Source organism: Citrus sinensis, chromosome 4 (genome assembly GCF_022201045.2).
Source record: "Citrus sinensis cultivar Valencia sweet orange chromosome 4, DVS_A1.0, whole genome shotgun sequence".
Taxonomy (NCBI): domain Eukaryota; kingdom Viridiplantae; phylum Streptophyta; class Magnoliopsida; order Sapindales; family Rutaceae; genus Citrus; species Citrus sinensis.
In genome coordinates, this window is record NC_068559.1 from 24,584,915 (window position 1) to 24,822,020 (window position 237,106).

Genomic DNA, 237,106 nt, shown 5'->3' on the forward strand with positions numbered 1-237,106 from the left:
AGCGTATGAAGGAATTATCGATCATAAAAGTATGCGACTGCAAAGGGCATCGGATGCTTGACAGCAGTGACAGGGCGAGAGCAGGAACAAATCTTTTGGATTTCTGATTTCTGAAGCTAAAATGATGAAATATTGACTTGTGAAGAAGAAACACGCAGGCTGAGACCGCAAGATCGTGCGGTATGTCAGTGAGCCCCCACGTGCAATTGTTTTGATGTGATTCATCACTCGTTACTTGTCTCTTGCATATCATTCGTCTCCTCACCATCTCATTCTTTCTGTTTCTCTATCTTGATCCCTTTGTCCAAATAAAAAAATTGTTATAAAATAAAAATATTAAAAAAATAAAAAATAACGGTACGAGTATCAATACTTTAACGATATAAATATTTTAAAATATTTTTAAAAATACAAAAATTAAATAGATACTAAACTTAAAATACATAAACTAAATAGATTTTTACCCTCACGAGAGATATGAATTTAACACCGCACAACGCAACACTAGTATTTAACATGCAACTCTACTTTAGCATCTATCGGGAGTTGTTTCATAACACGTGAACAATATTGTTCATGCAAGAGCATGACTCGTTAAGTGTGAATTAAAATCTCTATATATTATTAGTTTAGATTTTTTTTTTTTTTTTTTTTTGTGTCCGATTCAATGTAAATGCTGTTGTCGAAAGAAAAGCGCCCCGATGCCTGTTGGTCCAAAGAAATTTTTTTCCACCTAGTATAATTTATTTAACAATCTATGCGAATAATCCGCTTATTCTGAGAGAAAATATCATTTATGACATCATGAAGTTTATTACTGTTTATTTATTTTTGTCGGCAATTCCGTGTATAAGGAATTAGCAAATTTTCTTCCCAAATGTCCTTATCAAACGAGGGTTAAATAAGTCTCGAAACTCCTCTCCCTTTCCTTGTCTGTCTGTTAGTGAAAATCTTCTTATATATGTATATATATATATATAGGTAATTTTTTTTTTTTTTCATTTTTGCTTCCTATTGTGAAGGTAGATTTTCTGTGAGATAGTTTTAAGTAATTGTCTCAATCTAAATCTTGGTGTTTGGTAATGTTTTGGTTTTCATTTTTTTTTTTAATGTGTTAAAATGGGAGTTGTATAGATATGAAGTAGCTCTTGGGTTATAAAATATAAAACGGTAGTAGATCTGTAGATGGATATTATTGGAAGATCTGTTGTTATTTATGACAATTTAGAGCCAAAATTGGAGATAGAAGTTATTAAGAGAGTTAAGGAGTATTCTTTGTGGAGCTCTGAAATTGTGCGTGCATGACGATCAGATGGAGATAATCAAACCTCATGAATAATAGATGTGTTTTTAAAAAATTTTGTTCCAAATTTTATCTCAAATATATATGTGATCTGTTATCAGTGGTAGAAATTTTTTTAAAAATTATAAATGAATTAATTTCGTGTGAATATGCAACGTCATTTGAAATTAAATTTTAGAACATCCGACGCTATTCTTGTATTTATGTTATCCTATGCCACTGAAAATTACATGTGTGCGGGGTTTCATTTTTGTCTAAAAAAATGAATTTGGTTGCCTTTATCAAACTTTGCTCTTTGTACTTGTCATTGATTTTTGTAGACAGCACAATTTGAAGCAATAATCCGCAATCTAATTAAGAAGTTTAATAATATTTGTTATGTTTAAGTATTTAAGCCTTAACAACCATGGTATTTAGGATATGTTTGGAATTATTTGAGAGATTCAAAAGTGGTTTTGAAAAGTTAAAAGTTAATTTTGATATTTGGTAATTTTAAAAAAAATTATTTTTGACAAAATTACTCTATCCTATAGTAGATTTTGAAGAGTACGGGAGAAATAATTTTTTAAAATCTAATTTTGAGAATCAATTTTATACTTAATACAATTCTATATATGTCTTCACATATATTATAAAAATTCAAAATCATTCTTATTTAATTATTATTATTATTATTATTATTATTATTATTAAATTGAAGAGAATACTATTATTATCAATCATTTTGAGATAAAAGAAACACAACAAACAAAATTAATTAAATAAAAAATTATTTTAGTTAACAATTATTATATATTATATATACATGTTTATAAATATGAAAATGAATTTTATTCAATATCATGTCTACTTTAGTCATTTGCATTCTTACTGTAATTCAATAATAAGATTTACCAAATGTCTATAATTACTTTAAACTTGCATCAGTTTTTAAAATAAATTTTACCAAATATTTAACTCATTATCTTTACCGTTGATTATTTCTACAACATAATTAACAGTAATTATTGTTAAATCTATAGCATTACCAAAATAGCTCTTAATTTGAAATATTTTATGGTCCAATGAACCACCACTTTCTTACTATAAAAGCATTGGTTTTGTTGTAGATACAGTAATGAATCAATCTATTCACATGCAAACCAGTTCCACAATAAGCTTTCTTAAGCTCTATTTGATATTGAGGTCAGATAGTTGTAACTTAAAATCTATATTATTAAAGGGTTTGTTAAATATAGTTGCTGTAACTTAGAGCCTAAATTGATTTGATCCACCACTTGTATGATGAAAAACTTATAACATCTTTATTATTTTTGTTAAAATATTATTTAAAAATTATATTTACTACACACTATTGATTTTTATTTCATAGTTACAATTTTTTTTTTCTCACAACAGATATAGCTTAAATGCTACAAATCTTAATACCAAAATAGACCTTAGCCAGAATGAAGCAGTAGATCCTTTGATTGTTTATTAAACATTCACATTTCGATGTTTCGCCAAGTGACAATGACAAAAAGGCTTGCTACCCATACTATAATTAATTAATACAAATGCGCCTAACTCAACATTGCTTATCAATCCCTTTCAATTTTGAAAAATTGTTATCAAATCCACTTCCATGATGTATACATCAAGTTGAATTTTAAGTGACATAAGATTCATTGAAAAAAAATCATTTGGATAAACTCAATAAGGTGAAGTGGTTTTTGTTTCTTTTATGTGAGGAGACTTAGGGCTTGAGGAACTTCAAAATAACAATGTTTCTTAATGGGTTGGAAGTGTAAAAATATATACTTAATATTTTGGTTATTTTTTAATTTTAGCAAGGACTTTCATAGTAAATCAAATAAAAAATAGTCTAAATATCTAATTAAATTTGTAAATTTTAAAAAGTCAAGGGGGCTCCCCCAGTCCTAATATGGCGCCGCCACTTCCTGTTACAATTGATGGGTGTAAAGTCGTTTTTGTTAATGCCTAGATTGTGAGTAAAAATGTAGGTTTCTTGAGATAAGCATATGCTAATACTTTGGATAAAAGCTCATTTAGTCCCTGTATTTTAAGATTAGTATTTATTTAGTTCATGCATTTTTTTAAATGGCTCAAAACATCTGTGTCGTTAAAGTATTGATACCCCTACAGTAACTTTTTTATTTCTTTTGGCTTACTTTTATAATATTACCCTTTTATAATATTTTTTTTTGTTTGGACATTAATAAAAAGAAAATAATTAAATTACCAATTTAATCTTAAAAAATAAAAAAAATTTATATTAATTTTTAATTGTCAAAAATTATATGCAAACTACCAAGTGTGCAAATGACGCTTGCAAAAAAATTAATATAATTTTTTTTAATTTTTAGGGTTAAATTGGTAATTTAATTATTTTCTTTATATTAATGCCCAAACAAAAAAATTATTATAAAAGAGTGATAGTGTAAAAGTAAGTCAAAAGAGATAAAAAGTAATGGTAGGAGTATCAATACTTTAATGGCAGGAATGTTTCACGGTATTTTTAAAAGTACACAAACTAAATGAATACTAATTTTAAAATATAGAGACTAAATGAACTTTTATCCCTAATACTTTTGTTAAACGATGGTATTAGAGCCTGAAATGAAAAATAATGATAGGTTCCTTTAATTTGCCAGAACAAGAAGAAAGTACATGTAAATTCTAATATATTAGATCATCCAAAGGGGCTTGTGCATGTTGAGAATTAAGCTCGATAGCAAGCATGCTACTGCTAATAAATTAAGAATTAATGTACTTTGCTGGGTTGGTTGATTTTTTTCTTTTGAAGTACTGGGTTGGTTGATGTTGATCTAATGACTAATAAGAAAATATTTATTGATGGGTTTATCAGTTGACGAGCCTAGATTGAAGGCTAAACGACCTATAAAAGAAAGGCATGGATATCGTTGATAGTTGACACGGCCATACAGGCATAGCTTGGCACGTTTATTGGCAGGCTTTGAAGAGGCAAAGCAATTAATAATGTACCTCAATTGAAAACCTACATAACCCCACCCATCCTCCGTTTTGTTGTGCAACAATTTAATTACTTGAGGGTGAGTTACTTAATGCTGTCACTGTCACTTTCTACTATCTCGCATTTAACTACAAAAAACAAAAAACATGACCAATTGCTTGTTGCCTGTTGCCTGTTGCCCGTGCTAGTCCTTGTCCCCTTCATCACTGCATGATCCGGGCGGCGATCCGTGCTGCAAAACAAAGACAAATAGTGCTACAAATTAATCACACTGCGTGAGAATACAATTGGAAAACTGTGAACTTTTACATTAGCCCAGTTTAACAGATCACTTGTTTACATTACAAGCCCGTTTAAATCTGTGCCATGAATAAAGTGCTTTTTACCAAGTGAAAAAAAATGTCCAGATCTCCTCCAAAATGAATAACTTAGGAAGGCAGTCTTTCTCTCAAGTTAGGAGTTGACGTCCTTTGAATATTTGAGAGAGTTAAAAATTTGAGCGGTGTTATATCAACATTGATGTCAACATGTCTCAGTATATATATATATATATATAATTGTACATATCAGTTATACTCTCATGTAATATGAGTTGTAATTTAAGTAATAGTCTCATGTCATAAAAAAAAAAAAATCTCCTATTAATGGGCAGAGTAACTAATCATTCAATTATCCTTTCAGTAAGTAGAGGTAGATGGCAGTATTCCAAAAAAAAAAAAAATTGAATAACTAGTTGCAACATTTCAGAAATGTTTAATTGTTAAATTTCCCTTTTATTGATCATGAATTTCCACTATTTTGATGAAGATAAGAGAATTATAATATTTTAATGTTTATGAACATTATAATACATTAATTATATTAGTAATACAGTACATTACGTTCATTTCTAAAATTTAAAGGAATAGTTTAGCCTTCAAGATATGAGTGTCCTTTTTTCTTTTATGAAAAAGTTTGAACACTTTTGGACAACCTACACTGCTTCTTTGTAAAGGCATTTGAAATGAGATAGCTACTACTTACTAATTCATGAACATGAACTCTTACCACGCATGCATGTACATCGCTACAGCCGCACAACAGCTTCCCATTCAATGTGTCTACAGCCTGAAATGCTCCTCCTCCATTGCTCCTCTGCATCAATTATATATATATATATATCAATAATGATTAATAATAATAATAATCTCAAAGCATGAAGTGGCAGATGAATTAATACTTAAGTAACTGTTTCATACTTTGTAAAATTCGACAGCAACAAAGTTAGCCCATCGGTTGCCATGTAGTTCCATTGATAAGCTACGCCTTCACTTTCTCGCTTAGATTTCTTTGAAGTGAAGACTATAAGCCTTTGGTTACTGGCCACCATGTCCTTAACCAGCCGCCAATCTTGTCCGTTTTGCGGCATCTTTGAGACAGGAAACCAGTACTTCATCAAACCGCTTTCATTGAAAACCTTGGTTAAGCCATTTGGGGTCTCAAGTCCTCCAAAATTATTGTTACAATCTCTGTTGGATTAGCTGACAAGAAGGCTTCTATTTCCTTAAAAGTGTCTCTAGCAGGTTCCTTTTTGAAGGACAAAACATCAGAAAGAATTGTGTGTGTTTTAATTGAATCAATTTGATTAAGAAATGTAAGTAATCTATTACTTACAAATGCAGTTATGTCAAGACATTTTCCATCGAAGGAGTACACAACCATATGTCCCCTTTGAAGTCATGTGTCCAACATTAAAGGCTCGAACACCATTCTGCGAATTTTGGGGGAAAAAAAAAAATGTATATATAGCTAATTTGATCTAATTAAAATTTTTTATTTGAATATGTAATCGACGGAGTAACCTCACATTAAGCTGCTGTGTGACGTTATCTTCTTGATTTGTTAAGGTAACTCTTGGAAATCTAGTATGTGGCGGCTCTCCACTAATGGCAAAAGAATTATGTGTTGTTAGGAACGCATATTTGCTGAAATGCAATGAGTCCTTCTGTTAAAAATTGAGAAAAAAAAAACATGATTAAAATTCATGTCAATAATATTCATATTTGAGATTTCAATTTGAGTATATATTTTGTCAATCGGGGAAAACAATAAATAAATAAACTTGAATTCTATGATACTTAACACACAATAAGTGAGTGGACATAAATTTACCTCAAGCTTGAATTGGTCTGTAAAAGATGATCTAACACATCTTGAACCTGTGCTTTCTAAGGAACAAGGGAAACAATCGAGTCCAGCCGCGCAAACCCCGTCAGATGAGCAGTCATCTCCAGGCGAAAATGGCAGACATTAATTATCGGAATCAGACTCATAACTCAGAAATTAACTAAACAAACATATTAAAGCGTTTATTGTCAATTTTCTTCTCTTTTATTTATTTATATATTTTTTTCCATAATGTATTCATTATAAAGAAATGTGACATTGCATTGTCCATTAGAGCAAGCTAATGCAGTGGCAACAACGCTCGAACAAACTGAGGCTATGATTGATAGTATTTTTTTCTGAAATACGCCATTGATGTTTGAAATTACAAGAAGAGTTCTCAGTTTTGAATGACTTTAGTGTTTATATATGATAGGATAGAGCAGTGACAAAAGTAATGAATGAATCTAGATGGTGCACATTTATTACGGTACCTTAAAACGACAAAAGAACGAAGTCATACAATTATCTCGGGCTGATTGCAGTGATTAAAGCATATAAGCCTAAAATGGAATAATAGAAATTGTTTCCCAATCTGATAAGATCGGATACTCTATTTGTTGCGAAAATATGTAAACTATGAGGTTGATATAATTAGTAATAGTGTGGCTGCATGCCAGCGTTACTTGAGTTGTATTTCTTAAACGGAATTACACCAAGTTTTGTTTGATATAACATTTTAAAAAGAGTTATGAACGTTTACTTAATATAACCTTTTTATTTATAATTCGATTCTATTTTGGAAATTCATTGAGATTATGGAGCCTCTTCATGCTATACCATTTTTAAATTTTCATGATTAAACAATGGCCATTTTTAATATTATGAAAACAAGAGGGCTGATATTATGCACACCATGGTACGCTATAACCATTTTATTAGCCGGGCTATAGTCTTCACAGATTACGACATAGTCCTGCCAATAAAAAGGTGATGCATGAAAACAATCAGCCACCGAAATATAAAAGATAACTGTAAAGGCATGAATTAGATTTTAATTTTCAGGTGATTATTGGCCTGTGAGCTTTAATTTATTAGTTTAATTTATTTGAATTTAAGCTTTGTTCTACTTTTGAACAAATTTAAAATCACGAAATTCAACAATTAAATTTACCCAAAAAACTTTTTACTAGTAATAGGGATGGCAAATGGGTCGGATACGCGGACCAGTCTTGGCCAAGCCTAGCCACTGATTTGTTGAGTGAACCGCAGGCCCGAAGCCGAAAGTCCTAGGCCCAGCTAGGAAACAAGATTGACAACCAAATTCCACCTACGTGAGCTAAATTTACCCAAAAACTTAATTATATCACTAACTGCGAAACACATACAATTCTTTCGTATATGGAACGCACTTATGTCAAAATCAAACACACCAATTCATCATATGCATATGATAGACGCTATAAAATTGGTCGGTGAGCTCCATTGGAACACTGGGTGAAGGGATCAGTAAGCTAGCTGGGTTTGTTTTCACGTACGCATTGCATGGAATAATGGAAATCACCGGTTTTCAGTAACAACAGTTTCGACTTGAACTTCAGCAGGAGTTGGCTCGACGACGTTACGTTGACATTGGAGCGTGCACGTTGCAATAACAGTTGGATTCATGGTGGCGTGTGATAAAGCCAGCCAAAGAACGCTTGCAGTTGATCAAGTTAATAAGCATTTGATGCCAAGGAGGCGAAATTATGATCAGAATGCAGCACACAAATTACATACTCTCTCAATAGGTTAATTTCTCAGCTTTCACATCTTCTCTCTTTCTTTTTAAATTGATTCACAGTGTGAATTAAATATTAATCCTAATCAAATCCTAAAATCACATTGTATAAATAAGCGCGTACAAACTGACGAAGATATTAATTATATAAAATTATTATGATCCCACATAATTTAGAAAAAAATATTACATTTTTCAACTAATTTCTTTGTGCCATATCAATTTATACATATTAATTTATTCAAAATTATTTGTGATTTTTTTATTATTATTCCTGCAATAAAAAATCTTTTGACAGCGAAAAAGTAATAAAAGGAAAACCTTGTAAGAAAATAATAAAAAAGAAATAAGGAAATTATTTAAAACAACGGCCGAAGAAGTCAGAGCCTTTTAACCCGAGAGACAGAAAACGGGCCTGAGATGCCAAATCCCAATTCTTGAGCACAGGGTTGAAGGTGAGGATCTCAGAAAATCTTGTTGAGAGAGAGGGAGAGCGGCTGACCAAAAGCCCACCAATAAAGATGCCGACTCTCTCAAAGCTCTACACGATGCAAGAAGCTGCTCACCACAACACCAAAGACGATTGCTGGATTGTCGTTCATAACAAGGTACCCTTTCTTTTTCCCCCCTTCGTGATTTGCATCAATCAAACTTCTTATTTGATTCAATTCATTAGCCAAAAAAGTTAGGATTTGAATACCGGGTTAGCCATGGGTCAAATAGTTGCTCTTTGGGCTTGAAAAATAAAATTATTATCAAGATGCAGTCACAACTGGCGTGTAAAACATTTGTGAACAGTTAATCCCAAAAGCGTTACTTGATTGGTAATTGCTCCGACGATTGGTATTGAATTAATTGCTTCAGTATCATCCATGTTTTGTTCCATTTGGCTTATCTTTACTGTGTGCTGATTGATTACCTTTAGTAAATTTCTGTGCTTGCTGAATAGTTCCGCATACTAATAGCTACCGGATTGTAGAGTAGATCGAGGATTGTGATATATGTAATGCCTATTGCTATTGATTGAATCAGAGGTTCCAAGGAATTTCAAATATATATTTTTTTTTTGGTAAATAATGTTCTGAAATTTGGTAAATATCTCTTATGTCAATCTCAGGTGTATGATGTCACTTCATATTTGGATGATCATCCTGGTGGAGATGATGTAGTTCTTGCTGCAACGGGTAATTCTTTTCTTGCAGTTAGTTTATACATAATATATCTCTCGTGGAACTTTCCTGCACAAGTCTATTACAATCCAAGTATGATCTGTGACGATGTGGGATCTGATTACGTTATGTATTATGTTTTTAATTCAAAGAGTATTACCTTCTGTATCAATGTCATAGATGTTGAACCCTCGATATGTTTTGATGCTTGTAATTTCATTATTGTAGCAAAAGATGCAACAGACGAATTTGAAGATGCTGGGCATAGCAAAGATGCAAGGGAACTCCTGGAGAGCTTTTGTATCGGTGAGCTTGACACTTCATCTCCATTGATCCCAGAACTTGAAATTTCGTCTAAAAGGCAACCGTCAGATTTTGCACTAAAGCTCAAGAACTTGACAAAGCAATACTGGGCTGCTCCTGTTGCTGTTGTTGGCATCTCCGTGATGGTTGGCTTCTTGTGCTTGCGCAAGAAGTGAACCAACGCATCTCCATTAAACTGTCTAGTATGCTTGCATGAAATTTTGGAATTGCAAAAGCAGGCTATAATTTATAGAAAAACGGTGACGCACAATAATTTCTCTTTTCTATTTTTATTTTTTAAGAGTTCTACCAATTCATTAGGTGTTCCCAGATTCTCAATTTTATTATGTCTAACATGTTTTAAATATAATGATGTTATTGATAATGTTCTGAAGCGGAGATTTCGAGTTGTAAGCAGCTTCAAGTGTATGATTTTGAATTTGTGAGCAGCATTCATGTATGTAAACTCAATAGCCTCCCCTATTTCAGCAGCTATCGAAACTGTATATTCATTAGACGCCACTTGTTTGGGAAGTTTGATTGAAACCATTTCGCTGGATTTCACTTACAATAATGTTCACGGGATATCTTGAGCTTCAAGCTATGTAATCTGGATAGCTATTCCTGGAAATGGCTGGAATGGATCAATCCAAACTCTAAAGATTGGAGAATAACAGACGTTTAAGTTCATGAGTCATTGGAATTAACTTCCTTTCAGAATAAAGAAAGATAGCAGCATATACAAGAAAGGTGTTATAACGAAACCTACCCAGACGGAATAAACAGTGTTTTTTTTTTTAAAAAAAAAAATTTATAAAATAATGGATTTTGGGCTTTTCCTAATTTGCTGGCCCAGTTCAAGGTGATAATCGATGAATAATAAAAGGGTTATTTCCACCTAACCCCCAAATCTTTCAACATTTTCCACTGAACACCCAAACTTTTCGACATTTTCTACTGCACACCTAATTCTGTTAATTTGACCGTTATTTTTAACGGAACTATTTGAAAGTTAAAGAAATGTCTGAAATACCCCTTATCTTGAATTAGAAAAGAATTAAATGGGATAAAATATTAATCTAATAATTAATATTTACATTAAAAATTCTTAATTAAAAGTAATTAATAATAATCCCATCAATTAATTTATCAAATAAATTTAATTTATTATTATTAAATAATATTTATGGCATGAACTTCCAAATTTACCCTTTGACCGTTAGAATAAATGGTCAAATTAACGGATTTGAGTGTGGATTGAGTATTGTTGAAACATTTGGGTGTACAGTGGTATGTGTTGAAAAATTTGGGAGCAGGACAGAATTAACCCATAATAAAATATAAAGCGAAACTGTTCCTACGTCGCCGACGTGAAAACTAACTGGTTAAATTTCCTCTTAAAAATAAGCATAAGCAATTTATCGGGAGAAGGAAGAAGAAAGTAGAAAGAAGAGAAGGGGTGGTGGGAGAAGGGATGGCGAATCTGGCAGTACAGAAGAACACGCTGTACGTAGGAGGACTAGCAGAGGAAGTGAACGAGGCAATACTACACGCAGCATTCATACCCTTCGGCGACATTAAGGACGTGAAGACGCCGTTGGATCAGGCCACCCAGAAGCATCGCTCTTTTGGGTTCGTTACCTTCCTCGAAAAAGAAGACGCCATCCAGGCTATGGATAACATGGACGGTGCTGAACTCTACGGCCGTGTCCTTACTGTTAACTACGCCCTCCCGGAACGCATCAAGGGTGGCGAGCAAGGCTGGGCCGCTCAGCCCAGTATGTTTCCCTTGCTTTCTTTTTCTTTTCTTCTTTTTCAATTTTCTTCCGTTTTTTAGATTTGGTTTTGTTACTAAATTTTGATTTTGACCCACTGTATTGTCGGGGCTTAGGGTTTAGGTTTGGCTTTGTTAGAAGTAAATATTAGTTTGACTTCTCTATAATTTTTCTTCATAGGCAGTGATAATTGATTGTTAACCCTTGAAATGAAATTATGAAAAATGAATATTTTTTGGTCTGAAGATAGATCTCTCATCAGATTGAGTTTTGGAGCTCAGTTACCTTGATTGCTAAAATTATCACTGATTCCCTTCATTGCTGTTTGTGTCTATGATTTTATTTATTGTAGGACTTGAATATGTTTCAACCACTTGTCTTGTAGAGGCGGAAAGAACTTGGAAGAGTCTCTTAGCTATTCCATTTTAATTTGTTCTCTCCTAGACAAGTCTATATAAAATCTTTTACGATGGTGTTTTTGAATAATATTCTGGGAAGCAGCACTGTTAATTGCTGATTTTCAATTTAATTGTTGTTGTACGTTTAAGATTTTCAATTTCTTTTCTGTACCTTCCTTTCTCTTGTCTAGGTTTAGGGTTTCTAAGAAGCATAAAGACATTTTCTATTTCTTGTCATTTTTCAGTGGTAGGTATAGGTTGATTTCTTCGAAGGTTGAGGACAGAATATTCAATGCTTGTGTATTTAGCTTTGTGTGTGTATTAGATCTCATAGTCACGGTGATATCAGTGAAAAATAAAATTTGTGGTTAATTCCATGAGAACATATTTGTTTTCTTCAGGTTACTTATATCAAACACAAACTTTGTTGATATCTTATAAAGTACAGGAGATCTAGGACTTTCCGGCACTAAATGCTAGTGTTGTATGTATCAGGTGTTAAATGATCAGGCAGATCAGTATTTTTCTGATGAGACTCAATTCTGTTTTTCTCATTTTCCAGTTTGGGCGGATGCCGATACGTGGTTCGAGAGGCAACAACAAGAGGAGGAGATGCAGCGTTTGCAGGCAGAGAACCGTGCCGCAATGCAGGCTGCAGAGGAGTTGCATAGAAAGAAAATGGCAGAGGATAGAGAAGGAGAAAAAGAAGAAGATTCTGAGATGAAGGATGACCCTATGGCCAGGGCTGAAGCTGAGGTTTTGAAGCAAAACAATAGTTCTTAGATTGCAAACTGGGGCCTGAATGAAGTAATGGTATACAAACTAACATTTTTGTTTCTTTTTGTTGCTTCTTTTAGTTTCATCAATATCTGTAAGTTACCGGTAACTCTCTTGTAGAACCTTTGTGAGAGAAAGGAATACCTGCATTTTATTTAGATGCAAATTTACTTCTATATAACTGTGTAGATACCTAATCAAATTTCGATTTCATAACTCCCCTCTTCTTCATGGATGTTATACTGGTCATAACTGCTTTCTTCATCATGGATGTCATATCAGTTGAGACCTGGTGGATGGTACTATGATATCTCAGTTTTAATTCAAGTCATTCATATCAGATGTGCAATTTCAACTTTTGCATTTTATCTGTTCGAATTTATATTATGAGTATGAGCGAGATATGGACTAAATAAAGGAGCGTGAAATGGCAGTTAGTTAGAACTCATTTCTCTAAAGAACATTCATCGTTCTTTGCGTGATTATGCATGTTTAAGACAAACAATGTCATGAATTACACAGTTATTTAAAAACAAGCAAAGTTCATGAGTTGCTTGGGCAGTTGCGTTAAACACATTTGGGTAAAGATACAACATCCGCTGAAGAATCAGGAATCTTTATTATTAGTATTTTTGACCTTATCACAGAAGCATTTTTGGAATCCGAAAGAGAAAGAGAAACAAGCAGAATCCTACCAAATAAATAAACGAAATAATAATCTGCATCATTCTAAATCATGCAAGAGATTTACCCGAGTCAACATGGAATCACAGAGCTTCACCGCATCTAAATTATCTCGTACGTTATGTACTCTCACAATGTTTGCACCTCCCAGAACCCCAGCAGTGATAGAAGCAATGGTTGCAGGATCTCTCTCATCAGCAGAAGGGCGATTGCATATTTCACCTAAAAATCTTTTCCTGGAGGGTCCTATCAATATAGGAGCATGAGATGCAGCCAAACTTTTCATTGCAATATGTCTCCTTATAGCTGGCAACCCGAGGAGGATGTCCAAATTATGTTCCGCTTTCTTTGAAAACCCAATTCCAGGGTCAATAATAATCCTCCAAGCTGGGATACCTGATAATTCTGCATCTCTAACTTTTGAATACAACTCGGAAGCAACCTGCTTACAAACATCATCGTACTGCAGGTTCTCCTCATTCTGCATTGTGGATGGGTCTCCCCTCATATGCATTGCGACATATGGAACCTTAAGGCCAGCAACAACTTTGTACATGTCAGGGTCCAATTGCCCAGCAGATACATCATTTACGATATGAGCCCCTTTGCCGACTGCCTCTGAAGCAACTTTTGAATAAAATGTATCCACAGAGACAAGCTTCCCTTCCATCTCCGGCATTGTTAGAACAGCTTCTAAGACAGGGATGAGTCTTTCCAACTCTTTTTCAGCGGAAATCTTGGTGGCCATAGGCCGTGTGGATTGTGCACCAATATCAATCATATCTGCCCCTTCTGAAATCATCAAGCGAACCTGAGAAACTGCTGCTTCTACTGATTGGAACTTTCCTCCATCGCTAAAACTATCTGGGGTCAAATTAAGGATACCCATGACAGATGTTTTCAGAGACCAATCCCATAAAAGGTTTCCAATAGGTAAAACCCTTTTCATCCCTTCCTTCCCAATCAAGGACTCGCCACCCAGTTTCTCCCATGTTTCGAAAAGTCCGTTGTGTTGTTGTGACAATGAATGCCAGCAAGCAACTGTATCACTCTCTACAGACGATCCCAATAAATCCAACAATGGGGCCACTACAAACGGTCTCTCCCAAATTCTCTCATGAGGAACAGTTAGTATATCAGAATGAATACTGAACCTTCCATAGAACAGTATATCCAAATCAATTGGTCTTGGACCATGCCTTATTCCATTAGTACGACCCATGTCTTTTTCAATTTTCTTAAGCACTCCCAAGAGCTCGTGTGGCCCAAGCTTTGTAACACCTCTAACTGCTGAGTTGAGAAAGCGAGGCTGATCAGTTACATAAGCTGGTTCAGTCTCATAGAGACAACCATGCCTGGTGATGTTTACACCTAATTTCTTCATCAATTGCAAGGCTTCATTGAAATTACAAAGTCTGTCACCCACATTACTTCCCATAGCAATCACTACTTCCTGCTCTTGGGATTGAACTTCAACCGTGGTTTCTGGGGATGAATGGAAAAATGAATAACACGTTGCTGCAATGAAAGGTAGCAACTGTCAAAGAACTTAACGAAGAAAACTTTCATAACCTCCAATGTAAGAAAAATTCCAATACTTATTGTGTCACTTGGACCCCAAAACATAAATTCATGGCTGATTGTTGATTACATACATCTAACAAGAGTGGAGTCTGGCTACATTATTGGTATTAAAGTGCAATACAATAATAAAAGATCAAATCCACATTACCTCTACAGCCCTTCATGACAGCACCAACCCCACGTCTAGTGGGCAAAAGCAGATTGAAAATATTCATCTGGAGTAGCTTCTCAATAACTTAGGTGAAGCTGATCATATTTTTCTAGTTATAACTCCCTTCACACGGCATCAATCTATATGATACCAAAAAAGATATGAAAAACGATAAAATTTAAATCTTAATCTTCACTAAGAGAAAGTAATACAAAGTTGAACTTCAAAGATTCTGAAACCACAGATTTTCCTTTTTCTTTGAGAGGTTATGCTACTAAAAGCTGTAAACTATAAGAATGATGAAAGATCATGAAACTGGGTGCCTTACTTCATTAAATTTGATGTAAGTGAACAATTGAATAACCCAAAAGAGGGACATGCACAGGAAAACAAATGACACTACAGATTGAATTCAATTGATTCATGGAGACTGAAGAGAAGAGAGGACAGTGGTCAATTTAATATGCACCGCTAATGTGGAAATTTCATCGTTTTGGGAAAGACAGCCATCGTTAAAAATACTATTGTTACTATTATTATCATTATGAGAAATTATCCACGGACCACCTGATTTTTCGAACTTTTTTAAAAATACACAAAGACATTTTTTCTTTGCAGAACCCCACCTAAAGTTTACAAAGTGTTTGAGTTGTCCGCCATCTTAACTCTATTAAAGAAATTAACAAAATATTGATTAAATGACAATTTTGCCATGAACATAAAATGACTATTTTGCCCCAATAAATGACCCCAAAAAGAAAAAGAAAAAATCAGATAACTTATTTGTTTGCAATATAGATATTAAAAGATAGGAAAAGAAAATCAGATTGTTCTTCCTCTAGTGAAATTACTACAGCTGCAAAAACTTAACTACTTAGTTTATCGTAAAAGTAAAATTCCGAATTAGACTTATAGCTTGAAACTAATCTAACTAAACTAAAATAGATCGGACAAAACAAAAGCAATAAAGGGGATTATTTAAGCACTGATCACAATTCATAAGCATGCAAAACAAACTGAATTATTTTCAGAAATGAAAACATATATAACTCAAATTAAAAAAATACCAAATTGAAATCAAACAAATTAAAAAAAAAGGGCAGCAAGCAAATTACTTTACCAACTAAACCATAAATATAATGCAGCACCTAATTCAGCCAAACTTACAATCATACATTTGAGTGTGGTGTTAGAAACAAGCTGAATGCAACCAATCAACTGAAATTTCGAAGTCCCTAATTTAATTGGAAGATAATATCCCAACCCTAACACAACAGCAGCTACAACTACCAAGAGGCAAAAACAAAATCACGAAAGATTGCCGGCTTGCTGTAGCGGAAGATGGTGACACGATGCTGGTAGTGTGGCGCGGTGGAGCGAGTTCTGAGCAACAAGAAATTGCGTGGCTGTTGGTGCGGTGGAGACTTGGCAGTGCGGTGGCTGCTGGGGAGGCTGAAGGCTTGGCGCGGTGACTGATCAACGTCGGCGGTGAGCCGATGAGTTGAGCGGCTTGAGAGTTGCGAGAGAAGAGAATGCTCCTTGAGAATTGAGACACGTTTGTGAACGACGAGAATGTGAATTTTATTTATATTTATATTTATATTTTAATTTTAGTTTTTAATTTTTTTACCGTGCAAACGACGTCGTTTTCGAAGGTGCAGGTGAAATGATTATTTTAGGCCTATAATGTCAGCAAGATTTTGACGGAGTTAAAATGAGAGTAGATAATTAAAACACTTCATAAATTTTAGATAGATTTTTATAAAGGATAAAATTTTGCGTATTTTTAAAAATATTTTAAAAAATTCGGGTGGTGAATGAGTAAGTGGCCTTATTTACTATCATTATGTAATTATTCGAACTTCGTTTTATCTTTTACGTTGATCATTTTACAGTTAATGGTTGCTTTGCTCCCTAAACCCCCTCATCCTCTGGCATTGGCAGTCTAAAACCCAGCAACCGAGTCTTGGTAATTGCAGAGCACTGAGTCGGAGCTCTTCAAGGGCTGGGCTAATCGCTATGGCTTCTCTCTCTTTCGCTCATTTTCTTTCTCTGCCCAGGTTCCTTTTTATCCCTTTCTCTATATATGCTTTTTCTCTCTACTTCTTCATTTCCTTTAACTCATTTCCCTTTGTAATTTAGAATTTTGTCCTTTGAACTCTAATCCCTACAAGATATTTTCTTTAATCTTCATGATTTAACTGCTCGTATAAATGAACTAAAAGCCCATGTTTTTTTCCCTTTGTTTGTATTTCATTTGAGCAAGAGTTCAAGTTAATTTGCTGAGACGATTTCTGGAACTCTCACTCTGTAAATTCTATTTTCTGGACATGTTACTGGAAATTTCCACGAGGAGAAGAACTTGCCTCGGCTCATTTATCAAATAAGTATTCATTGTGTTGAATATATGCAATAGTAACTTTGTTTGTTCTATAATGTAGGTGCCATTCAAATTGGCAGTATTGTTCATCGGTAAACTTAATGCATGCTCAGAATTTCAGATTACATAGTGCTAAATGGCATCTTGTGGCTACCTCTAGAAAGAAAATTGTACAAGCGTCAGCTCAAGATGAGCTCAGTGGCAGTGAGGCAGTTGTTAAAAAGAGGACACCTCTGACTACAAAACGTGCTACCTTCAAACAAACGAGGAAGAAATCAGAAACTGATGCATTGGATGAGAATTCTGATTTGGAGTTAAGTAGGGATGCTTCAGATGAGGAAAGTATTGTGGCTTCATCAAGTAAAGATACTAAGAAAACCCCACGAATGACTCGAAGGAAAGGTACACCCCATATTTTTTGTTGAGTATTTTGTCTGATTTTGTGTATCTTAGTCCTAAAACCATTGCTTAATCATTCACAGCTGCATCAGCTTCGACTGGCATGGAGGAAGAAAAAACTGAGAAGAAAGTGAGGAGGAGGAGGAAGACCACAAAAAAGATTGGTGATGAAACAGAGGATCAAGGTAATGAATCTGAAATTAGTGATGTTGAGGAGTATACATTCATTAACATTGTTGATGATGAGAGTAAGGGAGAGATAGAATTGGAAAAAGACGATGGGGAAGATATTAGTTTTACATATGGTTGGCCTCCTCTTGTTTGTTGCTTTGGATCTGCACAACATGCTTTTGTGCCATCAGGAAGGCCAGCCAATAGACTTATAGATCATGAAATACATGAAAGAATGAAGGATGCATTATGGGCCCCAGAAAAATTTATTAGATCTCCCGGGGGATGCACAGGTAGTGCTGCGATAGCTCTAGCAAGATTGGGCGGTAAGGTTGCCTTCATGGGTAAACTTGGGGATGATGAGTATGGGCAGGCCATGCTTTATTACATGAATGTCAACAATGTCCAGACTCGGTCAGTTCGCATTGATGCCAAAAGGCCCACAGCTGTATCACAGATGAAGATTGGTAAGAGAGGTCGTTTAAGAATGACTTGTGTCAAACCTTGTGCAGAGGATGCTCTGACTAAGTCTGAGATCAATATTGATGTGCTAAAGGAGGTAACGGATCCGTATCCATGGGACAATATAATAATCATTAGTTATTCCTTCTCTTTTGGTTGGTTGGATGTATTAAGTTGTGCCGGTCTTGCTTTTCCTGCATGTAATGCAAAAATCTTTTTAAATCATTCATAATTAGTTCTTTTACTAAAATATAAGATTAATAAAAATTTGAATACAAAAGAAGACTCATATTTTCTGAGTCCAACTTCATGTTGTTTGCTTTACTACTTGATTAATAAGCCTTTTTACTGGCTATATTACATCAGGAAATTACTGAATTTCTATATGACTTCTAATGCAGGCTAAGATGTTTTACTTCAGCACACATTCTATGCTTGAACGAAACATGAAATCCACTACATTGCAAGCCATCAAGATCTCAAAGCAATTTGGAGGAATTATTTTCTATGATGTTAACCTTCCATTGCCATTGTGGCAGTCTGGTGAAGAAACCAAGATGTTCATTCAACAAGCATGGACTCTTGCAGATGTGATTGAGGTTACTAAGCAGGAACTGGAGTTTTTATGTGGGATTAAGCCCACTGAAGAATTTGACACTAAAAACAACGCACAATCTAAGTTTGTCCACTATGAACCTGAAGTAATTGCTCCACTTTGGCATGAAAATCTCAAGGTTCTGTTTGTAACAAATGGGACTTCTAAGGTACACTACTACACTAAGGAGGATGATGGTGCGGTTCTTGGGACGGAGGATGCTCCACTTACCCCTTTCACTTCTGATATGTCAGCATCTGGAGATGGCATTGTTGCAGGTATAATCTTGTTGATATGCTTATTTAATTCCATTGATCTATTGTCTCACCAAGTCACTGACACTACTTTGCTTTTCTCCAGTTTTTGTGAAACCTCTTTTTGACTTCTGCATTTCTGTTACACAGATCACTCAATTTCCCAAAGAAAGACTATTATTTTCCTGTCTTATCACTTATCAGAAAAAGCAGTTGCAACCTTTTCAATTTCCTATAGTTGTTTTTTTTTTTTGCGCTCTGAGAAAAACTTGTCAAGTTAAAAAGTTTCTGTTGGATTTTTGAGAATATATTTATGAATTTTTTTAAATGTTATATCAACTAAAAAAACTTCAATGATATTTTGCAAATTTCACCTTATCTTTCTTAAAGTGTAACCCTAATTTATACCTTTTTTTTCCTTTAATGTAATCTCCAGAGATAATATCAATTCAACCAAAAGTATCACACGTAGCCCTAATTAACCAAAAGAAACTTAAGTTTATTGTAGTTTCTTTCAAAAAGGAAAAGAAACAGGGGTTTCAATGTAGTGCTTATTTGGCACTAAACTTGGTGAATGACAAAGAAACAAGCAACTTTTTTTTAGGAACTATGCTAGTAAAAGATGTAAAAGTGGATTAAAATAAGATACCTTAGTTTGTAGTGTTGTGACTTCCACAGAAATGCAGACATAGGTCTGCTAGCTTACTCTTGAAACATGCTAACTGCTCCAGTTTTTTCTTCACCAGTTTTGAATTTGTCATAACTGAGCATTTTTTGGTCTTTGACGTTTCACCAATGCATACATGTTAACAACAAAATGGATTATTGCTTGGGCATCAAGTGTCTAATGATCCATATGTGATGGCCTGATGGGATAAAGTTCTTAAATTGTGATTGTGTTGTGACACTTTTTCAGGTATCATGAGAATGCTGACAGTCCAGCCACATCTCATAACAGATAAAGGATACTTGGTGCGCACAATCAAGTATGCTATTGACTGTGGGGTAAGAGATCAGTGGTCCCAAGCACGTACCCTTGGCTACCCTCCTAAAGAAGGTATGGAAGAAGAAGTGGAACCTGATCCTTATGGCATAAGATCAATGACAGAAAAAGAATACCGCACACTCAAGCCTGTTAGTTGACCTGGGAGGTATACTGATTCATAGGTTTTAATGCATCATACGCCTCTGACTGCAATTCTCTTTTTACCATGTAAAGTAATTCGAGTCATTTCTTCTCCAATTGGAAGGGGTATGGAGGTAGCATTAATTTTGTCACCCCAATTTTGAGTTGTAAGGATAACATCTATGACCAAAGCTAGAACTGTTAGTTAACAGGTAAATTTTGCATTATTTATCTCCTCTTTTCTTCTTTGGTTTAGTGAATGGTTATTTTTCTTCTCGTCTTCTGTCAGTATGGGTTTAAGTTGATGGATTCTTGTACCCTTTCACTCTGTGTGTTTCATACTGCTGGGATTTTAAAGACACAAGTTTTACTTCAAAAATAGAAAGAGCTCTTGTATACAAGGATGGTATGAATTAGGATGGTTAAACTGGGGAAAAAAAAAAGTAATCTTATATTGAAACTTTTATTGAATTTCTTCATCTTGTGCATGTCAAGGTGGATTGTAGAAAAGTGCTTTTAGTTGTGTTAATCTTATTCTTATTCTTGTGGGATCTGCATCATGTCTGATAAAGATAGCTGAATACAATCACTTTCTCGAAACAGATGGCCTATAAATGTAATGATATAATTGGTATTGTCCATTATTTTAATAGGGGATGATTGAGGTTGGGTAAAACAAGCTGATCACATTATTAATTGATGTTTTCTTAGGGTAGGAGTTAGGATTAGGTGCTGTTTTCTTTCACTTGCTTTTACAAGCTGATCACATTCACACGTCCTTCTTGTATTTATTTGAAGCATAAAATGTAGCCAATACCCGCTTTACATTATTGATTGTTGGCATCACACAGCATTAACAGTTTTAATTCAGTAAAACCTTTTGATAATAATATTTTATATAGAAATAATTTCTATATAGTCATAAAAAATTTGGTCTCAATTTGAATTAATTATAGATAAAAATAAATTCAACATTATAATAAATTATAATGTTTTTATATCTCATCTTAAAGTACTTACCTCCACATATAAATAATTAATTGTATATTAAAAAATATATACGCTACATTACATTAAAAAAAAATTATTTTTTAAAAAAGTTGATTCGTACAATGATTTATTCTTTAAACTTTTAAGATGATTTTGCATATTCCCAACATTATATAGATATATGAATTAATTTTTTAAAATTATTTTTATCACTTTTTTTAATTAAATTTTACTTATTTCATTAATTATCATTCCATTGCATACTTTACCTCTATGTCACTTGTATTAAGAAAAATCAATTTTAGACAACAATTTGTATAACCACACCTTAAAATAATACCTTCTTTGTAGTAAAAAAATTAATTTAGTCCTAACATTATAATTATTAAAACAATTTTACCTTATGAAATTTAAACTATAAGAATTATCAACTAAATAAAGCTCTCATATCTTATGGTGTAACTCAACTAATTTTTAAATAATTTATTCTAAATGCTCAAATAACAAAATGTCCAAAGAGTAGATATATATTGGACAATTATTGAACTGAGTATATGATACATATTTATCTTCATTATTTTATATTTTTACTCAACTAATAACATTATGTCATATTACTTTGTATAAAAATAATTGGTATAAAAATTTATCTCTATTATTACTTACATTTATCTTTATTTACTTACATTTATCTTTATTTTCATGTAATTATAAGTTGCGGGGATTAAAGGGCATTAGTCCCAGACTTTTTCTGGTATTGTTGCACACATAATTGCTGATGCAATAGAAAAGTGGGTTTAAATGCTTCTATCTGGTGATGGCAATGGACATCACCCGTAATGACAAACTTGCACCCGTAAAAAATTTAAATTACTAAATCCGCCTGTAACCCGTAGTGGATTTTTATTTTTTCTACTACGGGTTTTAACATTTATCAAATCCACCCAGCACCAGTAGCAGATTTTTTGCGTGTTTTGTCATTTAAAATCACAAATATTAAAAAAATACTTTTAAATTATATAATTCAAACCATAAAATATATAAATCTAACACTAAATATTTCTATTGTAAGGAAATCACCATCATTGCTATTAATACCTTGCTCCATCTTTTAATCAATATACAAGTATTATCAAGAATATTTACAAGTAAATTTTTGTACAACTATTGTTAACAATTAATTAAACAAACAAAACCCACTTTAGTAAGCAATCATTTAGTTCAAGTCATTACAGTAAAACAAATAAAATCAATTAATTAAAATAAAATATCAATAATATTAAACTTAAAAATTATAAAATATCTATATATTATAATCTTATTATATCTATCTTGCCATGTGCGTGTATGCTCACGCGTACTGCAATAAGATAGGTTAAGTTTAAGGATTAAGAGTTTTTACTTTTATATATCTATGATTAAATTTTTTAACATAATTTTTATGATTAAAATTATAAAGAATTAAAATAAAGAATGTGGGTTGGCAGATACCTACACAAATATTTGATGGATTTTTTCTACTATTAAACCCACCTGTAATTTGTCGTGGGTTTCAATTTAAAATAATATACGTGTCCGCGACCCACAAAAGTACTAATAGTGAGTAGGTTTTGGCAGGTGGATTGGTTGGTGGATAATCTTGCCATCTCCACTTCCATCGGGCTTCATAAACAACCACTTTTATACTTTTTTTTTTCTTTTTCAGTTATATAACACATTAATCCAAAAAATCTACACGAAATACACGTGAAATCTATATTTATAGGAGCAAATTCCACTTATGTATATTTAGGACTTAGCGATGGTGCAACTGTGGTACCATCACCATGCCACAATTACACCCAGCCTAGATCCAACCATTTGCTCTCACCATAGATGAATTCAATGGTTAAAAATAATTGTAGTATGATACCACAATTACACCATAGCTAGACCCGTATATTTATAGCAGGAATTTTGAGTTATTAATATGACTAGCATAATTGACAGAATTAACGGGGAATATATGTGATAAGACAAAACTAATTGCTCTCACGAAAATGATTCTAGCATATACTGCCAAGCAGGCTTGTTTTTCTGCATTTTGATAATCTAAATTTCTTGTGACTGTTAAACGACCTCAAGTCATCCTCAAATGAACAACTGGGCGAAAAAAGAAAAAGGCTTTCTCATTGAGGCTCCAACATTATTTACCTCATCTTACAAAAAAGATCACAACACTTCTCAACCCCACTAGAAAAGAGAGGATTAAAAAGAGAATCTAGGGGGAAAAAAGGCCAAAATGGAGAATTCAACCCAAAGCAACATAAAAGAAGTGGCGCCTAACGGAAGAAGCTAAAAGGATCAATAGTTCTCAAACCCCTCCACTACATACAAACATACACTTGGGCAAGAATTGCTTTGACCCTACTCACAAAATTGAACACTTTGGAGCTTTGAGGCAGCCGGCTTGTCCAAAAACCATACCAACTTCCCATTTGTTGGCTGGGCCATTCGTGCTGGCAGTGATGGGCAATTAGGTCCAAGGTCATCAATCGCCAAGTGCACAGCCTCTGCCTTGCTCTCACCTGTCACGACCACAACTACATTGGATGCTGAGTTGATGACAGGCAAAGTGAATGTGATCCTCTCTGGTGGGGGTTTAGGCGAATCAGTGATAAAGCTTACCCACTGATTTTTCACATCAAGCACCGAATGGTTAGGGAACAGTGAGGCAACATGGCCATCAGAGCCCATTCCAAGAAGAATGAGGTCAAATTTGGGGCAGTCACTAATATCAGAGACACAGACCATCCGGGTTTTCACCAGCTGTCGGATGTCAAACTCATACTCATCAGCAGCCTCCTCTGCTGACAATGAATCATTAATGGAATGTACGTGACTGGGAACTATCGGAACCTGCTATAACAAAATGTTCTTATTATCAAGAGAAAAATAATTAAACAGGATTGGGTTGCCAAAACAGAAAGCAATATTGATACTACCACATTCTGATATCTAACTTAGACAACCTTATTTAAGACAAGGCATGCACTTGTCCGAAATTAGAAGGCTATCAAAAAATCCAGGAAAGCACATACTGAAGCAGTTTCAACTATTAGTCCTTCTCATTATTCAGAAAGATACATCAAACGACATGCCCAACCACCTTCACTTAGACGTGCCAAAAAAAAAGAAAAAAACGACAAGAAGAAGCGCCCACCCGCGTAGAAAGCTATCAAAAACTGGTTGTAGTATCTCCGCAATCAATATGATTTCCTTTTTCTTCTGACAATAATAAATACTACTAAATGTGCTACAGCTTCCCAACATAGATTTTGCACATTCATAGCGGCACTTAATATAACTGTAAAAATATTATTATTCATGACATTAACTATATTAACTTAAAAGAAAAAAGAAAGATCACATGTCCTATTTGTCTAACTTGATACTTAATAACACTTAAAAAAAGTTTTCTTTCAGAAACCAGCATATCAATGATGGCCGCAATTATGAACTCAGAGTTAGTTTTGGTCAATGATACATGTTAAAAATATTTCTGCATCGCATAGAGAAAAGTTTGAGCTAATGTGGAAAAATATTTCATGCAAAGACTTAAAATCCAACCAGAGCAGTGCGAACTGGAAAACTTCCTAAGAATCAGAAACACAATTCTTTGCTTATGCATAATCCGGTGTGAATGTACATGATGGAAAAAGATGGAAAAGGAAAGAACCAACAAAAAGTTTACATAGTTTGTCATACAAATTGCAATATTTGAGAAATTCTTTTCTCCATATGCAACATTCCTTTTGTATAATAGGAAGATTTATCAAATTCTTCTTAGGAGTTCCTACAGAACGAATATGATATGAGGGTGATAACATAATGGTTTATCACATCACTTAATGGCTAAGTTTGAAATAGCTTCAGTGGCTTATAAGTGGTTGAGATTGCTTCAAGTTGTACTCGTCTATAAATGTAAGGAAACCCAAAACAACTACCAAACAATTTTCTTTGGGTTAAAAAATTTTCTGCTTCCTTAGGAAAAAGGGATTCCAATTCAAAGTCAATACATAATGCAATCATTTCCTCCTCGTCACGAACTTAATAAAAATTTCTGTGGCAATATCCCCATCTTTAATATAAGTGCAGCAAACCGTTAAGACTCAAATTTCCATATCAGAAAACAACAGTAAAAAGAGAAATTGGGCTAAAAAACAAACCTGGAATAGTTTGTGAAACTCAGAGATTAATATTGCATAAGTGTTCGCAAACAAGAAACTTGAATGGATACACTTGATAAGTAAATATTACTACAATTCATTAAAGTTTGATTCCAAACCACAGCATGCCACACCATAATACATGGAACTGAAGCAGTTAGAACCTACCAAGAGAAGATACTTCATCATCCAAACAGAGGTTTTAGCTAATTAATGGCAGATGAAACAACAACAACAACAGCAGAAGGTGACAAGCACCAGATTTATTGGCTGAGCAACTAATCTCAAGCAAAAACATCCAGAAACTGAAGGGATCAAGACCAATTCTAAGACGGATTTGTACTGACCCAGCCACACCACATACTAACCAACTGAAGATCGTCGTCGTTTTCTCATTATCAAGAACAGAGGAAACAAAATGCACCAAATATTTGAGAAGGAAGCTTGACTTTTAACCTTTCTTAGAACCAAGAACAGGCTATATACAGTGAGAAGTAAGAAGGGACGAAAAAGTAAGAAGAAAGAAAGACAACATGGAAGAAAGATACAAACCTTGGACAAAAGGCCTTCCTTTGCAAGCTTATAATTGCTATCAGAATGATTTTTTGCCACTACGCGTTCGTCTGCCCAGAATATATACCATTTAGCCCAGTCAACAGTCTTGTTATAAGGAGCTTCACAGAGTTTCCTGTTTCACACAAGATACTTTATCCAAGAACACCAATAACACAAAACCAATTAATCAAATAACAAAAAGGGAGGCAATGATACCCCATTAAGCCAATGAGGGAACCACCAGATAAGGCAATGGCAAAGACACCACGCTCTTTCACTGATGCCTCTGACAAATCAGCAATATAGTCTGCCAAATTGGTGCTAAGCTCCTCCACACTCTCATGAATCCTCAACTCCCCTCTATCTCTATGAACCCCAGAAAAAGCCATGCTTTCAACAAGCTATCAACTCTATCACAATAACAAACAAAAAAAAAAAATAACCAGATTGAGATTGAAGAAATATGAAAGATACAATTCCATCAACTAAAATTGAAGTAAAAGTAGTTAAGCATCAATACTATAAATATGGATGAAAGCAAATAGCCACCAACTCTATAGATCATTAACACTAACTAAATCATCTAATCCTTACAAGAACATGATTAAAAGCAAAATTGCAATCGTCAGCAGTCAGAATTAATGAAAAAATAAATTAAAAAACAAGTTTTTCATATCATCAAACAGATCATGGTATGCATGAAGTCATAATTGACTTCGACAAGGCAATCCAACTACAAGGGTATGATCATTAACAACCAAATAATCACAGATCAATGTGAAAAAGCCGGAATCAGTTAAATATGCATTAAGAAATAGATAAATTTTACAGCAAACAAAAGCATGCCCAGATCATAAAACAACTTCAACTCACATCCACATTGCGCAAAGAAAGCAAAACATACATCAAGATCAAATAAAACACATGCAATTAAGAATCTCAGTAACTGAAACACATAGCAAAATAAAAAATAAATAAAACAAGAAAAGAGAAAATGCTTACAAAGAAAAAAAAAAAAGGAAAGAAGATGATAGGTGGCAAAGAGAAGCAAGAAACTGACGAAGATGAAAGATGGGTATCAACACGAAACTATTATATAACAACATTTACATGTACCAAAATATATAATAAATAAATATGAAAGATTATATATATATATATATATATATATGCATATATATTAAAAATAAATAAATTAATCCATTTAGTGTTTGCGTTTATAATATAATAAAAATTTCTTTCTCAACTTCTTGAGATGAAGTTTGAGAAAGGAAGAATTTTAACCTTCTGGGCTTCCGTCTGCATCCAACGATCGTGACAAAACACATAACATTACAATAGCAAATGGATAAATAAATAATAATAATAATAAACTCACTGTGTTGTTTTGTGTTAATTGTTTTCTCTTTTCAAGATTATGAGAAAATCTCTCTTTCCTATAATCTCTCCTAAAACATCTTTTTCTTTTTTTCCCCTCCCCCCTTTTTTTTTCCTACAAGTAAAACGCAATTAGCATTTTACCAGAAAAAGATAAATTTGTTTGGATAAGTAATTATTATTTGTGTTTCATATTTTTGGAAAGAAGACAAGAGTTAAGAAAGGGTTTAAAGTAACCAAACACCTGTCCAATTCTTTTCATGACAAGTGTATTCATGGGTACTTTTGTCTTTTGAAGAATCTTTTTATATTTTAGTGGGTCTTGTTGTTTAGTTATTTTTTAATTTAATTGCAGCAAGTAATATGAAAAATTATGTTTTCTTTATAGAAAAATAAAATCTACTGCTTTTTCTTTGTTCCTTTATTAGCTTTCTTTCAATTTTTTTTTCCTAATTTTCTTTTTGGAATGTCACCCCAAAATCAGCTACTTTATTACACTTTTTATATGTTTCTTCTGTACGTATTTGGGTGCGTGTCTTCCATCAGTTCTTTCATATTTAATCTCAAATATTCTTCTACTAAGACTGTGAAGTTATAATATTATGTGAGGGAGAAGTCTATCTTACAGATTCTGTAACATACATCCCCCACTCCATGCACTCCACGTGTCCCACCATGTGAAAACAAAGCAAGCAAATGGCACCACTGGGAGCTGGTTAACCTGGTCTGTATGTTACAGAATCTGTACCGTAGCTAGCTCCTTATGTGAGATTTTACTTAGTAGAATTTTAGAATATATTAAAAGTAATATAATCAATTAATACATATATATATATGATAATTAAATTTAATATATTCATAATTTATATGGTAGTTTTTTAAAATAGATATACATGTATTATAATATTATTTATTTATTGTATAACTAATATAATACTTCTAATGTATTTTAAAATTTTTTCGTTAGCTTGAAAATTATTCTCAAAAACGTTTAACAACTAAATTACACTTAAATTATTGAGAACAACTCTTGCATGGTGAATGGAAGATCCCACATTTTAATGAATATGTGTCGTGTAAATTGTACTCCATGGTGAATGAATAAACAATTGAAATCGTAGCCCACAGATCTTGAAGTCCTAAAGGTCATTTTGACAACTATGATCGGCAATGTACATCCTCCATTCAGCTTGATTTAAATGACATGGTGTTATCTTCTTTTTCTTTTTTCTTTTTTTTTTTTCCCCCACTTTAGTACATTAAGATTTATTCCATTTCCACCAAACAAAATGCAAATTACAATTTAGAAATACATCAAAAGACTTATTATGGTGCTGTCTCCTTCTCTTCACGTTAAGGTCGTGGTTCAAATCTTCAATGTGATTGAAGGAGTTCATTTTCATTTGATTTTATCTTTATGTATTAGTATTTGTGGGCTTCTATCTTCTATGTTACCTTTATAGACTTCAACATTATGCATCAAGAAAGATACCTGTTAAAAAGAATTTTTTTTAAATTAATTTATGACTTTTTTTTTTTTTTTTGGTTCTTGTACTGATGAATTTCTTGAATTTAGACCTCAAAATTACGAAGGAAACAAAAAATTACACTATAATAATGTACGAAAACAAAAGGTGAAAATTATACTTGCTTAAAGTGAAAAGAAATCAAAATTGGACAAAATTGGGCTACGATTTTTTATTATTTTTTGTATTTACATATCTTATGATACGTGTAACAAAAAATTGGTGAGATACAACAATATAAAAGTTTTGAATGGTATTTTTTTTTCCCCTCTAAACACTGAATATCTATGAATGTGACTGAACGACGAATAGATTTAGATGTTTATATGTGAATCACACTTTTTTTTAAATTTCTTTTAGTTAAATAATCTAATGAAATAAATAGAGTTGTTTGAATGCTATAAAACGTATAGCTTTGTTATTTTTTAAAAATTTAATCAAATATAAAATAATTATTTAAAAAATAAATAAATATGTATGTAGCAAATTTTTTCGTTAGAAGAAAACTACAATTTTTTTTTTCTATGCTAGGAAATAAATTGATTGTGTAGTAAATTCGTGTCAGTCAATGAAATTAGGTCCAATTCATCTTTGGGCAGGTCTATACAAACATTGGCCCATCAATTTAAGTTTACCCAGATATAGTTATTTAATATTTAGCAGTACTATTTTGATTTTTTAATATTTTTTTTCAGTAGTTAAAATGTGTGAAGCAAAAGCTTATTTCGTAGAAAGACAAAACTTGATGTATGTGGCCTTTCATACGAGTCTCTGGATGGATATAGTGTTTGTTTTGAAGAGAGATCATGTCAGCCAGCCATCATTTTCTTCATTTTCTCCAACCTCCACCACAAAATAGTAGTAGTACTAATAATAATAGCATTAATAATGAAAATATCATGAGAGTTTGGAATCTCTCTCTCAATCGATATCAAGCAGTAGTACCAAAAGCAGAGAGTGAATTTGCTAATGCTCAAGTCAAGTATGTATATATGTATGTATATTTTTTTATAGAGTTTGTAATTTTGCAAAACTCTGAACAAATAAATCAAAGCCCCCACATCACGACATATCAAAGAATTGGGGTACCCCAGTTTCGGGTATCTAGCTAGCAATTATCAAAGGGGACTGACAATTTTTGATGGAGTCTTTACTCTTTTGGAGAGAAGAAGCAAGAGGAGGAGCCATTAAAGCACCATCCATGTCTTTAAGACAATGTCTTGCTTCGTAGTTCATAGTGCATTTCTGGATTTCTTTTGATCACAATCATACGATCATTCTCCAATCCCACTTCAAATATTCAACTAGTTTATGGAGAGCTACTTCTTAGCTTTACTACTTCTCTTTTTACATCTTAATGGGAGGATGAAGTTCCATGTGGGGAAGCCTTCTTTTTTTTTTTACAATTTAATCATCAAACTTTATTTATTCCTCAACAGACCCCTTTGTGGATGTGGACTTGATCAGATTCGGACATCCTTATCTTATAAAATACAATTATGGTAGCGTATAGGTAGCGCCTAGTGCACATTCAAATACGTATTTATAATGTTTAGACTTTTCGGACTTGATTTATATATACATATATAATATTTCTCAAGGAGTAATTCCTTTAATTATTAATAAGGGATAAGTTAAAAGACAAGAAAAACACACTCTAATAAGCTCACTCTAAAAATCATAGAAGAATCATGAAAAATACGAAAAACACGAAAAAAAATCTTAGAATTGAAAAATGACTAGAAAAAGAGCAGAATTTTCAGCTCCACTTCAGAAAGAAAAAAAAAAAACAGTGCATACAGTTCTGGATTTGATTTGTCTCGTCGCAAACTTCGAAATAGTATATTATATGCTGAAAACGAACACCTATAACTCAAGTTATGGCCTCCGAAATGTATTCTTCTTATAATACACAACCACTCTACATGATATTTACATGTTTTGAAGCATTCTAAAGTGAGAAATTTCTTCATTTGATCTCATCCCATCTTCTAATTAAGTTGTGATGAATTAACAAAGAGAATTAAGATTAATTGTCATGTAGATGTTATTAGTGTTTTGTTCTATAATCCTTTGAAATAAGGCACAAGTGACGTAGAAAGAGAAAGCAAACAGTTAAATAGTCGATGACAATTATGAGACCTCCGAATATTAAGTTAGTGATTTGAAAATAGAGAACTAAAGAATAAATTATAAAGCTCCGGAGTATTATTATTATTATGTATTAGAAGTTTTGAAAGCATGGATGAAGATGATGGATATTGCTGACACCGATGTCTTTTAAATTTGGTTGAAAAATATAGATGCTAAGAGGTAATATTTATTCAGCCAAATTGTAAAATTTGATATATATAAAAATCGGTATTTTATATGCACGATACGAAACATCTCATTCAATTTTGTTTTAATTAAATATATCATATAAATTAAAATTAAAATACTAATAAAAATTAATAATAATAATATATTTTTCATCCGACGGTTACTAGAAACAATCTCGGCCAGCCCAGGCCTAAGAGTCGCACAATAAATGAAAAACTAATAGCCACTCAACATGGAAGGGAATTTACGGCTGAAGACAACATTAACATATCAAATTATCAATAATAATAATCAATGACTTGTTCTCACTCACTGAAACTAAAAGGCGAGATGCTTGTTTTCTTGTAAAATTTAAGATTAAAAGACTCGTCACTGGCGTGTGGGGATCTACTACTACTACGTGCCTTGCCATCAACAACAACTTCTTCTCTTTTAAAAAAAAACTTTAACAAAATTCAATTCTTCTTTTCCTTTTCCTTGATTCAAATTCAACCAACCAACGCGGATACAAAATTTTAAGGCTGCAAGCAAAGTTAACGTGTTAATTAATAATTGTGATATTTAATTACCGCTGAAAATGTTTATATATTTGTTAGTATAATCAATCAATCATTCACTTGAGAGAAATTCTTCAGTTTCAACCACCGCAATTAGTGAAACTTTGGAAACTCACATGGAATCTTTGATGGCTTTAGTTAGCGAAGACTAATTCCCGTCAATAATAACAAATATTCTATTTTACAGATTCCTTTTGTGAAGTTGTGATGGAACAACCCTTTAATTTTTTATTTATTTATTTTTACTGAACAGGAGCAATATGAAAATTATGGAACAAGTAAAATAAAATGGGTCGAATATATTAATGGAATTTGTGCGAGTAAGGAGGAGTTATTTGTCTCCCATCAGCACGAAACATTACTGGGTTTGATGAATCTTAGTTAAAAAAAGAAAAAAGAAAATGGGAAATCAACTTTTTTTTTTCTCAAAGTGTTTTGGTGGGCATTATTTAATTTAAGAAAAAAAAAAAGAAAATGGTAGCATGGGCATGATATTTTATCATCAACTAATTACAACCCCACCAACGGAGAGAAGAAGAGAATCAACTCAAAAAATTAATAATGCGTTTCACTGTAATCGACATACTTTGTTAGTTCCAAGATCCCATCAGTCTCATTACCAGGTTTTTTTTTGGATCGTTTCCACTTTTGAATCTCCATGATGAGACCTAAACGGATGAAATTTCATCTCAGTGGGACAATAATAATAATGCTCATATAAGTTTGATTATTAAACCCCCCCAAAAAAAAAAACTCCCTCTCTCTCACTTTAAATTGCTTTTTTAAAAAAAAAAAAAATCTGAAATGATCATGTAAAAAGAATTGATAATAAAGCTTAGTGGTTAGAACTCGTGACCTCACAATACGAGCCTTCACGACGTATTGTGAGGGTTAATTTCCTTTCTCAATTTGAGTGAAGACAATCATCTCTCTTTCGAAATGTCAATGGAGTGGACGTTTCTTGAATATTAGAGAGGATTAAAATTTGGATTGTACTATATAAGATTTGTAAATTAGTCTCAATAATTATCTAATTATAAATATCAGTAGATTAATCTCATTAAATATGAGTTGTAATTTGAACATCAATCCCATATAATTCCAAAAAAAAAAAAAAATTGATAGTAACATAATATTTGTGCCGGGTCACTCTCAATTATGGGCCTCCATGTTCTTCATGGAATTCCAAAATTGGTATCAATCTAGGGGAGAATAAATTTCTTTCATTGGCAAATAGCAAATGGGGTCTTTATATTGATGAATGATGATCATTATCATGAAAAAATCTGCCATCCTTGCACAACTGGACATAAAAGAAATGGAGAACACATCACATTGTTGGTCACAAGATTTACACCTGGAATTAAAAATTGTAGCAGATAAACACAACTTTTCTTTTTGATGGATAAGATAAAAATTGAATCTTTTTGATGGGAATTTCGTCACTGTTATTTTCCTCAAGATGGTCACCGACTTCAGTTGTTAGCTTTGGCCAAAAATGTGTACAGAAATTGTACCAAAGAAAGGGACCCTTTTTAACTTTAATGCCACACCAGTCTCCTCCAACCAATGAGCTGGGTGACCTAACTTTGTAGGCGTTGTCAATTTGGGATGAAAGAAACGTTTAAATCAGATGATAAGATTGAAAAATGAAAAAAAAATAATAATAATCCACTTGTATTTTAGTGGCCCACTTATCTTAAATGAGCCTTTAGGGCCTTCCAGAGATGGACAATTGGACATACTCTATTTTCGCTTGAAGTTCATGTATCCTTGAATCCACATCATTATCATCCGCTCTTTTGTCCTCTGCATACATAAACATTTACTGTACATATCTGGCATTTTCTGTTAATTTCGGCTCCATCTAAGGGTCATTTTCCATTAATAATGAAAAGAATTTATGAATTTAGCTAGCTTTAACATAATATCTAGAGGTTTGTTCTTTCAAAAAGGGCATTAATCTTAGTGTGTGCTCAGTCCATCCCGGCCAAATACTAGGAACAAGAAAGCAGCCTACAACCTGCAATACTTGGATGATGAATTGGCACGATCATAAGGCCATGCTGCCAGAAATGAGGAAAATCTTATGTGCCATTAAAATTTGTTGCATTATCATCCTCTTTAACATACTAAAACAAAGATCAGTAACTGAAAATCAAGGCTTCTCAAAAGATTGATATGTTTAAGCCTGACCTGCAGAGTACATAACGCAGTTTAAAAATAGGCATTCTTCACATGCATTGTGCTTTGGCTGTCATTGGCATATGGTAGAGCTAGAAGAAAGCAGAATCGTGCAAATTAGGGGTGGGCAAATCGGGTTTCGGTTCGGGTTGTTCGGGTTTCGGTTCGGGTTTTAACCCGTTCGGGTTGGAGAATTGAACCCAATCGGGTTGAAAACATCAACCCGAACCAAACCGAACCGAATTTACTTCGGTTCGGTTCGGTTTGGGTTGACAATTCGGATCGGTTTGGGTTGATAATTCGGGTTATAATTTTGGTTCGGGTTAATTCGGATTAGTTCGGGTTAGAATAATTCGGGTTAGTTCGGGTTAATTTACAATTTAATTAATAGCAACGATATTGTTGGGTTTAGCCCTTCGTTTTGGAATGAGTTTGGGGTTTCTGTTTATGTTGATGTGAAGATGTGGTGAGAATGAAAGTGCAGACATTGATGAATGATGATGGTGTTTGCTGTTAATAGATTAAATTATACATAGATTGGGATCTGGATAAAGTGTGTTGTTGACTTGTTGTTGTGACCAGACAGTTTGAGACTCGGCTGCGTGCAAGTCAGCAAGTTACAGCGTCGCCGTCGGCAAGGCAAGACAAACCTTGATCTCGGAGGTCGGAGCAGCTACAGCGTCGGCAGATCGAGACTATGCTGGGCTGAGTGGCTCGCGAGGTGAATGCACAGCGCAGTTGCAAGCGAGGCGTGCTGGCTGACGGCGAGTGGGCTGCGATGAACGGCTGGTGTCTGTTGGAGCTAGACGGGGCTGCTGGCTGCTGCTGTGAGTGTTGTCGTCGTGGGCTGCTGTGGCTGTTGTCTGTTGGAGCTGAAGTGCTGACTGCTGAACGGGGCTGCTGTGGCTGGCTGGCTGGCTGGTGGCTGCTGCAGTGCTGCTGAAGTGCTGAATGCTGATGTCGTCAGCTACTGAGATGAGAATGAGAAGAGGGAGCAAGGAGGGGGAGGCCGGGAGGGAGACGAAGTGAGAGTTGAGAGATTTTTTACTTTGTTTAGGGATTTTTAGGGATTTTTTTTGTTTAATTAATGTATTATGTATATATATTTTTAATTTAAAAGTTAAATCTTAAAAAAAAAAGCTTCAACCCGAACGGGTTGAAGCTTTGAATCCGTTCGGGTTTTACCGGTTGAGGTGCTTGACCCGAGTAGCCAGCTTTAGGTGGCCAAATTTGAAAAAAAAAAATGGACAAATGGTCACTATACTAGTGTTGGATATGAATCAGGATGGAAGACCAGTAAACATAGCAGAAACCATACGGATGAAAACAACCTTCAAGGCTTCTAACCAACCAACTCCATGCCTAAACAAGAGAAAGACAGAACAAGCATGTACTCGTTGAGGTTATTTTTGTGAACAACATATAGATCCATATCCATGCATTGTGAACGGATTATTAACATGTGGAATCCAAATCAGAAACAGCCAATGGACAAGCAATGATCCCCAAAATTCAACTCCACTCGTCCTAAATTCTAACTCTCCAAACGAACACGTGTAATGCAATTGAGCTGACGTGAAGCAGTAACATTTAATATTTTTATCCTGAAGTTGGCAGGAAAATGCTACACTACTAAGACTCCACCTGAGGTGAGCACAGCAACAAAAGGATGCAAAATAAAAAATAAAAAAAAAGTCACAAAAGTTGAGAAATGAACAGAAAGAATTTTTAAGCCTGATGTGGCAACAGAGCACCATGAAAAAATAAATAAATTAAGAATATGGTCATTAGCAACAAAAGTATTTAACAGAACATATATACACATGAAGAAAGTCAATAGCAAAATCAAAACAGAAGTTTCTTTCATTTAAACAGAAAAAAGAGGTGGCTCAATTACATGACGAGCACTTCTATCTAATACCAGCAACAACTGAGCCACCAAATTGTACAAAAATTCATAGGCGTGGAGCTACCAACACTAGTCTCTCCCCAGCGTGCTGAACATCTTGAGTACATGCAGACTCAGATATAGCATTGCTAGAACATAATTGTTGCCCGGCAAAGTAACAATACGGAAATTGATTTAAGACAGGAATTTTAAAAAAGAAAAAAGAAAAATTGGCATTAACATCACTTACCATCGCATTCATCAGTTGGCGGTTCCATCTTCGTTCTTTAATTACTTGATCACAGAGATTCAACAACCGACATTGCCGCCCAAACCCTGCTCATTTATTATAGGCTCTGCACCCGAATTTGTTCCTAATTTAATTCTAAGCCATTAAGTCATTAACCCATCTGGTTGCATATGGGCCCAAATTTAATTACAACTTGTGCTCAAAGTACTCCTATTACGCCCATCCACATTCAGATTTAAGTATATATTATTTATTCAACAAGTTTGTAATTAATTAATATTGAATTCGCTTACATGATACTGGTTGGCTCAATAGGTGATTACTGATGCCAAGCAACGAGCGATGTTTCAAAATGAGGTTCCACTCATTTGAAAAAAATAATGAAGTTCCATCAACGGCTTTAATAATTTGAATTAAATTGTCATACACTTTTCCCATATGTGAATTCAAGATCACACTTTTGGCAATCCTTGAGTTCTAAGATTAACTCGTCGAAATTTCTAATGATTAAAACAAGAGTTAAGATAAACTATAGACTCCTGTAAAAACTGAGGGGCATAATTCAATTAATTGGATTAAATAACTCTATGCCTCTCTAAACAACAACCCTTGCAGGCGTCATATGCAATGCAGATGCATGGTTAATAGTGAAAATGCTAGACAGCAGAAATTTAATTAGAACATGCATGAAGGCTACAATGTAAGACGCCTGAAGTGCCATTTTAAACTAGCATTTGATACTCAACTTTTCAAGTAAAATAACCAATAATTTCATCATCTCGGTTCCTGTAATACAGAGTGTTTCATTTACAGTAATTTAAACCAGTAAACAGATTCGCAAACTGTGTCGAGAAACTCATCTCATGGTTCAATTGCTCTATTTCTTCTCCTCTCTCTAGTAGCCATTTTCTTGCCGTACCTTTGGAATATATCAGCCAAATCAGCCAACCCAACCTCCCTTAATTTCTTCCCCACTTCCTCAAACATAACCACTCCTTCCTCGTTGGAATAATAATGCAAAAATTTATTGTAATCAAATCTAGGTACCTCAACTCCTCTATTCATCACTCTCTCCACATACTTAGCAGCATCTAATGACTTCCCTGCCTTCACTAAACCTCCGACAAATATGGTGTCAAAATTCACAAGTGGGTCAGGACCTTTCCTCCCTCTCTTCCCCAAATGCCCTTGCAATAACATAATGTAGGTATGCATTGTAGGCTCACACCCTCTCTTTATCATCTCTCTGAATACTTGTGTTGCTTCCCTTGCCCTTCTCAACCTTAAAAGCCCCTTTATCAATCCATGGTACAGACTAATATCTGGTTTTTCAATCTCCTCAACAACCTTGTAGGCTTCTCTAAGTCTACCCCTTGCTAAAAGCCCATAAATTATGGATGATAGCGTTAAATTATCAGCTTCAATCCCTCTCTTGAACATTTCCTCAAGCATTGTGTACGCTTGAGAAATTTTGCCTCTTTTACACATCCAGTCAATGACAATCCTGTAAGTTGAGAGGCCCAAATCATCCATTCTCTTAACCCTCATCATCTGGAAGACCTTCATGGCCTCATCATCTTTATTTATCTTAAAGAAGGTCTCGATCATTTTATCAACCACATCAATACTTGGCTCGAACCCTTCATCAGTCATCAAGTTCCAAATCTTGGAGGCCTCAATCAAGTCACCAACATCACAATACCCTTTAATTAACCATCCATAAGCAATCTCATTTGGCTTAATCCATTCGCTCAACTTTAAAATCAAATACTTTGCCTCAACAACAAGCTTCCTTTGACACAAAGTTTTCACTACCTTGTTTAACATCTCCAAACTATACTCACACCCACAATCATTCATTATATGAAAAAAATTCACCATCTTTTTCAACTCCCTCACCTCAGCCAATGTCATCAACGCAATCTTGAAAGTTTTATCATTGACCAAACGCCTCCTTCCCATCTCTTGCAAAGTCTCCCAGAAAAGATCAATATTTCTAGATTTACCTATAATGTCCACCATCCTGTTAAAGGTTATAGAGTTGTGAGCAAAGCATGGTTGTGCCTTTTGAGTATATTGAAAAAAGAGGTAAACAGGACGCCAAGAGAGGGGAAAGTTGTTGCAGATTTGAAGAAAAAATTCATGTGTAAGGTTGAAGTTGCATGAGGAGAGGCTTGAGTGGAGACGTGATTCGGGTGAGTATTGCTGTTGGTAAAGGATGGTGCAGACTCGGACGAGGTGGCCTGGGTCAACTGGGGCTCTGTTGGTACAACTGGTGAGTTGGGGATGATTTGGCTCGGTGGTGGTTAAAAGGCATACATGCTGGCTTTGTGCATGAAGGAAGGTAGTTAACGGTATAGTCAGGCTTAATCGTCTGGCCAGCATTTTGATTTATGAGACAGAGAGCATATATAATGCATTCATGCATTTACTGTACATAGTTGCATAAGCATATTCACTTGCAGACTTGAAAGCATGGAGTTTTATGTCATCAAAACTGCAATAGAAGAATAGAAATAAAATGAGATGGATCTGAAATTCATTGTTGTTAGGAGACCTATTTTTATACCGACTGTTGACTGAGATATAAAATTTAGCACTGCCGTTCAGTGAACTGACAGAACAGAATTCTGTACAACCCAATTCATGCCCGAAGAAAATATAATCACAACAACTGTTGGTGAAAATAAAAATTTAAGAACGGTGATCAACTTAGATCAAATAAATCATGGCAGATATATTGTGTGATCATATTTCCCGAGATTTCTAATACCCATATACACAAAGAGTTGGCTTTGCAGAGTTTATAATCCTACAAACATAGTTCCGTAAACAAATATTTGTAGAGAAGACAACAAAGACAGTTAAAGCGTGAGAATAGGAATTTAATCAAACAGTTGACATGCATGCTAAACAAAAGGCATGCAACAACAAATTATATTGGAAAGAAAAAAGTCAAACTCTCAGTTGTGTGTTTCAAGAAGCAAAGCACAGGATAAAAGGTTTTTTCAGCTATGAATTGGGACTTCTTGCCCGTGGTTGCCGCTTGCCAGAATAATTTTGAAGTTCGACTGCGAGAAGATGAGAAGGCAGAAAACAGATAAGAGAGTGTAAAGTTAAAATAAATAAACAAAGGGAGGGCGTTTTCAGTTTTCTGTTGGGAAATGTTGGCGAAAAGGAAACCTGAGACAGATTTGGGCTTCTGCAAACGTTTGGCCTAAGCCTTCAACAATATCAGCATGCTAAAGTAAAACTCATCTCATAAACTGTACTTGCGCCTTAAGTTGTTAACTCATATACTATAATTTCGCTTTTGGAAACAAGAGAAGAAGGAAAGCTGTCTTGAACTTGAAAATAAATCTAGTTTCCTTATTTGATGGATTACAAATCCTTCAGCTATATGTTAGGCTATCGAACACCATATGAAGACACAACATAGTTGTTATACGTTTTGTATTTAACCTCTTAAACTCTTGTTGTAGTACTTCAATGATGTTGTTGTTCCACTTCGACGGGCTTCGTATGGTGCTGGCAAGGAGCAAACCCTCAAGATTGATCAAAGCGGGCAAATGCATGAGTCTGATAAAACAAGCTCAGAGTCATCTAAGTTTTCTGTAGAAGAGAAGAGAGTGCATGATGAGGCAGACACGTTTTGCTCAGATGCTTCAAGATCAACAGCTTCAGAAAAGCTTTGGATAAGGTTAACCAAAGCTCAAATTTGGTTAAGCTTTGTATAAGCTAATTAATTTGGTGAGAATTACACAAAATGACTCCAAAATTTTGTTCTGTAAATTTTATTATACTTGCAAGCGCATAAATTTATTATAATATAGATTTATGGTGATAAATGTCGATAAGAATAAAATTTTTAATTATAAAAAAGATATTAAAATTTTAGAAAATTATCAGTCATATACCCTTAAATGACACCAATATCAAACGTGCTACAACACTTTTTAAGTATATCACTCGTATACCCTAAATTGATCAAACACTTCTGTCGTCCATCAATCCGTTAATTGCTGTTTGCAAGCGCTGACATCATAAGGGTAATCTAGTATTTTTTTCCTAAAAAACGACATGTCATCCCATTTACCTAATAAAAAATGACATGTCATATGATATATTTTGATAAAAATGACATGTCATCTCATTTATCGGATAATTGTTAATAATTGCTAGAAAAAAACTACTTTACAATCGAATCTACTCCTCCAAAATTTAACCTAAATTTTTGAAGATGTACTCCTCCAAGCTCCAACTGGAATTTTTTATTATATAATATGTATAATTGTAAATAATATGTTGTTAATAATTTTTTATGGTATAATATGAATTTTTTTACGGATAATTGTTAATAATATGTACCATTAATAATTCATATTTTTTAATAAAAAAATGTATTGTTAATAAAAAAAATGTGTATTGAAAATTTACATTAATTTTTGGGATAAATTTATCTTTTTACCTCATTTTAAGTTTCAAGGGCAAAATAGTCAATTTGCCACAATTCTGTTAACTTTCTAACGGAAGTTAACGGATTGGTGGACGGCAGAAGTGTTTTGTCAACTTAGGGTATACGAGTGATACACTTGAAAAGTGTTGTAGTACCTTTGATACGAGTGTCATTTAATGGTATATGACTAATAATTTTCCTAAAATTTTTAATGGTAAGCCACGTATATCAACACGAAAAGATTGGACATTAAATTTTATATATTTTTTTAATGATGTACAGAGGGTGAATCTTTACCCTATAACATATATTGAAAAATCACTAATGAATGATTCTCTAACCTAGATAAAAAATTTCTTTGTTATTCCTCTTGAAAAGTCGAGTTTGAAACGCAGTTAATTAAAATGATATTTCGGGCTCATCATGTAGTCTTTATGCATATAATCAAATTTTTGCAGTCTAGCATTTTAGCTTCAAATGCTAACCATTCGAATTACATTTGATAGCAAGGCTTGTTTTTAGAATTGCGCAATTATCTAGATTTGTATTAGTGAACCTAACTACTGCTCGACAATTCAAAATATTCATACTTCTGAACAAATTAGCCGTAGATGCCTGAACAAATATGCAAATTAAGAGATATTCACATGATCGACCATAGTCAGATGATGTAAACTCGACGCTTATCTGATTACTTATTTAGGAAAAAAAGGAACTTCTTTATTAATTTCTGATGAGAATTACAATAACGTGAATAAGTATTAAGAATTACATTACAATTCATAAATAAGTATCTAAGTTAAACATTCTCTAATCAGAACTCCCTCCACCGAGCCGCCGCAGCTTGTACGTCACTTTCAGGTCTGTAAGTTTAGCCAACACATCTTCATATTCTGGAAGCTTTGGATGGACATGGCCTGAGCAACAGAACTTACCATTTTGCTCTTTCAATTTATCAATAGAGCTATCCAAAGAAAGACCTTTGAATAACACTATGCGGTTGTTGTCTGTCACGGGATCAGAATTCGAGCTTGAACTTGTGAATGCCGATGACATAGTTTCTTGTTTGTCAGCTTCAGAATGGCCTGGAACTGGAGTGGTCTCAAAACACTGAATCCTCTGCTTTAGGTTTAGGTATGTAAGTTTAGCCACTACATCTTCATATTCTGGAAGCTTTGGGTGGACATGATGGCTAGGGTAGGACAAGTTTCCGTTTTGTTCGTTGTCAATCGAACTTTCCAAAGAATGACATTCTTCGAGTAACGCTTTGTGGTTATGATTCTCTCTCCAGGGAAAGGGACCCCATGATGATCTTCTTCGTGAACTTTTCAATGCCGATGAATATCTCTCTTGCTTGTCTGCTTCAGGATGGCCTGCGGGAATGGTCCCGGAAAAATCCTGAAACCACAGTTCAAGACTGTTTTCTTCTGCTATTTCCTTGATCAACTTGATCTTTTCATCAACAGGTACAGACCTTATGCATAGATTCTGCTTCATCTTTGAATTCACAAGATTCCCCTTCTGTAATTCAACACTGGCCGCTTCAAATTGATAACCAAAGCATCTTTTAAACAGACACCTCATTGAATTTAGTTCTGGCAATTCCCCACATCTCGAGGCAGCAAATACTAAACTTGAAGCCGCTTCAAGGACGTCAATAGGCAAAGATTCGAAGCCGCCGGTAGTCCTGCGGATTTTAGGCATATTGGTGGCAATGCATCCACAAAACTCCTCTATTTGGCTGTATGCAGATAACAAATACTGGTCCTTGTACAGTTGCTTAGCCTTATACAAAGCTTTCTGAAGTTGTTGATCTTGAAGAAGCTGAGCAATATCAGAACGAGTCTGCCTCATCACGCACTCTCTTCTCTTCTTCAGCAAACTTAGATGACTCTGAGTTTGTTTTATCAGACTCGTGCATTTGCCTGCTTTGATCAATCTTGAGGGTTTGCTCCTTGCCAGCACCATACGAAGCCCGTCGAAGTGGAACGACAACATCATTGAATTGCTACAATAAGAGATGAACACCGCCAGACGTACTGTGTTGTGTCTTTATATAATGTTAAATACTTTGTTTAACTAATATATAGCTGAAGGATTCGTAATCCATCAAGTAAGGAAACTAAATTTATTGTCATGTTCAAACCAACTTCTTCTCTTGTCTCCAAAATCCAAACGGCAGAGAATTGAGTTAACAACTTGGAGCGAAAGTATAGGGAAATGGGTTCCGTTTGTCTTTGGATAGCAGTCCAACTCTTAAGTTCCCTATTTGGGCATAACTGCAAGACTTTCCTAATGTAAATATTAGGCTTGGTTTTCCTTAATCGGCTTCAAATTTCATCAACAATTATAATTCAATTTACCTATTTGTTTCAGTCTTTTTAATAATTTTGGTTAGGTTGTTTTCAAATTAACTCTTTGCTGTGCTTTCAAATTGGTGTTGGGTCTATCTTTAGGGTTTACTTTGGTTCAGAGTTTATTTCAGTTAGCTCTCAAATTTAGTTGCCATCAACCTGTAAAATAAATGAGAGAAAAATTATTTTCTTGACTTAATAACGTCCTTTGACCACGACAAATATAGTTTGCATGGATTTTAAAATTATTAATTGATTATAAACTAATATATTTTTGACTTAAATTTTAATGTTCAATACTTCAATCTAATTTCTCTAATTAGCAAAGTATTATAAACACTATTCTTAGAAAATCATTTTTGATTCCATTACTACCTAGTTAGCTTCACTAATCGCCCATTCAGCCAACCAATATCATGTAAGCACGCTCACTTTTAATTAACTACAATTTATGGGACAAAGATTAAAGAATTTGTTTAATTAGAAAGTAGATGGGCGACAATATAAAATATTAATAGAGTAGTACTTGAGCAAAATTGTACATAAATTTGGGGCCAAATGGAAACAGATAGATTAATAACTTAATGAGGAATCATATTTAACCCCTAAATTTATTTCATCAACCCCCATCTCTCAATTATCTCAATTTATTTTAAAAAAGATATGTATTCATATTTTTGAAAAAATACATTTCATTCACGTCAAGTATTTCCTTCACACATCACTTCTTGGTATAAATGAAGATGGCTATATTAAGCAAGCAGGTGTATTCCACTACAAAGGTTATTATTAGATATATAAAAACTATATTAAATAACTTTCTTCGACTATGGGTGCGTTTAAAATTGAGGTTGAGCAGTAGTAGCTTAAAAACTATAGTACTAAAGTGTTTAGTAAACACTAACGGTTGTATCTTGAAAGTTATATTGATATAGTTTTTCACTTGTATCATGAAAAATTTATTATTTCTTTAATAATTTTGTCAAAATTATTATTTAAAATTTATATTAACTACAAATTATTAACTTTTATTTCATATTTATAACTTTTTTCCACAGCAGCTGATTGTAGCTTAAAAGTTATAGCATCTCAATCCCAAATAAGACTTATATTTCTAACCATGACTGTTTAATAAGCACTTTGCCCATTTTTTTTTCCTTTCAGCTAATGATACAAACTACTTTAACAATATACATTTTGGTTCTTAATATGGCGTTGCTTTCAAATTGAAGTCCTTATCATGTTATTGAGCCACCTTTTTTTTTTTTTTTTTTTTTTGCTTAAAGGAGGAAATTTCTACGTTGATTCTGTTATTGAGCGTCTTCCTGTATGCATGATTTACTAAAAATATGTATACCTGATGACAATTTTTTTAATTGTATTAGGATAATTGGATGTGGAGTTTATTAATTTAGTATGTTGAAAGAATAATAGAAAAATATTATCATTTGTGATAAACACTACGAAACCGACGCTTTGGCCGAGTGGTTAAGGCGTGTGCCTGCTAAGTACATGGGGTTTCCCCGCGAGAGTTCGAATCTCTCAGGCGTCGGAATTTCCAAATTTTTTTTTTCTCCTATTTTGTAGAACGCATGTAAATGCAAGGTTAATTTTTCTAGTGTACTCCGCCAATGCATTCTTAAGTTAATTATTGCAGTCCGTAACAATGTTGAGGTTATTTTATAAATCAAATGATTTCAAAGCCGGCTGTTAACTGTGTAGAAATCAAAACATAGAAGGTTTCTCCTGTCTCTTTCATGTAACTTTCACTATAAATAAACGAGGCTTGAAGGAATTCATAACACGGATCACAAAGAGCGTAGAGTTCTATTAGCTAACCGACATCAATACAGAAATTAATTAATTGAGACATGGCCAGCAACAAAACCTCTGTGTTTCGCAGTTTAGCTTTGGTCCTTGCTCTTCTCCTCATTGTGTCTCTGGCTGAAAGTCGCACGTTGTCCGGTAAGTATTTGCATTCCAATATTAATTAGAGATTAAATTTTTTTTTATGATTTTATAACTTGATAATGCATGTGCATGTAATTTGTAAATTAATTGTTTATGATTAATGAAATGCGCATTCATGCAGTCGGTGGGGCGGTAAAGTCTCTCCCAACTTGTGATTCAGTGTATGGTACACAAGAAGGAGATACTTGTTTTGACGTTGCAAAAGCGTTCAGCTTGAGCACCGAGTTCTTTAGTGCCATCAACCCCAATCTCAACTGTGATGCCATTTTCGTTGGTCAATGGCTTTGCGTTGCCGGCAGCGCTTAAGCTAATATTCCAAAAAAGTAACGCCATTGAAATTCATTACTCGTGCTGTTGAAGATGAATTTCAGAAACTTCAATTTGTCCCACTTTATTTCCTTCTCATGCTTCTGGTGCCAAGCACTAGTTCAAATAAAGTCAGTCTGTTTCCCGCATTAGTTATTAATGCAGAGATTTGAACTCATCAGGCTGTTAATTTGACTTTTATTTCCAACTCGTAATGGCTTGCTCATAGGCTTTTTATTTTCTCATAATAAAATGGGTTGTATTATCAAGTAATATTAGTAGAGGTTTTTGAATTTTTGCTTAAAGCCTGGGCTTTCTTTGTATCCCCAGTCAATCACAACATCATAAATTACAACTTCATTAATCTCACGCGGAACTTCCTCTATGCAATTGTCTTCAGATTTAAGCAAACGCCATTTTGACGGCAATGGTATCAAATTGTAAGTTCACTGTAATATCAACGTCAATTAATACACACACACTAATAATAATAATAATAATAATAATAAAATGAGGGTTTATGTGGCGCCTTATGTCACTGTTGTTGGAGTGTGAGATTGATCAAATTGACATGTCGGTTGGAATTAAAATGACACAGACAATATAGCATTGTAATTTCAGTCAATTGCAGTAAGCAAGTCACTTGCTGGTTCACGTGATTTACTTGCTCAAAATGACAAGTCTTGAAATCGTTTTGTTCGCTTATTCAAGACACGAGTTGTGGACGAGATCTAAGCCGGGTTCAAGGTCGTTAAAGGCTGTTATGAAGGCCGGAAAATTTTGGGTTTGTTATAATAAACCCAAAGTACAACTGGCTGAGCAGCAATCTTTCTAGATTCCTCCAGATATGTATATATCGTCTGAGAGGTTGTGGTTATCAGATTATGAAAGCTTGTATCTTCTTCATGAGTCTTGTAGCTTGTTCTCGGTCATTAAAATAAGATTGCTACTCTATTTTTCAATGGTGTAGGCTATCTCTAGACTGAACCATTTAAAATTTGTGCCTCTTGTTTATTTGTTTCCGTTGGTTCATTTGTGTGTGTTACTAATTGGTATGCCTAAATCACTAATCACAGAGTTTAGTGAGATCTTGGTGGTTTTAGATTGAGCTTTACATCGATCTAGCAGTAACAATTATAAATATGGACATAACGAAAGTCACTTATTTTGTGATGGATAAGTGAATAACTTTATAACGGCAATAATAAAGTTATTTTATATTTTAAAAATAACGAAAGTCACTTATTTTGTGATGGATGTTGTCGATGTAAAAAATAAAAAGATTGAGATCCCTAAAAGTCCTGTAATTTAGCTTCTCTTTGTCATCATTAGATAGGTTTCTTTAACTTTATTTTTTTTTTTATTGGCATTTAAACATATAAGAATTCAAGAGATCTTTAACTGATCTTGAAATCAACAATTTATTGATTACTCAATAAGTTTTTCTAATATCTGATGAAATTGTAGCAGATTTCACATATTGATTTCGCAGCTACTAGAAATTCGTTTTAATTCTAATTGATTGTTATAATACATGTTAAAGAACTTGACCAGTGTTTAACAGTTACTTTATTTAAATTTACTTTAATTTTAATGTCTGAAGCTTCTGCAATGATTAGCTGAGCTTGGGTGTTTTTAGTGGGCTTTTGACTAGTGATTGGGATTTCAACCTTTCCAGTTTACTATATATTGCTTTTTGAATCATAATAAATTTGCAAACATTGGACTTTAAGGGAAATTAAAAGATGATTATAACTAGGTGAGTTTTGTTGGGGGCAATATTGCCCAATAAAGAGTTCAAGATTATTGATGATATGCAATTTAAGTATTGGGTACAAAGCAAACTTAAAATTGTATTTTTAGTGGAGTTACAATTACCTGATATCAGAAATAGGCTCTCATCGTCTGCAATTTCCTTGCATGATGCATCTGCTTGATATGAGGATATTTTAGTTTCCTAATTTGATTCAAGCCAATCTTGTTTTCCTAGATTGAGAAACTTAATTTAGAATTGATAGTGATGATATCTTAGTGAAACACTTGAATCAATCAATAGAGTAGAGATTCAGATGGTGATGGGTATGTGCATTTGCATCCAAGTGCAAAACCTTATTACTATTTTATTAAGAGAAAAGTGTTGTTATCAATTTCCATTATTAAACCTAAATACAGTTTATTTGGAGGTGAACTTTCCAACTAAATACGAGTAATTTTCTGCGTGTACGTATAGTGAAAAATATAATTTTTTACAGTGGAGATGCAGGGGATCGAACCCTGTACCTCTCGCATGCAAAGCGAGCGCTCTACCATTTGAGCTACATCCCCCGTGTTGGAAAGTTCAACAACTAAAAGAAATCTACCGAAGAAATATTACGTGTATAAATGGGATCCTCCATGGGATCGCGCGCATCATATGTATAATATATTATTTATTATTAAGCCAGCAGTTCCGTTCACCGCGTGCTTTGTAAAATTGCAGCCTCGTGCTAACAAACACAAATAGCTTTTGTATTTTGGTCTTCTCCGATTCCTCAGATTGGGTGGGCAATTTTGGGTAATTTTTAGAGACCTTCCCTGAGATTTACCTTATTGACACATAGAGAGAATGTATCCACGTAATTACAACCACCTCCCCTCCTATTAGTACGAAAATACATATGCCGTCAGTATATAAGGATAAATGTGTAAAAATGTATTTAAAATTTAAAATAATTCAAAATTCAAGTTGATATTTTATTGATATACGATAAATATTAATTGTTACACTTTGTTAACCAATACTTTGCATTAACCAGTAGACAAAAGAAAACATCCACTTAACTTTCTCTTTCTCTTCCATGTAACCATAGCACTAATTTCATCTTTTTAAAGATATGAAGAAGCAGCTCCTTTTGCCTGAAGCTTTATCAAGATTAAAAACGATTTTATCACAAAAGCAATTTCTGAAAATCTTTGCTTTGAGTGCCATCTTCTGTTTCTCAGTTGTTTGCAGCAACACTTCGCTGAGGTATGCCATTGGAGCTGCGACCGCGTTCTTCAACGCAATTTCCACTTTTCTGCTTACTTGCAAGAAAGAATTTGCCGAGGTTTACTGTGCATTGATGCCAGTTGTGCTTGTTATTGTGTTGGCTAGCAACAACGAGCCCCTATTTTATTTACTTGGGTTCTTGGTTTGTATTGGATCCACAACTAGGCGTGCTTCGAAATCTGCTATTCAACAAATCATGTTAACGTCAAAGGCTGAAAAAATAAATTCTATGAATTTGTTGGTTTATATGGCACTCATGGCTGCATCGATCTTTCTTCCATTTACCCTCTACATTGAAGGCATGTGGCCGCAATTACAATTGAGAAAGCTTGAAAAGACAGATTCATTGTGTACTTGTTACTTGGGAATGCCACCATTGCTTATTTGGTTATTTTGACCAAATTTTTTGTCAAAAAGCATACATGTACATTGACTTTACAGGTGCTTGGCAATGCAAAGGCAGCTCTTGCCGCAGTTGTTTTGGTTCTGATTTTCAAGAATCCAGTGACCGTAATGGGAATGACTGAATTTGCAGTCACGACAATGATCGTGGTGCTTTACAGTAAAGTAAAGAAGAGATTTAAAATCTCAACTCATTGATGATGATAAAGTGAGTAAATGATTAATTTAGTTGTCGTAACTCGTAAACATGGGTACATCTCTTTCTTTCTTTTTTCATTTCACTTTACTTTTGGCGGGAAGGGTAATTTAGTCATTTCAACAGTCAACTAACAGTCAAACTAACCGGATACTAACGGAAGGAGAGGTGATTATAATTACGTGGATATATTCTCTCTATGTGTCAATACAGTAAACCTCAGGGGAAGTCCCTAAAAATTACCCAGGCAATTTTTTTGCGGGGGTCTCGTACCTGCGGGTCATGATAAATTTGAGTTGGACACATGGACTCCCAGAAAGTTTCGCCCGAGTCCCAATTATATTTCGGATTTAGTTTGAGAATTTTATGTCCCCAAACCCGAACCCGGACCCAAATCCAAGATTTTCTTTTTCTTTTTCAAAATAAAATATGTTTTAAATTCGCCCAACTAAACATTATTTAATTTAACAAAATAATTAAAAAAAAAAACTCAACACACTATTGTAAAACTAAAACCGTAGATCCAAACTCACCTCTCTCAAAATCACAGCCGACAACGACGCGACACCAAAACCCAAACTCACCTTTCTCCAACACGACACCTCCAACGGAGCTTCCCCTTTCCGGCCGTCGCGTCGAACGCCAAAATACCCAGCTTCGCCGTCAAGACCAAGCTTTACCCGTTTGGCGCAAGACGCTAACCCTTTCTCACCGGCGTTCTCGTTTCTCACTGGGCTCAAGCACCCGTCGCTGCGTTCGATGAAGGTAATTGCTTTTCCTTTTATTGCAGTATTTTAACACATAAAATCACTGTAAATAAAGTTAAAATATAAAAATTAAATCAAGTTTAGCTATCCCTTTCGGTTTTCTTAAATGGTCTAAAAGCTGGCAATAAAATTGATGGGTTTTGTAAGTGTGAAATTTTTCCATATGTTATGCTTTTTCGTCCAAATTTTTGACAATTACTATAATTATTGCCACTTCCAATAGTTACTATAGTGATTACAGGTCCTAATTATGATTATAAGCTTAGATTTTGCTAATTATGTTTCTAGAGGAATTGGACTCAATATACTTCTCTGGGAAATGATAAATTTTCCAGCTAAAAAGCTTTTGAATTTGGACTGTTATTGGAAGTATTTAAATTTTTTATATAATAATTCTTTTTTCCCATAAAATTATTATCAATTTTCAAACTGTGATTGATCTCTCTTTCTCTCTCCCTCTTTTTTTTTTTTTTAATAGATGTGCTTTGTGTTGTATGATTAATGTCCCAGTTCCATTTGGGGATTATTAGGGAGATCTCCGAACTAACTCAATTAAAGTTTTTCAGGCATGGGGCGGGTTCTGGGATTGCTTCAAGTTTGGATTTGGGGATCATGATCCCCGCCCGAACTCACTCCATTGCCTTCCCTATCCTGAAATGTGTTATTATTATTTTATTTAATTTTTTTTCCTTTTTTTTTTTTGGTGTTCTGGTATTGTGTAGGTTTTGATTTGGGGTTAATATAATGATACAAGGTGCGCGAGTGCAGCTGAATGGGTGGCAACAGGTAGCGGTTGCTGTTGGTTCAGCAGTTGGTGCGTTGCTAGACCCACGAAGAGCGGATCTAATAGCAGCTCTTGGAGAGACCACTGGCAGGCCTGCTTTTGAAAGTGTACTTCAGAGAATGAAGAGGAGCCCTGAAGGCAGAGTAAGTCTTCCTTTACCTTTTAACTCTGTTATGCTTGATCAAATGAATTCAATAGTACTTAGGTTTGTGCCTGTGAGTTTGGCCCTTTTTTTTTAATTATTTATTTTGTGCTATTGCTGTTTTAACACTTAGACATCGTGTATGTTATGAAAAATTGTCCATAGAGGAATTGCAGATTCTGAATTTTGAATGAGTAAACTCTATGCGGAAAACTGTATGTTTATCTTAAAATGGAGACTTGGTTTCCAATCTTTTTGAAACATGAAGTAAAGATTTTTACGATTTTTTGGAGGAATGGTATATCGATCTAGTTCAATAACCTAGCAATCTCGAGTTTAACTAATTCTGTGTAGAAATAACTGCAAGAAATCTTTTGATCAGAGGATTTCCTTTTTCTCAATAATAAGTCACAATCTTTTTGGTCTCTTAAGTCTTTAAGTCATCATGGATGAAGTTTGTAAATATAGCAAAAATGTTTCATACGGTGAAGCTTCTTAAACAACATGTCAAACAACTTTTGTAATTAATTTTTTTTCCCCTCAAGAATCTAATGATTCGACTTATTGGTCTTGGACGCAATGTCGAGAGAAATGTAAATAATTCTTTAGGCGTCTGGTTGAGGATCTGTACATGCGAATCTGTGGAATATATCAGATGCAATATCAGATGCAACTTTGAATGTTTTATTGCAATATACTTCATATATATGGAGCCTGTTTAAGTGAATTGGGATTCTTTGATAATTATCATATTATCATCTGGATCAGTTTCCAGAGGTTGTTTCAGTTAGTCTCATCCTATGTATGAATTTTTCTCAATAATTTTTTCTGGTCTTGATATTATGCCATGCCTTGATAATTTTTTGGGACTATATGCGGCTTGATCGTAAACAACAGTGTGGCTCAGGGACAACTTAGTTGCATTATGCTTATGACTCTTAACACATACTGTAATAATCAACGAAACAGGAATATTTGAAATCTAATAATTTGGCACTATGAAACTCTTTTTCTACTTCTGCCAGTGATAGAAAGTTTGAGCTCTCCACATCTTTGTAATGTGTCTATGTTGGCCAGCTATGATTTGTCCCTTTTGTTGTCACTATCTTCAAGTGTATTTTAAAGTTAATTGTCAACCTTGTAATTATTTAATGCATTGCTTTTTTTTTTTTCCGGGGTATAGGCAGTACTGTTGGAGCGACCACGGGTTATATATGAAAAAGTAGGCCATGCGTGGGATCTACCACCAAACACATTTGGTGCTGCCTATGCAAGTTTTATGGGATCCAGGAACTTCTCTCCAGATGATCGCCCACCAGTGCGGTTCATGGACACAGATGAACTAGCATATGTGGCCATGCGGGCTCGTGAGGTGCACGACTTCTGGCACACCCTTTTTGGTCTTCCCACCAACTTGATTGGTGAGTCTGCTCTAAAAGTAATAGAGTTCCAGCAAATGTACCTTCCAATGTGCTTCTTATCAGTTATAGGGGGCTCTGCCAGATTTAGTGAGAAGCAAAGGAAACTGTTCTTCCAACACTACTTTCCATGGGCCATCCGGGCTGGCATGCAGTCCACAGATCTCATGTGTGTGTATTACGAGCAGCACTTTCACGAGGATTTGGAGGATCTTCGAAAGAAATGGGGAATAGTCCCTTCTCCTGCTGCTCCTGTATGACCCTATTTAAGTCAATGTATACCCTGTGATGTCAGAGAATTTTTGTTGTCGGAACTGTTTTTGTTTGGTTGGGATACAGCTCAAACTACTGGAACATTTGTATAAATCAATGAAGAGTTAATACTCCCCAAGTGAAATTGTACCATTGATTAGTACAAGTTATTGCACTATAATGTGCGCCGCCAATTAGGCGGACTTGTGAGCTTGACAAAGCCATTTAGAAAAAATTTCTTGAACTTTAGATTGTAATATGGTTTGCAGACCCATGTATACTTGTAAATGGAGAAAAGGTTCGGGGAAAAGCTATATATTCCCGTTTTATTGAGATTGAGATTGGTCGGCCGGGGGCCGGGGGCCGGGGGTGCAGGGATATATGAGCTTGTTCCCCTTTATATCATTCGAAAGAAGATTTGGAACATAAACTTCCCCTTTATATCATTCGAAAGAAGATTTGGAACATAAACTTCGGGAAAAATTTGAACAAAAGCAATAAAGGAAGAAAACTAATATTTATCTGCACAAAAGACAAGTGAACAGTTTGCATTACAAATATAAAACTTCACTTTTTGATTGCAATTGCGTCTTGTAACAAAAGTTTATGCATAAAAATATTCTTGATTGAATTAAGCAGACAACCACACCATCTTTATATTACATCACAACATCAAACGAGTTGAATTGTTTATGTAAACGATGAGTGCATTGCCTCATCCAAATTACATTTTCACAAAAATCACAACAATACTTCATATGGAGATAGGGAGGCACATCTCAGTTGCTGCCACCACCAAAGAGGTAACCTAGTGAAGATCCACCACCGGGGGCAGCATGGACCTTGGTTGAAGGCCGATCCTGCAACAAAAAAAAAAAAACGCAGAGAGATTGTCATCACAATGATAAATTTAGCCGTTCAACAGACAGTTAAAACAAGCTTACGCAATCTAAATAGACTCACAGAATAATGCATACTTTTGGGAAACTTAGTTTTGGATTTTACATAGTTAAGAGGCCCAAGACATTTAAGGCTTATTGAAACTAAATGACAGATACAACCATCATGTAAAAACAATTTGAACTAAATTCAAGTTGCACAATGTCTAACAAGAAAATCATGCTAATGGTGGAGGGGAATGAACGCAAGTGGTTCATGCGCAAGTGAATTGATTATTTGAAACCAACTAATAGGGGCTCAGATACTCATTTCTTGACTCTGTATGTGACACGAAGCAAATTATTCCTCATTACTTCATAAAAGCATGCAACATGTACCAACTGCATTTTTAAGTCTTGATGTACACCGCAGTTAGTTGGGCCTACTACATTTCCTAGAACCATAGCAAGACATTTGATTTACAAAATGGTTAACAATTTCCGGCAATAGTCTCACTTCACAAAAATTTTAAAACAAAGATCTAACTTCAATAGGAAATCTGAAACAAGAATAGAAGTTCTTTTACAGTTCAAATCCCCAAAACACAAACGTAGTGAAAACAAAAGTCTTTTGAACTACCCAAGACCGAAGCATCAAAATATTGTGGACTACAATTTTTATGCCTCACACAGAATGATGGTTGCTGTTCTCTCTATAGAACAAACTATTCCTGAAGAACAATTTTATTAATTTCCCAAGAGAGACAAAACCATTCCTTTAGAATGTTCAGAACAAACAAACAAGTTAAAAAAATCACACACTGATGCATTACAAGCATCACAGAATATGCAAACAAAGCTATTGGAATAGGAATCATACCGTAATGAAGTTGCCAGTGTTCTGACCATCTGCCCGCATATAGTTGTTCATTGAAGTACTGTTGATACCAGCAGGAAGCTGCTTGGTAATATCTACTGGTTGAGCAACAGGAGCAGGCTTCTGGGTAGGAGCGTTGTTTTGAGCCTGCCCTTCTTTTGCAGCTGGTTTTGGAGCCTCTCCATCGCTGAACAGATAGCCCAATGAACTCTGCCCCCCACCACTGCTAACTCCACGACCCATTCTCTCCAACTTCTAAGACCAAAAGCCCCACACCCTGTCTTCCAAGAAAATTCAAGAAGACAGACAGTAGAATCAAAATAGAGCTCAATCCAGAAAGCCAGATCAAACACGATCAGCAAAACATAATAAATTTTTAACTCCTAAAAAACATTCCCATCGAATCAGATTAGATATGTTATAATAAGAGTGTAGGTTTCTGCCTCAAGTTCAAGAGAGAGAAATTGCCCCTAAAATCATCACATAACTAAGGGCCCAAAATTATCAAAATCTTTGAATGCTTTACAACCATCTTTTTCTTCCATACTATTGATCAACAGAATTAATTATTTCCTTATTCTTTTCTTGCCTTCCAGTTCTTTTCATTAAACCTAAACATCAAATTACACATTGACACACTTCAGGTTAAAGCAAACAAGCCCAAGTAAAACCTTCACATTGAAAGTTTATCGACGCCCACATAATTGAAAATATATATATATATATATCTTATACATAAATTCTTATATCAAATGTTAAAACCAATCAAACTGTGCCAAAGCCCCCGGGGGGGTGGGGGAGTAACAGTTGGAGATGAACTAACAGATCTTGAAGGTACATAACAGTAATAATAAAGAAGCGGGAAAATGAAAAAGAGGCAAAAAAAAAAAAAAAATTGAAGAAGAAGAAGAAGAAAGGATTACCTTACTAGTTGGGATTGATTTGGATCAGATCTGGAGTGTGAGAAGTGTGTAAAGCCGAAGCAGGAGTGGCCGAAAGCGATATCCGTGCGTTTTATTTTATACCAAGTGCTTAGACGGTCACTGTTATGTTATGTGTTAGCTGCTCTTGTTTTTTTTTTTTTTTTTTTTTTTAATTTCTGATTTTAATTTAAATCCATGTGATATTTCCGCCAATTTTTTTATTTTTATTTTTGGTTCTTCCAGATCTTTTGTCATTTTTTTACATCCGGCTCCCTGTTATTTTATACAATCATGAAGTAAAGCAAATTTTGTATTATTTTCTTATCTGGTTCTTTCCAATTTCCATAACATTCTACTGCTTTTTTGTAAATATAAATTATAATTATTCTGCAGTGTGCACCCACATATATTAAATATTAAATAATCTCTTTCAAAAGGTTTGGTAGCTATGCGAGCAACATTCAGAATGTTGACTCTATTTTCATGTTTTTATTGTGAAAAGCCAAATCAATTGTTTCCTTTTTTTTTTTTGGGAGAACATAAAAAATTGTTAAGTAATTAGTTAACGATTATATTTTTAAAATATTGAAAATAAATAGGTTCTTAGATAACTAATTTTTAAAGATCTAATTGTTCTTAAAAAAAACAAATACAGTTGATCATAAGTTAAGTCTATATTTTGATGTTGGATAAAGTGTGGGATTAATGTAATATGAAGAATAAAATCATGCTTGGCAGTCAAGTTTAATTAATTAGTTTATATTTTAGTCCAAAAACTATGAGATTAATAGTCCTCGTTTTCACATGGGTTTAGGTAGGATTAAATATTTTAGAATAATTCAAATTTTCTACTAATATCAAAATTTTATTCAATAAATTATTTTTAACTTGTAATTAATTTAAGATTAAATATAAAAATTTTAATTCAATAATTTATTTTAACTACTGTGCAATTTAAACATTAAAAATTATTCAAATATTTATTTACGATAATATTAAATATTAGAATAATAAATTCAATGATTAGTAATATAATTTAAGAAATAACATAGTATTAAAATAGTTATTTTAGCTTCATTTAATTTAATTTAATACAGACCTATTCGACATTATACCAAATTAATAAAAAATTAGTATTTATAATCCGCTATAGTCCAATCTAATTTAATCAAATCCAATCCAACTTCAAAATGTAGGTAGGAAGATAATTAAGGTTAATTTGGGGTCTATGGATGGGGAGTTGTTTAATCTTTGACTATTATGGGAGGGCGCTCAATTCGGTTTTTCCTGAACCAAACTAAATAAAATCGAAATATGTTAGTTCGATTTGTAAAAACTGAATAATTCAAAAAATGCAAACCAATTGATTTTTTGTTTGAATTGAACTAGAAACTGATCAACTCAGTGTTAACATTTTTTTAAAAATAATTTATATATTATTACTTTTTTTTCATAAAATATGAATGATTAGTGAATATAATTGAGTTGGGCTAAAAAATAATCAAATTTAAGTGAAAAAATATTAAAATTTGACTAATATAAAAGACAAATATTCGAATCAGGTAGAACCAAACCATACTTAAAAATCGAACTAAATTTTGGTTCAATTCATGACTTCTTGAACGATCATTATTGTTCGGTTTGATTCTTAGAAAAAACTGAATCGAACCAATTAGTGTCCACCCTTACACTCCTCTATACATAATCTTTGAACAAAAATTAACAACATTGCATGGACTTGTTCAAAAAACTTTGTATCTCCTTTACTTGTGAGGTTTTGAAGTTTAGGGACCCAAATGTTATTTACACCTTTGTTTTCGGCGGTGATCAGACAACAGTCAATAATTGGACAAAGCAAAAACGGGAGTGGAAAGGGTAGCTTACGTTGTAAGCGGTGGATAAGCTGGCTGCCATTTCACGTGCATGAAATATATATTAGATTAGTTAGAATATGCGGTAACCTCACTGTTCTCGTTGCCTATTAAGATGACATCTTTATATATTAACATTTCTTTTCTTTTCTTTTTTTTTTAAAACTAACGATACTCAGATTTTTAAAATTAAATTATGCTTTATAAAATATAAATGATTTGTGGTCAAAGAATTACAAATTTGTTTGACAATTGAAAAGATGCAAGATCTATTGACATTTATGGTTAGAAAACCCTCTTAAAGGATAAAATAAAATAAAAAATCATTAATAAAATAAAATAAGACAATATCTTCCGATACTACATCACCAAATTTGCTTTCTATTGGTTGATTGGTTACCATTTTTGTCTGATTTTGACATAAAGATATATGTTTGATATCTTTAGCGGATAATCACTATATCCTCTACTAATATTGCTTTCTATTGGTTGATTGGTTGCCATTCTTGTTTGATTTTGACATAAAGACATATGCTTAACGAAGACAAAAGGAAATCATTACAAACACCACCATATGGAGAGATTCCCACTTTTTCTTATAGTGAAATTAAAATATATAATAACTAATAATTTTTTCGAGAATATAATTTTATAATATTATCTTTGTTTTTTATATATACTTTTATTTATATTTATTTTAAATCAAATAAAACATATGAATGAAAATTAAAATAAAAAATTTAAGTATTAAGAAAATATATTTAGGTGTGAATTAAAAAAGTAATCATAAAATATTTTTACTTATTTTTAAATACATTTTTATAATAAATTTATATGTTATATTATTGAGATTTGAGATAAATTATCAAACGAATAACTTATTCATCTCTTTTTTTAAAACTTTTTATACAATAATTTTTTTTAAATATTACGATGAAGATAAGTGATATATATTAATTGTAAGAAACAAAAATTGACAATCTCCGCACTATAATGCTTATCGGAATAGGGCAAAAGGTGCTATAAAAGCCAAAGAACGGCCATAAAATCTGAGGTGTCTGTTTCAATGAAAGAGTAGTGAAAGGAACAATCGAATCAACTTAGGACCAGCTAACAATCTTCGCACATCAGAGTGTTGTCATTTCGCCCCAACTTAGGTGGCAAGTCTTGTCAATCCCTCATTGTTAGGTAGGTTATATTTTTCTTGTTGAAAGCTCACCTACCATTTTTTGCTAAGCCAATTTCTTCTTCTTCTTCTTCTTCTTCTTCTTTTTTGTCTTCCCCCTAAACAATTGTTTAGAAATTTTACACAATGCACGTATTAACCTACATTAAAATAAAATAACGACTTAACTGAAAAGATTCATACACACACCAATGATGGTGCTGATTAATTGAATATTGTTGCTCATAATTTTGTGTCCAGCATTTGGAACATGTCAATAAGATCTCTTGTAAAGAGAATTCGGACTTGCTTAACGGTGGGTAATCTTTGATATCTCTACTAATATCCTGTGTAAGGCTCGTGGCTTTGAGAAAAAAGGTGCGTGATCGGAGCCTTTAATCTCGAAAACGAGCTCCGGGGGATTTGAATTTATCATGGCCTCTTGCACAGAGACAGGAATGGCACAGTCCTGGAGAGTTTTTATATAAAACCGGGGAACGGAGCCATAGTTGTCGTCAGAAACGGAGAGTTTCTCTAAAACTGGTGCAAATGGGATCGGTCTCATTGATATTAATGCCAATTCGACATCCTGGATAATAAAGAAACCAGCAAGTTAGAGACTGTTAATTCAAGTAGGATGAAGCAACAAGTCTCTTAACTAGCTGGTAATGAACATTCACCTTAGCTGCACTTCGATTAAACAGCAAGTCTCTCAATAATGTTCTGTCCAGATCAATTGAAGTCGGAGGGTTTTGCTTCCCATTGGCGTACAAAAATATCTGAGCTTGCTGCATCAGATCATTTGAGCCCATCTGAGATAAGCACAAAGGGTTTACTTAACATTCAAGTAAACTAAGCGGAATTTTATTCTTGGTGCAGGATTCATCTAGGCTATTGCAAGCTCACTACTGCTCACACAGGGCAGAGGATCCATTTCTCACAATTGCAGATCAATTAAAGATCAATGCCTTACTTCATCAGAAAGTAAAATGTCGATTTACAGCGCAAATTTACCTGCTGGGAGATCGTATCGAGAGCACTCTGGCCACTAGTCAACATTGTTGCGGCAATAAAAACAGCTTTTGCAACTTTAGATGGAAACAACTCCATCACATATGAGATACAAGCACCACCAAAATCATGCCCAACCAAAATCACCTGCATTCTTGCTGGAGATTAATTACGAAGTTTTAACGTCGCCACTTTGAGGAGAAAGCGAAAGAGAAACAGAAATCAAACCTTCTCCTCATTTCCTAGCTCGTTGAAAGTATCAATTAGAGGCTTGACATATTGCTCAAGACTTGTAATGCTGTTTGTATCACATGAACTTACTCCAGAACCTGTTAAGTCAACTGCATCAACTTTAAACCCACTTTCTTTCAAAAGTGTCATTGTTTTGTACCAACACCAGGCACCAAAACCACCGCCATGAACCAAGACAAAATGGCTCGTTTCTGGACTCTCAATCTTCGGTTCCTAAGCAAGAAAATTAATTGCATAAATTCAAAATCGAGAAGCTGAGAGTGATGCGTTAGCAGCTGGTAGCATCAACGTAATTAATCAAACATTCCGAAATAATTAGCATGCATTAGTTCTCTTTCCAAGTCATGGTGTAGCATGTCCATCCAATTAATTCAATTTTCTAGAAACATGGTCCGTCTTTAATTGTTTATATGCAGTTAACCCCATTAGAACAGTAAGTTAACGAGCATTATGCTGCTTCTATAGATGCTTTTCAACCAGTTTACCACTAAATAAACGTAAGACTTAATCATAACACCAAAATCGTTTCCAATGCTTGATTAATAATTGCATTCATTCAAAAATTACATTTCCGCCCGATTGGTTTAATTGTCAAATTGAATGCTTCAACTTGACCAGTTCATAACTGTGATTTAATAACTTTGTTTTTTTTTCATTCTTTCTTGTTATTAGAAAAATGGGGAGACTAGGGCATGCGTGAAAGTTTGAATATGATGATCTAATTTTGGCATGATAGCATGAATAAAATGTTATTTCCTCTAAAACAACCTGTTCAGTGCCTACGAGGCCATCAGGTTCCTACCAGAGCAGGTCGATATGAAAAATCAACAATCTGAGCAACTCAGTCAAATAGAGATAACAAAGAAAATAGAAAGAAAATTCATGGCTGGAGAAAAGAGGCAAACACCAACAACCTTGTAGTTCTTCGGAGTGAGCTCTTATCATAAAATGATACAACCACAAAAATTGATGAAACTTCCTGTTGAAGCTCCACCCCAAAATTATAACTTGACAATTGTGAGTGTCTAATAAGTAGACAAAATTGTATCCTCATGTCAAATAATTAAACAAATCTTCTGCTAGACCTCCCAGTTAAAGAAAAAACAAGAGTAGTGCTATTTGTAATAAGTAGTACAACGAAACCAGCAGCAAATGATAAGAAGCATGTATGATTATGCATGCATGAATACTCATTCGACCAAAATCGACATTGAATTATATTAGCATGTAATGTGCCCCGGAACATCATTCATGGTTAAAAAATTTTTTTTTTTAAAAAAAAAAGACGTGATGAATTAACATTATTGCTATGAATATATGTACTTTGAAAAGAAATCAAACCTGGTTAACAAGTTGATGAGATCTTATTATTAAAGGATCATTATTGGAGCGTCGCCTAGCACTTGAGCTTCTTTGGAAACTCTGCTTCTTTGAACCCAGAGAAGGATGCACGACAGAAGTTGATCTGCTAAAAGGGATAGAGCTACTCGTTTGGTCACTGTGAAACGGAAGAGCAGCTGCGGGGAGAGCTTGTTCGGATGTTATGACGGAGCCTTCATCAACTTGAATCCTCTCTCTTTTCTGCTTTTTGTTCCTCGAAGAAGAACTAGAAGATTGTAAAGCATTTCTCGGACGTCCATGGAAAGAACTGAATAAAGGGAAAGGGTTAAATGCATAGCTTGAGGCTTTTTTGGGCGCCTTCACGCCAGCAGAGACACATCCGACTGCATTTCCCATTTAGTCAGCTGCATGCATTAATACAACAGAATTAATATCAATCGCTTTTGAATTTTGATGGATGAATATTTGTAGTAATTTTGTGTACTCTCAACTTACATATGAAAAAGATCGTACGCCTTCTTTACAAGTTGTTAGAGAGAATTTAAAGAACTCGAGCTTAGACAAGAGCGGCGAGTGAAAAATAAATAGGTACTTTTGGAAGATAAAAATTGTAGCAAGAGAGACCTTTCCCGTATCCACTGCCTTGTAAGCGTGTGCATGAATATTTTATTTTGAAATTCTACTGTGAATTTTCTTGTTTGACAATCAAACAAACGCGCAACTTATAATTGACTAAAAGGCAGAAAAATTAGAAAGTTATCCTGAAATTATATTACTGAGTGCAAAGAGTACAAAATACAATTGGCTGTCTTCAGCTGAAAATATTTCTGTACTGGTTGAAAATGATGCATTGACATCACCGGCCACCATTGAAAGCTCAGCATAGTCAGAAAACATGAAAATAATTCAAATAAATGCAACCAAAATTGAAAGGGTTTCACACGTTCACTCCTAACATAACACTAATATAAGCAGTAAAACTTATTCTTGAACAGCGCTTCAAAATAGGCAGCCGTAACTATGCACAAATCCGTGATGTGTCATTTCTCAATTCTTCATACATCCTGATTCTTGACCCAAACATGCAGATTTTTCAAACCAACTTGTGAAGGCCACAAAGTAGCTCATGGTAAAATCATGGGCAACAACCAGGCTTGTTTGTAGTGCAGCGAAGCTTCTCAAACTTTTGCAGCCACCTGTTCAGCAACATTTTCAAAAGAATAGGACCAGTAATGCATCTTAACATCAAGTTTTGACTTCCCAATAGTTTCCAGCAGAAACATTTACTTGCTCCCAACAACCAGCAATGTAAATCAGTGAAAGAATTTTGATCTACTTGCTCCCATTTCGATGATGCGAGATAGAATTGAGACATCAAGCTGCAGCATCACAGTTTAAAAGTCAAGAATTTGCAGTTTGTGATAAATATTAACAAACCAAAATCAAGGCTTCAACCAAGCAGACGAGTGAACTCCCAAAATTGGTTAGTTCCATTCAAAATATGATTAAGCTTGATGCAACTAGTAATAACCGTGTGCAACTAGTAATAATATAAACCTTCTGGGGCTAACAATTTAAGTACCTCAGCCACGCCCATATGTATACTGATAAAAAGACATTCGGTTAACCTTCTAACTATATCATTTGGGCCAAATCTTAAAAGATAAAAATATTCTCTCTTTAAAATATTCCATAAATGTAAACCAAACCCCTCTTGCCTCTCCAATTGGGTGTGAGTAGAATTCAAACGCTAGACATCATGTACCACCCCAAAAGATTTTACCAGTTGATCAACCAACTACCACCCATGTTTAGGTTACAAATTCATGCAGATTGAATAAGAACAAACTCATGCATGATATTCTCCATAAAAACTTCTCAGAAAAAAAAAAACAAGTAGCACTCATCTTATACTCTTGAAATTAGCATCCAAAGCACTATCAAAGAAACCAAAGGGGTGGGTGATGACACTCACTATCAAATTTATTAAGACCATTCACAGCATGAGTAATTGTACATAAAAAAATTCAGTAAAACGTATTACCTGTTACTGTTTGTAATTGAATATTTTAATTCTGCATGGTATAATATTGAGGAGCCAATTCAGTCAACCATAAGTAGTCAATTCTAGTTATGTTCCGGATATATTTGTGATTAGTTTGGATCAGTTCATTGAATACTATGCACTCTGGTTTTGCTCGAAATAAGACAGAAGAAGGATGAATCTGCACCACCTGACCACCTGCCAAAGCCCTGCCAATTGGTTGTGTAGATGAGAGGAGTTATTGTAGGGTAACTGAAGGAAATCAAAATAGTTAACAAGCATTTTACAAGTTTAAGAGGATAGAATTAGAAATTTCGTTGGAACATCCTTATCATTGATAAAGGTTGTTCTTCAGAATGAGTATAAACAACTACAGAACACAATCTCAAAGGATCTCCCAAAGGAATTTCAAAATACATTTTATGATAAAATCATTACCTGTATGTCCCCTCGGGCTGCTTCAAAGCTGCATTGAGGAAAAAGGAAGCAGCAAGACATCTGCGGAACATAATCATGTCTTCTCCACAAGAAGATATACGAAAACCCATTTGTTCAACATGTCCTCGAATTTGACTACCAAAGAACCCAGCAAAGTTAAGAATGCATTTATTGCATTCATATATATCTTGAGGATGCAAAAAGAGAATGATACCTGTGGATGTCCCGAGCATGCCTCAAAGAACGGCTATTAATAAAATTATCCTTGCACCATTTTCTCAGAATTTTTTCAGTTTTTTCCTTACTAATTTCCATCTTTCTCTTCTCCAAGAACTCATCAGATGCTCGATATACATTAATCAAAGTGAGGTGATCTCCATCTGGACTTGCAAAAGATTTCATTGCATTTCTTGCCTGAACAAACAGGATAAGTTGTGGCATTTTCACAGGGGGTATTAACAAGGAAGAAAAAGAGCACAGTACTAACACAACAATAAATAAATAACTGAAACACAAAGGATGATCCACATTCATCAAAGAAAGAAAGTTAAGCTCTCTATGATAAGAAAAAAGTGACAGGCAGAAACAAATGAAAAATCACGAGAACAAAAATTCCTACATCAAACAAGTAGCCAAGACAACTTCATCTCCAAGCTTTCTGTTCCTATAATCACAAAAACTCATACTTCCATAACCGACCAAGATGCTGAACTAGTATTCAAATTCATTCACAGGATGTTGCTCTCCTGTCATGCTAAAGTTTCTAAGCCTATCAAACCTGATTTCTTGGCCAAAATGAACCAGAGTCCTTTGGTTGCAAAACTTATCATCGTAGACATGATATTTCGTAAAGAACTTGCTGAGTAATTCCATTGCCTGACTACTCTACAAAACAAATATGAATGGTTAGAATTAGAACAGACCTCTTCTAACTTCTCCCGGGGAGCGAAAAAGATAGATTCCACTGAGAGCATTGCAACAGTTATCAGCATCTCTTCCAAGCAGTTGAACTGACCAGCTACAATTAGAGCTTTGGAATAAATAGGGTCTAAGGGGAGCCGAGCCATTTGATGCCCAACTGGATCAGACAGCTTACAATCATCCGTTAAAGCACCTAGCAAAAACAACTGTTCCAGTGATTTGATAATTGATGCCCTGTCCAAATGTGTAATAACACACTTTCAGGCACATTTCTTGCTCTTGAATTGGTAATTGATTAAAAAAAAATGACAAAATTGAACTAAAACAATAGAAGCCTAAATATGATGAATATTTTGTTCACCTTGATGGTTTTTCCATGAAGTCAAACCCAATGATATCGTCAACACCCAGGGCTTTGAGCTGCAAAATGACATTTGAGAGGTTGCAGCGTTTGATCTCTGGTTTTGTTGAATCCTCAAGTTTATCAAACTCATTCTCAGGGTACAGACGGAAACACTTCCCTGGTCCTTCACGCCCTGCACGCCCACTGCAATAAGAGATCAATAATCATTCTGGATTATCATCCATTAACATGGTCTTAAATAAACACAGGGCTACAAACTGACAGGCAAAGCCAGAAATTTGTGTTATAGGTAAAGAGAATCAGCAAAGTCAAAATAAAAGAAAATAATTAAACTACTTGAACAAGGAACTTCATTACTTAACTAGAGTGGTAGACATATTAGACACGAAAGCCCAAAAATGGCCCTAGCTTGTCCCAATCTGTAAGCTTTTTAAAAAGTTTACATCAAATCTTCTTGGGCAACATTTGATAATGCTACGCTTACCTTCTTTGAAGAGCCTGTGCTTTTGAGATTGGAACAACAAGCAATGATTCCATCCCTTTGACCGGATCATACAAACGAGCTTTCACAAATCCAGGATCTATGACATACTTGATTCCAGGTATGGTCACTGATGTTTCAGCAATATTTGTCGCCAATATAACCTAGAAAGAAGTCTTAAACATGGTTAATAAATGATAGTTAAACAAATTTTTCTCAATAGTTTTCAAGTATATACCACTTTGTATGAAGCAATAAAAAACTGAAATCAAAGCATCTTGATATGCATAAGAGTAACCTACCCAAGAGCTAAACTGAGATTGTACTTAAAAAAAGGAAAGAAGCAGAAGCAGAGATTGAGAAACCATAGGGGGAGGCAGCATTGGTGATGGACCAACATAATATAGCAAAAAGCAGAGATACTGCCAGCAACCATTACAAAGGTACATACTGTGGCAATGATCCCATTGTGGTAACAGTGGTAATCTTAAGTCGTAGTGATTGTGATAACAAAATTTTCATTACAGTGGCAGATTATTAGGTTGTCACAATTACCAGAGGCGCAATGAAAATAGTGCTATGATGGTGATTTCCAATATCTAAATTTCTTTAATTGAAACTCAAGAAACCTAAGAGAGGTAGATGCAAACTCAATAGTTGTTTTACAGTTCTTCAAACTGATGATAGTTTGAACGGTTCTCGTATAAAAATATTAGTTGGGCACTTTTTCAACACTGTAATTAAATTGCATGTGTCTGATACCTGTTTCGGTTCATAAACAGGGCCCGCTTGCATTAGTCATAGAGAGGTGATCCTAATTTAATATGAACACTGGACCCTACCAGGGAGATTAGGCCCCAACTTTCATCATCTAAATAACAAGTGTCCAAAATTCCAGAATATCAGGTAAATGGGAACGCTTTGTCCAATTCCATTCTCTTTTTAGTTGTCCAGTTCCCTAATTCAGCAAAGTATGGACATCTATCACATCAACAGTTACAGCATCTAAATGCTAGGAATTCATATGTTGTAGAGAAGTAAGTGCGCCAACAGTTACCTTACGAAAACCAGCCGCAGCAGGTGCAAAAACTCGCATTTGTTGTTCTGATGGGAGAGATGAGAATATAGGAACAGTTACCAGTTTTCGACTGGCTTCAGGTAACTGCAGAAGCCGCTCTTGGACAAGTCTTTCAACGGATTCAATCTCCTCTTGCCCCGTCAAAAAGACGAGTATATCACCAGGGGCCTCGTCCAAATGAACCTGAGAAAAAAATATATATATATCAAACATGTAAGATGCCGTACAATGAACTCCCAATAGAATCCATAATGCAAGGAAAATGGGCTAATTGAATAGACACACTCAAACCCAACATAATTCCATTCCAACTGAGAAAAGGACAACGCAGATGCCAAAAATTTAGGAGGAAATAGAATTTAATAAAATTGACAGACACACAGCTTACGAAAGCACATAAACATAAACTGAAGCCAGAGAATATATATGGACTTATAATTCACATACAATTTAGCGTTGCATACCAATACTGACATTTAGCACTTGCAAGCATCAGTATCTCAAAAGCTCAAGGCAAATAAAATATATTCTTAGATAAACCAACTTCAACTCTACCAGTAAAAACAACTTGAAAACTGAGGTTAGGTTGATAGAGTCACAGGAAGAAAGCAGTAAAATAATAACCTGGAATATGGTAATTAAGGTTGCATCTAAATAATCAGGTTCTGGATAGAGTGTATAAAGTATTTCAACGGGAAACTGCCTCCCTTGGACATGAACGGCCTTAGCACAACCAAAGTATTCTGAGAAACCACGAGCATCCAAGCTTGCAGACATGATGATTAACTTTAAAGGAGCAAATTTTCGTCCTTGGCATTGCTTCAAAGTATTGATGCCATTTGTGTCATTTCCTCTGTCCAGTATCATGTCACTGTTTTCATTATTGTTATTGCCATTAGAGTGGCCATCTGCAGATTTTGACCTTGCATTTTGTACCTTTTTCAGCAAGCCCAGCAATACATCAGTATGGACAGTTCTCTCATGAGCTTCATCAACAATGATGGCAGAATACCGAGAGAGATATGGATCAAGTAATGCTTCCCTAAAAGGTTAAAAAAGATTTGCATTAGTTCACAAACGATAAAAGTCCAGGATGTAGTTTTTGACAGGTCTAACTTTCACTTGGTCCTCATCATTTTGTCTGAGATATGTCTGTCAAGGCCCTTATTTGATTCTCAGAAGTCACTAGTTCTCATCAACATGAAACACATCTTATGATGCCCCAGAATTCTTTATGCCCTCAAGTCCTCATAATGTACTAAAATTTTAACATACTCTCGCACAGCAAAAAACAGCACGTGCATTAAAAAAAGTTGACTCGCACAATCCTCCAACATAAGATTTTTTGCAAAATTTTCACTCCAATATACAACATCACGTCGTAGAAAATGCGCATACTTTATTATTGTTATTATTATTATTATTATTATTTTACCTTAATAGAAGCCCATCAGTCATGTACTTGATCCTTGTTGAAGTGGAAGTCCTATCATCAAATCTAATGGAATAGCCAACTCGTTGGCCCAACTCAACACCAGATTCCTCTGCTACCCGCTTAGCGACAGTGACAGCCGCAACCCGCCTAGGTTGTGTTACTCCAATAAGTTTACCATCGCGACAAAATCCCGCATGAAACAGAAACTGAGGCAATTCTGCATCAAAGCATAAAGAAACATTCGACTTAACCATTCTCTAATTGGTAAGTATGAATGAGAACCACTTCTACAAATTTTAAAGAGTACCAAAGAACTTACGAGTTGTTTTTCCACTTCCGGTTTCACCAACTATAATCAAAATATCATTTTTACGGACCTCCTCCACAAGTCGTTTCTCAACTAAAAGTTAATTTTAATAGGAAAAAAAAGAAAAGAAAAGAAACAGTTAATAAGCACATTAATATACAAATATAACAAAAATCAATCACTACCTGAAGCAATTGGCAGGGATTTTCTCTGTTGAAGAATTTTTTGCCTCCTGCAATGCATTCAATAATCACACAATCAATCAGCAACTTGTCTGTTTCTCGGTTGACCACAACGAGAATTAGGAAAAAATAAATCGTAGTTTATTATTTTTCTTCTTTTCTACATTAGCATTCACTAGGCTAAGCCTGATTAAAACTGAGTGCCAAAGATTTAATGAAATCAAGCAGCGAGAAGAGAAGAGAAGAGAAACACCGTCACCTGGAAGAGGAGTCATTGAAGAAGGGTTTGGAGTGAAGCTTGGGGTTGTGAGTGGAGTTACTCACTTCGCCTTCAGCCACTGACGGCATCTCGAGACTTATTAATGTACAGAACAGAAGAGTTCCCAAAACAAACAAACTATGATTATCACTTCAGTTTTTGTTTGAGAAAGAACTTGATGTTGCTCTCTTTGCTTCTCTTCTTCTTAAAATAAACATCATATTCCGGTAAATCAACAGACGAAATCAAACAAGAATTACTCCTGTTGGGTTTCCCACATGCCGTGTTATTCCCCTCCCCTATATGACCATAAAGACGTTATTTTATAGTCCCTAATTGGATTGACGTATATTATTATTATTATTATTATTAATAACGTGTTTACTTTTATTTTAAAATTACAATGAATTATTATTATTTATTATAATAGTTATGATTATTATTATTATTAAAAATAATTATTGTTAATAAAAATAATAATAATGATAATAAAATTATGAAATTCTTGACTCTTATGAGAATTAAGTTGTCATTCCTTAATCTAAAAAACATGTGAGTCTTATATGTTTCATTATCATTCTTACCTCTGCCTACAAATAAACATCATCAATTATTCTTATCTTAAATTCTAATTCTCTAATTTAAAAAGTAAATTCTTTTGGTAAAGCCATACATAATATTATGAAGGCATGAATGGGAGATTAAAAAAATATAAATTTGTCCTTGGTTTTAAGAAGATGGCCCATTTTTTCGATTCAATCTCTTGTCAATTAATTGAAAAAAACTTAGAAAAGGAATTAGTTGTTTTAGAGAGAATAAAGAGATTAACGTTGTAGCGATAGAGAAGTTAATAATGGGCAAAAAAAATTAAAAAAAAAATTAATTGTGGCTATTTTTGAGATTTTCTAGAGTTTATAGAGTACAAATCTAATATTTAAATTAAAATTTAATATTTAAATTTTAATGATGATTTTATTGAGAAATTAATAAGTAAAATGATGATTTTAAATAGCCTCACTCATAAATTTTTTTTATCTCGTACACAAATGAAGATATGAAACTACCCTCCCACCTATAACATGTGATATGATACTTTTAGTTCACTACTAATTTTTCTAATCAGTATTCACAGCTAAATTAAGTATTCTTTCTAATCTTTTATAGGATTTTTTTTTTTTTAAAATGAAGAACCTTTGTTTTTATTGAACTGAAGAAAGGTTAGTTTGTGTTGTGTTGAGAATTTTTGTTTCCTCGCAATTATTGACTGAAATTTTAATTTGATTTCCCATGAACACATCATAAAACTGATCATTATAGGAATCAACTGCTTTTGTGACAGACAATCAATGAATCAACCAGTAACAGATGGCATTGAAAGGCCTTTTCACTACTCCATTATTATTCTAAAAAGGTAATGGCCACCTTGGATGTACTTTACGGTAGTGTACAAAACACAACTATATATACAAAGTGATAAATAATAAAAAATATATTATAATTTTAATTGTGTAAATGCGAAGATATGCTTTACTTTAATGTGGTTTCAATATAGCCAGATCCAAATAAAAAATAGCCAACTTTGCAAGTAATAGACCAAAACAGCTTCATTTTTCAGCATCAGTATCTTTTCAGCGGTTCTTTTAGGTAACAACTAGTTCATTTGGAGTTCGATTTGCGCGCGTGGAAAAGTATTTTGCAGCAGCAAGTATTGCAATGCTCACAACACACGACGTAACTGAGAAAACTGGAACCAATTTCTTCTTTTTATTCTTGCTGCCGCTACTGGTACTGGATTCTAACCGGCCAGAAGATTTTGGAGATTGGCTCTTCATAAATGAGGAGTATGAATCAATTTCCTCTTTTGTTAATGCCGGTTTTAGAGAGTCCTTCACAGTCTGGAAATGACGATTACACACCATAGTGGCAGATATGTCTTCTCTCAAAGCTACAATCCCAGCTTCGCGACACAGACCCTCCAGTTCAGCCCCTGTAAAGAGCTCGGTCTCTTCTGCTATGCTTCTAAGGTCAACATCATCCCTGACTTTCATGTTACGTGTATGCACACGGAGTATCTCATGTCGAGCTTCCAAATCAGGTGGTGGTACATAAAGTACCTACAGTTTCAAAGAAACTGATAAAGTTAACAGGACTCCTAAGCAATTTTTTTGACATCTAATGCAGGCGCTTAAGGAGCTCAAACTTTGGGAAATTTAATATCTCCCAGATTGCAGAACCAAAAACTAATTTATAAATCATATAGTGTTAACAACTGCTATACCATCTCCAAAGGAAAGCTGGAATAGGACTTAGTTATACTATACTACAAGATATGGCAAAAAGCTCAATATGATGGAGCAGAGACCTCACCAGATCGAAACGTCCAGGCCGCATAAGTGCAGCATCAATTGCATGGGGACGATTTGTTGCAGCCAAAACAAGAATTCCCTGACAGTAATCGCAAAATGTGAGTGTAAAGTCAAATTGCAAGAAAAGATTTATACCATCACCAATGAGGCACAGTTTCAAGATGGCCGGAAAATAAAACTTATGGAATAAATAATCACTTTAGCCTGTTCTAGACCATCCATTTCTGTCAGCAAGGTAGAAAGAAGCCTCTCTCCAACTGTAATGCTAGTACTTGAACTCCCACCTCTAATGACAGAAAAGAAAAAAATTACACCTTCACCTTGAAAACATGAATGCCCGTGCCAATTATTTGCCTAAAACCATATTTGCATACAAGACAGACATTCTCAAGAAATTCAAACAGGGGTTGATAATAACACATATAAGTAAGGTTTTAGGCTTCAAATGATAATTTATATGAAAAGGTACTGCCCCTGATAACATGTGTCTGTGTGCATACTAACATACATCATGCAAAGTTGGACATCTTTCAGAAGGTGAAGATACAAGAATTGCCCAATGTGAAAACTGAAATCTCACATGAAATAAAATTATAGGGATAGTCATATGTAGCCTTCGATTGAAGGTACAACTGAAGAATTTTACTTAACAAATGCAACACACTGACCTTTTGGCACCGACAACATCAGCCTCATCAAAGAATATTATACTTGGTGCTGCAAGACGGGCTCTTTGAAATGTATTTCGCAACAAAGCTTCACTCTCTCCAACATACATTGAATACAATTCTGCACCACTATTCATTGTTCATGATTTAGCATAACAGTAGAACATATACAAATTGTACTTAATGCTTACATAGGATATATAAATGGACCAAAACATGAAAAAGATAACTTGGACATTGAGGTGGAACTTCTTTCTCCTTCAACAACTTAAGGTGGCCAAGTAGCTAGAGCAGGAGAATATTTACACTAAAGACAGAAATATCTTTAATTAATTCTTACATGACAGACATCAAATAATTTAATGGCTTGTTTTATGAGTAAAGCGATAATAAGATGACGGATAGGTTGAAAAATGACTACAAGACACCTAGGGGTTCAAGAACCCACAGCCACTGACTTTTATTTAAAAATTTGATATTTGATCTTTAGTTGTCTTATTCTGTTCCTGGATTCCTAGTCGCTCATCCAGTACTTAGCATCTGAGAATCAAGGGTTTGCTGAACCAATTTGTTCATTCTTGTTGGATCTCTTTTGGTTGATATTTCTGAGCAACGTACTCAGTTTCTTGTGGAGATTTTATCATATTACCGATGTATTTAACTGAACTGCTTCTTGTCAGCTAAAATAGAAGGGGAGGGAGATTAGAAAATCAATCCAGCCTAAAACCAAGACTTCCCATGTGTTACACTTTTGCTTTCACTACTATGATTTAGAAACAAAATGGTTAATACCAAAGCCTTCAGCCTAAAACTCTTTGAACGGAGGAATGGACATCAGTGAATGGAAGGTCACAATACCTAGCATAGCAAAGCAACCGAGAAATTTCAATTTTCAGAAAGCCCCCTACTTCCTACTTTTCTTCCTTACAATCATATAAATTTCACACCAAAAGTCATAGTCATGGTACAAAATTTTCATGGTATGTAATTGCATTTCTTTCTGAAAGATATCAAAGATATGAAATATTATCAAACCTCAAGGAAAAGAATGAAGCTTCGGCAGCATGGGCAGCAGCTTTAGCAAGGGTTGTTTTCGAGCATCCAGGAGGTCCATGAAGAAGTGCTCCCCGTACAGGTGAAATTCCCAACCTTGAAAATGCAGTAGAATGTTTAATAGGCCACTCAACAGCTTGCTGGAGCTTTTTCTGTCCATAATTAGAATAACCTTATTAAAATCTAGTCAGAAGTTTAGCATTTTCAGAGTGTAATGGATGTATCAGCAACTTACATACCTTCAAATCTCTTAGACCTCCAATATCTTCCCAAGTCACCTTGGGAATTTCCACAGTAACACCTCTTGTAATGCTTGGACCAACCACAGATCTTGCATGCCTCCAATCTTCCATTGTTACACTAAGCACACCAGCACATTCATTTGCATCTGAGGATCTTTTAACAGCAGACATGGTAGCCTCACGACATAAAGCTTCTAAATCAGCCCCAACATAACCGTTGCAAGATGTAGCTATGGCTTCTAAGTCAACATTAGCATCCAAAGGAACCTTCTTTGTGTAAAGCTGAACATATTGGCACAAATAACATCATGACTTTACTGAGTTGACAGCAATTCTAGTGGCTGGTAGATGTTACTGAAAACCAGACAACACAGATGCTCATAAATTTCGAAAGATCCTAACCTTGAGTATTTCAAATCGTTCCTCTGCAGTAGGAACAGTGACTTCGACTTCTGCATCAAAACGCCCTGACCTTCGAAGTGCAGGGTCAATTGCATCCACTCTGTGTTGACATCATTAAAAAAATTATGAAAAGAAATAATCCAAATTTAATGTCTTAAATGTAGGACCAAAAAAACCATCCAACATAATTGAACATATAAATTCTGAATTAGATTGTCACTAAAATATATTTACCCCAAAAAGATTCTATAAGCACACGCTAATAAATAAGTTTATAATCACGAAAGCCTTAAACAAGCCAATGGCTAAAACATTTGAAAACGATTTCATGTTGTCAAGTTTGCAAGATCATCACTTGAGAATTCAAAAACACCACATCTATGAAAGAGCGAAATAAAGAAACCATCCCAAAGTATGATACAACAACCTGAATTTCCTAAATTCTAACAATTCTAGTATATTCTGAGGTTGACTAAGGAAAACTAATGAGAAATAAAGCCACCAGAAGTAAATAAACAATAACCTGTTTGTAGATGCCACCACAACAACATGTGGAACAGATGTTTTTGATGGCTTGTTGGAGTCCATCAGTGTGAAGAGCTGGGAAGCTATGCGAACATCTTGTTCCCGTCTGCATTTGACACATGACTTAAACATTTATCACATCAAGAGAGCAACGTAGATTTTTCATGTCTTGATTCATATAAAATCATGCTTCCAGATTTTACCAAAGTCTAAGGGAGAGGAGGGTTGAAAAGTCATCATGGACATAGAAGAAAAACAAGAAAGACTATTGGATATCATTCATTACTCTGTACCTATGGTCACGACGAGGACAGAGTGCATCAATTTCATCAATAAAAACAACCGACGGCTTGCCCGACAATGCATGGGATGATGCCTGTGAAAAAGCCTCCCGCAAAGCTTTCTCACTTTCTCCAACATGAGCTTTGTGTACAGAATGGGGACTGCAGAGCACACTTGTAAGCCAAAACAACACATGTAGATAAATCTAATACAGCAGATATGAAGAGTAAAAAAGACAAATAAAAAATAACCCAAATGTGACACCATTTCATTCTCATGACATCATCCTTAAAAAATTGACTATAACCTGATAACAGTTAAATGAGCACCGCATTCCCGAACAACTGCACGCACCAAGCTTGTCTAGCATTGCAAGAAAACTGAGTTAATAAAATAAAACCATAAATCATTTTTTTTTTTTGCTTAATGTTGACTTTAGTAAAATGAGAGTGATACCTTGCCGGTGCCCGGTGGACCATATAAGAGAAGACCTCGAGGCCACTGAAGGAAAAGAGAGAAAAAAAAAAACCACTGATTAGTATTAGAAGCGAATAAATCAATATAAAAGAAGGATTGGAGATTGCAGCTTACCTTCAGACCAAGCTTTTGGGCTTGTGAAGAGTAGAGAAGAGGGAAAGTGATGAGCTCTCTAAGAGCTTCAACTGCTGCTCTGTTTCCACCAATTGCTTCTTCAGCTTTCCATTTCTCATTGTGCTCGCTCATAATCCTTCCTTTGCTTTCCATTTTTGGAGCCAATCTCTGGTTTTTCGTTATAATCTCTAATTTAGCCGCCAATATAAGAGAATAGAAGACTGTCCTGCCTCTGCAGAAAAAAAAAAAGAAAAAAAAAGCGAACTTTTTCCCATAGAGCCACGAGGGAAGACTAAGGAGTAGAAACAGAAAAACGCAGCGTTTCAAAATATTAATTTTTATTGACGAGTTCAGAAAATTAATGTATGGCTGGGATTAATATTTACATGTCATACTACTTCTATAAAGTTTTACGACAAGTCATCTTTGCGGTGAGGTTATAAACGACAGAACATATTTAAATGGTAAAAGATTTTTCTTTTTTTCTTTTTTCCTCTGTCTCTCAACTAAGTAACAAATTAACAAACAACTTATTGATTGAGTGGTGAGCATCTTTCAGTTCATTTTGAGCTCTTCTTTTAAAGTTTAATTTTACCATTGACAATATTATTTTTCTTCTTTTTGTTCGGTTTGTCTTTATTTTTATTTGTTGGGCTACAATAATTTTTAACTCTGTATCAAAGCTTTAAAAAAAAAAGACTATTTAAACCCACCAAAATATTTTGTAAACCTACATTTTCTTAAAAAATATTTATTACCATAATATCCAATAACATATTTACTGTTGAGGACGAGATTATTACCATAATATCCAATATCCAATAACATATAATTAAAAAATAATAATTTACTCTTTACACCCAACTCTAAGTTCTTTTTTCCCCTAACATCCACTGTCATCCTTTAAACCCTAAAATCCAAGAGGCTTCTCTAATATATATATTTTTTACAAATGTCTTGGCAAATTAGAAATAAAGCAAATCAGGACCAGAGGAGAAACATAGGAAGACAAGGCTAAGTTTTCATAATCTTTTAATTGTTTAACATTTCTCTCATATTTATTTGAATTTTATTTGTTTTTATAACTAATTCAATCCCAAATGCTTGATTTCATTGATAATAAACTCCAAATATTTATTTGGCCGAAAATTTACGCAACTTAAATTTGATTCCATTGATTTAGATTAAGCTTTATTTTATGTTTTTATTAAGCTAAATTGAAAAAGTCAACTAGTGGGCATCTATGGGCTAATGATGCTTAATGGGTCAACTAGTGGGTATCCATGGGTTAATGATGCTTAATGGATCAAATTGTGGGTATCCATGGGCTAATTATGTTTAATGGGTTTATTTAGTAGTTACATTAAAATAAAATTTAGATTTGTTTGGATATATTTAGCATTTAGATGGGTAAATCGAGTAAAATTCTAATTTTCAAATTTTAATGATGGGCTTTAAAAATGTGATCAAACAATATTTTAGTGTATTAATACCACGCCCACCATTGGCTGTTCTTTTTACAACCTTTTGTTACGTGCAGGCTTATAACAATATATATGATTATGATTTGATTATTATATATTATTTAGGTCATGATTATTTTATAATTGTTGCAAGGTAAAAGGCGAACTATAACCACACACACAAAATGATAAATAATAATAATGTGATTATAAAAGAGTGTTCTATCTTGTTCCAACACATTCGAACCCTATTGTTTTTTATCCTATAACTATCAAATCCAATGTTACAAAAAGTTAAAGCACAAAGCTCACTCAATCCAAGAAAATAATGGAAGTAAAGAATAAAAACTACATGAGCCAGCTACATTTATATGGAACGATCTTTTTTTTTTTTTTAACGCTGCCGTTACAAAAAGCCAGTTTGGGGACCTTCCGGACAAAAAGCCAGCAGGACAATAGAATGTAAACGTGCAGAAACAAAGTTGTTGGCCGCTCACAAATATCTCGATCCATTTCTGGATTTCGGCAAAGAATATGACTAAGTAGTCATCATCAAGATGAATTTTGCTTGCGAATTACCACACTTCCTGCAGATGCCTGGTTCGCTGCACGATTACTTCCAAAATTCTTTCTATTTGATTCCCTCGCAATCCTTGAACCAAACTATTCCAACAAAGCAGAAAACTTTAGATCATTTATTATATGAAATCTTCTTATTCATACAAACTTTTCCAGGTTTAAGGCTTCACTATTATTCAATACAATAAGCTTCTGCAAATAGCTTCTTTAGGAAAGCAGAAAACCAAAAAGAAAGTTCAAGTGTGAAGTCCTGCACAATTTCAAATTTTCATGTATGTGCACATTTGAATGCTAAAAGGCTGGAAATGTATATTCTACTCGTCAAATTTAATTGCAAATAGAGCTACCTGAATTGCTCGTTTTGGCAAAGTAGCAGCTTCATATAAACCAAGCATCTTTGCTACCTTCAAGATACATGAAAAAAGATATTTTTCTGTTAGGTTAATGTAAAGCACATGATTTTAGAACCTTAAAGAAATAGCACTTACCTCTCTCAGAATCTTCTTATCACCTGTTCCACTGGGTTGATCGAGGTTTGCAATCTCCCACAAAGGAATATCAAGCAAAGTCCTTATAACATCTTCGTCCAAGAAAGGAAATCTAGCCTGGTAGAAAACAATTATTAGATGTGTTTACAGGGGGTTATGGACTAATGTTCTGTTTAACTAGTTAGACATACCTCCTTGCCATTATCACTACAGCATCTATCATCTCTCCCTAGATTTCTTTTCCAAATTCTCTGCATGTCCAATTTCATTTCCTCGTCTAGCCCAACCCAACTATAGCATGTATAGAATAAAATAAAAATGTATTTCTCTACAAAATACATGATGATTTATTTAGAATTATGTCAAATATATTCATTGAAAAAAAGTTATTGTAACTCTTGACGGTGTATAATTAGGCTCTCAACATATTGATGCCAAAACACAGAAAAAATTATCAGTATCACTTCAGTGCCTACTCTCTAAGAGCAGGATAAGCATACCTTCCATGTTTATATTTCGTTCTATGCCTGCCATAGCCAGCACATTGCTCGTCAGCTCCAGAACCAACTAGAATGATCCTTGATTTAGAAATGTACTTCACACGCTGCTGATCCACATCATTACTACTGGTGACTCCTTCATAGACCCAACCATCACCACTGGCAGCCAGCCATAAGGCTATCCCTATATTCAGATCCTGAAACATTAACTTAAAGGTCAGTTTCCATCCATTTGGGCAGCCAAGCTGACACTTTTATACATGGGAAACCACTAAGCAATTATCACAAGCATGGACTAATACAAATTATAGATCATAGAGTACCTTAAGAAATCTAAAGGAGTGTTATAATTACAAGGTTCTGAAAGATCAAAAAGGAAAGAAAAAGAGAAAAACAAAGCAGCCACTCAAGCATAAGATACATATATGCATGCCTTCAAATTAGCCAATTACATAGCTAAGAAGACAAAGCTAGTTAAATGCTTCAATGGAATCTAGAACAGAACCTATTAACTGACATGTCTTAAACTAACTTCTCTATGAAATCAGACTTGATACCATGTAGGTGTTAGCAGGATTTATGAGTGACATGACATGCTTGGTCTCTGAAGTCAGATTGGACAAATCAGAATCTATCTCCACAAGCTTCCACCTGCATTTCCAAGACCATTTAAAATCAATTTTAAGATACTCAGCAAGATAACTTTTAAAGGAAATCCAAATGCCATTTGGGCTTTCGCTCAAAATAATAAAGGGGTGGGATGAGGTGGGGTTGAAGTAGATCCTGGTCAAACATTACGTCGGTTAGAAGAAAAAGAGAGGGAGACGGAAAAAGATATACTAAGAAACATAGAAGAAATTATCAATGAATTGAATTCAAAGCCAACTAAAACTCACTGTATGAATGACAAACTTGTCTGAGGAAATAATACTAATGGGTTTCTCGTTTTGGTGCAGGAAGAAAAACTCAAAAGTCTCTTTTTGTTTATTTGCACATCCATTGATTCTAGGTTCTCAACTCTTAACATTTGCTACCTGACTTTCTAACTAGGAAAAGTTCCCCAGTTAATAATTATTCATATTGTACTAAGAATGAAATTTCTTAATACAAGAAACATAGATCTACATTTAGGAGTACAACAAGGACACAGACACGATGCGAAAAGTTCAAGCTGTACCTTCTCAAAGGTGCGATTCCTCTCAGTTCCTTTAACCCTGCCTTAGCAGAGATTCTATCAGGAGCAAATTGGCCATCAAAGCTCACATTAAGAAGATCGATCTCATCTGCCAAATGAAATTTAATTAGAGAAACACTCAGCTGAAGGAACTATCAAGCATACCAAACAGGTTCTCCAGGCTTTTAGTTTCTTTTTTTCCAGGGTCAGCTACATTTTAACAGATCAAGAATCCAATAAAAATTTCAGATTGAATTTCTAAGAATCCTAATATGGAGAAGACCTAACAGCCCTGAGCTTGCATATTTACCAAACATGCTGCTCTATTATAAGTTCCATAAACCTAGGAAATGTAACAAATAGCAGACATTTATTGAGATAATCATACACAAAACACTTAAGAGGAAAGAAAAAATTAAAATGGGAAATATATGCAGCAACACTTACAGCTAGGATCAAGGCACTCATTTAGTAATGCAGCAAGTATCATAGAGTCTAATCCCCCAGAGAAGAGCACTGCCACTGGAGCAATTTCCTCTTGTCTCCTACCACATATAACTGCCTATGCATTCAAATCCAAGTTAGAAAATAAAATCATAATTAAACGTAAATGAAGCTCATTCAATTTGAAGAACCTTGAGGACTCAAGTTTTAGCTCAATGGACGAGTAATCAATTATAATTGGTAGATATTAGTTGATTTAATAGTAAGCACTCGTTGGGTGGTACAAGAGGTCATGCAATTGAATCTTGCTGACATGGTTCAGACAGAAACAAAAGTCAAGGAAAGCAAACCCTAAATTTCTGGCCAAGGATCAGTCAGAAAACAGAGCATGTATGACCCACTATAACTGAATCTTTTGGTGGCAACATTCTAACAAAGAACCATCTTGTTTACTAATTTCAGTAAATATTTAAATAAGTTATATTGGAAAGATTCAAAGTAGTAAAACTTGTAAACAATCACAGTAGCAAAAGCCAAGTCCAAATTTTTTAAACATAAAATCATACCTGTCTTGAAGTATTCGTTTGAAGATTTTGATTGTCCAAAGAAACAAAAATTTTCTAAATAGTTTCATAGTTTTTATTTTATTTTATTTTAACAAAATACATCTTTCAACAAAATAAAGCTAAACAACAAACCTGAAATATTGTATGCAAAGAAGAGCGCTGCATGACAGATTTTCTTAAAGCATTTAGAACTCTCTGCACTGACATTGAACATGGAACTGAAGCTGGTATAGGTCCTAATCACCAAAAGAAAAAGAGGGAAAAAAGACGAAAGGTTACAAATCCGTGTGACAATGAAGCTTATAGTTTCACTGGTCAAATTATTTTAAAGAACTATGCAAAATAATTACATAAATTGCAATTTTTCTATTTTCCTTGACAACTTTAGATGCATCATGATATGATTATAAAGTATAAACCTGATTCAGAGATTATATCAGAGCAAGCGGAATGTATGTTATGCTCCCCCAAATGTGTCTCACAATTCGAAAAACCACAATTCTCAGTTGTAGGTTCAACGAAAATTCTCTCCCATTTAATCAGCTCCATTAGCATTGCATTGGTCCATTCATGCTTCCTAAGTTCACCAACAAAACATCTATCCAGCTCTGAGACATCCATGGACAAACTGTATACCCCGCATGGAAGCTCTTCCCAGAAGTTGAGCTTGCTAATTCCATTTTCAACTTCAGGATCTACAATTAGTATGGAACTTGTTAATATCAAGAAAGTATTATGAAAATATCAAGGACACCAGAATCAAACTACCACAAAAAAGTTTCTTAATCCCGAGATAGTCATTTTAACAAAGTCTTTTTCACCAGAATCATTCTTAAAAAAAAAAAAATGCTAATCTTCTTATTTCTACAATAGCAATAATTATCTATCAAGCATTATATACCCAAATTTTGCTCAAGAGAAGACGGAGGTGACACAGAAGATAAAAGAAACCGAGCATCATCCTCAGTTGGCCAGTGAACAAGCAGGCTCCTCCGACCAAGTGCATCTCGACCAAACCACAGAGTTTTTGAACTATCCTTTACATCATAAATCAAATAAAACTTCAGAGACGAGTTCCCTGCAGTTACAGATTCTACATAACTTTAGATATCCGTAAAAGGAACTTACCACTCAAATTACCTGCCAGTAGATTAGAGCCCAGGGACCCTTGATTGATGAAAGAACATCCACAACAGAACTTCGCCCCTTCTCTTCACAACCGTTATGCGACTTACAGGAGCAGCACTGAGCCAAAGTGTGCATAAGGACTTCACCATCATTGCCATGACTCCCAACATGAATCCCATCAAAAATTTCACCTGTAAAAGGTAAAAACAACGATCGCAGTCCAAATTAAATATCAGGTGATTGCCTGCAGAAGGGTCAGTTTGAAAAGAGTAACGATGCATTTGGAAGTGCTTTTGCGGGAACTAAACATAATCTTACCGTTATAAACAAGAATATTGCGGGACGAATCTAGGAAGGGCTGAAAAATAGGATAGAGTCCTCTAAGTTGTAAAGTGGCGCCAATAAAAAGCAGTTCAGCTTTACCATTCAAAGAAGAGCTGCTGTCTTCGATAACCGAAATTATTTGTCGGTCGTCGATCGAAGTTGGATTGTTTGAGTGAAGCAAAAGCTTCTTGGAACCCATGCTATCAGGACCTCTCCTCCTCAGTGCTGCTTTGAGATCATCCACAGAAAACTCCAGCCGCTGTTCCAAAAAGTGCAGAGCCGTATTAGTTTAAAAAAAATAAAAGAATAAAAATCAAGCTGAAGATGAGTGATGCTGGAGGGGATGGAGCTTACTTGGTGGGACTTTGGGGGCGGAGATGTTGCATCAACAAGGATAGATGATAAATCGATGCGACTGCCGGAGATTATCAGAGCAATTCCACACATTTCTTTCGGTCTCAATAGAAAACCCCTGTAACCGTCTCTTGCGTGCTCAAGGGTTTTAGCACCACCCTTTCATCTGGGAGCATGCATTCACCAAGATCTCTCATTAATTATTTTATTGACCTGTCAAATTGCATTTTACAAAAATTGCTTCTCGTTGCTTCCGTAGCATAGTGGTAGTGCGTTCGCTTCGTAAGCGAAAGGTCGCGAGTTCGATCCTCGCCGGGAGCTTTTTGTCGACGTCGGCTTTCGGAACGAGTAGAATTTTTCAACGTGGGCCAGATCCCTTAGCCTAGTTGGTGTTGATACGGGCTTCCCCTTTTTTGGCAGAAGGCTTTCCTTTTGAATGCTGCCTGTTATGTTAAGGTGGTGTGGAATTTCAATGATGTGGAGACAAATGCTCGTTTCAGACCTAGGGGTATAGGTTGTGCTATACTAAATTTATAAATATATAAGTTACATCGTAACTGTCTATTAAGAAGATTTCAATAGATAAAAATTAAGTTATAAGATTTAGATATTCTTCTAATGTTGTCTGTTAAGTTAAGGTGTTGGAGAATGATTTTATTTAGGGGTGGGCGCGGTTCGGTTCGGTTCAATTTTTTACTAAATTTTTCATAATCGTTCGATTACGATTATTTTAAAATCATAATCGCGATTAATCAAATTACCAAAATAATCAAATGCTCGATTAATTGAAATAATTCGGTTCGATTATTTTGATTATGGGACTATTGGGCCTATTTTGGACTTTTTTAAATTTAAAACCTTAAATTAATAAATCTACTACAAACATAAAAAAGTTAACAAACAAAAAATCAAAATATGTCTCAAAATATGTTCAAGAACACATAACATATTCAAATAACAAGTTCAAATCAAAATAAATAAGCAAAAAGTCTTTTAAACTTTAACAAAACTACAAAAGCAATAAACATCAATTAACTCCCAAATCTCAATTACTCATCAGCTGCTTGTTCTTGTTGAGCTACTATTGGCCTACCAAATTCTACATTAACAAATTAAACAAAAATATTAGAATGATTAGTTAAGAGTGAAATAACCAAAACAATATCAAAATATAGTAGTAACATATTACATGCTTCAATAACTTCATAGAATTCAGTTTCCTCCTGAGTAGGTTGTATTATCCGTTCTCCTAATAGAGTTGAGCGAAGCCAATTTTGAGTGCAAATCAATGACTCAACAGTTTTATGAGTTAAAAAACTTCTAAAATGATCAAGAACACGTCCTCCTGTGCTAAATGCCGATTATGAAGCTACAGTAGATACTGGAATTGCCAAAACATCTTTGGCAATCTGAGACAAAATCGGATACCTATGCCCATTCAACTTCCACCAAGTCAAAATATCAAAATGGGCATTACTAGTACTCTCATTAGCATCCGTCAAGTACTTTTCAACATCATTTTTCGAACTAATGTCATCATTTGAACTTTGCTTCATCATTTTGAAAGATGAAAAAAGATCAATTGACATTATACTACTATTAGGACCACCACCACTACCACCACCACCACCACTACTACTACCGTCATGGATATCACCAAAACAAACACCACCATTATTCCTTACATCACTCCCACCAATATAGCTATTATATAACTTCATCAACAACTCCTTAATATTAGATTTCAATTCTTCAACCTTCCTAGGTTCATACATGCTACTAAAACAAAATGTAACAAACTCCAATTTACATCTAGGATCAAGCACATTTGCTACAAATAATAACATATTAACATGATCAAAAGAATCACCCCAATATTTAGCAAACTTTTGCTCCATTTTTTCGGCCATTTTCCTCAACAAATCATCACTAGAAGTAGCAAGTGACTTCAAATTAATTAGAACTTTTGCCATTTCATTTAAGTAACCATTGGAAGTGACATCAAGAGAGCTACTAAATTTCAAGTTCACATAATAAAAAATCGATAAAACGTTGACTAACCTCCTTGCATTTGCCCAATCATCATCGCTCGGTGGCCCCTCCCTCTTCTTTTCACCCTCATCCTCAACAAACCAATTAACATAATGTCCATCATCTTCCTTCATCCTATCAAATGCTTTTTCAAACACAACCGCTTTGTGCAACATCAAATATGTTGAATTCCATCTAGTAGGCACATCCAACACCATAAGCCCTCCATATGAGATTTTCTCCCTATCAACACATGTTTTAAACTTTTGCAATCTTGCTGGAGAGGATCTAACATACTTTACTGCATTGCGAATACTAGCTATTGAATGATTCACCTCCGGCAACCCATCTTGCACAATCAAATTTATTATGTGTGCCGAACACCTCACATGCATATATAAATCATTCAAAACCATTGAATTCACATTCCAATTTGCTAACTTTTTCTTCACATAAGTTATTGCAACTTTATTGGCACTTGCATTGTCTACTGTAATTGTGAACAACCTCTCAATCCCCCAATCAATCAAACATGCCTCAATTAGCTTCCCAACACCATCTCCTTTATGATTAGTTATAGGTGTGAAACTAAGAATCCTTTTATGCAACACCCACTCCGCATCAATAAAATGAGCAGTAATGACCATGTAGTTAGACATTTAAATTGATGTCCACGTATCTGTGGTAATACACACTCTCTGCTTGCTTGCACCAAAAACATTTTTTAAAAACCCTTTTTCATGCTGATACAATTCAAGAATATCCCTTGTAATTGTTCTTCGGGATGGCACATCAAATCTTGGGCAACAAGTTTATATGAACTCTAAAAACCCTTCAGCCTCCACAAAGCTAAAAGGTAGTTCATCATTGACAATCATCTTCACAAGTGCCATTCTACAAGCCTCTTGACTAAACCCGCCACTAAGTTTAACAACTCCATCATCTTTATCTTTTCCCTTTTGACGGAAAAGTACTTGTTGCTTCGGATCCCCTTCAACCTTCACACTTTCATATGACCTACATCTATCCAAATGATTCTTCAAATTAGTGGTATTTCCTCTATTAGCTGCAAAGATTTTACGGCAATGATGACATTTTCCTTTGTTTCCACAAGGTAGTTTGGTAAAATGAGCCCAACCATTTGATCTCAAAGGTATTTTTCTTTTTTTCCCATCATCAATCTCCGCCTCTTGCACTTCCTCCTCATCATAATTTTCCATTCTACACAAAAAAAATCAACACCACAGCAGCAACAAATAAAAAATCTTGGGGATTAACCAACCATTTAAAGACACTTAGCAGAAGGCCGTGATTAGAACTTTTTTTTCAATAATTTTGGCATTGTTGTTGTCTAATGTTGCCCATTTATGAATGCAACAAATTTCTTGTGAAAATATTATATAGAAATGAGCTTTCAATAATTGTTTGAATAAAAAATTTGAAAAGTGGGACAATCCTGGAAGAGTTGAAAACGTTGATCAAGATAGACTTGTTGTAGTTTGCTTATATTAATGATCACGAGTTTAATTTAGAGATTTGAGCCCAAGTACCTCCATTTACGTTATTAATCATTTTTGTTGATTAACGCTAATTGATTAGAGGAATGTGATAACGAAAAGATGAAAATAACTGCTCAAATGCTTTGCCGAGTGCATACTTACAAATAACTGCTCAATATTGGTAACGTTAAATTAAAACTTAAAGGGGACATGTGCATGCATTGTGACGGTATAGGCTTAGACTTGGCGAAATGCAAATGGTCGGTCAAGACCTAGCAAAATTTGACACAACTCGATTACTCGACACGAATACGATACGAATAAATAAATATAGGTTGTCGAATTTAACACGATTATTAAATGGGTTGGGTCTGGGTCGACATGATTTTTTTCCGTGTCGGGTTAGGGTTAAAGTTCTTGACCCATTTACCTGATCAATGAACCGATTATATTTTCTATTTTAAAATAATTTATAGGTTCTTATTATCAAAACTCAAATATATAGAGATGATTCTCTCTTTTATTTTTATTTTTTGAAAAAAGGAATATAAACATAGCATTTTATTTATAAAATTTTATATACATTTAGAGTTTTAATAATGTAAATATGTAAAATATTGTTAAGAAATGTATATTTTATAATATCGATAAATTATGTATGTATTTATATATGTACGACAGTGGGTAAATATTTGATGTAAATTTTATTTAATATATAAATATTAAACAGATTATTAAGTAATTTAATTTTTTTTCTGTGTTGGATTTGGATCAATCAAAATTTAACGCAACACAAAACTAACATAACACGAATACGACTGATTTTGCCACTCTACCGTCACCTCTTCAGCTTCAGTAACAGCAATTGCTTTCCTTCGGTTCATTGCGAAAATAAAACTACCCTTTGCCACAAAGGGAGAAAATCACTCCGTCCTTCCCACAGCGCGTGGGCGTCACGCGATTGATTCAAGCTCGGTAACTTTCACCATCAAACAATCCAACGCCAACCGCCGCATAAAAACCCGTCAATCTTAAACAATCAAAATTCGTCCATCAAAGAATCCACTCTTAACTCACGAATCACAGCCGTCAAACTGCGTGCCCCACAAAATAAAATCACGTGATTAAACAGGACCCACCTTTGAAAATAAATAAGTTTGAACGCAACGCACAACGGGCGAGAGAGAGTACGAGAATTGAGAATTCCCTCCAACATATATATACATGCATATATAAAAATCGGTCGAGAACAAATCGGACTAGGATTCCGAAACCCTCCCAAAAATCCACCCTATAAAATCTCATTATTTGGACCAACTTCACAATCTATTTCGCTCTCACGCTCTCTGTAATACATACAACACCAACGGCTGTATCTCTCGCGGTTTCTCCATACGAGGTTTCTTTTTTCCTTTCTTATATTCGATCTCTCTAAAGATTCGTAGGCATTGTTCCGGCGTCGTTTTATTTATTTAACGGAATCACGGTATTGATTTTTTCACTAAATTGTGTATGGTTCTATGTAGATCTAGTGTTCTGCTTTGTTTTTTAATTTGGTATTGGAAACTTGAATGAGTTTCATCGTTTTTATTATTTTCTCTTATGTTTCAGTTTCGGTCGGTGGTCCAAAAGTTTGTCTCTTTTCCATCGTGATGAAGATGATTGTATAAAAGATCGATTTTTTTAGCTGCCAATATTAAATATTGTCGGTTTAATTAATTTCTTCCTTTTTGTTTAACCTCTAGTTTGGTGTCTATGTTAATCAATCTCACTTTTCTCATAGCGTGTTGGAAAATTTGTGTTGCGCAAACAGTCTGGGCTTTTGATTTGTTGTTGAGGTTCACAGTGTTCTTAATCAAATGGGTTATCGAGTATTGGAGGCTTTGTCAAAGCAGCGTGCTAAAAATTCAAGAGCAATTAATTGCAGATGATTGAATATGTTGTCTTAAAAAAGAACTTCCTTTAGTACGCTTGTTATTCGTTCAAATTTAACGGGGATAAGTACTAGTTAAGAAACATGTGAAAGATCTTTAGGATTAAATTTTTATAAGAATAAAATTTTATGTTTCATGTTTTAGTTCAGGTTCATCAATGCCCCTTACCAAATCAGGTGTTATTATGGTTCTGTTTGGCTGAACTTGTGTGCCCTTTTCTCTTTTATGTTTTTCCTCTAAATGTGTGTTTTTGTTAGATTTCGTAATTGTTTATTGTTGTAACTTTTCATTTTTCTTTTTTCCTGGAGAGAGTTGATTTCTTTTTTGCATTGGGGTGTTGTTCTTATTATAATATTTCTTACTCTATATCTGCAGAGATGGCACAGGAGGCAGATTCTTCTTCTGCCCTGAGTCCACAAGTAGTGGGAAATGCCTTTGTGGAACAATATTACTGTATTCTTCATCAAAATCCAGATGTGGTTCACAGATTTTATCAGGAATCGAGTATGGTGAGCCGGCCAGATCAGTCAGGATCTATGACCTCAGTGACAACCATTAAAGTAAGTTGTCTGTAGCAAAAGTGCCAATTTTGGATTAATTGTTTTAACAGGGTTCTCAGAATTCAAAAAGCCAAATTCTGTCAATTTTCAAGTGAGGACATACTTTCTCTACACAAAAGAACATTGTCTCTGTGTGTCATGTTATCTTAAAATTATTTTAGTAATAATCCATGTATACTGCATGCAGTTCTGTCAATTTTCCAATGAAAAGAGACTTTTTGTACCCAAAAAATTAGTGCTTCTATCTGTCATGTTGTCTTGAAATTATTTTAGTAATAATCAATGTACAGCATGCAGTTTTAACCTTTTCTCTTGAATACTTCAATAAGATTTTTTGCCCTGAATTGGATTTTTTCTTCCTTGACCAGGAAATTAATGACATGATTGTCTCTCTGGACTACCAGAATTATAATGTCCAGATATTTTCAGCTGATGCTCAAGCTTCTTATGACAATGGTTTGACCGTTCTGGTAACTGGATGTTTGATTGGAAAGGACAATGTTAGGAGAAAATTTACTCAATCATTCTTTTTAGCCCCACAAGACAAAGGATACTTTGTCTTAAATGATATTCTGAGATATGTTGATGAAATAGATGAAAAAGACGGATCTGCTGGATTAACAATAAATGATGTTGATGAAAATGCTCCAGCTGCTCCTTTGACTCCAGATCCTGGTACTTGTTTTGTCTTGCACGATATATTGATTTTTCTGTCTCTTTGGTTCACAGTTAGAATGTTTTCTCTGTCTGTGTTTTGAAGGTTTTAACCTTTGTGATTACAGAGCCAACACAGGTTCCCAATAACACTGTGCTGAATCACGTAAACCCTGTGAATGAGGATGCTAAAAGCAGCAATGAAGCTAGTCATCCATTGGACAACGGACAGGTTTTGGTGGCTGAGAAAGCAGTTGCTGCTGATCCTCCAGTTGTTGCAAGTCAGAATGATGCTCGTCCGGCTAAAGAGCCAGTTGCTTCAAAAAATGAAGAGGAGGCTCCCAAGAAATCTTTTGCATCAGTTGTGCGTACAATTTTTTAGACTTCAGTGTCCAAAAGCACTAATGATTATTGAACGTGAATTCATGTGTTTCTCTTTTATTGTGGTTGTTTTAGGTACATGATTTGAATAAGAGTAAAGCTCCATTTAATGTCATCATGAGGGCTCCATCTGTAAAAACAGTGGAATCTTCACGTGCAACTGCAGCACCCAAAGTAGCTGCTCCTCCTAGTAGCAACAGTAGCTTGGAGAGGAATAATGATCATGCAGGTTTTAATTCATATCTTCTGCATTGATAGATTATAACCTTTCTGGTTCAAAATTAAAATGTTGTACAGCTTTTTCTGGGTTGCATCTTGTCTTGATATTTTAATTTTACTCATTGCAGCTAAGGGTCACTCCATATTTGTTGGAAATTTGCCTGATTCTGCAACAGTTGACCAACTTAAGTTGATTTTTGAGCAATTTGGACCTGTTAAACCGGATGGTATTCAAGTCAGAAGTCAGAAGGTCAGTTTGAACTCACCTTCTTGCTCTTCTATCTTTTGACATAGCATTCTTACATAGAGGATTTTCTGTCTGCAGCAAACGGGAAACTGTTTTGGCTTTGTAGAATTTGAATCTGCCAGTTCAGTGCAAAGTGTGCTTAAGGTAAAGATGTGGATAGTTGTGTTTCTCTACTTCTCTCTGTGCTACAAACCTTAATTTTGTTATATCTTTTGAATTGATTCTCTATTTTCTTTGTTGCTCGGTGGTGTCTGTTCTTTGGACTGTATTTGTTCAGTTATATAATGATTTTTTCAAGTGTTTTTGAAACTGTATATTGGTATTCCCTAAAATTGAAGAATAAACAGATTCTTTTACTATCATCTTCCTATTTGAGTGAAAATACTTTTTATGAGTGTATTTTTGAGAAAGTAGTGTTGAAGAATTTTTAAATACGTTTGCCTTGTAAGAGTTACATCTTGTTAGATCCTTGATTGGATTATTGTTGCCAGGTGTGTTAACTTTTAGAAATGTGTAACTAATAAGAACTTTAAGTAAACTCTCAAAAAGTGCAGAAAACCTACTGAAAATGATTATTACTTATTACCCATGTTCTATGAGAAAATTCCTCACTGGAATGAAAGTTATGCTTAATTGCCTTTATTTTTGGGGTAAATTTAAAAACGTGGCCTGATTTGGAGGAATTTGTTATATTTCTGATACAATAAAAATTTTCACATAGTCATCAGCAAATAATCATTTTTATATTGAAGAATATCGCAAAAGACTCAATTAGTAAAATGTATTTAGTTATTCTATTTGAAATTATGTTAGTGCTGCATCTAATATTTTGATTCATTACTATAACAGGCTTCTCCTATTGTCATTGGCAGTCGAAAAGCTTCTATTGAAGTGAAGCGAGGCAAGTAAAATGTTCTCTTTTCTAGCTCTCTTATTTTTTCTCCCTCTCACTTTGCAACTATTCTTTTCGGTTTTTGAAGATGATAATTACTCTTATTCTGACGTGGGTTGCAGGAAATAGTAATGGTGGAAGGTTTCCACTAAATCAAGGTGGTTACAGGGACAACAATTTTAGGGGCCGTGGGAACTATAATGAAGGACGTAATTACCGGAGGAACGATTATGAAAAGCCGGGTGACTTCTCTGGTCGAGGTAGAGTGAATAATGGGCGCAATGGAGAGGTTAACCATAAAGGCCCGGAGGGTGGGATAAAAGTTGCTTGTCAAGGTCCCAGTCAAGGTGGGATGATGAAATAAATTGCCCAGTCATTCTGCCTGAATTTTGTCATCACATTTTTTTTCCCCTCCTCAAATCACGTAGTGAAGCTTTTACTTGTTAGGCAAAGAGATTCAGAGGCACTTTTGATTTTATCCGTCTACTTTGAGTCTAGGCATTTTTTAGAAATATCATATCCTTTTAATCATAAGAACAAATAATCTGCATTATTTTCCTCCATTTGCCCGATTTGTAATTTTATGTTTAAAACTAGTGGTTTCTTGCCCGAAATCTGTTGGTTAGTTTGGAGAAATCATTAGAGAGGATATGATAAAGGGGTATAACGGCCCGTTATTTGAGAAACCAACCAAGTTATGAAATCGAATTTTGCTCACGCTTTTGTCGCCATTTTTTTTTTTTGTTTTTTTAGACTGTCCTTTGTTGGGTGGGGAGTTCATGGGGGTTTTGTTTTTATCATGAGTTAAATTTTAATCACGTTAGCGAATCATGAATTTCACAAATGTGTATAGCGCAGTAGTCCTTGTCAAATTAATTATAAAATACAAATTAGTGGGTAGGTCTGTAATGTTTTTCTTTAATAATTTCGCTTGGCCTGATTTGTTGTTGTATTTGAGCTCGCTCGATCTTTTGTGAATCTTTTTGCAATGGCCATATCCAATTATTTGACCTTGGAGGCGTTGAACATAAGCTGAGCGGGGGCTGTTTTTCCCTCTTGTGCCCTTTTCTGGTGGACCCGTAGCTGGCAATTCATAACAATGGACCTGTGTATGAGTGCAGACTCTGTAACTAACATCTCCCACCACTCCATTTTCTATTGTTGAATTTCTCACTTCACATCCAACCACATCCAACGGCTGATGCTGCAGTCTGTAACTTACAGATTCCGTAAGCTAGCAAAGTCCCATAACAATTTCAATTCTTTCAATTTTTGTGCAAAGAAAGGCTGTGCCTGCCTGCCTGCCACCCAAGCCTGCACATTGATCTGTCGTATTGAATGATGACCAAACATTAAACATACTGTCGTTTTGCTTTTAACCAAAGACAACACGTGGCATCGAGAGTTTGAGAATCTTTAAAATCTCCCTTGTCAACATCAGATACGTGTCCCTGCAAATCGTCCTAAGCAGATTTCTTATTCAAAATTTCAAAAAGCCTTTGCCACCAAAAGTAGTAATATATATAAAATTGGCCTAGATTGGAATCATTAGCCTCACACGTCTCTCCATTTTGTGGTCCCTTTTATCTCTTCCTGTACTAAGGCCTTATTGCTTTTATAATTTCGATTTTCTTTAACCCTTTGATAAAACGGAACCCCTTTATAATTTTCTTTCCCGAGTCGATGCATGCCTGTTCTGAATCTAGTGCCGCAATCTCAATAAAAGGTGAATAGAGAGAGAGACGAAAACAAAATAGTTTTCCTTTCTTCTTTATAAATGTGTTTACTCATTCTTTTTTTCTTAAGTTTATATTACAGCATATAAAAGCATAGTTTGAAAATCTATAATATCTACCTTACACTAATAAGATCCGTGAAAACTCAAACTTTTCCTTACACGATGAGGTTTTTGTTTTTTTCTATTAGCAAGTACAAATTGTTGTTGTATTATAGAAATTTCTAACTCTTCGCCAAAGATAAATGTTAATAATGGATCTAATTGTAAACTTAAATTTTAATCATTCATTTGATATCAATCATATCATCCCAAACATTGTATGCTTAACCACTTTCAAGTCTCTCGTTAGTGTTATTAGGTATCAAAAGTAAATGTAAATATGTCTAGCTGATTCTAAGTTTAGATATTGAGACCGCCATATTACAAATTAGGGTTTTAAACTAATTTTCTTATAAATATGTGAAACTTATATAGACGTTTGATTTTTTTTAAAAAAATTTATTACTAGATAATTATAAGCTCATTCGGACTACATCATTTTAGAATTCGCTAAAGATATTAAATAGATTTTTAATTAAAAAATTAGGAGATTTAGTTCTATGATCTTTTAATCATGTTAGTAGTTACAATAAAAAATATAGTTGTTAAGTTACATAATTATGTAACCTACATCAACTTAACATTTGTTACCACTAACACACACTTAGTTTTTGTTATTTATGCTTTTATATTACTTATAGCAAGTGTTGGGTTAATGTAACTTAACAAGCACAGATAAAAAAAAAGTTTAAATAAATCAATATAATTAAATAAATAGCCGTATATAATAATATTCAGAAGGGACATTTTTTTATATTACATGATCCGTAAAATATGATATCAAAAGGGATTCATACAAAAAATGTTACAGAGTGTCGAGTAAGAGGCGCACACGTATGAGTGAGGTATGTTAGGATTGCTCCGTCTGACAGAATGCTAACTTCTGATGTCAGGACAATGAACCAAAAAGATTGTGATTGATTGTTACGTACTCACCAAGTGGGCGCACTCACCCACTTCGCCATGTGCCCTTTTTCTCGCCTTTTCCACACGTGGCACGTACATGTACCACCAGTCCCTTGATCTCCACTCTTTCTTCTTTTATTGACAATCTGCAACTTGCCACGATTGGGCCCCGCTTTGTGTCCCGTGACGTCCACCTTGTGTTGGGACCATGTGCGGCACGCGACCATCTTCTACGCCGATTTATCCCATCCTGTTCTTCGTTGACTTGTCCCCTAACTGCGTTGGACGACGGTCAAACCTACATTCACGATGTCAAAAACATGCCTACACGTGATTGCTTGATTGGTTAATTAGATCAACGGCCGCCAGCACCCCACCACCCCGCAGCTTCCGGTTGCCAATTACGTGTCAAAACTAGGTTCATGGATCCGCAAGCAATTTAACATATTGTTGTTATGTTTGAACTCTTTTTTTGTGAAATGTTTTTATTTTTATTTTTAGAAATACAAAATTGTAAGTCAATTTGAATAAGTGGTTTCACTCGACCACTAATTACTAATTAACATTGTTATGTCAATGTTGATCATTAAATTTATAAAGTATTTAAACGTTCATCTATTTCTTTAAAGATAGTTTGATAAGAATGAACGATTTTTCTATTAAATGGTTCTTTGATCAACATTGCCTTTGGATAATAGCAAATAGATTTCACAAATTTTAAATTAGTCAAATTTGCTTTCACTTGCCTTCGATAGTATTTCAGTCCGACCTCAATAAAAGTATATACTTATTTGATAGAAATTGTTTTTTTTTTTTTTAAACATAATCTATAGGTTATAATTCTTAAGGGTAAGTTCTCATTTATCATCTATATTTTAACTTTAGTATTTATTTAATTCATATATTCTAAAAAATGTCTCAAGATACCATTTATATTAAATACCCCTCTGTTTTTCGTTAATTTCATAAATAATATCCTAACAATAATATTTCTGTCTTTTTGAGGATATTAATGAAAAGAAAAAAATATTAATTTATCATGTTAGCCTTAAAAATAACATAAAATTTTTTACAAATTTTTATGCTATTATTCTACTTTTAGGATAATTTGGTAAATTAATTTTTTTAATAAAAGAACTATTAATGAAATTGTTACAATGATACTAAAATATTGTTTTAAGTTAGTTGATATTTATTTTATTTATAAAAAAATTATTTGCAAGATTTTTGCATGGGTACAAAAAAAACACCAGTTCTTTCGTTATGATTTTTTTTTGTTAATTTGCTGATGAATAATTATTGGTTAATTTTTTAATTAAATTTTTTATAGATAAATTAATTATTGTGAAGAATATTATTGCTAAACTATTACCGTAAAAGTAAAGCAAAAGCAATGGTAACAATGCAAGGGTGATTTGAAGTATTTTTTAAAATATAAAGACTAAATGAGTATTTAAGTCAAAATATAATGATTAAACGAACGTCTATCCGAAATCTTAATATAAAGCAATGTTCGACATTGAAATGCTGTAATTTTTAAGATATAATTATTATAAAAAAAATTATGAAACGAAATTGATAATATATAATATATATGGTTGTTTAATAATAACTTTGCTAAAAATAGTAATTTCATTTATCATTTATGTTGGATCAAATCAACTTAGTTTTAAGTTACAATGATTTGATATAATTTTCAAGTCACATCAATTAGTATTTGTTGAACACAACTTAAAAAACTACAATTATCAATTTCAATATCAAAGAATTTATAAATTATACACCTAGATCATTCAAAGGTGAAGGCAGCGAAATTTGTCTTTTTTTCAAAAAAGATCAAATGATTTTTAAAAATAAATCATCTTTACAAACTCACAAACTGAACGTAAGGGAGAAAATGGAAGCGTACGCAAGTCAAGATCCCCCATTAGTGATATAACTCTAAACGACAACGAAGTGAGAGTGAGACCCCCCAACTTGGGCACACGAGCAAAACCGACGCCGGTGATCCCACAACGCTAATATGGATATATATGTATATATATTGCCTGCATAAAAAACAACACTTAACATCCACGTGTCAAATTCCCAGAAGTCTAAGCCGACCGACACGTGTCCAACCTTTTGCCATTTATAAAAAAGCGACACGTGTTCCCAGCCAGCCAGCCAACTCCCCCAACTTGTTAAAAATACGCCAAAAGAGACATCTGACAGTGAAAAGAAAAAAAGTAAGTGTCAGTCTTTACCACGTGTCGCGCTGGCGCCTGCCATGATCGCCACTTGGCTCGTACCGGGTACTTTACTTTCCTTCCCAAATAACATGGGTATTTTCGTCTCACAAAAAAGACATAAAATTTTCCCCTCTCAAACGTAAACTCTTTTTCTGTCATTGTTCTTCTTTTGTTTTCATAATTTTTTTTTTTTTTTTTTTATGTGTCTGTTTCCTTTGTTTTATTTTCTTCCCCGCAAGATTTTTCACTCTGTTTCATCTGTTCGCTTTGCTTTTCACCACGTAACGATTCTTTTAGTATCACGTATTTAAGAAATAAAAGATAAAAGGGAAACGTTTTTTGTTTCTGTTTTGCTTTCTGTTTGCAAGTTGGGGTTTAATTTTTAACGTTTTATTTTATCTTCTAGATGGGTTTGATAAAACTCATTGATAAAAATCAAAATTTTAACACATGGGTAACACTGAATTGGATCAAAGATTTTTTCTTTTGCTTAGCCTAAGGCAAAGCATCATCTATTTTCTGAACGAGAGGTAGCGATAACATATTTCAGTTCTTTGTGTTTTTTTTTTCCAAAACAATGGGAGATGCCAATGAAAACAGAAACAAAAGTAGAAAAGAAATGCTCAACCTTTCATTACAAATAGAGAAGTATCCAAGAGATCTGTTGCAGAGGTTCAGGTCTACAAGTGACTCACAGCAATCTCTGGAGCTCACACGAAGCGGAGAAACCGGAGCAGAAATTGAGCTGAATCTTGGATTATCACTTGGTGGACGATTTGGAGTTGACAAGAATGCAAAGAAGAAGCTTCTAAGATCATCATCAATAGCAGGATCAATACCAATATTTAGAGAGATTGATTTAGCAACAACACCAGCAGCGGATGATACTACTACAACACAAGCAGCAACCTATCCTACTCTTATAAGAGCATCTTCGTTGCCAACAGAGACAGAAGAGGAGTGGAGGAAGAGGAAGGAGTTGCAGACTTTAAGGAGAATGGAAGCAAAGAGAAGACGAAGTGAAAAGCAAAGGAATTCGAGTTCCAGTGCTAGCATTAACAGTGCAAAAACAGAAGTGAATTTGGAGGATGAGAAGCATAATTTGGCAGGGAATAGGACGGTGGCGCCACCTTTTGGGATGCAAAGCTGGGCAGCAGCGGCTAGGCAGGCCTTGCTCGGTGGTGGAGTGAAGGGTGGTAGTGGTGGTGGGTTCTTGCAGGGGTTGGTGCAGCCTTGTTCTCAAGGGTCTGTGGAGTCTCAAGGTGGAAGTTCATCTGGGATAACTGAATTGGAGAGTAAACCTCTTCAAGGTACTCAAAGTCTTATCTTCCTCTTTGTGTCTATTGATTTTGATTACAAACAAAATTGGTGTTTTTTTTTTTGGGTTTTGTGGTGGCGGGGTACTGTGTTGGTTTGGTATGATTTTAGTTGTTTTGTCTGTTATATTAGAATATAGTGTCAGCTTCCTCTTAGACTCCATAATACTTGCTAGTAAAGAGTTTCTTCCATTTTTAATGCTTTTTAATCTTTTGCAAGTGGGTGTTTTAATTTGATATGTTCTACAATGCTAAAGGGTTGGATGCTTACCCAATCTTCAGACGACAAGGAAATTGATAAAAAATATGTTATTTATTGTTCTGAACACTTATCAAGCTAACTTATCTTTTGTGTATAGTGGCTCTTTGAATTTGCATTTGAGGATAATGCCTGATTTAGACTCATTAGCCTGCATTTACTGAAGGGTGAAACTCTTCAACCGGTGATAATTCTGCATAATTAAATACATGATATCAAATTAAGAAAATCCAATTAGAGCAAAATGACTTTTTTAGCATCTACACTAGTGACTTGTTGTGGTGACTACTGTCAATTCTGTTATTGACTGAGATTCCAGAAGGATGCCTGCAATGATATAGGTAGATAGCTGGTAGTTTGTATTCGTACAGCTAGTTGCTCTCACCATAGTCATAAATATTTTGACTTTAGACTTTGATGATTCCTAAACTTTAGTCAACTTGATGTGTTTGTTAGCTCAAGTTGTTGGGTTGTCAGGATTAGACCTTTACATTAGGGCATGGTAAATATAGATTATTGACGTACTGTGGACTTTGTTGTAGTGTCTTTTCCAGAAAGGAAGATCCTCCACCTCGAGATCTGATGTGCTCTTATTATAGATTTTTCATGATCTAACGGGATTCAGTGGGTGATTGTTACTAGCATTGTAGTGAAACAGATACACCTCTGGCTATATATTAAGAATTCTTGATTGTTATAATTGATATGGAGACTGCTATTCCCTAGTGTAGAGCTTTGTTCCATGGACTGTGCATAAAGTAATATCTAATACGATAGCTGTAATGGGTATTGTATGGGATATGCGTCAGGTGACTCCTAAGTACTCACCAAGAAAATTTGACAGTGGAAGATGGAGAGGTGGTTATGTAGTTTGGTAAAGATTCCTAAATTATGAATGAATCTGGTCCTACTTCATAGTGCCATAGAGATGAATTTTTGAAGCCAGTAAGTTAGCAATATAGATGAATATGTTCATATTAGGATTTACAGTAAGTGAATTGGATAATTCTTCAGTTTAGCCTGCGTCCGGATGCATTTAAGTCTTGTATCTGGACGCACTCTGGCAGCTAACTTGGGCCTTGGCTTAGATTGAGTGGCTGTTTAAGCTGACAATTATTTTCAATGTTTAAACTTCTAGTTTTGGTCTGTTAGCATGGTTGGATTTTTTTTTTTTTAATTATCAGAAATTTTTGTTTGATTTCTTCTGAAATATACAGCTATTTGCATGGCTTCTCCATTGCTTCATCGTCATTGTTTAGACTAATGTTATCAAGTTTTGATTGCCTTTACTGACAACCAAACAAGAAAAAAAAAGAAACATGCGCATTTGATTGAGAGAATTCAATTGGGACTTTTTTTCTTTCTGCAATACTTACCTATCAACTTATTGAGGCCCAACACAGCATTTAAGGTCTAACATCTGCATTGTAGCTATACTTAGCCAATGATGGTTCAAACGTGCCATGTTAAGTATTATAATTTTTTATGTTCTTGAGCATAAATATCTCAAGCACAAAACTACTGATCACCGACTAGTTGATAACATTTATTTATGAAAGCTTAGATGTCCAGCAAAGGGGAGGAGATGAAATTTCTCTTTTTTTTTTGGGGGGGGGGGGGGGGGGGGGTGGGATGTGGGTTTTATGGTAATTGCATGGCTACAACAGAGGTTACTGGAGTAATCATCATGATAAGAAAGTGCATGGCCATGTACCAATGGGACAAATGGGAAGAGTAAAGGGGAGTGGACAAACTAGATTCTGAGTGAGAATGCTTTTTGGAAGCTTTTGCTTCAATTTTCTGTAATGATTCACCTCTAATGAACAACCTGCATGACATTGCTGGGAGGAATTTACTGTACCTTGCCAGAGAATCTGTTGTTTGTCGATATTAAAGAATTGAATTGTTCTTACATAGCCAGCAGTAAACAGAGGAGGTCAAAAATCATTATGGAGGTCCTTAGAAACTGTTCTTGACATTGTTTATAAAATCACCATGATTCTTTCAAGCAACCTTTTTTTTTTGGGGGGGGGGGGGGGGGGCGCTAGCTCAACGGGTGTCAATTTCTTTTTCGTTGTCACTCTATTTTAAAGAAATTCTTTTGAGAGCTTTCACAATTTTATACTCTCTTAAATTTAATGTGCTGGTTATCTGAATAGTTTACAAAAGCTTAATTCAAGATATTTGGTTGCATTCCCAGCTATACTTTTAGTTACTTAAATATCCAATGGTGTAATTAATTAAGTACCATGAGAGAAGGAGAGAAAGGAAAGGGGGGTGGAACGTGGGAACTCTGTTTTTGATAACCAAGTGGATTTTATTAAATGTTATTATGTTCTTTACATCTCAGGAATGAGTAGTGGTGGTGAAGCAAGGACCCCTCTTACTGTTCAGGCTTTGCAAGATCGCAGCAGTCAAGAGGCTGTAGGTTCTTCAGTGACAAATATAAATGAAAATGCATGCCACACTTCCAGGCCAGAGAATCTGTCCAATAAACTTGATCGCAGGAATAGTAGGGGGAGGGAAATGGCAATGAATACGTATGAAGATATGCCTTGCGTGTTCACAAAAGGAGATGGTCCTAATGGTAGAAAAATAGAAGGTATACTATATAGGTACGGGAAGGGAGAAGAAGTGAGGATAATGTGTGTGTGCCACGGCAGTTTTCTCTCCCCAGCAGAGTTCGTCAAGCATGCAGGGGGTGGTGACGTTGACCACCCACTTCGGCATATTGTTGTAAACCCTGCTGCTGCTCCTTTCTCATGATTGTGTCCTGCCCTTTCCAAATGGGCTTGTGAAATAGGCAGAAAGTAGAGAGGAGTCTTGGAAAATAGTCTTTTAATTTAATTTTTCCAAGTTCTTGAAAGGGAACTTAATATATATGATAACAGTGTATCATGTTTGATTGAGTTTTTCACATCATGGAATGCATCTTTTGTTAAGAGGCAGGCGGCTAATCTTGGTGTCTTTTTCACTTTTCTCATCTTCTGTCTCTAAAATGTTGCATGGACCATCGGCACTATTATGGGTAGACAAAAATGGAAGCAATAACCACATATTTGTCATGCTTCAATTTGCTGCACTTAGGTTATTCTCATGCTGCAGAATGTCAAAGCTTAATATTAGTTGTGGTGTGATTTTCATCGTCACTACCAGCAGCTCAGTGGCCTCCAATCCTGGGGTGGAATGAATTCTTTTTGACAGAAACATGACTGCATAGATCGTCAATTCTCTTCGTTTCATAACAAGAATAATGAATATATTGGCTTAGTCTATTTTCAAATAATTGTTAGATTTGAAGGCAATAAATTTCCAATTAATCAATAATGAAATGCAAAGTTGCTGTAGTCAATGTTAAACGAATTATTTTCATGCGAGGCATTCGTAAAACTGTTAAGGGTCACTGATCCGCATCTTCAAGATTGGTAGTGTGAACTGTGCGCCATCAGACAATTCAAGCACTGTTCCTGGTGTCCTTTTTTCTCCCAACTGTGGTTTTTAGTTTGAAATTTCTCCCTTTGAGCCACATTTATTAATGTTTTCTTTTAAAATGATAGCCATTATGGACAACAATTCAAGAAAGTGCTACTGCAAATGGCAAGACCAGACTTCACTTTGAAATTACTTTGCTGCTTTTATGGTCTTGATACTCGGCTATAGAGCTAGTAGGCAATTTCTTAAGTGCAGGATGACCTTGGTGGTAAGTAGTATTAGTTGGCCACCAACAGCTAATATAACATCTGCTACCAATTTGTAACTAGCCGATTCAATGACCATGTGATCAATAATATATCTACCATTATGAAAACTCAGATGTCATCACATTCATCATCCACGGAATGCAACGGCGCATTCCCAATGCTGCTCAAGGGTGTATAGAATCTTATCGATTGGCCAAGACATAGTTTATACACTGGATCTAATTGTCTGGGGGAAGCCATCGGTCCAGCAAACGTGAACTTGGCATGCTGCAGGTAATTTCTGTGTTTCTAAGCCATTCTATAAAGTTTGTCAGCAGCCAGTTGATCTGATCTTATTAACTATAAAACAAGAATCCTTCTCAGACCCTCGTAAGAATGGGTCCAAGCAATGTGTAAAAGTTGAAGTCTGAACAAAAATGCATGTGAGAGATATGTAAAGGTTCATAGTGGCTTGCACTCACCATGAAGCGAACCTCAATTTATTTGGTGCAAATGAGTTCCTAGTCCAGATCATGCAAGATTTATGTCTTAATAGCTATATATCCATCTAGTTAAACTGGTCAACAAACCATTTCAGATGTCATAATCCTGCGATCAAATCCAAAAAAAAGCTGATGAAAATATACATAGTTAGACATATCTGCATAATAGATTTGTAAAGAGCAAGTAACCAAAAGATTTTCGGCTGAACTTGCTTCTGTTTTCCTCTGACAAGAAGACATATGTCTGCTGTTATATTAAAGAAAAACTACAACTAAAAGTTCATCCAGGAGTAACCCTCAACAAAAAAGTTGAGATATGCAGAGGATGGTTATGTCTTAATATAATCTATAACTTCATACCTATGAAGCTCAGATGTACGGATACAGATGCTGCTAATCTTGCTAATTAGGAGAATGTTGAATTTGCTTCAAGCATTGAACAACTTGCTTCATTGTAGGCCTAGTGGAGAGGGTTTCAACAGTGCACCTAAGTGCCAAATGCAGCATATCCTCCAGATCATCATGGGGACCTGAAGCCCATAACTCTGCATTGAATACATCCTTTACCTGACCTTGTCGCAAGAGCATAGAAGCCCAAGAAATGATGTTGAATCCATCTCCATGTGATGAAAAAGAAGGGTCCAAGGCTTTCTTGTCTGATATCAACTCCAGCAGCACAACACCATAGCTGTAAACATCAGCTTTATCAGACACCCGACAGGTCAATGCGTACTCTGGTGCTACATAACCAAATGTTCCAGCCACTCCAGTTGTTGCATGGGTTTCAGAAGTTCCCAACAGTCTTGATAATCCAAAGTCAGATAGATAAGCATTGAAGTCATCATCCAACAATATATTACTTGGCTTGACATCACGGTGTAGAACTCGCGGAGCACATTGGTCATGCAGATATGCAAGTGCAGATGCTACATCCAAAGCAATCTTGTGAAGGATCATCCAATCAACAGCTCTTGAAGTCCTTGCCTTGATAAAGTTTTCCAAATTACCTCCTGGCAAGTAGTTATAAATGAGGAACATCTCATTTCCACTTGCCCGGTACCCTATCAAAGTTACAAGATTGGGGTGCCTTACGTTTCCAAGAGTCTTTATCTCAGCATGGAACTGTTGAACACCATGCTGGAACCTTCCAACAGCAAGCTTCTTTACAGCCACTAGGATACCTGGAGAAATCTCAGCCTTGTAAGTGGTACCAAATCCCCCGCTCCCAATGCAGTTGCTGGTGTTGAAATCCCCTGTTGCTTGAATAATACTTTCATACGTTAAGGGGACCCCAATGTCAATAAAAAGAGTAAGTTCTCTAGATTCAGAAACTTGAACCCTGGTATCTGGGAAACCCTTCCTCACATAAAAGAAGAGGATAACTAGAGTAAGTAGAATCAAAACAATGGCAGACGCAGACACTATTGATGCAATCTGAATTTTATGATCTTCAGTTCTACTTCCTGTTGGTGCAGTTATATTGTGTTGAGAATTTACATTGCTACTGGTCAGCTCTGAAGATGATATATCTTTATACATTTGACATGGATCGAGGAAAGGGTTCCCAATAACACCACTCCAATTCATTGTAGTAACATTCCACGGAAACGGACCAGACAGGTTATTAAAAGATGCATTAAATATAGATAGTGATGTCACATTAGCTAAACCAGAAGGGAGGTGCCCTGAGAGTTTATTATTATCGAGCAGGAGAGCAGTTAGGTTTCTCAAGTTCACAACGCCTTCTGGAACCTCACCAGAGAGAGAATTTGAAGAAAGCTCCAACACTTCAAGGGATCTTAACTCACCGATGCTTGATGGAATACCACCAGTCAAGTTGTTATCAGCCAAGGAGAGATGTCTGAGATACTTCAACCGATGGAGACTGGATGGAATCTCACCTTGTAGTTTATTCCCACTCAAGTCAAGAAAAACAAGAGATGTCAGATTCTCAAGACTTTGGGGTACTATCCCTGAAATTTGATTATGGGAGGCATCCAAAACCCTTAGTGATTTGCACATGACACCAATATCTGGAGGAATATGACCAATTATGTTGTTATTGCTAAGATTAGCAACCATTCCATGGAATTCATTACACGTTCGAAATAAACTTTCAGGAAATGATCCAGTGAGTTTGTTTGCACCAGCAAGAAATGCATAATCAGTCCGCCTTCTCAACCTCTCTGGTGCCACCGGAAGCCAACAAATTGGACCAGTGAAGTTGTTCCCACTGAAGTTGTGAATCACCATGAACCGAGCAGCAGAAACTAGCAAAGGCATTCCAAGGCGAGCTTTAGACATGAAGTATTGCATATATGTAAATGATGGATCATAACCCTGGCAAAGATCTGAACTCTGCAAGGGCATCTGATGACAAACATTGTAATCAAATCTGGGGATAGATCCAGACATGTGATTCCCACTAACGTCAAAAAGGGCCATGCATGGAACTTGAAGCTTGACATCAAGCTCCCCACTTAGTTCATTTGAGCTCAAGTCGATAAAATGTAGTTTCTTGCATCTATCAAAAACACCAATCAGATCTCCCCTTAAAACGTTCTGAGCTAAGTTCAACATTTCCAAGCTTTCACAAGCCCCCCAACTGCTCGGAAGTTTACCCTCAAGATTTAACCTTGGTGCCCAGATTATTCTAAGTTTGGAAAGGGTCGTGATTTCCATTGGAATGGAGCCAATAAAAGAATTTTTTTCACCATTAGAAGCATCCGACTGCCCAACTGACAGCTCTCCCCTTATATTCCTACCACTTAGCAAAGGATCAAAGAGATTTGAGAGGACAAGAACCGACAATTCAACACAATTTCCAAGCTCAGTGGGGATCAAACCATTAAGTCTATTTCGAGAAACATCTAGAACCTCAAGCTTTCGTAGCCAGCCAAGCTCACGGGGGATGACATCATTTAACATATTTGAAAACAACAAAAGTGTCCTTAATTGCTGACATTTCCCCAAACTACTCGGGATCCTACCGACTAGGGAGTTCCCAGAAAGATCAAGATGCTCTAGATACCGACAATATTTTCCCAATTCACTTGGAATGGAGCCATTTAACTCATTATACGACAAAAAAAGCACCCTCAACTTCAAAAAACTACCCAAAAACCCGGGAATCACCCCCTTCACCTGATTACCGGCTAAATTCAGAACCTCTAAACTCTCAAAATTCCTAAGAGAAAATGGAATATCCCCATCAATCCTATTAAATGCAAGATTCAAAACCCGCAAATTTCTCAACCCCACAAACTCATTTGGCAATCTTCCACTTAAGAAATTCCCCTCAACATCAAGCACTTCCAATTTTTCTAGACCCCATATCTCCGGAGGAAATTCACCACTAAAACCATTAAAAGGTAATGACAAAACTCTAAGTTCACTAAGTCCTCCCACCAGTGGAGATAGCTTGCCAACTAATTTACCCCTACCATGCAAACATGTTCGTCTTCTCATTCCAAAACCATAAAATGGAAACTGTGCTGTCATGAGACAAGAAAAGAAAGGTTTTGAGTTACCTTCAGAGACATCACCGCCGGTGATATTTAGAGCAACGACCCTTGATTCAGAGTCACAGGAGACGCCAAACCATGAACAATGGCTGCTGGTGTTGGTTTGCCAGCTGGAGAGAATCCCTGAAGGATCAGAAACCGAGTTCTTGAACTCCAGAAGAATCGTTTTCTCAGGGAGCACTTTCCCGGAAACTGAAGAGAAAGCACATAACAAAAGAAAAATCAAAGCCTTAACGAACATGCCGCATTCCATTTTCTCTGGCAATGGTGACTGGTGAGAGATAAAGAAACCACAGTATTTCTCTGAGCTTTTTAAGAGCCTGCAACCTTTAGATTTATTACAGGAAATCCTTTCTAATAATTTCCTGGATGCTATATTGCTGACTGGTACTTGCTGATACACTCTCATTTTCTAAGAAGTCCCTGGGTTCCTGTTTTTCCAGGGGAGTGGGCCCCAGCATACTCTGCTCGGTGAGGGTGGGGACCACCGCCGAGTCAACCAAATGCATCATGCCGTCAACATACGGCAGTTCCCTGTTAGACAATACGGGCTGTGGGGCCCTTAATTTTGCCAAATACATCCGCGTATCTCCCACGTTGGATATCTGGCTCCAAGGGATTTCAAAATTTGAAACCATAAATAATAAATATAAAGCGATGTTATCCTAATTTTAAAGTAATAACGGACAAAGTTAATGCATGGCGCGTACAACGCCGTCGTTTTTAGTGTTAAAGAGTCCCGAAAAAGGCGGTGAAAAGGACATAGGGGAATCTAATGTTAAACCGGGAAGTAACCGCCCGTCGGCGGGAGACGAGAGAATTCTCGTCGGTTGGTGATATAATTTAATAAACTTAAATAATAATATGTAGGATTGGTTTTTAATTCTCTTTAAGCTCGCTGTGTTTTCAAGTAAAGTCTTAGTACTTATGTGCTGTTTCTTTTTCATTTAATTTTTATTCCTGTATTTTTTTTATTACATAATATTATTGCTCATGACACAACATATTAAATGATACTATAATTAGTATTTATAATAACATAATAATTGAGACTAATTTGTATCAAATCTTATATAAAATAGTTCAGATGTTATCCTTTTTAATATTCGAGGGAGTTCAACTTTCACTCAAGAAATAAAAAAGAAAATTTAAACTGTTTGTATACGTCAACTAATTTATAATATTAAGAATATATAAATATCAAATAATGAATGGATAAGAAATAATATTCAAGGGCACTCTTTCAAAATTATAATATTAAAAATTTACAATTAAATTAATCTGTCTTGCTTATTTTGAGGTCCCGTCAGAAGGAATTTAATACCGTCACATACCATAAAAATTTGGAATTTAGTTCTCATTTATTTATATTTAACTAATGAATAATCAAAATGAAAACAAAAAGAGTGACAGAGAAAAAAAGAAATACGACCTTCTTAATTAGATACCTGAGCATATAAACTGTTTTCAATTTTAAATACGTAGTGTGATTAATGTGAGAGGACTTGGTAATCTAAACTAAATCATTAGATGTGAAGACGTTGTCATGATATGAAGGAAAAAAAAAGAAAAAAAAAAAGAGCTTTGTTGTATTGTTCTTCGACTGCTGACGAACTCAAAACCAGGAAATTGATTAAAACTAAGAGGTGCTTGTATGCCTGCATTGACTCTGAATCCAGTCATCCCTAAACCATGTACTGCACAATTAAAAAGGAAGGAGAATTTACATCATTTAACAAGATTGAAACAGGAGCAGAATTACCTATGGAGCCCTAACCGACATTTTCAATAAGTGTCTCAAGGTTCTTCCGGTTGGGATAAAGTAAGATTGATATAATCTGGAAAAGAAACAATCCCTGAGCCTGACCCTGGGTTGGAACATCTTGTTTTTATCAATCAGAGGTAAACGAGCAACTGTCAAATTTGAGGGCTCTTGATTGGTGGGACTTGTTGTCATTGAAATAGCTATTCTTGGTTTGGTTCCAGATACCTAGAGAAAGGGTCAGGCAGGTTTCTTGCAACAGGCGCAAAATGGCTTCAGGGTTCAGTCGTTATCGACAACAACAACGACGACAACAACAACAACAACAACAAGAAGAAGAACAATGAAAACTAGGAAAAGACCAAGAACATGGACGACAAGAGAACCAAGACAAGCAGCAGCAGCAGCAGCAGCTAGTTGATGACTTTTGGGTCACTACTTCAGTGGCTAGCGGCTTCTTTTGCTTCTTTTCTTCAACATCTGGTTTCACCGAAGCACTTTTCACTCTGTCTGTCAAACTGCAATAATCCAAAGTAAATTGCATCAGTGGTTTTGTAGAGCTTGCACTGCCTTAAAAGGTGCACTATGATCTATATATATGGCATTTATAGATTATAAATAGATGAACATGGAAATCTAATGTGATAATGAAAAATACTAGTAAAATGGACTGTATTACTATGTTTTCAATTAATCTTGGCACATGGCTAATACAGGGTAAGAGAAACAGGAGCATACGTGGTAGAAGAGTGACAGCACCATCTTTTTAGGCTACAGTTCCAACAGTAGCAGAACGCCCAGCTACAATTAGAACAGTAGCAGCTTGGCCACCTAAAGTAGCAGCTCGGCCATGAACAGTAGCAGAACGTGCAGCTACAATTAGAACAGTAGCATGATGGCCATGCACACTTCTTCCTTTTACACTTCTTTCTGCAACAAAAGAAGGGTATACAGGGTACACATCCACATGCACAACATCTCTTCTTCATCTTCTTCATCTTCTTCTTTCTGCAACACAAAGGAATATTCCTCATCCAGCCAGAACGGGTTGGAACTTCCGTATAATTATAGATACTATTATAATATGCATGTAAAGTTGGTAGCTGGATCTGGTTAAAACACAGTCCAATGCAGAGGCATCTCTGTTGTGACTTGCATGCACAAATATTCCATCCAACATACAAATATAACAAGTGTGCATGTAAAATTATGCGTGACAGATTTGACAGAAACTCTCACTTTGCGTTAATGCAAGTACCATTGCAACGTATGTTGCACAAACGTTCATAAAAATTAAATTGAGCATATAAAGGCAAATAACAGAAGTATTTTGAGATAGAATGATGTTAACTTACATTGGAAAGACAAATGAGCAAGAGCTCTCATTTGAATGGCTGGACATGTCAGAAGGATTCCGCAATACATTTGCAGGTGGTGCCTTTTCCTGACTTTTGTCTACTGTGGTTCCTTCCTTAGTGTTCTTTACTGATCCTCCATTTGCATCACTCTTCTCAAATACAGAACCCTCTCCGTCAGCTCTCACCTCCGGAATGGTAGGGCTTGGGTTGAACATGATCATGTCATCTGTCTTGGTAAGTTCTCCAGACTTAAACTGATCTCTGGAGAAACTATTATTGCCTATATGAATGCTAAATAACGACTCATTTGAAGCAGCACTCCATTCTTGTGGTGTTGAGGATTTACTTGTTTCAAAGATAGCCGACGGTATCCTTAGGGGATCATATTCTCCCGAGCGATCCATTACTTGTATTGGAGGGGATTGCGTTGGTGGCATGTCATGGACCATCAATTCATTGGTGAACTGAGATAATCGAGATGTTGAAGCGGGAACTGGAGAATTGTCAAGTGCTTTTGATTTGGAGGAGTTTTTATTGGAAGCATTGATTTCTTCATCTTTTGATGGTTGTGTTCGTGACCTGAAGTTGCCTAGTTCTGTATCCACTCGGAAAAGATCTTCTGATGACGATACTGATGCAGAAAACGAATTGAATGATCTTAAACTTTTGATTGAGACAACTAGATCACTTACACTAAAAGTAGTGCCTGGATGCATTACCGTATGCTTACCGCTTTCATTCCCATCAGGAAGCTCTGGAACTGTCTCGAATGGATTTGTACTTTTGTTTCCCTCGACAACTTCAGGTTTTATGCCGAAAAGGTCAATGCTTCCACTCCCATTGGTAACCTGAGGACGAGTTTCAGAATGCGTACTAGTTCCACTTCTACCAAAGAGCTCTGGAATTATCTCCAGATGTTTCCAATTGCCATTGAAGTCTCTTGGATGACTATCTGAATGCATATTACCTCCACTCCGATCAGTGGTCCCTGAATGTGATTCTAAATGATTACTTCTCCCACTTTTATCTTCCGAACCCATAACTGAAAAGTATTAACAATATCAGATCAAAGCTTTATAATTTTACTTACAATTCCACAACAAATATCAAACAGGAGAATGAAGATAAAGCAAAAATTCCAAAAAATGGCATCTACAAGGGGACAAGGGCATGGCAATCAAGATCATCATCTCATAACATTACAAATTTCATTGAAGTACCGCAAAAATACAACTGTTAAAATAATCGTTGCCGTTGCACTCCAGTTCCTTTAAAAGATTTTATCCTCAGATTTCTTCAAAATAACTAGAAAGCAGCTCCAAATCCCTAATTGCTACATTTGTATCTGGGTAATATGCAATCTTTATGTGCTAATTCACCCACGGCAAAAAAACACCCCGCAGTCCACATCATTCTTCATCCCATGAATTGGCATAAAATTTTCCTCGGAACATTGAAACTAGAAAATCAAAATTTTAAAGATACCAAATTCCTAAACAATTAAAATGGTGATGAAGAATAAGCAGAGAAACTCACATTATATCATTAAATGCTCATTTAATTCCAGAATATCCAATAACAAACCGAGCCGCTATAATAAAAAAACCTCGCCGGAAAGCGGCTCCGGCGGTCTACACATCCAATTTTACCTCATCAATCTGTAAATTCACATAACTTAGATTAAAAATGAAAGTAAAAATAAATTATTGAAATGCATAAACCGCGTTGTGAAAACATCAAAAGTACATAATACGAAAAAGGGACAAGAGAAAATGGATACATGAAATAACAACCCAAGAGTAGAAAAAACCAAGCTGAATGAATGTGATGTTGTGTCTTTTGAGGACAAGTTTGTTGGGGTTGTATTTTTCAGACCCGGGAATAATAGAAAATGGAATGAATTTGGGAAAATAAATTTTACAAAAGAAAAAAACTAGAAATTAGGGTTTGGAATTGGTTCAGCGCGTGGAAAATCTAATGACGGAAGGCGTTGCGGTACTTTCGGCGTTTTTGGTTCCTTTTGTAACTAACTCCCTCCGGGCTGATTTTCGCGCCATCTCCCCGTTAACTTATGCGGGAAGAATGATTCTAGTACGACAGGTTCTATTATAACTTCTTTAGATCGACCTATGATTGAGTACCACATTTAAATTTAGAGTGACATACAGCAACGTACTACTGTATAAATTTATCTAGTACAAACTGATTTGATATTAATTCATTAATCGTATGAAAATACAAAATAATAAAAATAAATTATGTGAACCAAAAAATATTTAATTTAACTAATTTTATCATGTCACGTAAAAAATTAATTTGTACAAGAATTTGTTAATATATTATTACTCCCAAATTTAACAACTTTTGAACAATGCTAGACCTATAAACTTTTGTGTGTGTGTGTATATATATATATATATTTACTTTTTTTTTTATATATATCTAGCATTTCTAGTGAACCCAGAAAAGGAAGACTAGCTCATTCACCATAATTTGGTTGGAGCCGCGGTAGGGCAAGCCCAGTCTGAGTCCCTTGTTCTCATTCCAGTCATTCTGGGCAAGACAGTCTGCCCATGCAAGCAAGCAAAGAAGGGAAAGTAACCATAATAGGTTTGTATTTTTACCGTAATGATCATGATAAGTTTTACGTTGAATGGAACGATGTTTGAGTGTGACTTGAGTGCTAATCCCTCCTTGGCTCATCAAGTATCCGCAGACGATTTGGTGTCAGCAGACAGCAGCAGCTTCTTCTGCGGTAACAGTAATGTATGTTGTTAGACTGGACGACAAGGAGGCTTCGGCCTTTGACTCTTAGCAATGAGCGGACAAAGGCTGGCAACACGAGTCTGTTTTTGGGTCATACGACAACTTTTTCTACGGAAGCAAATGTTTTAATATGTAATGCAATCGACTCAACCCACCTACCTATATGGATTGAAAATATATATTATTTTGTGACATGAAATCACCGTCCAATATTATTGAGCTATGTTCTTGACTATATGTCCTCTATTATTTAGTTTAGAGAAAAAACGTGAAGCGAAGCTGTGCTGTGGTGGCAGTACATGAAACCAATCCCATATATCTTCAGTTTACGCTTTGCAACACTAATGATCTCCGAGAACTGAAGCTATTTTGAATCTTTGGTTTCTGGCCTTTGCTTATTCATGTTATAAGTGGATCCATTACACATGTAGGCTTGGGCCTCTGTTAATGGGCCTGACATCCAAGCCTGGTTTTATTTGTAATTTCACTAGATGCCCTTGTCTTTACTGTGGTGAACTGATGTCGGGTTTGGTGTAAATCTTAAGTTGTAGAATATAGATGATGTAAGCAGCAAAGAAGCACGCCTTTCTACTGCGTTAGAAAAGTAAAATTCATACGCAAACAGATTGGGATTGACGATTAGAATTAAAAAAGAAAACGAAAGAAGGGAAAATGGAAAATACAAACTGTTGATTATATGAGCATTAGTTTAGACAGGAACACGTTGGAAAGATGTGTCGTGGTGGCACATGAAACCAAAGCCATATATCTTCAGGTTACTTGTGTCCTTCAACAGGAAAAGCAAGCTTTGCTATCTTCAGGTTACTTGTGTCCTTTAACAGAAAAGCAAGCTTTGCAACACTATCTTTGAGAATCTGAAGCTATTTCGAACTGGTGCAATTCTTGTGCTTTTTCTTTTTTGGGCCATGTAGGATTCTTTGCTTATTCATGTTCTTGGTTCCTTTAATTTACTTGGTCTGTGTTTGTCAAATTGTTATGCAATTAATATTGTTGAGTGTAGTAAGACCATGAAATGCTCTTAGGTCATGATACCTAATCACTAGACTTTTTGAAGATGTCGCACCGAATGAGTTAATCTTTATTTGGGTTTGAGTTACTATACCCAAATTTTGACTTTCAATTCAGGGGAGTGTTATTTTCTCTTTTTAATCAAACACTGAGATATCCCTTTGCATTCTCAAATTATGTTTAACTAGTTAAAAGAGTAAAGTTTTGATTGATACCTTCATTAATCAAGCTGATTGCTTTCCGTTGAGCAGTGTCATCTTTCAATTATGAATTGATTGAAGGTTTCTTTCTCATATACAATATATAATTTTCAGGTTTCACTTCAGAAATGCACAAAGATCATGGATAACATTAGCATCAATAGATGTGGTTCTATAAGCTTTCAGTTTCCATCTCATGCAAACAATGTTGGGATGTTCAAAGAGTAGCATTTTGCAATCCGTTAATGTGTACTTATATGTTAACCTTTTGCGAAACTTTGGCTTGGTATCTGAAGAAGGAAATTTTGAAATCCAATGGGCGAATCAAGGGGTCCTTTTCTTCGTGCCTTTATTCCTGGATCAACATCCTCTGATGATACTGGAAGGCTTAACCTAGATGCAAGAGGAAATCGCGGGTCCCATTCTGTAGGCACAAAGAATAGAGGTCATGCAAGTCGTTCTTGGATAAAGATTGATCAGGATGGAAACTTTGAGATTCTGGAGCTCGATAAGACTACCATTATGAGACATTGTTCTCTTCCAGCCAGGGATTTACGGCTTTTGGACCCTTTGTTCATTTATCCATCAACTATATTAGGACGGGAGAAGGCTATTGTTGTCAGTCTTGTACAGATCAGGTGTATAATCACAGCCGATGAGGTTATTTTAATGAATTCCTTGGATGGATGTGTCGTTCAGTACTATTTGGAATTGTGCAAACGCCTGCAGACAAATAAGGATCAAGCTGGTAAAACGCTGTCTCTAGATGAAGCTTTGAAATTTTATTAATAGTTTGGTTTCACGTGCTTTCTGTGAGTTTCTGAAAAAGGACAGAAGGAAAAACTCCAATATGCCTTTCAAATAACTTTTTGTTATCCACGCCACTTGCCCTCAAAATTTTGGTTGAAGAGTAAGAATGAATGCTATCATATAACCTGCATCAGCTTCCTTCCTCAGCCCTCTTCCATTATGAAGAAGCCATATTTGAAATAGTTTTCTTTTTTTCCCCCCAAATGTATTTTCTTTATGTTTGGTGCATCTCATGAATCTGTGCCAAAGACTAAGACTTGCAATGACTACATCAATGTATCTGTCGACATGATAAGTTGTTTAACACAAGTGTATAAAGCCAAACTTTTGTGTATGCTAAACTGGTTCTTTAGATGTACAGCAAAACATTTTATTATCTTCTCGTAGTAGTGCTTATCTGGATAAACTGCTTACAATGTGTGACAATTTGATTCAGATGACCTGCCATTTGAATTTAGGGCACTGGAGCTGGCTTTGGAATTAACTTGCATGTCTCTTGATGCTCAGGTATGCTTTAGTCTGCATTACTAGCTAATTATGGGATTCCTGAAATAAATAGCTCCAACTCAAACATAGCATTGTTTGAATCCATGCACATCTTTGCATACTCAGCTTGCATCAAGTCTCAACACAGTCAAAACTTATGCCATTCAAATCACTTTTGCTTCAACTCTGTGTAATTCACGTTATCTGTGATTCAACTGCCTCTACACTTTTTATTTTTTAAGCAACGAGACATTACATAAGAATTTAGATATTATAGAATAATTAGTTCCCAGCATCACCCACTCAATCAATAACATGCAAGGTTGTGACAGGGAGTTGAATTGTGGACTTGGTAAAGTGTGCATTCTGGAAAATGATTCGGTGGACTACCAAAAAGAAAAATTGATATTTTATTGGTATCTTCAATAAATATATCTGATGTAAAAAGACTAAATAGTAATCACGTCATGAAAACTATGAAAGGACTGCCAGCCAGTTTGAAACATGAATTGTTGTCATAACTAAATCCCGTTCTAATGAGTGAGTGTACAATTTGATAGGTCAAAGAACTGGGTATGGAGATATATCCCGTACTTGATGAACTAGCATCATCTATTAGCACTCTTAATCTGGAACATCTCCGTAGATTAAAAGGCCACCTCCTGGCATTGACCCAACAAGTTCAGAAGGTAAACTAATCTTATCCTCTTAGGAAATTTCTTTGTTTCCCTCCAGTAATCCTCTATATAATTGTTTAGATTCGGTTTTCAGGTCCATGATGAGATAGAGCATCTCATGGATGATGATGGTGACATGGCTGCGATGTACCTTACAGAGAAGAAACAAAGGCTGGACTCTTCAAGCGACGGATATACTCAGACTAATATTTCAAGTTTGGACAGGGTGGTTTCAAAATCAGCTCCTGTTTCACCAGTGGGGTCAATCAGTGGAGCTCAGAAATTGCAAAGGGCTTTTAGCAGTATCGTGACTTCAAAACATGGAAGCTTAATTAGTTCATCTAGCAACAGGGAAAATGTTGAACAACTTGAAATGCTGCTGGAAGCATACTTTGTTGTTGTTGACAATACACTCAGCAAGTTGTTATCGGTAAGACTGTAAGAAACAACTGACCTTATTATACAATGTGTTAAGTCCTTTCGAATTTGTATGGTTGGCAGTTTACCATATTTAGTATTTCTTGCAACTTGACTGTCTTATGATTGTTTGAGGCATGTGATAGCACAGTTTTCTAACATTTAGCTTGGGTATTTTTTTGCTGCTAATTTTGTCGTTCCTATTTGAAGGTTTCTTATGTTCATCCATTCGTAATTGAGTGTCTGGCTCTTTGTTTAATTTTGTGTGTATTTAAGAGTAGACTCTCTTAAAATAAGGTCATTGGAGAATCGCAAAAATAGTAGTTATTTCATAATCAGGCTGATGCTAAAATACTGATTTTGATCGGTGATGCAGCTTAAAGAATACATTGATGATACGGAAGATTTGATCAACATTAAATTGGTAAGTAGTGATGACAGCTTACAGATTTGGTGGTGATTTCTTTATTTTCTTGAAGTATTTAAGTTTTGATTAGCAATGGTCTTTCCTCTTCTGTGAACAGGGTAATGTTCAGAATCAATTGATTCAATTTGAGTTGCTTCTTACTGCGGCAACTTTTGTGGCTACAATATTTGCAGTTGTAACTGGAGTATTTGGAATGAACTTGAAAGCATCAGTTTTTGATTACCCATCAGCATTTAACTGGGTTTTGGTTATAACAGGTCTTGCAGGTTGCCTATTGTACTTCTCGTTCTTGTTCTATTTTAAACACAAGAAAGTCTTTCCATTGTAAACCAATTACCGCAAACTGCTTTATTGAAGGTCAATGATGGTATCCTGCATATTATTTATAACCAAGAGTCATTGTCGTTATAGTATTCATCCATAAAAGTTTGGCTTTCCTGGGAGGTAGATTCTACTTTGCCATAGTAGTCCCTCCAAGAGACTATGCTTTCCATTTCCAGTGAATGCAATCTCCTCTGGCTATTTTCAAGGGCTGTCTCAAGTTCCATGATCCGCTTTTCAAGCCTTGATTGAATGACTTTGTGAAGACGCAAGCTTAACTCCTGAGGTGACCCAGCATACTTTGTTTCATCTGGATGATCGGTTGATGTCTCGCTCACATCATTATCTGGATAAGATAAACTGCCAGCTTCATCATTGGCCTTGTCTAGTTAAGATCACCATGGACAACATCTGTGACTACACAGGATCCCGCTGGAAAAAGAAAAAAAATGATTGTCGAATTCTGAATTTGTTTCAGACAGACAAAAACAGGGTTATTTGATCATAAACTATCCTAGTTATGTCAATAAACTTACCTCCATAGAGTCAGAAATTGTTTCGAAGCTAGATTTCTTCATGTTTAGCTCTAATCTCTCCAGTTCTGCAACAAGCTCTGCCTCAATTTTACTAAAATTGCCTCAGATTTCTCTTCCTTTTGATCATCTGGTTCTTCGCCAACAGGTTTGTTATGTACATGCAATTCTTGTTCGGTGTATAGTGCATATGGTGTGCCACTTAATGATTGGTGTTTTTTTGTTCCCAAGACTTCCAAATCTTCATCAGCAATCTCTTTTATGTTCATCAAATCGGTCATCTCAAGCTCTTCTTGCAAGTCTTGAACCAAGTTCTCGGTCTCCATTATCAGTGCATTCATATTTTCCACTTTACTTCTGTTAGTAATTATAGTAGACATAATACCAACAGAGATGCCAAGGAAGAAACTGAACTTTGCATTGTGAAACCCTGGCAAGAGTGCAGCTATTAAAGTTTCACTAACATTGAAAGAGGAAGAGATCATACGATCATACAAATCATATGTATTGTAGAAACTATTCTCATTCCCATGATAGCTACTCCTAATATGCCCAGATGCATCAGAAAGGTTAATCTTCCCCTGCATTCCATTTCCAATTACTCGAAAATTTTCATTATCTGCCAACACTTGAGAAAAACTTGTTACTGAGAGCAAGTTTAAGTTTTCATTATTCTCCCCTTGCCTTTGACTGTTATTAGTAATTGTAACTCCGCTCAGATCTTCTTCATGTAATAAAAAGCCATCTCTGTCATGTTTGCCAGCTAGTCTCCAGAAGGGATTGGTTTGATCTTGTTTTCGCTGCAGCAAGTTCCTGGGTTCAGGTTGCTCATCTATTGAATACAAGGATAAAGATTCTGATGAGCTTTCTGTTTCTTTGGATGTCAAGTTCCGCCAGTACTTGGCTACGAACCCTGCACCAGTTGCTGCTGCAACCGCCCATAAATCCATATCCTCTCTTGAGTCTCTTCTTCAGGAGATACACACTAACCCAGAGTATTTTGTTTCAGACAGCAACTGAGTAACCCCAGACCCGAAAGCAAAAAATATCCAAGCTTCCAGGCCACGTAAATGAATGGATCATAAAATGCCCAAAAAGCTACAGAGAACATAGAAAGAAGAACTGACAGTTAATTTAGTACATTCCGAATGAAACCGAGCTCGTCATCAACAATTTTCAAGAGAATTTGGAAAAAGTTAAAAGAACTAGTCTATCTCTGTCCTAAGGTATATAACAGTATAAAATTTTGAAAACCTTATGCTTGGCAGTTGGCACAAAGTATCTGTTGTGACATCTCGAGCCACAAGATTTAGGATGCCGACAGAGAAACAAACAAGTAGAAAATATATGGTTAAGGTCCATCCCTCTGTTATCCACATTTTACACAAGGACCAAATTCTGGCCTAAACATTCAGAATTTCTGCCATGCTGCTCTACTTTATATTCTTGTCCTCATAGGACATCTTTTTTTCCATTGTATCATAATATCTGGTAATAAAATAAAAATATACACAATGGAATCAATTTCATTGCATGAAATTACAATTCACGTCATATCATTACATGAAAGAATGAACTTCCACTGGGAGTACAATTTAAAACTATTCACAAAATAAAGCTTTGTAGGCCTTTAGATATGAAAATAAAGTAAACCACAATTGAATTATGGAATGGGAACACGGAAATATATGAATGAAATTCAGCAAGAATGTTTATTATAAAAAGTTTATTCTAACCCATGCATGAATTAGGATGCAAGGGTCGTGCTCGGGCAACTGCCCACAGTGCAGGCTAATATGTCTCTATAATCACGGGATATTCTAAAAGAGTCATAAACCTTCCCATCACTGCTCTTCTTATACTCAAACAATAGATTTGAATGATCAAATGCAGTAAGTTTAACGAATCCATAATCATAGTCTCTATATAAACTCCAAGTCGTTTGGAGAGGGGTAAATTCTGCAAGGCCTGCTCCTCCTCCACCAGCCACTACATGTATTGTGCCATTCAGCGTGCCCTTATAATAATTCTTCTCTTTGTTGGTGCAAATATTCTGTGGCAGCAGAATATTGACAGTTCAGTTGTTAGCTAAGAGAACTGTAATTTTTAAACCTTGATTTTCAATAACTGAAATGAAAAGCAATAAAGAAAACTAAAGGGAACATTTACATACATGACTAGGTCACATTCAAACTTAAAAGCATAAAGGCAGCCATATTCTGTAATTTCTCTCTCTCTTTTTTTGGTTGTTTAAGCCCTAATGGAAAAAAAAACCAATGGTGGAATGTGGAAAAGACAAATATGAGTTGCTTTGGAGTTTTTCCCTATTCGCATTTTCCATTTGGCTGAGATAAAATACCTTATAAATAGTCGAATGCCATCATAATTCAGCTTATCAGAAAACAAATGAGGCAAAGAAAATGATATCTGTTTCTTTGACATTAGCTAAAACTGAATTAGTAACTGATTTCTATTTCTTTGAAATTAGCTTAAACTGAATTCCTTAGTAGGCAAAAATGCGGCAACAAAACAGTGCATAGTTCTTCAGTGCTTCAAATTGGAATAATACCTGGTATATAGGACATGTCCTTTCATAATTGTGCACATGGCCATAGATGGCAATGTCAACCTTGTACTTCTGCCAGAGTTTTTGAAGACTTTCTCTCCCCATCGGCTCTGCAAATGATCCGTCTACGGCATAGAATATACCAGAAGAATAGCCAAGAACCCTATGTGCAAGAAAGATCAACCATGGTTGCTTTTGCCTGTCAACAGATGCCAGGCAATGCTCGATGAACTTGTATTGCTCAGTTCCCTCTCTCCAATCATGTTCAGTGTCAGCTACACAAAATCGGAACATGCCATAGTCGGTAGAGTACCTGGTAATAAAAATTATGACTTTAATCAATATATCCCACAACATAAGGAAACAAGTTGACAAAGCAAATTAAGAAATAAAAGAATAATCTGCTAGGTCCTTTTGTATTAGTTCTCACAGATTATTATGCTTGCAAATAATCTCAGACACTGAATCCTATATGATTAAGTGTTGTTTGCATTTGTTACAGTATAAGTAGAATAAATTATGTCATTAAAAATTATGATGTAACTAGGTGTTGTCAAGGTCAAAAACCAAAAAAAGGGTCAAAGTAAAATATGAAATTCTTACAAAAGATATTGTAACATTGTGGAATGCTAATTAAATTGATGATTTTTTCCTGAAAAATCCCCATACCAGAATTTAGCCCTGTTCTCAGCAGGGACATAAAACATAGTCTCTGCCAACACACCGCATTCTCCACCAGAATCCTTGTTCCCATAGAAAGATCCTGTTCCCGGCCAGTCACGCTCATGGTTGCCACTGGAAGGAGAAATCACCGATTGCCAATCACCAATTGCCTCATAAGATGAAGTTCAGGACTAGTTTATGCTCCAAGAAACTGCTGAACTACACAAGTAAATTATGACGAACCTGGCAATCATGTATGGCACAGTTGATGCAATTGGTTCAATCTGTGCTGTAAACTGGTCCCACTGGGAAATGTATCCATTTGCATAACATATGTCTCCAATGTGGAAAACTATGTCAATGTTCTTCAAGTCTTGAATAAGCTGTCTGGTGGTGTTAAGAGAAGCATACTGGAAGTCATTATATTCATTAGAACCATCAGCTTCATCCTGAAACGTGAAACATGAACAAATTGCACATAAGAAGATGCTGAAACACGGAGAAAGACCTTTAAAGAGAGTACAAAATGCCTATGGTACTCTATGTATACTTAAAAGTTTCGACAAACACAACTCGCCCTTCGTTAAATACCAAAAATAGCTATGCTAATAACCTTGATGGTTATCATGAATACATTGCCAGATGAAAAGCAAAATCAAATAATATTTTAGAGATGATTAGTTTAAGCAAGAATAACGAGTATAATATTGAGAATAATAACAAAAGGGTATGTTAATGCTCATTCAAATGTATGGATAACCTCATGCGATATTACTTATAACAAAATAGAGCTGTCAATAGAGTAGATCTTATCAGTGCCACCAATTGACATAATTTAAATGTTCTATAACAGTTCAGACCTTTCCCATGTCACCGAAAATGACTACACGTTGCAAAGAATTTTGACCGGGATAAGGAGATGCTTTAAACTGGTATTCCGAACTCCAAATATAAGTGCTGTTGAACAATCTATGCCCAACTTTGTAGGTGTACCTACATAAGAAAAAAGAACAATAGTCAAAGGCATACAATATGTTAAAGTTCCATGTGCTGCAAAAGGCTGATGAAAATCTTCTAAACACAGTGCTAAATTAATATTTAATGATTGTATTCAATGGTAAAGATCTGACTTTAAGATAGCCATGTACTATTGGATTGCTGCGTAAGAGAGAGCAAATAGATCCAGAGCTTAATTGTGACTTGCCTAACATCAGAACAGACTTTCAAATCAACAAAATATGAATGTTATTGCATTTCAACAATTATTTCTGGGAAAGTATAAAGTTTCCGCTGATTAAATTTCAAATAAAACCATGAAAAATTCAGCATACTGCAACGAAATATAGATAAGCGTCCATTAATTAAGTTAAATCAGCATCATGCACTAATATAAGATGCAGCATACATTGCATTGGGCCACAACTCCTTCAGAAAACTGGTGTGTATGTACCCAGGATCACGCCATCCCACTGTCCGTGCTGGTGCACCTGTGCATCAAAATTTGATATTAGTCATCTTCCTTGGGCAAAAGGGCCCAGGAAAAAACTTTAGGGTGACTTTACCCAACGTAGAAAACAAAAGGCCACAAAATCCATTGTACTCAGTTACTTTTTTAACTTGGGGAAGCCTTACTGATTTAAAAAATAGCAAAGAAGTAACATTCAGTAACACTTACAGTTATAGAATATCATTTTAGAGAACAATCAAATTATTAGCTTGCAATATACTTTGAAACTAAGTCTTCAGGATAAGATGCAGAAAGCATCAGAATTTACATTATGTACAGCAGACTATTTTCTATTTAATATCCACTGCTATAAATGCATTTAATTCATAATTTAACAACAGTTTGACATTTTTAAGTTATGGAAATTCCAGTTAACTCCCAGGTACATCTTTTGGGTGAAAATTTAAAAGGCAGAGAAGTTACGCACCACACATACTCCCACGGTCAAATGTCAGTGTTCCAGCTGGGGAATGTGTACGATCACCTCCTTTTCGGCCCCATTGGACGAACGCTTCTGCTTCATTTATTCCATAACCACTTGTCCAAGTTACTGTCATCTGCATTTAAAAATATTGTCAGCTTTAAAGTGAAATAACGATGAACATCGTTGGTAACATTCAAGTCCAGTTTGCTGGTGGACTTTTGAATTGAACAGCGTGTCAATGTAGAGATAAATGATTGTAGAACTTTTAACATGTTGAAAGTAATCTCAAATTACATGACCTAAATTTCAAGAGTTTTGATAATTACAATAAAAAATTGAACTTACTTCATTCCATGTTTTTCCTTGTGCCAAGCGTGGGTAAACTGGTGCATTCGGATTTGTGAAAGCTATTTTATTTGACACTGCAACCAGCTTTGGCTATTATCATAACAAAAGGAAAAACAAAAAAATTATAGCAAGAGGATAAGTAAACAAATTGAATCTTTCAGATGTAAAGATAGTACTGTAACAGTGATAAGTCATTAATATCAAATGATAGAATATTATTTTAAGAGAAGAAGAAAGACAAACTGGGTTGATGTTGAGAACAATAGAAACAGTCCTCCATAATATTTCATCAAACTTAGTATAAGAAAAACAAGATGAGGAAAATAAGACAAAGATTAGCATAGACCAAACCATTAATGGTTTCATTTGGATCAGGATGAAGGTTCTAGAAGGATAAGAGGAAGGTCAGAAGTTATATATTGGTCAAATCAAAGTCAAAAATATGGATTGCGCTTGTAATCTATCAACCAGTTACAAAAATATTATTTCTCTGTGCAATCGCTAAGCATCTCAACAAATTCCTTTAATAAAGAAAATAATTGACAGGCCAACTAAATAAATCATTGTTTCTTCACAATTTGGGTATCTAAGGGGTAAAATCATTAGGAAAAATTCGGATAACCATATAAATTATGAAGAAAACAACAGTTAGGAGCGTACTTTTACCAAACCACCAGAAAATAGTGCAACAGAGAAGTCTGATCTCTGGTTAATCAACATAAGCTTCAATGATCCTTTGCCTGTACCTTTGTACTGAGGGCTAGAATAGTTTGCATACTGATACTGTCAAGAGAAATAAGGTAGTTAAGGATTGATATAGGAATTCCAGCAAACAATCACTTAAAACCAGGATAAGAAAGAAGGTAAAAGAGTTGTGGCAAAGAAGCATAATGCAAACCTTAATTGGTGCAGAACACAACAGTGGCGGATTAACACTTGGGTTTTCTGCAGAGCAAGTGGATGCACTGGAAATTGTGAAAGATATATGGTTATAATTAGACTAATATTATTCAGCTCAATCAACAAAGACCAACAAGAAACATAAATATATGTATGTCTTATCAACCCGTTATGCATATAAAAAGCAAAGAAATATTTTTTTTACCTGAAATTCGAAGGAGAAAATACTGCAATCCAATCATCAACAGATGGGTTTGGAGAACTATACTCCACTGTCACCCACTCTGAGTTTTGCCCCTGAAACAGTAAAATATATTTTCAGTAAATGCAAAGAAAACTTGTGTTTTTCATGCTTTAGTGTGTTTAAGATTTTCGGTGGTTTGTATTTTGAAGTAGCTTTGACCCAACAGGAGCTTTAACAAATGCTAAAATAATATCTGACTTCATGACCATCAAGAGGTAATCAAATTAATTTTGCTTCTCATGTATGTTCACCAAATGATAAGAAAGAGAAACAAATTAAAGGAACATTGTGTTGCTGAAGCTTACCTTCAATCCAACTACAGCAGGAGAGGCTTTAACATAGGCATTGTCATTAAGAGCATATGTAGCCTTACGAATAGCAATTCTTGAGAGCGGATGACCTCCATGAGAACTTGCTACTTGAAAGGTTCCAAGAACCAATAGAATTCCAAAGAAGATCAATCTCAATTCTCTCATCCTAACAAGTATCTAAAATCAATCAAAAACAGGAAAGATGGTATAAATCGGTAAGAACGTCTTCTGAAACCCAAAACTCAGAATTCAAATCGCAACTTCAAAGCATGATAACAACGGTGAAATAGACCAACTTTTATCATTGCTTATGCCCGGAAAGAAAAAATTTAAAGCAACACGATATCTTTTTCCAATCTACAATCTACTGATGCAATAAAACAGAGGCTGTCGCGAGTCTAAATCCATATTCATAAAATGATAGCTTTGGCCAAGCATCTATCGAGCATAGCTTGGTAAGCTGCGCTGAAGCCGAGATATTAAGATCGCTCGATTTACACCTACAAGTGGGGGAGTCCACTTCTCAACCATATTTTAAATCTAACAAAAAGTTCAGTTATTCTCCAGACACTTGCAAATAATATGAATATAAGTGAGATAAATATACGTGAAACCAGAGTCGTTGGCTCATAAGATGACAAATTACAATTAAACAATCACAGGAGCAACCGTTTGTACACCAAGAAACAAATTCTTACTTAGTATGTTGTACACAGTTCTCATTCGTCTGACTGATAGAAAAATGACAAATAACCAACTGGCTATTTAAAGAAGTTGATGAAAAAATAATAATATAACAAAACAAATAACAATGGTACTGGGTAGTGAACACGGAGTGCTGACCAAGTGGAATGTATTAATGAAAGAAGATGACGAATCAGGCAGAAGTTATTACTGAGATCGGATGAAGTCGGTACTTTCAAATACCGATCATTTCAAGTACTATCGAATGTAGCACCAGATCCGAAAGACAGTAAGCCGTTTCTTTCTTACGAAGGAAGGTCTTTTTCAAATATTCTACATCAATCTTTATGTGAAACCAAAGGCACGAGTCCACTAATCGTTTGCTTAAGAAGGAAAGTTAATTCTGTCGCGCGGGCGGGGGGCCACACTAGGTCAACGCTGTTGCCTGCCCAATTGCCAACCAGGCAGTGGGCGCGCGGTTCCAGAAACGTATTTGGGAAATTTTCAATGGTGCCCCTGATTTTTGGCCTAAAATCAGCAGAACCCACAGTTTTGGCTTGTTCTGACGTTTCAATCCACACGGTTGAGGATTAGACAGAAACAATGAAGCATGAAATATTTGTATCCATGGCTGAAGTCCATCGCTCTGTTATCCGAATTCAACACCACGATTTAAATTAAAGCTTAGATATTCTAAATTTTGTACACTTTTATTGAATTTTGTGTACATGAAAATGCCTCTCGTACTACAATCATTACATGGAGGAGGAAAATACCACTCAAGAGTCAAGTCTAGTCGTGTAAGCCACATTTGGAGTTGGAAATATATTTACAAAATCTTGGAGCCCTATAGTATAAACATGAAACCAAAGAAAATAACATATATTAGGATGTCACAATATGAATTGCAATTTTTCACAAGAAATTTTATTAAACCTGTAACCCCTTGCAAAAACTAGGATGCAAGAGTCATGCTCGGGCAACTGTCCACGCTGCAGGCTAATATGTCTCTATAATCCCGGGATATTCTAAAAGAGTCGTAAACTTTTCCGTCTCTGCTCTTCTTATACTCGAACAATAGATTTGAATGATCAAATGCTGTAAGTTTAACAAACCCGTGATCATAATCCCTGTATAAACTCCATGTGGTTTGGAGGGTGGTAAATGGTGAAAGGCTCGCTCCAGCACCACCAGCAGCTATATGTATCGTCCCATTCAGGCTGCCCTTGTAATAGTGCTTCTCTTTATTGGTGCAAATATTCTGCAGCAGAAAATTTGACAGCTCAGTTGTTAGCTAAGAGAAGTGTAGCTTCCAAAGCATGATTTGTGACTATGGGTGTTATAGATAATTGTCCAATCCATAATTAAACATGATGCCACTGTGGAAACGAAAGATCATGACCAAAAATGATAGGAGAATTGACGTACAAAAATATGTTCACACATTCAAAGCATAAAAAAGGGCATAAGCATGTTATAAAAACTACTAAGATCTAGTTTAAAGACACGACGGAGAAAACAACTGACGGTGGTATGAGAAAGGATAAACACATTAGTGCTTTTCCACTCTGTCCAAATAAAGCAGATCACATTTTTCCTCTCTGTTCTCTTAACTCATAAATGGTCGAACGTCATATTTTCATAATTTCGCTTATCAGAAGGCAGAGATGCAAAATGTAGCAAAGAAACAAGGTGTAGTAGCTTCATCAATGCTTTTTAAATTGGGATAATACCTGGTATATGGGACATATCCTTTCATAATTGTGCACGTGACCAAAAACAGCAATATCAACCTTATACTTCTGCCAGAGTTTTTGAAGACTCTCCCTCCCCATTGGTTCAGCAAATGATCCTTCTACAGCATAGGATAAATCAGAAGAATATCCAAGAACCCTATGCGCCAGGAATATCAACCATGGTTGCTTTTGCCTGTCAACAGATGCTAGGCAGTGCTCAATGAATCTGTATTGCTCGGTTCCCTCTCTCCAATCTTGTTCTGTATCAGCTATACAAAATCTGAACATGCCATAGTCCGTGGAGTACCTGGAAATAAAATTAAAAAATTTCAACATTAGATGCCACAGAATCATGAGACAAATGAGTGAAAGAAACTAAGAAAGAACAGAAAAATCTATCTAGATCCTTTCAACTTATCAATATTTTGCTTATTATAAACGAAATAAATTGGGGCAAAAATAATAAGATCATGGTACTATAAAGTGATTAATCAAAGGTGTAAACAAAATAACCTCCATCGACAGTTGAATTAAATAACGAAATTCTTACAATAGATCCTATAGCATTATAAACCAAATTAAGTTGATAATTTTTCACCCAAATCCCCATACCAGAACTTAGCCCTGTTCTCAGTTGGGACATAGAACATGTTCTCAACCAGCACACCGCATTCTCCACCAGAATCCATGTTTCCATAGAAAGAACCTGTTCCCGGCCAATCACGCTCATGGTTACCACTGGAAGGAGAAATCACCAATTACAACGTAAGATCAAGTTTAGGACCAGTTAACGCCGTGCCAAGCTGGCGAGCTACGTAAGTGAATTATGACAAACCTTGCAATCATATATGGCACAGTTGATGCAATTGGCTCAATTTGTGCTGTAAACTGGTCCCACTGTGAGATGTAGCCATTTGCATAACATATATCTCCAATGTGGAAAACTATATCAATTTTCTTCAAGTCTTGAATAAGCTGTCTAGTAGTGTTAAGAGAACCACGCTGGAAGTTGTTGTATTCATTAGAACCATCAGCTTCATCCTGCAACATGAAAGTTAAACAAACTACTTCACAAACTGTGTTTAAGTTGGTATTTGCTATTTGGAATAAATTCTGTCATAATCTTTAAACATATCATCAAACCAATTTAAACATAAGGTGATATTGAAACAGAGAGAAATACCTTCGAAGAAAGAGGAATAAAAGATTATACTGCATGAGATTTACTCATTATTCAACAAAAACAGTTCACACTATCATCAGAAAGCTAAAATAGATTTGCATATTCACCTTAAATGGTTATCGTGATTACATTGTTGGATGTGAATTAAAATCTTTTTTTAATGAGTGATTAGTTCAAGCATTATTGACAGCGACAAATCTACACATATGCACACACTCATTCACATGGATAGTAACCTGATGCAGTAATACATTTAACAAATTTAGATTTCAGTATCTCAGATCTCATCAGTGCCACTAGTTGACATTATTTTAAATTTTCTAAGATAGTTCAAACCTTTCCCATGTCGCCAAAAATTATTACTTGCTGCAAAGAATCTTGACCAGGATAAGGAGATGCTTTAAACTGATACTCTGAACTCCAAATATATGTACCATTGAACAATCTATGGCCCAGCTTGTAAGTGTACCTGCATAAGAGAAAGGAAAAATTGAGAAAAGCAGATAAATATGTTGAGTTTATTGTACTGCTAAAAGATTGGCAGAAATCATCTAAACATGGTGCAAATTTAATTCCCAGCAATTATATTTGATAGTAAAACTCATCAACTTCGCACTTCGATTCAATCCTTTCAAGAGAGATATAATATTGGATTGTTCCACAATAGAGAGGAAATAGTTCCAGAGCCTAATTGTGATTTGCCTAAAACCAAAAATGAATTTCAATTGAACAATACATAAAGGTTATTTCGGCCAAAGGGTAAAGTTTCTGCTAATAAAATTTGAAAAAAAAAACCCCAGTGTATTCTGCATATTGTACTGAAATACTAGCAACCAAGTGATACTATTTTATCTGCTTTTCTCAGTATATATTTTTTCTTCTCAAAAAAAAAAAAGGTGATACTATTTTTTATAATAACTTTAAAGATAGTATCAACTTGTATAAGAAGTTTAACACACCTACAATCAACATCATAAATTAGCATAAGATGTAACCTACATTGCATTGGGCCACAACTCCCTCAAAAAGCCGGTGTGTATGTAGCCGGGATCACGCCATCCCACCGTCCTTGCTGGTGCACCTGTGCTGCTAAATTTGATATTAATCATCCATCTTATACAAACGTGTCCGGGCATAACTTTTGGGTGATTTTCCCAGCGAAGAAAACCAAACAGCCACAAAATCCATTGTACTTAGTTATGAGAAGCCTTAGTTAATTTTGTAACTATAAGAAGCCTTATCAAGTCAAAAAAGAAAAGCAAAGACAGAAACAATACTCATGCAGTTATAAACACAATTTCAGAGAACAATCAAATGATTAGCCATTTGATTAAGTAATCACATAAGTAATTTATTATTCATGTCGTAACTAATTTTTTTTTTTTTTTTGTTTCTCCATCTTTCTAGGATAACATGCATAAAGGATCTCTATTTTCACAACAGAGAAAAGGTTCTATCTGATAACTGATATTCATCGCCATAAATTGCATTAGAATTCATAGTTACGATAATAATGGTTTGTCACTCTTTGTGCAATTTCAGTGAACTCCCAAGCACATCTTTTTTGGATGAAAATTTAAAGGGCTAAGGAACTACGCACCACACATACTCCCACGTCCAAATGTCAGTGTTCCAGCAGGGGAATATGTCCTATCACCTCCTTTTGGGCCCCATTCCACAAAAGGTTCTGCTTCATTTATCCCATATCCACTGGTCCATGTTACTGTCATCTGAATATGAAGTTGAAAAGTGTTGTCAGCCACAAAAGTTCTACTATGCTCAAAGGAATCATCAAATTACTGGGCCTAATGTGCATGAGTTTGAGATTTACAATGAGAAGTTTTACTTAACTTCATTCCACACTTTTCCTTGTGCCAAACGTGGGTAAACTGGTGCATTTGGATTTGTGAAAGTTACTTTATTTGACACTGCAACCACCTTCGGCTATTACAGCAATAAGAGGAAAAACAAATAAATTATAGCAAGAGTGAAGAATTGGATAAACAGATGCCAGAGAAACAAACTTGCATCCTCCAGGTGAAAATATAGGATAGAATAAGTCAATAGTATCATATAATACAACAAAATTTAAACAGATGAAGATAGTCAAACTGATATGATGCTGAAAATAGAAGAAACATATTGAGTAAGAACCACATAAAATAGAAGAAACATATTGAGTAAGAACCACAAACATCCCTCCCTCTCATGTATTTCACCACGTTTAGTCTGAAAAAACAAGATGAAGAAAATAAAGCAAAGATTTGCAATAATATGTCAGAATAGCCGAGGAGAGGACACCGGTCATGATTAAAACAAAAAAAGATGTTACCATGCAAAATCATCTTCACATAGTGAACCCGAGCAATTAGGTTAATGACTTGCTAAGATAATTCTATCCATCAAGCAGTTAACAGACACATTATTTCTATAAGACAATTGCTAAGCATCTCAACATGAATTTCCTTCAGTAAAAGGAAAAAAATTATGCAGGCCAACCACCCAAATCTTTGGTTCTTCACAATTTGGTTATCTGGGGATTAATAAGTAGGATTCAGATAACCTTAGGGAGTATGAGGAGAAAGCAGTTAGAAGCGTACATTTAACAAACCATTGGTAAATAGCACAAAAGAGAAGTCCGATCTTTGGTTAATCAACTGAAGTTTCAATGAACCTTTCCCTGTACTTTTGTACTGAGGACTTGAGTAGTTTGCATACTGAAACTGTCAGGAGAAGTAATGTAGTACAACTTCAGCCAAAAGCAAGATAAGAAAGAAGCTGTACAAGTTGTGACAAAGAAGCACAATGCAAACCTTAATAGGCGCTGAACATAACAGAGGAGGATAAACTCTTGGGTTTTCTGCAGGGCAAGTGGAAGAACTGGAAACAGTGAAACATTTATTATTTGCAATTAGATCCATACAATTGAGTTCAATTATAAAGACCAACAGATAACATACATACATGTACCCCTTTTCAGTCCGTGTATTCATTATGCAAGTAATATGAAAAGACATATATGTATTACCTGAAATTGGAGGGAGAAAATACTCCAATCCAATCATCAACTGATGGATTTGGAGAATTATATTCCACTGTCAACCAATCTGAATTTTGCCCCTGAAACAGTTGAAAAATAATTTTAAGCCAAAGCAAAATAAACTTAGATATTTCATTCTTAAGCATATTTAATCTTCTCACTGTTGGTTCTAAGCATAAGGAAGAAACTTTGAGCAATAGAAGTTTCAATAAACATGAAAATGACACTGGATCATCAAATATCCAACTTCATGACCATTAAGTGGTGATCAAATTAATTTTGCTTTTCATATATGTTCACAAAATAATAAGAAAGAGAAACAAAGAAGTGTGCCGCGACTGTAGATCACTAGCTCACCTTCATTCCAAGGATACTGGGAGAGGCTTTAATATAGGCATTGTCATCAAGAGCAAATACAGCCTTATGAATTGCAATCTTTGAGAGCGGTTGATCTTCATGTGAAATTGTTGATCGAAAGGCTCCAAGAACCAACAAGATCCCCAAGAAGATCGATCTCAATTCCCTCATCCTACCAACAATCTAAAATCAATCAAAAACAGATAAAATAATAAGCCGACAAGAACAACTTCATAAACCCAGAACCCAGAGTGCAAGTTGAAACTTCAAAGCAAGTATATTGAAATATATTAATTCTTAAAATTGTAAACTTCAACAAAAGCTAAATTATTCTCGTCCCACTCAAATAATGTAATAAATAGAATCAAGATAAGGTTCGTGAAAAGCAAGGCATTGCCTGATGACTTGTGTACAAAAGCAAACACTCGATATTAATATGACAAGCTGAAAAATGACAAATAATCAACTGGGTATTTATTTAAATAAATAATCTGATAACTCCATAAAATAAAGAAAAATAAAAAAGAAACAAGATATGAAAGGAATAGTCAACTCGTCAAGTGTTGCTTCATCGTCCGGGCACGTGGAACGAGGAACAGAAGTAACATGAAATGAAGAGTAACTGTAATTCTAAAACGATTCTTTTAACGGTCATCCAGACCATTTATAAATGTTAGTGGTAAGAAACCAAATAAAAGAGAAAGGTGTCGTTTTAGGAAAATATTGTTGATGGCTTAACGCGTCACATAAATCATAATCCAATGCCTACGATGAAATGAATAAATATTTAATGGATAAAACTTAGTTAAATATTTATAATAACGATATAATTTGATTCTAAAATTATTTAAAAACAATGACAATAGTTCAATATACCGCGTAATTTTTTTTAGAATTTAGGACTATCCCGCCTTCTGCTTGATATAGATTTTATTCCAAAAACAGAAAGATGTAACTAATAGTAAGAATTGTATAAATTAATTCATTGGCAATCCAAAACATCTCCGAATTGGTTTCAATAAGTATGACAGAACAGTCTCTGTCTGTGCCATTGTGTGTGTGTTCTTTTCTCTTTTCATTTCTTTTTTAAATATACTTTTCAATATAATGCACATTTGATTCCATTAAAATTTAAGATCTAACAATGTATGCTACGACATCACTTCACAAAATTAGATTCATGCATCAGGATTACAGCTGCCATTCAAAAGGAAAAGTTTCTGAATGGCACGAACCAGGAACACAGATTAAGAAATTTATATAATAAAAAAGAAAATAAATTCCTAAAGGTTTTTCAAGTCCATGAAGATAGCAATGCCTTTGCTTTTGCAATGAGGGCAAGAAGCTTTGAGCCAACTCTTGTTGAAAGTCGAAACCCTTCCATGCTTGAAGTCTTCTAGAGTTGAGGGCAACTATACTCTTTGCTTCAAATAAAGAGTGTCATCCACAATAGCAGAAATCCTATAGCCAAACAAAAAGGAAGAAAAGCTAAGTTCGTTGTTCATTCATAACTAAATCTTTATAAGAAAGGCTTTTATGGGTGTCAGCAACTTCTACTCGCTCCAGGAACAACTTTAAACTGTCACCAAACTCGATTCTGCAATCAACAAATGCCTAAGAAATTTTTTTATTAAGATGACAACATTCCTTCAAAGAAGATTACTTTGATGACATATCTACAAAATCAGTGCATCAATGAGTAATGAAATTCAAAACAACCAAAGCTTCAGAGCTGCAAACAGTTGATATTTGAGTAGAAGCACCTCCATGTACATCAAATAGCAAAAATTGTGTAACTTGGGAATCAAACTATCATTCAAGAAGAGATTTTGATTGCAAAAACAAAGGAGTCCTTTGATAAAACTGAAGGGAAAAGAAAAAGTATAAGAAAAGATTTTTGCTGCTAAAAGATAATGTCTATAAAGTCAACAAGGAAAAAGGCATTGCCATTAATGTACCTCCAGTGCTCCACATGGTTTGAATTTTTGGCCCCCATGTCCCGCTCCAAGCGTAGCCTAATCATAGTAAAACCATATATCATACAAACAAATTAAAATAAGAATTAAGAAAATTGAGGAAACTAATAACAGTATGAACTGTGAACTGACCTTGCCCCAGACAATTGGTGGTGGTGTTCCGACCATTGCGGCAAATGCAAGCAAAAGACCCATCCAAACCAGTGAAGCCACACGAACCCCCACTGCTTTCACAATCCTTGCATGCATCAGCATTATAAGAATCATTGTATTGCAAAGAAATCCCATAGTTCCATTTCATTGGATCTCCCTCGTTGCCACCAAACCCATATATTGATGTATATGATGAGCATTGTAGCCTGGGCACATCCAATGCATAACCTGACCCAAGGCCAGTTGGAGACTCGTAAACACAACAAGTGGATGCAGGTCCCTTCTGCCGCAACCCAATGCCGGACACCCCTTTGCAAGAATACATTCCCCTACAAACACGAAGACGGGAACCAGTAGCACACAAATCTTCATATGGATCAAACACAGGAGATGTACTGGAACAGCCAAGCAAAACGATGATATTGTCTTGTGTAATAGTAAATGGACTGGCTTTATCCAAGATAAAGCTTCCAGAATTCTGCATCAAAGAACAAGTTGACATGAAAGGGTCCGTGACAACTATGGTGTTGCTTGGGTAGTCTATGGAAGAAATATTATAAATGCCAGATCCAGTGGAGAACTCCAGAGTTCCAGAGACACATTTTATATATCTAGCAAAGTCAGGGTGCCCGCAGCCAGGTTCAGCACCAAAGGGGTATTTTACAGAGATTGTGCCACATGTGTCGCGACATGTGCCATTAACTGGGATGGCAGGGACGGCGGACGATAACGTATGGAGGAAGGGAAGCAGGAGCAATATGTTGGTAAAGAGGAATGGATTTGAAGCAGGTGACATTGGTGAAGATTTTCGAAGAGTAGGAGATTAAGAAACATAAAATATTGAACAGACTGAAGAGTATTACTTTGAACAGTTGATATTTGAAAAGGAACAAGAAAATATTTTCTTTTCGGTGGGGGTGAACTTAGTCAAAATTCTGCATCTTTTTCTTCCTAAAAAGCAGAGCCAATCCATTCTGTGGGATCTAGCTAAAAAGCAATATGCATTTTCAACAAGAAAATTTGCAACATCATGCTCATTGAAAAGAAACCTTTGTGAACCAAAACAGCGAGTGGATATATACCTGTTCCCTATTCACACTTAAAACGAACAGAAAAGAATGGTAAAAGTTAAAATGGACATGGGGCACTTCTGTTTCCATTTCCTGTTTGATCGTGTGTCCTAAAATATTTGTAGGTTCAAATTGTCATCAAAATCCCGTAACAGAATGCAAATGATTTAATATACTTAGCTTACCGAAATAAATGAAGAAAAATATACAAGTAAATAAACTCATTTGTATGAATAGAATAATTGTCATGGATCCATATGCACAGAAATTCTAACAAAATTATCTTATTGATCTCAGCAATCCTACTGGCCATCTAAACTGATTACAATAGGAGTAACTTGATCTTCTCTCATTATTTTGCAAAGAAACGATATATTTTCACATTTTTTTCCTGAAAAATATATGCAGTCGTACAATTGTAAATTGTAAGTGAAGCATTGTCCAATGCATAGTGTTCATTCCGGCTACAATGCAAAATACGCTGAATTTCCTGAAGAGGTTGACAGCTCAAAAGAATTCAAAACCAAACCTCTGTAACACAGAATTTTCTGTCCATAACGCCTTCCATTCTTATCTGAAGACAAAACATAGTGCCCTGTCAAGTCAAAAATGAAACTTCAACCATTCTAACTAGCAATGATGATGACGCTTCAATCTCTGTCAAAGGCAAGCTAGCCTCCAAAGCCTGCAAGGTTAAAGAAGCCCAAAATCAAGGGCTTTGGCCAGCGTTTCCATTTAACCAGAAACCTTGGTAAAACAAGGCATTTACACAATTGTTGCTCAATTATATGTTCTAACTGCTTGAAAACTTTGAAATAGTTCCTGTTTCATCTAGATAATAAATGTCCAATTCCAATTGAGCAGCCCCAGGGCATCCAATAAGCTAGTTGAGCAGTAGTGATGTCCATGCAGAAGAATAAGCTGTGAACAAAAAGTCTCTGAAGTTCATGCATTAAGACCGGCCCAATTCTTGAAAGCAATAAGTGCTTCCATTTTCTTGAAGTTCCTCTTTCTCAACTTTGCTACTTTAAGCTTTTTATGGTTCTCCATAAATGCTTGCTTGTATTTCCACTTATCAACAAAAACCTTCATCTCTTGAGATTTCTCCACTACTTGCATTACCGCATCAAAGAAACCCCCTTTAACAAGGGCATAAAGGAATGCATCAACCAAGTTGTGCTCAAATTTAATCCCTTTCTGCCCATCAGTTGAAATCTTGCGCTTAATCTCATGCCACATCATCAAAACGCTGAAATATTGCTCTGCAGTCACATAACCATTAATTAGTGATAAATAAGTTTGATCATTTGGCTCAAACTGCAGGAATATCATCCTTCTCAAAGTTCTCTTTGCATCTTCTAATCGCCCTGCTTTACAAAATGCATGAATAATGGAGTTCCAATCATGGGTTTTCACTTCAACTCGAGGGTCTTCAACAACTTCATCTAAAAATGCTGCCATTAACTCAGGCCGGTGATTCTCCATCAAACCTGTCATTATCGTCAGGTAACTCCCCTTTAAATCATATATTCTTGCTTCTCTCATGTCCCGAAATAAAGAAAAAGCTGACTGGAAATCTTGACTCGTTATGGAGGCTTCAATTAAAGCATCATAGTTACCCACATCTAATTGAAGCCCCGAGCTGCTTATATCCATAACCAGTTGAGTAGCTTCAGCTGTTCGATGCTCTTTGCAGTAAGCCTTCAGGGTTGGCACATAAACCCCAAGCCCCACAGAACAACCACAAGCATTCATCTCATCAAGAATGCTATGAGCCTTATCTGATAACCCAAGATTAACACAAGCACTAATGATACCAAACCCAACAGACCTGTCAACCACAATCCCAGAAGGCTCCAGCTTTTGAGCTTCAATAATCAAATTTGCCAATCCTTTAACATTTCCATTTTGAAGAAAACCTTTAACAACTTCACAATAAGTTTCTTTACTAAAATCAGATTGCTCCATATTTCCTCCACCCAAACAAAGCAAAATAGTCCTCGAGGCAGACTCTAAATTTCCCAACTTAACATATCCACTAATCAAACTACTGTAAAACACCATTTGACTCGAAAAACCAAACTCGTTCATCAAACTTTCTAACTCAACTATCTTCTCTTGAAGTCCTTTTAGGGCGTATAAATAGGCTAAAAAACCGAAACTCGATTCATTTGGCCTAACACCCAAAACAGACATAGTTTGTATAACCTTCTCAGCGTCACTAACAGATTGAAGACCATAACAACAACCTTCTAATGCAGCATTACAAGCATATATATTAGGTTTCATAAAATCCAACTTCTCATCCAACGCAATCCTACAACATTCTTCAAAAACCTTAAGAAAAGCAACAAAGTTACTATTTTTCCTACAAATGTCAACAAGAAAACCACCCCACAATTCAAATGGCATGAAGTACCTGTTCTTGAACATACACTTAACCAAAGCAAAAGCAGGGGCAGCAGTGTTGGCATTTCTCATGGAACCCAAAAGGGTATGCACAGTTTGAAAATCCAACAACTTGGGGTTCTTTTCGATGACATAAACAACAGAAGCAAAAGCTCTCTTGAGGTTGTGATTGTCTTGGAGAGAGGAGAGGTGGGCGATCAGAGAATTGGTGACGGGTTTAGAGGGGAATAAAGAGTTTGCGGTTAGAGACTTGAAGGACTTCCAGGCCTCATCGGTGTTGTTGGTGAGAAGGGATTTGTGAAGATTGGTTTCTAGTGATGTGATGTTGTCTTGGGTTAGGGTTTGTTGCTGCTGCTGCTGCTGCTGTTGTTGAGTTGGAGAATTGGTGGGGTCTTGTTGTGGCGATTTTGGTTTAAGGGAAAAGATTGAGGGTTGGAGGAAGGAGTAAAGTGATGGGGTTTCAGGTGAAGTTGATGATGAGGAACATAAGAATTTTTTGCGGATAAGCATAAAGGAAGCCTCTTTTCTCCACCACATTCTATGATCATCTCCAAACTTGCTCTGTCTGCTCTGCGACCCTGTTTCTGAATGTGGGCGAATGCATGAAGAAAATCTTTCCTTTATCAGTTAATATCTGATGCCACCCTAACATTGCCGGAATAACTCACTTGGCTAAGCCTGTGGCTGTTAACCACAAAGTGCGACGTTCGAGACCTAAACGCACATGTGTCTTCATAAACAATTTTAGGTTTCGCCGGATAGTGCCATAACTTTTCATTTTATGTAAAGTAGGAGGTCCTCTTTAAGGGTCTATTAAGTCGTTATTAACCTACTAGAACCGTTTTATTGCATTTCAAAATTTACCAAATGGTATTGCAAATTATTGCTTGAAAAAATTTTCTCTTATTGGACTAGGATTAAGACAAGTCGAAATTATCTTTCTTTAGTTTTTGTGTTACACTCTCCATCATCAAATTTGACTAGATTTGTTTTATTAATGAGTATTTTATAAAATACAAATGATAAATTAGAGGTATTGATATTGTCGATAAAAACTATTTTAACAGATTAGTTAGTAACTAAAATTTAGAAAGAGAGAATAACAACATAACATTTCTTATTTTTCTCTTTCTTGCCTTTATACTAAAGTTGGAAGGTTCAATATACGTGGCTTTTAATTTCACTTGTGTTTTGAGTTATTCTTACGACGTGTACTCGACTATAGTGACGCCGTGTACTACATTGCAGAAGCAGAACTGTGTTTACATATATATATATATATATATATGGGATTGTTTTGTAATTTTATTAATTTAATATTTGGTCCCTCTAGGTTCTATCTTATAGTTTTCAATACTGCAACCTACTTAAACTTATAATTTATCCATTTTTGACGGCCTGGTCTTTGGCCCTCTTCATTTACTGATTTTCTGTTATTACCTATTTAATTTTATAGTCCTACATTATAACCACGAACCAAACCCTGATTTACCACACAGGCTACGTGGCAATTTCTTTAATAAAAACCACCAACATGATGGAGTCCTACCATCAATAAAATAAAATAAAATAAAATACACAAGAAAAAAAAATAAAATTAAAATCTCTTAAAGTAAATATAAATATATATATATATATATATGAAAAAAAATTCATAAAGCTACCAAAAGGAACCACAAAATCATCAATATTATCGTCTAATATGGAGAACGGCCTGCACATCCAAATGAAAAATATTAGAAATGCATCCAAACCAAGAATATCATATAAGTTTGCAGGAAGATTTATGTTAAATTATATTAATTCTTTTTTTTATAAGTAAATTATATGAATTCTTCTATTACACTTCTTTTTTTTTAAATAAAATAAAATATCGTATAAAAAGTTAAAAACGAAAAAAGAAAAAGAAAAAAGAGAAATGCACGGGATAAAGAGAAGACAAAAGCTAACCAGTTACGAAGCACATATGAAGCACAAAGCTGTTGCGAGGGAGTCAAAACAACCAAAACTCGAGTTCGAGTGAGCTCTGTCTCAATCAATTTCGAAGTTAATGGAAGGTATAAGTGAAGTAGCAAAATCAAAGCAACAGCTGATAATCGAAGAATGGAATGGATCATCTTCAACCAAGCTCTTCAAAACCGCTACAATTTTCGCATCTCCGTCTCTCTCCATTCACAGGTCCACAAATTTCAACTCTCTTCTCTCTCTGTTCTGTTTTCCATCATCAAAATCATTCTTTTCCCCTTAACTTATGTTTATTTTTGTGACACGCAGATCCGGTAGTCGTTTTACGCATGTCTGGAGCCGAGTTCTCCAAGCTTTTGTACCTGAGGCATGTTTATTCAATCTCTGATCTTGTGTTTTTTCAGTTGCTTGATTTTAAGAGTCAATGATCTTTTTTAAAACCAAATTGCAGGGTTTTCCTGGCAGTGTGACTCCAGATTATGTCCCATTTCAAGTATGGGATTCTTTGCAGGTGGGCACATTATATTTGCATGTATAAATATTTTTTTTTCTTTATATTGGAATTGATTGTTTTACTCTCATTTGTGTGTTTTATAGGGCCTTTCGACATACATTAGGACCATGCTTTCTACTCAAGTAAGATCCATTTTTAGTTTTCTTTGTATCCGAATACACAAATCTCTTTGACTGTTACTTCAGATTTTTTGTTCTTCAATTTTGATTTAGGCTCTTTTGAGTGCCATTGGCGTTGGTGAGAAATCAGCTACTGTTATCGGTGCAACATTTCAGGTAAATTATAATGCCTATGAAACATGCTAGTTATTATCACAGTTTCTTTTTCTTTTCTCTTTTTTCTTTTTTCTTTTTTTATTGTAGTTACGCTTGATTTCGGCTTTTTTTAGTTCTCACAGTGACTGTTGGGAATAATGATGTGTTGATCAATGCTTTTGCATATCCAAATGCTTGCAGTGGTTTTTGAGGGATCTTACTGGAATGCTTGGAGGTGTCTTGTTCACATTTTATCAGGTGTGATGTACGTTAATTCATGTGATTTGCTTTTGATTTATTGTCTACTCATTTTCTAGGTACTTAGTCCAAAATTTGGGTGTCCAACTGTCCATAGTTGGCAGCTGATGTAGATTTGGAAAAAATTGTTCAAGGCATTTGCCATCGCATTCTCATACGTGCAGAGATAGAGAATTTCAATTCAATTAAAAAAATTATAAAATTGAAAAATAAAAGAAGCTGATGATATAAATTCAATTAGATTTTGACACTGTCTAGTGTTTATTTTTAATCTTTAGGGCTCAAATCTGGATAGCAATGCTAAAATGTGGCGTCTGGTCGCAGATCTTATGAATGATCTTGGTATGTTGCTCTCTCTGCAGGTGTTTAATTTTGTGGTTGTGGAGCAGTATATTTAATATATCTCTCTCAGATTGAAAATCTTAATTGAAGTTGGTTAGGTCTAGATTGAAAATCTTGCTAAGCAGAAAAAGATGAATTGCACACAATTGATTAGGTTTTGTTACATCTCTCTTGTTGAGGACATCAATGAAAATAATGGATGTTATATTGTTTGCAGGGATGTTGATGGACCTTCTTTCCCCTTTGTTTCCTTCAGCTTTTGCATTTGTTGTTTGCTTAGGGAGCTTATCAAGATCATTCAGTAAGTTTCTTTAGTCCTCCAACGTAAAACATGAAATTCTCTATGATCTACTTAACATCTGCTAATACCTCAGTTCAAGGTGCATGTATGTTGGGGAATATGATTGAATTAAATTATTGTTGTCTGTTACAATATACTCATCAGTACATTATGAAAGCTGTCAACAGAGTTTCATGTTTTGGAACTCTTATGTTTTATGTGCCTGAAAGTATGTCTATGTGTATTCCCCATGGATTTTTACCCTTTCTTGCGTAAAAATACAGCAAGAGTTTGATTGGTTTCTTAAATGAATCTTCCTCTAAATCGTCTTTCCAATTAGCTGGTGTTGCAAGTGGAGCTACTAGAGCTGCTTTGACACAGCATTTTGCCCTCCAGAATAATGCTGCTGATATATCTGCCAAGGTAAATAACTAAAGACATTCTAACTGTGGATGAGATTCATAAAAATTCGTGAACATTCAACATTTACTTCTTTCTAAATACTAATAGGAAGGGAGCCAAGAGACAATGGCAACAATGATTGGCATGGCTCTGGGGATGCTTCTTGCTCGCATTACAATGGGAAACCCCTTTGCTATTTGGTTTTCTTTTCTCTTTCTAACAATGTTTCATATGTACGGTAAGTTCTACTGCTAAAGTGTACATAGAGACTTTCACTTTTCTGTCACACAAAACCGGGGATGAAACTTCCACTTGAAATCTGTGTCCATAACAAGTACCACTTGTTGGTTGGGTTGATATAATTTGGAGAATTGTTCATCTTCTCATCTTTTTAAGTGTAAGAAACAGGTATGGGGAAAGGACGGAGATCTGTGCATGAGCTCTAGAACTGAAATAAACTTCCAATGCTAGCTCCTCTTTGACCCCCAACATTTATAGTGTATTATGTTAGTTGAATGGTATATTAATGAAATCCTTAATATTTATACTTAGATAGGACCCCCCCAAAAAAAAAAAACTTTTCAATAATATCAGCCACCAATGAAATCTTTTTATTTTACTGTAAGCAATGATAATTGTTGTGTGCAGCAAACTACAGGGCTGTCCGATGCCTTTCATTGAATTCATTAAACTTTCAGAGGAGCTCAATTCTTTTGCAGCAGTTCATGGAGACTGACCAAGGTAATATATAGGACTTCTAATTATAAGTTTCCTACTTGCTCTGAAGCCTGCCATTATTTCATCTAGGCAGGAGATTAAACTGAGGTCAGTAAAATTAGATCTTAAGATATTTCCAATTTGTACTGTGACTAGATTCAGACAAATGTTGTTGCAACAAAAATTGATCCAGAATATATCTGTAACTTTACCGCTTTTGTAAACCCAAATATGAAGTTATGAATTGCTTTCAAAGTTTACTTTCACTTTGTTCATTTTATTTTAAGTGGATATTAGTGCGTACACCTGAATATGTTGCCAGTTCTCTCTCCGGAGCAGGTCTCTACCATGGAGCATGTTTTGCCAATGTGGACTACTTCATGGATCTCAAAGGATAAGTTACTGCACATGCGGGTAGAATTAGGTGTGAGGGTTTCTTCACTTGGTCACCAAGAAATGTGAGTTCCTTTGTGCATTCATACTCATAAATTTATGTCAGGGTCCTTTGAGTGTAGAGTTCTTCTGCGAAGTGGTTGTGGATTATTCTAAAGAGCAGTGATGCTCTTATTGTGTTTTTCCAACAAGTATAGGGGCTACCTGAACTGTTAAAATATGGATTTACTTATCTCAATCATTTTGAGTGAAGACAATGGTTCATCTCATCTTATGAAAAAAAAGAAAAAAAAGGAAGAAAAGAAAAGGATAAGGGAAAAAATGGCTCAGCTCTTGTTGCATCCACTATGTAGGCAGCTCTGAGCTGCCTATAAGAAAACCAGTGCTCTTTTTTATAAACAAATTATTGATTTCATTAATATTGTCAAACAGGATGGACCTGCTACATTCCTCTGCTGCTATTTACGAGAAAGGTTCAACTCAACTTACATTTTATCAAATTATAATTTTTTAAAACCAAAATGTGCTAACTCTTCAAGGTACCTTGGACTTTTCAGCAAAGTACTTGCTAGTGGAGAGGAAAGGGATCATTGGAGCTATTGTACATAAAGATGCAAGTGCTGCAGATGTCCTGCAGTCATACATTCATGCCCTTGTTGTGGCAAAGATGGTGGTTGGAAACAGATCTGTACACTGGGAAAGCCAATCATGGATGGATGAAAAGTATGAAGTTTTTATTCACAAGGTACTGATTTGGAAGCACAATTTTACTGTTATTTGGAAGGTGACCATTTTTTATAATTTTCTAGTTTTAAGTGACATAGCCATTCATAAGCTTCACTTTTTGTGCAGCTGAAGTCATCAGGTTGGAAAACTGAACATCTTCTATCTCCCTCTCTCATTTGGAAGGCAAATTGGATCACTGAGCCGCTAGATAAAAAGATTGACTAGTCAGTCTCTATGTTCCACACCTAATTGGTGAGAACGGATAAAATTTATGGATCACATTTGGGGTTGAGGTGATTATCTGAATCCTGGTGAATCAAAATGGAGAGAAAAGTATCAGATGGAGAACACTGTTGTCATTCTGGTGCAATTTTGACGAAGACAAGTGCTTATCAGATTGAGGGTAAACAATATTTCCTTCAATATCTTAAAATTACATGCTGCCCAGATGTCCTATCTGACATTTAAATTTTTGAAAGCAAGGTTATCAATAATTTAACATGGAGGTTCAGAGTCGGGTTTCCGAATGTCTATTCTTACCAAGTGACAGAGGAGACATAGATTGTGTGTGTGTGTGTGTGTGTGTGTGTGTGTGTGTGTATTGGTCATATTCCTTGCGAATCAGATTGTTGCATCTTAACTTGTTTTTAAATCTCTGATAAATGCTGTTGAAGTATAAATTTACTGCAATTCTCTTTGGAATTGGATTTTGTGGTCTTCTGATAACATATATGTTAAACTAATTAGTGCACTGGCTCTACAAAATCTGACCCCGGCAAGCATTATTTACTCGGCCAAATATTATTGCCAACCACATACAAATAAGCTTCAACTCCTTTTACTAAACTATAAGAAAATTGCAGGAATTTTTGAAATAGTCCGTTATTTGTGCAAATTGAGAGTCCAGTCAATATGATGTGTTCCGAAAGTAGTACAGTCAAAAGCGCATCTGGTGTAGTGGTATCATAGTACCCTATGCGCAATTTGGCCCCTTTTTTGCTACTTCAGAGTTAAGGAAGAGAATATTGATTGCAGAAAAGAACGAACAATAAAATTTACAAGCCTGAGATCTTGAATAAGGTTCCTTCCCAAAAAAAAAAAAAAAAAAAAAATCAGTCGTGATTGAATTTGAGGTTCATTATGCATTATTTATATTTACAGTTTTACACATTCTAGTATTCTACCAGTATTTCTTGCTCTTTTCTAAATTTGTTTCTCAATTGGCCAATGACTATTGAATCTGTTCGTGAAATGATGTGAGGATTCCCACATTCTCCAGCAACCAACCAACCAGGATTACACAATTTCCAACCAAGAACCTTGAGCATACTCATTTCCGATGCCCTGCCGAAGCCATCAGGACTGCAACGGCCACAATAAACATTGATAACATACTGACAAGCAGTATATATGTTCTTCGAGATGATTTTCGGTACTCCCCAAACAGAAGTATGCCCCAAAACGTGCTTACAAGCGGAAGTGCCTGACAACATGCATAAGTATGAATAATTCAACATTTGAATACATAATTGTACTTTTCTTGCATGCATTAAAACTAACCTGTACAGCATCAGCTGCTGCATATCCAGCAGCTTGACCACCCATAAATTGGAGACCATTCCCAAACCCACACAGGAGGCCAGCCAACAAGGCCCAGCCTCTGCCATTCCAGTCATTCAAATAAGCCTTAAATGATGATCTGTGTGTGTCCAGAATAGGACTGAAAAGGAACCTGATATTTAGAATGAGGGCAATTACAAAACCAGATACCGAGAAGTAGAAAAATGCAGTATAGACGATCAAATGAGGAACCCCTTTCTTCAAAGCATGCCACTGATCATTTGTTGCCAAATTGAATGCTGGTGAAAAGAGAGAGAAACAAACACCAGCAAAGAAAGTTATGGCTAGCCCAATCAAAATGCTCTTCCCGAACACCTGCAAGATGTTAAACCAATTGTTGTAAACATAGGTCCTGTATGAAAGCTGGGAAGTGACATATGCACCAGACGAAAATGGTTATTTTGCATTTAAAAGAAAAGAAGTGATGAACCGGTTCAGTTTCCATGGTATCAATAGCAAGTGTTTAGTTTAAATAGTGCTCAACCCATTATTGTAGAAGCATGCAAGAGCAGAATGACAACATGCCATCACAAGTAAAGAGCCATAAATGAAGTCGAACTGCAAACCTTAATTGATCTTCTGTTCTCAATTTCTACAAGGAAGCCTGCAGTCCCAGCTTTTAATTTCCCTACTGTGTCATTTCCAACCTCCGGATCTTTTATTCCTGTCCGCAGTAAATGAAACCAGAACTGTCATGCAATTAACATGAAAAATAAGAAAAAACTTGCAATATCCCAATTTCAGAGAGTCTTTACCGTTCTCTGGCAATGTTTCACAGGATGTGGGGATAAATGTAGCCCTGGGAAAAGGTCTATTTTAGTACAGAAACAACATACACACACACAACACCAAGACCAAAATTAAAATAGAGAGAGACAATTTCATTAATTTGATGCAACTTCTCATCGTGGTGTTTGGGCTAAGTGCTCATAAATCATATCATATACAAGTACTAAGAATATAACAGTTCAACATTGCAGTCTGTGATACAAGCTAATAAAATGGAAAATCAATGACGAGTGATTTAACCAAGATAGACTGAAGATCTGGTAACTGGTTTGGGGTGAATAAAGGCATTCATTAACAAAGAATGATCATGCATTCTCATTACCTAGCATCACATGTTAGTCATATACAGAGGAGAAGAAGGCATACCTAGTTCCAGGTTTGGAATCACTTGGCAAGTTGTTAAGTTTTGCTTTATTGTCGGCTGCATTGGATGAGTGAACAGCTGACCCGAGACCAACTGCAACCAAGAAGCAAGCAATGCCGGGAAAAAGGATCTCAGCTTTATTGATTTTATCATCTAAGAAATAATTGAAGGTTGAACCTGTTACAATCAAATCAGAGTCAATAATTGAAGGAAAACCAGCACCAAATCAAGACATCCAATAGTCAAGTTCTTCCAACAAAATAACATCACTTAACCTATAACAACGGTGATGCTTGAAGAAATCACTTCTGTTACTGATAAACCAACAAAAGCCCAGGCATACTGTGTTGCTAGATTTCCAATGCTGAGAACCACTCCACCCGCCATTGCAAACAAAACAGATGGCCAATTATCCTGCATCAATTACCCTAGAATATTCAGAAACCCATTATAAGCAATGATATAGCATAGCAAACAAGATGCTTGGCCAAGTACGCTCCATCATTCAGACAATCACCTTAAATGATCAAAATAAATTGCAATGAGTACACGACAACAATGCATATGTGAATATAAATGCCATTAAACCTTGATCAAATTGAGACACTTAATATCTCAAAACATTGCTAGGGCCACTGAAACTACAAATTAAATTAAATAATTAAAATAAGACATAAGCACCAACTAGTGGACAAAGACACTAAATTGGCACCTTTCAAGAAGTTCAGAGCCTCTAGACATTACATGAAGAGCTACAGATATCAATATGTTAATCTGGTCCTTTCTCATTCAATTGGAGAAGGCCGTCTGTGATATGGGGTTTAGCAGCACACTGGCTGTTATTTTCCTATTGTAAACATCTTTCTCATAGTAAATATACTGATTCTTCTTGCAACCTTGCTTACAAAATCCATCATAGATTCATATGGGCTGACAATAGCCTTCCAGATTTTGATTGTTCATTTATGTTTTGACAGCTTGTCAAAATCAGTCATCTTTGTTCATAACCAAGATACCAAATCTGCTTTAAATTTCTACAATTTGGAAGACAGATTCCAATAATTAATTTGCTGCAATCAACTTCCACAGACCAGCAAAGTTCTTTACCTTTTTTTCTAATTAGATACAACATCCTTAGGCAATTCTCAATCTGCTCAGTTCCAAAAGTCCAAACTATAGGTCATTACTTCTGCTGCAAGAGATTTCTACTAACAATAACATAACTGTTTGATCTCCCTTAATCTAATTAACTGCCTATGAAAAAGCAAAATTTGATAATATAGCATAACACTATCAAATACAAAAGAAACTCACCTTTAGTTCAGTAAGTTGATATACAAAATTTGGCCTTGCATCACCAAACTCACCCAATGTGAAGGCTATAATAATTGCAGCCAATAAATTAGTCATGGTATAATCAAGGTAAGTATGCTGGGGAGGGCGGCCTCGTCTTTCTAAAAGAGTCATAATAGCAGGCCATGTACCCAAAAAGAACAGAGAAAACAGCATGCATACTATGGCACCTGCTTTGCTCTCCACCATATACATTTTCAAATCACTGGATATATTAACGCTCTCAGTTTGCAGAGTAGTCAAGCAAGGGATTTCCCCGAAATCCTACAATCAAGTTGCAAATTTGAGTCAATCGATTTCCATCTTAGCCTTCCATAACTATCTAGTCAAGTACAAACTTTCACTAGAAACAGTGTTTCTTTTGCCTTTAAATTGGATGCATCAAAAGTATAAATCAGTGCATCTCGGAAGCACTTAAAACAGTATAAAAATCAAAGCAAACCCAGAGAAGATATCATTTCAGGAAGTGAACCCATTAAACTACCCACCATGTTCCCATAAATCAGGGGAAAATTTAAAAAAAAATAAAAATTGCAAGTGCTGATAACACATGTAAACATGATGCGGCAAATGAAAGCGACAACATAAGTGATATTATTACTTTCCGGTGCACCACCAAACAAAATGAACAAAATGAGAGGCGGAAAGAAAGAAATATCACCGGACAGTCAAAAGTACGAACCCGCTGTAAAACAAACTACTAATTCAGGCAAGAAGAGGACCCAGTTGTTATCAGGATAATGTCAGAAGCCGTGAAGTTCAGAAATCGTACAAATACACATCTAGCTAAACACTGTTTATGTTCATGTTCATGTTTCCGAAAGAACAGCTTAATGGGTTGGGTTTTTACGAAGGAATCAGGATCTGCCGCTTATCTGTCGGAATCTCGCAAGTTGATTCTCTTAGATACAAGACATACACGAAAGATGCATCGTTTAGTAATAAATTTCCCACGTTTTGGCCAGTGAAGTCTGTTCATTGATTGGTTGGATCTTGCTTGCTTTCCGAGTCAACGTAGCGTGAGAGATTGACGTCACTAGTTTGAAAATTTTGCAAAAATTGCCTTCGACAATTTTGTCACCAATTGAATGAGTGACAAGTTTTAAGTGATTATTTTATTTAGCACGGTTTGATAAAAAGATTGAGGGTTCGTTGAAGTTCACATACGGTGGGTATAAATCTCAATCATAACGAGTTATAATAAATTTATTATTATTTATTATTTTTCATATGAAGTTGAGATTCATACTCCACCTAAATGAACTCTAACGTAGCTACAGTCAAAGTTTGTTTCGTGTTTTCCGTGTCTCGCTAACTTCAACTTCTGTTTTTTTGGTTGGTTTTGTTGTATTTTCTGGTGAATATAACGTGAGAAATTGAAGTAACTGTCAAGGCCAGGTGATAGCTGCATAAATATCGTGTGAATGATTCTATCTGGTCTAGATTAGAAAGTTAATTCCTTTCAAAAGAAAAAAAGATTAGAAGTTAATTAATTAAGGAGTTGAATGAAATCTGCAAGATTAACGTGCAGTTCTTGCTAAGCAGGAGATTTTAGATATAAGGTACGATGCCTGGTAAGTAAATAATAGCGAGAGAAATGTTGCATAAATGCAGGTTTTTGTGTTGGCCCGCGAAAACGAGGACGCTTGAGAGAGTTGAAGTATCTTTTGTGGTTAGTTACGTACGTGCTTTACAACTTTGAAATTGATGGCAGGCAGACCGTGAGATAGGGACTGCGAATACACCCGTGACGCGTGTCAAGTTCCAAATTCCGGAATAACATGGTACTCCCACGTGGGCTGTTGCCTGTTAATCTCAGCATTCAGCTATCGCCATTACAAAGGAAAGCCACAGCACAATTAGGGTTGACAGAGTTCCTTGAATTCCAATCGGGATATATAAAATTTGTCTAATTTTTTTATTTAGGTTGAAATTCAGGACGTTAAATTTTCTCAAATCTTAGATTTTAGAAATCGATTTGATGAATCACATGATTTTGACACGTCAATTATATGCGTAGAACAAACAGTTTTGATAATAATATATATAACATGTCGGTTATAAGTATTGACATGTTGTTTATGACATGTCGGTTATAAGTATTGGCATATTGTTTATGACAGAATTCACGTTATCTTAAATAATTTAAGATCCCGATTAATCCCGACATATTTTTGTCTAATTTATTATTTAAAACAAGATTAGAGACACTTTTTTTGTCTCGATTATTAGGATCAAAATCAACAAATTCCGACCCATTTCATCCTATTGCCAACCCTGAAGCACAACCAAAGTACACGTTGAGAGCTCCATACTGATCCGGACACCTTTATTGAGAGAATGCCTCATTGCAATGCGTGTTATAAGAGCACTATACATGCCAGTGCCGCTGAGGGTAACTATATGCTACAACAGCAATGAGTTACATTATTTTAGTTATATATATATTTATATTTTATTATCTTTTAAGATTTTGTTGAATTTTTTTTAAATTACACATTTCTCTCAAATTCTTCAAAAATTGAAAATGTGATGCATAATTAAAATTTTATGAATACTTAAAGCATGTAACAGTCTGCACATCTAATGCCCCAAGAATTTGGGTGGTGCTACCTCTAATAGAGTGGATCACTATAAGTTCACAAGAAGACTTCAGTAGCAGAAGTTATTTCGGCCTATTAGAGAGAATTTGTCTAGAAGCATCACAAGAAAATAGACAAAAATAGCAAAATCGCTAATCCTGTATCATTTCTTAATGGACAATTTTTTTAAAAAACAAAAGTACCATAGAAACAGAGTTAGAGAGTGAAAAACCAAAAAGGTTTTCTTAACATGAGAAATACGATCTGCTTTTCATATACGATAGTCATAAGGAAAGGTGATCGCCTATAAAAAGGATACCTTCCCCTATAAAAACAAATGGTGCTCACCAAAAATATGATTACGTTGTAGGATAAACGCATTGAATTATTACTTTCTCTTTTGACTTTTTGTAACAGTACGTCTGCACCTACTGGCACCACAACATACACAAACTAGCATTTAAGCATATGCAGATCCCTTCATAGATGTATTTCTGGAGATCTCTTGAAGGAAGTTCCCTAGCAGTCTTTGATCCAAAATCATGCTAGGCACCTGCAGGACAAAGATACGAGTTCAAGCTCAGTACACTCTAACACACACAACACAAAGGAGGGGTTGGAGAGAGAGGTAATGAACCTTTTCACCAAAGAAAATTTTTGTATTATCAGCTATGGCCTCAATAAACTTCAGTTCAAGATATTCAGGAGTAAGCATCAGCTTGTTTGCCTCTGCTTCTTTCAGTACGCTGCAAATAACAGACAGTGGGACAGAAGAACACTATAAATCTTTTCCATCATCTCATTCTATTTATTAATCCTATAAAAGGAAAATGATCATCTTACCGGTAGAAATCAGCATCTGCCAGGCCCCTTTGACGAGCCAAGTACATTTGATTGTCAATTTCCTCCTGCTTCCGAGCACTGTCCTTCTCCATCAACTTCTGTTCCATAAGGATCTTGCTAACATTGGCATTCTTCTCAGCTTCACTGATAGCCATCTTTTTGCTTGTCTCTGCCTCTTTCTCAGCTACTTTCTGTTTCTCAATAGCAATTAACACCTTGATGGTAACAGGGCAAACAATACATCAGTGCATATTATCTTTTATCAAAGGCTGATCATATTACAGTAACCATTCGTGTCTCTCTCTGTGTGCTTGTGTGTGTGTTTTAGTACAGGCACAAATGCAACCTTCTACGTTTTTGCAATGAAATGTTAAACATTCTTAGCACAAGAAGACCCATTGCTTTGGGGAAGACCATGTTCACCAATAAAATCATACAACACTTTTCCCACCCACCTCCCCCATAATACCTCCTTTGCCAGAACAATAGTGCATATCAATAATGACACAGAAGCCCTAGCCCAGCATAGGACAAGTTTGCAAACATAACAGAGAATCAAAGTAGTATCTGCGAGAACCCTGGCTTGGTCATGTACAATTTACTAAACTCAAGAATTCTTCTTCTCCAATAACGGTTTACAATAAAAAATCACCAAATAAAGAAAAAAAATCAATTTTAATTTACCCTAGTACGTTCCTCTTCCATTTGTTCAAAATTTCTTCTGATTCTATCTGGAATAGTAGGCTTTGTAACACGCACACTGATAATTTCAATGCCTGGAGCATAACGCGTGCAGTCAACCTGAAGAGCATCCTTCATCTTTTCGTCAATCTGAAAGTTAAATTGATGATTGTTAACATGCATTATAATTTTGATAACAAACTAATAAATTGATTACTGTCTGTTATAGAGTGAGCACTTACAAGAATCTTTCACATTTTCATCAATTTGAAAGAATCAACTCTATTTTTGTCATATGCATTAAAATTTCATTTGACAACAAGCACACCTTGATTGATTTGTGTGTGAGTGTTTGTAAAGCTTGGGTATGTTACTGCAGTGACAGAGAATGGTATCAGTGAGATATTAATGATCTCCACAGCTCCACACACCTAAAATATAGCTGCATCTATTCCACCGACAACACTAGAAAATAGGTATAACATAGTTTGAACCCCATAATCCCTCAGATCACACATATAGGAAAACCAATGATGCTATTATTAGCACTGAGGAATTGCATGAAAAATACAGGTCAATGTTATTAGACAGCAAACTGTTATCTGCAAACTTATGTTCAGATTTGTTGTTACCTGATCAAACACATCAATATAGACTTGTTGCAGACTATGAGAACTACAGAACTGATTGATCTCATGATGAATCTTGTCATATATCCATGTCTTGTCATATTGCACGCCATAGTCGCGCAGAGTCTCGTACACATATTCCTTACGAAGCCGGTTAACAACCTGTGGAAAGAGCATACAAATCAACACATACATACGGTGAACGTCAATCTTAGATTTTCATTATTGTTAACAAGAAGTATCTTGAACCTTACCTCTATCTTCTCAAAGTTGATCATTACACCCCCTTTGGTCCCACATGGAATGTCAGTAACCTGCAGTTTTTGACAGAGGAAGGGATCAAGCAACTACACGAGATCACCAATTTCATAAATTGGAACAAATTTAACCTGATCTGTCTGAAGGGTCACTTGAACAGGCTCGTAGTGTGTTATCAAAGGCAACTTCAGATGGAAGCCTGCAAGTTAAGAATGAGTAGGTGCAGCAATCAAGAGGTTATACGTAAGCAACTATGTTATGCGAACCACAAAGGAAAAGACTACTGTAATCAGACCTGGGTGTGTAATTGTCTCTAGAAGGGCACCTCCTCTCCAATATACTCCAACGTGGCCTTCTGGAATTTGGTGCAAAATGGCCAGGCTACTTTTGATGGATGACGATGATGGGATCAATATCTGGAATATTTAAAATTAGATACAGTGCATCATAAGTGAATTATTATATAAACAGACTTGTCAGAATCTGGCACACTTAGAAAACATCAAGGATACATAATCAAATGAAAAAGGTAATTGGAAAAAAATATAGCACAATTCAACTTTTTTCTCTGATGTCATAGAAATGGAAGTACAATTAATTATGTAATTCCAAATGTTTGCTTGGCCTCATGACATTAAAGCCTCTGCATCACCAAGCAAAAAAATAATTAAGCAAATAACAAATTATTGAAATCTTAAGCAAAAGAGAAACATATTAAAAACACCACCCATGATAATACATTGATGAACTGTTCATTTTAGAACAGCATTGAACTTAACAACAAGCCAATCGAAATCATTCTTCATTTCACTGATTCACCCCAAGGAAAGCCCTTTACTCAGGTGGGATCACAACACTTAATATTTGCAAAGCTACAAGATTGAATTCAAACGATTAAAACAGAAGATGTTAAGTCAATATTAAAACCTAAAACGGACTAAATGAGAAAAAAATTGCGACCATAAAATCAAATATAATTGGCCAAAAATGGTCAACGAAGTGAAAAAAAAAAGAAAAAAAGAAAGAAAAAGCTCCGTGCTGCCAAACAGAATATAATATCATACACATTAACTGATATACCAGATTCAAAGTGACTAAATATGCGTGAAAGCACGAAGTAGGAATAGGAGAGAATTTACCAGTGAGACAATAGCGATGAAAGTGAGGAACACGGCGAGTATAGCAGACGAATCGCCAGGCTGAGGCTGAGGCCGAGGCTGTGCCTGTGTAGCGCCTACTCCTTGTTGCTGTGGATCCATGGCGGGGTTTCAACTGTTGCCAAAATGTGCGCGAGAGAATTTGCTGGTTACTTAGTAAAGAAGTGATGTGAATCTGTTTGTTATTTAGTAAATGTAATTTTTTTGGTTAGCAGGGAGAATCTGATTGGTCATATTGAATATTAGCCGTTAGATTGACACGATGAGATTTTAGGGGTCCCAGTGGGCCCAGTTATTTGACTGATTCCTTTTTTTTCGCCGTCGGTTCTTCGCTGGTCAAACTGCCTAAAGGTAGGCATTCGGGACCCTAACTTTCTTGCTCTTCGAAGACGTGTTGATGGAAATAGCAGTGCAATTATGAAGTTGTACTATTTGAGAAACAAACTTCACCGTCATTTTCTTTTGTGTTACTTGTCACATGTATTATGATAGCATTATTGCCATACAAGTCTATATGTTTTTTTGTTTTTGAAAAAAAGGAGGTGGAGGTCTCTCTTCTTCATCAGAGACAGAGCACTGGGCGATGCTATTGCGAGCGGCAGGCGACGAAGATGCTCACCCACCTCACATTCAGCCCTGCACCATTTGCCTCGACATGCAGAAACAAAACGCAGTTCAAGGTCTTCGCCGAGAAATTTCCTTCGTTTCTACCAAAAGAAGTAGAGAATATCAAAGACCCGTTCGCTCGTAAACTGGCCGCCAGAATTGAGAGGCTTCCTGTTCACGTAATTCTCAATTTTTGTATTATATGTTAATTAACGTCTGTCTTTGACTTGTTTTTATCGCATTCCGCTCGTTGTTTGGATAAACTTTGCATTTAGCGCTCTGTTTGGCCGCTCAGAAATTTTTTGAAAATGAAAAGCAAAAACGGAATTAATTGTTGTATTGAATATCTTGCACTCTTGAACTTCTATATATCTGTAATTTGGAGTGAGTTAATCACAGTGATACGAAGCTCGTTTAGGCTTTTGATTCTTGCTCATTATCTTGCAATAGAAAGTACTAATCAGTTCAATTGATAAATGAAAAACGATTGGTGCTATATATATTCAGGCTGGCAACTTTTTCAAGACTTTATTATTAGATGATAAAAATTGCTAGCAAGACCTGAACTTACTTGCAATAGCTTTGTTCCAAATATCGCTTAATTCTAGAAAAGTGGTTTCCTATCATAAGGTTGGACCTATGCTAAAAATTGCCAAATAAAAGTTCAGGAACGTAAGATCTCCAGCTATTAAGAAATATTTACTGTACTCAAGGTCCTACCATAGTGTAACTACTTTTGTAAAAGGTTTATTGAAGAAAGAGATTGTTTCTCAACCTTGTTATGGATCTTACTGTGTACTAGATGTTATAGATATTACTAGTTTTTGCGCAAATACTTATAGCCTGTCTAATTTCAATATCTCTGAAGTCATTAAGTTATAATTTATTCATCCAAACATTGTGTGTTGAACTGCACTGATGTGGTGAATTATAGTTTAATGCGAAGATGAAGAAACTCTACCTTTCAATTTCATTGGGTTGGCTTATAAATCTTTTTTCATTATGACCTTAATATACCTATTTTCCAAGAAATATGAGCTATGAATGTGTCCTACTCACTCCCAGATTGTTGTCAATGCAGGTCAACTTCTCAGAAAGCTGTATCATGAGTAGTGTTGTGAAGCCATTAAAGCCGAGCAAGACCAGCCCTGTGGTTCTCCTTCATGGCTTTGACAGGTCCTGCATAAACAAGATGCATTGTTGTTTTCAAAAAATTTCCAAATAGTATGTTTGTGGAGTTCACAATATCTTATTATCCAGCTCCTGTTTAGAATGGAGATGCACCTATCCGTTGCTCGAGGAGGCCGGTCTGGAGACTTGGGCTGTTGATATTCTTGGCTGGGGTTTCTCTGATTTAGGTTTGTCTTAGCTATGGGAAAGTTATGTCAGTCATAGAAATTGTTCCACATCTACTTTATTAATGATGCCTTGAACTATTCTTTTGTACTGGTGCTTTTCAGAAAGACTTCCACCATGTAATGTGACATCCAAGCGTGAGCACTTCTATCAGGTAATTCTTTTCTCTTAGGACGGTCTTCTCTCCTTTGCTACTGTACCGTATGAAGGAAATTCTTGTACCAACATTCGTCAAGTATTGGAAGTTTCATGTGTGACACAGAGCAGATTTTTTATGGGGCTTTATTTACTCTTGAATTTTATGTATTTAATCAGCTGTTTGTTGATCTGTCACATACTGTTGATTTTACTTACCAGCGCCTCCATTGGCATACTTAAAGAGTCAATCTACCAAGTTTTGAGGTTTTTTAGTAATAAGCACGTACCCACATGAAAAGGCTAACCTAAGTTTTATTAACTATAACTTGCTGCCTCTCATTGTGCTTGAGACAACAATTGCTGCCTCTCATTATGCTTGAGACAAAAAAATATATCTGTTTCATGTTGGCATAGCTTTGGAAGACCTACATCAAAAGGCCCATGATACTGGTTGGTCCAAGCCTTGGTGCTGCTGTTGCAGTTGACTTTGCAGTCAACCATCCTGAAGCTGTAAGTAGTTTATGATAACTGAGGTTAGCGAAAGGCATGATATATCTAAATCATCTGCAGAGAAGTTGCTATTTTTATATTGATTAAAGTTCTTTTATATTTGTGCCTTTGATGTTTCGTGAAATTTATAACTCTTATCTAATCTTTTAGGTGGAAAATCTGGTTTTCATTGATGCAAGTGTATATGCAGAAGGAACTGGAAACTCAGCAAAGTTACCAAGTATAATAGCCTATGCTGGGGTAAATCTTCTGCTTGACGCATAAAAGCCTTGAAATCCAGCCTCTTGTTGTTGTCTGCATAAATTTATCTTCACTATCCAATTCCAAATAGGGTTGTGTCTTCCGTTTGGTATAGTCGGTTGCCTCTATATTTGTTTAGTGGTTAGGGTGTCCATGATGATTATTTAAAAAAAAAAAAAAAAAAAAAAAAACTACATATGGTTTCTGCGGCACATCACCTAACAATATTAGATCAATTTTTTCTCAAATGTTGTCACTCCCACATTTATTTCTGTAAGAATGCATTCCACTCCAAAGAAGTCATATTGATAGTAGTTGCTGAATCAAGCTGCTTTCATGCATGGAATATATTGTATACAACTTTCCACACACACACACACAGAGCAAGCCACAGCATACCAGTAACAACTGCTGTTAGGTTCGCATGTATTATCTTTAAACTAAAAGCCTTTTCTTTTATCCCCTTCCTTGGTTAATGGTTACTTATACATGTTGCAATAACCATTGAGCACAACTTTTGAGTCAGGTATATTTATTGAGAAGCATTCCAGTACGCCTATATGCAAGCATTTTGGCATTGAACCATACATCCTTCAGTACCATCATAGATTGGACTAATGTAAGTGTTTCTCTGTTCAAATAAGCTAATCACAGTACTCCAGCGTCAATTATTTTATTCACCAGAATGTTTTCGGACTTTTACACTGGTGAAGTTTGCTCTTATGACACCTTTATTCTTCCAATCTTTCCAGATAGGCCGCTTACATTGTCTATATCCTTGGTGGGAGGATGCAACCGTAAGTTTTATGGTTAGTGGCGGTTATAATGTCAGTACTCAAATAGAACAGGTTTGTACCAATGCCTTTTTCATTTAAGACAACAAGCTTTAGACGTCCTTCATCTTGCATAGTTGCATATGTAAAAGATTAACAGTAGTTATCTAAAATGACTGGTGAATCGACTAATAGTAGTTGTCTAAAATGAATGGTGAAGCTAATTTGTTTGCAAATGTATATCTATGGGGCATAACTGCGTGAAAGATCCTTTTTCTCAGTCAAGTTGAAAGATCCTTCTGGGCAGTTTTAAAGGTAAATATATCAGTCAAGTTGAAAGATCCTTTGTCTCATCAAGGTGGTTAGTCTTGTGTGTTTTCTTGTGTGGCTATATAAATTTCTCAACGTCCAAAATAATCACAGCTAATTGGATAGTCGTGTAGTGCTAAGTAGCAGACAGAAATTTCTTGTTTTGGATTTTGCCATCATAGTTATGCAGCTTCTTCTGCTGCTTCTCATCCTCATTTCCAGCTCCAAATTCCAATTACAGAAACAATGCCAACGAGTAAATAATAACAGAAAAATTAGCTAATACGAGACTAGAAATAAATTCTTTATTCTGTTTACTGGTCTAACCCCTGCTACAATCATCTATTGCTGATTTTCTAGTAGTTTTTCTGCCTCTGGTAACATTGGGGTAGTTGTCCGGTGGATATGCTTGTCTAGCTTCGCACCTTTGAAAGTAATAGAAATAATCTTCAACACTGCAATACTATTTATGTGTTCATTTGACAAACATGACTGCGTATTCCAGAAAGAGTTATAAGCTAGTAAAATTTCAGAGCCAAGTGTACATATTGGGCGAGCCATCACTTCATGCATAAGCTTGCATTTGTATCATGCTGCAAGAAACTACATTATAGTTTCTATCAAGTTTTAAGCAGCAGTTATTGTGCCGTGTGATTCAGCATTTCTTAGTCAATTTCGAATTTGTAAATACTCAAAAATGTAAGTTCTTTTCATGCAATTTACAAATATGTTCCACAGGTTAAACAAAAGACGCTTATCATATGGGGTGAGGATGACCAGATTATTAGCAGCAAGCTTGCGGTGGTCAGTATTTACTAAACTTTAAACTTTGTAGACATAAGAGCACTCTAAAAAAATGAGTGCTTTCTATGATTTTCATAAAACTGAAGAGTTTGTTGGTCGTAAAAGTTTCTCATCAATTGACTTATTTGGCCTTCTATTAATTGACTCTTTCTACCGCATGATGATATCTGCATACAGTGTAATATATTAATTTGCATAGCTATATGATGCAGAGATTGCACTGTGAATTACCAAATGCAATTATACGCCAAATTCCAGACTGCGGTCACCTTCCTCATGTGGAAAAGCCAGGCGCTGTTGCCAAGTTGATAGTGGAATTTATTCAAGAAAACTGCATTTCAGAACCTCAGTTAGTTTCTCAGCGTTGAAAGTCCATTCCCTATCTCTGCTTCCATTTACTTTAGCTCGTTCAGTGTATGTGTCAAGCAGCAATTTCACTCATTCCTCTTCTAGAATTCAATCACTGACTTCTTGTATTAAGGCGGAATTCAGGATACAGTAAAAGTTCATTATGTCATTTATGTTTATTGCATGGTTATAGATGGTCATTAAAATCCTTGTAAATCACAGTGGGCTTATTCCTGTTTCCATTAGACAGTTCTACTTATAGCGGAAGCCAAATACACTTCGATCCAATTTTTTTTCTTACGTTTAGGAATATTAGACTTATTTAGAGGCCTTTGTCATCCTCTCTTGGTAATTGGTATATTTCTTTCCTTGCCCACCCAGGACAGCAAAGAGGTCTGACAGCATACCTCTTCTAATACCTCAGGAGGTTTTATTAATTAAGCTGTGTTGTTTCTATTTTTTTTTTTTTTTAAACCATTAAACTCATACGGTTCCGTTCCCTGGACCTCCATCTCGTTTCCAATTTTCTATTTTTTCTTTCAATGAATTCTGTTGGGTCCTTCCATGAGCATAATTATTTTCAAATTCTATAAGCTTTCTATTCATTGTGTCGGTATGCAAGGGACCACAGTCTAATTTGCAGGGAGATCTTAAATTTCTAGGACTGGGGACTTATCAATACGAAGTAGGTGACTATTTCGTCTTAGAGGTTTTTCACTAGCTCTCTGTCGTCGTGCTTTTCTTCATAATATTGTATACGGATGAGTAGATAACATGTTATTACGTGGGGATTAAAAAAAAAAAAAAAAAAGTCTCGTGCCCTTGATCAAGAAATGAATTTCAGAAGTCCATAGCATTATAATATTGGGGCCCGGATATTGCATCTCCAACCGATCAATTTGTCAAACAGGGCCATTTGATTTCATTGATTAATTTGTTGAAGTTGTATCAAATGCCTCCTTGATTAATATATATCGACAATTTTAGTGCGTGTTAGTGCGTGTTGTCCTAACGGTGGGTTGGTAGTTCACAAGTCTCAATCTGCATTTAGGCATTTAGCTCCATACATTTTTTGTGAGAAACTCGCCCGTAAGTGTGATGATAACCGATATTGCCGTGCTCAGAAAAAAAAAAAAAACGACCACAAATAACTTAAAAGGTTACTCGCACTGACAATGAACCAGTTCCCGGCTTTATAAAAGGAAAAAAGTTCATGACCATCATTCAATTAATCAAGGGGAAAATATAATCAAAATAATGATCTGAAACTATGGACAGGGCAACATGAGGTTTTACTACTAGGGTGGATGGGTGGGTAACAATTCCATTAAATTTTAAAAAGGAAAGAGGGGAAAAGTAAAAAAAAAGTACTGCCTCTCCCTCAATGTACAGAAGGGGAAAATCTAAAGAGTGGAGATCAGGTTCCACCGCAAATAGCTAGTATATCATCACCCAAAAGGCCAAAAGGAATCGAATTCCCCAGCTTTTCCACATGGTAAGAAACAAAACAAAAAAGCCATAGTGGGGTTCGCCTCTAGATGAACCCCTCCCCTCCTACACCAACCATTATGAAATTACAAGGCTACCCATATTGTCGTGGCAAAATCTGGTCCGCACATCAGACCCCGCCTTTACTTTTTCCGAAATGTATCTTTCAGCCCCACACCAGCAGCACTAGGCATGAAACCCAGAGAGTCAGAGCAAAAGAGAAGAAAAAGTTAGTGAGTTTAAAGAGAGCCACACTACTAGAGTCATTGATGCCAGTGGTGCCGGTTGGGCCCAGCGAGCTGCCAGTGCCACCGAATACCGTGGATGTGCCCGGGCTTGTGCCTGTAGGCGTCGTCGTCGTTGGTGTTGTAGTCGGTGTTGTGGTTGGTGTGCCTGCGCCTGTCCCGGGGCTGTTGTTAAAAGAAGACAAAAACCCAAATAAAACTTTAGTAAAATGAAATAAAAAATAATAGAAATTATTACAGCAAACATTAATCGGAAACGGCACTGAGTGAGATGCAGGAACAGATGTCAAAGCTAAGATGCGGAAACAATATCTCCGGGGAGAAAGAGGACAAAGTACTAATGAAATGTCGACATCAGAACAGCTCAGAGCTGCCAAACATTCTGACTTGCGAACAAATTAATGCAAACAAATCAATCATCCAAATTTTTTTTAAAAAAAAGAAAGAAAGAAAGAGAGAGAGACGAGTGATAGATCTTACACAAAAGCTAATACAGTGATGCACATGCAAGCAAAACCCAGTTGTGGATCACAATTATTGCAACATGCGGGTGAAGGAAAGTGAAAGGTTGTACATAACATGAAATCCTAAAGCAAAAGTCTTAATTACTTTACTGATGCTCGCAAGTAAGAAATTTAAAAAGCAAAGATTGTTGGAAATCGGATTCTTAAGACAGTTGATGATGAAATCTAATCAGTCTGTGGTTCTTCATGACGTATTTTGATCTTGGTAAGGAGATCTAGAGCAGGACAACCGAACAGCATCCAAAAATGAAATCAATTCTCATCCCACACACACACACACAAGGAACAACCTGAACTGGGTAGCAAGACAATCAAGAGAACAAAAACATAAAAGCATACCTGCCAGTTGATGGGTAAACACAACCGCCGCCGGCATCTGAAAATCACAGAGAGCAAGAGAAGAAACAGGGGGAACCAAAATCAGTATATATGCAAACCAGGAATATGAATCAGGTATAAGAGGGTGATTTATGGAAGGGAGTTACTGGAAGGGGGATTGGGACTAGTGGCAGCAGCGCCTGCAAAATCACAGCTTCCAGGAGTTTGGCCCTTTCTCTGGAAATAGCTGTTAACGGCATAGTTGCAGTGATCTTGCACCGTGTTGGGGTTCCAACACACACCGTTTTGGAGGATTGGAGTACAGTCAGCTCCGGCTCCACAAGCATAGTCTATAGCTTTCTGGAGGACTGACTGACTCAACCCTTGTTTGCACAAGCAATAAAGTGCAGCTGCAAGCAAAGATAGAACAAAATCAAGGTCAGTTCAAATAAAAAGATCTTTTTTTTTTTAACTTTTTAAGACAGAAACCAAGAGACATAACAAGCAATCAAAGAGGCCTACTTGAATGGCCAGTCATGGCCATGAAAAGCACTAAATAAGCTATAAGAGCCATGACCGATGCAAGATCGTGAGGCAAAAATGATGGGGAATTAAAACTCCTTTTAAGAGAAAGTGGGTAGCAGCTGAAATGAAAGATGATTGAGTTTCTGTGTCTGGGAGAGAGAAAAAGAAAAACAGAGAGAGAGAGAGAGAGAGAGCAAGAAAGGAGAATTCTGGACAGCGGGTGGTGAAGGTGAAAGCGTCTGCATCTGATACACACACACATTATTATATATATATTCTATATAGTTTTTTATTTTTTATTTTTTAATGTTTATGTCGAAATGGGGAAAGTGTTTCTGGGAACTCTAAAATGGGTTTGTCATGTAATCGTGACCGTACTCATTATTTTTTTTGGGGGGGGGGGGGGGGGGGGGGGAATTTCTTTCAAACGGTCATAAACAAACCCAAGTACACGATCAAAACTTAACCCAACTTCGTCCTTCTGGTTAACCCGGGCTTGAAATTTGCAAGCAAAGGGGTCCCTCCCTGCCGTTTGTGCGGGTCCATCGAAATCTTTTTTCAATGGGGACTGGGGAGTCACACTATGAGCTAGCACTCTGGCCGTCCTTTCTTTTCTTTTAAGCTTTAGATTGGAGTACCGCCAGCATCTAATTTTGGTGCATGCATTTATTAGGATCCTTGTTTTACAGGTTGGTGGCTTTTTTTTTTTTTTTAATTTAATTATTGGTCATTTTCATTGCTGCAATGTGTTTGCTATCTATCACTACGCTTTGGCTAAACGAATAACATGAGTTCAACATTGACAAACTAAAATCATGCCTCATTTGATATGAAAGTGCTGTGACTTTTAAAAATATAAAATCTCTGTATCCCAATAATGAGAAACACATTGATAAAATGTCACTGCAATTATTTTATTTAAAATTTACAGTATAAATTTTTGTACCAAATTACAAACAAATATGATGAGATATACTTACAATTTTCTTCCTTTTTTTTTCATTTTTTTCTCTGTGATGAGCCACGACAGTGGAAGCACATCATTTGACCCAAAAGCATGCAACATTTGACTGCAAAATAGTTGGCGTAAATGATTTGGTAATCTTCTCTTAGGTTGTCTTCATGCGTGGAGAGAAAATGCTGCTGCTTAAAAATATTATTTAAGTCACCAGAATTTAATGAAAAAACGACCGTCCTTGAGCTGATGCTTACCTAGACATTACTCTCAGTTTGTCCTAGTGATGCAAGTAGTAATACAGAGAGAGACACAACGAATCAAAAGTACACCTAAATTGATTGAATAATGCTCGTCTTGTTCTTCAGCCTGCAGCTGTATTTTTTACACAAGCACTTTATTTTCTAATTTTAATGCTGTTGCCACTGAAATCTGATTTTACCGTTAACTAGGAAACATTGGAGGATCCAACAAATGGGTCTTTGGTTTAATGGGAGAAGTTTTGCACTTATAATGTTGAGTGTAAGGGTTCGAGCTTTCATAAGAGTATTTCATAAGAGTATTATAGAGGTTAGTTTCAGTTATTCCTCAATTATCAACTAATTGAGTGAAGACAGTTTCTCCCTTACGAAATGTAAGTGGAGTAAGCACCCCTCGAATATTAGAGAGGGTTTAAAGTATTTGGGCAAGTGATTCAGTGGGTTAATGTATGGCGGTGGTCTCAGTTGTTTAGTACGATATTTGGGCAAGTGCTTCAGTAGATTAATATATGGCGGTGGTCTCAGTTGTTTAGTACGATTTTAAATATTGTAATTGTAATATCTAATGTAATATCAGTATCAATCTGTGTATAACAGAATTAAAAATAAAAAAGAAAACATTGGAGAATCCACAAAGATTTGAGTGTGCACTACTTTATTTTCTTTATTGATCTATTATTATATGGTTTGTTTTAATAGAGATTAAATTTCATTTCTTGAATTACAATAAAATCTTAGAGAAACTTTTGTTACAAGAATGATTAGTTATGACATAAATAATAGCACTAATAAGAAAAGTAAGTTTAACATTGTCCACTCTTCATTCAAAATAAGACCGTGTGTTTATCTTACGATATTCAAATGGATGAACAATCTCAACAACTTGGTTCATCTTCCACACATCATTTGAGTAGTTGCAGAGTAAAGACTTGGATTTTGGGATCCTTGTTAACCAATCTTTGTTCGGTAGATTTAGACTCTCAGGTAGGCACCAAACTACAAAAGGCAACAAAACTTTACACACCAAAATATTCATCTTGCTGAAACACACACAGGAAATAAGAAGCAAACAATCACAAGAGCCCTTCACAAATTGACTTGCAATTGCAATTAATTGTTCTGTGTTCCCATGCATGTTCATTCTTCAATATATATTTTTTTAAATTTTTTTGGGTTGGGCAATGAGGAATTGATATTAAAGCATAGGTAATAGGTTAAAATCATGAATAATTTTCAATTATATGATTAAACTGGGCAAGATGGTGACGTTTATCGTTTGTTAACACGATCGCACAAAAAAGATAAAAATAAAGATATGTCAACTTCATCTGGTTAACGCTTGGGATTCATAAAAAGTTGTCAAAGCCACTCGGCAATTTTCGAATTTGCCGGCTGCACGAAAATTGACATGGGAAACAAGATAATAAAAATAAATGAATAAAAAGATAAGGCCTGTAATTTTTCTCTTATCTTTTTATAATTAGGATAAGTTGAAAATTGCTTTATAAAATGATTTGCTTTACTAGTTATCTCGAACCTATCATTCAACGACAAAGCTAAATATATGATAAGAATGTTAATTTTAACAGAATGGTTTAATTCATTATAAGAAGACATCAAACTATTAAATACAATTTAACTAGTCATAGGAGTTCGAATTTTAAAAGAAATACAAGGTTGAAAAAAAATAGACTCATATTATCACAAATACATCAAATTTGAACTTTCGTTATCAAACAAGAATGAAGAAACACTAGTATCTAAAAAGAACTATAAAAAAAAAATGCATTATTATGCGCCTTTGAACTATGAAAAGTATGCAAAAGCAAAAGAAAGAGGAAAAAGAGTTTTGATTTTTTTAAGAAAAAAAGGAAAAATTAAAAAGACTTGTTGTAATTGGAACAGAACCTTCTACGACCTTAAACAATCTGTCTAAGTTCCCAAAGTAATGAGAATCTAAGCCCATGCCGAACAAGGTTAAAAGGGGAAAGAGCCCATAGACTTTCCAATGATGGCAGTATAAATTCATCAATAATGAGGAAACGTCATTTATGTAATTATAAGGATTAAAAAAAAAAAAAATCGTGACTACATATCGTGTTTTGTAATGGGTCATGCCAACAATTAGGTTAGGTGGAGCCAAGAGGAGCAAGAATTGGAGCAGCATGTACTGTTTGAAGAATTCTGTGGTTACTTTTAGCTCTCTTTACTTGATCAAATGATCTGTCTCTAAAAGTGTTTGATTGGGTTCTTGAATTTCCTACCAAAAAGAGAACAAATTTGGACCACAATCACAAAGCTAGATGCCTTCCACGTCTACCTTTCATCACAGTCGTTTTTGCATGTATAAACAATATACACCACCCACTATAAAAAGGTTATGAAACACTCATTGATTATATATTTCGAGACAAATGATTTTCGTAAAGAAATTTGTTACTTTGAGAAGTATTTAGAGTAGATTTTTATAAATAAAGAGTTGAGTATTTCTTAAAACCGTCAAACAAATATTTGATATGAATGGAAGTGTTTTATACTATATAAAATGAATAAAAATAGAAGAAGAAGAAGAAGAAGAAGAAGAAGAAGAAGAAGAACAGAAACATTCTCAAAACGTCCGAATAAACCAAACCTTCGTTCACGTGCCTGCTTAGTCAATTTAATTCCCCACATTTGTCTCACTAGATGGTAAGTTTCATAAACTTCAACGCTACGGCCTGACGGTGGCTTGAAAACGAAGGAGAATTGTACCCAATAGTCAAAATGCAGAGGCACATGGAGAAAAGAAACGGTGTTGCGGCTCCTTTAGGACACCCAAACACGTGCGGTTAATTATGTGTGCATCACATGAATTTTGAGTTTATTATATGGTTTTGCATGTGTTAAAAAAGTTTTAGAATCTTCCTTCATGGGCAGAGAGCTGTAACACAGTCGAATGCCACAAATCTAAACTACAAAAATCAAACAATTATTTCATTTGACCACAATGTTTCCAAGCACAGAACCAGCTTTTTAATGGAGTCAAATCGAAGACAGATAAGAGGTATTCACAAGTTCCTAAGTAGCAATTAGGTCATGTCTAATCACAAATATATTACTGTAAAAGAAACAAAAGGTTGGTAAAATCTAATCCCCATCATGTATTTTCGTTTTGGGACTTCCCTGCGGTGCCACAGTGGCACCGTGCCACTGTGGTTTGTCTTTATTCTGTTAAGCCGTTGGATATAAGTATGCTCAATCCAACGGTTTAAATAAAAGTATGGAGAGCGGACGCAGGTACTAACAACAACCGTTTAAACCGGTTGTCTAATGAAGGTCTCGAAGTCGATGGAAACAAAAATACGAGAATAGGATGTGAAACAAATTTGAATCTCAAATCTGACATTTGCGAGAGAGGGGAATAACAGGAAATTTCGTTAGGTAAGGAAGGGTAAAGATTCTTTCCTTAAATCGTAAATGAATGTGTGTTTTTTGGTGGTCGTGATTTTGATTTTTCCGTAAGTTAGATGTTGCTGCCGATTTCTGAAATTATATTGTATTGATGTCTGTATTATTGAAGATGGCCTTGTTGGTATTATGAATCTGGCATTTTTGCAGGCACTGGAAGAGTCGTTTGGCATGCATAGGTAGGCTTCATGTTTGTGAATGCGTTTTTGTAGTGGATTTCGAAGATGGGGTTTTCGAAATGCCTAGGTTGCGAAGAGGTGAATGGCTGGGTTTGCTCAGGTTGAAATAAATATAGTAAAGGGGTTTGAAATAAATACAGTAAAGGGGTTTGAGCAGTGGGGTAATCATTGACATGTTAAACCTTATTTATGGGTTAATGGTTAAGGAAAGAAACATAGTTTCAATGGATGCTTTTGATTTTCGGTGGCTCATACTTTGTGTAGATGTAGTTTATTTATTGTATATTAGTAAATATCGACAGTGGGTGCATAAAAATAATGGTTAATTACATACATACAGAGCCACAAATGGAAAAAATGACATAATATTGGTGGTTCGATCTGTAACCACTTTGTTAGTGAGGCGTGTGCTTTGGTTGGTCATTCACTTTAAGTATATGTATAATATAATTGTCTTTGTTTGCTACGCATAATACATTTATCGGCTTTAAGATGAAAAGACTTGCATAAATTTAAAGTTATGCATAAATTTAAAGTTATGAAAGAGATTGCATGGAAAAGTTAGAAAAGTGAATAGTTCGAAATTTCTGTAGGATGCCTTTATAATCGATGAAGAAACAGAAATTGATGGTGGACATTCATTTGTTTATAGGTATATACACGCGGACTACTGCATTGGAGCTTTGGTTAGTAAAAGATAGTAAAGTGAGTTAATGGTTTATGTATTGATTAGTGGAGGTGTTATTGATACCAACATTATTTAAATTCATTGAGTCCAATAAGTAGTGTATTCACCAAGGCATGTTGAGGCTATGATGTGTAGTGAAAGTTGAATAGTGGATGTGTGCTCGTTGTGGAGGTATATGGTTTACACTGTAATATAAAAATCTTCATTTGTTAAACGCAAGTAGTACTGACTTAATTGTGGTCTCATTAGTATTTATTTAATACCTGTGGCATCTACCTGTACAGCAGAAGTGAAGATTGTGGACGAGGAATCATAGATTGAAACAGATGTGGAGGCTGTATAGTTATATAGTGTAAATTTTTATTGTTATATAAGTTAGTTATTACGTTTACAATGGTTAAACATGTTTGTATTTTGTTTGTTTATGTTGTGTTAGGATTTAGAAGAATGAGCGTATGTAATCACTGGTGATGGTTGCTGACAAGGTATTGGAAGTTTCGTAATGGTTCTGGAGAAGGCAATGCAAGGGGGTGTTGAAGGCCTAGAAATGTTTTTTTTGGCCTTGTAAAACTGTAATAAGCATGTTTGATGTATTTGCTGTTCTATTGAGATATTTGGAGGATGGTAACATTTGGCCACCACAACTGAGTCGTAAAATTGGATGATCTATCGTTATAGTTATTTTTTTTTTCCCGTATCCTATTTGTTGGTGGCATCGAAATTGGGTTGATTAGGTACCTAAATATGCATAATATATATATATTTATTTATTCCAAAAGTTAGAGGGTATCAGGTCAGCATTTTAATTACCGAGCAATTCGGTGATTGGCGGGGATATAACTAAACTACCCCGACTGAAATTGTTCCAGAGTGGGACGGTTTGGGGGATTTTCACAAGATTGTGTTTGGGTTATGTTAAGGTCGTGGACGAGGTTCACTGAATGGAAGCATAATATGCTCCACCGAATGGGTATGTCCCCAGTGTCTATTACTCTTCTCCAACAGTTGACGTTGAATTTGCAAAGCAAGAGCGACGACGGTGTTGGGTGAAGCACATACAATGAGTATGAATTATAAAAGCTGGAGAGGATTACATATGAAAAGAATATGAACGTAATCACTGGGATCCTACTATGTTAGAACCGTGGAAATTGATAGAGGAGGCGATTTAATGACAGTTATAATTATTCAGGACAATTGTGTAGATAATAGGAAATGGTTGTCTCCGAACTACAGATTTGTGTGGGTGGTCCTCAATAGGGGTAGAGAGAAAGTTTGTAAGGGAAGAAAAACGGCAATCAGTTCTGAATATTGGCGCAACCATTCTAAGGGTTGGAGGAATTATGGAGATGGACAATGCAAAATCGGGATTTATTTTATAGGCAGCGGTAGTAAGAAGAGAATAATGGCTATAGTGCTGACATTTTAGATGTTTTAGAACACGCAACGGCATCAAAAGTTGAGACATTACGGTTATTAGAGGGAAGCAAACAAACAAAGTGTGCAAAAGCATACAGGCAATAGATGCAGATTAAACTGGTCGTAGTTAATTAACCGGCAATCACAAACAAAAAACGTTGGTTGTGGTGGATATCAAAAGTTGGTTATATGAGAGTTAAAGTTTTTATGTACCAGTAACCATCTTTCCAGAAGCCAAATACAAAACATGCCCCATCCCACCACAAACCAATACATATATAAAACCCCATTGGCGCCATTCTCCAAAAATGGTGGTCTGCGGGCCAAAAGTTGAAGTGCAAGTCCTCCATCCAATTGAAACCGTTATCAGAGGCCTGCAGCACAACAAATTGACCATATTGTGTGAAAATATGGAAACTTTTGTAGAGAAACAATTTATATATTTAAAGGAAAAGAAATTGCACTGGTGTGCAACGATTTTTATAGAGCACAAATTTTAAGTGTTGGGCTCCCAGTTGAAACAACCAAGGAAAAATAAAAAATTAAGTAATAGGCAGTAATAGTCATTAAGAAACAACGCAATTATAAAGTTCACATTGACGTCATTCTCAGCATGGCACAATCATATTCGACACATTTATAACAGTAATTGGATACCACTACCATCCAACAAGGATGGTGTCAATCGAATGTGCAAAAGTTTTATTTCACCCTCACATGGTTGAAGCTCTTGGTCATTAGTTAAAGATGGCAGTAATAGCAACAGATACATTGCAGTATGCGAATATGAAAAGTTGCTTATGTCAGGAGCAGCATTGGTTCTGTCACTGTCACAATATTTGCATAGGCATAGATAAAAGAAGCACCAGCGGAACAGAAAATAGTTTAGTTGCAATTAAGCACATTATATACATATGGTAGTTGTGAATTTGGTAGAATGTTGAGGTAAAAATAATTTAGTGAGTTAAGAGCAGTTGTCATAAGAATGGACACTAAGGAATTGTGAATGACTTATGAGTTTGTTGCAAAATATAGTAAAAATCACAGCGAATCCTTACTAATAGTATCAGAGCTGGTGGTGGATATGAGCCTAAGGAGGCTGGTATGTTCAGAAGAGTTGCTCGAATTCATATCCTGTGTCCACTGTAGTGAAGGAGTTAATATAAGTTTTCGCAAAAAGTACCCGTGTTTAAGGATGTGTAGTGCAAATATACATAGAAGTTGTGTAAGGAAAAGATGCACCTGAAGGTTACGTGTAGGCGTGAGGTACTGATCAGCCACGTGTAGTAAATGTTTGTTGGATGTCAAGTCATCGGTGCCTTTGGCCGAAATTGGTTTGAGAGGCAAACTGATGGGTGGAAGCAAGGTGTGACCTGCGTCCCACTTCCAAGCATATTCTTGAGGTAATTGCATCATGCCTGGCGCATAAGTGGACATATAATTTTGTACAGACATCATGCTGTCCACATAGTCTTCAATCTTGCGCCTCATATATTTGATTCCCCTACAAGCATGAGCACATGGAATTCCTGAGATCTGCCATAATCCGCAACTACATGACATCGCATCCATGTTTAGCTCATAACATGATGAACAACTATCAGTCAGTTCCAATAATGTGCCAGTCTGCTTACGTACGATGAAGCGCCGACCATCACTACAACGGTCGTGAATGATATCCTGAACTGTGGGCGTTACTTTCTCCCTATACCATTTCCAGACAACCATCCTTCTGCGTTCGAAAATTTCAGCCGTTGAGCGTGCAATGGCCGTAAATCTTCTAGTAATGCTCATCTCCAAATAGTGGTCAAAGGAAGTGCGAAGTTTCTCAGTAATCGTTAATGTCACACAGTTACACTTAACCCAATGAGGCATACAAAATAGTGCCCACCTTTCCCAATTTGAATTCTTTAACCAGTCATGGCATTCTTGACTTCCAAGAGATATCAATTCCATATAGTTATAGAACCTTGTAGCACTCGTGGTGCGGCAAGCAGACCAGAACAAGTGCTGTACAGGTGCTGTGGGGAATCTCCGGACCATTTCGTTGAAAATCCTGTGGCAGCACTGTCGGTACACAGCTCTAGGAAGGAATTCTTCAACAGCGTATTCAACACCGTTGTCTCCATCACCCAATATGCATAGACCTTTGCCATTCTCCAAACGCAGCGCGCTGTTGATATTCTTTAAAAAATAAACCCAAGAATCCAAGTCTTCGACCTGAACTTCGCAGAAGGCAACTGGTAAGATCCCATTATTTCCATCAAGTCCAGCTGCCACCAGCATGACACTGTTGCACGGATTGTTAATTTCCCAACCATCAACAGCTAGGATACCTCGGCAATGCACCTTGAATGCATAGGATGTACGTGCACAGCATACAAACACCCTCTTGAACCTTTCTTCTTCTCGTGATTCATGGGTCTCAGTTTCCACAAGCACGATGTTGTCCCTATCGATCCTTTCCATTTCTTCCTTGAACTGATGCAGCATTGCATAACCATCGTCATAATCCAGGCCCAATATCTGTTTTGCTCTGTTTGCTGCACAAAACACCTTCCACTCAGGGCATTTAATCCCATACATGGATTCAATCTCATTTCTGACCTCTGTTGTGCTGATACTTGGCTGTTCTTTCCATCGATGAAGAAACATTGCTGAAATCCACTTTGATGCAGGGTGAAATGCGTGGTCAAGTCGAGGGCAATTGTGTTTTGGTGAGAATTGTGTTATAACAAAACCCTTACCACGGACATCTCTGATTGCTGTAACCTGCCAGTCGCAAGAAAGATCAGAACACTCGCAACTGACAATGTGAGATCGGTTTTCCATAATGCACAACTTGAACTGTTCACGAATTGCATACACTTGAATAGCATTCCTAAACTGGGTCACATCTTTAAATCGCTGGCCGTGATATAATACTAGTCTACGATGTACACTGTCATCAAATATGAACCAGTCACCCACATATTCATCCAATTGGTTTTCTACCAATCCGTACAAATTGTCCTTCTCTTTTTCTGACGAGTATCCTTCTAATTGTTATTGATCATCGTTTACGTCTGCCAACGTGTCTCGTTCATCATCCGAGTACCACCCTGTTGGCCAACGTGTTTTAAGAAACACAGGGGTTTGTTTATTCCTTTTTAGATGTTCCGTGCAACTTGGGTTACCCTTGCGAAGCACCCGGCATTGTTGATCTACCAGTTCGCCCTTGCCTTTTGTACTGGGAAATAGCTCCTTGGACACTTTTCTTTTATTTTTTTCATTCTTAAACTGTAATGCCTTTTGCAATTTCGCCGTGTCAGTATCCAATATAGCCGTTCGTCTATTTGTTGAGCTACGGGAACGAACATATTCTGGCAAACAGTTGGAGAGGCCAGCGTGATTCGTAGAACTAATAAGCCTGCGCTTCTTTGGCTCTTTTATACCTTTGACAACAGACTGCTTATCCTCTTCCATGACTAGCTTTGAATTTGGTTTATCTGTTTATTAAATCACCACAAGCATGAGCAAATGAAAAAATTGATATGCTGATGATCTTCCAAGACGGCCTAAACTGTGAAATGCGGGATAGTTTCTTCAAATAATGCACATAACTGGCCATCTTCCCAAGTAATCAATGGTGTGGCCAAATATACATTTTAAATGCAAGGTTAATATGACAAATTTAAACCAAATGCACATTGCTGTTCAACAGAGAAGTTGTAAGTAATAGCTAACGTAACAATTATTTGTAACGTAAACATGCGTCTACCGTACGATTGCAAACCTGATTCGTGCTACAATAAACTACCCATACAACAGTTTTAAAGTGATTATTACATTTCCGTCACATGCAATTTCATTGCCCAGCGGAATGAACATATGTGAGACAGACTTGTCATGAAAAAACATGAGCACGATATAATTTTGATGTTTACCTGGTGTCACTCTGTGAAGATGTATTCAGCATACTCTCCTTCTTTGTGGCGTTGTTGGCTCCCACTCCTCAGTTATTCCTTCGAATCGATATATGGGTTTCACATGTAGTATTTACAGGATCCTGTTCATGCACAGATTTATGAAACTCCCTATGATGGCATTTTGGGGAAGAAATTTCCTCTCCTGCGCAAATGTCGTCCATCATTTCAGCTTTTTTTTATGGATTAACCTTCCAAAGCAACGATTGCCACAAAAATAAATTAAAATGCCGGAAGTTTGCAATTTTTTTCCTTTCATTGTCAGTGGTTGCGTGGGAAACTGTACTTGGCCGGCGCATTTGTCTGCTACGAAGCTTCGATGAGCTATCCTTTTTCCCAGATTTTTACCAACACTCCCTCGCGTTCGGAAAAAACCTACCATCATGGCAAATAGCTCCCCTGTTCTAACCAACTAATCCCTACTAGTGGGTGGAAACCATGATATCACTTTGTCAGTAAATATCCTAATCTTCAAGGACCAACGACGTAATTGTCACATGCACGTTTATCCCGGCCCGTATCAATAATACATAATGTCAGGCCCCAGTCTCGCGCCTATGCAGTGTAATTTGTGAACTTCGGGGGTTTTATAAGCCGTGCAACATATGTTACCATCAATACACTTAGGGGAATATCACGTGAATTCCAAGTTAACAGTGGACGTAAGGATTTTGTAACAGCATTTTACTTAGTATTTGATTTGTTTTATGTTGTATTGGTCACAACAATCTCCTTACTATTCCCAGATTATGCTTTACAATTCGTTCCACAACTATGTTCAATTCCTAATAAATTGTACAACTTCTTCATATTGTTCCAAGATAAAATGAACATTAGTATTTGACATAGTGCTGTTTCAATCTTGTATATTCGAAATTTGTTGAGAGGTCTTGATTCCCCTCATTTGAACACATATAGACTTTAGATAGCATGACATTGGATAGTTAAATAATTAGAAAGAAAGCAGTGCTTGAATTAAACAAATCAAGAAAAGTAAACAAACCTTACAATTTACTCATCAAACCACCATAACTATTTTGGTATGGTATTAATAAATAATATAATGTTGCCTAGTTATTTTAATGATACGATGACAAGTAATAGAGAAACTTGTGATAAATAAAATATTTCATGGTAAATTGTTATTTAAATTCAGCTATTACATGAGATTCATATTGGAAATAGATATTACATTACATTCAATTAAAAATAAACATTTTGTTGAAGAATGAAATTACTTTATTCTGCAACAGTTAAGAATGTATCACTATAATTCAATAAGTTTGGGCGAAATAAATTGAGTGTACTATGTTATACCTATAATGAAGTGACAAATTTGTATGTTATTTATAACAGTAATTTTACTGTACAAGACATATTTCTTTGCGGGTACTTATTTATACTATGATCACAAAAATTAGATTCGTAATTATGTGTATTACCTCTGCGAATATAAGGTCGACTTAAAAGAAAAATTGGAAATATCAATCTATGAAACTGGCTGCTTGAAGTGATGTTATCGTTTTGTCCTATGTTTACATACAAATATAAGATGTGGGGGACCTACATCATATAATTGGAAAAAAAAATATTCCTTTCAAACTATTCTAATTATTACATCTTTACCGGGAAAACTATGGTAGCACACTGGTATCATACCACTACTGGATCCAGCCATGTGCATAATTTCCACAATAGTCACTAGAACTGGATCCAATGGCTAGATCCAGCTACCTAGCCAGTAGATCTCTAACTATAGCTTGATCCGATGGGTAGGTGCAACTCCATCCCATGGAAGCAATGTTCCACCATACCTAAGTCTCTTATAATGATAATGTTCACTACTACAATTATGTGCATGTGCCCCCATAAATTAAATGACACAAATTATTAAATTCGCGACAACATAAAATTAGTGACCATAAAATTAAACAATTAAACACTAAAAGTTGGACACATTATGTTATAGCCATCATGGTTTATTCTCTGTGTTATGTTTTCTCCATTACTACTGCTTTCCTTGACGACTGTTATTGTTATTGCACAGCATACAAATGAAAATTTCGCATATAACATGTGTACAATTCCCATTCCGAGCGCCAATTTCATGTGATTCCCAATACGTTGGCCATTATTTTGTAGTATGCATTTCCTGATTATTGCTTCCACTCATGCACGCATCGTCTACAACTAATTAACGATTACAAATAACATTCAATACATTTCCATGGATGTTTAATATGGTTGATAGGCAAAGCTTATGTTACATTAGTTGTATGTTACAGTTATAAATTCTTAAACCCTTTGAAAAGATTAATAATTATTAAAAAAGTCAATAAGTTTTAATGTTTTACATTATATCCCAGATTGTTTATACTCCAGGTTGTTTGCACCCAAGCTGCAATATTTCAAGTTTTTATGAAGTTCTTCAATAAGCACAACTAGCACAGTTACTATGAAACTGCTCAACAATTTTATCTAATTTATTTAATTGAATCTATAACTTGTTAAATTTTATATCTATTGAATTTTGATTCATTAAATTAATAATCTCTTGGTTTAATATATCATGATTTTTAATGTTGAAGTCTTTTATGAATTGTTTATCTTTATTACATTCTTTACTTACTTGAGCACTTGATCTCTTAACTTTTTATTTTATTTTATATTCCTTCATTGAAATTATTAATTCCTAATATTTTGTTTACCATTTCTATATCATTTATAGAAAAATTTAGATTTTCTAATTTATTTAATAAATATAGTAACATTCAATTTAATTGATTATTTCTCCACATGTTTGAATCATTGATACGATCAAAGAATTGGAATCATTTTATTAGAGGCTTTGGTAATTTATTCATTGTACCATCTTTTTAAGAATTCATTAGATTTATAAGATATTTATTACATATAATGTCTATTATAATTCATGATACTAAATATAGATTACAAAATCTGTGTGATGGCATTGATGATATGTATTTAACAACGAAAATAGATTGAATGTGTGTGTGTGTGTTAGAAGAAAATTATAGTTTATGTCTCAAGAGAGACAAGAAATAAAAAATGTAAGCGCAAAAATATATTCAAAGTTTGCGGATCTTTATGAATATAATAAGCATATAAATCTTTATGAAAATATTGAAAAAAATTTATAAAGTTTAAAAATATATGTAAAAAAGATTAATGAAAAAATCATTTAATTCTAAAAAATCAACGAGGATGTATTTGAAAAAATAAGTAAATATATGATTATAAAATTAAAATTTTTTATAAATATATCTTTCACCTGTATTTTGTTTTATGTTAAAAATTTTTTTTCCATTGGATTTAAGGAATATCAAAAGCAATGGCCTATATTCATTGGTTGTTTGTTACATTATATGTAAGGTAAGCTTTGCCCGGTTGATAAATTATGGTATTTATGTACGGTTGTGTTTACTATTAATTAAAATTTACACAAAAGTATCTCCCTCTTTTTGCACACGTCCAAACACGGCCTAAGATGCTAGCACTTGCTGGTTATCGTCCACATATAATTTTAGTCAGTGACAAGATTGTCATTGCTTTTGACAAGTTCGCCTCACTTTTCCTTCTGTTAGTTCGAAGTCATCTTCCCGGAGTTGTTGCTGTCAACAGCACGTCGCGTCTCCGGTCGGGACTCCAACTAACAGGAGCATTCACAGGTTCGGCGCTTCTCTCTATGCACATGATCTTTTCAGTTCGATGCTTTCCTGCTTTGATGCTTAGTTTTTTTAGAACTGTGATCAATGTATTGGGAAATATGGTAAAATGTTTCAATGCTGATATTATGATCCCATGGCCGGTCCACTTCTCTGACCTGCGTTAACGTCCCCCCAATCGTCCACGTGACCCTCTTCCAAACTTGTACAACCTGTTCACTTGAGCATACAACTTTTGAACGTTTGTTATATACTTAATATACATCTCCATGGTTCAACTTTGTTAATGAGGACTATTACCATATTATTTCAGTTCCCCCCATGGTATTGTACTTATGGTGAAGCTTCGGTTTAAACTATGAAGGTTATACTATCAGTCGCACCACGGTTTGATAATGGTCCACGATTAATTATAGTTCACAAAAATGTATCTTTTGAGGGACGCAGCTTCATTTGGGTGTACAAACAGTCCTTTCTCATCCCAGCACCTCCATTATCGCTTTCTAAATCAGTACCTCATTCCTCTTTTGTGGGTCATTTATAGCTTGCATCTTCGATACGGATATCTGTTATCCGGCGGTAGTTGTTTCAGTTTAAAAGGGCTGAATTGCGGCAATGTTGTCGCGATTTGCCGCTTCCAAACTCCAGGCCACATCCAATTAGGAAGTGTTGATTTTTTTTTCTTGTTATTCAAATTTTATTTTTTGTTTTGCTGTAAAATGACATTGTTTTTTACCATGGCTTTCCTCAAGGTGGAACAGATTTCTCACCCGATCATGAACTTCCACATAGCGGTCAATCTTGAATCGCGGACGTGCCAAGTGCTGTTTACGTCGTCGTTCGTTGATGTGTTTCTCACTTGGGACGGCTTTCTTTCAAATTTCACTTTTCACATCGAGGCCAACGAGGCGTCCATCATGTTCGGCCTGGCACGGTTGGTGTACAATCGCATGCGCTACCATTAACGTCCACACTGAAGATGCACATTTCTAGATGCTGCCACTTATTTGAAAAATGCTCACATAGCGAACTCATTTTCCTTTTCTCGTTAATGGTAGCGAAGGTCTTATCATAATTTTTTTTTGTCCTCGTAATCGCATATAAGGGGTAGCATCTAGATTGTCAAAAAATGAGCTGTTGGTGTTGCAGACTTGCATCAATAGCGTTTTCCTGTTTTGTCAGCTTGGTTTTTACAAATATCACCCTCCGCCCAGAACGTTGTCACCTTGTGGATTAATAAAATGACGTCTTTTTCGGCCACAATTTCAGTTTGCAACCATGCTTCGTTCTATCCTAACTAAGGGGAACTGACTTGAATTAACAGTGTATGTTTCTCAACACATTCAACACCTTAATGCGCACTAAAATAGATGCCTTCAACGATATAGTGCATGGGAGCTACTAACAATATTTTACAGGGAGGTCAAATATTTCATTTTTCTTAGCCCTAACAATCCCCTTACGAATCATATCAAACACGACGATCAGCATGATTTGTGCCTAACGTGCATAAAACAAACACTGTAGCCCCACTTTCAGGCCACGATGCACAAAAACAATGACTATATACCTTAAAAAACACAATGCAAATTTACTGGTCACACGTGTTTATTGCCGGATTAGCTCTAAATTTAAACATATACATGGAAACTATTTATACTTTAACACCCACCATACTGCTACCCATGCTGAAACTAAAACCACTGCCTCGGCACTCCTGGATCGGCCGAGGTCCTCACCGAAAACCACCATAAGTATAGCACAACCAACGCTCTTGCCAGTATATTCGCGATAATGATCCCAACAAAGCAGGCCACTACATGTAAGCGACTGAGACGGTAGGCTCCTGTCCTTTCCTGCACATACTCACGAAGACTGTGCCATTCATCGTTATCCGGGGTCCACCAATGAAAAAACTTGCAGGTGTCGCAGCAAAATAAAAGCCGTTGTGGGTTCTTTGACGATTCAGAAATCCGTATTACAGCTCGTCGGCCATCATAACAGTTGCAATATCGATTTTTCAACGTAATCCACCTACGACGATCTCCACCGTCCTGGTTGTTACTCATTTTATTGGTGCTATTGGTAGACGAAGACATGCGAAAAATGGTTTTCTTGGAAGAATATTGTGCACCCTCATAGATGCAAGACGATAGAAGGCGGTATTTAAACTCCCATTCATTGCTGGGACATTTCCACGTAATGGTGCACAACGGGAAGATATTAACGGTCACTTTAGCTAATAAGCAAATGCTTCTGTCTCATCACAAACAATTCAAATAAATTCGATATTCCGTCAATACCCTTCTCGTTTTCCACTGCTGTAGTCAATGAACCTGATGTGTGCAAGGCCACAGGAAGCTTCCCAATTGAGAGATTACTTCCCATAAACCAGTTTGAACTGTTGGCTGTGGATGTAAATGCCGTGATAACTTTTGAACGTGTGGATTTAAGTCATGGGTCTTCCAACTATGCACCCTGTGTATGCATGGTTCATTATGGCATGACATAAAGTCAATTAAATTCTGACATGTGTGCAATAAGCATTGCAAAGTAACCGGTTATTCCGGTTGAATTTACAATTGCCCTTGTTTCTGTGTTTGTGTTCCAAGTTGCGTACACCATGTCACTAGTTCTCTAGTTACTCTCTTATTTTCACAACTGTTGCTCAATAATGTGACAGATTATATGCTGCATGTCACAAGTACTGTAATCTAAATTATATTCAGTAGAATACAACCCTTTAATATTATACATTAGTATATGTTAATTAATTTTATTATAATTTATGATGTTTTTATAAAAAAATTCTTAAAAATTACGAAGCTCAATAATTTTAATTAAAAAAATAAAAAGATAAAAATAATAATATATTATCACAAGTTATAGAAATAGGTAATAATGTTATATATTAAATTTGATTTATGTAGAGATAAATAAAAATTAATTAAAGATATGGATATTTTATAAAATATCCATATATGATATTAGGTAAAAAAATTAGCTTAATAACTTAATAATGAATGAAAATTTTCATCAAGTTGAACAAACAAATGTACAGCCCAACTTAACTGATTGAAATTAGTCAATTAAGTCATTAAATAAAAGAAAATTACTCTTTACACTAATATAATCCTAATTCCAATGTACGGTTGTTTTTTTCCAAGTGATACATTTTTTTCAATGGATGGCAACTGAATTGAAATCAACGGAGATAAATATGTTTTGAATTATAAGACCTCTTTATAGACTCAAAGTCATTAGGGGAAGGTCATGAACAATAAAATGGAGGACCCATGACTTTAGATTAGTGGAAACTTTGTTCAATATTGTAATATAACATAATCTTGCAAAAATTGATAAAATATATTCTAAAAAGATTAAATGTAGTTGTTTAGATTCAAACCAAGCTCTCCATAATTACTATATTATAGCCATCATGTTTTATTTCAAATATGGTTACATTTATTTTAATGTCTCTTTTAGAAGGATCGTGAGGTATGCTTAAAAGAAAAATTAATGGCCTGAAATGGGAATTTGGCCAGATCTATTTAGATTTTAAATAAATTTTAAAAAAATGCTTAAAAATTGTATATCGCAAGTTCCAAAATGCAATGTCCCAAATCTTTCATACTTAATATTGAGATGAAAATTATGAATAAGTTGGTAGCCGCGACACAAGAGTCTGCATGATGACGATGATGGTAACAACAATCTATCATCATTAGAAATGAAATTTTTTCGTAAAAAAAACTAGGTGGGTAGTTTTGGCCCCAAAAGGATGATAAATGAAACTTTTCCTAAGAGTTAAGATGGTAGATTACCTACCTAAATGTTAATTATAGTGTTTTTATATGAATATTATTAAAGAAATAATATAAATACATAACATATTTATTTCAAACGCAATATTAATATTAAAATTAAAATAATATTAACATGGTTTATGTACATCAATCTAATTAGTCAATGGTTATAATTATGATTTAATTGAAATTGTAATGGTAATGGGAATTGTAATTGTAGTTGGAATTGAAGTTAAACTTATAATTGTGTCTTAGTGGAATTGCAATTGTAATTGAAATTGAAATCATAATAATAATTGTAATTGGGATTAATTTGTGACTGGAATTGTAATCACAAATCTATTTTGAGTTAAAGATGGTAAATATTTAGAATTATCCATAATATCCACATTCATCCATATCCAATTTTAGCTGCTTAATATGGATATGGATAACTATCGATATTTGTGGATTTTTTTTTTCAAATTGACAAATCATACAAGATATTAATAAGTGCCCAATGTTATTATTAATTTGGGAATAAATTATGTCATTGGATTTATGTGTATTTCCTAAACTCATTAATATTAAAAGCTAATTACATTTATATTTTATAAAACAATAATAAATTAACATCACCAGTGTTACTGTTCTGCCACGGTTTGCTACAGTGGTGCCGTCACAAACAGAGCTAACGGTGGTAATTGGTAAAACAATCTGACAACCCTTGTTAGATAAGGCCCACGCTTAACTTCTCTCCCGTTGTCTGCTTCTTCTTTTTCGATTATCTAACCATTGATTTACTTTGAATTTGCATCGAACGGTGTAAATTTTTTTATTATTTTTTATTCACCTGATCTATTAATGCACCTGAACCATTGTAGTCGTGGCCTTAAGTCATACCACGTGTTGGGGGTATCGAAGAAAGAGGCACGAACATATAATTATTGTGGACCTGTCTATGGTACAGATTCCGTAACAAACGTCTCCCCTCATCCCACCATCCCATTTGATAGTTTTGTTTCTCACTCCACATCCAACCATATCCAACGGCTGATGCTGCAGTCAGTAGCTTACAGGTTATCACTTAGCTAGTCAATTCGATTCAATGCACTCCAAAAGTGAACTAAAAAAGGCTAATAACACGGCCATCCTCTGTGACAACGTGGCCACGTGGGTGAAGCGATGTTCTTCGTGTCGTGTCCTTTCATCGGTGCGACAGACGGCCTCGATCAGCGGCGGCCACTACATAAATGCATGGCCATCCACAGGAAACAACCCGCCGCCTCATGTTCGTTCATCAAGAAGACACTGACTGGAAAATATATCCCTGACAGAATGCAACTGCTGTGAATATTGGCAATTAATAACATTCAGCGCATTTCACCAAACAGGAAGCTTCGTTATCGTGAGTCACCATCAAAGCACTGCAGACAGTATAGTAGTTGTCACTGTCAGTTTGTCAGTGCAAAATCTTCAACGGCAAGCTATCTAAACAGTAGGAAGGTTTTTTGTCGCCTATAACCAGCCTCTTTCAAAGGCGGGAGTTAATTGAAGGTTGGAATTTTTAAACGAAACAACAGAAACAATTACCTTCTTATGTCTCACTGGCCTTATAAAATACCCATATATTTATGGATTACTTACATCAGTGAAGTGACGATATTACGTTGGTTAAGAATTCCCCCTAAATTCAAAATAGTTGGATGAATTTTTTATCTGTAATGCGTATTACTATCAACGAAGGTGTATATTGCGACCATTGACGAATGACCTTAGCATAACCACATAGTACGAACATCGCAGTTGATCGTCATTTTTTTTAGTTCGCACCTACATCTCAGTTTCCCCAATAAATGGCGACGGTAACGGCAACAACGCCTCCACCATTCACCTTTGTCTTGGAGTACATGGGGTCAGCAATGATGATTAAATCCATCAGGCCCATGCACTACACTCTTCTCAGATTGTGCAATATTGCAGCTCTCGTGCTGCAGACTAGAGAGTCTCCTGCGGTTCATTATTTCCATCCTAAAGTCGTTCTCTCGTGGGATGGTCGGATGGTGGACGTCAACACAGACGATGCGTTGAAAAACATTATCCGCTTGTCCATCATAAAGGGATGCTGCAGTCTCCATGTTGTAGTTCGGTTTTCCGTTAACACTGCTCACCCTCCAACACTTGGGCCCCCCTCAAAGTTGTGCCATACTAGAGAGGATGTCCCGGTGGTCAGGGATGCGGTGGGCCATTCTGACCAAAATCCTGCAGCAACCACGGCTGTACAACCCATTATACCACGTGCCGAAGTTGTGGGCGTGAAGCGAAGGTACAGGTGTACGGTGTGCAAGGCCGACGGACATGGGAAGCGCACATGCAAGCTAGTAAATCCAACTCCGGCCACGGTAAAAAATTTCTTCGAAGCAGTTCTGTGATTGCAAAGCTTTGAATTAATTGGCTGTCGTTATTATCGTACTTTTGCATAGGTTTTTTTTACCCACGTGTTGGGGTAATCAATTCATCATTTTTTAACATGTATAGTGGCATTGATCTTTTCTTTTTTGTCTGTATAAACGCTGTTGACATCTAGCAGGGAGGCGATCAGTGCCATGGATCCCAATCTAACGGCGTTGGAACTACGGTGGAGACTGCTGATGGAACTACCCAATGCGCCACTTGAGTTCATCAAGCGATGTTCATAGGGAAGCGTTACATTAATCAACTTCATTTGGGGTGTGCCTCTTTGGTTGGTAGGATATGTGAACATAGGGAAAATGTGGACTTATATATTTTGTACTGTATTGTTGCCTTTTTTTGGTCGACCAATGAAGCATACGTACAAGATATCCCTTGGATGTTGCCACTATCGTTTTTGAAGTGATTAGAACAAGTTCTTGTGTTGCGTTAAAAATCACGTTATTTGCGTTAAGTACATTGGTCCACTTACAAATTTGTCAATTGTTCAATGCGTGCATCGATTTGTCTTTCGGGACGCGTGGCTTTTGCTATATATAATCGTATCATGCACCTTAATCATAATATGACTATCAAAAGTATCGTAGTATTCCATGGTTAGGTAATTGGTGGAGCCATTCATACGAAAACAGTTTTAGACATGAGTTATTTGCATGTTGCTGAAAAGTTTTTAACCACAAGCTGTAAATGTTGTCTTCTACTATTTTATTACATATTTTTTAAAAAATTGCAGATGCATGTTGTGAATTAGGTTTTTGTAAGTAATTTAAATTTTGTAACATAATATATTTTTTAATTAATTTCGAAGCTCTCAAACAAATGCATAAATTACAAACTACAAAACAGGTAACATATAATGAAAATAATTCCACTTCAGTCATTGAATAACATTATAGTATTACATATAAATTATTTTTTACAATACAAAATAAACAAAATGTCAACAACTTCATCTAAACTCTTCTTAAGTTGAAGCTCTATTGTGTAGTGTCCTCAGAATAACATAAAGAAGTATGCTGCAAAAATAAAATAAATCAAATCAGAAGTCTTGAAAGAAGAAGTATAAATAAAATGTTAAAGATCTATAAAAACAAAAGATCACTTGATCAAAAGCACATGTGCGAATTATTAGAAACCATGTTCAAAGAGTTAAATAATAATAACATAAAAAAGTTTCTCAATTTTCACCAAGTTCATACTTGCATTAAGAAGGTCATGTGCATAATTCTTTCGTCCCTAGATTCGCTTATCTCAATGCACATGAAGTTCTCGAAATTCCTTTGCTTCTTTTGTCTGTCCGCAAATGTCCTCTGAAGGACAAGTAGTTAATAAGTAATTGGGTATAATGTATAAATAAAAAAAAAAAACACACGAACGAAACTAAAGTTAAATAGAATCGTCATAATAATACCTTGAGATCAAGATTAAAAAAGCAGGGACAAATGTACAAAGAGAAACATATAAAATTTATATATCAATAAATATGTACAAAGAGAAACATAGAGTTTAATATAAATATTAATGCGCATATATATTAACATGTATAAACTCGCAGCAAAAAAAATGTCAAATATGAACATTCGGACTTGGCCATTGCACCTACATGACTAAATTAAAATAAAATGAGGTTTTTTATTTAAAAAAAAATATATATATATATATATATTATAATATGTAACACACTATTAACATTTAATTTTATTTAGTTTTCAAATAAGCTAATTTATAATTGTAAGCCTATGGGTAAATTAAAATTATCATTTTATTTGTTAACACTTGTTACTAATGATTTTTTTATTATTTTGCATTATTTAGTTTGATGAAAGCAATAGTTTAAATAATAACTGTATGTGTAAATAATATTAAATAACAAAAATAAAAAATCTAAAAAATGGGCTCAATTTTTATGCCTAACTACTGATTATGTTTATTTATTTTTATTTATTATTTAATTACAAAAGAACAAATATAATATTAAGCTTATGGTTAAATAATATTAACCATAAAAGGACATAATTAGAAAATGGAAAAACTTGTAGTCACATTGCGCACATGCCGAACGAAGTCATCATACTTCCATGGCCCCAGGCAATCTAAAAAATGATATTTGTGTGTCCGGCCGAGTATGGAAGGATCTAAAGTTGACAAGCACTACAAGAGACAAATGAGGCAATGAAAAAGGTTGAACTGAAAGACCATCCAAACGTGCTAAATCCAGAAAGACAAGGGAAGTGAGAAACCGACTGACCTAAACAATGGGCCCACAATATTATTGTTTCAAGCACCGAGTAATTGTCTGAAGCAAATATTTCAATTTCACATGGCAGTTGCCAGTTGCCACAACGGCACAAGGATTCATAACGGATTGAACTCAAGCCGTAATCTCGAGACTGACAATGATCAATATAGTCACACATCCCGGGAATGTACAGCCCAGTGGCCAATAACATAACCACCAAACAAAAGAAGCATTAACTCACTACATAACGACGACAGTTCCCAGTACAAATGCATAACTTTTTTTTGTGTTTTTCTTCCCCATTGTTGCCCCTAACATTACGTTACACAGCTGAACCCTTCTACTTTGACATCAACAGAAGGACGTGGTGGACTTGATTACAGGACACGACGACTTTCCCTTTGCAACTTAACAAATCGACAACACTCCTGCAAATCCACTAGACACCCAACCAGGAAATTCCGCTGCTGGGACGATTGCTTCTTAGGTAAGGATCTTTACTTTCTATCCTTTCGGTGAATTGTTTGGTTCATTCGCGAATGTGCCATATTTGTTTTATTTTCATGACGATAAGTTAGCAATGGTGGATCTTTGTTAATCAGTCTGAACCTAAAGACTGAATGCTTGTGTTGGATATATGTTAGGGAAATTCATCGCGATGCTTACAAAGGATAAGGTTTTAGGATATATCGTTTTAAGTTGGGGAATAATACTAAAAGGATTACCTAATTGGTGCAATGTCTGGACTTTTGGCTGTATTACTTTTTCTCTCTACACCTGATTGTAATTGATTAATCAACGACCTCAATAGATTATATAATTTTCAGGCCGAGTCAATAAAAATTCCATTTGTTCTCAATCTATGCTTGAATGCAATTCATACTGTAACTGCTTAATTAAACCTTTAAATTATTTATAAATGTTAACTATGACCATGTGTGTGCAACTGTTATTTTAACAACCTGCATTGTACATCTAAATAACGTCTGTGTAAATGGTTTGATTTTTGTAGCAAATTATTATGAATTTAAATGTATTTAATGGTCCCACAGGCCAGGGTGAGTTGCCTTCAGGATGAGGAGATCAACTGGTTCGGTTCCGCGGATCAGACGGGGAAGAGTGCTAAAAAAAGTACCCGAAGACAGGATCAGTGCATTGCCTGATTCTGTGCTGTCCAATATCCTAACTTTTCTGCCACTCGAAGATGCAGTGGCCACTTCAAGTCTTTCGCAAAGATGGAGGCATGCATGGACCTCAGTTCGCAACCTCTGCTTCGACGATGGGGGTCCCATGGGGGCTGCTGCCGACAATCCTGACCTGGTGGATGAATTTAACAACTTCATAGAATCAGTGATGGCTGGAACGGACCCCGTATCAATACATACGTTCTCGCTTCGGAGTGTCAACGCTATACGTAGGGATCGGTTTCCTTTGTGGGTATCTCAGGCAATAATGCGGAATGTTCGGGAGATGGAAATCGATATTATCTAATACGCACCCATGCAGTTGCCCGGTTGTGTTTACAGCTCGATGACGCTTGAAGTTCTTCGACTACACACTGCATTTCGCTTTGCAGATCCTCCGGATGGTGTGTGTTTTCCCCAACTGAAGATTCTTCAAATATATATTACCCATCCTGAAAACCGAGTCACAGAGAAGCTGTTTTGTAGTTGCCCTTCACTGACGGAACTCAGTCTGACAGTTTTGATACAACCAGATGATCCTCCAGCGAACTTCATCATTCAGTCGACAACTCTTAACACACTGACGTTTGTGGTTCTCTTCGCCTCGTTGCGAGGGATGTCATACCACCATCGTGCTGTCATTATGGCGCCAAATCTCCAACTAATCCGTATTGTTGATAACATGTTGATGGAATACGAGGTTCATGAGATGCAATCCATCCAGCAAGCAACTTTAGATCTTCAACATTGGGAATCGGATACAGTTGATCCACAACGTGCTCGCAACCTCATCGAGGGTGTCGCGACAACAGCTTGTCTGATCCTTTCCGGTGGCGTTCTTCTGGTACGCATTCTCATACTATACCAGCATCTAATTATTCATCTACAGCACCGGGTAATTTGAGGTTGTAAACTACCATATAAGGGGTAACATTTGCAATGTGACATATTGTATCAATGTAACAACGTGATCGCACACATGCAATTAGTATAAAGTTTAGTTTAAGTTTGGTTTGACATTTAAACTGGGCAAGTAAGTAATTGCATGTAAATGGATTATATAGTAGTTTAAAATGTCATTATTTCCACTGTCAAATTGCGAATGTCAGAAACATGATCCTAAATTTCACCAACAAAAAACAATGGTGGTGGTTGAGTCCTTGCAGGGTAGCAAAACAATTACCACAAAAAGATGATATAAAGGTTTGTGTGCTGTTTGAACTTGGTGAGGTGACATGATTTATAGATTGTTAACGTAGGTTACATATGGATGATGAATGACGACATCTATTGTCATAAATTTATCCGAATGTGATTTGTACATAGTATTATTTTGACAGAGCGGCGCTGCAGAGAGATAGGTAGACAGAGATTGATATACAATTTTTTCATCTGTTATGACTGTTAGGATTTTGTATTGATCATCCGACGGACATCTATTGTTTTGCTTGAACTGTTAAGGAATGTCAGCAAGCCTTGGACAATCGGGCCAAATTTTGCATTTCAACAAAAGGGCTCAAGTTGGTTAATTATTTGTTACTTGAAAGTGACAGTACGTTGTTATTGTTGTTGTTTGTCTAATAACCAATTACACCGCAGGCACTTAAGCGGGCATGCGAAAGGCAGTCCCTGAGTCGGTTTGACAACCTCACCTCTTTGGATGTTGAGGTTCGACGAAGTGGCTGGAAAGGTCTGCATACCATCCTCACTGCCACCTACAACTTGCGTACCTGTATATTAACAAAGGTCAGTAAGACAACAGTCATGTGCAGTCATCAGGAACTGGGTTCAATATGTTAACCATGGGTTTGCCTGTTTTAACTGATCAGGGAGATTGGTTCGACGTAAACGACCACGCACTTGGCTGGCTGGAGACAGAGAATGTGCCCCATTGCTTGAGTGAACGCGTGACAAAAATAAAGATGAAAGCATTTACTGACGGAAAAGATGACGTACGCCTGGTGGAGTACTTCCTGTGGCATAGTAAAGTGTTGGACAAGTTCAGATACCACTGCCACGGAAGTGTTCAAGGCGCCAGATTGCAAACACTCTGCCGTAAAATTCTCAACTTTCGAATACAGTCTCCTACTGTTAACATTCGGGTCACTAGGGAAACACTCAACTAGATGTGTTTGGTGTTATTGGGGCCGATTTATGTCATTGGATTTCGATATGCTGCGGGACTTCCATTGGAGCTGGAATTAATGTGTAATATTTCCATTGGATGAGTTTTCTGTGATATATTTATGTGCTTTTGTAACTGCGATCAAACACATTTGCAACTGCTTTCCTTGAGTTCCCTTGGGCAGACTGATTTATATTATGTAATGACCCATATCCTTTGTTGATGCACCTGAATGATTGATGATAGCTGAAACAGAAAGCCAGTTATGCGACCTGCCCGTTTGGTAATCGCTGCTGTAACGAAAATGTAATATTACTTATTGACAACCTCAAACCGTAACAGTAACTAAGTGTTAAACGTTGTATGTGACTCACGTAAAAATTTTGGAGTGTCCATGAATAGTTGTGGTTTTATAAGGAATAAAAGGAGTTCCAACTCAGGAATGCACAAGCGTAGATGAAACAAAAAATGGGTGGTGTTACAACGTGCAAAATGTTGATGAAGCATTAAACATCCGTTACCAAGTACACATTATAGCAAATGCCATCAAATAATAAGTGGCAAGCAAGTATTAATGTCACGCCTTGGATTAGTAATGCACCACTTGAAGTTAGTCCTCATATTAGGGCACATGACAAGGGTCCGCCTACCGTGTAACAGATTAACAGCACCACTGAATTTTTTCTGTTTTATACAATTACACAACACTACCCTACATTTTAAGGGTCACCCTAAAATGCTACAGTTTATTAAGGGTAATTTTTAAAAACCTCCCCTGAGGTTGGAGGTTGTTGCAAGTACATGGGTTCATATTATTTTATCTGTAAACGATCCCGTACCATAAGTTAAAAAATTTATTGACTAACTGTTGACTTTGAAAAGACAATATTACCCATGTTGATAATAATTTAGCGACTGACACAACTAAAGTACAAGGGCTGAAACGTATGATGCGTAAGGGGAACTGCCTATATTTTTTTGACATTTTCCCCCTTTACAATTCCAAATATTTACAATTTCATAAGTAATTAAAACAAATATTTTAACCAGGATCAAGTTATGATATGTCTTTAACATCTTAAAAAAAGTAAATTTAAAACTTAATATATATATATATATAAATTCCCAATATAACCATTGGTTAGCACATTAATTTAAGGCTCACAAGCGGCACACACACACACAATTTGCATTTCTTCTTCCCCTTTACTCTTAGGCTGTGTTTACTTGCTGGAGTGGGAGTGAGGAGTGTGGATTCCTCCCACTCCAGCGTTTACTTCCTTAAAATAGCCACGGATTGGGAATCCCACTCCGTGGGCCCCACTCATTTTTGGAGTGGGGAGTGGGAGTGGGACTCCCATTGGGGGAGGTGGGAGTGGGAATCCACTCCCACCTCTCCCCTTTTTACCTTTCACTTTTAATTTAATTTAATTTAATTTAATATTTTATAATTAATAAAATAAAATAAAATAATATTTATTTAAATAATAATATTATATTTAACTAAATAATAATTTGCATTGATTCTAAGTTAAAATTATTTTTAAATAATATTATTATATTAATAGAGAATTAATAAATATAATATTATGATATTTATTTTAAAAATAATAGTACTATATTTATTTAATATTAATAATAATAAATAGTTTATTCTAAGAAAATATTAATTTTGTACTAAATAATATTATATTATTATTTTATATAATAATAAATTTAATATAATTATATTAAATAAAATAAAATAAGGTTTCATTTTATATTAAAATTAAAATTAATAATTTATTGTTCATAATTAAGAATATTAATAATTATAATAAATTTACAAATATAATAAAATAAATATTATTCATTAAATATATTTTTTTATTAGTTTTGTAATTAAAAACTATAATTCTTTAAATAAGGATTTATAAGATATTTAAAACTATTTACTCCCAATCCAAGACAAAGTAAACACATAAATTGGATTCTGATATCTATTCCATACTCTCATTCTAGTGTAAGTAAACAACCTACTCCCACTCCCACTCCACACTCCAAATCCTAGGATTCCCACTCCTCATGATTCCCAATCCAATTCAAAAAGTAAACGCTACCTTAATGGATTTTGGAAGCTCAAATAACACAAGCAACTTTTACTGCCCATCCCCATCATTACCCATTCAACATGCATCATGAGCATTTTCCAACAACCTCTATAAACAAAAACATATTTGAAATAGACCTACACATGAATGGGTCCGCCTAACGTGCAACAGTTGCACGGTATCCCATTTTTTGTCTTTTTTCAACTCAGCCAATGGATCAACGGTTAAAGTGTTCAACGGCCAGGATGTGTTCAATTGGCTATTAACACTTAAGTCCCTACTGTTTATTACAAAATCATAAAAGTTAAAAGTTTTTAAATATTTACTTACATAATTTCTGTTGTTTTAAATTTTTTAAAGTTTGATCCATTGACTTAATTTGATCATAAAAATAATTGATGGTGTAAATATAATAATGTAATATCACATACAATTTTTAAACATATGAAAATTTGATAAATGTAAATAATATTTTTTGATAAATAATATATATTTAATGTAAAATAAATAAATTGAATATGTTTTAAGAATATAGGTTATTAACCTTGATACTTTAGAAAATTATAAAATAAAAAGGTGAAATTTCAAAATAAGAAACATGTAAAAAGTCTTAGGTTGTAAAATTTTATTATTTTAATATTACAAAACTTTACTCTTTTATTACATTTTTGTTTTTAGCATTAGTTGACATGTTAGTTTATTTATACATACAATATGTTAATTGACCTATAAAATATCAATATATATATAGCCCAACAAAGTTATAGAAAGATAAATAAAGAATAACATAAAAGGAAGTTAGTTTATTTTTTTAAGAATATTTCAAAAGCATTTGAGCTTCATATTTGTTGAGAATTATCATTTTTTTAAGATATTTGAGCTTGTGAATCTTGTTGTAATGATAATTTATTATTTATTCTTGATTAAAAATAATTGAATAGTAAATTTATTGATTTCCAAATGCTCTTTCAAATATAGGGTAGTTGGTTAATTTTTATTGTATTAGCCTAAACTTTGTGATGATAGCTAATCAACCATTGTAAAAGATCTACCACGATTATTTTTACTTTCTCTACATCCCTCTAGACCATCATCAATAAAAAAGTTAAAGGTCCGTTTGGCACACTATATTATGTTATATTATATTATATTATGTAATGCACATGTATTATATTATATTATATTACATTAGCAGTATATTATAATAATTATAATAAAATTATACAACATTTGGTAATTGGTATTATCCTGTACTGCATTAATTTTGTACTAAAATTAAACTAAAATTATTTAAATTTATTATTAATTATATTAAATTATTATTTGCATAATTATTTTTACATAAATATAATATGATATAATAAAATAATATTATAGTATAATTTATTTTTTTATTTTTATTATAATTAATAAAAATAAAAAAAATAATTAAAATATATGTAATGCTTAATTAAGGCAAAATAATAATAATGACAGTGGTATTATTTAATAGTCAAAACAAAAAAAAATTATAAAGTTTAATGATGATGACGACGACGACGACAACATTAATATAAATATAATAATTAGAATAATAAGATTAATAAATTTATTAATATTAATAAAATAATAATTCAATAATAATTCAGTAATAAATTTAATATATTTTAAAAATAGTGACGGTAATAAAATTAATAAATAATAATAATAATGATAACTGATAAAGCAATCATAACAATTAAAATAATAAATTTTAATAATAATAATAATGACATTAATAAATAATAATAATAACAGTTAAAAAAATTTCAAAAGTCATTTTATAATTTTATCCAGAGAAAAGGACCTATACTACCCTAAATTTATAACTTATAGTATCTATTCAGTTTTCTTATAAATATAGGGTAGTGTAGTGTAATTGTTGGAAAAAGACAAAATTCCGTGGTACCCTGTAACTGTTGCACGGTAGGCAGACCCCACATGAATTAGTGAGTTGTCAAATGTAAAAAAATTTAAGAAATACAAACTTTTACTATCAATCCCCGTCATTACCCATTCAAAATGTTTCGTTACCGTTTTCCGGCAAGCGCCATACACAAAATCACAGCGAATTGACTGAGAAAAACCAGAAAATTTATTAGAAAAATACTAGCATAATTTTGATAAATTTGCACATATGTAATTTTTTTTTTAATATTGTAAGGAAAGATAAAAAACTTGATCATGGTGAACATAATTGTTTTATTTACTTATAAAATTGTGAATATTTGTACTTGTAAAGGACGAAAATGTTAATAAAGTCAGTGATTTACGCATCATAAGCTTCAGCCCTTGTACTTTAGTTGTGTCAGTCTATAAATTATTATTACGGGTAATATTGTCTTATCAAAGTGAACAGTTAGTCAATAAAAATAAAAACCCCAGATAAATTATGGTACGGGGTCTTTTAAAATTAAAATAAGTTTCCCCATCTACTAGCAACATCCTCAAACCTCAGGGGAAGTTTATAAAAATAACCCAGTTTATTATTTTCTTCGGGAATGATATCACGTGTCTTAGTGGCCAAGGGACGGGGCTGAACTGCTGGGCTGCGGTAAGTGAAGGGCTCTCTCGCGTTTTAAAAATCCTTGCACGCGGGAAAAGACACCAACTTGAAGCTTCTTTGTGCCGCCTACCCTATTGAAAGAAGTTTCGTAGAAGGTACTGAAAGCAGAAGAATAAACTTGCGGACAAAACATATTTTAACAGAGGAAGAAAATATCTCAACCACCTGAAATTTGACGTTATCTGATGGTGAACTTATGACCACAATGACTGATTCAGACGAAGGATTGTATGACGGAGATGATATGCAGTACCAGATTAATGTAACTTCCGACGATGAACGCAGCTCAGATGCATCAGCTCACAATGAAGTGGAGACAGACAATGAAGGGGCAGGAATGGTGGCTGAACCGCAGTTGAACATCGAAGGCGACAACCGTGGAGGAAGTGGTCAGTTGGAGAACGATACTCAACAACAGCAGTGTACTGAAGATTGTAGTGAGGCTGAGAGTGCGCTTCCGGAAATGTTAGCAAAAGAATTCGCAAGTGAAGAGGAGGCTGGCATATGCTACCAAGAATATGCAAGGACAGTTGGCTTCGGCATTCGGAAACACAATAAACGCAGAAATGTGAAGGGGAATATCACTGGCAGAACGTGGGTTTGCAGCCGACAGGGATTCAGGGCTGCAAAGCACATGGAAAACAGATGCAGAGGGCGAGAAGCCAAGGCTGTTACAAGGACGGGATGTAGAGCACAATTTCGAGTTATTTACAATGAAGATACTGGCCGATGGGCGTGTAGTTTTCTTCAACGCGTCCACAATCACAACTTAACACCGCCTCAGCTAGTGCACCACATTAGGTCTCACAGAGGAGTGACGGGTCCCGACTTGTCAGCAGCTTTATCATTACATAAAGTGGGCGTGAAGCCATCTCAAATTCACGAGTTTATGGTTGACAGATCAGGAGGTTACGACAAGGTTGGGTATAATAGGAGGGATGTTGAAAATAGGCTGGCTGCCACGAGGCATGCATCGTTGAAAGAATCAGACGCTGAGACATGCCTATCATATCTCGATGGAAGAAAAAGCTCGGATCCGTCATTCTTTTATGACTTCACAATCACTAGTTCCAATCGACTTGGGGACTTGTTTTGGTGCGATGGCGGATCATGCGCAGATTATGCATTATTTGGTGATGTTATTGCATTCGATGCAACTTACAAGACCAATGCATATCGGAAGCCTCTCGTGGTTATTTTGGGGATAAATCACCATCGGCGAACAATTGTATTCGGGTTTGCTCTGTTGTCAGATGAGACAGAACACACGTACACATGGTTGTTAGAGACATTGATGACAGCAATGAACAACAAGCATCCGAGGACAGTTGTAACCGACGGGGACAAAGCAATGCGAAATGCAATAAGCAAGACATTTCCAGAAGCTTCACACAGGTTGTGTTGCTGGCATTTGGTCCGAAATGCTCAAACAAATATTCAAAACCCTGAATTTACAACGGAATTCCGCCGCTGCATGATGAACGCTTACACAAAAGAAGAATTTGACCGAAAATGGAAATTGATGGTGGATAACCATAATGTTGCCGCAAATGAATGGGTTGTTAAGATGTTTGAAGATAGACATATGTGGGCTGAGGCTTATTTGCGTGGAAAGTTTTTTGGGGGAATGCGAAGCACTCAAAGGTCAGAAGGAATGAATGCGTATCTAAACCATTACGTGAATAGAAGGCTCTGATTGATAGAATTTGTTAAACATATGGACCGACTAATGGATCGACAAAGGGAAGCAGAGGGGAAGGATGACTTTAACAGTTCTGATGGACGTCCTGTTTTGGTTACACATTTAAAGATGTATGAGCAGCAAGCAGCTGAAAAGTTCACAAGGGCCATGTTTCGCCTCGTACGAGAAGAAATCGACAAGGAAGCGTTGTTAACTGCAGAAATGTGTGACCAGGATATAATGTCAACAACGTACAGGGTTAGGCGGTTTGGATCGGTTGGAAAAGAGGTGAAAGTAGTGATTAATGAGACCAGCAAAACCTTATCCTGCACCTGCAAGTTGCTTGAGACAATTGGAATTCCATGCTCGCATTCATTTGTTGTGTGCAAGGCTCAGAATATGACAGAAATTCCAAGTTCGATGATTCTTTCTCGATGGAGTAAAGCTGCAAAGATAAAAGCTCACACTTCGTCCGATATAAGTTATAATAAATCACATTACATGACGGAGCTGGCTCGTATTGGCCAAATATATGCAGCATGTCGAAGTTTGCTAAGATTCGCTGGATCAAGTTTGGCCGCATACAATGTGGCAATTACAGATATTCACCAGTTGACTTTGAAGTTGCAGGCAATGTCTCACACCGAAGAACCAGCAAGGCAACCTTTAGCGAGGAGAGACACAGTAGTACAAGATCCGGAAGTTGTTCTTACCAAAGGTTCAGTTAAAAAAACGAAGATGGGACAACCACAACAACGAAAATGTAGCAGATGTGGTCAGCGAGGGCACAATGTTAGAAAGTGCAAAAAACGAGGAGGGACAAGACAGCAGCTGGATGACTGTTCAAGCCATTGCATGCAATTTTTTTGTGGTAGTAATGTAATGGGACCAAATGCGACAGACGCAGCAGACACAAACCAGGCGCCGCAACAACCCACACGATACCTTAACGTTATGTCGCGGCAGCAAATAGGAGAAAATGGTAGACAATTTTCTCCTACATCAGAGTCATGGTTCCAGCAATTTTCAGCCAGTACAGCAAGTCAATCAACCGACCCAACTCTAAACACAAGTGCCTTTGCAAGTGTATCCAACTGCATTGCAACCTCATCTTCTACACCAACTAACTACGCCCACATTTGGAATCTGTAAAAGAATATTGGCGCTACTCCAAAAAGATCTAGAGGTTGGGGATTTAATACAACTATTTTTTTGCTCCCACTGTATCCGTTAATTTTGCAACAAAAAAAAGAATATTTAAGAGGCAGTTGAGAAACAATTTTTATACCTATGCCAAGCTTAAATAAGCACAACTTGCGTAACTTCATTCAATCCCTCGTTGAGTTCAATTACTACATAAAGCATCTTCCTCAGGACTACAACATAAAATGAATATTTCAGTAACTTGGCCAGGCCAAAGTATCAGTATCATATAATATGCAGAATTCAGAGAAGATGTTATTTCAGCTAACAGCATGTACTGATATAATACTCCAGGAACAGCCATCTTGACAAATTAAAAATTGACGGCAATGTAAACTCATAAATGATTAAGTTCAGTAGTGAGACACTGCGACATCCACGATGGAAACTTTATTGTTATATGCCAGCAACAAAACATAAGTTGTTTATCACTCACAATTGTCAGTGGTTGATTGTGCTTTTTGGAATGATGAACTGCAACTGTCAAACCCAGTAATTTTTTCTTTTCGGAAAGCATGGATGCACTTATACAATAGAACGTCAAATCAAATGCAGCTAATGGCGACGACCATGCCCCATTTGGCTCGCACTCCGAAGCTGTCGTACGCGCTTCTTTTCAATCGCTTCATAAATTGAATGGGCTTCATCGTCAACACGCGATCGATGCTTCTCAGCCTTCAAACGAACATTGTCCTTCAAACAGTTGAAACTGTATGTCATGAGATCTATCAGAATGCGTGCCCTCTCACTATCTGAATCAAACTTTATCTGAATGAAATGAACAAACACAATAAGTACAAGGCAGCAAAAATTGAATGGATACATAATTAATATTAACGGCCTGGGTTATAGCATTGAACAGTTAAAAATGTTACGCACCTCTGCCTCCGAAAGGCATGACCACATTTTATGTCTCTCCATCATCAACATAACATATAGTGCACAATCAGATTCGTTACGTATACTGGCCTGCCTGGTACAAAGCTGGATTACGAACTCGCTCATGTTTAACCTTCCCGATAAACAATTTGAGCCACAATGTTGCAACGCCATCTCAATGAATTGTAGCTGCAGGAACATCCGTCAATCGATAGATTGCAGTAATAACAATAGTAATATTTGACACTTCATTTTAAAACAAAGGAGGATTATTTACAACAACAATGGTTCATTTATAAGTAATTTTTTTTGGCAACAAAGTACACTCGATTGGCATCTACATTGGTAACTCACCGCTCGTTTGCATTCAACAACGAACATTTGTGACTTCATTGCAGTGGGCAGTGGATCCCATATCTCCACCCGCATTTCGTATATTAATACAACCAATAAGTACCAGTGTGTAAAACCATGGTTCACCGGGACAAAAATCTATTGATGATTGCAATACCAGGGTGAAATAAACTGACAGATAACATCAAAATTAACTAAAAACGAGGTTTGCTGATTGCTTAAGTAAAAAATGCTTACTTGCTTACACGAACCAATATTCGCCAGGTATAAATCACCACTGATAAATTGTTTAATACCAAAAGTAAGGTCTGTGGGGTCCCCACTGATGTTATCGTGCAACTGTACAGTTTATAGAACATCAACGCTATCACAGCCGAAACTAAAATTATAGGCAATGGAAATAGTGGGTTGCCAAACTTGAATAACAAATATTTGTAATGCTCTAGTTAAATGTAATTACAAGAACAATATCTCAACTTACATGCATAGTAAACAGATGCACCATATTGAATGAACACACGAAATTTTATGTTAAACTGTCCCTTAGGGGATAAAATTTTAATATTGCAATATAACACAAAGTCCTTATAGCAGAATACGCTGGCAGAAAAAGGCTGAAATTACTGTTTCCCACGTTTACACTCGCATTCGCAGATAACAATTCTGAGACAGCAGAAACAATCTGAAAAGTACGAGTATTAACACTTGCATGTAAGGGGTATTCACTTCATTCAACATATAAACAAATAACAAAAACGTCAAGCCCCATTAAATTCCAAGAGCAATCATTATAAAATGTGTATGTATTATTCATACAAGTACAGCACTTGACAGAAGGTGGTTGTACCTTCACATTGATTGTACTTCTAGGAGAGAGAGACATAATATCATGTCTGCTGATGCAATTGAAGTTCGTCTTAAAAACTATTTCCCTGCAACGGAAAATCTATCATGCAGACATTTTTGCCATAATTATTGATTTCCTACAATTAAGTCCGTTTATTCGAAGCTCAAACACAATCAAGTAACTTTTTATATGAATGCCAGTACTAATTCAACGACATAAGTAATACGTTACCCCTTATTCAAATTTTCATCCATGCAGAAGTTAATCAACATCTCGTCATCAGTACTCAAAGGTCTTTGCATCACATATGGTCCAACCCGATAACGTGCTCTGCCAGCACCTATCTGATTAAGTGGTGACTTTGGATGGACTACATTCCCAGTCTTTTTATTCGGTTCTGAACACTTCTGCACCACAGCAGGCTCCTGCAACATATTTTCCTCATAATAATTACAAAATTATAAAACATAAATTACATTCGGTTAACCAAAAACAACTAAAAGAAGATGCAAATTTCAGATTTAACTTTTATTAGTTACAGATAACCTCAATCCTTATGTTACTATGCAAGCTTTCACTGCATGGTGGGGACGTCTGAGTCTCCATGACAAAATCTGCTACATCAATTAAATCCATATGTTGTGCATCTTCACAAACATCTTTTTCCTTGATTTCATTATTCTGGTACATACTGCCACTTGCTGCACTTTTGTACAATTGCTTACTCTCACAGTTGGTTCAAACTCCCTCTCCTTTGGTTGCATCACTCCAGTCCTTCCCCTTATCGTTATTGCCATGGTTACTGCGGCACGATCCATCCGTCTTTAAATTTTCAACATATCCTGATGGCCTACTTGATATCACTACTGCCTTATCCAATTGACTAACTGACTTTATTTTCGTCATTCCCGGGGCTGTTGTCATCTGTCTAACATCCGAGTCTCTAAAATCTTCTTCCACAGCCATACTGCATCCATCTGACCTTGAGTTCGCCTTTATTACAGATGCAGCACAGACTCGTATCTAGTAAAACAATTTTACAAGTACGAAGTTATAAGTAAAGTGCTGAACCAAATATATATGTAACATCCAACTACAATAAATGTAAAGCAAGGACATATTGAAAAGCAGTATTCATGGATCGCACGTTTTTCATTGTAAGCATATTATTTGCTTTCATAGAATCCCACAAATTTACAATTCCTTTTTCAGATTACCTCATCGCTACTATAACCACCTTTATTCTCTATCCATTTCATCAACCGCTTTATCTCATCTACGTTCCACAAGGCCAGGGGACACATAGACCTGTCTCTTTGTACTTTTCCATACACTATAGAATTAAAATAAAGCATCTGGAATAAACAAAAACAACAATGCAAATTATAGTCAGTTACTCAACTGAACAAAGTGAAGGAAAATATTGACACTATATCATTCCAAGATGCGATATCACCTCTAAGTACAAAAGACAGCCGCCTATGTATGCCAATTTCTCTTCCTTGTACCTAGTAATGCCTTCAAGAAATTTATGAAAACAAAATGTGGCCCAATTCCTCTTCTGGATACAGTTCACATCTTTCAAAGAAAATAAGAAATTACAACTTATGTGTACTCCACCAGGGGGACATAGAACAGTATATAGAGTAAACAACATAAATGTGACTTTGAACCTATCATCGGCTGCCGTCGAATTACTCAACATTTCTGCCAATTTCTTGATGTTGATTCCTGTAGATGATGCACTGAACATCTTTACATATGATTCAACTTCTTTGATGTCACCCTGTAATCTTAAAGGCATGCCCCCATCTATTAATCCCATGACATGACCAAAGCTATTAGCACTGAGCTCTACCTCATTACCATTCAAAACTACAACGCGCCTACATACATCAATCCTATCTACCAACCAACCACAAAGCTTCCTTTTCAGCCTACCACTATTCAACTCAAGCACGCTCCCCATACCCATTTCACATACAGCTGCTCTTTGTTCATCAGATAGATTTGTAACAGCTGCTGCCAATCTGTCTGGTGCACATCGTGTAAAATATGTGTTAGTTGCTTCCCCTTTGACTGCTTGTTCGACTCGGACTTTGTACTTCCATTTCATCTTTGGTGGTAAATTTTTAAATGACGTCGCAATTTCCCTTCGAACCTGCAGTTAATAGAAACACACAGACATACACCTTATTGCCAATTAAAAAGGTGTTGCGGTACACTAAATTTTATTTCCATTTAACGCACCTCTCTTGTAATGCTGGTGTTTGCATCTGTTGCCTTCATTTTACGCACAGTTGCACCACTGAAAGTAACTCAAATCATTTCCAATCCACTCGTCATTGATAAAATTTAGTTATTTGGATAGTAAACATACTTACAAATAGCTGATGAATCCATAATGGGTATTACGTTCTATTGTTCGATTGCCTTCCATATCTTCGTTCAAGCTGTTTACGTCCCTACATTTTCGCTTGCGAACCTCCCCTACCTTCATTGCTGCACTGAAATTATAAATGAGTGCTTCTAACGAACTGCACCATTCTGATTTTACAGAATTTAATTACAGGGTATGTGTAAAACCACAACAATAAGATCACAGTCTATAAACAGACTTATCTGTAACAACCATGCCACCGTCTACAATGTTAATCAATCATTTTCATAGACTCATTTCGAGGGGCTTCACACATTAAATGCCCATCAACATTCTTGATTTTCTAAGAAACACATTCATGCTAATTGATTCCAACAATCAAACTAACAATTGAACACTAACATCTCATCCATACATTATTGGTGACCAGAAGATAAAACAAAGTTAACAATTTCATTATAAGAACATGCCATAAATGTATGTCCTCATCAATTACCCATATAACTAATTGATACTTACAAAAGATATTTACTTACTAACAAATTTCAATTCATCGTCGAACACTTTTAAGTCCCTCTTGTGCCTTCAAACCGGCAATTAGTGCAGTGAGATTCCTCAAATCAGTCCTCCCTAGTAACATCACATTCTTTGACGACCCCTGTTTACATACTTAATCGAAAATTTTCCCCATTACCACTCGTTTACTGAACTCTTCCACCAACTATTCAACTAACCCTAAAAACGTCTTTTATAAATATTCCAACTAAAACAAATTGCAAGTTTATATCGAATTACCTACTACGTTGGATCATTCGATATGCCCACACTTTCAGCATCAGAAATTCCTTCGAATGCACATGCCGGGAATTTTTTTTTTTTATTTCACCATCGCCTCCCTACAACTGCGCGGACATATTCATGTACACATCAACCGTTTGCTAATATTCCACCAATAATTGCGATCCAGGAATACCAATTTCGTGTGTTCACTTTTTGTCTACAGATTGATTTTCAAATGAAATCGCTGAAACGGTATGTCGTAGATCAAAGATCCTGAAATGCACGCTCACTATTAGATGGTATTACACTCACCCAAAACCGGCTACAAAGGTTGTCAGTTCTCGCGGCCTTTCTCCAATAATTAATTTAAACCGTTGGATTGAACGAGTAACCATCCAATGGCTTCACAGAATAAAGACAAAAAACTGTGGCACCGTGTCACTGTGGCACCACAGGATGACCCTTCGTTTTGATTTAAAATTTAAAAAGCCGATAACCAAATTGCGCTGTTGAAACTTAAGAGGAAGGAAATATGTAGTGATTCGTTTATCGTTTAAGAGCACGAGCTTGTATGGTGTTTTCATGCTTTCGTTTATCAACTAAGAATGGAATTGGGCCGAGCTCGATTGTTTGTTAATGGCTTGTTCACAAGCTCTCATGATAAAAGTTAATGGTCTACATTTACAGAGGCTCCGAAATGTCAGGCTCGAGAACCCTAAATGCACTCAGTTTTATTTCTTAAGACACTTCCGCTCTTGAGGATTCTGGATATACCCACTTTATGACTTAAAAAACCAAAAAAAAAAAAACGGTAGTACTAAAAAACTGAAAATAGCAAGGTGTGTGTTTGGTAATGTAATTTTAATTGGTGCTTTTTTGCCCTTGTTTTAGGGAAAGAAAAAATGATGTTCTTAATATGATTTTTTTAAATGAAAACTTATTTGGTAATTTGTTTCAAAATATTGGTTGTCTGTTTCAGTTTATTTATATATTTTGGTATTATAATTTTAAATCAAAATGTAATCAATTTCATATAGTAATAATATATTTTCACCATGAAATCCCTCTCATTATTTATTGGGTTTTAAAATATAAAAAAATGCAAAAAAAAACTGAAATAATAAAAGTAGCATTAATTAACATATAAAATGATTGAACCGCAATTATATTTATCATAGCCAATTAAGTAGTTCATTTGTGCATAATTATAATTTTACAACCCAACACATAAAGAATAAAAGAGTCAAGTACAAAATATTTGCATAAAAGCAAGCCCAAATATTTACATCTACCTGTTTAACATGAAGATCATAATTATCGGCCATCGTCACCTATAAATAAATAATAAAAAAATTGACATGCACATTTCACACATTATAAATTAAAATAAATCAATTTAAAATAAAACACCAGTCGATAAAAAAGCACCAATTGTTACTAGATAAAAATTAGGAGAAAAAATAAAAGAGAGATTTTTTTATTATTATATGTTGATATAACAAAACTTTATGTAAATTTTTAACCAACAATTAAAACAAAAACAAAACCGCACATGTAAATTTGGCTGCGAGCAATAAGAGAAAAAGAGATATTGTTTACCTGAAAGAGTTCAGATTTGCTTGCCTATTGGTGGAGTAAAAACAATAGTGTTAAGTACATAAAAGCACTAGGTCGGCCATGCTACTATTTCCGCCCCAGCACGGATCGCTCAGCCAAAGTGATATGAGCAAAACACGTGGGCTAACATGAGCCGACCAGAGATGAATACAACCAGGGAAACATACCGACCAGAGGTATATACCGAGCCGGCATCATCCCCAGAGAAGCGGGAACACGATCCCACAGAACCGCGGTAGTTGCGCTTTTCCCAGAACCGTTGAAGGACACGCGAGATCCACGTTTGCCCACAATGTAACAGTTAGAGTCCCATGAGGGGCTGCCACTACCCGAAAAAGGTGGGATGAATGGCAAACGGAAACGTGGGTACAACGGCTATAAAAGAAGAAGAAATCGATGAAGAAGGATATAGAAAAAAAGAGAGAGGGAAAACACTGCCAAATTGCAACCAGGTCATTTCCTTACAAATTTTTAATAAACTCCTGGAATCCAAATTACATTGTTTTCCCGTAAACACATTGTGCTAACTTAGGCATCGGAGGATTTACGCCGGCAAAACCACCGGTGTCTCTGATCCATTTTTAGTGAGTGCAGGTCTATTGAGAGAAAGGAGGACGATTCCAATCCCAGTGAACGAGCAACAATAGATAACACAAACGTTGGTGAAAGAATCTGGTCGGTCAAGAGGCGAGCAGATTTCAGCATCAACAAATAGTGAAGGAGTTAATAAGGCAACCGTGAGCCTTGACAAAGTATAACATATCACTCTTTTTTTTTTTTTAATTCAAGGTTTTCATTTGTTCTTTTAGTTTAGAGAGAACACAAAAATCGAAGAATGAAAATAATTTTTCAGAATTTTTGGTTACAGTTATTAATCAAGCTAACGAACCATGCTTTCCTCTTTTGAAAAACACACAAAAGCCCAGCGACGAATATTACCGAACGCACCCTAACAGTCTCTGACATAATAATAATTGGGTCCACAACTTCTTGCAACATCACAAATATAGCGCATTTTGAAATTTATTTTTTATACAGGCCCTGCATTTAAAGATTAGAAGAAACCCGATGTCATTTCCCAAGACCCGCTATCCAGCATCCAGGTAACATCTTTCACATGAAACCTCAACTCCTCAAGCCGCTTGCGGAACAAAACCCTAAACGGAAGCTCTACTATTAGTGTTACTGCTTTCACTGCACTGGCTTGGAACCCACTTGAGTGAATGGCATCTCAAATGGCGATCTTCACTCGAACAAAAACCCTTTTCGCTAAAACCCTAAACCCTAATCTCAAATCCCTCTCAATCTCCACCTTCACTTTCCTCTCCCAAGAACCCCAGCTCGCCGAGTCAACTCCGACTACACCTCTCCCGCCAAATCCTGCCACCGGCAGCCCAGTTTACAGTGAGAACTGGCGGAACCAGGCACCCAACTCGGAAACCTTGGCTCAGTCGTTGATCCCTCTTGGGCTCCTCAAGAATGCCTCAACCCAACGCGTTCAGGCGATATCACAAACAATTGATGCGCAGACTTTAATGGATCTTTTTGCGAACTGGATGACGAGTAAGAGATGGTCTGATATGAAGGAAATGTTTGAGTATTGGATTCGAAGTCTTGATGTGCATGGGAAGCCTAATAAGCCTGATGTTGGTTTGTATAATCATTATATAAGGGCTAATTTCATGTTGGAGGCCTCTACTGCTGAATTGATTGATTTAGTTGCACAAACGGAGGATTTTGCCATTGTCCCCAATACTGCGTCTTATAATTTGGTCCTCAAGGCCATGCATCAGGCCGGAGAGTCCGAGGCTGCTCAGAAGTGGCTCGAACGGTCAGTTTTCTCTTCAGATTAAATGCGTTTTGCATACTATGGTACTTATAATAATAATAATGCACATGTGTTTTGACTGGTTTGGGCCTCTAGCTTTTCCTTTTGGTTTCTGATGTCGTCTCACACCATCGAGTACACAGGCGAGTGCTTAGATGTTAGTTTTACTATGTAATGCATTATCCTTGACTTTATTTTAACCAGGATGCTCCAAGGAGGGAAGGATTCCCTGCCTGATGATGAGACATATGACTTACTTATCAGCCTGCTGTTCTCAAAGGGCGAGATTGATTCTGCCTTGAAATATATAGACATGGCTTTGAAATCTGGTTATATGCTGTCTATGAATGTGTTTACTGAATGTGTGCGGGGCTGTGTTGATGAGCGAAGGCCAGATGCGTTGGTATCCATTATTAAGAAGTGCAAGGTACATGATTGAATTCTTTCATACATGAGCCATTCCATGAAGGGAGGTCTACTGTTTGATAAGTATTTGTTTAAGTGACTTTGTTCCTATGCGTATTACCAGACAATGGATCAAAATAAAGCTCTTTGTCCTACCTGGAACTTGTGCATCATTATTGCAGAAGTTGCAGTTCAGGAAGATAACAGTGAGTTAGCATTTTATGCCCTGGAATTCTTGGCCAGATGGATGGCGCGTGGTGAGAATGCAAGGCCTCCTGTTCTGCTTTCTGCAGATGAAGGACTGGTCGTGTCAGTGCTTGGAACTGCAGGTAGGACCTTCAATCAAAAACTATTGGATGCATCATGGGCGGTCCTACGGCGCTCTTTGAGACAAAAGAGGGTCCCTAAACCTGAATCTTATCTGGGAAAAATATATGCACATGCATCAATGGGAGATCTACAAAGGGCTTTTATCACCCTGAATGAATTTGAGACTGCCTATGGCGATTCCATCATAGACATGGAAGAAATATTTTCTCCCTTTACCTCTTTATATCCATTGGTTGTGGCCTGCTCCAGAAAGGGTTTTGAAACATTGGATTCGGTATGTCTTTAATACTTCGGCATCTTCAATCAGATTGTATCATGTCTACCTTTTAGCGAATCATCTATTAGTTAAGATTATTTATCATCCAACTATTTCTGATTTGAATAGATAAGTTTGAGAGGTATCACGCCTGTCTTTCCCAATTATATATATATAGAAATATGTCATTTTTTCTATTACTATTATCCAATGGAGTCTTGTAAAATAAAGTTCAAAGCACCTACATGCACATTATTGTTAAACAAAATTTGTTATTTTGAGCTAATGTGATGGATATGCAACGAGCACTTATACATATCATCACTATTAATATCCTCTTTCTGTCTTGTTATGGGCTATTTGGAAAATGGAGGTGTTATTCTACAGCTTCTTTCTTTTTCTTTTTCCTTTTTGTTTATTTGGGCCATCTGTGCATCAAGGTTTGGTCATGGTTAGCATCCTACAAACCTTTGTTTGCTTATATCAGCATCTGGCATTGCCATGATGATAACTCTTCATGATAAATAATAATAACTAGAATATAGCTTGCGGGTTCCTAAGGAAAAAGGAATACTGAAATTGCAGTCTTTTATGCTGACTATGATTCAATGTGTAATTTTTAATGAAAAGTTATAATAATTTAATTTATATTTTTTATTAGCAAACTTATTGTTGTAGATCAAGTTTTATATATTTCATGTGGTAATATTGCATGTTTAATATTCTTCTGGAAGAGAAATTGCACATACAGTTTGTGGTAATTATGTAGTTAGGTTCAGAATATCTTTCATCAATTTAACATACAAATGTGGGTTGTTGCTAATTCTATATCAAATATTGTTCCAGGTGTATTTTCAACTTGAGAATCTGAGCCGCGCAGAGCCTCCTTACAAATCCGTTGCTGCTATCAATTGTGTAATTTTAGGTTGTGCAAATATTTGGGACCTTGACCGTGCCTACCAAACCTTTGAGGCAATGGGTTCTTCTTTTGGGTTGACCCCTGATATTCACTCCTACAATGCTCTAATATATGCATTTGGGAAGCTCAAAAAGGTGCATACTTGGATCTCCATATTGCTCTCCATTTGACAAACACACACATGTTTTGCATGCTTAGATATATGATCACAATCGTGTATCATCCAGTGTTGCTGCCTGCAGATGTATTGTGGAGCTTGGTGAGAATGCATGTTACGGCTATCCCTGCATTCTTACCCCACCCGAGCGAATAAATTCACAGCCAGGAGACTTGTGCTGTTGAAGGGTGTTTTGTTTATTTATTTTTTCTAATAATAGTAAAACCTCTATTCAGGATAGGTGCTAATAATCTGCATAAGCATTACATGCACACATAAACTGCTTATGCATCACATGATTAAACTAATTTGCATGTTTGGTATGTTGATTCTTATTTTGAAAGTTCATGAACTTCTCCTGTGGCAGACATTTGAAGCCTCAAGGGTGTTTGAGCATTTAGTAAGTTTGGGTGTCAAACCCAATGCAATGTCATATTCTTTGCTTGTTGACGCCCATCTTACCAACCGAGATCAAAAGGCTGCTCTCTCTGTAATTGATGAGATGGTGAGTTCCTTTTTTGCTTATGAGTGATTGAGTGATTTGTGTTTCTTTTAATTGATTTATAGCTGCAAAAATTTAATACCTGCATTACTGGACCTGTTTTCAGGTAAATGCTGGATTTGCACCCTCTAAAGAAACTCTTAAAAAGGTCAGAAGGCGTTGTGTGCGAGAGATGGATGAGGAAAGTAATGACCGGGTGGAAGCCCTGGCTAAAAAGTTTGATATTCGAATGAACACAGAGAATCGCAAGAACATCCTGTTTAATCTTGAGTACAGCGCTAGTTATGCATGATCGGTAAGTTCTGATGCATGGTAAAGTACATGAATCTCAAGAAAGCTGGGTGGAAAGCACCTCATTTTGCCTAGATGATTAATTTTAGCTGACTTCATATTACTTTATTTCTATATATTTCTTAGACTAACTAATTTAAAATTTTGATGCTGAAGTACCTCTTACTTGTTTGTTTGAATGTTTTGTTGAACATATCTTGTTTTCATGTTTGTACGTTCTCCAGTCTCCCTAGATTCAGGAACTTTGTTATATGTAGTGTTGTGATTATGCTCAACATACAACTGTCAATCACTGCAGTCAAACAAAACTAATGAAAGATTCTTAGTTATCATAATTCTTGTATTTTGGATAATGTTGAACCAATCAGGCTTTATTTATATTTGGTGTTTCTTGTTTTTACAGTGCTTGCTTCTTATTAGACTTGGAGATCTCAGTGCTGATTGATGACAGGGTTGGCCGAGTTCACATATTTCCAGCTTTAGTTTCATATGAGCCTTCTCCTGTGTTTGTAAATTATCTTACACTTCTGCGATTTTGAGTATTTGACACAATTAAGGGTTAGCCATATTTTTATTCTCATTTTTCTTTTTTCTTTCTATTTTTCATTCTTTTGTGCTTTTTGAGCTAATCCAGAAGGGCAGCAAAATGTTGATCCAATAGATATCAAATGTTGACCAATAAGTGTTGTACCATTTCAGATAATTTAAGTTATTTGCAGCAGATAATGTTCTCTCCGCTGTTTCAGCCTTTGTTATTGTTTTTGTTGTTCTGCCACTAGCCTGTTTATTTAGCTAGATTGGCAGGGTGGAACAATACTATAGTCGAATGGGTTATCTATTTGAGGTTTGGGAACTAGATGTCAGAGACGCCTTTGTGTGCCTGAATGGAATTTTGTAAACCGTCAAAAAAGTTGTCACAGGCGAGAAATACCAAACTGAAAATTGAGAATGGAATATTTGATTGTGGCACATTATTATGTTTGATAGGATTTGTCACATTGCTTGCTGCAAACCCTTTTTGGCCCAAGGGTCAGCACTAACTACAGTGGGTAAAAATTATGCATTGATGTTGTTACTTTGTAGTTCTTTTACATTTCTTAATTGGTGATCCTGATAACGATAGGAATTGAATCTTGATGTATATAAGCGCTTTCAAGTTTTGTTTGGGATTGTGATTGGGAGCTTAAAAAGTTATAGCACTACAGTTGAACACTTACTGCTGTATAAAAAATCTATTGTATCTTTATTAATTTTATTAAAATTATTATGTAAAATTTATATTTACCACATATTATTAGTTTTTATTTTATAATTATAGTTTTTTTCATATAGCACGATGATGCCAAACAGGGCGTAAGACAAGACGGATGCAGTCATTTTAAATTCACATTCTCCTTGGTGCAAATGAAATAATAAAATATATTGGCTTAAAATTATAGCCATTTAGACCTATTTTCAGTTATTGTGTCGTCGGGTAAAATTAATTCGTAGGTTAATTTCATTTTTAGTTATTGTGCTGTAGATTCTCTAACGCTGGTCTCCTAAAAAAAAAAATCCACCTGTATACACATTTAAGTTGAACGACGCCATTTGCTTGCACCTCAGCTGATGCATAGAACCAATATAAAAAATAGGGTTCATAGATAAATCTTTTCACAGTGATCAATCCATCTTTAAGATTTGATCTTATTCTTTTCTATGCTTCTTAAGAGATTTTTTAAATGCCTAGGCCAAAATGTTACCATCATCAGCTCTACAAAATCCTGTTCTGTAGACACATCCGGCTTTTGTATGAGGATCTCCTTTATTACTAGTAAATGCATTCGGTTCTGAACTAGAATTGTTGTTGTACCAGCTACGAAGCAGCAGCCAAAGCAGCTTTCTGAAACAGTAAAGAAAAATCATAATCAGAAACAGAATCGCTAGCTAAAAAGTATTGCAAAGCCTGTATCATCTGTCCGCAGGTGAATATTGAAAGCATAAGCTATTGTCTGGGGACCTTATTCATAAGCTACAAATATTGCTCAAAACTTCCAATTGTTAAGATTGAAGTTATGTCAGTGTCAGTTATTTATTCAACTAGATTACCCAAAAAAGAGTCGGGACTTTTAAATCTTACTCGTTTTCCCTCTTCCATGTTTGCCTTTATGAGGGAGTAGATGGCAACGCCTGCAATTGCTACTGCCGTGCCAATCCCAGTTTGTGTGGAGATTTTGTTGCCTACAAGGTACATGCCAATAAAAATCAGAAGTTAGCTCAACCATATCATTCCTAACAGCGACTTCAACATTTACAATTCAGGATGATCGGAGCTAAATTATAGAAGGTTTTCTATCCAAAATTCTGGTTTCCTTATGGCTGCAATAATATTGATAAGCAACAAAACTTGATGGCCGCAAAAACTGTGCTTGCCAAGAAAACCTTATATTACTACAGAATTCTGGATGTATGTCTGCACACAAATCATGGAAAGAAGCCGTGAAGTAATTACCAAATACCACAATGGAGAACCCGATAACAAAAACTCGTTTCAACACATTGCCAACTGCATGTGTAAGTGGTGCAACCCGTTCCAGTGTGTTCGTAGCAAGCTGCAAATGTTAAGCACCGAACAGGGAAGTGCAGGAAGTCAACAGGAATTCTATAATGTCAATTAACATATTCCAACTATCAAAGACCTCAGGTTTCTTATTGCCTCAGCATACCTGATTGTACAGATGATAGAACATTCCGATCCAAAATAGGTCAGACAAAAACTTGAAGAGTCCCACCTTGGCAATTGCAGCCTTAAAACCATATTGCATAAGCTGTGGGCCCTCGATCTGAGTTCATGTTTTAGGCCAAATGAGGGTCACAAGGAAAATGATTTGAAAGGAAAAGAATGTTAAGATTCTCAGTTGGTGGCTTGAAACTCACGAGTACTGCTGGTGGTATGCAGAACAAGAGGGCAATTATTGAAGTGTAAGCGTACACATTTGTGCTGTCCATACCTGTCTGTTAAATTGAAAGAACCCAAAGAGCAGGGAAAAAAAAAAGTCAGGAACAAAGGTAAAATAACATGAACGGAAAGAGCTTAGAAGTCTGATACTAAACAAGAGAGATGGTGAATCGTGATTAGTATTTCATGATTAGTATTGCGTATACAGTATCTTGTTTCAAAGCTATCCGGGAAATTCTCGTTGGACATATCTTATCTCAAAGTAGTAGTTCATGAAATTTTGTTAAGACTTATTTCAACAAGATTCCATCAGTATTATGGACTCAATTGCATGTCTAATCAAAGAATGATTCAAATCTGAATTTCTGACAAGAAGGAAAACCAATGGCCAAAAAACATCATATGCAGTGGTCAGGGTTCTCGGAGGGAGTATCTTTCTTTCAATCAATGTCATACAACAGACTACGTCATTCAGCTCCATACATTAAGCTAAAGAGCTTTCAAACGTACCTAGATCATTTGAGCCATCATTAACAATGTACAAAACGAAAAATACTGAGGATCACACTTGTTAATCATACCATTGCTTTCTTTGAATAGATACTTCTGTATGTAAATGCAATGTTTGAAATCATTGCACTAATGAAACCAGTCCAGTTGAAAGAAAGTTCCGTCAGTGAAGCCATTGATACACCTTAAATTAACAGATACAGTCAGTAGCTAAAAACCATATATGAAGATCTCACAATGTATATAGATGTGTGTGTGTGTGTGTATTCAAGTGGTATCTGTAATTCATCTCACATGTGAAGTTCAGTTAAATTAAAATGTTCTTCTATATCAATGAAGAGAATCTGATGGTTACCAATAACAACAGGAGCCAATGATAACCACAGAGACAAGGGAATCTGGTGGCCCAAAACAAACTGAGAGGCAGCAGCATTGAAGAATGGCTCCAAAGCTGTGAAATAATGCAGGAAGATTGTTAGGGAACATAAACCATCATTCTCAATTTAGTAAGGGTCATCTATTTTTTGTTCTTGAAAGAATATAAATGCCTGTTGAAATTCATCAATGTCTTAATCAATTACTACATTTCCTTGTGGACAGGATTAATAGATACAATGAATATCAATAAAATTAGCATTCTTAAGATGCATTTTGCTCTACCTTTAATGGTGTGGGTAAAAGATACAGCTACAGCGGCAAATGAGATATTGGACATGACATGTCCAAGGGCGTGGCAGAATGCAACCGGAGTCAATATCACCAAAAGCTCCTTATTAATTGGCTGGTTATATACAAAAGAAAATTATGTCACTTAGGCAGGCCAGAGTGTGGCTTATGGAGCAAAAGCACCAAGTGAGAAACTGAAGCAGAAACTTACAGCACGCTTGGGTAGACCAACAGTCCAAGAGACCAGACAGTACACGACGCCAACCAGAAGATGTATGACAGAAACAAAGCTGCAGAAAGGTGAAAACTTCTCTTTTAATTATGCAAGGGATAGAGTTTAATAAGGAAAGTTTAGGATGAAATATGTGAGTGTAAGTGTGTAACAAGGGATTCAAGTCATCCACTAGGATAAGATAACATACTAAGGATATGGGAAATAATTGTAGACCTTCTTGTTGAGTATGTTGAAGATAACATTTAAGAAATACCTGCATAAAAATGGCTTAGAGATTAATCGAAGTTGTATAGGAGGAACACTAAAATAAGCTAAACTATGCCTAATGTACGCATAACATATATATAAGGCATCAAGTAAGCACTGTTCAGCATTCAGAAGTAAAAATAATTAGAAGTATAAGTGCATCCTGCATTATCAGCATGTCTATGCAATAAGAAAATAGATTTCCCATGGGCAAAAATGTAATCAAGCAACCAAATTCCATCATGATTATCCAAATTTGATAGCTTAATTACCACATAAAGAAAAAAAAGCCAGTGACCAGTGCGGGAAATCTCTCACCAAAGCTCTTTGATGGCTTTGCATATCTGCAGTCATATCAGAAAAAAATAAAATAAAATAAATTATTTTGACTCTGAAATCGATCATAGTCAAACAATAATATAAAAAGCACCAAAACTTTCTTCCTCTTATCATATGATCGTATCCTTCACTATCACAGCGGCCAAACATTAAAAAGAGGAAAAATGAAAACAAGTTTATTAACCCATCAGAAACTTCGATCTCAGTCTCATGAGCATGACCATCAGCACCCGCTGCAGCCGCTGAAACAACTGGAAAGTCAACGGTGCCTCTCCTTCTTATCTGCTGGCTCCCACCGGAAAATTTGAACGGCTCACCGCAAAAGCTGACTCCCCGGGAAGATTCTTTCTTCTCCGGCAATGGTGAAAAATCCAGCAGGCGCTTGGCATTTGAAGTCAGTGATCGAGTGCTGTTAAGTACTTTAGCACAGCAAACTTTAGTGCTCGACAAGTAAAGTGAAGAGATACGGGGAGTTTTGATCGAGTACTGAACTGGGTTAGCTGTTGAAGCCATTAATTAACTGCAAATGAGAATAAAACGATCAAAAGAGAGTGAATTTTGCTCGATTCAATTATAATAAGCCGGTGGGTTTGTTTATGTCTAAATGAGATTTTAAAACGACGGTTATCTCGAGGGTTCTATGCTTGCATGAAGCGGAGATAACAGAGAGAAATTATCAAATTATATATATAGCAACCAACTAACAATAGTACATTAGCTTGTCGAGTTCAAAGCTGATTGAAATGAACAACTGAAGTTAAAAAAGGTTTTGTAAGTGCGAACAAACAGCAGTCTGAGAAAGAAGAAGAATCTTTTGGTTTTGGTGATCATAAAACGGGCCGGCTTGTTAATTAAGTTGTTCAAATTCAATAATGGAGATGGGAAAGAGCAAGTGGGAGAGATGGTGATGACGAAGTGGCGTTGGTTTTGCAAGTTTCGATTCGTTTTGTGTTGCTTTCGTCTTTTACTTGAAATTCCCTCTAAAACTGGACTGCTGAAATGGGAATTTTTTAACTTTAATTAAGTGCAAGATTTTTTTTCTTAATATTGCATAAATACTCTGATATACCACACGACAATGATAGAGGCATACATCACAAATAATAAATTATACGAAACAAACACCAGTGGACAAATTGTGTTGTTCATTTAAATGGCATTAAAATATTAATTGGATAAAAGTATTCTATAATATTTTTATTAACTGTTATTATTTTTCAAATAATCTCTTTACGTCACGTAAGTTTTCAATTCAGTTTTCATAAGGTATTTTTAAATTATTTATAAGCGTTACGTTATTGAATAATTTATAAAGCGAAGTAAATTTCATTTTAGTATGTGTATAAAAAACTTTTTTAAAAAAAAAAAAAAACTCGATTATGCTGCGATAGTATAAATTTGGATTCGGATTCGGATTCTAATCAGTAAAAGCTAAAATTTTGTAAAACTTGTAGAATTTCTTAGTGCTTGGAATGAGGTTACAAAATTTATGGCAAAGGATGAGTAATGCATTGACTATAAATGGGACTCCAGGTGTGTTTTTTTAATACGTAGTCAAGAAAAATAAACTCTACAAGTTATAAGACTAACGAGACGAGAAAATTGAACTCAATAATTTCGCTCCGAGCATCAAAACTTTCCTCCTTGTGAATTGCGGTTGCCAATGAAGTTTGATAAATGTGAAAAAATAGATGGCATTGTGATATGTGCCATACCCTACCCTACTTATCAACTCACTCGCAACTACTTCCAAAATGAAAATAGTTAGCACATAACAACAAAAAATTCGACCCCATTTGAAGTAATTGGACAAGGGAGATGTGACGATACCCATCGTGCTTTTGACGGTCAAGTGCCTGTTGATCAACGAGTTATGAAATGTTAGGTAATTTTGTTAGCTACAATGTCATCTTATCAATCGCCACTCGCACTTTAATTTGTTGCCATTCTCTTAACGATAAGACATATCACGGCATGTTCTATACCAAAATTAATTAAAAAAAACTACTTTAAAATGTGAATGATTATTTTGGCGGTTGACCCAAAAAACAAAAAAAAAAGGGCGGACGAAGAAGAAGAAGAAGAAAAAGAAAGGGAGCATGATGCACTACGTATGCTGCAGGCAGTCCGGAGGAATAAATAAATGACACATTTTGGAGCATGCGAAACAACCCACGAACAGTCAACACGCAAAGATAAATAAATAAATATATATATAATTACAAACTGTAAAATCATCAATCATCATCTTATGATTTCGGTGGTTATTAGTTAACTAATCATTTTTCCCCTTAACAATTATTATTTATCACTCTAATTAGAGTAATTTTCTGAAGTAATATTTTTCTGACGAGTTCCGTTGTATAGTTTATGGCTTCCCATTCGTTTGTGATTTTTATAAAATTTAAATGTTGGCTGGCTGGGCTGGATAGAGCTCCACGGGAAATGAGGATGAGCTCGTTTAAGCAGGCCCAATTTCACAACCCAATCTGATTTTCTGTCTGTCTCACTTGGAAAGTTTGAATTTTCCTTTCTCGGATCAAACTGTAAAAAGCAAAGCCCTAACCCAGGAGGGCAAAAAAAAAAACCCAAATTACTGTTTTTATTATATCGTCCGGCACGGCAACATCCGAATCATACATCCCAGCAATAGCAAAAACAGCGTCGTTTCGTGATCAGAAGAGGGCGGAGATGGGTGTGGACGGTGGTGGAGGCAGGGAGAAAGACAAGGAGAAAGTAAAAGAAAAGGAGAGAGAAGAGGAACAAGATGGAATGTCCGTACACTCGCCATGCAAAGCTCCCCCGTCCTCTGCCTCTTCTCTTCCCAAGGTCTCCGTCAACTCTCTCTCTGTTTGTGTGTGTATAATATTAAGATGAAATGATTGTTAATTCAAACGTGCGTTATTGTTTGATGAATGGTGGTTTAATTAGGAGCAATCACAGGTAGAATTAGAGCTCAGACTGTTGGAAGCTCTCGAGGTTTACCCTCCTGTCAAGCTTCGAGGCATGTTCACTCTTTTTTTTTTTCCCCTTCTGCTTTTATTATTTATTTTCGATTAATTAAGATACGTATCCAAATCAAACGCTTTTTGTCTGTCTTTACTTCTGTGAATTTGATTATGATAAATACACCAAGAAAACTGCCTTCAAACATTACTTTTTTAGTATAAACACGCAGATTTTACTTGAAAAAAATTTAATGGGGTTATGTTTTAGATTGAGCTGCTGTTGAATGGAATCCCCCTAGGTGGTCAAATAGCAATAAAATAAATAAAATTCACTACTAACCCTATCTATGATAGCTGGAATCCTTGCCGCTGTTTCCACTCTCATGCTTGAACTTGCTGGCTATTATACAGCTTATAAAGTTCCAACTCAGGTAGCTCATTTCATGTTATGGTAATCATATAGTCAGCTTGATAATTATGTAATTGAAATATGTCACTAGTTTTTATTTTGTGAGAAGATGGTTGCATCTTCAATTTAGTGCTTCATATTTGGAAGTGCATAACATTGTCAAAAATTTGTTTTCAAGCAGGTATACACCGTCACTTTGTCCTTTATGGTCTCATGGAATTTCTGCGAAGAAGGTTTGTTGTGCTTCATGTTTATGCTTTCTTATAACTTGTCCAAGGTTTTAGTGAGATTTCTGCAAATCTTCAATTTCCCTTGCCTTTTGTTTTTCTTTTTCATCACTCTCGGCCAAGCTTTTTGTCGCAGATTTGACCGACACTTCGCTCCGGATGAGGTTTTGCAGTTGCTGGATCGGTTCTACAACCTGGATATGCTGGTACTTTATTAATTTAACAATTGAAGTGTACAATCATTTCACTTGCTAGCTTAATACTAAAACTGGAAATAGTAAAAATGGACCTCTGGTTAGTTAGTTGTTTTAGTGCCTTTATAGGTTGATAAGTGTAACTGTGAATCTAATTTGAATTAGTTAATACAAATGGGTCAGTTCACATATTGCTATTACGTGCCTGTGTGCAGCTGCACATGCTCTTGACTAAGTTAGATAAACAGTTAAAATGTCCATAAACACAGGATGGGGTAAGTATAACTGGGAAGTATGAGAATCCTAGTGTGAGTATTCTGTATATTGGCAAAATTGTTAGTGGTTCTGCTCATTAGGAAGTTGGATAGTTGAAACAGTGAATGGAATAAATAAAGAAAGAAAGAAAGCTGAAAATTTAGAATTACATGATACTGTTTAATCTTCACTTTTCAGTATGACATGGTTTGCTGCGTGATTTTGGTTTTGTTTTTGCTTTTTCCCTCTTTCTTTTAAAGCTTCCTTGCTAATATTTCTTTTCCAAATTCAGAAACCGGATGATGAGGAGATGGAAATCCTGAATCATGAGGAAGATTTTTGCTTGCCACAAAGTTATTTTGACAAGGAAGAATCTTAATAGGCAGTTTTGATGTATATATATATATATTTAATTTTAAGTCGGTATATCTTGTCTTAGGTTCCTTTTTCTGTGGCAATGTTCTCGATTATGTTTAAGAATGTTCATAGAAATCAAGGCCCAAGCTTTAGGATAACATAGCGCTGCTTTAGAATTTGATGCAATTCATAGTAGTTGCCCTTGGAGGCATTCTCTGTTTTCTCTTTCATTGGTAAAATAAAATCATGAAAGCCGTAGTGCATAAGAATATTATGTTTAGAGAGGAGAAGAAATAAGAGAGGAGATGAATTCCTAGTCAATCCGGACAACAGAATTGAGATTGACTTTCTTTTTACCTTATTTTCTTTTCATCTCTCTCCTTTCCATTCTTCTCTTCTCTTCTTATTTTTGACAACCAAATCCAGGCTTAGTACATAGGATTCTCTTGTTATATTCATCAAAATCTTCCAGATAAAAGAAATGCAGCTTATGTTGGCGAGGAATAAATGTGGCTAAACAAATGTATATATCAAACCTTTGTCGTTGTTAGCTTGTTTTTTTAATCCCCTCTAAGGGATATTCATTCACCCATTCAACTGATTGTTTTATTCGTGAATGAAAGTTCCCTTTTGTCTAATCTGATGTGTTTGAATTATACAAATGAAGCCCTGGAAACTCCCTAATTGAAATGGCAAACGGGAATGTGTCTTGTGGTGACTCGGGATAAATAACATACCCACACGGGGCTTTGACTGTTCTCAGTTTCGTAATATGCGTTTTCTTAGTCCACTGACGGATCCCACATTGACTTGTTAAAATCCTTAGCAAATGATTAAATGCGAATAGCAAAGCAATTCGCTTTATTACAATTGCAAGTAATCTCACTCTGTTGTATTACACATCATGATATACATACAAAGTCGACGCATTAACCACGTATCCAGAAAGAGTAGAAAGAGAAGCTCACATACAAAGCAGTGATTCAAAGTTCAAACCTGCTGTGTTCCATTTTTGGCTTCCTTTTTCGGTGAATTTGATTGAACTGTTTAAGCCACGATTGGTGTGGCACCATGTACAATTAGATAAGCATTATTGTAGAAGTGATCACAGAGTAGAAGCGATGCAATACTGTACGCAGTGGAAGGAAAAGATTCCAATTTTTTTTTTTTTGACAGTTTATAAGAGAGAACAATAAGCAAAGGAGAAAAGGGAAAAATAATAAATGAAAAATGGAAAAGAAAGAACAACTGATGGAATTTATCATCTGCTTCGCCAGGACTAGAAAGATGAGTAGCATCATTTTCGTAAAATGAGCACAATTTTCAATCCAATCCTATTGGGATAAAAGCTGAATGATGATGCCACGTATATATAAAGTAGTTGAACTTCCAATTGTCCTGTGTTGGGCTTCCAGCCTCCTCCTCAATGCTGCTGAACCAACTACAGATTAACTTAGAAGCCAGAGGCAAAAACAATTTGCTACGGGAACAAAATGAATCATATTAAAAAACATACCTCGGCTTCAGCAGCTGGCTTGGAATCTTCAGCTTTAAAGTTATCTTCACCTGCACATTAGTTGCAATGCATGCTCATTAGTGAAAACATATTCTCCCGTCATAGAAGAAATCAAAACAGCGAGCGAAACCTATTATTGGCGCTAGCATAAAATGACCAGCAAACAGAGTGGTGGTTCCTGATCAATCAATTTCAGCAACTTCAGTCTACGACATATATAAATGCATATTACCTCCATCTTCGGGCAAATCGGAAGTCCAGAGGGTGAGGTTATCTCTCAACAGCTGCATAATTAGGGTGCTGTCCTTGTATGATTCCTCACTTAGGGTGTCCAGCTCTGCAATTGCCTCATCAAAAGCTTGTTTAGCCAAATGGCACGCTCTGCATATTTTGGAAACAAAATAATTCATCATAAAAGGTTGAGCAAACTATACTGCTAGGATTAAACAGCCTTAAATAACAAAAGACGACAGTACCTTTCAGGAGAGTTCATGATCTCATAGTAGAATACTGAAAAGTTGAGAGCAAGGCCAAGTCGGATGGGGTGGGTTGAAGGAAGATCTTTGTTGGCAGTGGCAGATGCAGCCTACAAGGATAAATATGCAACAACGTCAAGAGGGAGGGAGCATCACCGGATGAGAGAATTAAATAATGCTTGATGAATGTGAATATGCTCAACACTTTTTATATGTATGTGAAATAGATGCCTGGTGGACGTGCCTCATAGCCCTTCAACGACTGCTCAGCTGCCTCTTTTCTTTCCTGGTCAACCTTGAACTCTGCTAGATACCGGTAGTAGTCACCTTTCCTGAATAGAAATCAATTATGATTGGACCAATTATTAATCTTCCAATCATACGAGATTAATCATAGAATTATTAATGTCCTGGAAAAATTCTAAAATTCATATACCAACAATTCCATTCCATGTGCTTAAAGCAAAAGATGTAAAATGCAAGATCTCATCACATGACTCTGAGTCTCGTCTTAGACCCCATCTCTTCAGTAGGGCCAAGCAATTTAATCAAAGTGCCTCCAACTTATAAGTCCACCACTTATACAAGAGGCCGGAAAAAGGAACAATTACTCAAGCACAACTATTCTCCTATTGAATAACCCTTTTGCATATTATGTGTGTGTTTGTCTGTCTATACATACACACATACCCTACAATAGCGGATAAGTTATAGCAGATAACTATATTTGAATCTGTAAATGGGAAATGATAAAAAGTCAATCAACGGCATGAACAGACACCGAGCTTCATATAAGATAATGGGAGCATAAAGAAATCTAACATAATATTAGTGCAAATGACTCACATCTTGTAGTAGAAAACGGTGGCTTCTCCAGAGGTGGAAGAAGGGATCAAGTGCTTGTCAATGATAGTCAAAATGTCACCACAGATCTTGGAAAGCTCCTCCTCTACCTTGTGGCGGTAACCCTTGATTAGCTTCACATTGTGCTCGTTTCCCTTAGACTCTTCCTTCTGCTCTATCGAAGACATAATGCGCCACGAAGCTCGCCTTGCACCAATCACATTCTTGTACCCCACCGACAGGAGATTCCTCTCCTCCACTGTCATCTCACAACCAAGCTTCGCAACCTTTTTCATACTCTCAACCATTTCTGCACCCACGTAACCCACAAAATAATAATAATAATAGAAAGTTTAAGATATTTACGTAAGCATTATATGTACCACTCACAAGTACAAACTGATATGACGTGTTGTATCATCATCATCATCATATGTTTCATATTATACGTACAGCATTACTAGTAGCAATAATAAATCAAATAAAATCAACAATGGCATGGCGGATCATTAGGTAAATGAATGAGAATGAGACCTTCATAACGCTCGGCTTGCTCGGCGAGCTTGGCCATGTAAACGTGAGTCTCTCTCTCCTTCTCCGTCGTGGACATTGTAAATGTAACGCGAGAGAGATAGGAATTGGTTTTTTTTTAAAAAAGAAAGCTTTATTATATGTTATTTTTCAAAGGAGGTTGAAATGAGAGCGGTGCGAAGGAAAAGGAGGGGTTTTATATAGAGTTGTTGGGGGAAGGAGGGGGTGATGTTAAAGATCGAGCAAGTTGGGGGAAACAAAAGACCGGATCTGGACCGTCCGTTTGGGAAGGTTTGTTTCAATGTGTGAGCGCGCTATTCGGTGATCATGTGATTTATTTTAGTTTTAGAGGAGGATATTGCCACGCCTGCCTGCCTGCCTGCCTGCCCCGCTTATTGTTGGAATTGGAATTGGATGCTATTTTGTTTTTGTTTTTATTTATTTTTTAGCTTGGATTTGTTCAATCACTTCTGTCGGAGGGGCTGGTTTGTGATTTCACAACTGCACCGAGTTTTGGCGCCCCCCCCCCCCCCCCCCCCAAAATCCTTTAAAATTTGTCATTCTTGAACCTTAGCTACTTCAGAAATAGACAGTTGGAACCCTTCAAGTTCAATTAGTCAAATTTAAATTTTGGAATAAGGCTTAGGATTAATATAGTACAGATCTAGCTGAAATGGTGGGATCTAATGTCCAATTCCGGAAGATCAAATAAGAATGAAGTTAACAATGTAGACTTTGTTCTTCATTCAAGTTTCATGAACAACTTTCAGAAATTGTGTATGATTTAAATTTGTGTTTAAAAGTGTGTTTCTTATACTTAGTTTTATATACATATATATATATATATAGTCTCATTGAAAAAATTAAAAAAAAAAAAACAGTTGTTTTATTATTTCATAATTTTAAATAATCTCTGATAGTTATAATTAGGATTTAATTCTAAAAATATTTCAATCAAACGTATTTTTCTCGACGTAAATTTAAATAATTACGTTCCAATAATGAGGCAAACAATCTCTTATTTTGTCAATGCTTAAATTTAGAATGGACAAACTTTTCGAGGGAAGTTTTTTATATGGATTAACAGCGTTAATGGGTTTTAGTTGGAATTGATATGTGTGGAATGCAAATGCATGCATGTTTGCTCATTTTTGCCGTTTTTATCTTTGAATCATTCGACGTGAATAAAGTAATTCAAGATGCCAAATTGCCAGCGAACAAATCCAATCTAAATCTCATCTCATATTTTTTTTTTAGCATGAATAAATCCACCGGCACTCGCATTACTCCTTATCATCTTCATAATAAATTATTTTGCAAGTGTTTTTCATTCATGTTTCAACTTCACCGATTCTTGTCAATTTGTCCCACCATGAATATGCTGTCGTCCCGACTCCCTGAATTCCCATTTACATTCTAATAATATTAATTGACCAGTCGCTAACGGCAGATGGGGATGTAGCTCAAATGGTAGAGCGCTCGCTTTGCATGCGAGAGGTACAGGGTTCGATCCCCTGCATCTCCAATTTAGTTTAAAAATATTTTTGTGAACGTTCAATCCCCAGAAATGCAAATCACAGCCTGGAAATGCTTCATGATTCTTGAATCAGCCGCTACTAATAATAAACTTATGCAATATTTCAGAAGAGCTCTTATAAGCTCAGTCAATAGAATGATATTATTATTCAACAAATTAATATTTCGGACATGGCAAACAAAACTTTTTACTAACATTTGTACATAGTATGTGAAGTAACTGGCTAAATATGGTTCCGAACTTGAATTGCCATGATTATCCGGATTCCATTTCCACGGGGTAACTCTGGATGAATTATCTTGATTATGTAAGAAAGATGTGAAACGTGCGTGGTCAATAGATGATTCTTCATGGTCGTGGGGATTGGGAAGATGGACTTCTTGTTCCTTCTTTTGCTATTGGTCTTGTCTTTGGAGGTTTAATAGACGAGTCAGACAGAGGCAGCGACACCATTTACTGAAGTTGAAGGAGCACTTGCCTGAGGCCGTGCAGTGAAAAATGGCCCAAATCTACCTTTGGATATGTAGTTTTTGCTTCTCACCAGGAGAAGGAGATAATGAGTTCATTTTTTTAAAGCGTTTTGATTTGATTTGATTTGTCACATATTTTGTCGATGGAAATGGAATATTCTTTCCTACCATGACAGGAAGGAGCCATTTAATCGATTGTTTGTTTGTCAGTTTCGTTTTTACTCACGTCTTCATATTTACTTAATTAATTTGGTCCTTAAATTACTGCGCGACTTTCGTGTTCATTAGTTTTCGAAATCGATCTGCATTTGCTTGCTATGATCTTTTAATTACTTGAAGCTCAAATTGGTTTGGATGAAGAGCTGTCGTCGTTTAGTGATGACTGATGAGAATGCTCAAATGGTGGCTCCTTGCTAATATTGCTTAGTGAGCTTCGTGGGTTGAATTTGATGACTGATGCCCTTTTCTTACTTGGAACTTTTTCGCCTCTTGAGGCAGCAGGGGTACCGGTTTAACTTAGCATACTATCAGGATTAATATGGTTAATTAATTAGCTCGCTGGGGTAAGTATCTTTGTTGGCGCATGACGTTAATTTTAGTTATTGTGTTTAATGAATGTGGTTAGTCAATGTTAAAATTATGCAAGCTTGTTTTAGTTATTTACGCGTTTGATGAGTCTCTTTTCGTGTATTCTGTGTTGGATGAGTTTTTGCTTGCCTGACATATCACACATTCATGGTGTACACATTTTTTATTATAAACCCCAGCACATATGCTTCGTTTGGGCGTCCCCAAAACTAAAATTTAGTTGCAACAGCTAGCTTACTATCAAATAATATGAGATAATGTTAGAACTTGGTCAACAAGCTAGCAAATAGTCTTTTAATATACCACAAGTAATATTACTGCAATACACGTGTCTTCAGGAGGTAAGCTAGTAGCATTTATACCCTAGCAAGCACATTTGCTTTCGTCTGTATTATATCCAGTCCCCATTCTCCAGTCTTTGAATCTAATTTTATCTTAGAAGCCAAACAGCTAAAGACCAGCGAGAATGGCGTTCACCGAGCTTATTACTTTCAGCAATACGTGTGTTCTTCTATCTCTAGCGCTAACCTTATCATCAAGTGGCATCTTCCTGATGCATGTTGAAATGACTACATATATTCTTGGACTCAAACGGAGCAATGGTAGTGACCCTTTATTACTTGCGCCAGCTGCTGCATGATTCGATGTGTCAACGCAAGTGCAGGCAACTTCCAACTTCTAGTCCTCTCTCTGTGCATCCCTGAGGCTATCTTCATAACATTAACATATATACTCGTCTCGAATCTATGAGCATAGAAGAAGAGATGGCCTTCTTATCTCTTTGGTCTTCAGGGGGTAGATCGTGTAACCTTTCTTGACGCTGATGAACTTCATTTCTGGACGTAATGGTGATGAACTTCATTTAGTAACCCTTGAATTGTCACCCAAAATTAAAAAAAGTTGCAGTATGTAACAACTCATGGATTAATTTGCTGTCTATCGTAGTGTTTGTTGGCTTATGCATTATCTAGACATTGTTTAGCACTGTCATCAAAATTTAATCTCTACCTTTTAATTAAGAAACATTAATTTTCCTTTCTTAGAGTGTAAATCTTTGATTATTGGTATTTGGCATCATCCTATGTTACATCACATGTAACATATAGCAACCTTGAATTATCACCCAAAATTAAAAAAAAAAGTTGCAGCACGTGAGACCTGAGTTGTGACAACTCATGGATTAATTTTCTGGCTACCCTAGTATTTGTTTGTTTGTGCTAACTCTAGACATTGTTTAGCATTGTCAAATTTTAATCTCTGCCTCTTAATTTACTTCAACTAATTCGTGCATGCATTTGATTCTAATTGCTTCTCTTGCTTTCTTCTAACTGTTCAAGTTAATTACTTTTTGTTAATATAATCGTAATGTATCATTTTTGGATTGGATCTATGAAAACAAATATATTTAAAGTTAATATTTAATTATTAATTAGTAGGAATTGAATAAGTGAGACAAATAAAATTAGTGCACTGTCACATTATTATACTTGACTTTACTCAATATTTATAAATTTACCAATAATCAAATAAATAAATATTTAATGTAAGAAAACTGACAAATACTCAAGGAAAGGTTAGTTATCATCCTCCCTGAAATTATTCGCGTCCATGTTTTTAGCCATTTTCAAGTTTAACAAAAGAATCTATACATGAGGATATCAGATACAAGTAAAACAAAGGTTTAGGTGAAACTACCATTATCAATTTATTCAAGACATTTAGCCATTTTCAATTTTCAGGAAACTAGCTTCTGCAGTCATTTTACCTATAAAAAAAAAAAAAAAAAAATTTGAACTAACGAAACAATGGACAACAGTTAAAAGATCCTAAGTTTTACTGAGATTTTATAGATCATATTACAAATTTTGTAGGTCAAGGTTCAAGTTATCTCTTGTATTGTGGGAGTATAAAATCGTATTTGGTTTCATGTAAATGAAAAGATTATTCACTTGTTTCTCACTTTTTCTGGGTTTCAAGTGTCTGTGGCCAACTTTTCTACCTCGCCTGCTAGGTTACCAGATTGTGAAAAAAGCTTACCTGAATCTTCTAAGAAGTATTCTATGCATTTGGTAACACAAACTGTGGTGTGTAATAATAACCAACCAGCTTGAGAGACTGATGTGCCTTGTCATCAATTGATATAAAGATCACGGCGTAACAGATATGAAAGCCTCATGAGAGGAACATCTCAATTCAGCCACTTTACTATAGTGAAGCTAGTAGAATGGTAATTTTAAACTTGCTTATTAAGTAATTATTATTGACTTTTGAATGTCATAGCTTAATTACAAAGATATTACAACAATCAGTACGTTTTAACTATGGCTGGTAATATTGGAAAAAAAAAACCATTTTTTAAAGCACATCCAAATGTCATATCGTAAAGATATAGAATGAGGAGAATAAACATTGATAATATATAAATGTTCATAACAAAACTTCTCTAGTTGGCCTCTCCAGTAGAAACTCATCCAAGTAAAGAGAGAAAAAAATTCTATGCCGATCAAGTGCACAAGAAGAAATAAAAAATGAAGGGATTGGTTTTTTATACTTTGCAGGAAAGTCATTGTTTCAAAACTGGCAAGTGTAGATTAAAGTTTATTACATGGAATAGAAAATGGCACACCATATAAATGCAACAAAGTAGCCAAAACTGAACTTTCAATAAGGAATTTTCCATACAGCAATAGTGGTGGAGCAGGCAACAAAAGCAATATGACTGAGGATCTACTTTTGGCGAACAACATGCAAAAAATCACACCTTTTTCAAAAGTTCTCATGCCATCACTTGCGCACACTCATGGCCACACCTATTACTAATCTACTATTTCATGTAATATAGTTATATTCATTCAAGACCATATTTATAAAATCATATCAACCATTTTTCATAAATAATGTGACCTAAGCTACGCATTCTAATATTTACTAACTACCAATATACGAACAGCAATTAGAAAGATTAAAAATGGTTGATATGATTTTATAAATATATGAACAAAAGATTAAAAATGTGACCTAGGCTATGCATTCTAATATTCATAATTAATTTTTATTTTATTTTAAATTATATCAAGGAAAAATATAATTTTACATTTACTAATTTAATTTAGATTTAATTATAACGGATTTTACGTTAGAAATATCATACAATATTTTTTAAAATATAAAATTAGATGAACATTAAATTTAAAATATAACAACTAAATACACATTTACCCTCAAATAAAATTAGTCGAGCGTTTGTTCCCATCACATTTCTAGTTATAGATCTGCTAGCAATTCCAAAAACACGCTAGTCGAAAGGAAGCCAGTTAGCTGTTGATACTTGGTAGTATCGCCGCGGAATTCCACTAGTTTTTTTCTCTCCAAATTCCAATGCTCTGGTGTTTGCATGGGAAAGTGCCAAACACTTACGATGAAAGAGAAATAAAAATCAATGGTTACCGCTCAAACGAATAAAAAATAAATAAAAGGGGAGAGAGAGAGGGAGAGAGAAAAGAGTTATAGTGAATGGCCCAGCCCAGGGCGCTCGACTTGGTGTACGGAAGCAGTAATGACTGTTCGGAAAGGTCCCAACTCAAGCCAACCACGTGGAGAAACAAGAGGTGAGGGTTATTTGTGACAGAGACAACATGATCGCTAGACGGTAAATGAATCTCCAGCCAGAAAATGGGGTCCCCAAACGAAACAGCTGTGAAAGAAGAGAAAAGGACCAGACTAAGCCTATGATAATAGCCATTAGGTGTAATGAACGTAAAACATAGGATGGTAGTGTAAATTAGCTGTGTTGTCGTAAATTTCCTGACATGTAGGGCGGCGCCGTAAATGATTGCAACATATATGTGCAAGCTGTGGGGAGAGCCGAAGAGATGGAGAGAGAGGGAAAGAGACCTTTAATGGGGATGGCCATTGCGTTACTAAGTCGCTTTCAACCTGCTACAGTTCTGCTGCTGCTGCAACCACCGGGCTAGCTACTGTCAAGTGTCAACATGGCTACGACTGTCAACATTGACGACGAAGTTTCACCTCTTTTTACACAATGAATGTTCGTGTTTCCCTGCTCTGCCCACTGACCTCCTTTAGGGTGAGTTTAGTTACGAAATCTATCCAATAATACTGTATTTACGGTGTATTTACTTCGTAGAATGAGTAATTAAAATAGATTAACCGTGTGTTTACTTTATAAAATGATGGTGAGGATAAGGATGAAAATGATATTTTAATATTTATTTAATAAAAATAAATATAAATGAGAATATATTAAAATATTATTGATATATTTATTTAATAAAATAAATAGGAATGAGAATTAATTTATTAAAATAATAATAATATTAAATAATATATTTTTTATTAACTATATATATATAAATATTATTATAAAAATAAAATTAATTAAAACAATAATAATAATAAAAGTTAATAATGAGAATATTAATAAAAATACTAATAACAATAATTAATAATAACTAAAATAATAAAGTTAATAAAATTTAATAATAATAATGATAATAACATTTAAAATAATAAAATTAATTGTGATTTGAACGAGGATAATTTAGAAAATATAAAAAAATTATAGGGATATAAAAGTCAGTTTAAGGAGTAGGAATCCCCATTCCCAACCCCCCATGAGAATGAAATTCACATTCTTTATTCCTAAATTGTGTGGGACTCACACATTTTATTTCCATTCCCAAATTATATTTTACCAAGTAAACATGAGTTTCATTCATATTCGTTCGTTCACATTCCCTAAAACCTCAAGTAAACACACATAAAATCAAAATAGAGTAAGATTGAAATAAACTGAAAATAAAATTAAAAAAATGAGAATTAAAATAAATTTTTATTTTTAATTCTCTTTTATTTTTTATTTTTTTATTTCAATTTACGTTTATTTTAAAATAAATTATCCTAGTCTATTTTTTCAATTCTCATTTTTCATTTTTAAAAATAAATTATTTACCTGCGATGGTTGGTTGGACATGGAAAATGCAGTTTTTGGTATAATTGTTGGTTAAGCTTTTGTCCTTTAGTTGTTTATAATCCTACAGCAGCTTCTTCGATGCTGATTTCTTTTTACTGGCATGATACAGTTTGGGATAGGGGTAAGTTGAAGGATGTTTTGCCTTATTTCATCGTGGTGCAAATTTTATTGGTTCCTATTTCTAGAAGGGAGCCGTATTTGCTTCGTTGGGATCTTTCTTCTGATGACATTTTTCATTTGCGGACGACTTAGGAGCTTGTGCATGGTTCTAGGTTGAGAGATGAGGTTTTTCGATTATTTGGCAGCGACATATCTCGTCTTGGGTTTCTTTTTTTCTCTGGCAGTTGTTACATGAGTTTTTGCCTACTCATAATGTCTTGTGGTCGAGGGATTTTTGCATGGTCTCTCGTTATTTTTGTGGTCGAGCTGCCGAGACCTCTTGACACTTATTTATTGATTGCCAATGGGTTCGCCAGATTTGGGTTTATTTTAAGTGAATCTTGGGTATGAGAGATATTATTTTTTTAACTCCCCATGCTTTGCTTCTTCATTGGCGGCGGTGTGCCCCCTCTCAAAATCATCTTCAGGTCCTTTTACCTTGCTTTATTTTGTGGCAAGTTTGGAAAGCCCATAATACTTTTCGGTTTGATTCGCAGTCTTTCTCTGTTGATGTGGTTATCTTGCAGGTGATATTAGATCTCAAGTTGTGCCTCACATCAGACGCTAGTATGATAGTTTTCCTTTTCTTTTTCGGTTTATCTGGTATTCTCCATTTGGACGCACAAGTTGTGCCTCACATCAAACGCTAATATTGATGGTTTTCCTTTTCTTTTTGTTGTTTTTATTTGTTTTTGTTTATTCGTGTGTTTTTACATTTACCCTAGAAGGTTTTAGTCTATGTCCCTCCTCCTTGTGTATTCGCCTCATTTTTTTAATTTATATTGCAGGTAGGGGTCCCGCCTAATCCTCCAACTCTTGGTGGTTTTAATTAAAAAAATAAATTATTTACTTTAACATTGAATCAAAATAAAAAATGAACTATGTTATCATTAATGTGTTAATTTTATTTTAAAATCAAAATAAATTATTACAAGTTATTAAATTGATGTTAGTTGATTATTGTCATACTACTACTACTACTACTACTACTATAAATGGGGTAAAAAGAAATTTTTAATTTTCACTAAAGGTACAAATGTCAATTCACTTTTCATCCACTTGGGAATGATATTCCCATTTCAAGTTCTCAAATTTGCGGAGCCCACTCAAATTTTATTCTCCATTTTTTTTGTTTTGAAAGTAAACAAATTATTCATTTTTATTCTCTCATTTCCAATCAGTAAACACACATGAATGTTATTTTTAATAATGCAAGTATTTAATAACTAAATTATATCTGGGATATTCACGATATCGTAAGTTATATTATGTTGGAAAATGAACTACCACAAGCAGCTGAAAATTAAGCGGAAACAAAAATTATTTCCCTCTTTGTGTGATTAAAATAAAATGTGTACCACAAATAAATATGCAGAAAAATAAATCAATAAATCCAAAGCAAAAACTAACCACAAAAAACACCGATTTTTACGTGAAAAACCCAAATCGGGAAAAACCACGAGACCGTAGTCCGATATAAACTTCCACTATATCAATGGGATTACAACACAATTTCTTCTCCAGATAGCACTAGAGGCTAACAACATCAAGATTCTCAACAATCTTGACTTACAATAATATATCTAAAATATATTTCTCTAACAAATGGGTATATCAAATAACAACTATAGAGAGAATAAAATACAAATAAACATCAGTAGAAATATATAAGGTGATGTCATGAACTTACCCTCCAAATTTAGGATAAATCGGTGCTAAAATCACCTTCCGATAATTGAATCAAAGATTGAAACCCTAAATAAAACTTTCTCTCTCGCAGCGTCTTCCCCCTCTCGCGGAATGATTACAGCTCTCGCGATTCTTCACTTATTTCCTTTATATTTTTTTTGGTTAATTTCATCCAAATCCAAAGGTTTACAATAATTACACATCAAGTGAATTATTTTAGACTTTAAGCATTTTAGTCCACCAAAGTGAGATGGACCCAATTTATTATTATGTAACTTAACAAAATGTACATTTTCTATATACATAATGTGTCCCCACTTGACTCACCTTCTCTCAAAGTCTCTTTTTTCCCCTTCTTTTGTGAAAAAAAAGGCTAAAAGGACATAGGTAAAGTGGTGAAAATAGACCTTATTAAATTATATTATATTATAATATAATTTATATTAATTTAAAAATTGTACCAAATAAGTTAAGTATAAGCCTCTTTGTGTTATCGTATTAACCTTAATCATAGTTAATGGACTTCTGTGAATAATACTTTTGTTGCTATAGTCTTAGTGGAGTATGATGTCTCGCGACCTTATATTGCCGCACATGTGAATTGGTGAGGATGATTTTGAATTTTGACAAAATATTGTTTTTGAGGGGGTTCTTACTTATTGTGTTCCCTATAAGTTCTTGGCCACTCCACTGATACCTATTATGTAGCTAATCTTAGGCTTCTGAAGTCCCAAAAGCTTGTTCATCAGGTGTAGGATGTAGTCGTTTGGGATAAGGGTATGAAGCCAATTTCAAGTGCAAATCTGTAGAGTAGGATGACTCTTGCTCCTCGGTATGTAGATGTTGCAGATAATCACTCCCAAGGGCTTATTTTTATGCCTCCTTATGATTTGGATAATAATGCTCAAGTTCCTGTGGATCAGGGTTAGAGCACTCATTCGTGCGTTATAGCCTAATTATGATGTTGATAATATGCCTTTGAGTTTAAATCATGTTGTTCCTCTTATTTTAAGCATGGATGTAGGGTACATGATTTTGAGGTCCTGATTGAGTCTAATTTAATTGTTAAGCCTAGAAATTATGATGATTCTCCTTTGAGAAATTTGATCATACTAGTGATGCTGATAATATGATTCTAGTTGATTTGGGTGTTCAAAGTGTTTCCACGAGCTCTACTTTCTTTGACATTTGGTTGTGTGCTTTAAATCACAATCCTACTATAATTCTTGTTCAATCAAATGAGGATTGCAGTTCAGACAGGAAACTTGGAGTTGATGCTTATTTCTTGTTTGAACTTGAAGGTAGTAGGAGCTTGACCTTAGCTCTGACTTCAATGCTGCTAGCCCGCGTTCATTTAGTTATAAGAAATGTTTCACTTTAGTCACTAATCGTAAGTATCGTAAGAGACAATTCTTCTATTATTTTTTTCCTTTAGGATTCGTGCTTGGCTCGTCATTATTTTAGTGTTTTTGGTCTTATTACATTTTTTAGTAACTTTTTCTCGTTAATTTGTTGGACTTCAAAGTTTTGACTCTTGATCTCCTCTAGATTTTTCTCATTTTTTTAATATTAATTTACAAATAAGAGAGTCTGGCCCAACCCTCATCCTTTGGTGGTCTTTAATAATTAATATATAAAAAAAACACTTGATTAAGGTTCTTTATTTTATTTTATTTATTATTTGAATCAAAAGGTTCCAACTAGGACAGTCAATCGTATAGATAATTCTTTAGGCAAAAAAGTCGGCAATTTGGTAATTAATTGCACTTATAATACGGCTTAATGACCCATTACAAATTTATTTCAACAATAATAAAACGAAATCATGATTGACTACTTTAAAGCGTTAGGAAGTACCCCATAAAAGTATCGTAGAAAGTTGTTTAATCTCTCTATTCATATCAGTATTTAGAAAAAAAAAAAATTAGGTTTTTTGTTGAGTTAATATTTTGTTAATTTTTTTAAAAATATATAATTAGCAGTTTGTTGAATAAAAATATAAAATTAAATTTTAATCATATGTTATTATATACGTATGTGTAATAAAAAATATAATAATTAAACATAAATTAATTTAATAATATATTATTATAGGGACTTACATGTATAATTAAAAATTATGAATTATTGAATACAAATCAACTTATTACAAAATCTAAATCCAAAAACCACGATTCATGAATTTTATTTCTAAAACGGAAAACATAAATGCGAAGTGCAACGAAAGCTTTCGGGTCATTGATTGACTTCATTATTACCAAAGTCAATCGTCTGATATGGCGGAAAAAAAAATTCTGGAGAATCAAGTCGCAGAGAGTCACGTGAACTCCATCAATCCGCTTCTGCTTACTCTTCTTTTTCCACGGCTTTAGTTCAGTACAAACCACATCACCGATTATGTCTAAAATCACACGGCTAAGATTATCTATCTGATCACGTTGATCTTGACATCACTGAACTGCTAGCAATTAATGGGATCTTTTTAATGTTCCAAGCAGAATCAAAAGGACTATTACGATTCCGAAAAGGATTCTCTCTCGTTCATAAAGTTGGTCCTGTTCTTTTCAACTCCACAAATGAAAAAAGAAAATTACAAAACAAAGAACATAACTCTTGCGATTTGTATCCGTCAAAAAACAATAAACTTTTGCAATTTATAGTACTATTCAACCAGGGTTAATTCTTTTACTATGGTTAAGTTATTCTTCAAAACCGCCAACCCAGCTGCTATTTAACCCACTCGTTTCACTCTCTTTGTTTCTCGCGAGTTACCAGCAACTACCTTTTCCGTTCTCTCTTCTGCATAAACGTGAAAGCCTCTGTCATTGCAAACGATACGCGTTTTCGAAATGTCACCGGAATACCACCTTTTGTTTTTTGAGTATGGTCTTGTAAGCTTTGAATCTTTCCTTTGGGTTGTGTTCTTCATGGCCATTTTTGCAGTCTGGCTATCACCTGGTGGACTCGCCTGGGCTCGTGCTAGAGCCAAGGCTCCGAAATCAATTGCTGGTCCGACAGGTTACCCGCTCATTGGTTCACTCACTGTGTTCGTGGGTTCAACTCCTCACCGTGTCCTTGCCAAGCTCGCTACAGCCTTCAGGGCCGTGCCTTTAATGGCTTTTTCCGTGGGGTTGACTCGGTTTGTTATTTCCAGTGAACCTGAGACTGCAAAAGAGATTCTGAGTAGCCCTGCTTTTGCTGACAGGCCGGTGAAGGAGTCTGCTTACGAGCTGTTGTTTCATAGAGCAATGGGTTTTGCTCCATACGGTGACTACTGGAGGAACCTCAGGAGAATCTCAGCTACCCATCTGTTTAGCCCCAGAAGAATCGCCGGGATTGAAAGTTTCAGGCGTGAAGTGGGACTCAAAATGGTGGAGCAAGTGAAGTCTTTGATGGCGGGAAATGGTGAGGTTAAGGTTAAAAAGGTGCTTCACTTTGCATCTCTTAACAATGTCATGATGTCTGTGTTTGGTAAAAGATATGATTTTGACGAATCGGAAGGACTCCTGCTTGAGGAGCTGGTGAGTGAAGGGTATGAGCTGCTAGGAGTATTTAACTGGAGTGACCACTTTCCTCTGCTGGGTTGGCTTGATTTGCAAGGTGTGAAGAAAAGGTGTCGGATTCTGGTCTCAAAAGTGAATGTGTTTGTTGAAAAGATAATACAAGAGCACAGGTTGAAGAGGACTGCTGGTGTTTCGGATGATCACAAAATTTGTGTCGGTGATTTTGTTGATGTCTTGCTTGATTTGGAGAAAGAAGCCAAGTTAAACGACTCTGATATGATTGCTGTTCTTTGGGTATGTTTCATATTTTCTCATTCTTCATAATTTGGCTTTTGTCGTATTATGTTTGTAGTTTCTTTCCTTTTTAATTATATTGTGTTAATCCGCAGGAAATGATATTTAGAGGAACAGACACAGTTGCTATCCTGCTGGAGTGGATCCTAGCAAGAATGGTATTGCACCCTGAAATCCAATCAAAAGCTCAGGCTGAAATTATTTCTGTTGTTGGCAACTCAAGGCCTGTGCAGGATTCTGACATCCCTAGCTTGCCTTACCTTCAAGCTATTGTGAAGGAGACTCTCAGGATTCACCCACCAGGCCCTTTACTCTCATGGGCCCGCCTTGCCGCACGCGATGTTTATGTCGGTGACAACTTTGTCCCCGCCGGAACTACTGCCATGGTCAACATGTGGGCAATCACTCATGATCCAAGAGTCTGGGCAGAGCCGGAGAAGTTCAAGCCTGAGAGGTTCATTGAAGAGGACATAAGCATCATGGGATCCGACCTGAGGCTGGCTCCTTTTGGCTCAGGCAGGAGGGTTTGTCCTGGAAAAGCAATGGGTTTGGCCACTGTCAATCTCTGGTTGGCTCAGTTGCTGCAGAGCTTCGAATGGGTGGCTTCCGATGAAGCAGCAGCTAACGTGGACTTGACGGAAAGCTTGAAACTTTCCATGGAGATGAAAAACCCCCTAGTTTGCAAAGCCATTCCTAGGGAGCAGCTGGTCTGATCGGTTAATCTTTAAGCTTTGCGGGCTCCCAAGTTTAGATCATAACACGATAGATTGTGTTATAGCAAAAGTAGTTGGCTAATGTTACTGCACTGTCGCTCATGGTTGTGCTTAAGCTTAGTTTTAGTTTTTGTGTAACAACAATAAGTTTAAATCTTTTGCCGCATTGTGTTCCAAGTTTAACGTCGTAATGCATTGTACACGGATATTAATCTTAAGAATTGAAGTTTTATGTGAATAGATCTTAATTTTTACGTAATGGTTTAGTTTGTTCAGTTTTGAACATTCAAAAACACACAACACCAATCGCGTGTTAGGGCTGAGTTAATTATCAGGTGAACGGTGAATACAATATGAAACCTGCAGGTTGATTACTCATGAATTTGTTTTGGTTACTTACTGTGTAACCGGTCCGTGAATTATTCATAATATTCTACGAGCCATGCAAAGAACGGCTCTTTTTAAATATTGCTTTATACTGAATTGATAGCAATTGCTTTTAGTCCTGGCGTTTTTGTGAGAAATCTTAGAATCTCTCCCTATAATACGTTAAAGTTATAAACAAATAAATGATATTATGATCAAAGGATTAGTATGTGAAGGGTAGATATAAAATTTAACTCTCACACATCTATTAATTGGTTAAATTATGTTAAATGTATTCTAATTTTTTTATATTTTAATTTATAACGGCTCAAAAATAATAAATTGAAAATTTTGGGTGAGGATATGATGGATAGTAAATGGATGAGAAGTAACCTTTTAAAAAGGGTGAAAGTCAATTTAGACCATATATTTTTTAAAATATCTCGAAATATTTTTATTGTTATTTTTTATTTCTTTTAACTTACTTTTACAATGTTATTCTTTTATAATAATTTTTTTAGATATTAATAAAAAAATAATTAAATTATTAATTTAATCTTTAAAAAAATTATATTATTTTTTTGTAAGTACTGTTTGCACACTCAGTAGTTTGTATACATTTTTGACAATTAAAATTAATATAAATATTTATTTTTATTTTTTAAGATTAAATTTTTAATTTAATTATTTTATTTTTATTAATGTCCAAATAAAAAAATTATTATTAAAGGATAATATTGTAAAAGTAAGTTAAAAAAATAAAAAGTAATGATATGGGTATAAAAAGTAATGAAAAAGTTTAAGATTGATATCCATTTAGTCCTTATAATTTTAAAAATATTATATATATTTAAAAATATCAAACTTTTTCATAATATGGATATCTCCTTAGTTTAGTAGTCTTTGGTGTGATTTATTTAATGACAAAATATTTATTTAATCTTATTTTTAAAAAAATATGAAATAAAATTCAGGAATATTTTTTAAGGTAAAAGCAATACAATCAACATTTTAAAGTGAAAAATATACGCACTATAATTTGAAAAGATTTATGTACACAAAAAGAACGAAAAAGAACTCAAAACTGACATTCATCTCATCCAACTCCAAGGTTAAAATCAAAACTCACCTTTATGAACAATTGTAAAGAAGAGGAGAAAAAAAAAATCACTGGGCCTCCATGGTGGTCACTAGAGTTCTTCGTCACTATCAAACATCAATTGAATCTGTGATGAAATGAAACGATAATAGGCATAATTTGAGGCATAACTTACACTTTTATTTGATATTATTTTATGTCATTTTTTGAAGTTTGTAGATTAACCAACCTTCTACAATATGATTCTACAACCTAATGAAACCATTCTTTCCGAGGGTCCGACGAGGTCGTGGTCATAGTCGTGGTCATGGAGAGCATCCGTGTATCCCTAGATATTGGTGGTACAATCGACATATTGTTTATCGTATCTTTTCTGATTTACCATGCAAATGGATACCTTATAAACATCTTTTATTTTTGTCGCCATTGTGCTGCATAATTTAGATACTCTTAATCTTATATTGGCCAGAAAAACAATCAATGGATCGTCCATTTATCATCTATATCTACCCGCCTTTATTCTCACTTTCCATTTTTGTATGCATAGTTGTCTCTTGCACAGTGCACGGCCTTTCACTCGTCCTCTTAGAATTTATTAAATGGTAAATGAGAATCGTGGTTGCTGCTATTACCATTCATATATTTTACAAAGTGTTGTTCCTTCTTTAATCTGATCGAAACAACCCAATAACGTGTAAAAAAAAAAAAAAAAGTTATGAGAAAACGATGAGATTCTATGTTAGTGGTTGTGGCTTTAAAAATTTGTTAGTCTAGTATTTCCCATATTTAGAATTTCACTTTAACGTTTTGGAAAGCACCTTGCCTTACTGCAGCACCTTTCAAATGATTGAAGAAAGGAATAAGAACCCGAAGCCTCGAAACACACATGGTCACGAGTCTTTTTGGTGAAGAGACTCATCTTCTTTAGAAATCGGAATATATATATCTGTAAAAACATAATTTGTTCTTCGGAACGCTATCTAACTTTGCATTTGTTAAAGGAGAAAAGCAGATGCAATTGGTATTTTAGATTTGGATATCCAAACCAATGTACACTTTGATTGCTGTCTTCAGTACTTTTCTTATTCTTTCGTCTCCTTACTGTTCTTTTTCTTCTCCTTTTTTTTTTTTTTCTATTTTATTTGTTAACGTACGTTATATAGGAATGATTTTTGTTTTTAAATTAAACAAACCACAGTTGGAAGTGTGCCATAAAACTCTCTCAGCCCTACCATACCAAAATTGCTAGATAGTTACTAATTCTTGTTCTAGCATTGTTCGGATCCCCGTCACATGAGTGAGGAGGAGATTGAGTTGTCAGGAGATTAAATAAAGAGATTATAAAATTAAATTCTAATTTGAATCTCATTAAAATGAAAAATATAAAAAAAATCCAAAACAATTAAAATTTAAAAATTGTATATGTCAAATGGGATGGCATATTTGAGATGGAAAAATTTAGTAAACTACCGAATAAATATGATGTTATTCGTACTTTTTTTTTTCTCGCATATGGTCACTTAATTTGAATTTAATTCAATGATTATGTCCCAACTAAATTGTATTTGTTCATGCTGGAAAATTCCAAATTCCCCCTCAAATATAAGTTGCCAAAGAATTAAATATATTAATCGTGTTAGTGTAAGGTAGTTAAGTGTAATGTTTTTAAATTTAAAAGAGATAAGTCTTACAATCTATTTGAATTTGGGTGTATGCGTTTCTAACTTATATTTGTAGGAGAAATCTGTAATTTTCCCTTATTCATATTTCTTGGTTTATGATGACGAATTATAAAATACATCAGAGGTAATACAACCAACTAATGCATGTGTAACATGTGTAATCGAATTTAATATAATTACCACTTGTCTATTGATTTTTCAAAATAAATGTACACGTATGATAGCATCATTACTTATTATATAGATGACATAATACCTCTAATTTATTATAATATTTCTCTTCAACTTGAATTAACTAATTCACACACACACACGATAATACTATGAGCGGGGAATATATCCTAGCTACACGTGAAAATGACATGATGCTCAAGTGATATAAAGTTTACACTGTCAATTTTCCCGCATCTCTATATAATTTTGAGGCGAACAAACAATATATGTACATACACATATACACTGCTTCTTGATTAACCACAGGCATCTGTATACTCTGCCGAGGACCATTTCCAAATGACACCTTTATTAGTGCTGAAAGCCCGAAAGTAAGTTAAATCAACTTCACAGACCGTACGTAATTGCACTCTTTCACTTTCAAAAGAACGAACAATCAAATAAATAAATGGATTACATTCTGTCAAGATTACAGAATATATATTTCCATACCGATCCAAATATAAAATAGCATCATCTTTTATGCATGGGTGGTCTAGTACTGATATATAAAAAGAGATACTGATATAAACTTTTACAATCAAAACAAGGTCCCCTTAAGGATGTCAATAGTATCGGTAAATTTATAAATTTGCCCAAACCCACCCACAGTAGGTGATTTTACAGGTTGCGGGTGGGATTAGTGTTAACAAAAAAAATCTATTAGATGATGAGTTTTATAATTTGAAAATTACTCTTTTACCGTTCAATTGATACGTTACTCAAATTTTAATAGTAATTGCAATAACGATTATATTTTACATATACAACTATTATTTACAAATTAAAATTATACTCATGATTATAGTGATGATAACAAGGTAAAAAACTTTGGTCATATAAACATACCTTTATAGTGGAGGTGTTCAATGGTTAAAATCCCCTAGATTTTATCAAATTCAAGTCCAATTCATCATACACCGGATTTTACATTTTGGATCCAATCACTTATTGAAATCTAATATAATCCAAATCAACAAAAAACAAAATCCAATTTAATTTGATCTGATCTAATCAATCCGAATAAAATAAAAATTATCAATTGCACTCTAGAGTTCTAATTACTAACAATTTATGACTCGTGTTTTTTATTGTCATATGTTGGAAAGGAAAAATACAATTGAAATTTGAGTACTTTTAATTTGTACTCCGCATTATTATTTTATAGTTATACTTACACAAAAATGAGGTTTTAATCTTTTCAGAAAAAAAAAAGATTTTATTTTTCTAGACACTTAAATATAAAGGTGACATGTAGTTTTATAATAAATAAATAAATAAAATAAAATAATTGATTGGAATGGTTTACATTAGATTTAAACTATAGATCAATATATAAATCAATCCAATAACGTTGAATTTTCTATTTTGCAAGAGTATTGATATTCGAGCTTCACCCTTCTCACTTTATCTCACCAACTGACCAAACCCCACCACTCCTCGTATTATTCATAACCCCACTACCCACTTTTTTTTTCTTTAAAAAAAATCCTTGAAAATTTTAAAATAATTTTAATCTCTCATTTTTCCATCCACCCACTATATAATTTTTTTTTAAATCTATTTAAAAATGAAGTTAAACTCTAATAATATTTCCCTTTCTCTTCGTATTATTCATAGCTTTCAAAAAGAAAAAAAAAAGAATTTGTAATTTGTGCTGGTGGTGCAGGCGTGGATTTTATGGCTGGAATTTTGCTAAATTGAATCCAATTAGAGCTATATAGTGATCAAATTCTTGGGGTAGAGATTGGAATGAGTGGATTTGTCACGAGATGATAGGGCAATAGTCATAAATTTCTCTAAAATTTTCTTGTTTGATTAAATTTTAGTCTTTGAATAATGTATAAGCTCAAATGCTTATCATAAAATTGAGTACAAAAATTAAATGGAAATAAATTAAACTTACTTCTTCATCTTCTTCTATTAGATGTTGGAAACTATTTTCATCAATAATTAAAAAAGTACTATATATAATATTTTTGTACATATAACTGTTTAAAAAGTTTTTAAATTAAATTATAAAGTAAGTTAATTATCATGTGGGTGTATGTAAATGCTATTTATCCTTTTAGGTAATTTTACACAAGGATAACATATGCATTAGTATACACGTGGTTTGTGGGGAGAAATTATATAGTTACAAACTCTTGTACAAATTTATTTTGTACAAACTGATGTGGCATTAATTCATTGGTTGAATTAAATATCTCTTAGTCCACATGATTTATTTATATTATTTTATATTTTCATTCAACCAATGAATTAATGTCATATCAGTTTGTACAAGATAAGTTTGTACAAAAGTTTGTGGCTGTATCATCACTCGATTTGTGGGGGCTGGTCAAATAAAATAAGAGGCCAGATATCGCCACTTATTTTACAATCCAATTTAATAAAAATACCAATTTTATAAAAATTGGATTGATTGAGATTGAATTGGATCTAAACAACCCTAACTAAATATATGTTATAAAATTCGTCTATTTAATAGGAGTGGTGATATATAACCCTCTCATTTTATCTCACCATCCCTCACTTTTAAATATAGCTCAGCTATTTTCCAAAATATCCTTATTAAAAAAATTATTATTTTTATTATATTTTCTTTTCTCTCTCTCTCTCTCTCTCAAACATCACTACCATCCCTTCTACCAGTCTTCATCACCAATTCACCACTGCCAGCAGGAAAATAATTACAAAATACATTATTTTTAATTGAAATGAAAATCAAATAATCAAATAAAGATTACAAAATAATTAAATCTACATACATTAGATTTGACAATTATTATAAAACTAAAATCCATAAATTCCAAAAACCATAACCCATGATCCAAAGTCGACAAGTTAAGATCCAAAATGCAAACTGGGCCAACGCCATTGTTCTGGTTGCCCTGCATTT

The 237,106-nt window shown here is 35.3% G+C and overlaps 39 protein-coding genes, 1 long non-coding RNA gene, 4 other non-coding genes and 2 pseudogenes across 94 annotated transcripts; 21 read left to right on the forward strand and 25 right to left on the reverse strand.

The window, feature by feature from the left end:
- Positions 1–4,482: 4,482 nt before the first annotated feature.
- LOC102627576 (PI-PLC X domain-containing protein At5g67130-like) lies at positions 4,483–6,964 on the reverse strand (annotated as a pseudogene).
- A 1,634-nt stretch (positions 6,965–8,598) lies between these two features.
- On the forward strand, positions 8,599–10,212 carry LOC102618444 (cytochrome b5). The gene is made up of 3 exons (XM_006484171.4): positions 8,599–8,831; positions 9,341–9,407; positions 9,621–10,212. Exons 1-3 carry the CDS (start codon positions 8,745–8,747, stop codon positions 9,869–9,871), a joined length of 405 nt encoding a protein of 134 aa, XP_006484234.1. The 5' UTR covers positions 8,599–8,744; the 3' UTR covers positions 9,872–10,212.
- Positions 10,213–11,062: 850 nt separating this feature from the next.
- On the forward strand, positions 11,063–12,861 carry LOC102618159 (uncharacterized). Its single transcript, XM_006484170.4, has 2 exons — positions 11,063–11,473; positions 12,431–12,861. The coding sequence occupies exons 1-2, from the start codon at positions 11,170–11,172 to the stop codon at positions 12,649–12,651; spliced, it is 525 nt and encodes a 174-aa protein (XP_006484233.1). The 5' UTR covers positions 11,063–11,169; the 3' UTR covers positions 12,652–12,861.
- Positions 12,862–13,240: 379 nt separating this feature from the next.
- Positions 13,241–16,640, reverse strand: LOC102617876 (folate synthesis bifunctional protein, mitochondrial). Of its 3 annotated transcripts, none has more exons than XM_015531993.3 (3): positions 16,240–16,640; positions 15,062–15,204; positions 13,241–14,847 (listed from the first exon to the last, which is right to left on the reverse strand). In XM_015531993.3, the coding sequence occupies exons 2-3, from the start codon at positions 15,126–15,128 to the stop codon at positions 13,370–13,372; spliced, it is 1,545 nt and encodes a 514-aa protein (XP_015387479.1). In that variant the 5' UTR covers positions 15,129–15,204; positions 16,240–16,640; the 3' UTR covers positions 13,241–13,369. The 3 variants fall into 3 exon arrangements, with proteins under 3 accessions (XP_015387479.1, XP_015387478.1, XP_024956994.1); XM_015531992.3 differs by having other exon boundaries at positions 16,232–16,640; XM_025101226.2 differs by having other exon boundaries at positions 15,062–16,640.
- Positions 16,641–16,928: 288 nt separating this feature from the next.
- Positions 16,929–20,696, forward strand: LOC102617588 (fructokinase-like 2, chloroplastic). Its single transcript, XM_006484169.4, has 5 exons — positions 16,929–17,124; positions 17,506–17,846; positions 17,927–18,573; positions 18,878–19,349; positions 20,242–20,696. Exons 1-5 carry the CDS (start codon positions 17,084–17,086, stop codon positions 20,466–20,468), a joined length of 1,728 nt encoding a protein of 575 aa, XP_006484232.1. The 5' UTR covers positions 16,929–17,083; the 3' UTR covers positions 20,469–20,696.
- Positions 20,697–23,590: 2,894 nt separating this feature from the next.
- LOC102616907 (probable 6-phosphogluconolactonase 1) lies at positions 23,591–27,641 on the reverse strand. Of its 3 annotated transcripts, none has more exons than XM_006484167.4 (4): positions 27,489–27,641; positions 26,421–26,614; positions 26,202–26,337; positions 23,591–24,339 (listed from the first exon to the last, which is right to left on the reverse strand). In XM_006484167.4, the coding sequence occupies exons 2-4, from the start codon at positions 26,591–26,593 to the stop codon at positions 23,848–23,850; spliced, it is 801 nt and encodes a 266-aa protein (XP_006484230.1). In that variant the 5' UTR covers positions 26,594–26,614; positions 27,489–27,641; the 3' UTR covers positions 23,591–23,847. The 3 variants fall into 3 exon arrangements, with proteins under 3 accessions (XP_006484230.1, XP_006484229.1, XP_006484231.1); XM_006484166.4 differs by lacking the exon at positions 27,489–27,641 and adding an exon at positions 27,207–27,371; XM_006484168.4 differs by lacking the exon at positions 27,489–27,641 and adding an exon at positions 27,051–27,138.
- A 9,382-nt stretch (positions 27,642–37,023) lies between these two features.
- Positions 37,024–40,053, reverse strand: LOC102616603 (putative pentatricopeptide repeat-containing protein At1g26500). Of its 2 annotated transcripts, none has more exons than XM_006484165.4 (2): positions 39,771–40,053; positions 37,024–38,805 (listed from the first exon to the last, which is right to left on the reverse strand). In XM_006484165.4, the coding sequence occupies exon 2, from the start codon at positions 38,691–38,693 to the stop codon at positions 37,170–37,172; it is 1,524 nt and encodes a 507-aa protein (XP_006484228.1). In that variant the 5' UTR covers positions 38,694–38,805; positions 39,771–40,053; the 3' UTR covers positions 37,024–37,169. The 2 variants fall into 2 exon arrangements, with proteins under 2 accessions (XP_006484228.1, XP_015387343.1); XM_015531857.3 differs by having other exon boundaries at positions 37,024–39,379; positions 39,492–40,053.
- Positions 40,054–41,574: 1,521 nt separating this feature from the next.
- LOC102627289 (uncharacterized) lies at positions 41,575–42,618 on the reverse strand. Its single transcript, XM_006484288.3, has one exon. It carries the CDS (start codon positions 42,616–42,618, stop codon positions 41,575–41,577), a length of 1,044 nt encoding a protein of 347 aa, XP_006484351.3.
- A 1,970-nt stretch (positions 42,619–44,588) lies between these two features.
- Positions 44,589–44,670, forward strand: TRNAS-GCU (transfer RNA serine (anticodon GCU)). The gene has a single exon. It is a non-coding gene; the product is annotated as a tRNA-Ser (tRNA).
- Positions 44,671–47,647: 2,977 nt separating this feature from the next.
- Positions 47,648–47,720, reverse strand: TRNAA-UGC (transfer RNA alanine (anticodon UGC)). Its single transcript has one exon. It is a non-coding gene; the product is annotated as a tRNA-Ala (tRNA).
- Positions 47,721–48,268: 548 nt separating this feature from the next.
- On the forward strand, positions 48,269–49,023 carry LOC102627005 (probable sugar phosphate/phosphate translocator At1g12500; annotated as a pseudogene).
- Positions 49,024–49,506: 483 nt separating this feature from the next.
- LOC102616314 (ubiquinone biosynthesis protein COQ4 homolog, mitochondrial) lies at positions 49,507–52,717 on the forward strand. Its single transcript, XM_006484164.4, has 3 exons — positions 49,507–49,786; positions 50,511–50,715; positions 51,898–52,717. The coding sequence occupies exons 2-3, from the start codon at positions 50,533–50,535 to the stop codon at positions 52,390–52,392; spliced, it is 678 nt and encodes a 225-aa protein (XP_006484227.1). The 5' UTR covers positions 49,507–49,786; positions 50,511–50,532; the 3' UTR covers positions 52,393–52,717.
- Positions 52,718–52,935: 218 nt separating this feature from the next.
- LOC102615827 (protein SPIRAL1-like 1) lies at positions 52,936–55,229 on the reverse strand. Of its 2 annotated transcripts, none has more exons than XM_006484162.4 (3): positions 55,063–55,229; positions 54,143–54,416; positions 52,936–53,244 (listed from the first exon to the last, which is right to left on the reverse strand). In XM_006484162.4, the coding sequence occupies exons 2-3, from the start codon at positions 54,380–54,382 to the stop codon at positions 53,164–53,166; spliced, it is 321 nt and encodes a 106-aa protein (XP_006484225.1). In that variant the 5' UTR covers positions 54,383–54,416; positions 55,063–55,229; the 3' UTR covers positions 52,936–53,163. The 2 variants fall into 2 exon arrangements, with proteins under 2 accessions (XP_006484225.1, XP_006484226.1); XM_006484163.4 differs by having other exon boundaries at positions 54,143–54,420; positions 55,063–55,204.
- Positions 55,230–57,869: 2,640 nt separating this feature from the next.
- Positions 57,870–61,329, reverse strand: LOC102615524 (putative methylesterase 13, chloroplastic). 3 transcript variants are annotated; one of them, XM_006484161.4, is made up of 6 exons: positions 61,198–61,329; positions 60,703–61,106; positions 59,338–59,574; positions 59,113–59,256; positions 58,779–58,910; positions 57,870–58,687 (listed from the first exon to the last, which is right to left on the reverse strand). In XM_006484161.4, the coding sequence occupies exons 2-6, from the start codon at positions 61,096–61,098 to the stop codon at positions 58,409–58,411; spliced, it is 1,188 nt and encodes a 395-aa protein (XP_006484224.1). In that variant the 5' UTR covers positions 61,099–61,106; positions 61,198–61,329; the 3' UTR covers positions 57,870–58,408. The 3 variants fall into 3 exon arrangements, with proteins under 3 accessions (XP_006484224.1, XP_052295274.1, XP_052295275.1); XM_052439314.1 differs by having other exon boundaries at positions 59,338–59,565; positions 60,703–61,318; XM_052439315.1 differs by having other exon boundaries at positions 58,779–58,886; positions 60,703–61,318.
- A 121-nt stretch (positions 61,330–61,450) lies between these two features.
- On the reverse strand, positions 61,451–68,519 carry LOC102615247 (pre-mRNA-splicing factor ATP-dependent RNA helicase DEAH10). Its single transcript, XM_006484160.4, has 13 exons — positions 68,212–68,519; positions 67,956–68,002; positions 67,783–67,863; positions 67,464–67,680; positions 66,653–67,070; positions 66,008–66,211; positions 64,954–65,114; positions 64,467–64,652; positions 64,108–64,339; positions 63,399–63,598; positions 63,185–63,319; positions 62,747–62,955; positions 61,451–62,081 (listed from the first exon to the last, which is right to left on the reverse strand). The coding sequence occupies exons 1-12, from the start codon at positions 68,298–68,300 to the stop codon at positions 62,772–62,774; spliced, it is 2,154 nt and encodes a 717-aa protein (XP_006484223.1). The 5' UTR covers positions 68,301–68,519; the 3' UTR covers positions 61,451–62,081; positions 62,747–62,771.
- A 1,058-nt stretch (positions 68,520–69,577) lies between these two features.
- Positions 69,578–74,591, reverse strand: LOC102614951 (cell division control protein 48 homolog B). The gene is made up of 12 exons (XM_006484159.4): positions 74,341–74,591; positions 74,206–74,250; positions 74,057–74,112; positions 73,761–73,910; positions 73,466–73,573; positions 72,943–73,042; positions 72,538–72,822; positions 72,281–72,450; positions 71,246–71,374; positions 70,776–70,863; positions 70,579–70,656; positions 69,578–70,325 (listed from the first exon to the last, which is right to left on the reverse strand). Exons 1-12 carry the CDS (start codon positions 74,491–74,493, stop codon positions 69,852–69,854), a joined length of 1,836 nt encoding a protein of 611 aa, XP_006484222.1. The 5' UTR covers positions 74,494–74,591; the 3' UTR covers positions 69,578–69,851.
- A 1,398-nt stretch (positions 74,592–75,989) lies between these two features.
- On the reverse strand, positions 75,990–81,826 carry LOC102614567 (uncharacterized). 2 transcript variants are annotated; one of them, XM_006484158.4, is made up of 14 exons: positions 81,361–81,820; positions 81,001–81,265; positions 80,695–80,873; positions 80,456–80,591; positions 79,974–80,249; positions 79,687–79,790; positions 78,992–79,106; positions 78,548–78,653; positions 77,928–78,021; positions 77,371–77,567; positions 77,062–77,161; positions 76,871–76,987; positions 76,730–76,786; positions 75,990–76,466 (listed from the first exon to the last, which is right to left on the reverse strand). In XM_006484158.4, the coding sequence occupies exons 1-14, from the start codon at positions 81,451–81,453 to the stop codon at positions 76,356–76,358; spliced, it is 1,950 nt and encodes a 649-aa protein (XP_006484221.1). In that variant the 5' UTR covers positions 81,454–81,820; the 3' UTR covers positions 75,990–76,355. The 2 variants fall into 2 exon arrangements, 1 of the variants encoding a protein (XP_006484221.1); XR_008054280.1 differs by lacking the exons at positions 75,990–76,466; positions 77,062–77,161 and having other exon boundaries at positions 81,361–81,826.
- On the forward strand, positions 81,610–81,681 carry TRNAT-CGU (transfer RNA threonine (anticodon CGU)). Its single transcript has one exon. It is a non-coding gene; the product is annotated as a tRNA-Thr (tRNA).
- Positions 81,827–84,203: 2,377 nt separating the features above from the next.
- LOC107177689 (uncharacterized) lies at positions 84,204–84,611 on the reverse strand. The gene has a single exon (XM_015531900.2). It carries the CDS (start codon positions 84,609–84,611, stop codon positions 84,204–84,206), a length of 408 nt encoding a protein of 135 aa, XP_015387386.2.
- A 1,458-nt stretch (positions 84,612–86,069) lies between these two features.
- LOC102614075 (nuclear transport factor 2) lies at positions 86,070–90,494 on the forward strand. 2 transcript variants are annotated; one of them, XM_006484157.4, is made up of 9 exons: positions 86,070–86,376; positions 87,200–87,384; positions 87,753–88,059; positions 88,167–88,402; positions 88,495–88,648; positions 88,767–88,888; positions 88,964–89,029; positions 89,735–89,786; positions 89,900–90,494. In XM_006484157.4, the coding sequence occupies exons 2-9, from the start codon at positions 87,202–87,204 to the stop codon at positions 90,139–90,141; spliced, it is 1,362 nt and encodes a 453-aa protein (XP_006484220.1). In that variant the 5' UTR covers positions 86,070–86,376; positions 87,200–87,201; the 3' UTR covers positions 90,142–90,494. The 2 variants fall into 2 exon arrangements, with proteins under 2 accessions (XP_006484220.1, XP_006484219.1); XM_006484156.4 differs by having other exon boundaries at positions 86,071–86,289.
- A 4,396-nt stretch (positions 90,495–94,890) lies between these two features.
- LOC102613772 (ninja-family protein AFP2) lies at positions 94,891–99,283 on the forward strand. The gene is made up of 2 exons (XM_006484155.4): positions 94,891–96,061; positions 98,677–99,283. The coding sequence occupies exons 1-2, from the start codon at positions 95,329–95,331 to the stop codon at positions 99,090–99,092; spliced, it is 1,149 nt and encodes a 382-aa protein (XP_006484218.1). The 5' UTR covers positions 94,891–95,328; the 3' UTR covers positions 99,093–99,283.
- A 1,359-nt stretch (positions 99,284–100,642) lies between these two features.
- LOC102613478 (LRR receptor-like serine/threonine-protein kinase RPK2) lies at positions 100,643–104,621 on the reverse strand. Its single transcript, XM_006484154.4, has one exon. The coding sequence runs from the start codon at positions 104,440–104,442 to the stop codon at positions 100,912–100,914; it is 3,531 nt and encodes a 1,176-aa protein (XP_006484217.2). The 5' UTR covers positions 104,443–104,621; the 3' UTR covers positions 100,643–100,911.
- A 687-nt stretch (positions 104,622–105,308) lies between these two features.
- Positions 105,309–109,236, reverse strand: LOC102612991 (uncharacterized). 4 transcript variants are annotated; one of them, XM_025100476.2, is made up of 7 exons: positions 108,934–109,236; positions 108,690–108,811; positions 108,374–108,612; positions 107,884–108,195; positions 107,151–107,784; positions 106,534–106,803; positions 105,312–106,313 (listed from the first exon to the last, which is right to left on the reverse strand). In XM_025100476.2, the coding sequence occupies exons 4-7, from the start codon at positions 108,191–108,193 to the stop codon at positions 106,085–106,087; spliced, it is 1,443 nt and encodes a 480-aa protein (XP_024956244.1). In that variant the 5' UTR covers positions 108,194–108,195; positions 108,374–108,612; positions 108,690–108,811; positions 108,934–109,236; the 3' UTR covers positions 105,312–106,084. The 4 variants fall into 4 exon arrangements, with proteins under 4 accessions (XP_024956247.1, XP_024956244.1, XP_015387417.1 ...); XM_015531931.3 differs by lacking the exon at positions 108,374–108,612 and having other exon boundaries at positions 108,947–109,236; XM_006484152.4 differs by lacking the exon at positions 108,374–108,612 and having other exon boundaries at positions 108,934–109,235.
- A 1,289-nt stretch (positions 109,237–110,525) lies between these two features.
- Positions 110,526–114,382, forward strand: LOC102612283 (magnesium transporter MRS2-5). 3 transcript variants are annotated; one of them, XM_006484151.4, is made up of 7 exons: positions 110,526–110,813; positions 111,263–111,896; positions 112,395–112,465; positions 113,005–113,133; positions 113,216–113,551; positions 113,915–113,962; positions 114,222–114,382. In XM_006484151.4, the coding sequence occupies exons 2-7, from the start codon at positions 111,464–111,466 to the stop codon at positions 114,291–114,293; spliced, it is 1,089 nt and encodes a 362-aa protein (XP_006484214.1). In that variant the 5' UTR covers positions 110,526–110,813; positions 111,263–111,463; the 3' UTR covers positions 114,294–114,382. The 3 variants fall into 3 exon arrangements, with proteins under 3 accessions (XP_006484214.1, XP_006484213.1, XP_052296094.1); XM_006484150.4 differs by having other exon boundaries at positions 110,527–110,847; positions 114,063–114,382; XM_052440134.1 differs by having other exon boundaries at positions 110,527–110,813; positions 114,063–114,382.
- Positions 114,383–116,492: 2,110 nt separating this feature from the next.
- Positions 116,493–122,824, reverse strand: LOC102611400 (probable inactive purple acid phosphatase 1). Of its 6 annotated transcripts, XM_025101241.2 has the most exons (14): positions 122,626–122,812; positions 122,079–122,282; positions 121,777–121,959; positions 121,433–121,524; positions 121,226–121,292; positions 120,988–121,110; positions 120,325–120,417; positions 119,983–120,112; positions 119,454–119,535; positions 118,909–119,041; positions 118,292–118,497; positions 118,055–118,180; positions 117,389–117,698; positions 116,493–116,872 (listed from the first exon to the last, which is right to left on the reverse strand). In XM_025101241.2, exons 2-14 carry the CDS (start codon positions 122,085–122,087, stop codon positions 116,567–116,569), a joined length of 1,860 nt encoding a protein of 619 aa, XP_024957009.1. In that variant the 5' UTR covers positions 122,088–122,282; positions 122,626–122,812; the 3' UTR covers positions 116,493–116,566. The 6 variants fall into 6 exon arrangements, with proteins under 6 accessions (XP_024957009.1, XP_024957010.1, XP_006484209.1 ...); XM_025101242.2 differs by lacking the exon at positions 122,079–122,282 and having other exon boundaries at positions 122,678–122,824; XM_006484146.4 differs by lacking the exon at positions 122,079–122,282.
- A 331-nt stretch (positions 122,825–123,155) lies between these two features.
- LOC102611104 (probable inactive purple acid phosphatase 1) lies at positions 123,156–129,278 on the reverse strand. 3 transcript variants are annotated; one of them, XM_006484144.3, is made up of 13 exons: positions 129,180–129,278; positions 128,783–128,965; positions 128,414–128,505; positions 128,199–128,265; positions 127,986–128,108; positions 127,237–127,329; positions 126,986–127,115; positions 126,385–126,466; positions 125,722–125,854; positions 125,038–125,243; positions 124,815–124,940; positions 124,200–124,509; positions 123,156–123,727 (listed from the first exon to the last, which is right to left on the reverse strand). In XM_006484144.3, the coding sequence occupies exons 2-13, from the start codon at positions 128,951–128,953 to the stop codon at positions 123,422–123,424; spliced, it is 1,839 nt and encodes a 612-aa protein (XP_006484207.1). In that variant the 5' UTR covers positions 128,954–128,965; positions 129,180–129,278; the 3' UTR covers positions 123,156–123,421. The 3 variants fall into 3 exon arrangements, with proteins under 3 accessions (XP_006484207.1, XP_052296093.1, XP_015387416.1); XM_052440133.1 differs by lacking the exon at positions 129,180–129,278 and having other exon boundaries at positions 128,783–129,173; XM_015531930.3 differs by lacking the exon at positions 129,180–129,278 and having other exon boundaries at positions 128,199–128,245; positions 128,783–128,931.
- Positions 129,279–129,819: 541 nt separating this feature from the next.
- On the reverse strand, positions 129,820–132,043 carry LOC102610801 (wall-associated receptor kinase-like 20). Its single transcript, XM_006484143.4, has 3 exons — positions 130,891–132,043; positions 130,741–130,797; positions 129,820–130,243 (listed from the first exon to the last, which is right to left on the reverse strand). The coding sequence occupies exons 1-3, from the start codon at positions 131,705–131,707 to the stop codon at positions 130,209–130,211; spliced, it is 909 nt and encodes a 302-aa protein (XP_006484206.1). The 5' UTR covers positions 131,708–132,043; the 3' UTR covers positions 129,820–130,208.
- Positions 132,044–132,249: 206 nt separating this feature from the next.
- LOC102610502 (pentatricopeptide repeat-containing protein At1g69290-like) lies at positions 132,250–135,172 on the reverse strand. The gene has a single exon (XM_006484142.4). The coding sequence runs from the start codon at positions 134,925–134,927 to the stop codon at positions 132,927–132,929; it is 2,001 nt and encodes a 666-aa protein (XP_006484205.1). The 5' UTR covers positions 134,928–135,172; the 3' UTR covers positions 132,250–132,926.
- Positions 135,173–136,292: 1,120 nt separating this feature from the next.
- LOC102610192 (protein root UVB sensitive 3) lies at positions 136,293–140,987 on the forward strand. 2 transcript variants are annotated; one of them, XM_006484141.4, is made up of 15 exons: positions 136,296–136,568; positions 136,665–136,722; positions 136,807–136,866; positions 136,953–136,991; positions 137,082–137,144; positions 137,325–137,381; positions 137,660–137,723; positions 137,941–138,024; positions 138,344–138,426; positions 138,514–138,643; positions 139,054–139,146; positions 139,445–139,580; positions 139,948–139,988; positions 140,073–140,260; positions 140,368–140,987. In XM_006484141.4, the coding sequence occupies exons 1-15, from the start codon at positions 136,441–136,443 to the stop codon at positions 140,464–140,466; spliced, it is 1,323 nt and encodes a 440-aa protein (XP_006484204.1). In that variant the 5' UTR covers positions 136,296–136,440; the 3' UTR covers positions 140,467–140,987. The 2 variants fall into 2 exon arrangements, 1 of the variants encoding a protein (XP_006484204.1); XR_008054185.1 differs by lacking the exon at positions 140,368–140,987 and having other exon boundaries at positions 136,293–136,568; positions 139,462–139,580; positions 140,073–140,180.
- Positions 140,988–141,251: 264 nt separating this feature from the next.
- Positions 141,252–145,607, reverse strand: LOC102609503 (ureide permease 1-like). 6 transcript variants are annotated; one of them, XM_025101063.2, is made up of 9 exons: positions 145,050–145,607; positions 144,538–144,631; positions 144,329–144,393; positions 143,290–143,428; positions 143,017–143,191; positions 142,617–142,660; positions 142,428–142,525; positions 141,802–142,176; positions 141,252–141,724 (listed from the first exon to the last, which is right to left on the reverse strand). In XM_025101063.2, exons 2-9 carry the CDS (start codon positions 144,560–144,562, stop codon positions 141,572–141,574), a joined length of 1,074 nt encoding a protein of 357 aa, XP_024956831.1. In that variant the 5' UTR covers positions 144,563–144,631; positions 145,050–145,607; the 3' UTR covers positions 141,252–141,571. The 6 variants fall into 6 exon arrangements, with proteins under 6 accessions (XP_024956831.1, XP_006484203.1, XP_006484202.1 ...); XM_006484140.4 differs by having other exon boundaries at positions 145,029–145,607; XM_006484139.4 differs by having other exon boundaries at positions 144,329–144,631; positions 145,050–145,606.
- A 1,483-nt stretch (positions 145,608–147,090) lies between these two features.
- LOC102608932 (uncharacterized) lies at positions 147,091–150,766 on the reverse strand. Its single transcript, XM_006484136.4, has 9 exons — positions 150,500–150,766; positions 149,656–149,776; positions 149,492–149,559; positions 149,357–149,416; positions 149,106–149,264; positions 148,477–148,623; positions 147,793–148,007; positions 147,587–147,695; positions 147,091–147,502 (listed from the first exon to the last, which is right to left on the reverse strand). The coding sequence occupies exons 1-9, from the start codon at positions 150,617–150,619 to the stop codon at positions 147,410–147,412; spliced, it is 1,092 nt and encodes a 363-aa protein (XP_006484199.1). The 5' UTR covers positions 150,620–150,766; the 3' UTR covers positions 147,091–147,409.
- An 81-nt stretch (positions 150,767–150,847) lies between these two features.
- Positions 150,848–155,889, forward strand: LOC102609217 (uncharacterized). 2 transcript variants are annotated; one of them, XM_052439974.1, is made up of 10 exons: positions 150,848–151,302; positions 152,205–152,299; positions 152,384–152,481; positions 152,584–152,633; positions 153,032–153,127; positions 153,278–153,367; positions 153,894–153,986; positions 154,120–154,215; positions 155,188–155,253; positions 155,453–155,889. In XM_052439974.1, the coding sequence occupies exons 1-10, from the start codon at positions 151,003–151,005 to the stop codon at positions 155,477–155,479; spliced, it is 1,011 nt and encodes a 336-aa protein (XP_052295934.1). In that variant the 5' UTR covers positions 150,848–151,002; the 3' UTR covers positions 155,480–155,889. The 2 variants fall into 2 exon arrangements, with proteins under 2 accessions (XP_052295934.1, XP_006484200.1); XM_006484137.4 differs by having other exon boundaries at positions 155,466–155,889.
- Positions 155,890–156,771: 882 nt separating this feature from the next.
- On the reverse strand, positions 156,772–158,956 carry LOC102608644 (PLASMODESMATA CALLOSE-BINDING PROTEIN 3-like). The gene is made up of 4 exons (XM_006484135.3): positions 158,699–158,956; positions 158,344–158,586; positions 158,198–158,234; positions 156,772–157,499 (listed from the first exon to the last, which is right to left on the reverse strand). The coding sequence occupies exons 1-4, from the start codon at positions 158,748–158,750 to the stop codon at positions 157,256–157,258; spliced, it is 576 nt and encodes a 191-aa protein (XP_006484198.2). The 5' UTR covers positions 158,751–158,956; the 3' UTR covers positions 156,772–157,255.
- Positions 158,957–162,930: 3,974 nt separating this feature from the next.
- Positions 162,931–164,932, forward strand: LOC127901742 (uncharacterized). 2 transcript variants are annotated; one of them, XR_008054003.1, is made up of 2 exons: positions 162,931–163,336; positions 164,515–164,932. It is a non-coding gene; the product is annotated as an uncharacterized LOC127901742 (long non-coding RNA). The 2 variants fall into 2 exon arrangements; XR_008054002.1 differs by having other exon boundaries at positions 164,518–164,932.
- Positions 164,933–178,393: 13,461 nt separating this feature from the next.
- Positions 178,394–179,979, forward strand: LOC127901938 (uncharacterized). Its single transcript, XM_052440221.1, has 2 exons — positions 178,394–179,487; positions 179,676–179,979. The coding sequence occupies exons 1-2, from the start codon at positions 178,942–178,944 to the stop codon at positions 179,760–179,762; spliced, it is 633 nt and encodes a 210-aa protein (XP_052296181.1). The 5' UTR covers positions 178,394–178,941; the 3' UTR covers positions 179,763–179,979.
- Positions 179,980–181,927: 1,948 nt separating this feature from the next.
- Positions 181,928–185,315, forward strand: LOC127901908 (F-box/FBD/LRR-repeat protein At5g22660-like). The gene is made up of 4 exons (XM_052440072.1): positions 181,928–182,283; positions 182,849–183,824; positions 184,580–184,726; positions 184,810–185,315. The coding sequence occupies exons 2-4, from the start codon at positions 183,297–183,299 to the stop codon at positions 185,104–185,106; spliced, it is 972 nt and encodes a 323-aa protein (XP_052296032.1). The 5' UTR covers positions 181,928–182,283; positions 182,849–183,296; the 3' UTR covers positions 185,107–185,315.
- A 4,669-nt stretch (positions 185,316–189,984) lies between these two features.
- Positions 189,985–191,475, forward strand: LOC107177687 (protein FAR1-RELATED SEQUENCE 5-like). Its single transcript, XM_015531898.1, has one exon. It carries the CDS (start codon positions 189,985–189,987, stop codon positions 191,473–191,475), a length of 1,491 nt encoding a protein of 496 aa, XP_015387384.1.
- Positions 191,476–191,508: 33 nt separating this feature from the next.
- On the forward strand, positions 191,509–192,612 carry LOC107177686 (protein FAR1-RELATED SEQUENCE 9-like). The gene has a single exon (XM_015531897.1). The coding sequence runs from the start codon at positions 191,509–191,511 to the stop codon at positions 192,610–192,612; it is 1,104 nt and encodes a 367-aa protein (XP_015387383.1).
- Positions 192,613–192,759: 147 nt separating this feature from the next.
- Positions 192,760–193,760, reverse strand: LOC127901726 (uncharacterized). The gene is made up of 2 exons (XM_052439126.1): positions 193,543–193,760; positions 192,760–193,431 (listed from the first exon to the last, which is right to left on the reverse strand). The coding sequence occupies exons 1-2, from the start codon at positions 193,741–193,743 to the stop codon at positions 193,219–193,221; spliced, it is 414 nt and encodes a 137-aa protein (XP_052295086.1). The 5' UTR covers positions 193,744–193,760; the 3' UTR covers positions 192,760–193,218.
- A 111-nt stretch (positions 193,761–193,871) lies between these two features.
- Positions 193,872–198,376, reverse strand: LOC127901725 (uncharacterized). 15 transcript variants are annotated; one of them, XM_052439114.1, is made up of 10 exons: positions 198,216–198,376; positions 197,919–198,120; positions 197,128–197,250; positions 196,994–197,051; positions 196,200–196,904; positions 195,961–196,098; positions 195,290–195,766; positions 194,975–195,168; positions 194,744–194,828; positions 193,872–194,578 (listed from the first exon to the last, which is right to left on the reverse strand). In XM_052439114.1, the coding sequence occupies exons 2-7, from the start codon at positions 197,957–197,959 to the stop codon at positions 195,482–195,484; spliced, it is 1,350 nt and encodes a 449-aa protein (XP_052295074.1). In that variant the 5' UTR covers positions 197,960–198,120; positions 198,216–198,376; the 3' UTR covers positions 193,872–194,578; positions 194,744–194,828; positions 194,975–195,168; positions 195,290–195,481. The 15 variants fall into 15 exon arrangements, with proteins under 15 accessions (XP_052295074.1, XP_052295072.1, XP_052295079.1 ...); XM_052439112.1 differs by having other exon boundaries at positions 193,872–194,034; positions 194,134–194,578; positions 197,919–198,376; XM_052439119.1 differs by adding an exon at positions 197,660–197,781 and having other exon boundaries at positions 197,128–197,245; positions 197,919–198,376.
- A 2,213-nt stretch (positions 198,377–200,589) lies between these two features.
- On the forward strand, positions 200,590–204,946 carry LOC102631268 (pentatricopeptide repeat-containing protein At1g26460, mitochondrial). Of its 3 annotated transcripts, XM_006484127.4 has the most exons (7): positions 200,592–201,351; positions 201,553–201,775; positions 201,878–202,357; positions 203,186–203,392; positions 203,783–203,920; positions 204,024–204,212; positions 204,612–204,946. In XM_006484127.4, the coding sequence occupies exons 1-6, from the start codon at positions 200,744–200,746 to the stop codon at positions 204,207–204,209; spliced, it is 1,842 nt and encodes a 613-aa protein (XP_006484190.1). In that variant the 5' UTR covers positions 200,592–200,743; the 3' UTR covers positions 204,210–204,212; positions 204,612–204,946. The 3 variants fall into 3 exon arrangements, 1 of the variants encoding a protein (XP_006484190.1); XR_008054160.1 differs by lacking the exons at positions 204,024–204,212; positions 204,612–204,946 and adding an exon at positions 203,486–203,603 and having other exon boundaries at positions 200,590–201,351; XR_008054161.1 differs by lacking the exons at positions 204,024–204,212; positions 204,612–204,946 and adding an exon at positions 203,501–203,603 and having other exon boundaries at positions 200,590–201,351.
- An 826-nt stretch (positions 204,947–205,772) lies between these two features.
- LOC102630779 (triose phosphate/phosphate translocator, chloroplastic-like) lies at positions 205,773–210,159 on the reverse strand. 2 transcript variants are annotated; one of them, XM_025101014.2, is made up of 13 exons: positions 209,856–210,159; positions 209,327–209,662; positions 209,076–209,147; positions 208,745–208,810; positions 208,534–208,612; positions 208,317–208,437; positions 208,012–208,107; positions 207,728–207,840; positions 207,125–207,202; positions 206,914–207,030; positions 206,700–206,799; positions 206,328–206,428; positions 205,773–206,090 (listed from the first exon to the last, which is right to left on the reverse strand). In XM_025101014.2, the coding sequence occupies exons 2-13, from the start codon at positions 209,653–209,655 to the stop codon at positions 206,064–206,066; spliced, it is 1,299 nt and encodes a 432-aa protein (XP_024956782.1). In that variant the 5' UTR covers positions 209,656–209,662; positions 209,856–210,159; the 3' UTR covers positions 205,773–206,063. The 2 variants fall into 2 exon arrangements, with proteins under 2 accessions (XP_024956782.1, XP_024956781.1); XM_025101013.2 differs by having other exon boundaries at positions 209,327–210,159.
- A 1,422-nt stretch (positions 210,160–211,581) lies between these two features.
- Positions 211,582–213,888, forward strand: LOC102629965 (uncharacterized). Of its 2 annotated transcripts, none has more exons than XM_006484122.3 (5): positions 211,582–211,971; positions 212,074–212,146; positions 212,681–212,732; positions 212,863–212,932; positions 213,468–213,888. In XM_006484122.3, exons 1-5 carry the CDS (start codon positions 211,834–211,836, stop codon positions 213,552–213,554), a joined length of 420 nt encoding a protein of 139 aa, XP_006484185.1. In that variant the 5' UTR covers positions 211,582–211,833; the 3' UTR covers positions 213,555–213,888. The 2 variants fall into 2 exon arrangements, with proteins under 2 accessions (XP_006484185.1, XP_006484186.1); XM_006484123.4 differs by having other exon boundaries at positions 211,640–211,971; positions 212,086–212,146.
- An 820-nt stretch (positions 213,889–214,708) lies between these two features.
- Positions 214,709–217,257, reverse strand: LOC102630465 (14-3-3-like protein GF14 iota). 3 transcript variants are annotated; one of them, XM_025101367.2, is made up of 7 exons: positions 216,902–217,257; positions 216,371–216,677; positions 215,769–215,856; positions 215,525–215,634; positions 215,281–215,429; positions 215,049–215,098; positions 214,709–214,964 (listed from the first exon to the last, which is right to left on the reverse strand). In XM_025101367.2, exons 1-7 carry the CDS (start codon positions 216,975–216,977, stop codon positions 214,956–214,958), a joined length of 789 nt encoding a protein of 262 aa, XP_024957135.1. In that variant the 5' UTR covers positions 216,978–217,257; the 3' UTR covers positions 214,709–214,955. The 3 variants fall into 3 exon arrangements, with proteins under 3 accessions (XP_024957135.1, XP_024957134.1, XP_006484187.1); XM_025101366.2 differs by having other exon boundaries at positions 214,709–214,973; XM_006484124.3 differs by having other exon boundaries at positions 214,709–214,961; positions 216,902–217,256.
- Positions 217,258–218,350: 1,093 nt separating this feature from the next.
- Positions 218,351–218,423, forward strand: TRNAA-UGC (transfer RNA alanine (anticodon UGC)). The gene has a single exon. It is a non-coding gene; the product is annotated as a tRNA-Ala (tRNA).
- A 10,663-nt stretch (positions 218,424–229,086) lies between these two features.
- Positions 229,087–231,082, forward strand: LOC102629694 (cytochrome P450 78A5-like). Its single transcript, XM_006484121.4, has 2 exons — positions 229,087–230,131; positions 230,227–231,082. The coding sequence occupies exons 1-2, from the start codon at positions 229,184–229,186 to the stop codon at positions 230,842–230,844; spliced, it is 1,566 nt and encodes a 521-aa protein (XP_006484184.1). The 5' UTR covers positions 229,087–229,183; the 3' UTR covers positions 230,845–231,082.
- Positions 231,083–237,106: the final 6,024 nt, after the last annotated feature.

Excerpts from the sequence above, each read along its gene's own strand:
- LOC102618444 (XM_006484171.4), top strand. The coding sequence starts at position 8,745 with ATGCCGACTCTCTCAAAGCTCTACACGATGCAAGAAGCTGCTCACCAC. Across the intron at positions 8,832-9,340 it reads GGATTGTCGTTCATAACAAG|GTGTATGATGTCACTTCATA; the intron begins GTACCCTTTCTT and ends TGTCAATCTCAG. Across the intron at positions 9,408-9,620 it reads TGTAGTTCTTGCTGCAACGG|CAAAAGATGCAACAGACGAA; the intron begins GTAATTCTTTTC and ends TCATTATTGTAG.
- LOC102618159 (XM_006484170.4), top strand. The coding sequence starts at position 11,170 with ATGGCGAATCTGGCAGTACAGAAGAACACGCTGTACGTAGGAGGACTA. Across the intron at positions 11,474-12,430 it reads AGGCTGGGCCGCTCAGCCCA|TTTGGGCGGATGCCGATACG; the intron begins GTATGTTTCCCT and ends CTCATTTTCCAG.
- LOC102617876 (XM_015531993.3), bottom strand. The coding sequence starts at position 15,128 with ATGAATATTTTCAATCTGCTTTTGCCCACTAGACGTGGGGTTGGTGCT. Across the intron at positions 14,848-15,061 it reads TGTCATGAAGGGCTGTAGAG|CAACGTGTTATTCATTTTTC; the intron begins GTAATGTGGATT and ends CTTTCATTGCAG.
- LOC102617588 (XM_006484169.4), top strand. The coding sequence starts at position 17,084 with ATGGCTTCTCTCTCTTTCGCTCATTTTCTTTCTCTGCCCAG. Across the intron at positions 17,847-17,926 it reads ACGAATGACTCGAAGGAAAG|CTGCATCAGCTTCGACTGGC; the intron begins GTACACCCCATA and ends AATCATTCACAG. Across the intron at positions 18,574-18,877 it reads ATATTGATGTGCTAAAGGAG|GCTAAGATGTTTTACTTCAG; the intron begins GTAACGGATCCG and ends CTTCTAATGCAG.
- LOC102616907 (XM_006484167.4), bottom strand. The coding sequence starts at position 26,593 with ATGGCTTTTTCTGGGGTTCATAGAGATAGAGGGGAGTTGAGGATTCAT. Across the intron at positions 26,338-26,420 it reads TCCCTCATTGGCTTAATGGG|GAAACTCTGTGAAGCTCCTT; the intron begins GTATCATTGCCT and ends TGTGTGAAACAG. Across the intron at positions 24,340-26,201 it reads AGGAAGGCCTTTTGTCCAAG|GTTCCGATAGTTCCCAGTCA; the intron begins GTTTGTATCTTT and ends TTGTTATAGCAG.
- LOC102616603 (XM_006484165.4), bottom strand. The coding sequence starts at position 38,693 with ATGCTGGCCAGACGATTAAGCCTGACTATACCGTTAACTACCTTCCTT.
- LOC102627289 (XM_006484288.3), bottom strand. The coding sequence starts at position 42,618 with ATGAGGCAGACTCGTTCTGATATTGCTCAGCTTCTTCAAGATCAACAA.
- LOC102616314 (XM_006484164.4), top strand. The coding sequence starts at position 50,533 with ATGATACAAGGTGCGCGAGTGCAGCTGAATGGGTGGCAACAGGTAGCG. Across the intron at positions 50,716-51,897 it reads AGAGGAGCCCTGAAGGCAGA|GCAGTACTGTTGGAGCGACC; the intron begins GTAAGTCTTCCT and ends TCCGGGGTATAG.
- LOC102615827 (XM_006484162.4), bottom strand. The coding sequence starts at position 54,382 with ATGGGTCGTGGAGTTAGCAGTGGTGGGGGGCAGAGTTCATTGGGCTAT. Across the intron at positions 53,245-54,142 it reads ACACTGGCAACTTCATTACG|GATCGGCCTTCAACCAAGGT; the intron begins GTATGATTCCTA and ends TTTTTGTTGCAG.
- LOC102615524 (XM_006484161.4), bottom strand. The coding sequence starts at position 61,098 with ATGGGAAATGCAGTCGGATGTGTCTCTGCTGGCGTGAAGGCGCCCAAA. Across the intron at positions 59,575-60,702 it reads CTCATCAACTTGTTAACCAG|GAACCGAAGATTGAGAGTCC; the intron begins GTTTGATTTCTT and ends TTTCTTGCTTAG. Across the intron at positions 58,688-58,778 it reads TTAATCGAAGTGCAGCTAAG|GATGTCGAATTGGCATTAAT; the intron begins GTGAATGTTCAT and ends TTTATTATCCAG.
- LOC102615247 (XM_006484160.4), bottom strand. The coding sequence starts at position 68,300 with ATGCCGTCAGTGGCTGAAGGCGAAGTGAGTAACTCCACTCACAACCCC. Across the intron at positions 64,653-64,953 it reads GCACAGGCTCTTCAAAGAAG|TGGGCGTGCAGGGCGTGAAG; the intron begins GTAAGCGTAGCA and ends CTCTTATTGCAG. Across the intron at positions 63,599-64,107 it reads CCCGGGAGAAGTTAGAAGAG|GCAAGAAATGCAATGAAATC; the intron begins GTCTGTTCTAAT and ends CTGTTTGTTCAG.
- LOC102614951 (XM_006484159.4), bottom strand. The coding sequence starts at position 74,493 with ATGGAAAGCAAAGGAAGGATTATGAGCGAGCACAATGAGAAATGGAAA. Across the intron at positions 71,375-72,280 it reads GCTTCATTCTTTTCCTTGAG|TGGTGCAGAATTGTATTCAA; the intron begins GTTTGATAATAT and ends AACAATGAATAG. Across the intron at positions 70,657-70,775 it reads ATGGTCTAGAACAGGCTAAA|GGAATTCTTGTTTTGGCTGC; the intron begins GTGATTATTTAT and ends GATTACTGTCAG.
- LOC102614567 (XM_006484158.4), bottom strand. The coding sequence starts at position 81,453 with ATGTGTGGAATTGCTCTGATAATCTCCGGCAGTCGCATCGATTTATCA. Across the intron at positions 77,568-77,927 it reads ATCCTGCTAACACCTACATG|GATCTGAATATAGGGATAGC; the intron begins GTATCAAGTCTG and ends TTAATGTTTCAG. Across the intron at positions 76,988-77,061 it reads GTAGTGATAATGGCAAGGAG|GCTAGATTTCCTTTCTTGGA; the intron begins GTATGTCTAACT and ends GTTTTCTACCAG.
- LOC107177689 (XM_015531900.2), bottom strand. The coding sequence starts at position 84,611 with ATGGAAAATTATGATGAGGAGGAAGTGCAAGAGGCGGAGATTGATGAT.
- LOC102614075 (XM_006484157.4), top strand. The coding sequence starts at position 87,202 with ATGGCACAGGAGGCAGATTCTTCTTCTGCCCTGAGTCCACAAGTAGTG. Across the intron at positions 87,385-87,752 it reads CCTCAGTGACAACCATTAAA|GAAATTAATGACATGATTGT; the intron begins GTAAGTTGTCTG and ends TTCCTTGACCAG. Across the intron at positions 89,030-89,734 it reads CAGTGCAAAGTGTGCTTAAG|GCTTCTCCTATTGTCATTGG; the intron begins GTAAAGATGTGG and ends TTACTATAACAG.
- LOC102613772 (XM_006484155.4), top strand. The coding sequence starts at position 95,329 with ATGGGAGATGCCAATGAAAACAGAAACAAAAGTAGAAAAGAAATGCTC. Across the intron at positions 96,062-98,676 it reads GGAGAGTAAACCTCTTCAAG|GAATGAGTAGTGGTGGTGAA; the intron begins GTACTCAAAGTC and ends TTTACATCTCAG.
- LOC102613478 (XM_006484154.4), bottom strand. The coding sequence starts at position 104,442 with ATGAGAGTGTATCAGCAAGTACCAGTCAGCAATATAGCATCCAGGAAA.
- LOC102612991 (XM_015531931.3), bottom strand. The coding sequence starts at position 108,193 with ATGGGTTCGGAAGATAAAAGTGGGAGAAGTAATCATTTAGAATCACAT. Across the intron at positions 107,785-107,883 it reads TCCTGATGGGAATGAAAGCG|TATCGTCATCAGAAGATCTT; the intron begins GTAAGCATACGG and ends TTTCTGCATCAG. Across the intron at positions 106,314-106,533 it reads TGCTGTCACTCTTCTACCAC|TTTGACAGACAGAGTGAAAA; the intron begins GTATGCTCCTGT and ends GGATTATTGCAG.
- LOC102612283 (XM_006484150.4), top strand. The coding sequence starts at position 111,464 with ATGGGCGAATCAAGGGGTCCTTTTCTTCGTGCCTTTATTCCTGGATCA. Across the intron at positions 111,897-112,394 it reads GACAAATAAGGATCAAGCTG|ATGACCTGCCATTTGAATTT; the intron begins GTAAAACGCTGT and ends AATTTGATTCAG. Across the intron at positions 113,963-114,062 it reads ATTTGATCAACATTAAATTG|GGTAATGTTCAGAATCAATT; the intron begins GTAAGTAGTGAT and ends TTCTGTGAACAG.
- LOC102611400 (XM_025101241.2), bottom strand. Across the intron at positions 117,699-118,054 it reads GAGAACAGGGCTAAATTCTG|GTACTCTACCGACTATGGCA; the intron begins GTATGGGGATTT and ends TTTTATTACCAG. Across the intron at positions 116,873-117,388 it reads GGACATGTCCTATATACCAG|AATATTTGCACCAACAAAGA; the intron begins GTATTATTCCAA and ends CTGCTGCCACAG.
- LOC102611104 (XM_006484144.3), bottom strand. The coding sequence starts at position 128,953 with ATGAGGGAATTGAGATCGATCTTCTTGGGGATCTTGTTGGTTCTTGGA. Across the intron at positions 128,506-128,782 it reads CCAGTATCCTTGGAATGAAG|GGGCAAAATTCAGATTGGTT; the intron begins GTGAGCTAGTGA and ends CAACTGTTTCAG. Across the intron at positions 126,467-126,985 it reads TGGACGTGGGAGTATGTGTG|GTGCACCAGCAAGGACGGTG; the intron begins GTGCGTAGTTCC and ends TTAGCAGCACAG.
- LOC102610801 (XM_006484143.4), bottom strand. The coding sequence starts at position 131,707 with ATGTCACCTGCTTCAAATCCATTCCTCTTTACCAACATATTGCTCCTG. Across the intron at positions 130,798-130,890 it reads CACCAATTGTCTGGGGCAAG|GCTACGCTTGGAGCGGGACA; the intron begins GTCAGTTCACAG and ends TACTATGATTAG. Across the intron at positions 130,244-130,740 it reads AACCATGTGGAGCACTGGAG|GATTTCTGCTATTGTGGATG; the intron begins GTACATTAATGG and ends GTTTGGCTATAG.
- LOC102610502 (XM_006484142.4), bottom strand. The coding sequence starts at position 134,927 with ATGTGGTGGAGAAAAGAGGCTTCCTTTATGCTTATCCGCAAAAAATTC.
- LOC102610192 (XM_006484141.4), top strand. The coding sequence starts at position 136,441 with ATGGAAGGTATAAGTGAAGTAGCAAAATCAAAGCAACAGCTGATAATC. Across the intron at positions 139,147-139,444 it reads GTTCATGGAGACTGACCAAG|TTCTCTCTCCGGAGCAGGTC; the intron begins GTAATATATAGG and ends ATATGTTGCCAG. Across the intron at positions 140,261-140,367 it reads ATGAAGTTTTTATTCACAAG|CTGAAGTCATCAGGTTGGAA; the intron begins GTACTGATTTGG and ends CTTTTTGTGCAG.
- LOC102609503 (XM_006484139.4), bottom strand. The coding sequence starts at position 144,562 with ATGTATATGGTGGAGAGCAAAGCAGGTGCCATAGTATGCATGCTGTTT. Across the intron at positions 143,429-144,328 it reads ATCAACTTACTGAACTAAAG|GATAATTGGCCATCTGTTTT; the intron begins GTGAGTTTCTTT and ends TAATTGATGCAG. Across the intron at positions 142,177-142,427 it reads AGAACAGAAGATCAATTAAG|GTGTTCGGGAAGAGCATTTT; the intron begins GTTTGCAGTTCG and ends AACATCTTGCAG.
- LOC102608932 (XM_006484136.4), bottom strand. The coding sequence starts at position 150,619 with ATGGATCCACAGCAACAAGGAGTAGGCGCTACACAGGCACAGCCTCGG. Across the intron at positions 149,560-149,655 it reads AGAGACAATTACACACCCAG|GCTTCCATCTGAAGTTGCCT; the intron begins GTCTGATTACAG and ends CTTAACTTGCAG. Across the intron at positions 148,008-148,476 it reads TGGAAGAGGAACGTACTAGG|GTGTTAATTGCTATTGAGAA; the intron begins GTAAATTAAAAT and ends GTTACCATCAAG.
- LOC102609217 (XM_006484137.4), top strand. The coding sequence starts at position 151,003 with ATGATAGCATTATTGCCATACAAGTCTATATGTTTTTTTGTTTTTGAA. Across the intron at positions 152,482-152,583 it reads CTGGGGTTTCTCTGATTTAG|AAAGACTTCCACCATGTAAT; the intron begins GTTTGTCTTAGC and ends GGTGCTTTTCAG. Across the intron at positions 154,216-155,187 it reads TCAGTACTCAAATAGAACAG|GTTAAACAAAAGACGCTTAT; the intron begins GTTTGTACCAAT and ends TATGTTCCACAG.
- LOC102608644 (XM_006484135.3), bottom strand. The coding sequence starts at position 158,750 with ATGGCTCTTATAGCTTATTTAGTGCTTTTCATGGCCATGACTGGCCAT. Across the intron at positions 158,235-158,343 it reads TAGTCCCAATCCCCCTTCCA|ATGCCGGCGGCGGTTGTGTT; the intron begins GTAACTCCCTTC and ends TGTGATTTTCAG. Across the intron at positions 157,500-158,197 it reads GTTTACCCATCAACTGGCAG|CCCCGGGACAGGCGCAGGCA; the intron begins GTATGCTTTTAT and ends TTTTAACAACAG.
- LOC127901938 (XM_052440221.1), top strand. The coding sequence starts at position 178,942 with ATGGCGACGGTAACGGCAACAACGCCTCCACCATTCACCTTTGTCTTG. Across the intron at positions 179,488-179,675 it reads TAAATCCAACTCCGGCCACG|GGAGGCGATCAGTGCCATGG; the intron begins GTAAAAAATTTC and ends GACATCTAGCAG.
- LOC127901908 (XM_052440072.1), top strand. The coding sequence starts at position 183,297 with ATGCAGTTGCCCGGTTGTGTTTACAGCTCGATGACGCTTGAAGTTCTT. Across the intron at positions 183,825-184,579 it reads TTTCCGGTGGCGTTCTTCTG|GCACTTAAGCGGGCATGCGA; the intron begins GTACGCATTCTC and ends ATTACACCGCAG. Across the intron at positions 184,727-184,809 it reads GTACCTGTATATTAACAAAG|GGAGATTGGTTCGACGTAAA; the intron begins GTCAGTAAGACA and ends TTAACTGATCAG.
- LOC107177687 (XM_015531898.1), top strand. The coding sequence starts at position 189,985 with ATGACTGATTCAGACGAAGGATTGTATGACGGAGATGATATGCAGTAC.
- LOC107177686 (XM_015531897.1), top strand. The coding sequence starts at position 191,509 with ATGGATCGACAAAGGGAAGCAGAGGGGAAGGATGACTTTAACAGTTCT.
- LOC127901726 (XM_052439126.1), bottom strand. The coding sequence starts at position 193,743 with ATGTTCCTGCAGCTACAATTCATTGAGATGGCGTTGCAACATTGTGGC. Across the intron at positions 193,432-193,542 it reads CATGCCTTTCGGAGGCAGAG|ATAAAGTTTGATTCAGATAG; the intron begins GTGCGTAACATT and ends CATTTCATTCAG.
- LOC127901725 (XM_052439114.1), bottom strand. The coding sequence starts at position 197,959 with ATGCTGAAAGTGTGGGCATATCGAATGATCCAACGTAGTAG. Across the intron at positions 197,251-197,918 it reads CGAATGATCCAACGTAGTAG|TGCAGCAATGAAGGTAGGGG; the intron begins GTAATTCGATAT and ends TTATAATTTCAG. Across the intron at positions 197,052-197,127 it reads TATGGATTCATCAGCTATTT|TGGTGCAACTGTGCGTAAAA; the intron begins GTAAGTATGTTT and ends AGTTACTTTCAG.
- LOC102631268 (XM_006484127.4), top strand. The coding sequence starts at position 200,744 with ATGGCATCTCAAATGGCGATCTTCACTCGAACAAAAACCCTTTTCGCT. Across the intron at positions 201,776-201,877 it reads CCATTATTAAGAAGTGCAAG|ACAATGGATCAAAATAAAGC; the intron begins GTACATGATTGA and ends GCGTATTACCAG. Across the intron at positions 203,393-203,782 it reads CATTTGGGAAGCTCAAAAAG|ACATTTGAAGCCTCAAGGGT; the intron begins GTGCATACTTGG and ends CTCCTGTGGCAG.
- LOC102630779 (XM_025101014.2), bottom strand. The coding sequence starts at position 209,655 with ATGGCTTCAACAGCTAACCCAGTTCAGTACTCGATCAAAACTCCCCGT. Across the intron at positions 208,811-209,075 it reads GGCTTTTTTTTCTTTATGTG|GTATTTCTTAAATGTTATCT; the intron begins GTAATTAAGCTA and ends ATTTTTATGCAG. Across the intron at positions 207,031-207,124 it reads GCATACCACCAGCAGTACTC|ATCGAGGGCCCACAGCTTAT; the intron begins GTGAGTTTCAAG and ends ACATGAACTCAG.
- LOC102629965 (XM_006484122.3), top strand. The coding sequence starts at position 211,834 with ATGGGTGTGGACGGTGGTGGAGGCAGGGAGAAAGACAAGGAGAAAGTA. Across the intron at positions 212,733-212,862 it reads ATGGAATTTCTGCGAAGAAG|ATTTGACCGACACTTCGCTC; the intron begins GTTTGTTGTGCT and ends TTTTTGTCGCAG. Across the intron at positions 212,933-213,467 it reads TCTACAACCTGGATATGCTG|AAACCGGATGATGAGGAGAT; the intron begins GTACTTTATTAA and ends TTCCAAATTCAG.
- LOC102630465 (XM_025101366.2), bottom strand. The coding sequence starts at position 216,977 with ATGTCCACGACGGAGAAGGAGAGAGAGACTCACGTTTACATGGCCAAG. Across the intron at positions 215,857-216,370 it reads ACCGTTTTCTACTACAAGAT|GAAAGGTGACTACTACCGGT; the intron begins GTGAGTCATTTG and ends ATTTCTATTCAG. Across the intron at positions 215,635-215,768 it reads AGTCGTTGAAGGGCTATGAG|GCTGCATCTGCCACTGCCAA; the intron begins GCACGTCCACCA and ends TTATCCTTGTAG.
- LOC102629694 (XM_006484121.4), top strand. The coding sequence starts at position 229,184 with ATGTCACCGGAATACCACCTTTTGTTTTTTGAGTATGGTCTTGTAAGC. Across the intron at positions 230,132-230,226 it reads ATATGATTGCTGTTCTTTGG|GAAATGATATTTAGAGGAAC; the intron begins GTATGTTTCATA and ends GTTAATCCGCAG.